General features: G+C 39.4%; 5 protein-coding genes across 12 annotated transcripts; 2 read left to right on the top strand and 3 right to left on the bottom strand.

Annotated features, from left to right (window-relative positions):
* The first annotated feature begins 8391 nt into the window (after positions 1-8391).
* Positions 8392-21604, top strand: AGR2 (anterior gradient 2, protein disulphide isomerase family member). Of its 3 annotated transcripts, none has more exons than XM_006057033.4 (8): positions 8392-8452; positions 11364-11509; positions 11770-11833; positions 11952-12004; positions 13270-13343; positions 15982-16045; positions 19025-19108; positions 21304-21604. In XM_006057033.4, exons 2-8 carry the CDS (start codon positions 11371-11373, stop codon positions 21351-21353), a joined length of 528 nt encoding a protein of 175 aa, XP_006057095.1. In that variant the 5' UTR covers positions 8392-8452; positions 11364-11370; the 3' UTR covers positions 21354-21604. The 3 variants fall into 3 exon arrangements, with proteins under 3 accessions (XP_006057095.1, XP_006057094.1, XP_006057096.1); XM_006057032.4 differs by having other exon boundaries at positions 8393-8470; XM_006057034.4 differs by lacking the exon at positions 8392-8452 and adding an exon at positions 8543-8681.
* Positions 21605-29033: 7429 nt separating this feature from the next.
* Positions 29034-115626, bottom strand: TSPAN13 (tetraspanin 13). 2 transcript variants are annotated; one of them, XM_044946507.2, is made up of 7 exons: positions 115404-115626; positions 40704-40871; positions 39796-39797; positions 39651-39731; positions 38751-38864; positions 37069-37182; positions 29034-30084 (listed from the first exon to the last, which is right to left on the bottom strand). In XM_044946507.2, exons 2-7 carry the CDS (start codon positions 40837-40839, stop codon positions 30010-30012), a joined length of 522 nt encoding a protein of 173 aa, XP_044802442.1. In that variant the 5' UTR covers positions 40840-40871; positions 115404-115626; the 3' UTR covers positions 29034-30009. The 2 variants fall into 2 exon arrangements, with proteins under 2 accessions (XP_044802442.1, XP_006057097.1); XM_006057035.4 differs by lacking the exons at positions 39796-39797; positions 115404-115626 and adding an exon at positions 67039-67301.
* A 2425-nt stretch (positions 115627-118051) lies between these two features.
* BZW2 (basic leucine zipper and W2 domains 2) lies at positions 118052-180022 on the bottom strand. Of its 3 annotated transcripts, none has more exons than XM_006057037.4 (12): positions 179865-180022; positions 162865-162929; positions 152363-152539; positions 146005-146108; positions 144730-144795; positions 141038-141173; positions 137364-137473; positions 132604-132774; positions 130451-130597; positions 128867-129005; positions 119283-119405; positions 118052-118517 (listed from the first exon to the last, which is right to left on the bottom strand). In XM_006057037.4, the coding sequence occupies exons 2-12, from the start codon at positions 162920-162922 to the stop codon at positions 118489-118491; spliced, it is 1260 nt and encodes a 419-aa protein (XP_006057099.1). In that variant the 5' UTR covers positions 162923-162929; positions 179865-180022; the 3' UTR covers positions 118052-118488. The 3 variants fall into 3 exon arrangements, with proteins under 3 accessions (XP_006057099.1, XP_006057098.1, XP_044802441.1); XM_006057036.4 differs by having other exon boundaries at positions 179849-179980; XM_044946506.2 differs by lacking the exon at positions 179865-180022 and adding an exon at positions 163492-163513.
* Positions 180023-180339: 317 nt separating this feature from the next.
* On the top strand, positions 180340-219424 carry ANKMY2 (ankyrin repeat and MYND domain containing 2). 2 transcript variants are annotated; one of them, XM_006057039.4, is made up of 10 exons: positions 180340-180642; positions 189158-189222; positions 194974-195112; positions 197971-198069; positions 204208-204368; positions 209257-209471; positions 210351-210486; positions 214628-214756; positions 216691-216820; positions 218220-219424. In XM_006057039.4, the coding sequence occupies exons 1-10, from the start codon at positions 180576-180578 to the stop codon at positions 218405-218407; spliced, it is 1329 nt and encodes a 442-aa protein (XP_006057101.1). In that variant the 5' UTR covers positions 180340-180575; the 3' UTR covers positions 218408-219424. The 2 variants fall into 2 exon arrangements, with proteins under 2 accessions (XP_006057101.1, XP_025146717.1); XM_025290932.3 differs by lacking the exon at positions 180340-180642 and adding an exon at positions 180856-180989.
* Positions 219425-226198: 6774 nt separating this feature from the next.
* On the bottom strand, positions 226199-288032 carry LRRC72 (leucine rich repeat containing 72). Of its 2 annotated transcripts, XM_006057038.3 has the most exons (9): positions 287564-288032; positions 281298-281371; positions 267193-267262; positions 246728-246809; positions 245898-246008; positions 235765-235854; positions 234359-234511; positions 227392-227419; positions 226199-226536 (listed from the first exon to the last, which is right to left on the bottom strand). In XM_006057038.3, the coding sequence occupies exons 1-9, from the start codon at positions 287654-287656 to the stop codon at positions 226371-226373; spliced, it is 867 nt and encodes a 288-aa protein (XP_006057100.2). In that variant the 5' UTR covers positions 287657-288032; the 3' UTR covers positions 226199-226370. The 2 variants fall into 2 exon arrangements, with proteins under 2 accessions (XP_006057100.2, XP_025146722.2); XM_025290937.2 differs by lacking the exon at positions 234359-234511 and having other exon boundaries at positions 287564-288029.
* Between the last annotated feature and the right edge of the window lie 326 nt (positions 288033-288358).

Raw genomic sequence — 288358 nt, 5'->3', positions numbered from 1 at the left:
GAGTGAATGATTTTAGAAATTTTAAATACTTTCACAGTTTTATTTTCTCTCCCCATCTTCAAGAATTCATTAATCTAAGTGTTCTAAAGGAATCCGAGCTATAAATGATACATATTTTGGACATGTCACATAAAACTTGTTTGAAAGCACTGTGAGGAAATGAAGATTTTCATTTAAGACCATTATAAAATGAGCCTGAGTAGGGCAGCTAGTGAGGTGAATCAGATGAGACTAATCTTTAAATTAAAATAAAATGTCCACGTACATATTAAAAAAAAAATCCTATTCCTATTTTCATGCTTAAAAAACAAAAATCATCCTGGTACTAATTCTAATTCACAAAGTGACCTGAATGATTCCATATGGAAATCTCTTCATAGAATATCTGCATTTTGTGCCCTGGATACATTCAAATATCCCTCAAACCACCTGGATAGCCTCAGGAAATTTACCAAATTCACCAACTGCTTTAACATTTATAGTAATCTATAGGTAGAATTTCTTGTGTTGGGAGACTTTTATTTAGCAATGCAATATGAAATAGAAAAAATATAAAACTGGTTTAACTGTAATTCAGATACACTTCTAAAATTACATCTTAAATCTCACTGAATTGGAACATTTTTCCACATCATGCAGAGTCTAAAAGCCTATAAGTAATGAGCAAATATGATCTTTTCCTATAAGCATGGATTAGACAAAAGTGTGATATGGTGAACACAGCCACAGCTTAGTACTGAAATGATGACGAGGCCTTACAGAAATCAGGAAGAAAGTGAATGTGACAAGTTTCCTTTCTGTTTGCTTTCAGGGCTGACCTATTGCTCCGGACTAGGAGAATAATTATTACAGAATGAGTCACATAGAAAACACAGGCAAACAGAAGAACACTGAGAATGTAAGTACGTGTTATTCTTTCATTGGTACCTAACTTTAAGGCAAAGACATAAAAATTGTATAGTAAAAACTGTCCCCAAAAGATCAATTCCTGAATGTGACTGTATTTCCTTAAATAACAATCACAGAAGCTTTTGGAAAGCCCCGAAATCATTCAAACCCTGATTTTTTAAAGCAATTATTCCATTATATGGAAAAACCATATAATGGAATTAATTGGTATAAAACATATACACAAGCAGACTCAAAGTAAATTTGGAATCATACAAAGATTATTTTCATCTTCCAAGAAACACACTCAATTATATGCACAAAAAACTGAGGTCTTAGGAAGTTACTTAGTAGTATTTATCAAATGCAAAAAGCATAAGCAAAACAACACTTTTTTGGAGCTCAATTGCTAAATAATAAAGTATGTATTATACTGTGGATACAAAATATTAAAATGTATACTTTTTTCTTATTAAAGAAAACAAACTTTGTAGTGTTATGTTATGTAACAGAACAGTATATTGTGCATTATATTTACCAAGATGATATTAATATGTATTTGTCATTTCCACATTATTTTGGTATTCACTTACCACTGTCCTTCACAAAACAACAGCCACTTCAGTATATAGATGGCTGGATAATAAGACAGAAAACCTAGTCATGACCACAAGACAATCCTTTCCTACCCTTACATTGGGTAGGAAAATAATGATTGTAATAGTGCTTAAAGAAGTAAAGGTTTTCCCAAGTGGCTCAATGGTAAAGAATTTGCCTACCAATGCAGGAGATGAAAGAGACAGAGGTTTGGTTCCTGGGTCAGGAAGATCCCCTGGAGAAGGAAATGGCAACCCACTCCAGTATTCTTGCCTAGAAAATTCCATGGACAGAGGAGCCTAGCAGACTGCAGTCCACGGGGTCACAAAGAATTGGATGTGGCTGAGTGACTGAGCACACACACATACATACAAAGAAGTAAAGCTGAAAGAATTACTAGAAGAAATTTATAGAACTTAAGTCAAAGTAAAGCTTCCTCAGAAGGTAGAATTAAGCTTTTTCTTTTTAAGTCACTGGCATCCTTAAGGACAGACACGCTTTTGAAAGCATCTCTGCTTGTTCAAGGCTCCACCCCAAGGAGTGTATTTGTCATGTAACAATATTGACTCTAGGTCAGACATCAACCGCTAAGGACACGTCTCCTTAATGCACATGAAACCCTTCTTTCGTATATAGCCAAAGTAGTTGCCAGATCCAAACATATTTGTTTAAATGACCCCTGCTTCCCACCTTCCAAATTCATTAGCACCAAATCACTTTCATGGCAAGTTCTAAGGATTCATGAGATTATTCCCTTCAGACTCCAAAGAATGATGTCCATGTTCCCTTTAAAAATACCCATCTTCTTTCTGGGTTTCCTGGGTGGCTCAGTGCTAAAGAATCTGCCTACCAATGGAGGAAACATGGGTTTGATCCCTGGTCTGGGAAGATCTCACACGCCACGGAGCAACCAAGTCTGCACACCACAACTACTGAGCCTGTGCTCTCCAGCCTGTGTTCCGCAGCAACGGAAGCCACCGCAGGAGAGAGAGTAGCCCCCACTCTGTGCAACGAGAGAAAAGCCCACATGGCAACGAAAACCCAGCGCACTCAATAAACAAGCAAAACTTTTTTTTTTAAAAAATACCCATCTTCTAAAAGATAGAGTTCATGGGGAAATAATTTATCTACTTTGGATGTTCATATATTATAAATTACTTTTCGTATAATTCTTATGTTCTTTATCCTCATTTTCATACCCAAATTCTCTTTTTTTAACCCCCCCTCTCTAGGCTTGCATGATCTTAATTCCCCTACTGAGGATTAAACCTGGGTCCCGGCAGTGAAAGCACCAAATCCCACCACTGGACTACCAGGGAATCCCCATCAATTACTTTTTATTCCTCCTTCCCTCTAAGCTCCACTTCCACTAAGATCTAAAAGGATTTCTGACTGTGGGCCTTTATTCAGGAACAACAAAAGACTTGAATGACTGTGAGACTAGGATTCTTTCCAACTTAGGCCACGGTATAATATTTCTGATAGGAAGAAATACAAGGTGGTGCTATAAAACAAGGGCAGAGAGCTAAATGCTAAATTCTAAAGCTGTGGGTCCTTGAAATGGCTACACTTAAAAGCTTGAACATTCGAGCAATATTGTTTTTAACCTTAGTCTATGGGTCCCACAAAGGGGTCCTCTGATTAAGTTCAGTATATAAATGAGACCTCTGTTAGTCACTCAGTCATGTCCAAACTCTTTGAGATCCCATGGACTGTGAACTGCCAAGCTTCTCTGTCCATGTGATTCTCCAAGCAAGAATACTGAGTGGGTTGTCATTCCCTTCTCCAACAGATCTTCCTAACCCAGGTATCTTGCATTGCAAGCAGATTCTTTACTATCTGAGCCACGTAAAATTATATGTGTATAAGCAATTATTTTCCTACAGAGAACATTGGTAGAGTTCATCATCTAGGCTATGTAATTTATTGCCCAAATCACCAGACTTCTTAAAGTAAAGGGGGATGTTCTCAGTTAATATGCTCAACAACAGGCTTAACCTGAGAATTTTCTGGGCAAACTGAGAATATAGTCACTTTACTCATGACCCAAGAAAGTAATACATAGCTGCTTAACATAAACAAAAGATAATTTGGCTTGTCATTACTTCCACCCAAGTGCCATTCATGAATTTTGATTGAAGGCAATTGATTTTTATACAATCAAGTGTATTCTACAAGTGTCTTGGCTACATGTCAGAGAGCTCTAGAAACCATTCAGCTGCTTCTCTTCTCCGGTTCTAAGCCCTACCAACCTGCATTTGATGCTGGTTGTTATTTTGTGCTCTGCAGTTACTACTAACCCTGGATTCAGGAAATGGTGCGGTCCTGGAAATGTACGACTTCATACAAAGAGATTCTTTCTTGTGCTTTAAAAGCACTTCTTTTCCTCATCCTCCTAAATGGATAAAAATTACCAAGGTTTGGTAATGAGTCTTCCTCTCTACACTTTCCCTTGAGATACATCTAATTGTATCTAAAACATCAAATATATCAATGATTGGGTCACAGTCTTTGATCCATATCAGAGTCCCTAATTCTAGACTCAGGAAATAGGTCCAACCTAGAGGTAAATCTGCTTCCTCTTCACTAGTCCCTAGAAGGAATAGAAAAAAAGTTTCTATTGATGAAGTAAAGGATGAAGTAATTCAAATCTATAACTGATGAAGTAACTCAAATCTGTAGTATTAAGACTTCCAGGTGAAGCTGAAGAATAAGTTTTAAAAATATTGGAAAAACCTTTATGTGTTTGTTAGTGAAGTGCTTGTATGATATAACAGAAACCTCTTTTAGAGAAGCTGAATATTGGTCTGTGACTATAATTAAGAATGTGACTAGAATTAGGATTTTTAATTTAGAATTATAATGTATTTGGCTGTGAGAAATATTTGTAAGATTAATATAACCTGAATTGCTAATCAGTAACTTTAATTGGTAATATTTACAAGAATTGCTAAAGTGCTTAGAAAAGTTTGGGTATTTATGTTGGCAAATGTACCCTGTTGAACATTTTAAATGTTTAAAAGAATTAGATATACAAGTATTAACTCTGGCCTGGAAAATCCCATGGGCAGAGGAGCCTGGTGGGCTGCAGTCCATGGGGTCGCTAAGAGTCAGACACAACTGAGAGACTTCACTTTCACTTTTCACTTTCATGCATTGGAGAAGGAAATGGCAACCCACTCCAGTATTCTTGCCTAGAGAATCCCAGGGATGGGGAGCCTGGTGGGCTGCGGTCTATGGGGTCGCACAGAGTCGGACACGACTGAAGCAACTTAGCAGCAGTAGCAGCAGCAGCAGTATTAAATTTGTAAATGTAGGTTAAAAGAAGAATTTCATTAAAGAAATTTGTAAAAGGGGCTATTTCATACATCAAATTTAGCCTATTGAAATGTAATCTGTCTGATTTAGGTCAGTTTAATTTGATGATACTTATTTTACTTAAACAGCAAGAAACAAGTTCTAGGACTTCCCTGATGGTGCAGTAGATAAGAATCGGCCTGCCAATGCAGGGGACACAGGTTCTATCCCTCGTCCCAGACACTTTCACGTGCCACATGCACAACTCAGCCTGTTCACCACAACTACTGAGCCTGTGCTCTAGAGCCCAGAAGCTGCAACCACTGAGCCCGCGAGAGCACCCCAGAGCCTGTGCTCTACAAGAGAAGCCGTGGCAATGAGAAGCCCACACACTGCAACAAAATAACCCCTCCTCACAGCAACTAGAGAAAGCCCACTCAGAGCAACAAAGACCCAGAGCAGCCTGCTGCTGCTGCTGCTGCTAAGTCGCTTTAGTCACGTCCGACTCTGTGTGACCCCATAGATGGCAGCCCACCAGGCTCCCCCGTCCCTGGGATTCTTCAGGCAAGAACACTGGAGTGGGTTGCCATTTCCTTCTCCAATGCATGAAAGTGAAAAGTGAAAGTGAAGTCGCTCAGTCTGTCCACTCTTAGCGACCCCATGGACTGCAGCCCACCAGGCTCCTCTGCCCATGGGATTTTCCAGGCAAGAGTACTGGAGTGGGTTGCCATTGCCTAAGCAAATAAAATTCTTTTAAAAAAGAAACCAGTTCTAGATATCTGATTACAGCATTATGCTTATAGTTTAAAATATCGTCTTGTACACTTCGTTGATTAAGAGGATAGCTATATTTCATGTGATTTTTTTTCTTACTATAATAAAAAAGAAATTAAAATAGATTTTGAATTTTATGCCAAACTTCTCTGTGCTCGGTCGCTTCAGTCGTGTTCGACTCTTTGTAACCCCATGGACTATATAGCCTGCCAGGTTCCTCTGGCAGGAAACTTCCTGATTCTTGCCTGAATCAGGCAAGAATACTGGAGTGGGCCACCATTTCCTTCTCCAGCCAAACTTCTCTATTCAAAACCAAATTATTTTTGTATACTTTATACAAATAAACAAAATTTGTATATTTTTAAACAAACTTTTAGATCTAGGAAGAACTAGGTGTTTACATTTTACTTTTAATACAGTATCAGTTAAACCCCAAGAAATGGGAAACAATTGTATTTGTACACAAAAGCCCCCATTCAGCTAAGTGACTTTCATAGAGAAGCAAGTTCTGTATCATCGATAGTATATTCCAGTGCTTACTATGTGCTATGGACCATTCTAAATATTTTTTCTCAATTATTTTATATAACATTCCACAGATCCTATCAAGTGAGTCTTACTGTTTCCACTTCACAAGGAAGACGGCTCAAGTACAGAGAGGTTAGGTAATTTGCAGGAGTTAGAAGTGCATGTAGTAGTCATCACACTAAATTTGAACTCAAACCAAGGGTCAATCTACAAAATGCCCCCTTCTCCATCGCAGGACACTTCCTCTTGAGGATGAAGTCTAAACTCCTTAAAACGGTATTCAAGGTCCCGGATAAATCAAATAGCCCCCAAACAACTTTTCAAACCTATTGTTTATGAGTTGCCCAGATGTATCTGACTCTAGCCAGGGGTGGTTCCACTAAATATCCAACAAACATATTTTGGAAATTCTTTATCATTGTCTCCATCTGGAAACCTTGCTGTCTAGCATCAACCTGAGCATTTTCATGACTAGCAATCTCTATTTCCTCTGAAAAATAATAACAGCTGATACCTATACCACTTGTTGTTCAGTCGCTCACTCGTGTTGGACTCTTTGTGACCCCATGGACTGCAGCATGCTAGGCTTCCCTGTCTTTCACCATCTCCTGGAATTGCTCAAACTCATGTCCATTGAGTCACTGATGCCATCCAATCATCTCATCCTCTGTCACCCCCTACTCCTCTTGCCCTCAATCTTTCTCAGCATCAGGGTCTTCTACCCATCCATTATGGCATGTTCTTCTCATGCAGATGATTAATTTTTAGTGTGGGTTAATCTTAACTCTTCAATCAGATCATTAATAACCTTACAGCAGAGGTAATGTATTCAATGTCTTTGTTTTCCCATGGTATGGCTTACCATCCTGAATTGCAAATGTCCATGGATGTGTCTGTCTACCTCCATAACTGACCATGTCTGAAACCTATCTTTAATGTCAGGCATAGTGTTTGCTACATAATCAGGCTCAATGAATAGTTGGTGAAGTGGGTGCTCAAGTGTGTCCAACTCTTTGCAACCCCATAGACTGCAGACTGCCAGGCTCCTCTTCCATGGGATTTTTCAGGCAAGAATACTAGAGTGGGTTGCCATTTCCTCCTCCAGGGGATCTTCCTGACCCAGGGATTGAACCCGTGTCTCCTGTGTCTCCTGCATTGACAGGCAGATTCTCTTTCACTGAGCCACCTGGGAAGCCCATATAAAAGTTTTACTGGTTTTCAAAGTTGAGTTCAAATCATTATTTTTATTCAAATTCCTAAAGAAATTATTTCTGTGAATTAATTTCAAATGAAAACTCACCATTTTTGAAATCACTTCCTATTTTGCCCATAGAAACTCAGGCTTTATCAAAAAATTAACCTACTTGAAAATATTTTGAAATAGTATGATCTCAACTCATTTCAAATTTTATTTTTATAGGGCTTGCATCTCATTAGCTAATTTTCTGTTGTTAAAGATTTTTCTGTTCTGAACTTTTAAGGATTACACATAGTTTTCACAGGATTAAATTTTTTTTTACAGAAAACCCAAGTCCAGTCTTAAAATGTTGAGTGAATTATTGCATAAATTTAAATGAGAAAGTAATTGCACATCTTAGTTTATAGGTCTGAAAAATGATGGAAATAGCTTCCTGCTTTGCCTAGCAGTAAAGTTTGCCATTGAATGAGAGAATATCTGCGAAATACCTTTGAATTCTTTGGAGGGGAGTTCCTGCAAGATGATTAATAAAAACTCAGTGTTAGGATATCTTTTTTTCAATAACTTCCTTAGTTTTAATATATTATAGGAATTCTTGGTTTGGATTACTTTCATACCTACAGTGAATACACATTTTGTTTGCCAAGAAAAGGAAGTACATTGTGTGAAATCATTTATATCATAATGGAGGACAGCACCTTATATGAGTGTAGGGGTTAGAACTGTGAATCATCTCTTGTGTGTTTCTAACTAAATAGAGGCAATCTGCCCGAGAGAGAGAAAAAAAAAAAATTCTACAAACCACAAATTCCATCCAATCACATAAAGACAAATCAGCCTTCAGGCAAATCAAATGTCTTCATTTAAACCATACCTGGATTTGGCACTCTGCCCACCTTTCTCAAATCTCTTAACAATATGCTTTCACAAAGAGTTAAAGGCATGCATACTGAAAGGTACTCCCTCTGCAACATTATTTTAAAAAATAGGGAACTCTTTAGCCCCGGGAAGACCTGGGGAAAGAAAAGTTCATTTCAGAGTCTGCACCGTGTGAATACAGGATTAGTGGGTGGGATTGAGGTGTGCTCAGGTGCATAAATAGAGGCGTGGGCTGAGCCAGCATACTAGGAAGCTTGGACTGCATTGAGGCCGCCTGGCTCACACAGACAGGTGGGTGGGGAGATCCAGGTAAGGCTCCTGACAGCATTGTTAGACGGGCACCTGTTAGAATGAGCTTTGGCCTCTGGTTACCATGTAAAGGTGTAGGCAATCCACAGGCAGAGGAGTGCGGGGCAGTTCCGGGAACAGCAAAATGGGATTTGGAGAGGGAATTGATGGAATTTCCACCAGAGGCTTCCTGGAACCTCTCTGTGAAGCGATGTTCCTGAGCTGATTCAAGGTAATGCTTTCTCCCCCAGAAAACGAGAGGCTTAAGAGTGAGCCAACTCCTGGAGTTTTCAAGCCTGACACACAGCCCAGGGTCTCCTGTCTTGGTTACTGAGCCCTGATCACCATCTAATGCTTGTTTCTTTCTTACTGGCAAAGCAAAGACCCACAGGACTGTGCAACGTCAGCTCAGATTGGCTGCTGGGGATTACAGATCAGAATATTATTGCAAATCAGGAAATAGCTTTCCTTCTGTGTCTGATATAAAGATATCCTTATTGCTTATTCAGTCTTTAAATTCATAAGACAGAATGTAAAAGGAGAGATCTGGTTACTTTCCTTATGAACAAGGACACTGAAACCTCCTGCAAGGCATTCATTGATGAAGAAGAGATATAATGACCAGTGAAAAGTGCTCGTTTCATAGTGTGTGTGTCTCCAAATTATCAGTGTCCTCCATGGTTAGCTTTCTGTTTTGAGGTGGTTTATATATGCAATATGCAGATTACAGTCAATTCAGGACTAAAAATTGATGTGTTGAAAACAGTACAGTGAATCTCAGAAAATCCTGTTTGTACAGCAGGAGTTATATTCGGCTCCCTTGAGTCACCCTGCCATAAAACATGTATAAGGTATCAATAGTTCCAATCTGAAAGCTTCAAAGCTATAACAGGAGGTCCTAATGGCTACTTGCGCAACAAGAATTGTCAGTGGATTACATAAATACTTACCACCTGTTTACTACTATTTTTGCTAATATACATTTGTTGCCATACGTAAAATATAAAGTCAAACGTTTGTCAATAAATTTCAAGTCATTACTTGCATGATATTTTCTGAATCAACCATAATCCTGAATAGTGTAATTATTCTCACATAAGGGTTCTTGGTTTTTAGTGTTGTTCACATGAAAAAGAAGTCTTTGTAACAAAAAGGCTAGAAGAATTGTAGCACAGTTGGGGTGCTTGTGCAAAATACTGGATACAAAAATTGTTACTGGCATTTCTGTATCTTTATGAATATAGAAAATGAAGACAGTATATCCCTGCTTTTTGCTTATGTCTTTTTTTGTGAGACATTGCCTGGCTACTACATACTATGACATAGACAATAATTGGTCAGATTAATACAAGGCATCATCTGGATTTGGTAACTTAGCAATGCCTTTTTTTTTTTTTTAACTTGGCTAATGCTTCACAAGGGCTTCCCCAGGTGGCTCAATGATAAAGAATCCACCTGTCAATGCAGGAGATGTGGGTTCAATCCCTGGGTTGGGAAGATCCCCTGGAGAAGGAAATGGCAACTCACTCCAGTATTCTTGCCTGGGAAATTCCATGGTCAGAGGAGCCTAGCAGGCTACAGTCCAAGGGGTCTCAAAAGAGTGGGACATGACATCACGACTAAACTACAATGCTTAACACAGGTTTTCCCTCAAGCTATCAGAATATGAGAAAATTTACCCTTTAAAAACACTGAACATTGATGGTCCATCCGGTTTCTTTTGCAGAGTTCATTTAATTTGGAACACACCAATATTAGAGTTAGGTGTCTCTTTTTAATCAATTTCAGTCTTTGGCTTTACTAGCATCCCAAGTCTCCAGCTTTGCATGTCATGGTCCCTGGATAGCCCTAGTGATTCTCTAGTGCAATTCACTTTGCTAACTCGCTTACTTCCTCACTCACTCATGGACCTTACCTTGCTATTTCTCTTTCCCATTCAAAAGCATCTGCTTTGAAATAGTACATTTCCTGATATTTAAATTTGGAATACTGGAAAGAAAAAAAAATGAACAGAGACATTCACAAGGTTGGTCTCTCTGCGTGATGAGTCCCATAGAATATTTTATGGGATAAAACAGAAATATTTTGTGCACAACCACCTACCTATACAGGCCCACACTAAGGGTCAAACAATTAATTCACTGGAAGAAAGTTCCACTGATATATTTTAACCAGTTCAGAACCAATATATCTAGAGTTTGAGCAAATGTTACACTTAGGGAGAGAGCTGTGTGTGTGCGCAAGCCTTTAGTTAAAAGATAAAGTTGGCAGTTTCTAAATGAAATAAATCATTTCACTCGGATCTTATTTTTCAATGGCAGTGTCCCCATTTTAACAAAATGTTAAAGAAATATGTATGTTTAGGGCAACTTTTTCCAAATGGGAAAATGGGAGCCAGCACTGCAAAATGGCAAGATCCAACAGCCTTGGTTCTATGCCCATCTCATTGGTCTTCATTTCTCTGAATTTCAGATTCTTCATCTACAAAATGAGACACTGGGGAGGTGGGGAAAGAGGATATAACCCCTAAGGTGTCTTCTACTATGAAGTTTTTTAGAAAAATATAAAATTTAAAAGCAAATTCCCTTATCTATAAGAATATATACATCTATCTCCTTATTTTCTTAAAATATATCTGTATCTATTTCTACATTGTATATTTCTATGGAGATCTTCATCAGTATAATTTTTTTATATACAGATCTTATATAGAGGTGGATAGATAGAAATTTATACTATGCATTCTTAGGAAAGTTCTGTGGAAGGTATTTTTCACTCCAATTGCATGTGTTCAATCCCATCTAAGCCTCAATTCTTGTTGTGTTCCACAGTTGTGTTGCAATCTAAAGATTTTGAAAAACTGCTAATTTCTTTTTGTTTTACTGGCTTCTTGCTAATTTGTTTTCCATATCAGATTTGCCATGGAGAAGATTCCAGTGTCAGCATTCCTGCTGCTGGTGGCCCTCTCCTACACTCTGGCCAAAGACACCACAGTCAAACCAGGAGCTAAGAAGGACACGAAGGACTCTCAACTCAAACTGCCCCAGACCCTCTCCAGAGGTAGGAGTCACATTCTCTTTGGTCTCCTATTATACTTAATTGGGAAGGATTTAACTCTCAGAGCTGAGATCTGTGTGAACATATTTTTGTACGTGTTCATTCTACATTTATCAAAGTTTACCATTATTTCTGTTTTCTCTGGAGGTTTTTGCTCTTCTTTAGTATCAAGTATATAATGATCCCCGTTTTATAACTGTTTTTCAACAGCTCTGGGTCTGAAAACATAACAATTTTAGATACACTGGGTTTTTTTGTTCTAGGTTGGGGGGACCAACTCATCTGGACCCAGACATATGAAGAAGCTTTATACAAATCCAAGACAAGGTAAAGACAAGCTTTAGGGAACTCTCTCAAAGCTCTCAAGAGAGCCATCTAGCGATCTTTAGTGACCCACAAAATCCTACTCATTAAACATGATCCTATATCTCTTTGTCTCTTGAAGCAATAAACCCTTGATGATTATTCACCACTTGGATGAATGTCCACACAGTCAAGGTAATTTATACTTCTAAATATAATTTCCTTTATAGGTTTATAGCTTTAGGGGGAGGGTCCAGATCTCTCATCTTTATACCCTTAGCACCCAGCACAGTTGAATTAAAAAGAATATTTTATGTAGTACACACATATTTTGAAGTAACTTCAAATATTTCCACATTTTGTGATAACCATTGGCTCACAGTTTGAAAACACCAGCTCTAGAATTCATCCCTGACGTCTTGCTTTGTCTTTTATCCCACATTCAATACATCAACAAATACCACAGCTTTACCTTCACAGTATGTCCAAAGGCCAGCACAAGCCTCCTGCACACACCACCTGCGCAGTGACACAGGACACAGTGCTTCGAAGGCTCCTGTGCTTGTTGTAAAGATCAGCTGTTGCCATCTTAAAAGTCATAGTAATTTTTGAACAAAGGGCTCCATATTTTCATTTGGCACTGATGATGGTGATTTAGTTGCTGTCTGACTCTTGTGACCCCATGGACTGTAGCCTGCCAGGCTCCTTTGTCCGTGGGATTTCCCAGGCAAGAATACTGGAGTAGGTTACCATTTCCTTCTTCAGGGGGATCTTTCCAACCCAGGGATCAAACCCAAGTCTCCTGCATTGCAGGTGGATTCTTTACCTCTGAGACAGGCACTGGGCCCCATATATTACATAGCTGCTTCCCAAATGCAGCCACTTCCTACTACCTTACTGCTACTGCCCTGGTCTAAACCTAGATGAGATCTTGCCTAGATCTGTGACAGGCACCTACCTGGCTACCCTAGGATGCATCCCTAATATCTTTGAATGCATCAGCCTCTCACTTCAATATCATTTCCTCAAAGAAGTCTACTCTGAACACTCTATAGCTTTTAAACCTCTTGCTTTGCTTTATTTTTCTTCAAAGTGCTTATCTCCACCTAAAACTACCTGCTTGTTTATGATCTGTCTCCTACACAAGCATTTCAGTCCTATGAAGAAAGCACATTTTATTTTCTTCCCACTGCTCTATTCCCAGTACATGAAACAGTCTTGCCACATAGTAACCACTCAGTAAACACGGGTTAAAAAAAAAAAAAATTAAGAGATGAATGATTGACTGAGCAGTAGAAACAAAGCTGGTCAATAGTCTAGATATTTCTTTGTTAATCATTTGCAGAAAGGGTGGGGTTCGATACTGTATTAAAAATACAGTTCAGTTTAAAATCTAACAGAGAACAATGGTTTTACCTGGTGATGAGATGAATGCTTAACTATTTTTCTTTGCATTATAGCTTTAAAGAAGGCATTTGCTGAAAATAAAGAAATCCAGAGATTGGCAGAGCAGTTTGTCCTCCTCAATCTAGTTGTAAGTTAGCTCTTCATCCTCCCTACCATTTCTCTCAGTATTTGAAATGGATGGTTCCTTTTTCCTATGTCTTAATCATACTACTTTAACAGGGATCTGTTCCGAATACCACATCTCATAGACTACAGAGAGAAGAGATTTTCCTTTGCATCTATCTTTCATGTCTACATTTTTGTTTATATATGTGCACATATATGTGGTCACATCCGTGCCCAGTTGCTCAGTCGTGTCCGACTCTGCCACCCCATGGACTGTAGCCTGCTAGGCTCCTCTGTCCATGGAATTTCCCAGACAAGAATACTGGAGTAGTTGCCATTTCTTTCTCCAGGTAATCTTCCAACTCAGGGATTTTGTTTAGTGACTAATAATTTTAAACTGTCTGAATAACACTCTCCTGTGGTCCGGGATTTCTTTGTTGCTGTAATAAGTGGGAAGTTTTTGTCATTTACCAATTCCTTGCTGTGCCCCTTTCCCCTGCAGTCCTGGCTGCTCTCCACCCATTCTTACTCCCTGTGCCCTCTCTCTCTCTGGAAGAGACAGCTTTCTGGGTGGCCAAATCTAATCACTTCATGAATGCTGTGGGCCAATGCTTCCCTATCCTAATTGGCCATCACCACCTCTCTTCATGGTAAAGCTTTCTGTTTTTATAAGTTCTATTCGGTGTAGAAACAGGATCCACTTCTGTTTCAAAGGCAAGCGATCAGTAAACAACTCAGAAAACTCTTTCGTAACCCTGTGTCCCCGGGGCTTCTCTCTCTCTCTCCTCTTTCTGGGTTGACAGGTGGGCTTCTTCAAGGAGCATCCACACCAGCCGTTCTTCTTCACCTCCTTCCACAGGCTCCTGTTTCTCCATTTACCCCTTAATATAAGTGACTTCCTGATCTCTATTCAACCTACTTCTCTTTTCATATTTTATATTCTCTATGGACAATTTCATCCAGACCTGCTCACTGGTAATTCCGTCTTCCTCGAATACACAACAGCTTCCAATCTGTGTCCACAACCAAATTTCAGAAATCTTGCAATCAGCTTTAACTTGATATGTTCAACACTGAATTTATCAACATAACAGGTTTTCAAAAAGCTCTTTTTTCTCCATTCCCTACTCCGTTAGAGTGCTATTCTAGACTTGACTCTCTGGCAGTCATGAAGGCCTATGGTTCTGACTTGGAAATAGTCTTACTATTGGTCACTTCCCTGTAAATCCAGGACCGCTGTTTTAAGAGTGTAAGAGTTTTTCACTTTACTAGCTTACAGTAAGTGGCTCTCTGACTGCAAACTAAATCCTGTCTGATTCCACACTATTGTCAGGGTAATTACTCTAAAAACCAAAACAGGATCACGGTTCTTCTACCATCCCTCCAGTGGTTCTCTATTTACGGGCAAATCCAAACACTGTGGTGAGAAGTGCAAGGCCACTCGCGAGCCGCCCCTGAAGGAGCTTTCTAGCATCATCTCTCACTACAGCCTCAGCATCCCTACCCTTTGCATGTGTGCTCAGTCACTCAGCCCAACTTTTTTTGACCCCATGGACTGTACACCAAGCTCCTCTGTCCATGGAATTCTCCAGGCAAGAATACTGGAGTGGGTAGCCATTCCCTTCTCCAGGAGATCTTCCCAACCCAGGGATCGAACCTGCGTCTCCTGCATTGCAGGTGGATTCTTTATCACTGAGCCATCCAAAAGCCATCCCTACCCTTTAGTCTCATCCAAATACTTGATTATAGAAACTGCTAGGTCTTTCACCTGCCTTTCTGTCATCATCCCCGCTCCTCTGCCCAGAATGACCTCCTCTTCTATGTAACTGGCTCCTATTCATTTTCTAAGGATTTCTCTTCACCCACTTCAGAAAGTTCTATGGAACCTGCAGACAGGGTTAAATGTCCTACTCTGGGCACTCGATGTGCCTGCATATCCTTCATCATAATATTTCACCCACTGGATCCCCAATATTCCTTCTCCTTCTCTGTCTCCCAATGTGTGCTAAGTCACTTCAGTCGTGTCTGACTCTTTGCAACTCCATGGGCTGTAGCCCACCAGGCTCCTCTGTCCACGGAATTCTCCAGGCAAGAATACTGGAGTGGGTTGCCATTTCCTACTCCAGTGATCTTCCCGACCCAGGGATTGAACCTGTGCCTCCTGCATTGGCAGACGGGCACCACTAGTGCCACCTGAGAAGCCCCTGTCTCCCAACAGACATGCATTTATTCAAGAGAAGTGCAGAATACTGCTCAATAAAGTTCTGAATTAAAAAATGATAGATGAATCCTCAAGACAATCCTGTTTTTTAGTTTCTCCAAAAATGACTTCCATTTTTTTTTTCATTGATCTATTTCCTCCTACCTCATCCAAGATGCCTTCCCTGAACACCATATGCCTCCCAAATTCTCCCTTATTGAATTCTGGGGCTCCTTATCCATCAGCTCTTTACCTCCTGTTCTGCATCACATTCTCCTCTAGCTTCTTTATTATTTCATGCATGTAACTAGCTTCTACATCTGTATCATAAACTCTCTGTGTTAGAGATGTGCCTTATAGTGTTTTAAAGTCCTTAGTCCAGGAATGGACATGTTTTTATAACAAGTTTGAAAATAACTGAAGGATAAACAAACTGAAAGTTGCTTTTTTTCATCCTTAGTATGAAACAACTGACAAACACCTCTCTCCTGATGGCCAATACGTGCCCAGGATTTTGTTTGTTGGTAAGTAAAAGTGACAATGCGATAAAGCACACTCTGAACCCTACACAAACACTGCCACACCTTTTCCTCTGTCCTGCACACCCTCACCTGTTGTTTCGCCACAGCCAAGGAAATGACAAAGCTGGGGTGGCGGGCGGTGGAGGGTGGTGGGCCAGCTGTTAACTTTCAGTTTCACAAACTATTTTCATTAGAAAATGCAAGCTTCTACCTATTTTCATACATGACATTTTTTTCATCTGCTAATTTGAACTTCTCATTTTCTGCCATAAGAACACCTGAGATGGAAGTACCCTATTCATTGTTTAAATGTATTTCCCCGAATTATATCATGCCTGTAAATATTTAATCAGGCTTCCTTCTGTTTTGTGTGCTGGATTTTTCTTTCTGATGCTTTTGATCATTATTTTTAGGTGTGTTATGAATAGGAGCTGAAAGAAAAAAAAAAAATCAAAGGAGCCATGTTCCTTCCTGCCACTGGTACTTTACCTGTGCCGTTTCCTGCCCGCCCCCACCCTGACTCAGTATCCCCAGGCCACCTGGCTAACCACTGTCATTCACAGACCTGCTCAAAGCCCATGATGTGTTCTTGTTAGCACCATGTTCCTCTCAATGGTCACTCTTTCCTCAGTTATACTTTTGCATTTACTGGGTGATTGTTGAATAATTATTGACCCCCAAGTGGCAAAGACTAGATCTTTTTCTGCTCATCATCATATTTTCAGAATGACCCTGTGGTAGGCTTACAGTAAATATTTGTTAAATGACTGAACAAATGAATTGAGTTGAGCTTTGATCAAAGTGGCTCATATGATAAAGAATCTGCCTGCAACGTGGGAGACCTGGGTTTGATCCCTGGGTCAGAAAGATCCGCTGGAGAAGCAAATGGCCACCCACTCCAGTATTCTTGACTGGAGAATCTCATGGACAGAGGAGCCTGGCAGGCTGCAGTCCATGGGATTGCCAAGAGTCAGACACAACTAAGCAACTAACACTTTCACTTTGATCAAGGCGATACTGAAAAAAAAATGGAAAAAAAAATCCGTAATTAAATTCATCATATAGCACACCTCACTCTAAGTGAGTAAGTAAGTGAGGTCGCTCAGTCGTGTCTGACTCTTTACGACCCCATGGACTGTAGCCCACCAGGCTTCTCTGTCCACGGGATTCTCCAGGCAAGAATCCTGGAATGGGTTGCCATTTCCTTCTCCAGGGGATCTTCCTGACCCAGGGATCGAACCCGGTTCTCCCGTATAGCAGACAGACACTTTAACCTCTGAGCCACCAGGGAAGCTGACCAAGTGTAATTCATCCATGTTCACACTAACCTACAAAATAGAGAGAAAAAGTGAAGGGAGGAAAGGAGCAAGGTTGACCCAGGGCTAATCTTACAGATTTGGTCTTGTTAGGATTTAGAAGATTTAGAATCCTTACACTGAAAGGGCCTTTAGAGGTTATCAAGCCACAGCCTGTGCAGAAATGCTCTTCAGTGCGCCTCTTAAGGGCAGTTTGCTGTGCTGTGCTTAGTCGTTCAGTCGTGTCCAACTCTTTGTGACCCCATGGGCTATAGCCCACCAGGCTCCTCTGTCCATGGGATTCTCCAGGCAAGAATACTGGAGTGGGTTGCCATGCCCTTCTGCAGGGGATCTTCCCAACCCAGGGCCGGAACCCAAGTCTCCCAAATTGCAGGTGGATTCTTTACTGTCTGAGCCACCAGGGAAGCCCAAGGGCATTTTAAGCCCTGTCTAATTCCTCTGGTCATAAGAACCAGGTCCCAGGCAGCTTGCTCTTCCAGCTCAGTAATTCTCCATGAGGCCTGTGTATTAGAATTGCCTGGAAGTTCTGAAAAATCAAGTTGCCCAGGCTACATCTCAAACCAGTTAAATTAGAATCTCACAGGGTTGGACGCAGGTGGCAGTCTTTGAACGCTTTGCAGGTGACTTCCCTGGGCAGCCAGGGATTGTGAGCCAATGGTTGGGAGACTTAAAAGCTTTTCTTACGTTAATAGATTATGAAGGTGAGACCCTGTGTGTACACCAGGCAGAAGTAAGAGTAGATCTTAAGTATTTCTTGAACAAACACATGTCAGTTTCCTGTAATTTATGTCTGCTGGTCCCAGTCCAACATTCTGAAATGACAGGGATTGTCCATCGCGTACCAGTGACAGACTTGGCATGCATGAGGCTGGGTTTCATGTGTCCTCTTCATCTAATTCTCAGGTAATGGACCACAGGCTCCTTTAACCACTCTCTTAAGGAAAGGCTGTGGCCTCTGTATATCTTAATACCTCCCTTTTGGATGTATCTTGTTTATACCTTTTTTTCCTCATTAATTGATAACTTCAAGTTGAATGTCAAACATGAAAAATAAAAAGACTTAAACCTAAAGGAATATATACATAAGGGACTCTCAAATCTCTATTTTTAACATGCAGCTTGTTAACAATAAAACAAAAAAAAAATCATAGAGGACAATACACAATTATTTTACCTTGGCTGCTTTTAAGAGCTTGCATTCTTCTATTCATTAAACAAACAAAAAAAACAACAACAACTTTGGTTTGGAAAACTATCATTTGATGTGTGTTTCTAATTATCTAGGCTGCTCTTGGTAATATATTTCAATTATAACCTAATCATTTCAAAAGTTTAAAATAATTCTTTAGTAGAGAATGCCATTGCTTTCACCAAAAACAAAACACCACTTCAACAATGTATATTACCCTGCTTTCAGGCTGCTATAGATAGAACAACAGAGTTTGTAACCTTTTCCACAAATACCACTGCCAGGCTACTGAATGCTCCCAGTTTGGCTCTGGGTGCCAGCTGTGGCGGCTGAGTTGCAGACTGGATGGAGGAGAATCCCATCCAGCAGGGCATGTCGTGTTCCTTTCATGGGATGCAAATAAACACTTAGGCATCCTCTGCAAAAGAGGTTCCTTTGAAACAAAATACTTCACTCCTTTTGGCTTTTTCTTTGTAGACCCATCCCTGACCGTTAGAGCTGACATCACTGGAAGATACTCAAACCGTCTCTATGCTTATGAACCTTCAGACACAGCTCTATGTAAGTGTTACCTCCTTGGAATATCCATAGAATTGCTGTTGTGATGGGTAGAGAGTCTACATTGGGAGGGGAAAAAAGCCATGCTCAGAGACTCCAGAGAAACAGTCTGACCATGTCCAGTCTTGTGTTCTCCATCAAATCACATTCATTTTGATCTCATTTTTTAAAACCTCAAAGAAGAATTATTTACATTAGGTGTCTTTCCCTCCAAGAGGATCCTAGGACCATATTACCTGCTTTTCACATTTCTCTTCAGCACAAATAACTCCTTCTACCACAAAACTGAGTACAATAGTAAGAGTACCAGAGTAATAGTAATAATCTGCATGCTTTGTTAATTTTTTTTCCCAAACAACAAAAGTAAAATCATTTAGTCCAGCTTATTAAAGCTGAATTTGAGTTCAGTTTTAAAGATCAGTAGGAAAGATGGTTCCAAATAGTTGCCAAGATACTGAATTCCCCTGGGGTTGCCATAAAATGGAAAAAAAAAAAAAATTTGAGACTCAAGCAGAAGAACCTCAATGGGAGACTGTACCTAGCTGTGACATGTAATTAGTACTTCTGGGAAGAAAACTGGGCTTGTCCTAAGGATCAGTTTGCTCAATGACTAATGACTGTATAGACTGGCATTGTCCAATTTGTCAGCCATTAGCCACATGGAGCTGTTTAATAGTAACTTTAATGAAAATTAAACAAAATTCACCAAGAGAAAACTGTATTTCAAAAAGACACATGTACCACAATGTTCATCGTAGTACTATTTACAATAGCTAGGACCTGGATGCAACCTAGATGCCCATCAACAGATGAATGGATAAAGAAGTTGTGGTACAAATATATGATGGTATATTACTCAGCCATAAAAAGGAATGAATTTGAGTCAGTTCTAGTGAGCTGGATGAACATATACCCTGTTACACACAGTGAAGTAAGTCAGAAAGAGAAAAACAAATATGGCATATTAACACAAATATATGGAATCTAGAAAAATGGTACTGATGAACCTATTTGCAGGGCAGGAATAGAGGACTCAGTCACAGAGAACAGACTTGTGGACACAGTGGTGAAGGAGAGGGTGGGATGAATGGAGAGAGCAGCCTGGAAACATAAACATTCCCATGCGTAAAACAGATAGCTATTGGGAAGTTGCTGCATAACACAGGGAGCTCAACTCAGTGTTCTGTGACAACCGAGAGGGGTGGGCTGGGGTGTGGGGTGAAAGGAAGGCTCAAGAGGGAGGGGACACATGTATACTTATGGCTGATTCACCCTGTTGTATGGCAGAAACCAACACAACATTATAAAGCAATTATTCCACAGTTAAAAATGAAAATTAAAAAAAATTTCAATCTACAGACACAGTGACCACATTTCAAGTACTTAATGAACAAGCACTGAATATTTTCCATCATCACAGAACTTTCTATTGGGTGGCGTCGACCTAGAACGGTATTTTGGGAAGGATTGTGAGGTTGTGTCCAGCAGCAGGAAAGACGTCCCAGTCCATTAGCAATGCCTCCAATGGGTGCTGAGAGAACCAGGGGATGCACATCCCAAGTGTATTGAACATTCTTGAGATAATAGTATAAAGCTTAACCTGCTAAGTCACTTCAGTCATGTCCGACCCTGTGCGACCCCATAGGCGGCAGCCCACTAGGCTCCTCTGTCCCTGGGATTCTCCAGGCAAGAACACTGGAGTGGGTTGCCATTTCCTTCTCCAATGCATGAAAGTGAAAAGTGGAAGTAAAGTCGCTCAGTCATGCCTGACTCTTAGCGACTCCATGGACTGCAGCCCACCAGGCTCCTCTGTCCATGGGATTTTCCAGGCAAGAGTACTGGAGTGGGTTGCCATCGCTTTCTCCAAAGCTTAAAACCTATTAAGTCTTAACTTTGGGCTCCTTAAAGGCAGGTATTCTGCACAGGTAATATCACCATGCCTTGTAGAAAAGGAATTTAATAAACATTGGAAGAGATCTGGATTATAATGAAAGCCATTTCACGTACTTTTAGAAAAAATTTACAAGATTACCAACTATTCATCCTATGATAAAACAGCACCTATTATAAATTAATTAATTAATTAAAAAAACAGCATCTATTAAACAAGAAATAGAATACTAGAGTTTGGGGATAAACTATAACTATTAATATAATTCTGATGATGTGTTGCCTCCTGTAACTTTTTCCTCTATTAGTGCTTGACAACATGAAGAAAGCTCTCAAGTTGCTGAAGACTGAACTGTAGAGAAAATACAAAATCTGCAAGATCCTCCCTTTGTGTTAGGCCTAGAGACTGGGAACCAGAGGAGGTTTTGAAAAACCATGGAGAAGGCTGAAGCACTGATGAACCTACTGATTAGATGATGGTTTCATGTTACAACAGCTTTTTTTTTTAATTGGTTTTACATATACATGTATGAAAATAATATCATATGCTTCCATAGTGAGCCGTGATTTTTAAAAAAATAAATCCTTTTAGGGGGTGTTCAAACTGTTCATTTTTTTCCCAACCTGGTCTTTCACGAAAAGCTATTTGGTTTACTCACCAAATAGGATTTTTAAACACAAAATGTTCCAAAAGGGGACAAGACAAACCCAGTTCAAGCAACAAAGCCCAAAGACAAAATTATCATCTCATCTCACTATAGTTTCTCACTGGGTGACTAAAAGTAGACGTGAGCTTGAACAACAGAAGTATCGAACAATATGCTCTAGGGTGACAGAGTATCTAGAAAGGCATCCCGAGCAAATCAGTATCTAACTGAAAATGTTCTCTGGTGGCTCAGTGGTAGAGAGCCTGCCTGCAATGCAGGAGACACAAGAGATGTGAGTTCGATCCCTGGGGCTGAAAGATCCCCTGGAGAAGAAAATGGCAACCCACGCCAGTATTCTTCCCTGGAGAATCCCATGGACAGAGGAGCCTGGTGGGCTACCGTCAATGGGTCGTAAAGACTTGGACATGAGTTAGCAACTGAGCATTACACTAATTGAAGACCATCTTGCCTCACTCTGGCCAGAAACTCCTATGGACACACTGGAATTTAGCAATTCATTTTTAGTTAGACTTTGCTCTCAGAGAAAGCCTCTGACAGGTAGCTTTCTCCTTCAGAAGGCTAATTTTGTGAAAAGGTCATTCAGAGAACATCTGTATCCTTGAACACACTCCAACCACATCCTGAGAATTCAGCCTCATACTATATTTGGTTTCTTAAGATTTTAGAGTACTGGTCTGAAATAAATTCAGTAAGAGCAAAGGGCAGTGACATCACCTCTACGGGGTAAAGATCAGAGGTCACTCTCTCTCTTTGGATGGTTAAAGGGGAAGGTGGCATCAGAAATAGGAGAGCAGCTTTACCTATTTTTAACTCTGTATTCTGCCTGACAAAAACTGTTGTGTTGTTCAGTCGCTCAGTGGTGTCCAACTCTTTGCAACCCCATGGACTGTAGCATGCCAGGCTTCCCTGTACTTCACCATCTCCCAGAGTTTGCTCAAACTTCACGTCCATTGAGTCAGATATGCCATCCAACCATCTCATCCTGTCGCCCTCTTCTCCTTTTGCCCTCAATCTTTCCCAGCATTAGGGCCTTTTCCAATGAACACAATGAAAAGACAAAAATTAGCAATGTGTATTCCTATGTACTTACTAATTAATACTAAGTATCACTAATGTACTTAGTATATGTGTGCTCAGTTATATGCAACTCTTTGCAACCCCATGGACTGCAGCCTGCCAGGCTCCTCTGTCCATGGGATTCCCAGGCAAGAACACTGGAGTCGGTTGCCATTTCCTTCTCCCGGGAATCTTCCTGACCCAGGGATCCAGGGATCGAACCCACATGCCTTGCATTGGCAGGCATAATCTTTACCACTGAGCCATCTGGAAAGCCCATTAATGACTTCAATACATATTTAATCTCACATTCATTATTATACAAAATTCCTTTATCATCCAACCTCCACTGCCTTTCTTAGCCCCCAAATGGTTGTGGCGGTCTGTGCCATGCTTTGTATATTGGTTATCTATTGCTTGTCTTAATTAACTTTTTGTTTGGATAGAGCCCTTCTGAGTAAGTAGGTCCTTTGGCATTTGTAACTTTCCCAGTTAATACTTTCTAAAATACTTTCTCTCACACAGTACTGTCAAACTGCTACTGCTAAGTCACTTCAGTCGTGTCCAACTCTGTGTGACTCCATAGACGGCAGCCCACCAGGCTCCCCCATCCCTGGGATTCTCCAGGCAAGAACACTGGAGTGGGTTGCCATTTCCTTCTCCAATGCATGAAAGTGAAAAGTGAAGTGAAGTCGCTCAGTTGTGTCCGACTGTTAGCGACCCCATGGACTGCAGCCCACCAGGCTCGTCCGTCCATGGGATTTTCCAGGCAAGAGTGCTGGAGTGGGGTGCCATTGCCTTCTCCAAGTACTGTCAAAGAGCTCTGCACTAATCTGTTCTAAGCCTATGCTGATGATTTAAATCCTTAACAAAACTGTCATCAGAGGGACTGGGTGCCCTTCTTGTAAGTAGGTAACCTACTGTGCTTAAAAAGGTAAAATGTTCCATTTAGAAATGTCTCTGAAGGTTAGCTGGAGGAAAAAAAAGAATTTCTACTTGAATAAACAAACATTTTGAATAACAACTTCTAAGCTATTCAGGTTTCCCTTATTGTACAATAAAAGTGGTTGTTTTTTCTTTTTCAGTTGGGCTGATATGAAATATGATTAAGGCCTTAAAATTTATTGAATGTTATTTCAGCAACCCATATAATTTACAAAATATAAATACATCTCTAAGAAGCCTAATGTTAAGGTTGTAAGGAAAATAAGTCTCCCATAGAAAAGCGACAGAGCAATAGTCATTTTTAAAAAAACTGATCAACTTTGACCCAGTTTCCTCTACTTCCAAGAATTTGTCCCAATGAAATCATTCAAGAGAAATTGTTCTGTGAAGATGCCTATGGCAATATTATTTAAATACCACCTCCAAATCTATGATTACTTAGTTCACTAATACAAAATGCACTATATGTCATCAATAAGTTATAAACATCATACAGAGAAGCAAAAAAGACAAGTGAAAAAGAATTTTTAAGAGTTTCTATGCTATAACTGCAAGTACAGGAAATGTGTCTGTACACAGGTTAGAAAGAGAAGTTGCAAACATAAAAACCGTTGTTTTAGCTCATGGAAATGTTAAGAGTGCCTGCTCTTTCTACCAAGTCCTTTACTGTCATCTCACAATCTTTCCTTTGTGTTTAAATAAACTTACGTGAACATACCTTGAGAGAGAAACGGAAGACTGCTTTAAGACTAGAGTCTTATTTCAAACAGCTGAATAAAACTGTTGGTAACCTAGACGGGATATAAAATGGTCCAGCTACTACAGAAAAACATATGACCATTCCTCAAACAATACAGAATTATCATACATCTGGTAAGTCCACTTCTGAGTAGGTACCCCAAAGATATCTATACACTCACATTCATAGCACCACTATTCACAACACCTTGGAGGTGGAAGCAAACCAAATATCCATCGATGAATAAACGGGTAAACAAAATGTGCAATATACATATAGAATGGAGTATTATGTAGCCTTTAAAGGAAGGAAATTCTGACATAGGCTATAACATAGATGAATATGGAGGACATTATGCTAAGTGAAATAAACCAGCCACAAATTCTGCCCCATTTCAATATGAGGCATGTGTATTAGTTAAATCCCTAGAGTTAAAGTAGAATGGTGGTTGCCAGCTGCTGAAGGCAGGGAGGAACGAGGGGTTATTATTTAACACAGTTGCAGTTTGGGAAGATGAAAAAAATTCTAGAAATGAGTGGTAGTGATGGTTGTACAATGTGAATGTACTTAGTAACACCTAACTACATACCTGAGGGTTAAAATCATAGATTTTATGCTATGTATATTTTACCACCTTCAATTTTTTTAATCGGTTTTATCTGAGGCCCCACAGCATGCAGGGGAGGGGGCAGGGACAAATTCTGGAAAAAAATTAGTAACAAAAAGCATCTGTAAAAGTCATTTATGTAGACGATCAACATACCTGACTACACCTGTTTTAGAACTGTGGTCTTCAAAGGACCATCTAGGACCAGCTAACTCTGCTCTGGTTTTCTGCTTGTCTTATGCCTTCAGTAATCCTAGGTAGCTACTGAGGTCCCATATTTAGATAGAAGCTGAGGGGGAGAAGAAAGAGAGCTAAAGGCAAGAACGGAACTTTCCAGGGCCCCACCAACGAGCAGACTTCAAAGGCCAGATGAATTCAGCCGACTGACCAAAAGGCCGCTTGTCAAGCTGTGACCTCACCGACCTGTCAAAAGCAAGACCCCCAAGGTAAGCAGAGTGGTTTCACCCTCCAGGTGGTGGCAAAGTCCATTCTTCGACATATATTTTAACTCACAGGCAACTCCCTGAAGCCCTTCTCTGCAAAAGGACTCCAAAAGCTGAGTTTCCTGAGGGGAGGGGAGAGAGAAGAGAGAGGAGGGGAGGAGAGGGGAGTAGGGAGGAGAGGCAAGGGCAGGGGAGAAGCAGCCTGGCACTTGGAGCGGGAAGGGGGGTCTGCTTTTCCCCTTTCCCACTGTCTCAAGAGTCATTTCAAAGACTACAACTGTCATTGACTACAATCGTGATAGTGACATTCCAGAAACACTTCAACACGAAAAGCTCTGCCTGCTCTCTTTTTTTTCTTTCTCCCTCTCCCTCTGGGGTCAGGTGGAAGTGTGGGGCGAAGGGTGCTGCCCCTTTAAAATTATCTAGAAAACATTCTCTGAAAATTAATTGCACCTGGCATAGAGAGCCTGGTGTAAAAATCAACTGCTAGCCTCAAACATACTGAGGGCACAACAGCTTTAGACAAACCCCTTTTCTGATCCAGACACCTGGACAACTTGGTCTTTCACCTTATTGTCATCTCCAATAAAACAACTGACATGTGAATGCCCCTATTTGCATAACCATGACGTCTGAAAGTGTTTTTCCCCTAGAAAATACTATGTAGAAACATGATTCTAACTTTCTCAGTACCAGGTAAATGGTGAAACAGTTTCATGTATTCACACAGTGCATTTTCAGAAGGATGAATAAACTTAAACAGGGCTAAACAAATATTTAGAAAAACAGCATGAGGTTGTCTCTCGCTGAAGGAAATGAAGAATTAAAAGCCTGCTCTTCTGGTTTCTTTTTCCTCTGAAAGGTTGCATTCAGCAACATATTCCTGAGGTTGAAAATGTATAACTGGTTTTCACACCAAAATCGCGGTGGCTCAGACACAGGAGCTGAGAGGAATTTAAGCTATATGAGCTGCGATTTCTAGAATGTATAGCCTAAGTTGCTTCAGTCATGTCCGACTCTGTGCGACCCCATAGACGGCAGCCCACCAGGCCCCGCCGTCCCTGGGATTCTCCATTACATTTTTCTAAAACATTTCTCTACGTGAAATACATATACAGAGAACGAGAGAATTTTTTAAAGCTGAGTTTTTGTTTGTCTTTTTTAATAAGTGCTAGGTTTTTGAAGAAAGAAGCTCTAGAGTCTTTAGTCTTCAGTCTGTTGTCGGTCAAGACAGACCCTGATTTGACACGCACCTTCCTCTGAATTCACAAAATGTTTTTGTGGCAAAATTTCTCTGCACACAGGCAGCGGCCCTCCTGTCATCCTAGGATCAGCCAGACCTCAGCAGGTTCAGCAACAGCCATCTGGGACTCAGAGGTTAGTGGCCCTAAAGAGTCATGCTTCTCAGGTAACTGAGTAGACCTAAATAATGCTGTTGCAATTAGAGCACAAACCAAAGCTATGGGTTGCTTTTCTCTGGAACAGTCCCTTTCCACAAAGAATCATTTGTACCAAGAAAAAGTATTCTATTAGGAGATTCCAGAACCTCATGGAAACTTCAAGATGCAACAAAGCAAATGGGGAAAATACAAAATGCTCTAAAGGAAGACAGCATCCAAAAAATCTCACTTCCTTCATGTGTCACAATATCATGGTACAAGTGGGAACATTTTTAGGGTTGCCCTGAGCCCTATATGACATTGAGGGAGAACAGAACAGGTCACCCCAGAAAGTGCCTCTTTGGCATAAAGATCATTGTGCGCTGATTATGTGAGGGGAATCACCAACTGAAACTGCCCACCCTGCTCAGGCAATCACAGAAACCATCTGCATGAGTTATTTTATAGCAGGAGATCCTGGTAAGGAACACGGAACTAACAGGTCACCACCAACCAGAAGAATTCGGGTCGAAAGGTTGGAAGGTGACAGGAGATGTGAGTCCATATGTCATCCCAGAATCCTCCTCGCTGGAATCCATCTTGACTGAGCGACATGTGAGCCTCTGGGAAGGACCCTGAGTCAGAAAGATCGGCCAGAGACAGCCCGGAAACTAATCGCATCACCACAAAACCCAAGACAGTGAGCCGCGTGGCCAAAGAGTCCTCTTGGGCTCCCTTACACTGCTGCTCTCCACCCAGGTGGCCCTTCTCAACAAAGTCTCTTGTTTTGTCAGCGTGTGTCTTTGGACAATTCACTTCTGAGTGTTAGACAACCGTCCAACTCTCGGGACCTGGAAGGGGGTCCCCTTTCTTGCAACAATTATTTTGGAGAAACAACAGACAGGAGAAGCTCTGAAAAAAAGAGTAGAAACTTACTCTTCTGTAAGATAAACTTACATTTAAATCTCCATCTATAAATACATCTCCTTCTCTGCACCAGGAAGAGAAGCATGATTCCAAACCACCAAAACTCATATCAATGGCGCTGGCTTAAAACTGCTGTCAAACCTCATCCTTGTCTACTGTGCCTTTCCTGGTAACTTCCCATAACTGGCTTCCTGACCAACACACACACACACACACACACACACACACACACACACACACACACCTGGTAACTTCCCATAACTGGCTTCCTGACCAAAACAAACACACACACACACACACACCTGGTAACTTCCCATAACTGGCTTCCTGACCAAAACACACACACACACACACACACACACACACACACACCTGGTAACTTCCCATAACTGGCTTCCTGACCAACACACACACACACACACACACACCTGGTAACTTCCCATAACTGGCTTCCTGACCAATACACACACACACACACACCTGGTAACTTCCCATAACTGGCTTCCTGACCAATACACACACACACACACACACACACACACACACTTCCTGACCACCACCACCCCCTCTCACGCACACACACACCTTTCTTTTGCCCTTAGCTAAAGATGGTATTAAGACAATGTCTGGAGCCATCTCAAAGAGTTAATCGTTTTTCTGGGTATTTCCTATATGTACATGAGGTATACATGTTAATAAACGTCTGTTGTTTCTCTTGTTCTCTGTCATTTGTTAAGTGGGGTCTCAGTTGAGAACTCAGGAGAATAGAGGGAAAATGGTTTTTCTTCATCTACAATAGCATGGGAATTGCACCAAGAGAATTTAGCTTTCTTAAAAGATGAGCCAGTCTGTCAGAGGCATGAAAGTACCCACCAACAAAATGCTTTAAAATTCTATATATAGGTCAGCCATTTCTCCTCTTTCTTGGTCTAAAAGCATCAAAACAATTACTAATGAAATATCATATACTACATAAAATATGACAGGAAATTAGTAATTTTTAGTGACAGGAAAGAACTTCTATATTTCCCCAGATAAGCAATTTCTCTTTTAAAAAACAATTTTCACGTGGAGAAAATATTAGACACTGAAACATTTCAAGAAAAGATTCTGGCATGACTACTGGTGCGGGAAGTTAATTCCATGGTTGGATTACAGACTGAAATAGCGACTCAGTTCTATGAACCCAAAGCAAAAAAGAGAATTCCACTTCACTTAATTCATTTATCAACCCTTCCATTACTTTCTTTTAATTCAAACATCCAAAGACGAAGAAAGGTTTCCATACTTTAATTTTTTAACGTAATATACAGAACCACAATACTATTTAAATTTCAAATTATAGGAGATCACATTCAAAGATGCTTGGATTTGACAAGCTGCCGTGACAATACTGAGAAATTTCATAAGAAGGGTTTTAGAATTTGTAAGATAATCAAATATCGTTTTACTACATGGGCCAATGCATTAATAGTAACTTCTTTAAAAAGGCAATCTTTGGGACTTCAAACTATTATAAAACAATACCAAGATTATATATAGATATGCTTTCTGAATTTCTCAAACTCATTTCATTTCGAAGGCTGAAGGTAAATGTTACTCATGAGGACATTCAGGAAATCATTTCTCCTTTGCACTTACCTGTAAAAATCAAAACCTAAACCATACTTTCCTAAAGACACGACTATTTCTAGACTACATTAGTGTGATCAGAAAGACTACTAGAACTAACTTATCACTTTTATATTAACAATATTCACCACATCACTTCTTTCCTAAAAGGACAAAAACTGGGGAGTTTAGATTTCCCTTGTTGAACTTATAATAATCTCATACTTTCTGGCTTTAATAAACTTCAACTCTTTTTTTCCAGTGAGAACTAGCTATACAGCACAGTGCCACATAACAATTATTCCAGTGAGATGTACATTAAGAGTCACAATATGATCAACACAACAGTGCCTTACAAAGTTTTTCTGCAGGTAAAAATGCTAAGAAAGGCCACAGTAGACAGTGCCAGACACTGTGAAAAACAGTAGATTACAGCTACCACTGAGGTTCAGAGGAGACCACAAGTTTCAGATTTGTTTCAGCAATGGAAAAAGAAAAACGTTTAGAGAAACATAAAAATATATAATTCCACTGTCAATAATGTAATTTTTCAGGTACTGTTTCCTTAAACAGGCAAATTAGCTTAACTTAGAGGAAATGTACAAGATCAGCATAGGAAAGATGTTCCTTGTTTTCTCATCAAAGGAATGCGCTGGGATTAGCACGAGGGTCTTTCTGGTTCCTGTATCTGTAGGTCAGCCAAACACCCAGGATCTGGAACGGGAAGGAAGAAAGAAGAAAGAGAAAGTAACAGTTGTGCGTGTTTACTCAGTTGATCCATAAAATAATCTGAACTCTCTGAAGCACTTTGTATTGTGTGTTCAAAGAGGAAGAGATTTCTTTTTAAAATGTAGTAAGTAACCCAAATTAGATGCCCTAAGAAAAACCGAACATTAGGGCAGGCCTGCTAATGACGCTCGTCCACACCATAATCCTCAGAACCTGTGAACATGTTCTCTTACACAGTAATAGGGACACTGCAGACAGGACTGCGTTAAAGCTTGTGAGATAAAGAGATCACAAGAGTGAACTCTGTGATGTAATCACAAGGGCCCTTGAAAGAGGGAAGCAGGAAGGACAAAAACCAGAGATAGAGCTCAAAGGCAATGTGACAACAGAGGCATTAGCAAGGAGAGTCAGAAGACGCCATGCTGCTAGCTTTGAAGATGGAAAAATGTCAAGTTGGAATCGAGCCAAGGAGCGCAGGCAGCCTCTAGAAGGCAGAAAAGGCAAGGAAACGTCTCTCCTAGCGCTTCCAGAAACAGTCTCCACTTTAAGCTCCTGACCTCCAGAAGTTTAAGACAGTAAATCTGTGTCACTTTAAGCTACTACAAGTGTGATTACTTATTAGAGTGCAAAAGGAAACAAATACAAACACTAACTTGTCTTAACAGCTAAAATATCGTATGTTTTGCTAATTCAAACAGAGTTCAGTAAAAATTAAGCAATAACAAAAACCCTGCAATAAATACATTTTCCAATACAGATCATAAAAAATGTAATTCCTACCTCTCCAAAGGTGGAGGGATGTATACTTTCAGAAAAGTAATTAAATAGTGATTGTCACATTTCCCACACTATGTTCACTAATGAGATAACCAATAGAACCTATTATTTTTTAAATTAAGAAATGTGTTCATTCTGGTGGTCCTGCTACCTCAAAGCTGATTTATTTAAAATACTCAAAAATTCTTAGACAAAATTAATGGGACAAAATGAAATTCAAATTATATTTCCATATTTCAGACCTAGGCCAACTTTTAATCTAAATTTTGTTCGTTCAACTTCATAACTACTCATTAGCTGTTGAAACTCAGAGAAGGCAATGGCACCCCACTCCAGTACTCTTGGCTGGAAAAGTCCCATGGACAGAGGAGCCTGGTGGGCTGCAGTCCATGGGGTCGCAAAGAGTTGGACACGACTGAGCGACTTCACTTTCACTTTTCACTTTCATGCATTGGAGAAGGAAATGGCAACCCACTCCAGTGTTCTTGCCTGGAGAATCCCAGGGACGGCGGAGCCTGGTGGGCTGCCGTCTATGGGGTCGCACAGAGTCAGGCACGACTGAAGCGACTTAGCAGCAGCAGCAGCAGCAGTTGAAACTACCTCTAGACAACAGTGGTTAATCCAAAATTTTCTCCATTTACCACAGTAATAATTCCCAAGTTACTGTAAAACTCTTGACTGGCGGAGGAGTTCCGTGGTGGCCTAGTGGTGAGGATTCTGGGCTTTCACTGTCACAGCCTGGGTTCAATACTTGGTCAGAGAACTGAGATCCCACAAGCTGTAAGCATGGCCGAGAACAAAAAGGAAATTCATGACTGGCAACGTTTATATAGTTGTTACAACATCTAAGGATGTAGGGGCTGCTGGTTTGTGAGTTGAATCAAGGAAAGATAAGTCTAATTTAAGGAAGTGGAAAGTCTGGTTTGCAGTCTGTATGACGAGGCTGGGATGGGGGGAATTTACTTAAACATACAAAGAGTACTTTGCGTCTAGCTCTGTTCTTCACACTTCACAAATTCATACCATTTGATCAAAAACTCTATATGATAGAAATTGCCATTATCCTCATTTTACCAATGAGGGAACTGAGGCATGGAGAGGTTAAATAACTGGATAACAGTCACCCAGGTCATGAGCGCTAGACCCAGGGTTCAAATCTGGGGTCCATGCGTCTAATTCTTTTGTTGCTTGAGAGAAGAATCTGATGTGCCATTCTCAGGCTAACAACATTCCATCTGCCATTTCAGCCGCATTCATATTACAGGACTGAAATCCTTTCACATGGAGTTAACTTCTCTACCATCCTTCAACCTGCCTGACCATCATTTCCCTGCCCGTGCCTCAGAAACACGGGCACACAGGGAACTTCTGGTTAGAAGTTTTGAGATTGTTAAATACTTTTATTATCAACCCAGGATACAAGCTGATAGTGCAAGTTACAGTCCTTAGGGGAAACAGGGCCATCGAGTTAATTAAATACTTGTAACCTGGAGCCATATTCTATCAAAGTTTAATTCCTCCAATTCAACTGTGACAAAACAAGACCTCTGTGTCCCACTGCCAAACCACCATCTCCTTGCAACCAGGGAGGACGTGACAGGGAGGTCATGTCCAAAATACAGAAAGATCCAAGTTGGATAATTATGTATACTGGATTTTTAGACTACAAAGGTGCTCATGATTTAAAGATTTTTAATGGCAACTTTGACTAGACCTGATCATGAACTCTGCTGATTCTAGAACCTATACCCAGGACATGGTAGGTCATCAAAGTACAGTTTTATAAAATGTCTATGTAGACTGTGCAACAAGTGTGTCCTTTGCTATTTATTTTTATATATATTAAATGTAGAAAGATGTAACATAATATGCCAAATTATTAATGTTGATGATTTGAGTAGGTAACTTCAGTTAGTAGATCCAGTCTTTCAGCTTCACAATTTTCTGTATTTTCCAAAAGTTTCTAAAAGGATATGCACTAACTTTTAAAACTTTTTTTTTTATTTTAAATCAATGTTTCTTTGATGGCTTAAATTTATTTTCATGTGTTACAAATAGTTCAAATGAATCCTATTTCTTCTATGACAAGAAATCATCAGCTAGTTAGACTCATCCCTTCAAGTTCTGAGAATTGCTGATTCTGTGAAATACTGAATAAAAATTTAAAACGTGAGACAGTGGATACATCCAAAAAATATCAGATTGGATAAAATGTTATTAAACTCTCTAGTTAGGTTTCAAAAGGAATTGGTGTATAAAATATAAAGAAGGATTCCATGAAAGAACACTTGAGAAATCTAAGACCCATGAGTTTATACTGTTAAATAATTAGTATTTTAAAAAACAGTGGGGGCTGGGAGGAATGAACAGAGCACAGAGGACTTTTAGGGCAGTGAACATACTCTGCATAATACCACAATGACGGATATATTTGTCTGAACTCATAGATTGTACAACGCCAAAAGTGAACCCTAACGGAGGTTATGGACTTTGTGTGCCTATGGTGTGCCAGTGTGGGTTAAGTGTGACAAATGCGCCATCTGGTGAGAAGTCGTGATGGTGGGGGAGGCTGTGCATGGGCGGGAGGGGCAGGGGGATCCTGGAAATCTTTGTTCCGTCCTCTCAGCATCATTGTGAACTTAAAACTGCTCTAAAAATACAATCCTCTTTAAAAAAATATGCATAGCTGAAGGCAGTGTGATCTGATGAGAAGAAAATGGAGCTGCTAAAAAGGACTAAATTCTCAAAATATATCCCAGATATAAAAAAGAAACCATGTGGCAATATTCTGATAATCGTTGACTCTGGCTAATGAAGCATATTCAGATTGGTCATTTTGATTTTTTTTCCCATCTATATTTTCAAGTTTTTATGACAAAAATCCAATTTTCTTTTAAAGGAAAGAGGAAACAGAATTGTTTTCAAGTAGCATATGAATTTTCTTGGATCAATGCCATGACCGACCCAGAAGTAAGATGGCTCTTTCCTCAGAAAAAGTAAAATGAAAAAGTGCTTAGATTAGAAAGGATGTCAGGGGAAACTTCCTTAAAAAAGTGAATACTCAGCTTGGTCTTTATCTCCACTTTGATCATTATAGCTAAGAGTGGATTTTTCATTCTTGAAGGGAAACAAAAATTGAATTGGAATAAAATATGTAAAATACACACACACATACATGTATATAATGTGCTATCTATATTAATTATACATTTTATACATATGTATGTATACATCATATACATAAATGCAATACATGTCACACACAATTAAAATGAAATCTAATATGTAACATGGCTACTGTAGTTGAAAGCACCATATTGTACAATTGAAATTTGCTGATACAGTAGAATTTAAATGTTCTCACCAAAAAAAATAGGTAAATATGGAAGGTAATGGGTGTGTTAATTAAATTGATGGGGGAATCTTTTCACATGTATAGTGTAGCGTAGCAACATTAAGTCGCTCAGTTGTGTCCGACTCTGCGATTCCACGGATTGTAGCCCACCAGGTTCCTCTGTCCCAGGGATCAAACTCGGGTCTCCTGCATTGCAGGCAGATTCTTTTACCATCTGAGCTACAAGGAAGACCTTCCACATGTACACATACGTCAAATCATCGTGATGTACACTTTAAATACCTTACAGTTTTGTCAATTATACCTCAATAAAACTGAGATATATGTATGTATTTTTATATTTAGTTGTACAGAGAGAAATAAACTTCTAGGCCCAAGATGAAGCTGCTATAACATCCAGGGCGCCACATCAGCGAGTAAAAATACTTGGGTAACTTCTGCGTCCCTGTAACTGCTCCGCTTCACCAGAAGGGCAGTGTATTCGGCCAGCCAATCCCCAAAGGCCAAGTGAACTCTAGACCTTCTCCTCCCAAACAAGACTGACTCTGTGACCCCAGCTAACCAGATATTTTTTTATTAATCTCTTCCTTATTCTTTATCCTATAAAAGCTCCTTGCCTTCTGCCTTATTCTGCAGTTCTCCAAAAGACTTTCCACGAAGTGTTAAAGTTTGTTCATATCACCTATAGTATCTACTTTAATCATTTTTAACATATATAATCAAAATGAGAAAGGCCTTTCTAAACATACAAGTCGACTGGGTAAACCATATAGGTAAAAGCAATAAACCTAACTACATAAAAGTAACATCTATAAATTTTTTTTAAAAGTCATAAAAAAGTGAAGTCAATGCCCAAGAAATTGCAAGCAGAACAAGAAGCCAAGCAGAGTGACAGACAAGAGGAAGAGGGGATGGGAGGGAAGGGAGGAAAGAAAAGCAGAACCACCACCTTCTGTGTGGCTGCTGAGCCCCTAGCCCTGGGCCCTCCTTTCTAGACACTTTCTTGGCCCTGTGGCCCGCTCTCCTCATCTTTTAAAAAAATTTCCCCTTTTTGGCATAGACTGGGTCACAGGGGATCCAAAGGGCCTTGACCAAGACAGACTTTAGGCAGGCAACTGACAAAAGAAGAAATGCCAGTGGTCCAAAAACACATGAACTTATTTTCAAATTCACTAGTCACATTTCCAAAAGAGCAAACAGAACTGTAATACTATTTATACCTATTAAACTGGCAAGCATCTTTTAAGATAAAAATATCAAGAATTAGTGCTTGAATCAAAAGTTGGTAGAATCTCCCCCAAATGGCCATTTGGCAATATTTATCAAACTCTTTTAAAATGCCCACATACTGAATGTGTCATAGTTTACTTTTGGAGGTGTACTCAAAAAAGCTAGAGAATATAGATAAAAAATTACATACAAGGAAGTTAACCATGGAATTACTTATTATAGGGACATACTGAAGGGGAAATTGAATATCCAAGAAATTAAATGACAGAGTGAACTTCAAATATACAAAACATTTAATATTTTTCTGATTTTCTTTTAAAGATAAATGCTTATTCTTAAAATAGCCTACCATATATTTCTATAGTTACGTGCACAATCTCACCTAATAGCATTACTCTATACATGCTACTCTATTATATGTCTAAAATACGGGAGTAACATGAGCAATTAACACAACAATCATAGGGGTCCCAGCATCTTTTTTTAAGTGGGCATAACATGTACAATTTACTCATGTCTACAAACCAGTAGCTAAACACACAGCACCTGCCATATATCAGGCATTATTCTAAATATTGCAAGCTTTATTAATATATATACTAGCTCCTTTAAGTATCACAACAACTCTATGAAATAGGGGCTTTCCGTTATTATGCCTGTTTGTAAAGATGAAGAAACAGAAGCACAGTAAGAGAAAGTAACTTGCCCAAGGTCAAATAGTTAGTAAGCAGGGTAAGTAGGTTTCTAACCACACAGCACATTTTTTAACTATTGGCTCTTGTCTAGTAAACTCAAATTTAACCAGCTCCTTATTGGAAAACACAAGCTGGCCCAAAGGTCCACTGTTACAAACAATAAACATTCTTGTGTATCCATTTTACAGAGTTATATTAACATCTCCATGAAATAAAGCACTGCAGGAAGAATTTATGAATTAAAGAAAAAATTTAATTTTACTACGTATTGACAATTCAGATGCATCAAAAATGTCCACAGTTATCAAGCATTCAACAAAGATAATGAGGAATTCTGCATTCTTCAAAGATTACCAAAATAATATGTATGTGGTTTTGCTTAGACGTATGTCAATAAAATAATATGCTAACATAATATAAATATTATATACATAAGAAATTAATAACAGTGGTTACCTACAGATTTTAGAAGGCTAGGAACAAAGGGGAGTGAGGGATGGAGTTGGAAGGTAATTTTCCAAAGTAAACTTTTATGTAAACGTATGTGTATATACTACACATTAACAGATATATTAAACAATGTGAAGGTGCTGCCTATGCCAAAATTATATTTAAAATTATAATTTATCATACAACTCTAGAAATAGAAGAGACCCTAGAGCTGACTCAGTCTAGCCTCTTCATTTCATCTGTTTATTTTATTTTACATAATTTAATGATCAAGCATTTCCTTACAAAGGAAGCTCTAAATTCTGATTTCAAGCCAGGGGTCCTCCTATTGCATTAGTTCTAGTGAAAACATCCATCAATACGTTCCAAAAGTTCAATGCCATGCCCTCGTGCCCTAGAAAACAGAAATCCCTGTTTGTCCCTGTGACAAAGGTGTGAAGATACTGAGTTATGTGCACATACCTCTGTAAAACTGAAGAAGAGGCCAATGCCACCGACAAATCTCAAAACCTCTCCCGCGTATCTTCCTATTATCGGAGCACAGGGTGAGCACGGGTGGCTGCTTTTCACACAGCTCTGTATCAATTAAAAAAAAAAAAAAAAAAGAACTTGTATTGAAAAGTACATTTATAATGAGCAAGTTTAAAAAAAAAAAAAACACCCACATAAAAATTAGTGTCTGGAATATCATATCCAATTGGGGACCACTCTTCTTTAGCAGTGTCCAAAATCCTAAGCTGGCTCCCAAGATCCCCATCCCTGAATAATCACCCCTGGAGACTGGATAGAATTTGTGAATATGATGGGTCCTCTCTCCCACGTTTATGTGGCATTACATAAGTTACTGTCTTCATAAAACGAAGCTGTGTTGTGAGATGGCTGTATAGTTAAGACCTGACTGCAGCTTCCAGGAGCTGGGAGACACCAGCAAGAAAACGGAACTTCAGTCCTACAACCGCTAGAAGCTGAATTTGACCCACGATAGCTTAGTAGGAGACCCCAAACCTCAGATGAGACTGCAGCCCTGGCTGACACGTCATTCCGGTGAGATCCTGAGCACAGGACCCAGTCAAGCCAAGCCCAGACTCCTGACTTAGGAAAAGTAAGGTAATAAATGGATGTTGTTTTAACCACTAAAATTGTGATAATGTAATACACAGCAGTAGAAAACTAAGAATCCCACAAAGGAGGCCTCAATGAGGGGATATCCAGCTCAGGGCTCAGCAAGGGGGTAACAGAAGTTTCCCCAAAACATAAACACATCTGAACTACCAGGACAGCCAAGCTCCAAGTCTATCCCCATAAAGGACTGGGTTGGACCTGCAAGGTCAGGAGTAAGGCATGATCAACAGGATGGCTCTAATTGGTCCATTGCTAGCTTAGCTTTAGACAGAAAGGGCATGAAGTTGTGATGGGGAGGAAGGGAGAGAGGAAAGAGGATGGTTACAGGTGTCCTCCACCCTGGGGATGTATAGCTGGTTGACAAGCCCAATTTAATACAGACCACTCTCTTCTTCCCACCCCGATAGGCTTCCAAACGAAGATATTTACTCGCTAACCTACTATTACTTCCCTTTCACAGCTTGTTCTGGGAGGAGCTGAATGGGAAGGAATTAGAGGCAAAGAACCCAAATCATTCAGGACCCTCAGGAATGGATACTTGAGAACAGACAATCGATACAATAGTGTACATAGAATGGAACACTGGTATATAAAAAAGTTTTTTTAAGTACAATTCAGCATCAGAAGTCCATGTCTTCCACATTAACCATTATTTATCTGTATGTGCTAGTGTGAAAGTCGCTCAGTCATGTCCGACTCTTTGAGACCCCATGGATTGTCTATGGAATTCTCCAGGCCAGAATATTGGAGTGGGTAGCAGTTCCCTTCTCCAGGGGATCCTCCCAACCCAGGGATCGAACCCAGGTCTCCCACATTGCAGGCAGATTCTTCACCAGCTGAGCCATCAGGGAAGCCCAAGAATATTGGAGTGGGTAGTCTATCCCTTCTCCAGGGGATCTTCCTGACCTAGGAATCGAACCAGGGTCTCCTGCACTGCAGACAGATTCTTTACCAGGTGAGCTACCAGGGAAGCCCATCTGTATGCAATATGTTTCCAAAAATACTTTATACTTTGTACTTACTGCCAGACAGGTGTCATTTGGGTTAAAACTTCGGAACCCACAGCAGTTTAAATTTCTCTGGATGTCATCCCGAGCACTTGCTGTATTGTTCCAACCAACTTCCAGGAGCTGAGCCTAGAAAAACGCATTTAACATATACATTAAAATATGGGACTTCCCTGGCGGACCAGTGGTTAAGACTCTGTGCTTCCAATGCAAGGGGTTCATGTTTAATCCCTGGTTGGGGAAGATCCCACATGCCACACAGTGTGGCCATCAATAAATAAATAAAATGTGTTACCCCTGCATAAAGTGTATAAAGCTGGGGCCTGCAACTCTTAATACTGTGTGTACCTAAAACAAATACTCTTTATAAGACCAAAACTTTTCAAAGGGTTATACCTCAATCTGCAACAAAAAGAAGGCACCATTTCTATCTCAAGAATAAAAATTCATGTTCACATGCAGTTTCAAAGAAGCACTTGGTTCAAAGGCTTAGTTCCCAGAATGTAGCAAGACAAAGTTTCCATTGCCCCAAAACTGAGACCCATATTCTTCAAACAAATTAAAGCTTAAAAAGAATAATTGCCAGAATGAAACTGCAAACATTCTGAAGCCCATGTTTCATTGCATATTGGCAGGGAAAGACTGGGTGAACACCCATTAGCAAGAGCACTTTTCGACCCTGTGAGGGCAAAATTCTACTCCAAAGATGCAAAAAATAGCAACATCTGATGTTGTAGGGCTCAAATCAGCCCCATGAAAGCAATCAGGCACAAGAGACTTCGGCTATATAGAGGGAAATGGCATTCTGAACAAGAAGAAATTACTTTATATTCCAATCATTCTTCCCGCCTCCCTCTTTCCCCCATACTATGTGGTATAATAAAGCAGAAAGTAAAAAAAAAAGCCTTGGCTTACCTGTTGCTCCTGGTTCAGGGCTAAACAAGCACATGATACTGAAAACTGGACAATAAATACAAGCAAGAGAATAATCATGTACTGAGAATCAAAGTTAAGTATATTTCTGGAAATATTTAGAATAACATAAAACAGAGGTACTGACAACTTCACAATGCACTAAAAGGAAGCCACCTAGAAAACAGAACAAGGGCACTTAGAGAAACTTCAAAAAGAATACATGCAATTTTTCTTTTGATAAAACACTGTAGGTATAATTACATAAAAAAATACTAACTACAATAATTATTTAAATGCTTTCTGTCATAGAGAACAGACTTGTGCTGCCAAGGGGAAGGGGAGTACAAAGGGATGGCTTTGGAGTTTGGGATTAGCAGATGCAAGCTGTTACATATATAAGAATGAATAAACAACAAGGTCCTATTGTATAGTACAGGGAATTATATTCGATATCCTGTGATAAGCCATAATGGAAAAGAATGTGAAAAAAAAATACGTATGATATGTGTATAACTGAGTCACTTTGCTGTACAGCAGAAATTAAACACAACATTTAAATCAACTATACTTCAATAACATTAAAAATAAATAAAAGCTGATCCACTGTAATTTCATTTAGATTAAAATAAAAATTGTTACATAGAAAAAGCAGGAAGTAAGTATAGATAAATGTATGCAAGCTTTCTGAATATCAAGTCTTAAAAAAATCACTGAGAAATTCTCAACCTAATATTAAAGACTTGGAAAGGACCTAGAGGCCACTGAATCAGTTAAATGTACTGCTGAATTTGCAACATACACGTAGGACGATACTGAACTTGCAGGATACATTCTTCACGATGTGAAAAGAAGAGAGCGTATGTAAACATACAGTAACTTAACTAAGAAACGTTCCTAATATTGGTTGAGCAAATACACATAATGCTTGCCAGGAGCTGCTGTCTGACAATTCATCTCCTGATGGTAATTTTAAGTTAGGGTTACAAAAAGAGTAATCGACAAGGTAAGAACAAACCCAGTGGGGGTAAAACTCCCAGTTGTAAAAAAGGATACAAAAAAAAGCAACACCTGATGGTGTTTCACAGCTCCAATCAGCCCCACCAACGCGATCAGGAACAAGAAGATGCCAACGGCGATGACCACGCCAACCACACGGAGACTGGAAATCAACCCGAAGCCGATGCCCCATGCAGCAATTCCAATCAGAAGCAGGCTAACCAACTGCAAAAATCACCACAAAGGGTAGTGAGGGGGGAGGGGAAGGGGCAGGAAAAAGAAAGAGGAAAAGTGCCAACTTATATATTAATATAAAGACATCCTTCAGGCACCTGCTTAGTATCTTACGAATGATTGCTAACACTCAATACTGGAATACACATGTGATCTCATTATAGTGTTGTTTTAACAAGTATTAATCCTCAGACATGCTTTTTTTTTTTTTTTTATTTTAAACTTTACATAATTGTATTAGTTTTGCCAAATATCAAAATGAATCTGCCACAGACATGCTTTTAAAAAACAATCATCTATATAGTGTGGAGCCTCAGAGGCCATCTGGTTTACTAAACCTAAATGATTTCTACTTAAGCTTTTGAACTAATAGCATATTTAAAACTGCTAGACACCAATATATCTCAGTCTGACACACTTGTTTCCTCATGTGGAAATCACATATCTTTCCTTCAAAGCCCAGAACAAGTGAACTTCTCTGGGGTGTCTTCCTAAGTCCCCAACAAACCAAATTCTTTTCTCAATTCTCTGAGCAATCTCTGTTCTTCCAATGTGGTTCTACTCTCTTTATCACATTAACACTCTGCTTCCAAGCTTGTCTCTCACAGCAGTCTGTGAACAACTTAGAGACCCCATCTTTTCACCTCTCTGTATTGCCCACACCTATCACAGAACTTGACCCTTGGAACAGTCAAAAATATCTTGCAGAACTGTCGCTGAAATGAACTGCTTTAGATATCATTAGCATTCAAATATAGAGAGAAACTTTTAGGACGAAAAGAGTGTTAAGAGATTTTAGCTACATTACTTAAACATGGCATTCTGAGTAAGAAGAAATTATTTTACATCCCAACCGCTTAATTTGTATTATAAAACAAAGTCAAGTGTAAGAGGTAAACACATGCCTCAGTTGGTCATTACCATTCAAAGTTACAGCTACTTTTTTAAAATAACACTTAAATAACATGTCATATTAAGATTATAATCAATTGATAGAAGACACAGCTTCAGTAGGTATGTGGGAAGGGTGGGGATGGGGGTGGAACAGGAAAGAGACAGGATCTTCAAGTCACTCAAGTGCTAACCATTTCCTGGAGCAACTTGACAGTTTTTAATACCTTGCTGGGAGAAACAGAAGTATGTAAAATAAACTTTCTAGCACCACTTTGAGCCTAATAAACTTTGTCTTGAAATACAAAATAAGTCAATACTCATTCAAATGATTCTTTACTGAAACGTATAATTATTTATACATGTAGTCGTTTATCAGACACACATTTTAAATGTCTTGGTACATAAAAATTCTTAACATATGTAGACATATGAGTAAAATGGCTAAATAACAGCAGCTGCTTGTATTTTTATCCACTTATGATAAAGCAGCAAAACTTGGGAACAAAAGCAACCATCTGTAGTATGACAGGACCGAGTTACGGAGTTACATGGACCTGGTGGTCTCCATTGTGTACACACAGGAAGCTTTTTTCAGAGGGAGAAAAAGAGGAAAAACTTCTCACAAACACTCATTTTCTCAACTGCTGCTTCTCAGCAGATCCATCTGCGTCTGACTCTCTTATCACCTCATTCGCAGCCTTCTCAAACTTCAGACTCTCTCGGATGGACAAAAAGTCCTCAGCCCCATCACAAGTGAGCTTATTTCTGACTTTGTTGTATCCAAATATAACACATTTCCTTTCACGAGGTGTGAAAGGCAGAAGCCTGGAGGAGGTGTCAAGGAAGGAGAGGGCGATGCTGCTGGAGGGGCCTCGCCTCCATGAGGGGAGAGGGTGATGCTTAGCATCCACATTGCATGGTGGGAAGAAACACTGAAGATGGTCCACATGCTCAACACATCAGACTGACCTGCTGCATTGGTCAGGGTTCTCCAGAGAAACAGAACCAAGAAGATACATATTGAGAGAGAGACAGAGGAGATTTATTACAAGGAAAGGGCTTATGTAACTGTGGGGGCTAGAAAGTCCACAATGTGCAGGGCAGGATGACAGGTTGGAAATTCTGGCAGGATTTCTATGATGCCATTTTGAGACAAAAATCCCTTCTCCTTTAGGAAACCCAGTTCTTGTTCTTAATGCTTTCATATTTCATATCGTACATGAGGCCCACAATTACTGAAAGTCAACTGAGTGTAAACGTTAATCACCTCTAAAAAATACCTTCAGAGCAACATTTAGACGGATGTCTGAAAAAAACACCTTGCAATCACAGCACAGCCAAGTTTTCTGTAAAATTAACCAGCACTCTCCAGCTTCAAGTCCTGGGTGTGATGCCTGTTTATTCAATTACATTCAGGAGCAGGACATTTACTCTGTATTTCTTTGAGTTTTAGGGCCAAAAAGATCGGAATCATGAATAATATGATACATAAAATTCTTCTAATCCATAATTTTGAAGAATCCTTTTGGGAATCATCCCAAATCCTTAATGATATTAATGAAATTCTTGCCACAAGTTAAATATTCATCAACAAATGCTTGGTGCCCACTCTATACCAGAAGCCAGAGACAAGATGCCCCTACAAAAACAAAGGTTGGCAAGCTTACTCTGTAAAGATCCAGAGAGTTGCCATCTGGCTTTGTGGAACACACGGGCTCTGCCATAATTATTCAATCATAACACAAAAGCAGCAACTGATAATACATAAATGAAAGAGCAGGGTTGTGTTCCAATGACACTTCATTTACAGATACTGAGACTTAAATTCATATCATTTTCATGTGGAACAAAATATTCTTCTCTTGATTTTTTTTCAACCATTTAAAAATGTAAAAACAACTTTTTGGGTGCTTTCAAGGGCTAAGTCAAAGATCTCTCTTGGTAAATGTCACATAGCACTTGAAAATATGTGGGTTATTTTCAAACATCTTTTGATATTGATTTCTAACATAATTACACAGTCATAAGAGAATAGACTCTGTATGAGTTCAAAACCTTTAGGCCATGAAGTCTTTGCACCTTGTTTTATGGCCCTGGATATGTTCCAGTGTCTCCTGGCTTATAGTCTATGCAAACTTAAAATAGAATCTGTACCCTGCTGTTGTGTGAAAAATCTTAATTATATTGAATTGGGTCATAGAGCTTTTCAAGTTACTATATCCTTCTATGTTTCTGTCTATTCACTCTATTAGTTTTTGAGAGTTTGATATTGAAACTCCAACTAAAACAATCTTAATTTATCTACTTAAACTGTAATATATAATTGAACTATATGTAACATTGTTCCGTATTTTCCAAGTCTCCTGTAAATGTGTTATCATACTTTCATAATAATTTAAAAAATAGAAAGAAATAAGAAAAAAAATTTTTAATAAAATAAAAATGTACAATCATTCTCATTTGGCAGGTTGCACAATAACAAGCACTGGAATGGATGTGACTCACGGGCTTCAGCTTGCTGATTTTCATTCTAGAATTCAACATAGGAGAGAATGAAAAAAATCACAGTGGTACAGACCATTGCTATGTCAGAGATATTTTACAAGGTGGGCCAGAGTATAGAATAATCAACAAACAACAAAAAAAATCCAGATAGATAGAATAAGCCAAAGATTGCAAAGAAAGAGTAAGGCAGCAGATAGTAGGCCAAAAAAACTGACCCCAACTGAATACTACCATATGAAGCAAAAGAATGAATATTATATCATATGGCAAAAGATGTCACTAAGTTAAGGGTCTAAAAAGGAGAACCTTATCTTGGATTATCAGGTAGTGTCTAAACATCATAACAAGCGTCTTTGTAAGAGAGAGACATATATGTATAATTATGGCTGATTCACACTGTTGTATGGCAGAAACCAGCACAGCGCTGCAAAGCAATATTCCTCCAATTAAAAAATAATACCCCCCCACCACCAAAAAAATAAGAGAGTTGCAGAGGGAGATTAGAGAGACACAGAAAGGAGATAGCAATACAAAGAGGCAAAGGGTGATGAGCCCACAAGCCAAGGAATGCTGGCCTCCACCAGAAAACAGAAGAGGCAAGAAGGCAAGTAACAGATTCTCCCCTGGGGCTTCAGAGGGGGTGCAATCCTACTGACTTTAAATATCTGGCCTCTCGAACTGTTAGAATAAATCTTTTGTTTTTAAGCCACCATGTTTGTGGTCGTTTGTCACAGCAAACCCACACAGCACACACAAAACAATTCACACATTTGGAAACAAGCAAGTCAGGAACACCTGTTAAAGAAATCTGCCTGATATTTTATCACTAACATGATCCCCACCATAGAGCTGGAGTGAAGTATTTAGCTATTCCTGTCAGGACCCTCCCAACAAACCAAATCCTTTATTTAAAACAGCAGCATCTTAGCAATAGGAGAAAACTATTCTCGGCTCTCTCAGCTATCCAACTTACAAGCTCATTAACAATGAGAATCTTTTGCCCTTTGGAAAATAAAATCTATAACTAAAAGAGGCTGGGGGTGGGGTGGGTAGAGCACTTTATCACTTCCATAAGAAGTTCTAACTCCCAGACTAGGCATTATGTGGTTACTGAATATATTATCTAGAACATTCACAAGCATCTCTGCTCTGGTTTTTTTCCTCTAGATGTGTGCTCAGTCATGTCTGACTCTTTGCAACCCTATGGACAGTAGCCCGTCAAGCTCCTCTGTCTATGGCATTCTCCAGGCAAGAATACTGGAGTGGGTAACCATTCCCTTCTCCAGGGTATCTTTCCAACCCAGGGGTCGAACCTGTGTCGCCTACGTCTCCTGCATTGGCAGGTGGATTCTTTACCACTGCACCACCTCAGAAGCCTTCTAGGGACCTCTCTGTCAAGAATATTCCTCACCAAGCTCGCTCTGCTGTATCTTTAATATAGTTTTAGTCTATCTTCATCACTGACACTAGGCACCTCTCCTTCAAAAACATTTGAGAAGGTGTATCAGTTTCCTATTATTGCTTTAACAAATTAGCACAAGCTTAGTGGCTTAAAGCACCACAAAAGCACACTCTTATAATTCTAGAGGTCAGAAGTCCAACATGGGTCTTACTAAGCTAAAATACTGGTGTCAGTAACACTTCATGCCTTCTGGAATCTCTAGGGAAGAATCCGTTTCTTTGCCTTTTTCAGATTTTTTTTTCAGTGACAACTTTTATTTCACTGTTGCTTCAAAATTGTCTTTAAAACTAAGCACACAGAGAAACAAAGCCTAGAAATGAACGGGCTGTGTGTTCACAAAAATAAACACACCACATGGTATGTGCTAGTAGGTTTGCTCAGAAGACAAAGAGTGGAAGTCACAAGATCAAGTAGCTATCTTACGGAGTTCTAAGAAAAAAAGATTATTCTATATTCAAATGCAAGTTTAAATATTTCCTCTTCAGCTGGCGTTCTAGCAAAACCAATGTGGCAGCACAAAAGAAGAAAAAGAGAGAAAAAAAAAAAACAAAGAAAGAAACAAAACAGAAAAACACACGTTAGCATCAAAGGTCAACACAAGGTCAAAGGTGAGAGTTCAAGCATCAGAGAAGCTGAAGAGACAGGGATTCAAGAAGCCACCTGAACTCCCTGGCCTATATATTCTCTTCCTCCATCTTCAAAGCCAGCTGTGCTGTACCTTCAAAATTCTCAGACTGCAACTTGCTTCTCTAAGTATATCACATTCTTTGAGTATAAGCCACCTACATCCCTCTTATACAGACCTTTGTGATTACATAGGGCTCCCCCAGGTAATCTAGAATAATCACTCCATCTCAATATGCTTAATTTAATCACATCTTCAAAGCCTCTTTTGTTACATAAGGTCACATAGTCACAGCTTCTAAGGATGAGGATGTGTACCTTGAGGGGAGAGGAGTATCAGCCTTGCACAGAGGGTTCTGGGAACACGGGCAACTGAGTCACCCACATAACTGAATCCTTCCTGCTACACATAATTTAAAATATCAAAAAGAGACTTCACATTTTATTTAAATATATAGCTGACTGCTGAGAAACTATGGGAAATTCCCACAGGCCAGAAAGGAAAGGAGAACTGAAAAGCAGAATAGCAAGCATACAGCTGGCACCATGGGGCCATGAGAAAGTGGAAAGGAATTCCCAGATCAGAACATCACTAAAGGGGAAGGACCTGGGTTTTAAACCAGGCAGACATGAGAAGTGGAACTAAGACCCAGGTTTGTCTAGACCTCCAGAGCGCTGTATTTTCAGTATAAAAGGTCACAGAAAAATTACACCACCACCCTCAGAAAGACAGTAAAAATTTTTGAACCTCTTCAAAATCTGCAAGAAAGAGAAACTCCAAGGCTAAATGTACATTCTCTAGGAATGCAGGAATCCTCAAGCCCAGCCATTCACATGAAAGCAGATCACAGGCAGTGATGGCATTTAGAGGAGGAAAGTCAAGAAAGCAAATTCAAAATGGCTCAGGAGGGACACTTTTGAATCTCAGCCCTCACACCATTCCCCAAAAAATAAATAAATGAAAACTTTGTTGTCAATCTAAAACTCACAAAACATGTAAGAAAAAAAAATCTATCACGAGAGATGCAACAAACACAGCAAAAGGCAAAGAATTAGAGCTCCAAAGAACTTGGGGTAATAGGACCAACTGAATGAGATTAAAATTCATATGTTTAAACTACATAAATAAATAAAAGAAGGAATAAAAACAATATGGGAAAAGCAAAGCTCTATTTAAAAATGCAGACTTAAAAAAGAACCAGACAGAGCCAATCTAAAGAAAGCAGAAAGAAGTGAAACATACCATACAAAGGATAAGTAAAACTTCATTTGTTGACATGCCTTCAACAAATTGTTTTTTAAGAAAAAGAACAAGAGTAAGTTCCTCCAAATTTCCTTAACTGAAAAGAACAGCTATCAAGAAACCAAAGTAAAAATCATACTCAATGGAAAAACCTGAGAAATATTTCTTTCAAAATTCAGGAGACAAGGGTGCCAGCCATCGCCGCTTCTATTAAGCACTGGGGTAGAGGTCTTAGATAACTATGTTTAAGAGTGAAAATGGCACAAAGATGAAGGATAAACACAGCTGTGGTTATTAAAATTAATGAGAATATCTATACAGGAAATCGAAAAGACTGTAAATACTATTAAAATTAGTAAGAACCAGAAAAGCTGCTAGAACTAGGATCACCATCACAAAAATCAACAGCATGCTGATGCACCTCCAAATCTTTTAATGTATTTCTTTAAATGCAATTTCTAATAGGTTCCCAAAATATAAGGTGCATACAAACAAACAGGGAAACCTAGGGTGTTGCAATTCATGGGGTCACATAGTCAGATATGATTTGGTGACTAAACAACAACAACAACAACATAAACAAATCTAACAGAAGTATTAAAAGATGTCCATGGAGAAAACTGTGAAATGAATTGAAGAACATGAAAAAGACCTAAATTAAATGAAGAGATGTATGTTCACGGTTGGGGACACTCATTATAATAAAGCATCAATTCACCTCCTATTTAGCCTACAAATTTCATGTATTTCTAGTCAAAGTCTCACTAGGTTTTAGATCATTTATACCATGATTCATCAAGTTTCATGGAAGAATAAATGTCATCAAAGAGCTAGGAACATTTTTAAGATTAAGGACCAAGCCTGTGGCTGCTGCATTTTTTCTCAGCCCAGCTACAGTATCACTAGCACAGTGCATAAGAAATGCTTCTAGTGGCAAACCAACCTTTGTCAATGGTTACATTTAAGTGTCCCAAATTTTACCTTTGTTATTGCTTTTACCATGCTCTGCAAAACCTGAGCCTGACTCTACAGTTTTTGGATCTATTTTAATTAGTAAATTTAAATATATAAACAAAACTAAAAGGACTAAAGAAGTTAAAAATAATCCAAACAAATATCAGAATTTATTATGGCAGTTTGGTAATCAAAATCAAGTAACTAAACAAACAACAATGCAGACTTGAAGAGATATGGAATTCTAAATTAATATGGAAATAGTAGTAGTTAATTAACAGCTTTTTCACAATTACTTTCCCATTTTGAAAAATAATAGTAGGAATCCCTACCTCACACCCTTTGAAATCCCTACCTCACACCATAGCTTTAAAGCCTAAATCTAAAAAGCAAAACTTAAACTTTGTGGGGGAAAGTACAGAATAATGTTTTGCCTTTGTGGCTAAAGACAATTCTTAAACAAGACTGCCCAAAAGCACATATAATACAAATATGGCATTTACTATATACAAGAAGTATTCAAAATGTTTTACATTTACTAACTAATGGGCTTCCCTGGTGGCTCAGATGGTAAAGAATCTGCCTGGAATGCAGGAGACCTGAATTCAATCCCTGGGTTGGGAAGATCTCCTGGAGAAGGGAATGGCAACCCATTCCAGTATTCTTGCCTGGAGAATCCCATGGACAGAGGAGCCTGATGGGCCATAGTCCATGGCGTTGCCAAGAGTCAGATATGAGTGAGTGACTAACACACACACACACAATCTTCACAACAACACCAAGAGGTATGCAGTACTACTGCCTCCCTTTTCCAAGTGGGGCAAGTTGTGCACAGAGATGTTAAGACAGTAGCCCAAGGTTACACAGCAAGGAAGACACAGAACTGGGATATGAATCCTTGTTCTTACCTACCAAACTAGAAATCACATTAAAATTGTAAATTCTATATAATAAAAAAACACCAGACAAATGTAGGATATGCCTAGGACTAGAGGATATTTCCAGCACACACATATATATTAAAGAACACCTACAAATCAATTAAAAAAAAACAACAATAAAGACATTGAAAAGTGGTCAAAGATAATAAGAGGCAGTTCACTGTAGAAGAATCCAAAAGGCCAATCAACAAATGAAAGATGTTAAATCTCATTATATATCAGGAAAACAAAAATTAGAACAATGAGGTACTCACTAGTGAACTTCATAGCAGATCTCACATTCACTAGGTTGGTAAAAATTAAGCCTGATGACACCACAATGCAGAGACCCTAGAACTTACATTCAAGTAGAAGTGTAAAAAAAAAAAAGAAGTGTAAATTATTGTAGTCACTTTACAGAACTTTGTGGTACCTAAAAATGTTACACAGCCTTGACGTACTCCTTTTCCTATTTGGAACCAGTCTGTTGTTCCATGTCCAGTTCTAACTGTTGCTTCCTGACCTGCATACAGATTTCTCAAGAGGCAGGTCAGGCGGTCTGGTATTCCCATCTCTTTCAGAATTTTCCACACTTTATTGTGATCCACACAGTCAAAGGCTTTGGCATAGTCAGTAAAGCAGAAATAGATGTTTTTCTGGAACTCTCTTGCTTTTTCCATGATCCAGCGGATGTTGGCAATTCGATCTCTGGTTCCTCTGCCTTTTCTAAAACCAGCTTGAACATCAGGAAGTTCACAGTTCATGTATTGCTGAAGGCTGGCTTGGAGAATTTTGAGCATTACTTTACTAGCATGTGAGATGAGTGCAATTGTGTGGTAGTTTGAGCATTCTTTGGCATTGCCTTTCTTTGGGATTGGAATGAAAACTGACCTTTTCCAGTCCTGTGGCACGGAACAACAGACTGGTTCCAAATAGGAAAAGGAGTACGTCAAGGCTGTATATTGTCACCCTGCTTATTTAACTTATATGCAGAGTACATCATGAGAAAGAAACGCTGGACTGGAAGAAACACAAGCTGGAATCAATATTGCCGAGAGAAATATCAATAACCTCAGATATGCAGATGATACCACCCTTATTGCAGAAAGTGAAGAGGAACTCAAAAGCGTCTTGATGAAAGTGAAAGTGGAGAGTGAAAAAGTTGGCTTAAAGCTCAACATTCAGAAAACGAAGATCATGGCATCTGGTTCCATCACTTCATGGCAAATAGATGGGGAAACAGTGGAAACAGTGTCAGACTTCATTTTTGGGGGCTCCAAAATCACTGCAGATGGTGACCGCAGCCATGAAATTCAAAGACACTTACTCCTTGGAAGGAAAGTTATGACCAACCTAGATAGCATGTTCAAAAGCAGAGACATTACTTTGCCAACAAAGGTCCGTCTAGTCAAGGCTATGGTTTTTCCTGTGGTCATGTATGGATGTGAGAGTTGGACTGTGAAGAAGGCTGAGGGCTGAAGAATTGATGCTTTTGAACTGTGGTGTTGGAGAAGACGCTTGAGAGTCCCTTGGACTGCAAGGAGATCCAACCAGTCCATTCTAAAGGAGATCAGTCCTGGGTGTTCTCTGGAAGGACTGATGCTAAAGCTGAAACTCCAGTACTTTGGCCACCTCATGTGAAGAGTTGACTCACTGGAAAAGACTCTGATACTGGGAAGGATTGGGAGCAGGAGGAGAAGGGGACGACAGAGGTTGAGATGGCTGGATGGCATCACTGACTCGATGGACGTGAGTCTCAGTGAACTCCGGGAGTTGGTGATGGACAGGGAGGCATGGCGTGCTGCGATTCATGGGGTCAGAAAGAGCTGGACACGACTGAGCGTGTCCATAAACTGAACTGATGTGTCTCTTACTAAACTAGCAATTCTGCTTTTAGGCTAATATCCAAGAAAAATGCCCCTGTCCCCAGCCATACATATATGTATCAGGATTTTGCTGCAGCCTTGTTTGAAATAGTAAAAAAAATTTTAAAAATCTCAAACACCATAACTAAGGAATTCACAAACTCTGGTGTGATCACACAGTAGAATACAAGTGTTAATCTATTTCTAGTAAATCTAGAAATTCCAAACATAAAAATGGAACAAATTGAATATAGATAAAACAGACCATTTACAAAAATTTTCAAACACAGAAACAACACTATATAGTCTTTGTGGTTGATTAACAGATCAAATAGTCATATAGTTATATAAACGTGCATAGAAATGACATATGTAGATTTTAGGGTAGTAAGTACTTTTGGTGAGGGCTGGGAAAGGGAATGGACAATGGGCCTTTAACTGTACTATAGCTTTTAGCCTTTTAAAAAGAGAGAGGGAATTCCTTGGTGGTCCAGTGGTTAAGACTTCATTTTCCAATGCAGCGAGTACAGGTTTGATCTTGGTGGTCAGGGAGCTCAGCTCACACATGCCTCATGGCCAAAAACCCAAAACATAAAGTGGAAGCAATATTGCAACAAATTCAAAGAAGACTTTAAAAAGGAGAGAGAGAGAGAGAGCAAAATACTAAGTTTGTAAAATCAGTCTGTTGGGCTCAGGAGAGTATACCATATTATTTTCTGTGCATATGAAACATTTCCTAATTAAAAGTAGCTTGAAGATGTAACAGCCCCCTTCTTGCTGCTGCTACTGCTGCTAAGTTGCTTCAGTCGTGTCCGACTCTGTGTGATCCCAGAGATGGCAGCCCACCAGGCTCCTCTGTCCCCGAGATTCTCCAGGCAAGAATACTGGAGTGGGTTGCCATTTCATTCTCCAATGCATGAAAGTGAAAAGTGAAAGTGAAGTTGCTCAGTCGTGCCTGACTCTTAGCGACCCCATGGACTGCAGCCCACCAGGCTCCTCCATCCATGGGATTTTCCAGGCAAGAGTACTGGAGTGGGGTGCCATTGCCTTCTCCAGCCCCCTTCTTACTGGAACACTAAAACTAAATTCTTCTGCTTTGCTTTCTTCTGTCAATTGGTCCAACTTGCCTCATCCAGCCTTCATTCACACTATTCCCCAAACACAGCTACTTATATCAAGATAGTCTCATTTGTCTCAAATATTTCACATCAGTTCCCATCTGCGCATCTCCAGGTACTGTCCACATCCTCCCCTACAAAGTGCTGCCATTTAGGAAAATGGAAGCCTTGCAAGTGAAGGTAGTACAGAAGTCAAGGCAGCAGGCAGCCCCTTGTTGAATCTTTACTTGTCTATCACACTTTGGTAGACGCACATGTGAAACTTGATACCACCTATCATTTCCCTTAGGTACCCACATCCTAAATGCACACGCATGCACACACACACACACACAAATATACACTCTCATTTGTAACATGGAAGAGCACTTAGATTTAACCATCCAACCTAAAACATGTCTAGGATTTATTACTACAAAGGTAAAACTGTCCAAACATAAACTTATTTAAGTGACTCGATTTTCTGATAAATCCCCAAAGTATGTGTTTTTTTAATTAAAAAATTGAGAACAACATAAATGTTTTCTTGTGTGTGTGACTGCAGTTTCCAATACATTATAGCAAAAATCCCTCAAGTCCTCATAATTAACTGTTTAAATTAGAAATAACATCTAAAAGTTATGATATGCTTCTAATTAGATTTGTTTACCAGTGTGTCTTTAACTTTCACTAAGAAGGAGCCTTTTAAAGATAATAAGCAATTTATTTCTGAGTAGTAGTAATTGCATGTTATGGTTGGTTTGTAATTTTGAAGAGAATGGGATTATGTAAAAGTCTACCAAATGAGTGATATAAAAATTATTGATTCCCATAAAACTACTTCTAAGTGTATAATTAAAAAGCCTATTTGTCATTAGAACCTGGTAAACAAAGGAACTGCAAGAATTTTTTGTTTAACAACAACAACAGTTTCCTTATGAGATCAATTGTAATAGAAAGTAAATTTAGACCTATGACAAATAGTTTCCTTCCTTTGGGAGACAGAAGGCTGATAAAAACAAATTACGGATCTGTTAACTTGTTGATAGTGATTTTTTTTATGAGCAGGAAGCGCCAACCTTTCCTGTTTTCTCTTTAAAACAAAGAAAAGTGAATACACAAGAAAAGCTTTTAAGAGAGTGCAAAGGCTAAAATGAAAGGCCATACCAAGGCAAGATTATAAAAATGTCTACAACTGGCATTGCTTTCTGAAGCAAATGCTTAAAAGAGGAGGTCGTGGCAAAACTTCTAGCGCACACATGGACAGATTTTGATGAAGGAGCGTGTCAGTGGCACAAAGTTATCCGGCCAGTGACCTTAACCAAGTCTGTTCATTTTACAGCTGAATCATCCGAGTAGCAAAATGACAGGCTCGGGGACAGAGGCAGAACTGGGGCACACTTCTGTTTGGTGCATTTTTTTATCCCGGTAAGACTGTATCATAGTGCCTACCGGACATAGTAGGCATTATGATATAGTGCCTATATCATAGGTCATCATAGCAACACAGGTCATTTTTAACTCGGAGATATAACGGCAAAGACAATATTATAATGCATAAGAAACTGTAGGTCTTGCTTCACAGCCAGATCGATATGGGTTTGATTAGCATGTCCTTAACTTACTCCCTAGCAGACCTGGTTGCACAGTTATAAACCAATAGTAAGGTCCTCACTCATACAGTTTTGCGATTAGTTAACTACCAAATCCCGGCTTACTAATTTTGTGATTATTTTTCTTTTACCCAACCTGGAGAATTTGTCACATATGCTGACATTCATATACAAGTTCACAGCGCATTGCCTGGAGTAGGGGAGCAAAAAATCCTACCCAGGATAAAGAGTTCTTATCGCTGAGATCATTCTAGCAAATAAAATTGCTTAAAACTAATAAACATGCATTTATGCACTTTTTTGGATCGATAACATACAATGCCACTCCAGTAGAAATGTCATGCATAATGTTCTTTATAATCTAGTTTAAGTAGGTGTTGAGGCATTAAACCACTGAAACTGAAACTGTTAGTCGCTCAGCCGCGTCCGACTCCTTGCAAAACTATGGACCGTGGCCCACTAGGCTCCTCTGTCCATGGGATTCTCCAGGCAAGAACACTGCAGTGGGTTAGCATTTCCTTCTAGAGTAAGCTTTTCAAATGATGAAGAAGTTGCTAGAACATTCTAGAATTAAGAAGATTCAGGCAAATTTCTGCTCAGAGGACAAAGGATCTCGGTAGGGGACATATGGGGTTTTTACAACCAGCACATGTATTTCTTATGAAACTCTTAATCCTGGCGTCTCACTGGCCCTCTCCAGCCAATGCTAGTAGCAGTCATGGTTACTCAGCCTCCTGCTCACAGTAGTTGGTCCATGGATTGGGCCCATAAACCCACATGCTTAACTAGTATGTCCCATATGATGATACAGGGATATTGAAAGAGCAAAATAAGGACAATTAAAATTGATTCTGCCAATGGCTTGTCTTATACATGGAAACTTCCAGCCTCAAAAAGAACCTATGCAGAGGCAAGCTGGGCTGAGAAGTGGACAGAAGGAGCAAGAGTTCTGACCTTTTTTGAGCCCCTTGATCCAGCCATACTTGAAGATATAATCACTGAATCTCCCAATTATATCCTTTAGGAGTTTGTGCTATCTTCAGTTCAGTTCAGTTCAGTTCAGTTGCTCAGTCATGTCCGACTCTTTCTGACCCCATGAATCGCAGCATGCCAGGCCTCCCTGTCCATCACCAACTCCCGGAGTTCACTGAGACTCACGTCCATCGAGTCAGTGATGCCATCCAGCCATCTCATCCTCTGTCGTCCCCTTCTCCTCCTGCTCCCAATCCTTCCCAGTATCAGAGTCTTTTCCAATGAGTCAACTCTTCGCATGAGGTGGCCAAAGTACTGGAGTTTCAGCTTTAGCATCATTCCTTCCAAAGAACACCCAGGGCTGATCTCCTTTAGAATGGACTGGTTGGATCTCCTTGCAGTCCAAGGGACTCTCAAGAGTCGGAAACACATTAAGTTCATTTATAACTTATAGAGAATTCAGCCTAATACAAGCTTCATCTTGCAAGTGTTTATCATAACTTTTTAACACTTGCAAACTTGCAGTGACTGTCTACCTTCCCTACTATGACCACCTTCCCCACCTAAACTAACTCTAAATCCTTCACTTTGTCAATAGGCTTTAAAAAAAAAAAAAAAAAAATGAGTACTCCCTTTAAGCCTAAAAGACCTCTCTGAAACTGGTTCCTCTTGGGACCAAACAAGAAGGGAATCAGTGAGCCAGAGAAATGTCCTAGGCCATCATCCTCCTGCTCACACCCTCCCCAGGCCTGAACTCCAGCCTCAACTTAACTGCCGAGCAGGTCAATGGTTGCCTATAAACTGGGACCAAAGGTTATGTGACAGAAAAGAGGGATCACAAAGGAGGATAAGGAAATCTGGGGGGCTATGTGCAAAGTTTTGAATATGATGAAGGGTTGACAGGTCACGTGTGTGTCACAACTTTATCTCATTTGTACTTTAAATACATGCAGCTTATTGTATTCCATTAATACCTCAATAGAACTGTTCTCTCTCTCACACACACAGCTTTATAAGGAAAAGCATTTTACAGCATTATCCTTTTTCCAGCATGGAACAAAACCTTATACCGAAAGTTGCAAATGTAATTGGGTGACAAGGAAGAAAGCCACACACCAAGGACGGTAGAGCAGGATGACAGAGGAAGACTGGGACGTTGAGAACATGCTCACACTGTACATGGCCTCCAGACTACCTCCTTCTAGAGATCTTGCTACATGAAGACAATAAAGCTTAATTATTATATGAAGCAGAGCAGCTGGGTTTCTGTTAGCTGCCTCTGGACTCTACTCCTAATATGGTGATCTTTAAAGCCAATAAGACCAGGTCATTCCCATGCTAACTACTTTTTGTTTCTAATCTCAAAATAAAGTCCAAATCCCAGGCTACCTAGGGGCTTCCTCAAGGGCTCAGAGATAGAGAATCTGCTTGCAATGCAGGAGACACAGGAGACGGGGGTTCAATTCCTGGGTTGAGAAGAACCCCTGGAGTCAGACATGGCAACCCACTCCAGTATTCTTGCCTGGAGAATCCCATGGACAAAGAAGCCTGGCAGGCTACAGTCCATGGGGTCACAAAGAGTCAGACACGACTGAAGCAACTGAGCACACACACCCAGACTGACAAATACAAGGGTGTGAAGGGTCTGGATGTCTAGAGGTAATTCATTAGCCACCACTCCCCACCTCCAGCCATACTTTGCATTCTTCTAATGAGTCCTCTCCACTTTGAGTGCCACACAGGCATAGCACATGGTGCCCTGATACTCCTAGCACCTGGCTAAGCACCTGGTACAGAAGAGGTACTCAAAAGATCCTGCTGTCCTAAAGAGCTCATGATCTCGCTTATTATGCATTAAAGATGCTTATTGCCAAATCTAATCAACAGTTGGGAGGAAGAAATCCAGCTTAGTGATCTTCCAGATTATTCTATCTCTATACAATCTATAAAAGAGTTTCATTCTTTCATCAAATATCCACCACATTGTAGAAACAAGATGCAAAGAGAGACCTGAATCATTTCTAGAGCCCCTACATTTTTTTGAGCTTCCAAATTCTATCAGGGTAAGTGAACGGCTCTGAGGATGAAAGAGGAATGTAGGACCTTTGAAAAAAGGTAACTCTGTAGTTAAATTATTCAAAAATGTTCTGTCAGCACTAGAGCAAGAGAGAGGTTGTGATGATAGTGGAGGGTAAGAAACTTAAAGTGCTAATAAGATTTAAAGGGACTATACCACCAAAATGTAACGTGGCATCCACAGATACATGGAAACTAAGGCCCCAGAACCCTCCCTCTCCATGCTCCAACAGTCAGAATGAAGAATTACACCTGACACTGAGCTCTCCCTCTGAACTTCTGCCTAACGTGGACAATTAAAGAACAATTTTGTGATGACTGAGCATGTATTTCTCTGATGCCAAACATCTGGACACAGATTTGAAAATTCTATAAAAAGTCTGCATATTGCAAAATGCTTAACTAAATGTTAAGTATTTTGCAATATCCAGACACTTAGTGCTGAAGCCAAGACCTCAATTCTTTGTTTCATTTTCATTACTCAAATGACACAACGAAGGCTGACGTGCTTTTTGTAACGTTTTTCTTCTCTATGTTCTCCTTGGTGCCGAGCACACTGCTTTATACTTAAAGGGCACAAAACGGATAGCATATATGTTATCTGCTGGGGAGAAATTACATAAAGAGTTCTAAAGTACAGGATCCTGACTTGCCATCTTCCAAGGATAACTAGTTTAAAGTAGCTCTCACAGCCACCAACAAAATTTCCACCACAATTTACATCCTCCTTCTTCAGAATGGTTCTGGGAGACAAGAAGCAGAGTTTTGGGTGAAACAGCCCTGTACTGACTCCTCCATTCAATATACTAGATACCAACCATATGCCAAGGTGGTGCTGTGCATTCAGGAAGGCAGAAGTGATTGGGACATGGTCCTTATTGTTGAGGGGCATACAGTCTAACAAGACAAAATAAAAGGGCAATTGCTTTTTTCAATGACTTCTTCATTGATCAACTTAAGAATCATGTCTGAGCAGCATCTGACACAGATGCTCAACTCTGCCTCTTTAAAACAGCATGCACTTGGCTTCTAAGACACCTGCCTCAACAAGGTTTTCCTCCTACCTGACCAACCATTCCTTCTTAGGCTCCTTTGCTGGCTGCTCATCTCCCAAAACTCTTACCATAACAGAGTCCTTGGTTCAATTCATGAATCACTACCCTTCTCTACCTCTCCTCCCTAACTGGTTGATTTCATCCAGAAGCAATGCTAAATACTACTCTCTACAATGACGACTTGCTGAATATAAACCTCCAGCTATTTCTCTCCCCTGAACTCCATCATTATTAGTCTACCTGCTATCTGATATCTCTACCTGGGTATCTAATTGGCATCACATCCAATACTGAACCCCTTACTTGCCTTCCAAAGCCCATCCAACCGCAGTCTCCCCATTCCTGTTAATAGCAGATTCAGCCAGCCAGTTGCTTGACTGGCCTCTCTCTCACCTCAAGCTCATCCATCAGGAAATTATATTGGCACCACCTTCAAAATCTGACTCTCTCTCTTACTTCCATTGCTATCTTATTGGTCCAAACCTCCGTCATCTTTGCTTAAATTACTGCAATAGCCTCACATGTGGTCTCACGGCTTCCACATTTATCATCTATAATCTGTTCTCGATTCAGGAGCCAGACAAACTTTTAAATGAAAACCAGGCCTGAAGCCACCAATGGCTCCCCATTTCCCTTGGTGTAAAAGCTCAAATCCTTCAAACTCTCTGACTCAACTTTAACCACTCTACCCACCCCTTGCTCACTCTGTCCCAGCCCTAGTAGACTCTTCTCTGTCCCTTGCATACATGAGAAATATTCCTTCAGGATCTTTTCAAAGTCATTCCTTCAACCAGCTTTTTCCAGATGTCTGTTCATCTCCTTCAAGTTTCTGTTCCACTGGTGTCTTCCAGAGAAGGTGAATTCTGACCACCATATATAAAAATATGCCTTCATCCTCCCCTACCCACCACACTCCCCTCCAATCCGTGCTTCATCCTTCTTACTCTATTTCTCTATTTTTCTCCATAGCACTTGATTTTTTTTATTTTTTTTTTTTTACCTTCTTTTCCCAGGTGGCATTAATAGTAAAGAACCCACTGCCAATACAGGATACATAAGACATGAGGGTTTGATCCCTGGGTTGGGAAGATCCCTTGGAGGAGGGCATGGCAAGCCACTCCATTGCCTGGAGAATCCCATGGACAGAGGAGCCTAGTGAGCTACAGTCCATGGGTTTGCAAAGAGTCAGACATGACTGAACAACTAACACTTTGACTTTGATGATGTATAACATTTACTTCTTTGCTTATCATCTATCTTCCCCTTCAAATGTAAGATCCATGAAGGTAGGACATTTTGGTTTGTTTTGCTCACTGTTGCCAATGCTCAATTAATATTATTGGAATAAATAAAAGAAAAATTAGTTGGGTTTATCTAATAACACATTTATACTGCTGCTGCTGCTGCTAAGTCGCTTCAGTCGTGTCCGACTCTGTGCAACGCCATAGACGGAAGCACACCAGGCTTCCCCGTCCCACATTTATGCTAGATTAATAATAAACTGTATTAGACTAATAATGAGCCCTAGACAACTATGACTATAACATAATTTTACAGGAAGTTTATTTGTTCAGGGGAAATGCGACAGGAAAAACCTCAGACATATAGATTTTGACCAACAATGGGAGAAGAAGAAAATAGTATTTCAAGAAGCAGATTCTATAGTAGACTGATAAAAGCAATTCATATTTATTATTTTTAACTATATTTTAATGCTAATTTTCATGTCTTAAAATATTTGCTTGTCTTCTAGATTTGATTTTGATCAAATTGCCATGTTTATGCAAGTTTTCATTAGGTATGTTTTACCTCTGGTGAATAGGGAGCAGCCAGTTCTGCAAATTCAATTCAAGAAGTTATTTAGAGTATAAGCTCTCTGTTAAAAGAAAACAATGTCAGGAACTGCAGGATGCAATATAGAGAACGCTATGATCTCCGCCAACTACAGGTGGGAAAAAAACAAACACAAATTATCTACAATATGGAGCATTAGTATGGTTCAACAGAAAGGACAAAGTAAAATAAAACCTTACAACACTAACTCTCAGCCCTCACTGCAATTTAGAATTAGCTAGAAAGCTTTAAAACAGGGTTTTCTAACCAAAAAAAATGACATGCCTCCTCCCTCGCTCTGAATCCTGATTGAATCAGTCTGGGGTAGCACTCAAGTGTTACAACTCCCAAGTGAAAATTTAAGGAAACAGTTCCTTCAGACTAAAGAAACAGGAGGCTTTGGGGAACTTTACAAAGACAGAGCAAGGTATGCTAGGCCAAGAGCAGAGGATCAGCTATGACAGGCAACAAAGCACGAAATGTCTGGGAAAACCTCTGTGGCTGAAATACATGAAGAGACGCACATGGTGAAAGATGCTGAACAACATGCTAAGGAATATGGGTTTATTCTGTAAGAGTTTTCATCCATTATTACAAGTAGGTTTGGATTATTCACTGTTCAGTGACAAGAGAATATGGAGGATCAATTCAGATGAAATGGGATATGAAGGAAGGTGAACTAGCCTGTCTTCACCAGTAATTCAAATGTGTATGAGGTGTTGATGGCCCACTTTTAAACTACCTAAAACTGTACGAAAATTAAACCACTGAGATGTTCAAAACTCACTTTTCAAAAGTAGGCTGAAATACAACTATTCCCTAAATAAATTTTCTTTCTTTGTAAAAGCCTCTTAATTACCTTGTTAAACTTGGTGAAAGAAAATAACCTCATTTCAAGTGAGAAAGGACATACATGGCACCTTTTGGTCACTCTATTTTAAAATCAAAAGTTGGGAAATTTCACAGACATATTTGGCACAAAGGCCAATTATAAATGCCAGCTCAACAGCATCATGTGAAAATTCCAGGTTCTGTAAACAGTGAATCATTTTAAATTCAAAATCCAAGTAAATATTCAGCAACCACTTACATATTTTAAATTCACTCAGTAGTTTGAACAAGTGCCGAGAAATAACATAAATAGCATAAATCTAACATGTTAAAATATTAAATAAGAATAATTTGAAAAATAATGAGAATTTTGAAAAATAGCAAATACAGTAATTTGAAGGCAATTACAGTAAGTAGATTTTTTTTTCTTTGGATGAAGTACTAGTGTGTTTCCATTTATTTTAGAGCACAGACTGAAAAAAATTATACTTTTCCAGCCCTTCATTGACCAGAATAGGACTCAAAATAATGTCCAGGTAAGTCATTCCATGTTTATACTCACCATACCTCAGCCATTTTTTTTCTTACAACTGAAGGATTAGTATTACTATTTTGAGGGTAGGAACTCTTGTCTCTGTAGGCCTGCCTGAGTTAATATCAGCCTGTAAGTGTTAGAAACCCCAAAAGCTTGAAAACCTTTTCATTATAACATATAGATTTGTAATTCTGAAATTTAAAATAATTCAACTTTTTACATGAAGCTGTAACAACTTTTTTTTTTTTTTCCTATAGTGCATCCAAAGCATTTATCCACATCCTCTCCTTTTATCCTAAAAACTCCTTGAAGGAAAAATGAAAAATATCATCCACCAGTCTATAAATGAAAAACTCATGCAGACATTTGCCTGAAGTTAAATTCCAAGCAAGGTGTAACGGTGAAATTCAAACTTAGGTTTTCTTCCTGAATCTAGTTCTTCTCTCCATAGACTGTCCAAATATATGCATTTTATCTGCTATGTTTTATCTGTTTTAAGACAATTTCAATTTCAGAGACACTTAAAATTCAAATAAACATATATCTTAGGATGGATGTAAACAGGTATAATTTTTGACTGCACAGAGGTTTTTTTCCCCAAAGCAACCCAAGGTATTAGGGGAAAAAAAAATACTGCAAAAACTATCAGTAGAAACAAACTTAGAGAGACTTTAGGAGAACAAATTTAGAATAAGAAACAAAACTGAAACTTCTGAAATGACCCTTCTGGTTTAAAGACTACAAGTTATTTTCTGATTTTACATTCTTAATTAAAACTATTCACACAAACATACACACATTATAACCAGCAGTCCAATTCCTAGAAGTTTTTTCTTCTCTGCTTAAGAAGTAGGAGATAGAAATCTTCAAAATGTTACATATTTTAAGATAACGCTTACCTCATACTTCCTAAAATTCCCCATCAAAAAACTAGGAATAATTTTTAAAAGCTATTTTTCACTTTTTTATCAAAATATTTTCAATCAAAATTATTTTAAAATAAACTATTAAAAATAAAATAGACCATTTTCCTGAAGCAGTTTTCACTTTATCTATATCCTGAACAGTATTAAAAAGACCTGAGTTATCTCCACACTTCCCAAATTCATCATACTTTCTCTACCCAACAAGGATCTCCCTTAGTCCTAAATTTTATGGCTCCTAAAGTCAGCCCTTCCTTTACATAGCATTCATTTTCCCACCTCATAAATCCTAACTAGATCTTGTCTTCACTGAGTAGGTATTTGCCTTTGTGTGTGTTTATTATTTCCTACAGTTCTCAGCAGAATACACACAATGGGAAAACGTTTACTGACTGAAGAAAACTCTTGAGATCATACATAGAGAAGATAGTGAATGAAAAAGAGGCTTTATAAGGCATGCTTATTTCAAAGCCATTCAGCTCACTGCTGTATTCCCAGACTTAAAACAATGCCCTGCACACAGTAGAGACTCAGTAAGTATCTGGTGAGTGAAGAAACATTGCTTCTTCAAAATGGAGAAAGTTCTAGAGCAAGTCACTCATATGACATCATGAAGGTACATGAAGAAACCATAGCTTCTGCCTTTCCTCCTGTATCTATAAACTTGATATTCACTCAGTTCAGTTCAGTTCAGCTGCTCAGTCGTGTCCAACTCTTTGAGACCCCATGAACTGCAGCACACCAGGCCTCCCTGTCCATCACCAACTCCCAGAGTTCACTCAAACTCACATCCATCGAATCAGTGATGCCATCCAGCCATCTCATCCTCTGTCGTCCCCATCTCCTCCTGCCCCCAATCCCTTCCAGTATCAGGGTCTTTTCCAATGAGTCAACTCTTTGCATGAGGTGGCCAAAATATTGGAGTTTCAGCTTCAGCATCAGTCCTTCCAATGAACACCCAGGACTGATCTGCTTTAGGATGGACTGGTTGGATCTCCTTGCAGTCCAAGGGACTCTCAAGAGTCTTCTCCAACACCACAGTTCAAAAGCATCAATTCTTCTGCGCTCAGCTTTCTTCACAGTCCAACTCTCACATCCATACATGACCACTGGAAAACCATAGCCTTGACTAGACGGACCTTTGTTGGCACAGTAATGTCTCTGCTTTTGAATATGCTGTCTAGGTTGGTCATAACTTTCCTTCCAAGGAGTAAGCATCTTTTAATTTCATGGCTGCAATCACCATCTGCAGTGATTCTGGAGCCCAAAAAAATAGTCTGACACTTTATTAGTATTCACTGTACTAATGTAAAATTGTTCAGTACAAGCATGTGTGTAGACGCACTTAGTCGTTAAGTAGTAGTCGTAACTTTTGCCACCGCATGGACTGTAGCCAGCCAGGCTCCTCTGTCCAAGGGATTTCCCAGGCAAGAATACTGGAGTGGGTTGCCATTCCCTTCTCCAGGGGATCTTCCTGACCCAGGGATCAATCCTGAGTCTCTTGTGTATCCTGCGTTGGCAGGCAGATTCTTTACCACTGGAGCCACCTGGGAAGTGCAGTACAAGGGATTCTATTAATTGAAACAACCAAACCATAAACAACAACAAAAATCAACCACACCTTTGGCTAGTGATCAAAAGTCCATGACAAGTTAGAAGGATGTTCCATCCAACCAGTTTAATGACAGGCTTTTCAGACTGATCACCAATTCTGCTCTAGTCTCAAAGCCATTAGCAGGCCACCTGCACATGTGAACTGCACTGGGCAAGTAAACAGGCTGCTGCTGCTAAGTCGCTTCAGTCGTGTCCAACTCTGTGCGATCCCATAGATGGCAGCCCACCAGGCTCCCCTGTCCCTGGGATTCTCCAGGTGAGAACAATGGAGTGGGCTGCCATTTCCTTCTCCAATGCATGAAAGTGAAAAGTGAAAGTGAGGTTGCTCAGTCGTGCCCGACTCTTAGCGACTCCATGGACTGCAGCCTACCAGGCTCCTCCATCCACGGGATTTTCCAGGCAAGAGTACTGGAGTGGGTCGCCATTGCCTTCTCCGTAAATAGGCTGATTGAGTCCTAAGTTCCTGAAGAAAATACTTTAAGAAACAGAGTGATAACTCTCAAAGCAGGCTGTGGCCTTTACACTTGCCACTTCCATATTCAATGTAGGCTTTAACAACACTTTTAGAAATGATCTCAGATCTAATCCCACAACTTTCAGTTTATTCCAGAAGCAGAAGTCCAGGTGAAACTGAAACCTATAAAGGGTCCTCCTCTTTATGTCTTAAAAAGAAATGTCTCCCAAGTCTTCAGCCTTTACCCTGTCCCCAACCACTTCACATGCCCCATCTTAAAATAATGAGGAGAGACCAGGAAAGACACAGAATCTAAACAATAGCAGTGGTACATTTTCAGCATCTATTTAAGACTTGGTTCAAGGTTAACCTTTCATTTGTTTCCAATTTAAATTGCCGAACTCATCTAAACTTGTTCACAGTTTATAAGCAGTAGACATTAATTCAAGAAATATCCTTTCTCTAAAAAGCCTTGGATTTAAAAAGCTAACCATTTGTACAGTCCTGTGAATTCCCAATTAATTATGTTTTACCATATAGCTATTAAAAAACAGTAGAATGCCCTTTGAAGGTCAATCCACTTTGAAGGTTGGACAGATAACAAAGGTCTTATGGCTTCCCTCGTGGCTCAGTCGGTGAAGAATCCACCTGCAATGTGGGAGACCTGGGTTCGATCCCTGGGTTGGGAAGATCCCCTGGAGGAGGGCATGGAAACCCACTCCAGTATTCTTGCCTAGAGAGTCCCCACGGAGACTGGCAGGCTGCGGTCCATGGAGTCGCAAAGAGTCAGACGTGACTGAGAGACTAAGCACACACACACATAAAAGTCTTAGTATGTTCCTTCAGAATCACCTTTCTCCTTGCTCTCCTGATACCACAGTAGATACAGCTAGAAATGACGTATCTGGAAAGCAAGAGAACTAGATTTAATAATAATTTGCCTTTGGAGAAGCATATATATATGGCACATTAATCTATATAGACCCCTCAATCAATTAAGTATGTAGATATTCTACTGTAAGTAAGTAGATACTATAAGGTTAAATATCTGGTAAACAGGTGACTAAATCATGAGGGGGAGGGGTAGAAGTCAGAGCATAAAGTGGGGAATATGAAGTTCTAAGCAGGCCATTCAGACTAATTAAAGAAAATACCTGGAGAACTGGTCAGAATTTATTTACTTAATAAACAATCAAAGTGATAGGCATGCTTCAGGGAACACAAAGGTGAATTCTGATCTGAAATTTGACATGGATCTCCAATTAAAGGAGCTGAATCGCCAGGTGTTCAGAATTTTTCCCAAGTGTATCATTAGTGACATGTTGATTAAATTCCTACTAAGACACAAACAAACTAGCCGGAAAAACATACTTTACACCATTTATGTTTCTTTAACATATGCTTCTTTATGTCTTGTTTTCAAAGCTTTGCAATTACATTCACATACACAGGAACAGTAATAGTCAAATGACCCAGCTCACTCTCCTGTTGGTGACCACAAGGCAGTCTCCCCACTCTGAAGATGTAACCTAAGCTTACACAGATGGCCTAGCTCTCAACTAATGAAGAGGAGCCGGGTTTGTTTTCAGGGAGGGTGCTGCAAAAAACGCCAGGTGTATTTATAGAAAGGAGCAAGACTATGATAGAGGCATGACGACAGAAGTCTAAGTTTCTCTCACCTAGTAAAGAAGGCTGCAGAAAGATCTGGATCCCATAGCCCAGTTTCCACTCCTGACTCTCCAACTACCGTCTCTGTAAACTTATTAAAGCCCTTTCTGGTCTATCACCTTATGTACAAAATTTACACAAGGCCCCTTGCCTCGGATGATTGTCAGAAAAAGGAACGAAATCGGGTATGTAACATCTGGGACGTGGGAGTCACTCGATAAATGGCAACCTCTTCTCCCATCCTCCTGTTCACCCAGAACAGCCCCTCAAAAATTACAAAGATACGGATGGCAGGGTTAAAACTAAAAAGCTGGTTGGCAGGAAAGAACACTTCGGGTGGAGGCTCGCTTATTTACCGGAGGCTTTCGTTTAAAATGGAGTTAGGATATTGGTAACAGGGGGACACATGGAAAAAGCATCAGGTATAAGCAGAACTACCCCCTCCCGCCCCCCACACCTCCCCCAAAGACATTCCTTTAAGTAAGCACGAAACAAACTTCGGAAGCTGCGGATATCCTGTGAACCTACTCGGTGGCCTCAGTGAAAATCACAGGCACACGTAGAGCTGAACACGACGTACACCATCCATAAGCCGCCTTGTCAGTTTCTGATCACGCTATTTTTGCAAAACTGTCCTCAAATCCGAGGCTGCTCTCTCGCCTCCAAATTCGCCCCAGAGGCGGCTGGGAGCCAAGAGCGAGTGGCGGAACGGATAATGAGGATGGCAAAGTGGAGATGTCTGGTCAAATGACTGAAAAACAGGGCGGTGGATGAGGGGGCGGGGTAGAGCAGTGGGGCAGGGACGCGCGGCCACCGAGCCAGAAAGACGGCGGCTTCACAATGAAAGGAAGAGACTGCGACAGTCGCCGGCTCCTGGTCCCCGGCGGATACCGATGGCGAGGCCGGGGGCGCACAGCAGAGCGTGGGAAGACGGGAAGAGGGGGCTGGAGGAAGTGGCTACGGAGCACCCGAGCAGGTGCAAAGCCCCCAGGCGAAGAGAAACGGGCTCGGGATACTCACTGTGTAGAGTAGGTTGAGCGCGCACAGGCAGTTCTTGGAACACGCGAAGCCCCCGCAAACCATCGTGAAGCCTGTGGTTCCAACTGCAGGTAAAATCTGGCTCCGGCGGAGCCTCCAGACAGCCTCTTTGTCCTTCCCTCAGGGCCTAGCCAAGGCGAGGCCGCAGCCGGGCTGCGAGTGTGGAGCCCAAGGCTTGGGCTGGGGCTGCAGTGCGCGGCGCGCCCGCGGCGGCTCCAACCCGCTCTGGAACCTGCGGCCGCAGCATTGGGAGCCTGAGCCCGAGCCCCGCCCAGCACCCCCCTCCACCGCCTCGCCCTACGCCCTGATTGGCCGCCGGCGGAGAACAAAGGTAGAAATATGCAAATAAATGCGCTCAGCTAGCTGGGATCCAGGAGGGGAGGGGCGAGGCGGCCCCTGGGAGGGTTGGGCAAGGGGCGGAGGCCGTGGGGGAGGGTGCCGGAGGCCAGAGTGTGACAACGACCTCGCCTCGGTTCCTGGGGAGCAGGTGAGGAGGAGAGGGCGGGGCTCCGCGGCGATCCACGCTGGCAGGGAGGAAGATGACAGCATCTCCCGGTTCTTGGCCCCAGCGGGTGACGTGGCACCATTTTAAATGAGATTTTAAAATTAAGCACCTGGCCTTATTTGAATGAAGGAAGGAAGGAATGAAGCAATAAATGAATAAATGTAAACGACCTAAACGAGAAAAATGAAGTGGGGAAAATGAAAGGAAGGAAATAAAAGAATAAAAGGAAGAATGAAATATCTGCTTTTCTTAGAAAATAGGTTAGATATATGACCCATAATTGTGACTCTTGTCAGGTTAGATGTATACTACAGGGGTTTGCAGAAATGCTAATGAACTTTATGAATACATGTATAAAAAACAGAAAATCAAGAGGTGGGTTGTTTTTTTTGGTTTGTTTGTTTGTTTTTGTCTTCCAATCCTGCCTTTCAATAAGCTGGGGTGTGGGGGAGGCAGGGTTTCCTCCACAAATAATTGAAAAAATTTAAATGACAGTCTCCACTTCTGTCAATTCATTATCACTTTGATCTTCTGCTATAGAAATGCATAATGGATCTTCAAATGCCTCGCATGTAAATTGGGATATTAACAGTATGTCAAACACTTTTTGCACAGTTTCTGGCACTGTAAGTAAGGACTCAATAAGTGCCAGCTAGTATTAGTATATCTAACAGTTTTTGAATACCTACTGCATTTCAGGCACTAAGGTAAGCAAATAAAGGTTTGGTTATTTCATGGTGAAGTAAAGTAAAGTTGGTCGGTCGTGTCTGACTCTTTGCGACCCCATGGACTGTAGCCCACCAGGCTTCTTGGTCCATGGGATTTTCCAAGCATGAATACTGGAGCGGGTTGCCATTTCCTTCTCCAGAGAATCTTCCTGACCCAGGGATTGAACCCAGGTCTCCCGCATTGTAGGCAGCCGTCTTTACCGTCTGAGCTACCAGGGAAGCCCATATTTCATGGCGCGTTCTACCAAAAAATGATCTTACAGAGAAATAATCAGATATTTATAAAATATATAAACCTAAGAGTTGATGCTGAGTAAATGATGTGATAGCAAATAATACTGTTTATATCAGAGAAGGCGATGGCACCCCACTCCAGTACTCTTGCCTGGAAAATCCCGTGGAAGGAGGAGCCTGGTAGACTGAAGTCCATGGGGTCCCGAAGAGTCGGACACGACTGAGCGACTTCACTTTCACTTTTCACTTTCATGCATTGGAGAAGGAAATGGCAACCCACTCCAGTGTTCTTGCCTGGAGAATCCCAGGGACGGGGGAGCCTGGTGGGCTGCCGTCTCTGGGGTCGCACAGAGTCCGACACGACTGAAGCGAACTAACAGCAGCAGCAGCAACAGCAACCTCCCCAGACCTCACTTCACCAAGAAAGCCACATTAATTCTTTAGCCCTGGTATTATTCCATATTAACCTTTTGTATATGCCCCAAAAGAGTTCCAGCTTTTTAAAAATTTTAATCTGGAAAATGACCCTCAAACCCAAGTAAAACTTGGTAGCTCAACTTTCCATTTTAGACGCTTATTTAAGAAAAAGAATTAGTGGGGATATCTATTCTTCCTCTTCTCATTAGTGACAAGATTGCTACCATTTGAACATCACTCAACCAACTTTGACAACTCTATGCTTTCTTCTTATGTGAACGTGAACGTGAAGTTGCTCAGTCGTGTCCGACTCTTTGGACCCCATGGACTGTAGCCTACCAGGCTCCTCTGTCCATGGGATTTTCCAGGCAATAGTACTGGAGCGGATTGCCATTTCCTTCTCCATATTACTCTTTATTGTCTCTCTGTGGCTTCAATCCTTTTTTTTTTTTTTTTTTTTTTTTTGTAGGAATGTCCCCTTTCAATCAGGAGTCCAATAGGAAGGAGATGGCTCATTTCAATGACTGAGAAGAGTTTAATAAAGAGACTGTTTTGAAAAATATGGACAAGGTTAAAGGAAGCCAAAACAGGATGGTGAAACAGCTCAGAGCTAGAAAGAGCAAGCAGTCATAATTCCCCTTAAGTCTGAGGGGCAATCTAAGGGAGCAGTTACAGAAACCAGGGAGGAGCTGCAAGTGTAGGAGGGCTGTTAGAGCCGTGGCCTTTAGGAGAGAAAATAAAGAAAATACTGCAAATTGGAAAAGAAAACAAGTGAATGTGGTGGGATTTCTTAGAATTTGGGTGTAGAAATTTCAGATGATCCCACCCTAACAAGAATGAGCTAGAAAAGCTACAAAATAGTTTTTTTAAAAAAGAAAAAAACCTACCAGGAAACAAAGCAAATGAATAGACAACAACAACAAAAACTCACAGAGGACAATTGGTGATTACCAGAGAGGAACGGAGTGGGAAGGTGGGCAAAGAGGGTGACCAGTATTAATTGTATGATGATGGATGGTAATTAGAATTTCAGTGATGATCACTTTGTAGTGTATATGGTTGTAGAATTATAATGCTATACACCAGAAACATACATAAAGTTATATACCAATTTTACCTCCATTAAAAAAAAAATTCTCATAGAACTGAAGAAACAAAGACATCTAAAGGGAACTAAACCCAAGAAGTAATGATATTCTTAGGAAGGAAAAATCCCACAGTGCTTTCACTCTTGAGTGTAAAGGCACTCAGTCATGTCCGACTCTTTGTGACCCATGGACTATATAGCCCACCAGGCTCCTCTGTCCATGGAATTTTTCAGGCAAGAGTACTGGAGTGGGTTGCCATTTCCTTCTCCAGGGGACCTTCCCAACCCAGGGATCGAACCTGGGTCTCCCGCATTGCAGGCAGACGCTTTACCATCTGAGCCACCATGGAAGCCCAAGCTTTCACTCTTAGGGATTAGCTATTAGGGGCTTCCCTGGTGGCTCAGTCAGTAAAGAATCTCCGTGCAATCAGGAGACTGCCTGCAATGCAGCCAACACGGGTTCCATCCCTGCATCAGGAAGATCCCCTGGAGAAGGAAGTGGCAACCAACTCCAGTATTCTTGCCTGGAGAATCCCATGGACAGAGGAGCCTGGCAGGCTACAGTCCATGGGATTCCAAGAGTTGGACACAACTTAGCTACTAAACCACCATGGAAAGAAGACTGCCACACAGCCTGGATGGGAAGAAAATTTGAAGGAGAATGGATTCATGTACATGTGTGGCTGAATCCCTTCTCTGTTCGTAGTCTGTTGTCAGACAAAAGCGCTCCCTCCGCAATACCTCGAGGACGCACAAACATCCTCGAGTGTAACAGTGGCTAAAAGCTGAGAATAGGACAGGAAAGACAGAGCAATCTGGGTCTTTACCCAATCCAAAGCAGTGGCTGCCAAAGTCTAAGGAATTAGCTGAAGAGGAAAATCTCTTTCCCGTGGGCTGCAAGAGCCCTCCGGGACTCGGATAGAACAGCAAGAAAGGGAAACAACTCACAAGGACGTGAGTGAAATCCAAGGACATGACTGAAGAATGAAGAATGCTCCACGGCAAAAAAAATAAATAAATAACAGCCAGGTTGTAAGCATGTCTCCTGAGGCTTAGAGTGCTGGTCGCTGGGCTGTAAAGTACAAAGGGATCTGTATGAGGGCTCCTTCGTATAGAAGGAAAACCTTGATTGTAACCTCAAAAATAATTGAAGCCAGTGCTGAAGAATCCAACTAAGCCTGTAACAAGTCCTGACCCAGCTCAATGACAGTGCACACTACTTAGGTATCCATAGTACTACCCTGGCAGAATAAAGGATGTACTGTTTTCTGTTGGGAAATACTACTTGCTTCACTCTCAGTGTTCTTTTATATACACTACCTGACACAAAATCAAAATTATGAAAGATTGGATAATAAAAAAAAATTGACTATGGTCAAAAGAAGAAATGGAGGCAAAACCAAAGAAGATCCAGATGTTACAGTTATCAGACAGGTCCTCAAAACTCAACCAGGACTCGATTAGATGTGCAAAAGGTTTATTGGGAGAAACATCTGTGAGGGTAAATGGGGACATAACTATAGGAGGCTAGGAGAGTTAAGAGACATCGCTTTGCTGACAGATGACCATATAGTCAAAGCTATGGTTTTTCCTGTAGTCATGTACAGATGTGAGAGTTAGACCATAAAGAAGGCTTAGCGCTGAAGAATTGATGCTTTCGAACTGTGGTGCTGGAGAAGACTCCTGAGAGCCCCTTGGACAGCAAGGAAATCAAACCAGTCAATCCTAAAGAAAATCAACCCTGAATATTCATTGGAAGGAGTGTTGCTGAGGCTGAAGCTCCAATACTTTGGCCACCTGATGCAAAGAGGCAACTTTCTGGAAAAAGACCTTGATCCTGGGAAAGATTGAGAGCAAGAGGAGAAGCGGGCAACAGAGAACGAGATGGTTGGATGGCATCACTGACTCAGTGGACATGAGTTTGAGCAAACTTGGTGAGATAGTGAGAGGCAGGGAAGCCTGGCATGCTGCAGTCCATGGGGTCGCAAAGACTCAGACATGACTGAGCAGCTGAAGAACAACAACAAAGGATAGTTAAGGGAATGCAATATAGGTCTCACCTCTATGGAGGAGAGAGGGAAGGAAGGATAAAGGAGAGGGAGGAAGGAAGAGGGAAGAAGGATGGATGAAAGGAAGGGAGGAGGGAAGAAGAAAGGAAGAAAGGAAAGAAGGAAGGTCTTGGACTCCAGTGCAGTTTTTAAAAGCTTTGGCCAGGCCAGCAAGGAGTCTTCAAGCCAAAGCCAAACGTCAGAGACATCCAGCACACCCTCCAGCAATGAGCCTGCCTTAAGTACTGCCAGTCACTGGCTGGAGACATCAGCACAAAGGCTCTGATGGATTTCAGAGGATAGCCTGGGGGCTGGCTCAACTATGCTGCCCACAAGAGGAAGGGTGTTTTCTTGTAATAATTCTGACTATATTTCCCCCTTCTGTCTTAAAAATATTTTTCTGGTCACATATTGCAATTTTTCAGTCTTCATCATTTTACCATGAAGGAATTCTCTAACTTCATCTGAGTAATCCTTTTTAGGTTTTAACAATCCATATTTTAAAATTCTTTCTTTGAGGCTTAGGTTTTTTTTGTTGTTGTTCGGTTGTTAAGTCCTGTCTGACTCTTTGCAATCCCATGGACTGTAGCATGATTTCTGAGGCAAGAATACTGGAGTGGGTTGCCATTTCCTCCTCCAGGGGATCTTCCCAATCTAGGGATCGAACGCGTGCCTCCTGTGTCACCTGCATTACAGGCAGATAGATTCTTTACTCCGATGAGCCACTGGGACTTGGGTTTAGCTTGACACCACCTTTATTTTTTAAATTTTCGATTTTTTTTCCTATCAGTTCAGTCAACATTTCTTCTTTTAATAATTCAACACCAAGACTTGATTTTGTTCAACAAATCCTAAGCAAAATTATGTATAAGCTGTTGCACAGAATTTTTAACTCTCTTACCAAAAGTCTTCCTAAACTTCTCAGAAATATGAACATAAAATTGCTCATGCACAATTTATAGTCACGTAAAACATCAGTAATACAGCAAGTTTTAAACTGCTTTAACTGCAGTGAAAGTGAAAATCATTCAGTTGTGTCTGACTCTTTGTGACCCCATGGACTATACAGTCCATAGAATTCTCCAGGCCAGAATACCAGAGTGGGTAGCCTATCCCTTCCCCAGGGGATCTTCCCAAGCCAAGAATCGAACTGAGGTCTTCCGCATTGCAGGCGGATTTTTTACCAGCTGAGCTGTCAGGGAAGCCCTAAACTACAGTACACTTTGCTACACTATATCTCAACCCCAGGTTATTTTCCTTAGTCAATAAAATATTATTATATAAATTAAGTGCCAATTTTTAAAATATCTGTCAGTGATTTTACTAGAATTGATCTAGTTAAATTATTTACAATGACAGCTTTATTACAAAATTTTTTGTTCACTCTTTCTTTGACATTCTTGTATCTCCAGGGGAAATAAAGGAAAGAACTGTAGAAACTTTCTTCTGGAATGATTTGCAGCTTTTTGGATTGAATGAAGCTCAAGATGGGAGTTTCTTGGCCAAGAATGAGACAAAGGAGCTGATCAATAGCTGCCTGTCTCCTTCCAAGTCTATCTCTTGCTCTGTTTTCTCTATTATCCTTTTTGATGTTTTGCCAAAATTTAGCAATTAAATGCAACACATTCATCCTGCCTACAATAATATTCAGACTCCCTTCTGCTTCGCAGAATGTTTCACAATTCATGCTAAAGGACCTTAAATCATAATTCATTTTCAGAAAATGTTTTTCTTCTAACTACAAATTAAATTTGAAGTTCTTTTTTTTTCTTGCTTTTACTTGTTTCATTTTCCTGTCCATGTGATGCCAAGAGGATGAAAACATTTGGCTATATATGATTATCTTGTCATATATAGCACCCCAAAATCTCAATTCTAAATTTCTGGGATTATTTTGGGTGGCATATTCAGCCATTAATGGGCAAATCCAGCTTAATGGTCAGACAAATCCAGCTTGACTTCCGATCAGCTGACTTAAAAGAGGCGGGACAATCGGCTTCAGGGATGGGGTAATCCGCTTAACCTTTGCCTCTTTTGTCTCCACATCCTCCCTTCCAATTTTTCTTTATTCACTATGCTAAGAATGTGCCAGGAAGATAACAATTTAGAAGGAATTGATGACATTTACAATGTTCCATCACATCTAAGACAAAACTTTCTGGAAATCTACCCTATTTCAATTCTGAGGCCTGAACATGTTTCATTTTGAGTAGTATAGATCATTATGTGTTCCATTAATATTTATTTAGTTCAATGGCTAAGTAAATGTATTATTTTTCATTTGAAAGATAATAATACTGCCTTAATTACTACAAATACATCAGAATGAATAGGAAAAGGTGAAATTAAAGTGGTCAACCATTTTATAGCTTATTTAAATAAGCTATCATTGTCTTTGAGAAAAACAGAAGGAAACCCAGCATTTATAAGAGTAACTATTTTCGACTTGTAAAAAAATATATCTTTCTGACTTCTAAACGTGAGATCAATACAGTTTAATGCAGCTTCTGGTACACTGGAAATCATTCAAGCTGGAAATATCTCAGGCATCCATCCATACTAGAAATGGGTGACTAAGTCATGGTATGCCCATTAGTGGAACCCAATCCCAAACCAGAAATGAAAAATATCCAGCTACCTCGACCATATGGATGTGTCCTACCCAACATGGACTTGAGTAAGAGAAATCCAAATGCAAGAAGGCAGATTTTATCATTTCATTTATATAAAATCCAAAAACATAAATTCAATGACAGTATTTAGAGATGATTGCATTTAGAGATGACTGATAAAAATTATAAATAAAATTGAGGGATTGATGACCATAAAGATCAGGTAGTCACGCATTTGGAAGGGTGTGTGTGGAAATAGCGGAGAAGGCAATGGCACCCCACTCCAGTACTCTTGCCTGGTGGGCTGCAGTCCATGGGGTCGCTGAGGGTCGGACACGACTGAGCGACTTCACTTTCACTTTTCACTTTCATGCATTGGAGAAGGAAGGAAATGGCAACCCACTCCAGTGTTCTTGCCTGGAGAATCCAAGGGACGGGGGAGCCTGGTGGGCTGCCGTCTATGGGGTCACACAGAGTTGGACCGACTGACGTGACTTAGCAGCAGCAGCAGCAGTGTGGAAACAGTGATTGCAAAAAGGTGACAGGGAACTCCTGAGATGCTGACAGTGTTCCTGAATGATCACTTCGTAATTAACTATGAGAGTTGAGAGAGAGGAGAGAAATATTAATAACCTAAAGTAGCAGTAATCTCATATTTTATATTATGTAAACAATGTTATTCTGGGAAAAAATACACATCCTCCCAAATGCGTGACTACCTGATCTGTGTATTTTTCAAACTTATTTCCTTGCACAAATTTTTCTTTAAAACAGTAACTGTATATTAGAGAGTGTAGCTCATAAGGTAACTTCCATCATTTCAATTCAGGGGGTTTTGTATATTAGCTGTTGGTATCTTCATAATATATATATTTTTTCTTTCTTTTTCTTCATGATATTTTGGGCAATCCACCAGGTACAATTTAGGGCAAAGAGACAATTTTTAGAAATAAAAGCATGTCTCAGTTAAGTCATATCCTGTTTATAAGTTCGAGTACACTGGAACACATTGTTAAGCACTTTACTAAAATAAAGGAACATGGTAAATTTTTTGAGACTTTAAACATCATTCATAAAAAAGTGTTTCTACTTTTTGGGCCATGCATCTTGCAGGGATCTTAGTTCCTTGACTAGGGATCGAACCTGGGCCACAGCACTAAAATCTCTGAGTCCTAACCACTAGACTGCCAGGGAATTCCTCAGAAAATATTTCTATTCTTCTCTCTCATTCTATTGAAATTGCCCAGTGTGTTGAATTCTAGTTTGGATATTATTTCTTCTTAGAAGTTTGAAGTTTTTTCTTATTAAATTATTATTATAAGATTTTATCTTGCAGTGCTGTTAAAAAGTCCAAAGCCCTTCTGATTCCTGATACTTCATTTATGACCCTTTGCATTTTTTTGTTCCTCTCTTTGAAAGCTTGTAGATCTTCTCTTTGACCTCAGTGTTCTGAAATTGGAGGAACACTTTGAGAAAAAGATTATCAAAGTACAAAAAAAAAAAATTGGTACAAAATTAAATTGTCTAAAATGGATAAAGAAAACACAATAAATTATACATTTTAAAAAATAAATGATCAGTTCTAAAACCTCACAAAATCCTTTAAAAAAATTGAGCTTTTATTAATCTACTGTCTTACATAACTATATATTTTCTATGTTTTGGCTATTTTTTTAATTTATTTTTAATTGGTAGATGATTACTTTCCAATATTGTGTTGGTTTCTGCCATATATAAGCATGAATCAACCATAGGTATACGTATGTCCCCTCCCTCTTGAACCGCCTCCCATTGGCTGCTCACTTTTGATCTCTTTTTTAAATGGTAAATGTTTTGTAATATATTCCACAGAGAAAAGAGAAAAGTTACTCAGTCTTTCTCTAACACAGTTAACTGAAATTTTAATTTTTATTATCAGTAATTTAGATTAACTTTTTTCTACTCTACAATTTATAGTCACAATTCATTAGTGATAATACTATTTAAATTTGAAGCATGTCTGATACGCATTATCTATTTCTGCATAACACATTACATTACCCCCTACATTTAGTAGCTTAAAAAAATAATCAGTTTAGTATACCTCATAATTTCCTAGATCAAGAAGTTGAGCAGGACTTGGTTGGCTAATTCTTCTGCTCCACGTAATGTTGACAGGGTTATTTGGTGACAGCAGGCTAGTCTGGACAGTCTATTTTCACATGCTGGACTTCAGGTGAGATGCTCTCTCCCCATGTAGTCTGAGGGGCTATTCATGTAGGCTCTGTGTGCATTTACTACATGACCACTTTGTGCTCTAAGAGATGAAGTGGAAGCTTACGATCCTCTTAAAGATAGGCCTCAGAGCTGGCACAGTAACATTTCTTATACACTGGGCAGAGCAGTAACTTGCCAGGCCAGATTCAAGGGGAGAGGAAACAGACCCAATCTCTTGATATGAGTCTAGAAAAGATTTTGTGGGGTGGTCTTTATTATACCACAGTGGTTCTATTTCAGTTGCCTCTTGCTGTCTAACAAGCTGCCTCCCCCAAAATAGAGACTTAAAACAGTAACTTAATGTTATCTCTCATGGTTTTCTGAACTCAGTTTGGCCTTTCTCACTTGAGGTTTCTCATTCTGTTGCAATCAGATGGAGGCTCAAATTGACAGGATATAAAACATGATATAAAACATGCTGCTACTGCTGCTAAGTCACTTCAGTTGTGTCCGACTCTGTGCGATCCTATAGATGGCAGCCCACCAGACTCCGCCGTCCCTGGGATTCTCCAGGCAAGAACACTGGAGTGGGTTGCCATTTCCTTCTCCAATGCATGAAAGTGAAAAATGAAAGTGAAGTCGCTCAGTCGTGTCCGACTCTTCGAGACCCCATGGACTGCAGCCTACCAGGCTCCTCCATCCATGGGATTTTCCAGGCAAGAGTACTGGAGTGGGTTGCCATGGATATAAAACATGGGGCCTCACCAAATGCCTGGGGCCTCAGGTGGCATGGCTGAAATCTGTGGGGGATCCAGGCCTCTCACATGACTAGCCTGAGCTTCCTCACAGCATGGCAATCTTGTGGTAATTGGACTTTTTATGCAATGTATTGTATTCCTAGAGTAAGTTTCAAGAGATCCAGGCAGAAGCTGCAAGATTTCTTAGGACTTATCCTCAGAACTCACCTACATCACTTTTACCACGTTGGTCAAAACCAAGCAATACAGCCAACCCAGACTTAAGGGAGGAGACTATAAAGGCCATGAATACCAGCAGGCATTGAGGGTAGCTTTGACATTAGCAGCCACACCCTAACAAATTTCTTACATATATATGCTCTTCATTTCAAGGCATTTCATAACCTTAAATGCTCTTGAATTGACAACTCAAAAAAATTTGCATTGATAGCCATATATAGTGAAATATTTTACAAGTTTTATGCAATTCTATTGATAAGAGAAAACTTCCATTTTGATGAGATATGGTTGAGACAGAATCTTCCATTTACAATTTTACATATCCAATGCTTAAAAGAATTTTTCACAGACTTCCTTCTGTCTCTGTAAATCACAACATTTCTCCCCAACATTCCTCTTGCAGTGGGTTCCACAGGATAAATTCATAACCCTTTTCACTTCTGCCACTGCATCTCTCTGTTTCATGGGGTAGATTAGCACAGTGGCAATGAGTTTTCCTGGAAGTCATTCCTAGTCCCATGACTAGCTAAACCATATATGTAATACATACGAAATAGCTATATAGGGAAGTGACTGCAGGGTACATAACTGTATCACACTAAACCCAAACTAAATATGTCCCTAACTGAATTCAGTTATGTGGATGGCCTCCACAAAGCCACCTGACATGAGGGAGAATATGACAGAGGAAAAGTTAGAATAGAGAGTCAGCTGATCAGGGTTAAAACATCTTACGTTTACGTATTTTACAGAAACATTGGACTACTTGAGTACATTGCTAGAACCCCTCCACAAAGCCTTTGAAAGGCTTCCTGATAACCTTACTTTGCCCTCCTGCCCTTTACCTCCAGCCTCCTCATCACCTGAGGGCCACCTTCCTCGGATCTGCTGTTACAGCATCTGTTACATGCCGCCTTTGCTCAGATTTTGGCCTGCTTCAATCTACTGCCTATGCGGCAACAAGAATCATCACTCGGAAACATAAATTTGACCTGCTTGTAATTCTAGCTTAAAATCCTCAGTGACTCTTTGGTGGTGGTGGTGGTTTAGTGGACACTTATTCATGTCCAACTCATTTGCAATGCCCTGGACTGTAGCCCACCAGGTTCCTCTGTCCATGGGATTTCCAAGTTGCCATTTCCTTCTCCAGGGGATCTTCCCGACTCAGGGATCGAACCTGCTATCTCCTGCATTGTAGGCCGATTCTTTACCACTGAGCCACCAGGGAAGCCTGATTCACTGGCTCTTACCATGTTTCAGATTCCTTAATAAGGTTTACAAGGCTTTTCAAAGACTGGACTATACCTCTACCTTTCATCCTAATTCTTCTCATTGGCCTTTCCAAAATTCTTTAATCCAATCACGCTGAACTATTTTTATTTCCTGGTATTCTTTTCACTCTGGGCCTTCCTAATTCCTAGGGTTAGGTACTGTATTAGATACGGTAGATGAAAATTTGACCCTGAAATTTCATAATTCTAACAAAAGTGTATGCCTCATATATGCAAAATTGGAAGTCAAAACAGCTCTCTTTCATGCGGTGACCCAGTAACACAAGCAGCTTCTATCAAATCACCTCAGGGTGACCACCTGCAGGGTACAGTTCAGTTCAGTTCAGTCTCTCAGTCGTTTCTGACTCTGCGACCCCATGAATCGCAGCACACCAGGCCTCCCTGTCCATCACCAACTCCCAGAGTCTACCCAAACCCATGCCCATCGAGTTGGTGATGCCATCCAGCCATCTCATCCTCTGTTGTCTCCTTTTCCTCCTGCCCCTAGTCCTTCCCAGCATTAGGGTCTTTTCCAATGAGTCAACTCTTCGCATGAAGTGGCCAAAGTATTGGAATTTCAGCTTCAACATCAGTCCTTCCAATGAACACCCAGGACTGATCTCCTTTAGGATGGACTGGTTGGATCTTATGGCAGTCCAAGGGACTCTCAAGAGTCTTCTCCAACACCACAGTTCAAAAGCATCAATTCTTCGGCGTTCAGCCTTCTTCACAGTCCAACTCTCACATCCATACATGACCACTGGAAAAACCATAGCCTTGAGTTGGCAAAGTAATGTCTCTGCTCTTTAATATGCTATCTAGGTTGGTCATAACTTTCCTTCCAAGGAGTAAGTGTCTTTTAATTTCATGGCTGCAATCACCATCTGCAGTGATTTTGGAGCCCAAAAAAATAAAGTCTGACACTGTTTCCACTGATTCCCCATCTATTTCCCATGAAGTGATGGGACCAGATGCCATGACCTTCATTTTCTGAATGTTGAGCTTTAAGCCAACTTTTTCACTCTCCTCCTTCACTTTCATTAAGAGGCTTTTTAGTTCCTCTTCACTTTCTGCCATAAGGGTGGTGTCATCTGCATATCTGAGGTTATTGATATCTCTCCAGGCATTCTTGATTCCAGCTTGTGCTTCTTCCAGCCCAGTGTTTCTCATGATGTACTCTGCATATAAGTTAAATAAGCAGGGTGACAATATACACCCTTGACATACTCCTTTTCCTCTTTGGAACCAGTCTGTTGTTCCATGTGCAGTTCTAACTGTTGCTTCCTGACCTGCATATAGCTTTCTCAAGAGGCAGGTCAGGTAGTCTGGTATTCCCATCTCTTTCAGAATTTTCCACAGTTTATTGTGATCCACACAGTCAAAGGCTTTGGCATAGTCAATAAAGCAGAAATAGATGTTTTTCTGGAACTCTCTTGCTTTTTCCATGATCCAGCAGATGTTGGCAATTTGACCTCTGGTTCCTCTGCCTTTTCTAAAACCAGCTTGAACATCTGGAAGTTCACGGTTCACATATTGCTGAAGCCTGGCTTGGAGAATTTTGAGCATGACTTTACTAGCGTGTGAGATGAGTGCAATTATGCAGTAGTTGGAGCATTCTTTGGCATTGCCTTTCTTTGCAATTGGAATGAAAACTGACCTTTTCCAGTCCTGTGGCCACTGCTGAGTTTTCCAAATTTGCTGGCCTGTTGAGTGCAGCACTTTCACAGCATCATCTTTCAGGATTTGAAAGAGCTCAACTGGAATTCCATCACCTCCACTAGCTTTGTTCACAGTGATCATTTCTAAGGCCCACTTGACTTCACACTCCAGGATGTCTGGCTCTAGGTGAGTGATCACACCATCGTGATTATCTGGGTCGTGAAGATCTTTTTTTGTACAGTTCTTCTGTGTATTCTTGCCACCTCTTCTTAATATCTTCTGCTCTGCTAGGTCCATACCATTTCTATCCTTTATTGAGCCCATCTTTGCATGAAATGTTCCCTTGGTATCTCTAATTTTCTTGAAGAGATCTCTAGTTTTTCCCATTCTGTTATTTTCCTCTATTTCTTTGCATTGATCGCTGAGGAAGGCTGTTTTTATCTCTCCTTGCTATTCTTTGGAACTCTGCATTCAGATGGGAATATCTTTCCTTTTCCCCTTTGCTTTTCGCTTCTCTTCTTTTTACAGCTATTTGTGCTATTTAAAAGCAGGGTAAACAGCTGCTTTTAAAACATCATAAGGGGTCCAGACACCTTCTGCTCATAGTTCCTGGGCCAGAATAAATCAAACTGCTTGAATAACTGCTGAGAACCTCTAACCGGGTAACATTACCCATAAGCTACTCTCATCACATCTTCTCTTTACCAATCCCATCATCATTTTTATCACTCCTTTTGCCCAAGTCTTTTTACTTATCTCTCTACGCATTCTTAATACACTAATAACCTCCGTGAGGACTGCTCTGGTAGCTCAGGTGGTAATAAATCTGCCTGCAATGCAGGAGACCCAGGTTTGCTCCCTGGATTGGAAAGATCCCCTGAGAAGGGAATGGCTACCCACTCCAGTAGTCTTGCCTAGAGAATTCCATGGACAGAGGAGCCTTGTGGGCTACAGTCCATGGGGTTGCAAAAAGTTGGACAGGACTGAGCAACTGACACATACAAAACTTTTGTGAGAGCAAGAAGCATGTTAGTATGGTCTTTTCAAATGACTCAGTTCTTTGCATTAGGTGGCCAAAGTATTGGACCACTACCTGACTCACCCCAATAAAAACCAAAGTAAGCTTCCATGGTCTGAAACATTTTTCATGTGTCAACATTTTGTTCTCTCCTAGCACCTAGAAAATTCTAGGCATTCAATGACTGTTTATAGAATGACAAAGAAATACACTGACACTATCGAATGTTGACTACAAGACTCCTAGCCCCAACTTTCCATGATCCCCTGAAAAAATTATAAACTATAAGACTTCTTCACTTTTTTTTTTTTGATACTCCACTTAAATCATTATGGTTTCCTATGTTATTCACCCCATTTTAAAGATCACAGAGTTGGGGCTTAGATATCACAAGGGATTCAAAAACATTCCCTTTTTAGAGCAGTCCTGAGTTACTTAAACCTTGCACATTGTAAAGAAAAGCCAGTCTTCACGACTACCCTTAACCAGTTCCCAGGAGATGAGCTAAGCCATGGAATATTCGACCTGATAAGTGCTTTGCATGCCTGAGGCCTTAGGCCGTGCTGCTTTTGTGGTGAATGCCTGTTCTGCTCTGGCAGGGGCGGGGCGGACTGGAGTTGTGGTCCATCACACAGGGTTAGAGCCCTGCCTGCATGCATGTGTGCGTGCATGCTTGCTCAGTCATGTCCGTTGTGTTTGACTCTTTGCGACCCCATAGACTGTAGCCCACCAAGCTCCTCTGTCCATGGGATTTCCCAGGCAAGAATACTGGAGTGGGTTGTTATGCCCTCCTCCAGGAGACCTTCCCGACCCAGGGATCAAACCTGCATCTCGTGCATCTCCTGCATTGACAGACAGATTCATTACTGCTGAGCCACCAGGGAAGCCAATGTCTACCTGACTCAGTTCAGTTCAGTTCAGTCTCTCAGTCATGTCTGACTCTTTGCAACCCCATGCACTGCAGCACACCAGGCCTCCCTGTCCATCACCAACTCCCGGAGCTTACTCAAACTTATGTCCATCGAGTTGGTGATGCCATCTAATCATCTCACCCTCTGTCGTCCCCTTCTCCTCCCACCTTCAATCTTTCCCAGCATCAGGGTCTTTTCAAATGAATCAGTTCTTTGCATCAGGTGGCCAAAGTATTGGACCACTACCTGACTCACCCCAATAAAAACGAAAGTAAGCTTCCATGGTCTGAAACATTTTTCATGTGTCATTACATAGCACTGCTGGGAGAATTAAAGTGTCCCTTTGTGAGGGACAGGGAGGGAACTGTCCACTGGGAGGGAACCCAAAACTTGTACCTGATTGTTCCTGGACCTCTCCCCATGCATCTTTTCCCCTTCGCCAATTTTAATCTGTGACCTTTCACTGTAATAACCTGTAACCACACATTTAACAGCTTTTCATAGTACTGACAGTGACTGAGTGAGACAGGGTGGACTTGGGGGCGCCGGCACAATATCTAACACACCGTGCTCCCTGCCCTGCCAGATTCTAACCTGTATTCATTGTAAACTTAGATTTTCAGTTAGAAAATAAATGTTTTGTATAATTAACTTCTTTATAATAAAATATGTCCATGCTATTTTCCTTCTCCTAGTTGGAGATGACTCTTGAGAGTCCCTCGGACTACAAGGAGATCCAACCAGTCCATCCTAAAGGAAATCAGTCCTGAATATTTATTGGAAGGACTGATGCTGAAGCTGAAACTCTGAAACTCCAATACTTTGGCCACCTGATGCGAAGAACTGACTCACTGTAAAAGACCCTGATGCTGGGAAAGATTGAAGGCAAGAGGAGAAGGGGACGACAGAGGATGAGATGATTAGATGCCATCACCGACTCAATGGACATGAGTTTGAGCAAGCTCCAGGAGTTGGTGATGGACAGGGAAGCCTGGCATGCTGGTCCATGGGGTGGCAAAGATTCAGACATGACTAAGTGATTGAACTAACTGATTGATGCTATTTTACAGAGATACATAGTTTGAGATGAGAAATTTGTTAGAAGAACTCACCAAATAGCACACAAGAAAGTTTTAAATCATTTCTGTGTTTCTTGGCAAGCATCAAGTAAATGTCCAGTTTTAACCAATTATCTTGAGGCAATATGCAATAAATTAGTTTATGCTATGAAAACACACAGTCTTACAAAAGTAAGACTGATTATTGCCTCATCTATTTTAGAAAATCATAGGAAATATGACTATTATATTTATTCAGAGAAGTGGTTTTGACACATGGCATGATATAAACACCACTTACTTGGCAGTCTATAAATCTTGTTTAGCCATGGATTAGGCCTTGCATAAGTCTGATCCTGGAGTTTACTCATCTACAACCTGCAATGATACCAATTTTCCAATACCCCATTTAATCAGAGTGAGGAGGAAAAGAGATAAAACATATGAAAAAAATCTGGAAACATTAAACGGTACGTGAATGTAATACATTATTGTTGTTATTGTTCAGTCACTAAGTCCTGTCTGACTCTCTTGCGACCTCATTGACTGGAGCCCACCAGGCTCCTCTGTCCATGGGATTTTCCAGGCAAGAATACTGGAGTGGGTTGCCATTTCATTCTCCAGGAGATCTTCCTGAGCCAGGGATCAAACCAGTGTCTCCTGGATTGGCAGGTGTATTCTTTACCACTGAGCCACCAAGGAAGCCCAAAACATTATTATATGTTCTCAAATTAGTGGCAACAAGGAAGTGTTTTCAATGTAACTTGTTTGTGCTCTCTTAGGAAACTGCTTTTAAGAGGACTTTCATAGGAGTTACTTGAATTCTTGACCATAAGACTCATACTTAAAAGCTTAACACTTTTATGCATAAAGTAATGTGCACTTATATTGTTAACCTCTAGGTCAAGTGGCAGAGTTGGGTAAGGAAAGGGATGTTTTATATATTAATTTATAGCTCTAAAAGAGAATAAGATTGGACCATAAAAAAAGATGTTTCAGTAAGCCAGGAGCCAACCCTCATCAATATAAATACTACTTTATAAATATGAATTAAAAGCACTTAAAATTGTTTTTGTTCAGTTGCTCAGTTGTGTTGGACTCTTTATGACCCCATGGACTGCAGTATGCCAGGCTTCCCTGTCCTTCACCATCTCCTAGAGCTTGCTCAACTTATGTCCATTAAGTTGGTGATACCATCCAACCATCTCATCCTCTGTCATCCCCTTCTCCTCCTGCCTTCAATCTTTCCAGTATCAGGGTCTTTTCTAGTGAATTGACTCTTCATATCAGGTGGCCAAACTATTGGAACTTCAGTTTCAACATCAGTCCTTCCAATGAATATTCAGGATTGATTTCCTTTAGGATTGACTGGCTTGATCTCCTTAAAGTCCAAGAGACTTTCAAGAGTCTTCTCCAACACCACAGCTCAAGAGCATCAATTCTTTGGCATTCAGCTTTCTTTATGGTCCAACTGTCACGTCCACACATGACTACTGGAAAAACCAGAGCTTTCACTAGATGTATCTTTAATAGTGCTCAAATAACACCAGATATGATCCAATAATGTGACATAATAATTCGGTCAGGATAAGCTAGGTTATGATGTGGTCATGTTAATCCTGAAATCTCATGGATGAACACGACTGAAGTTTATTCCTTGTTTTTGTTGTTTTATCAGAGATGGCAGAGCCTTCTGCTCTCATTGCCACCGGATTTGGGATGATGGAAGCTCAGGAAATCAACTCAGAATATTCATTGGAAGGACTGATGCTGAAGTTGAAGCTCCAACACTTTGACCCCTAATTCAAAGAGCCTATTCATTGGAAAAGACCCTGATACTGGGAAAGATTGAAGGCAGGAGGAGAAGGAAACGACAGTGGATTGAGATGGTTGGATGGCTTCACCAATTCAATGGACATGAGTCTGAGGAAGCTCTGGGAGATGGTGAAGGACAGGGAAGCCTGGCAGTCCATGGGGTTGCAAAGAGTCCAGTACGACTGGGCAACTGAACTGAAAATTGTATGTAACAGACATGACTTGGTCTATTCTATACATTGTGGGTTGATTCCTAGCCAGTATCCATTTACTCCAGTTACCGTCTTCCTTGCTTAACGTATACACTCAATTTCCCAATAAACATACAATGCAGAGGAACAGATTCCTGGATTGCAGATTCTCATTCTATCTGCAAGCCTGGTTCTTAGATGGCTTGCTGGCTTTCCTTGACCACAGGCTTTGCTTCAGGTGTAGACATATGAACTAAGGGGTTTACTAACGAGAATCTCAGGAGTCTTGCCTGAAATATTGGGACAAAAGTAGCATTTCAGAGTAGGCAGTTGTAAAGCATGGCACATGCGTGATAAGGGAACCAGTTTGAGAATGATGATAACACAGAGAAGGCACAGCCAGTAGAATAAAAGAGAAATGAAACAAGAGTCACTGACTGGGCTTAGCCAATCACGAAGCCTCATCCTTCCTCTAAACTTGCAGAGGGGCCAACGTGTGTCTTCATAAGGCCATTGAGTCAGATATTTTCTTATGTGCAGCCAAAGATATTTTAACAGATTAAATATCTAAATTCCAAAAACATCTGCACATCTATTCTGTTAACAGTAATTTCAATTATATTCAGTGCAGTGACCAATGAAACTTTGTTCAACAGTCTAGATAAAACCAACTTCACATGAGATCACATGAGTCTGTGATCCTAAATGAGTTAAAACTGATGGCTCGGCAGGAACACAGAAATGAGTCCCATTGTGTTGGTCAGGGTTCTCCGGAGAAACAGAACCAGTAGGACAAAGAGTGAGAGAGGCACGGGGAATTTATTTATAGGAACCGACTGAACACATTTATGGAGGTGAGAAGTCCCACAGTTTGCTGCCTAAAAGCAGGAGAATCAAGAAAATAATTCCAGCCTGACAGCCTGAGAATCAGGGGAACCAATGATGTAAGTCTGGTCCAAAGGCCCAAAAATCAGAGGGGGGACCAGTGGTGTTAAGTCCAAGTCTGAATCTGAAGGGTAGAGAGCCAGAAACAATGTTGTCTAAGGGCAGGAGAAGGATGTCTGAGTTTAAGCAGAGAGAGCAAACTCAGCTTTCCTCTGCCTTTTTGCTTTCCACAGGCCCTCAAGCGATTGGGTGACATCTACCCATAGTGGTCAGAAAACGGAGTTTTACCAGCTCTCTGGGCATCTCAGCCTAGACAAGTTGACACATTAAATTAGCCATCACAGCCACTGAATAATCTCGCAAACTTGATCTGCTCAGACACCCTTTTCTCTTTTCAGGTTTTGCCACTGCCTTCAGAATATTTCCTTCTTAGCTTTTCTTTTTCAAATTCCTCAAGTATCATCACCCCATCTCCACCCTAGCAGTCTCTGTCTTATGCAGCAATATTTAAGAAATCCACATATTGCTTTTACAAATGACATCTACCAACTGCCCATGTTTGGCACAAAAGGTTAACTGAACATTAAGTGAAATTATTCACTAGCAAACAAAAGTTTCAGGAAGAAGGAGCTGAAATGAGCTGAACATGATCTTTGAAAATATGACTACTACGTCATGGTACAAATTGCTGGGGAAACAGAATTAAAAATAAAATCTTCTCCCAATCCAAAAATCTCTCCAGAAAGACAGTAGAAAAAGAAACACTTTTTAAATTATTATTATTCCATAAGCATTAAATCGCTCTAAGAGGCTACAAGAACAGAGAGGCATCTTAACTTTTTACATAGCCTAGCAGATGTAAGTCATCCTTTACATGTTCAAAAAAACTAGTAACTAGTCCTCAAGTAAGAGGACTTGCCAGCACCGTTTGTCACATGTAGTTCATTCTAATTTTACCTGGTAATTATGTGGGCAGCTACATAACAACATACATACATACATACATAGCATTGGCTTGTTGGCTTTACCAAGAAGAAAAGCTAAATTCTCATTTTTTTATGATAGGAGGTAGTTTTGCAACTCAGAACCAAGCACCCACCTAAATAAGTCTACCACTGTCCCCCAGAAACTGGGAGAGAGGGGTGCTACCTTCCTCTATGTTCATATTCAAAGAGGCCGCTCCCAGTCTCTTGAGAGAAACATTCTTGGGTTACAAAGCTGACCGAATGCCAACCCAGTCCTCAAAAGAATTCAAAGCACTTCCAATTATAGCTTTTCTAGAGTAAATGTCAAAGAAAAAAAGAGAAGGAAATCTCTCATTTTCTACAGGGAGAATCAAGCCTCTCATTTCTCACTTTCACTTGTCCTTACATGACGCACATGTTTTGATTTTATTCTAGGTGTTCAAGACAATAAAATAAGTGAAAGTTCATTCAGCAAATATATCTAAGAGTGCCTACTATGTGCCAGGCACGTGCTAGGTAGGTCCAAAACCCTTTGTCTTTATTCTAAAATAAAGAAGCTCTGTGCTCAACATCACTATTTATTAGGGAAATGCAAATCAAAACTACAATAACATAGAGGTAGGTGTGTGGGGGGAGGCTCAAGAGGGAAGGGATGTGTATATCGTTATGACTGATTTGTGTTGTTGTATGGCAGAAGCCAGCACAACATTGTAAAGTAATTATCTTCCAATTAAAAATAAATTAAAAAAAGAAAAAGAAAACTACAATGAGGTATCGTCTCAAATCAGTCAGAATGGCCATCATCAAAAAATAAATGGTGGAGAAGGTGTAGAAAAAAGGGAACCCTCCAACAATGTTGGAAGGAATGTAAAGTGGTACAGCCACTGTGGAGAATGGTATGCAGTTTCCTTAAAAAACTAAAAATAGAGTAATCATATGACCCAGCAATCCCACTCCTATTCAAATATCTGGAGAAGAGCATAATTCAAAACGATGCACACAGCACTCCCTGGTGGCTTAGTGATATAGAATCTGCCTGCCAGTGTAGGAGACACAGGTTCAATCCCTGATCTGGGAAGACCTTGCATGTCGCAGAGCAATTAAGTCCATGAGCCGCAACTATTGAGCCTGCGCTCTAGAGCCTGAGAGCTACAACTCTGAGCCCCGGTGCTGCAACTACTGAAGCCCAAGCACCCTAGACCCTGCGCTCCTCAATGACAAACCTGCACGCTGCCACTGGAGAAAAGCCCATGCAGCAATGGAGACCCAACACAATCAGAAATAAAAATTAAAAAAACAAAAAACGGATGCATGCACCCTGATGTTCATTGCAGCACCATCTACAATAGCCAGAACATGAAAGCAACCTAAATGTCCATTGACAGAGGAATGGATGAAAAAGTTGTGGTACATATGTACAACGGAATATTAGTCAGCCGCAAAAAGGAACGAGTAGTGCCATTTGCAGAGACATGGATGGACCTAGAGTCTGTCAAACAGAGTGAAGTCAGAAAAAGAAAACCAAATATTGTGTAATATCATTTATATACAGAATCTAGGAAAATGGTAGAGATGAACTTATTTTTAAAGCAGAAATAGTTACAGATATAGAGAACAAACATGGTTACCAAGTTGGAAAGAAGAAGGTGGGATGAATTGGGATATTGAGACTGATACACACACACTACTATGTATAAAATAAATAACTAATGAGGACCTTCTATATACCATAGGGAACTCTACTCAGCACTCTGTGGTGACCTAAATGGGAAGGAAATCTAAAAAGAAGAGTGGATATACGCATTGTTTGTTCATGCAAGTGCTTAGTCGTGTCCAGCTCTTTTCTACCCATTGGACTGGAGCCTGCCAGGTTCCTTTGTCTATGGAATTTCCCAGGCAGAAGTACTGGAGTGGACTGCCATTTCCTTCTGTAGGGGATCTTCCCAACCCAGGTATCAAACCTGAGTCTCCTGTGTCTCCTGCATTGCAGGCAGATTCTGAACCCACTGAGGCATTGGGGAAGCCCCAGATATATGTATAGGTATAACTGTTTCACTTTGTTGTATAGCAAGGAACTAATATAATATTGGAAAGCAACTATACTCCAATAAAAATTAATTTAAAAAAAGTTCTGAAAATAAAACTTGTTGTTGTTGTTTTTAGTTTTAATCAGTCTGGGGCTGAGATTCTTTTAGTAGCAAAATTTGAGCTAAAATGCCATGAGACTCTGTATAAACTTCATTTACTCCACTTGCTGTAAATAAATTTTAAGACATTTTACTGAAAATTATTAATGTGTTTCAATAATGGATAATATTCCAGCCCTGCTTAATTAGCTTCAGTTATTGTTTTACCTTGATTTTTGAAGTAGGAAAAAACATCAAAATGTAAGGCCATGGGAAGAGAGAGATTAGCTATATATGTATGTGTGTATATATAAGTTGCAATTAATTTTTTTCTTTGATTCTACATTATAGCCAATTAATGGAGGTCAGAGGTCAAAGAAGTAGAAAGAGAAAATAGACAAACTGAAGGAAAGGGAAAATGCAAGCGTCATAAATACACATGAGGGGAAGGATCATGTTTGTTTTATTTTTCTGTTAAATATCCAGAATTTAGCACAGCGCCTAATACAAAGTGTAAGCTCAAAATTATTTGCTTCACAAGAGGTACAAGAGAAAGGACAGCTGGAGGAGCACAGACAAGAGAGAAAAACAGACAATTATATAATAAGCACCAAGGGAAAGGAAACAAACAGCATACTCCTAAAAAGCGGGGGTGGGGGACAGAGAAAGAGAGGACTGAGAGAGGGGAGAGAGACAGGAAGGAAAGAGAGAGAGGGGGAAGAGAGAGAGAGAAAAGAGAGGACTGGGAGACAGGAAGGAAAGACAGAGTAGGAGCTCTGAACTCTTAGCCTGGTGACAGCCAGCTCTTTGGTGCAGGGACTTTAGAGTTCTATTATCTTTGATCTTTGAAATGCTAACTCACAGATTAAAGACTTTCCAGCACTTGCTATTTAGACTAACTTCTAGAGGAAGCCTCTGAAAGGCCAGGCCCCAGCAACTCCCCAGGTGGGAAATGATGCTTTTGGTTGCCGTGGCAGTGACTAAATCACCAGGGTGATGAGGGGAAGCCCTGCTAGGGTCTGAGGCCATCCATCTTTTCCTTAGAATGAGTAAAGGATACTCTGGCATTGGATATGTTTGCATTTGGAAGGAGATGTTACACAGTATTGCAATAGCATTCTTCTTTGCCACAGGACCCCTTTAGTTTGGTAATATCATCCAGGGTCATTCATTCGGTAATGGTTAGGAACCTGACTATTACTCAGAAGATCCCTAATCTTTCAAGTTGTTTTTTGATGGTGTCTTCCTGTTTTGATTTTTTTTTTCATTGTAAAATTCTATTGTTCTTGTTGGAACCCAGGAGATTTCATCTAGGCAGTAAGGAAGAGTGAGATAGGAGTACAGGGCCATAGAGACAAAGGAAGGGTCTGTGAGGAAGGGAAGCCCATTATCAGCTAAGCGATATTGGAATGCATTCTCCCTGAAACCGAGTCCCCCTGAAACCAAGTTCCTCTGCCAGGTGTATGATGAACCTGTCTATCTAAAACTTTATTCCCTTTCTGGTCCCACCCTTGTTCCCTTCAGGATTGAGGAGTAACAAAGAAAAAGGGGGGTTGAAACCAAGCAGGGGCCCATGTGGGTACAAAAAGTCTCTCCATGTCCCCCATTTCTTGTTTTCAGAAAAAGGCTTTAGTTTCCTAAGCCTTCCCTGAGTTCCAAAGAGCAAATTCAAGCAGTTACCAATCAGGGAAGTGAGGGAAGGCAGAAACAAAGGAAAAGCAGATAAACAAGAAAAATAATGATAATAATTTAGCTATAGACATCCTGAGTTCCTCCTCAAAGGACACGCATGACAACCTGATACACATCTTTGAGCTCTGCAAGAACTAAGATGCCCCCACCCCCAACCCAGTCCAAGTGAAGAATGGTGAGTAAGTGTTGAGCAGAAGTTTGTAGACCTTGGACTGGTTGGGACCAGAAGGCTGCTTAAGATTCTTGAAACATCACCCCGTTACCCCACCACCAACCAATCAGAAGAAAGTCACACATCCTCACGCTTGGAGTCCTCACTCCAAACACTGCCATCAAAATCCTTCCTTAGGGACTTCCTGTGTGGTTCAGTGGTTATGACTTCGCTTTCCAATGTGGGAATGCAGGGTCCATCCCTGGTTGGGGAACTAAGATCCCACATGCCTCAGAGCCAAAAAACGGAAACATAAAATGGAGCAATGCTGTCACAAAGTCCCCAAAATAGTCCACATCAGAAAGTCTTATAAATAAAATAAAATCCTTCCCTGAAAGTCATCAGGAAGGTCAGATCTTTGGAAGATGAGCTGCCCATACTTCTTGGCATATTACAGATAAATCCTGAACTTTCTTCGGACCAGTAAGCAGGCTTTGCGGCACAGAGGGCAAGTGGACCCACGTTTGGTTCAGTAGCAATGTCAGCATGAAGATTCACAAGAACAAGTGAATATTTGGACATAGGGCAAAAAGCAACAATTTAATTCTAGCTGTTTCCTCCTCATAGCCAGGAATTCATAGTCTTAGTTGCTCCTTGAAATCATCTGAAGAAGTTTTAAAAAATATGGATTTCTTGACCTCACATAGTTTGATGCAATGGCTTCAGAATGTGTCCTAAACATCTCATAGTAAACACACATACACACACACCCTTCCAGGTGGTTTTAATAAAAATCCACCATTGAGCACCTCTGCCCTAGGGCAGCAGTCCCCAACCTTTTTGACACCAGGGACCAGTTTCATGAAAGACAATTTTTCCATGGACTGGACAGGGGGGATGGTTTCAGGATGATTCCAGCACATAACATTTATTGAGCACTTTATATCTAGCATTACTACATTAGCTCCGCCTCAGATCATCAGGCATTAGACCCCAGAGGTTGGGGATCCCTGCACCAGGGGACCTGTTAATCTCCTGTTGTACTGAATACTATTAGTATCCACACAACCACTGTTCTCATCTAACTTGTGCACTTGAAACACTTCAGGTGTTGTTTTACTTCAAATAACTCCTGATTTTTACCCAAACCCAAATCCATTCTTCTTCCATATTCACCCTTTCCTCGCAAGTTCCTTCTATCACCACTAACTCATGTGAAAAGCTTCTTGACACCTTCAGATACCTCATAGTATTCTCACATTCAGTCACCAAGTTCTGCTGACTTCACTTTTAGGAAGTCTGTCCACCTGTCTATACCTCCACTAGGCAGTGCCCCAACCTCTGCCCTCCACCAATACACACACACACACACTCACACATTCATTTTGCACTTGAATTACTAGGATGGTCTCGGAATCAGCTTTCCCCTCCCACTCTTGTTCTCATAGAATTCATGCTCCACAGAAATTTGTTTATGACACACTCTTGCTGAATGCTTTCAAGATCTTAGAATGGTGGTTACCAGAGTCTGTGTGGGGAAAATGGAGAGATATTAACTAACGGGTACAAACGTCATTAAGCTTAGCAAGTTCTGGGCATCAATATACAGTGTGGTGATTATAGCTAATAATACTGTATTGTATACACGAAAGTTGCTATGAGAGTAGACCTTAAATGTTGTCACCACCAAAAAAGGGCAATCATGTGACAGGAAAAGGGCAAATAGATGGGGAAACAAGGGAAAAAGTGACTGACTTTATTTTCTTGGGCTCCAAAATCACTGCAGATGGTGACTGCAGCCATGACATTAAAAGACACTTGCTCTTTGGAAGAAATGTTATGACCAACCTAGACAGCATATTAAAAAGCAGAGACATCACTTTGCTGACAAAGGTCTGTCTAGTCAAAGCTATGGTTTTTTCCATAGTAATGTATGGATATAAAAGTTGGACCATAAAGAAAGCTGAGCAGTGAATAATTGATGCTTTTGAACTGTGGTGTTGAAGAAGACGCTTAAGAGTCCCTTGGACAGTAAAGAGATCAAACCAGTCAATTCTAAAGGAAATCACCCCTGAATATTCATTAGAAAGACCCCACTCCAGTACTCTTGCCTCAAAAATCTCATGGATGGAGGAGCCTGGTGGGCTGCAGTCCGTGGGGTCGCTAAGAGTCGGGCACGACTGAGCGACTTCACTTTCACTTTTCACTTTCATGCATTGAAGAAGGAAATGGCAACCCACTCCAGTGTTCTTGCCTGGAGAATCCCAGGGACGGGGGAGCCTGGTGGGCTGCCGTCTATGGGGTCGCACAGAGTCAGACACGACTGAAGCGACTTAGCAGCAGCAGCAGCAGCATGCTGAAGCTGAAACTCCAGTACTTTGGCCACCTGATGCGAAGAACTGACTCCTTGGAAAAGACCTTGATGTTGGGAAAGATTGAAGGCAGGAGGAGAAGGGGATGACAGAGGATGAGATGGTTGGATGGCATCATCGACTCGATGGACATGAGTTTGAGCAAGTTCTGGGAGTTGTTGATGGACAGGGAAGCCTGCTGTGCTGCAGACCATGGGGTCACAAAGAGTAGGACACGCCTGAGCAACTGAACTGAACTGACTGATGTGACAAGATGGAGTTATTAGCTAAGGAGGTAATTGTAATCATTTTGCCATATATAAATGTATCAAATTAAGACTTTGTAAACCTTAAGTTTACACAGTGTTATATCTCAATTACATCTCAATAAAACAGCTTGAAGGAGGAGGATCTTTCTTTTGCTCTAAGGATAAAGTCCCATTTGTTTAATTTGACCCACTGGGTCCAGACTACTTCTAAAGTTCATTTCCCACTCCCCTGCCCCACTAACCCTACTTCCATGTCTTCACTGATTTTTCTTCTTCATTTTTAGGCCACATCGAATCTCTGGTCTTCTGAAAGGCCTTCATGCAAGATCACTGTTCATCCTGCCTAAACCGCCCATTCTCACGTTCTTCCTCCCCTACCCCTCCCCACCTCAGATCTTTATACCACTTCCGTGGCATTTTCAGCCTACATTTTATGTCTTTTAGTTCTCAAGCTAAACGTTATCTCATTCTAAATTTATCTCATTCTAAATTAGGCTCCTTTCTTAAATGCTCTAACATCCTATCTTGTTCCCTCAAAGCATTTCCAATCATTGCAATTAGATATTTGTGTATTTATGAATTTTTTCCCCCAGTAGAATGTGAGTTTTACGAAGTCGTGGATCAGATCTGTCTTGTCAATGTTAAATGCCCACCATGTATCACAGTGTAGATCTCATAGATCTCAAACACTAAATATTTGTCGAACACATGATTAAAATAGGAGCTTCCTCTTCCCATGTTATCAATATCCACGGGATTCTCTTAACTCTGGACGACTGGTGAGCACCCGTGATTCCCAGCTTGGCTCTCACAGCAAGAAGGTGAGGATAAGGAAATCAAGGTAAGAAGAAAGTATAGATAGAATCTTAACTGGACAGACTCAACTCTGAAGTTTTCTAGTAATCTGTGCCTTTTTGCTCAGTCTCTGTTTGATAGATTGTCTTCCTTGATGAAAGCACACACTTGCTTGCCCAGTGGGTCCTGTTGGATTGCTGTCCTGCTGCTATTCTAAAGCAGAGGTCTGGCATGCAGGATATGATGTAGATCGTGGGACATGAGCAGAGAGGGACACACGACAACTTAGAATGACACCTGGGTCAGCACTGACATCAGCTGAACTGGAGATCTCCAGTCACCGATACACCTCTGTGATTCCAGAGCCTGTTCAGCATTTTTAATAAATCTCTCTTCTGGAGGAGCTCTGCAGTCCAGAACTGTCTTTACCTTCCACTACATGGACGTTTCTAAAGTTACTACACTATTTAAAATTTCTATCTAATTCATATGGTTGACTTTTTCTGTTTCAGAGGCTACTCACAGAAATATAAAATGCTTCTGCTAGTCTTGTTTTGGCCCCAAAATATATGTTGTCGTTGTTCAGTTGTTAACTCATGTCTGATCTTTTGTGACCCCATGGACTGCAGCACACCAGGCCTCCCTGTCCCTCACCATCTCCTGGAGTTTGCCCAGGTTCATGTCCATTGAATTGGAGATGCCATCCAACCATCTCATTCTCTGTTGTCCTCTTCTGCTTTCAATCCACTCTTTGATTGGCAGTTTATCCAATTATCCAATTACCAGTCAAAAAGCCATCTACTTTTTTTAATAGTAATCAGTCAAAAAATATAGAGTGAGGTCATAGTAGCTAGAACTGTGAAGACAGCACAGTCATAATTTCCTCCAGCTACTCAGCACTGATACAGTTAACAGGGCTCTAGGTCTGACCAAGGAAATTTCTGGGGACTTCCAAAGGGATTACCCAGCAGAGGTATCTATAACCCTCATCCTTTCAGGCATCTGATACCACGAGCTCATTTAACTACATGAGGAGCTGTACTTTTCAAGTTATTCAGCACCTCCACTCAGCAAATACTGCACAGGAAGCAATCTTAGGACAGTCAACCAATAGAGTCATCCACAGTTTGGAAACCATTTTCTGGTGTCAGGGGATCCTGGAGAATGAGACTCAGGTCCTAAAGCACTGATAGGCACCCTGTGCAACACCATGCAGGCACCACTGTTCCTCCAGTGTCCCCAGTAGCATGCAGGGTCTCTTGTCTCAACCTCCTGGGGGTGTCTCTACTGATCGATGGGTAAAAGTATAAAGAAAAAGAAGTTATTTATTGTTCTGCTTTTTAATTCATTGAGCATAAGCAAAAGATTTATTACCATTCTTTTATCATTTTATGAACTATCAGTATATACATGATCATGGCTCATTACAACATAAATCTCTATATTCATTATTAAAAGAGTCTCCTCTTTAACATTATTATTAACAACTAATACGTAGTGAGGGCTCACTAAGGGTTGACAATGTGTTTAGGCATGTTATTTATTGATTATCTCATCTAATTGTGGCTAAAATTTTGGGAGACACTAGGTAATTTGCATATGAGAGGACCTGTATTACAAAATAAATTTTATCTCATTCAACTGTGACAGCAACCCCATGAAACGTTAATAAACTCCTGTAATAGGGATGATAGTAATATTAATAAAGGAGGTTAGGAAACATTTGTGGAAAAGTAATGGGTAAAATTGTTGATAAGTAAAAACAGAGAAGTTTGTTTTAAAGCATTTGGTAAGGAAAGACAACAGATCTTAAGCAGGACATAAGATTAGAGACCTCTATATTAAGATGGCACAAATATTCTACTGTATCAGTCATAATAAATAAGAACTTAAACTTGCAGAACACATTTTATTCCATTCTATATAATTCTCAAAATAAGAGATGGAAAAGGATGAGATCCTAAGTAAGAGCCTGTTTAAGAATCCAAAAGAAATAAGCGTCCCACCAATGAGTTAGAAATTTTTTTTTAGTTGTCTACTTAAAAAAAAAACTCACTGAGAAAATATATTTAAATATAGAGTTCATTTTTGAACAATGCAGGGGTTACAGGCGCCAACTCTCTGTGAAGTCAAAACTCCAAGTGTTATCTTTGTCTTCAAAACAAAGAAATTGATGAATGATTCACCCAAGGACAGGAAGCTAAAACAGTCTAAATAAAATCAGAACTCAAATTCTAGTCTTTTTGATCCCACATATTGTGATCTCTAATCCAACACAAGTTTTTTCCCCACATTCAGCTGTAAAATGAAAACACGAGTGAGTACTGACTGTATTTATTGAAAAGAATCAAGATGTAAATGGGTCAATGCAGTTTAAATCAGTGTTGTTTAAGAGTCAGTTTAATGCAATCACATAAAGAGCCAGCCTTTCAGATATAGAAATTCTAAGAGTAATTTCCATTTTTAAGTTTTTTATAAAAATGACAGACTTGTAAAATAAATTTATTACAGTTTGTATTTTGAAATTTATGCATTTTCTTTAAGGGTGGTATAGCATTTAAATACCCACACCCAGAAGTCACACATGACTTGTTATCTGTAAAAATCTGGATGAGTAACAGCTTTGCTGATCTGGCTCATCAGCTGTCTAGTCAGATTAACAATTGCTTTACCCCACAGGGTTGTTTTGAAGATAAAAAGAAAATTGATTATTTGGCTTTCAGGAATTAAGTATAATGACTGAAATGATAATTATATTCACCTATATTCTATTAGTCACATAGAAGAAGTGGCAAGAATACACAGAAGAACTGTACAAAAAAGATCTTCATGACCCAGATAACTATGATGGTGTGATCACTCACCTAGAGCCAGACATCCTGGAGTGTGAAGTCAAGTGGGCCTTAGGAAGCATCATTATAAACAAAGCTAGTGGAGGTGATGGAATTCCAGCTGAGCTATTTCAAATCCTAAAAGATGATGCTGTGAAAGAGCTGCACTTAACATGCCAGCAAATTTGGACAACTCAGCAGTGGACACAGGACTGGAAAAAGTCAGTTTTCATTCCAATCCCAAAGAAAGGCAATGTTAAAAAATGTTCAGACTACTGCACAATTGCACTCATCTCACACGCTAGCAAAGTAATGCTCAAAATTCTCCAAGCGAGGCTTCAATAGAACATGAACCGAGTACTTCCAGATGTTCAAGCTGAATTTAGAAAAGGCAGAGGAACCAAAGATCAAATTTCCAACATCTGCTGGATCATCGAAAAAGCAAGAGAGTTCCAGAAAAACATCTACTTCTGCCCTATTGACTATGCCAAAGCCTTTGACTATGTGGATCACAACAAACTGTGGAAAATTCTTTAAGAGATGGGAATGCCAGATCACCTTACCTACCTCTTGAGAAATCTGTATGCGGGTCAAGAAGCAACAGTTAGAACTGGACATGGAGCAATGGATTGGTTCCAAATTGGGAAAGGAGTACATCAAGGCTGTATATTGTCACTCTGTTTATTTAACTTATATGCATAGTACATCATGCAAAATGTCAGGCTGGATAAAGCACAAACTGGAATCAAGATTTCTGGGAGAAATATCAACAATCTCAGATACACAGATGATCGCACCCTTATGGCAGAAAATGAAGAGGAACTAAAGAGCCTCTTGATGAAAGTGAAAGAGGAGAGTGAAAAAGCTGACTTAAAACTCAACATTCAAAAATCTAAGATCATGGCATCCAGTCCCATCATTTCATGGCAAATAAATGGGGAAATAATGGAAACAGTGACAGACTTTATTTTGGGGGGCTCCAAAATCACTGCAGATGGTGACTGCAGCCATGAAATTAAAAGATGCCTTCTCCCTGGAAGAAAAGCTATGACCAACCTAGACAGAACATTAAAAAGCAGAGACATTACTTTGCTGACACAGGTCCGTCTAGTCAAAGCTATGGTCTTTCTGGTAGTCATGTATGGATATGAGAGTTGGACCATCAAGAAAGCTGAGCACTGAAGAATTGATGCTTTTGAACTGTGGTGTTGGAGAAGACTCTTGAGAGTCCCTTGGACTGCAAGGAGATCCAACCAGTCCATCCTAAAGGAAATCAGTCCTGAATATCCGTTGGAAGGACTGATGCTAAAGCTGAAGGTCCAATACTTTGGCCACCTTATACGAAGAACTGACTCACTGGAAAAGACACTGATGCTGGGCAAGATTTAAGGCAGTAGGAGAAAGGGATGATAGAGGTTGGATGGTATCACCAACTTGATGGACCTGAGTTTGAGCAAACTCCAGGAGTTGGTGATGGACAGGGAAGCCTGGGGTTGCAAAGAGTCAGACATGACTCAATGACTGAACTGAACTGATGTACTTATTTGATTATTATGTGTTTTAATTTGGCAAATATCTGAATTAGCTCTGACTGGCAAGATTCACAATACTGAAGCACATTAGAACACAGTTTACACTCATTTAAATGTACTTGTTTTATTCATCTATTTTTAAATTAATATCTGATCAATTTTAGGATGCTCAGAAATTTGACATTTATAATTATCTTCAATCTTTTAGAAGAAATTTTTATGTCACCTTGATTTCAGATACTCAAATGGGCTATCTGTACTTCATATTCAACTTGGAGTTCCATGTGGGTTAGCCGGTATGTGAATCAGTGTCTTGGTCAGCTCAGGCTACTATAACAAAATGCAGTAGGCTGGGTGGCTTAAACATAGGACACTTCTTCACAGATCTGAGCTTGGGAATCCAAGATCAGGGAGCCAGCATCCTGGGTTCTGGTAAAGGAATTTCTTCCCACTTTGTTGATGGCTACCTTCTTGCTGTGTTCTCCTAGAGCAGAGAAATAGAACGAGAGAGTGCAAGCTCGCTGATGCCTCTTTCATAAGGATGATCATTCCATCTCGGGGCCCCATCTTCAAGATTTTATGTAAACCTAATCACCTCCCAAAGGCCCTACTTCCAAACACCCTCACAATGGGCAAGAGGACTTCATCACATGAATTTTGAGGGATGCGAGAGCTCAGTCCGTAACATTTGGCTAGGGTTGCCATGACAAGATACTACAAGCAGGGTTGCTTAAACAATCGAAATATGTTGTCTCACAGTTATGGAGGCTGGAAGTCAGAAATAAACATGTTGATAGAGTGGTTTTGCTGAGAGTTGTGCAGGGGAATCTGTTCCGTGCCACTCTCTCAGCCTTTAGTGGTTTGCTGGTAACCTTTGGCATTTCTTGACGTCTCTGTGTGTGTGTCTCTGTGTGCCATAATAGGGACACTGGTCATATTGGATTAGGAATCCATCCTACTCCAAAATGACCTCATCCTAACTAATTACATCTGCAATGATCCTATTTTCAGATAAGGTCACATTCTAAGGTACTGGGGCTTAGAACATCAACATATGAATGGAGAGGGGCACGATTCAGTACGTAATGCTTAGTTACCCTTACTATCTATAAAGCACAAAGATATGAAGCATATTACTGAGCTCCTTAGTAGTCCTAGGATATATTGTTTTTTCACATTAATATAAAATATTTCAAACACTACCTGGTCAATGTTTGACGTATTGGCCATACTGAAATAAAATTCTGAGCTTTGTGAATTAAAAAGGAACATTCATTTACAGAAGGAAAGTGAATCCTATGTTTCATCTGAGAACACTTTACCAAATCAAATTTAGCAATTTGTTGAGTTTCCTGGCATGGTACTTTGAGTGTTTAAAAGTGTTTTCTCAATTAGCTATTAAAAAGCATTTAATTTTACATAAAGCAGCTTTTTCTTTATAGCCTTAATTAAAAGTCAGTATTCAATTATTTTTGTACCACTCAGGGTATCAAATGATTTACAAGGAATAGCAAGTAACATTCCACAGATTTGGGCTCATTTAAAATATGATTGAAATAGCATATATATGATAACATTTAAAATATGATTATGACCTTCTTTATTTGGCTTTGTTATCTGTTGGCCTTTCTAGAAAGCTGCCGGCCATCGTGGTCTCTGATGAGATCAAAAGCCTAGAAGATGCTGGAAATATTTTGAATACTCAAAAGTCCAGAGAAATTTGAAGCTCAGCTTCAAGTTGTACCAGCTTGCAGGAGGACAATTAGATTAAGACATCACTTTAAGAGCCGAGTAATAATCATGCTGAAAGAAAGAAGACTTGGTTACCTCATGCAAAAGGACGCCTGCACCTCCTTGGTGACCAAGCAGGATCTGGGTGCATTACACTCCCCAGTCTGGGGACCTCCAGCCCTAACCAGCTGCCTTAGACACTTCTGAAACAAGAGGAGTTTAAGGGCATTTCCATGGTCCCCCAAACAATGAGTGATGAAAGTACTCATTAGTCCACTCTGAGACCTCAATATCTACTGCAGTAAACAGCTACCAAGGGTGACACCGCCCAGCACAGACAAGCTGCCCAGGGAGGAACTGCAAGAGTTGTATCCCAGATGGAAGCAAGTCAAGTAATTTCAAGTGATGCCCAGAGGCATAGTGAGACTCTAACCAGGTATAGCTAAACAGCAAAACCTTCTCTGTTTTAACATACGCAGGATCCCAAAAGTCTCAGTTCAGTTTTAAGTTTTAATATCTTCACTAGTATGGGCTTCCCTGGTGGCTCAGATGGTACAGTGTCTGCCTGCAATGCGGGAGACCCGGGTTCGATTCCTGGGTTGGGAAGATCCCCTGGAGAAGGATCCACTGGCAATCCACTCCAGCACTCTTGGCTGGAAAATCCCATGGACAGAGGAGCCTGATAGGCTACAGTCCATGGGATCGCAAAGAGTCGGACACGACTGAGCAACTTCACTTTCACTTTCATTAATATAGATGTCACACACTTATAAAATCAGCATGATCTGGAAGACTATCTGTACTTATTTAGTTTTAAAATATGTGAAAAATTAATTTTGTTGGTTCTGTTTTAGTCCATCTGGAAGATGGCAGACACTAAAACAAAAAATTAAATTAAAAATGTATCCTTTGGTCAATAAGCATATGAAAAGATGCTCAATGTCACTAATTATTAGAAAGATGCAAAATCAAAACCACAATATTATATCACCTCATACACATTAGGATGGCTACTACAAGTAAACCAAAAATTAGCAAGTGTTGGAAAGGATGTGGAGAAATTAAAGCCCTTGGGCCCTGTTGGTGGGAATGCAAAATGGTGCAGCTACTATAGACAACAGTATGGCAGTTTCTCAAAAGATTAAAAATAGAATGACTATATGATCCGGCAATTTCGATTCTGGATATATATCTAAAGAATCGAAAGCAGGGTTTTGAAAAGATATTGATACATTCATGTTCACAGCATTATTGACAAAGCCAAGAGGAGGAAGCAACTCAAATGTGCATCAATGGATAAACCAGTAAACAAAACATGATATATACATATAATAGAACATTATTCAGCCTTAAGAAGGAAAGAAATTCTGACACATGCCACAGAATGGATGAACCTCGAGTACATTATGCTAAGTAAAACAAACCAGTCACAAAAAGACATATACTGAATTATTTCATTAACGTGAGTTATCTAGAGTAGTCAAATTCATCAAAATAGAAAATGGGAGGGTGGTTGCCAGGGGCTGTAGGAAAGAGAAAATGGGTACTTGTTTAATGGGCATAGAGTTTCAGTGTCCGAAGATGAAAAAGTTCTGGCAACTGGCTGCACAACTACGAATACACTTAATACTACTTAACTGTACATGAAGAAATGGGTAAAGTGGTAAATTTATGTTATGGGCTTTTTATCACAATAAAAATTTATTATTCAAAGTTTCTCAAAACTGTATGACGTGATAAATATAAATAATTTACATTTTCAATGTTTTTTCTTTTGAAGCATTTATACTTCTGAGATTATCAAAACTTAAGAACATCTAACACCTTTGAGGTACCCTAGATTTGGGGTCTTCCTTCCATTTATGGCTGATGGTGCATACTATTTGGTTTAGCCAAAGTGTGATATTACTATACTACATGTTGTAAATAAAAACTTTAATACTATTTTGAAAAGCCTGATATTTCAAAAGTTTGTATGGATTTGAAATCCATTTGCATTATCAGAGAACTTTCAACATTACCAACATTTCTTTGGTAAAGAAAGAAATGAAGTGCCATCAGATCTTAAAATATAATTTCAAATATATATTTTAGAATTGTTGTAAGAACAATTCAAATTGTTCTACTTTTAATTAAGAAAAATTGCAAATGTATTAAATAAAAAAAAGGACAGAGATGCTGGGAAAACTGGAGGCCTACATTTAAGATTCAACTGCACACTATTTAAAGTTACTAGAAGAATCAGAAGACTCATAAAACTACTATGTTATGAGGAATAAAGAATGTTAAGTTATTAAAAAATACCTTAGTTTTAAGTGAAAATGAACTGTTTTTAAAATAAAAAAAGTGTTTACTTGCAAAATTAAATTTCACAAATGAGACCATAAGATACTCTTAATTTAAATGATCAAATTTTTCTTTATCTTTCTTTTCTTTTTTTTTTAATTGGCTGAGTTGCTTCCAGCAGATCAGTGAAGTCATATTGGTTATCAGGAGCCTGGTGAATAAATTCAACCTCCTGAAACAAACACTGTTCACAACTTTAAGTGAACATTGTTCTCCAAAACAAATATTTTTAGAAACACTGTTTTCCACAAACAAAACAGTTCTAAGGTCAACAATAGAAGGGGATGTCTAATAAAACAAAATAAAATATAAATATAAAAACAAGGTAGAAAATGGAAATACTTGGGGAACATTTCCTTCCCATTTAGTAAACAGATGAAGATATTCACTTTTGGATGATAAGGAGCAGACTAAATGTAGATTTAACTTACTTTTTAATGGTTGATAAAGGGTAAATATTGTCCTCTCTCTTTCTTTCTCTCTCAATATATGACAATGACTAACCTAGTGATGTAAATTCATGCATCAGTTGTTTCAGCACCTTTCTATTTTTCCATCTGTTTCACTGAAGCATTTTTTAAGAGAAGTGAAGTAAAGGTCACTCAGTTGTGTTGAATAGGGACTTTTCCCTTTGACTTAATCAAGGCTGAATTAAAGTATCCAGGGCTAATAATTTTTTTCTCTTAGTTCATTGTGAATGAGCATTGTAAGCAAACGCTCTGAAATTTTGATTGACATTTTGACAATTGTCGTAGATTGAATGATTATCCCACACACCCCAGCAAGATATCCACAACCTCATCTCAAGAACTTCTGAATATGTTACTTTCATGGCAAAAGAGCTCTGCAGATGTAACTGAATTAAGGTTTTTGATATGGAGAGATGAACCTCGATTATCTGGATGTAATGCAACCACAAGGGTCCTATAGGAGGGAGACTAGACATGCATAGCCCAGAGAATATGCCACTGCTTCTGAAGGTGGAGGAAGGAACCATAAGCCAAGGTATGCAGGCATGTCTAGAAACTGGAAAAAAGATTCCTCCCTAAAGCCTACACAAGAATACATCTCTGCTGATGCATTCTAGACTTCTGACCACCAGACAGTAAGATAATAGATTTGTGTGGTTTTAAGCTAGTACATGTGTGGTGATTTGTTGGCCAATAGGAAATTAATCCAACAATGGTCTGTGAACAGCTTTCACTCGTCTCTTTTGTGGCATCTACACCTGTTACCACTGGTGTTGCTTTTGAAGGTGTGGTTTTGAAGCCAGTACCTCTGGTTGCTGCCCTAAAGGTGATTGAAACCCTGGGTGAATGGTGTTGCCTTAGCTGCCTTATAAAATAGAACTCGGTTTCTCTTGTGTGTGGCTACTAAGGTGTAGATTAGAAGGCCATTCACCATAACAGAAACACTACCCCTCTCCAGTACTCTTGCCTGGAAAATCCCATGGACAGAGGAGCCTGGTAGGCTGCAGTCCATGAGGTCACTAAGAGTTGGACACGACTGAGCGACTTTACTTTCACTTTTCACTTTCATGCATTGGAGAAGGAAATGGCAACCCACTCCAGTGTTCTTGCCTGGAGAATCCCAGGGACGGTGGAGCCTGGTAGGAGGCCTTCTATGGGGTCACACAGAGTCGGACACGACTGAAGTGACCTAGCAGCAGCAGTGACTCTAATTAGTAAGTGTTAGCTCGCCTTCATCACGGCTTAAGCCAATTTGCATTTCTATAAATTTGAGTAGAATAAACTCATCTTGAACCTATTCTGTTCTGAGGTAAGGCTGGAACTATCAGACCAAATTGATATGAAAAGTGTTTCCTAACTGCAAGACCCTTATGCTCTTTAATTAAATATTGATCTGTAAGGCTTTCTCTGATTATCACCTCTCCTATTCGGTTCAGAGCCCAGACTACCTGTGGTGTGCTCTGCTTCCATGTAGAATTAAGAATATCATTCTGTCTCCTTTCATTCTCCTGGGCTGGGTTCTGTGTTTGCTTTTCATCTACTCCCTCATTTACCTTCCAAGATAATAACTTCAGAGCTGCTCTATATGTGTGTGTGTGTCCGTCCATGTCTTCTAGCATTTTCTGCTAAAATCCTGCTGAAAGACAGCCTGTAAGGGGTGATCAACTTTTTAGAAAAGGCGGGTATGAAGCCACATTAAGGTCACTCTGAATTCTGCATTTCTGAAGGCCAGCACCACTTCTAAACAATTCCAATCCAGTTTCAAAAATTGAATCTTTAGTGCTATATGTTTTACTTTGTAAGTTCTTTTTCAGTGTTTATAAAGTGAAGAAAAGAAAACCCAATTTACCCCAAACAGACACTCATATGTGCAGCCTCTATGGATAGCAGAGAGAATAACTGTCTCCCTAAACAGACACTAAGAGGCCGTATTCTGTAGTTGGCTATTGTGTTGGACAAATCAAGTTTATAAGCTGAGTTTTTAAAAGCTGAAAGGTACAGTGAGTTATTTAAACTACTCCATATTTCTTAGAAAATAGTCGATTGCTCTTTCTGAAATGGTACCCTGTTCTAGGGCCAATCCCTACCTGAGAAGGACAAATAGTAAATGGGTCACTGAAACAAGCACTTCGTTAAATTAGCCTCAGTTCTTCCTTTTAATTCCTCGGCTCTCTATATCCCGAGTTCCCTTTACTCTTCATTTTTCCATTGTGAAAATACGAAAATATGTCCAAAGGAAGGAAGAATGGCCCCCAGGATGAAAATCAGATGCTAACAGGGGACTCTGGTGTTCACAATGGCACATCCACTCCACACGAGAGTGGGCTGTCTGGCTATAATCATCTGCCTGAGCTACCTTGATACCACTCTTTGGCAAGCTCTTGCCAGCTGCCTGCTATTTTTTTTCCCAGAAGCAGCACATTCTTTTGTGAGTTCTATGTACTTTCCCTGAATGCACACATTTCTAACATATTTTGCGGTTCAATCTTTAGCAGTATCTATTTTATTCATTTAGTTCCTAGCAAATCTTTCATTATTAGAATCATTCTTTATTTTCAGCATGATTTTAAACAACAAGAATGTTTTCCCTGTATTTAAAATAATACACAAAAATGGACCTCCAGGGAGTTTATTTACTTGCTTGAAACTTTGTTAGTCATTGTACTAGAAAAACAACATTTTTTTAATATACAAGCAGAAAAAATAAGCCTTTGGACTTCATCTAACTAAAACAACTTTAGGAATTAATATTTGACTTATATGATTATTTTAATCCACAGGGTGGCAGAGGAAGGTATCAGTGGCTTTTATGAATTTGATTGAGCATGTAAAAAATTGTGATCTGTGGCTTTAACAAGTATTACATTTTTCTATGATGATCATTCTTTTAGGGTGTCCTAAGAGCTTATTGATAAGGTTTGAAGAGGTCAGAAGGCAATTCTGAAGCATTTCCAAGAATTAGGGAGTCATAGACACCAACCAAGAGAAAATAAGAATGAAAACAAAGAGACTGTGGTCTCTCTCTCTTTTTTTTAAACTAAAAAATAAATTGAGACCATGGTCTTTGAATCCCAATCTGATGCACTGCTTCCCAAAACTACGCTACTGTAGACTTCAAATGTGAACATTGTCCCCCAAAACTATTCTAAGAATAGTTTGGAGATTTTCCTTGACAGTTTGGGCATTTTAACCTCAAGACCAACTGAATTCATACTATTTTCAGCACTTTAAAATGGGATTAAATAATACAATTTTATTATTCCGTGTAGCTTTCATGCACAATAGTGTATCCATCCCCATGTATATATATATGTGTGTTTTTGTCTATATTTATTGATATATCTCTATCTATCTGTCTGTCTATATATAAATAGCCTACTGGTTCTATTTCCCTGGTAGAACCCTGATCAGTGCAAGATACGGTGTCCTTATATCTTGATATACTTCAACAGAAAACACTGAGTCATGGAAGAAGTTCTGGTATATAATGAAACCCACAGCCTATTTCTAAAGTGGTCTATCATCATTACCTTTAAGTGTTTTGAACAAACTCCCAGTAGAGGTGATATTAAAACTAACAGGAAATGTGTCAATATTCATAATTTTGCTTTTCTCTATGAGCTAGAACATAAGTTAGAATAGGTTTAAAGGTGCCTATAATGATATGAAACTATTGGAGACCTGGTAACCAAACCCCCCATCCCGGGTGTGACATTGATGCTCATTCACTGTGATATTACTTTTATGATATAAATTATGACCTAAAAGCATTCTCTCTTCCTGTGGCAGAAATTTCCAGTCCCTGATTATTATTATTATTATTATTATTTGTTCTGCTTCTGGTAGTGGCCGATTAATTTCGACAAGAGTATAGCTGCTTTCTTGATTAAGTTTTAATACAGGTTTGTTTCCTGAGGAAACTACACTGATTTTTACAAAACATTAGACTTCTCTTACTTCTGCCAAAGTAACTAGTACCTGACAGAGCTGGTAATCTAGGGTGAAGGAGGATTTCTGGAACCAGAGTCTTCTCTCTGGAGCTGTGAGCAGTCAAGTTAACCATGGGTTAACTGGCTTTCATACATCTCTGATTAGCATTTGGCTTGGAGTAGAATGTGAATTAGTGTTTGAGTGTGGTAGAGTCAAATGCCAAGTTCATAGCAGGCACGCACCCTCCTTTGTTACCTCCTAGATCTCTCGACTTTTGGGGCCTAACTGAACAAAAACAGGTTGGGTACTGTGTGACTAGGCCCTTCTCAGGTGGCTCCTACTGAAGAATCTGCCTGCAACGCAGGAGATGCAGGCAGATGCGGGTTTGATTCCTGGGTTGGGAAGATCCCCTGGAGGAGGGCACGGCAACCCACTCCAGCATTCTTGTCTGGAGAATTCCAAGGACAGAGGAGCCTGGTGGGCCACAGTCCATGGGTCTCAAAGAGTTGGACACGACTGAAGCAACTGAACACACACACACGCACTGTGTGACTATAGCTGCCAGCTGATCAGTAAGATTCCTAAGAGAATTCACTGTTCAAGATTCTGCTTCTGGTAGTGGCTGATTGATTTCTACAAGACCAAGCTCCCCATGGATAACAAATATAAAGGCTAAACAAAATATGAAAAACAATTACTTGGAGGCATTGGAAAGTAACCAAAAAAAAAAAAAAAAAATCAGGGAGATAAAGGTACAGGCACAAAAAATGGGACAATTGGCACTTGGAGGAAGAGAAGAACACCTGGTGAGTGTATCCCACTCCTCTTTATTCAAAAGAATAATATATATACATATATCCCATCACTTCATGGCAAATAGATGGGGAAACAGTGGGAACAATGGCTGACTTTATTTTTTCTGGGCTCTAAAATCACTGCAGATGGTGACTGTAGCCATGAAATTAAGAGACGCTTACTCCTTGGAAGGAAAGTTATGACTGACCTAGATAGCATATTCAAAAGCAGAGACATTACTTTGCCAACGAAGGTCCATCTAGTCAAGGCTATGGTTTTTCCAGTGGTCATGTATGGATGCGAGAGTTGGACTATGAAGAAAGCTGAGCATCGAAGAATTGATGCTTTTGAACTGTGGTGTTGGAGAAGACTCTTGAGAGTCCCTAGGAGGTCCAACCAGTCCATCCTAAAGGAGATCAGTCTGAGTGTTCATTGGAGGGCCTGATGTTGAGGTTGAAACTCCAATACTTTGGCCACCTCAGGCGAAGAGCTGACTCATTTGAAAAGACCTTGACACTGGGAAAGATTGAGGGCAGAAGGAGAACAGGACGGCAGAGGATGAGATAGTTGGATGGCATCACTGACTCGATGGACATGGGTTTGGGTGGACTCCGGGAGTTGGTGATGGACAGGGAGGCCTGGTGTGCTGTGGTTCATGGGGTCACAAAGAACCGGACACAACTGAGCGAATGAACTGAAGATAATTTGTAAGTAGGCCTACACCTCTAAAAATTATAAAAATTAGGGCTTTGGTTTTTGGTTTATAATGAAGAGAAATGGTACCAGATGAAAACTCAGCTATTCAGGAAAGAAGAAGGGCACCAGAAATTGCAAAATAGAGAGGTATAACACATGTTTTTCTTTAATTAAAAAAAAATGCTTATAACTATTTAAAATAAAAAGTGCTAATATTATATTCTATAGGTATAATGTCATTGATGGAATATATATGACAACAATTACACAAAGGATGGAGAAGAGTGTAGATAGGTCTATACAGTTATGAGGTATTTATATTTTATGCAAAATAAAACAATATTACCTCTAAGTAAACTGAAAACTTAAGATTGTCCATTTTGATCCCTAGAGCTGTCACTAAAATATAAAGAGGTACAGCTAGAAAGGAATAGATAAATTAAAGTAGAATTCTAAAAATTACTCAATTAATTCTAAAAGTAGGCAGGAAAATGTAGAAAGAGGACTAAAGACAGAGGGGACAAATAGGAATAAATTCTAAAATCGTAGACTTAAATTCAACTATATCAACAATGAACCAAGCACTCCATTTAAAGGGCAGATTATCAAGATGGATTTTTCAAAAAGCAAGACTCGCTTATGTTGTGAACAAGAGTCATATTTTAAATATAAATGTACAGATTGAGAGGACATGAATGAAAAAAGATATGCCATACAAATATTAATAGTATTCCTTAAGAGGGTGGAGTGGCTGTACCATCAGATAAAGCAGATTTCAAGACAAAGATTATTACTAGAGGTAAAGAGGGACATTTCATAATGAAAAATAGGCCATTTCATCAGAAAGACACATTAATCATAAATGTATATACAACAGATAACAGAGCTTCCAGATATATGAAGCAAAGTAGGTCAAATTAAAGAGAGAAAGGGACAGTTTATAACCAGAGTTGATCTTAATACCCCTTTCTCAGAAATCGATGCAGCCACTGGGCAAAGAAATCATTAAAGAACATAACCTCTGAACACCATCAACCATCATGTTCTCACGGATATTTACAGAAAATTCCTGTAGATCAGACCTGCAGATCACACACTATTGTCAAGAATACATGGCACTTTCATGAAGACAGACCAAACACTGGACTCTAAAACAAGTTTCAATCAACTTAAAGCTGTGAAATCATAGTGTACGAGTTCTCTGATCACAGTGACATTAAACTAGAAAGTAGCAAACAATATTAGAAAAACTCAAATATCTGGAAAATTTTAAATGCATTTGTAAATAGTTCACAGGCCATTGCTGCAGTTCATAATATTTCAGAAGTCATTTAGTAATCACTATGATGTGAAACATGCTTTGACGTGAACAGAAGACTAGAGCCTGTACTGGGAAAAGTAAACACCTTTTCTAAAATCCATGGAAAAGCTTTAAGATTTGGTGAAAAAAAGATAAATGATCAGATATTTCATTTGCTATTTTATCCCCAGCATTAATGACATTAGAATTTTAAAATCTTTGTTTACAAGCCAGTTAGCCTAAATGTAATCCTATCTAGACTCCTATATGAATGTACATATAACATTCATCTTTCCCTCTTCTGTTGCCCCTATATTCCTATTATCAGAAGATTATTTCAAGAATACTCATCTTCCAGTTCTATTGTATTTAGAAGAGCTGCTGCTCTTTACTACTAAACCTATTTCTATGCTTATTGATGGTAAGCTACGATAAAGAAGAAAAAAAAATCTGAAAATACATTTTCATTTCATTGCTCAATAAGAACATAAGAAATTGAGGGAAAACTAGTTTCTAGAAGAACTATAACTTTTCAGAAGGTGTTTGTTCTCATGCACCTGGGAAATGAGTTCATACGGGATAGCAGCCACTTCCATAGCTTGGTCTGAGTTATGTAGTTACAGGGCATTGACATCCTCTATTCTCTTATATCAGGAAAGAAGAAAAAAACAAAAACCAAAAACAAAACCCACTTACCCGAAGCATAATGGGTCATCCTGCCCCCAAAGATCTTTTCCAGTCTCTGATCCAGCCTTCAAAAATAGTGACCTCTATTGTCTCACTAACCCCTTACCTGTGCCAAAACCTGAAATTCTAATTGTCCTGCTACCTTCATGTCTTTTATGGATGTGTTTCAAGATAATCTGGTACCCAATTTTAAGTTAGGCCAGTGGTTTTTTAAACCTAACGGTGGATCAGAGTCACCAAAAGGGCTGGTTAAAATAGATCGCTGGGTTGACCTCTCGAGTTTCTGGAGTGGATCCTGAAATTTTCCATTTCTGCCTCCCTCCCAGGTGATACTGCTGCTGCTGGTCTGAAGTCTACACTCAGAAAACCACTGGGCTTTCCTATTCAAGAGGAAAGAGAATGCTAAGAAAGGTTCCAGCATTTCCTCAAAGGCGTTTTTGTATTGCAAGAAGTCAAGACTGTCTGAATTTAGATTTTTCAAACTTTCTCATTCTTCTTAAGAATACTTAAGGATTCAGGGAAGACAGGAGCTTGAGAGAGCTAGGGAAGAAATGATACAAATTCAGTAGCTTTTGAGTTAGTCTAAATTAAAGTCCCATTCTGTGAGGTTGGATTGCTTCAACATGCCTATTCCTAAGGGTTTACAGATTAGCTAGCCCAGTGGTTCTCAACATGTGGTCATGGGTTCAGCAGGAACAGCATGACCTGGGAACTTGTTAGAAAATGCAAATCCTCAGGTCTTACCCCAGGTGTACTGCGTCAGAGACTCCGGAGCTGTTGTTTACAACCCATAATTAACAAGCCCTCCATGAGATTTTGAGCGACTAACACTCACTCTACCATGTGATCCAGATGGTTTTCAGATAAAGTTTGAAAACCAGTAATCAAGTCCAGTTAGAGCTTCCCTCTCTTAGACCCATTCTAGGTCAGAGAGGGCAGGCTGAGGGGTTCACAGTTGGTCAATATCCACAGTGTACTGGTGCAGATAGAGCCTGGTTAGACAATCCTCATGAGAAAGTATTTTTGCTACTTTTGGAAAAAAAAAAAAAAAATAAAGGACAGGGTCAGATCATTTTGTAAATTATGGCCCCACATTTTACTGGCTCTGCTTCAATAGTTTTACTGGCTTTGCTTCAATAGAATGCCGCAATCAATAGTCGTGGATTTCTGTCTAGCTTATTAATTCAAATTCTTACTAAGTAGCAGTCAGACTATGGTCCCAAAGCTGAACTTTTCAAAGAAGATATAGGAACACGTTAGGATGAATTTATGATCAACCCTTTAAAAAGGAATTCTTAATGCACATTTGTTCATTTGTTCATTCAAACATTTTTCGAACACCAACATCCTGCCAAGCTATGCTGAATGGCAATACAGAGGTAAGCAAAGTACAATCCACCTCCTTTATTGAAGATCTAGCGGACTGCAGATGGCTGCACAGGAGTGGACTTTGGTAACCATCTGGCTCTGTGGCTGTCAGTGTGGTCCTGACTGGTGTCAGGTGTTTCAAGCATCACTGAGAAGTTGTCCTCAGACCTTGCGCCACACCTACTGAGTCAGAAACTCAGTGGAGCAGGGAGGTGAGATCAGCAATCAATTTTCAGTCATTTGGGTGCCCCTGATGCACGCTGAGATTTAAGAACCCACAATCTAGCCTAATTATATTTACCTTTCTCAGGTCACAGACCTAAGAATATGAGCATCTGATGAAAACAGTCTTACTTTTCACTTTGGATGTTGTGAACTGTGAGGGCCCAGTTTAAGGACTGATCTCGTACAAGCCTTTATTTTACAATTAAGCAAAGTAAATACCAAGAGTTGAGCAAACTCAGGGAGATAGTGAAGGACAGGGAAGCCTGGCATGTTGCAGTTCATGGGGTCACAAAGAGTTGGACATGACTTAGCAACGGAACAAGTGACTTACTATTAATCAACTAATTAATGACAGAATGGTCCTCTAAGCTCAAACCAACCAATTCCAAATTCATTTCTCTATTCCTCCATTTACACAGAAGGAAAAGCCAAAATATGGGTACAAGGACACCCAATTCCTGGTCACAGGAATCTATGATGTCATTAAAACATCTATCCTGCCCATATAAAATGCAACTAGTCCTTCAGAGAAGGCAGGTGTAGTTTTTTTTTTTTTTTGGTAATGACTACTCTAAGGAAATACATGCGATTTCCAAAACGATCTCTGACAAGCAGAAATGCGCCTAGGAATTCTTTTCTGTGCTAAAAGAAAACAGGGCAACATTTTGGCTCAGTAAAAAAGTGTCCTCATGTTTCCTATGTTTTTGCTGAAAGAGCTGGGTATTACTGTCTGTAGATTGACAGGGTCCACTTAATCACATACCAGAAAAGAACTCAACATAGAAACTGACAACGAAACTAGGTAAAGTTGAACAAAGGAAGGCCTAAGTGAACTGATCCTATATGCAGTCACTTCAAACAGGGGAAATGAACCTACACTGTCAGAACTCAGGATGACGATCTACCTACAGGAGGGAGCGGTGGAGGCTGGGAGGGCGCGTCCTCTAGGACTGTGCTCACGTGCATGGTCTTCACTGGAGCCCTGCTCACACGGGTGTGCTTAGCTTCTATTCAGTCCACAGACTGCATTTTCCTTTCTTATATGTAAATATACAGTTGAAACACACACACAAAACAAGGTGTTTTAAGGATGCAAAAGATCAGCTCTAAAAAGTTGTTTTTCCTGGAAGAAATATTTTAATCCCATGGAGGTGTCAAGACATCTATCACGAGGAACCTTAAGTTAGTAATTTTTCAGAAGAAGTTAGTGTAAAGAAATAATTGCCTGTGGCCATGTTGGACCTGATATATTTCCAGACAGCTGCTTTTCTTGGCTTAATAAGATATTCTCCATACTGCCAATGCAGGGGCCCAGGTTCAACCCCTGGTGACAGAACTAGATCCCACGAGCTGCGAATAAAGATTCTGTGTGCTACAGTAAGACCTGGTGCAAGCAAATAAAGATTTTTTAGAAATGCAAATTCAAAAATAAGACTCCCTTGTGTTAAAATTATTCAAATCCCTTGACCCAAATTCCATTTCTATTTTTTTCTGAATAACCACAGATGAACAAAACCTTGTCAGAATATTTTAAATGGTTATTTTTAAAAGCAAAACATTTAAAGACACTTTGAACATAAAGAGTAGTAATTGAACTTACATTGAACATAAAGAGTATTATATTATGCTCCATCCATACCAAGGATAATTATATATATTTTAAAATCATGTACTTGAAGGATAGTTACTGACGTGGCAAAATGGTATCAAACACTACTTAATAAAGAGCAGGATAAAAATGGTACATAATAGACTTAACTTTTTAAAGAATTAAGCAAAGCCATATTTGTAAAATATATAAAAAAATTTTAAAAATATAAAAACTAAGTTCCCAACAAGCCATGGGGCAACTTGCCCTCCACTGCACTGCAATTACTGAGCCTGTGCTCTGGAACCTGCTCGCCACAAGGAAAGATCTCACAGGTCCCAGTGAAGACCCAATGCAGCCAAATAAAAAAAATATTAAAAAAAAAGGTATTTCCTACATTGTCTTTTAGTGCTTTCATTAACATTAGTTTTAATCTATTCAGATTACAAACTCTTTAACATACAGTTTTCATCTAACAAGAAACTATTTTAGTATATATTAAGAGACTACTAATAGACTAATTAATAGAGATTGATACTACTGTGGTCACCAGCCTCCAAGAGAGCCCTCGTGTGTCCCCACTGTCTGGAAGTCACACCTCATGTAGTCCCCTTCTGCATTGTACCCAAGTTGGTCCATGCCACCAGTAGAACCTGACAGTATGGTAGGTCACGTCAAATACTTAGTTATCAAAGATAGCGCTTCCAGGGCTGCCTTTCTCACACCACTCATTCTGGGGAAAGCCAGGGGTTCTGCCATGAAGACTCTCAGGCAACCTAAGTAGAGGAGCTGTGGTAAGGGACATGAGTCTATAGCCAAACGTCACAAAGGAACTGAGGTCCACCAATCCTTGCTTTGGGGCCGCACCCCATAGGCCCCATACTCACCCAGCCTCAAGACTGAAGAAAGAGCTCCAAGGCAGCAACAGGGACATTAATGTTTTAATGGATGGGGGAGCTTATTTGTCTGAAGCAGGATCCTGGAGCAACACCCCACCATGTCGGTAGACAGCAGCAAAGACACCAGGGCAAGACGTAGCAGTCTTTGGTACCAGGGGCAAAGGGAGTTACCAGTTACAAGGGAATTGACATCAGGTGTGTTCATCAGTTACCAGGAAAACCAGCAGAAAGGCTGCTCCTTTTAAACTGTCCGAGTAGAGTGGTCTGATCTAACGATTAGAACAATCAGCACCTGGGGCCTGGAGCAAGGAGGCATTTACAAATTAGACTCTATGACTAAGACAGAAGGTCAGTCATGTGATGAGGGCGTAGGGGAGGCTGGGACTTATTGAGCAGGGGTTCCCTGGTGGTGGCTCAGACGTAAAGAATCTGGGACCCAGGTTCGATCCCTGGGTTGGGAAGATCTCCGGAGGAGGGCATGGCAACCCACTCCAGTATTCTTGCCTGGAGAATCCCATGCACAGAGGAGCCTGGCGGGCTACAGTCCATGGGGTTGCCAAGAGTGGGACATGACTGCGCCACTAATACTTTCACTTTCTTTTCCCAAACCTGGACCTGGCCACACAGTAGGAGGTGAGAGGCCAGCAAGCAAGAGACGCTTCCTCTTTACAGCCACTTGCTATTGCTCATGTCACTGCCTGAGCTCTGCTTCCTGCTCAATGAGCTCAAGAAATGTAACGCACGTGAATCATTCCGAAGCCCTGCCCCTGCCCCCCTTTCCGTGGAAAAATTGTCTTCCAGGAAACTGGTCTCTGGTTCCAAAGTGGCTGGGGACTGCTGATGTAGACAGAGCAAGAGAGCAGCGATCTTGAGTGGCCTGATCTTAAAACCACCGTCAGCTTGGAAGCAATGCTGCCTCAGAGGACTGCACGCCCCACCAACAGCTTGACTGCAACCTCAGGAGAGGCCAAGCTGGAGGCTACCCTGCTAAGCTGCTCATGGATCCAAATCACAGAAACTGATAGGATAAATATCTGTTGTTTACAGTTGCTAAATGTGGGGATAATCTGCTGTGTAGCAATAGATAACTAATGTAATTAGTTTTATAATTGGGACAAGTTTTATTTTTAAAAAGTAAAAGAGACACTTGTCTTTCAGAGAAAGAAAGGGCTTTGGTTTGAGGCTTCCATAAGTTTTTGCTGATAGGTATCCTTCTTCTCCCCCATGACTGTGCATGCCTGCTGAGTCACCTCAGTCATGTCCGACTCTTTTCGAACTCATGGACTGTAGCCCATCATGTTCCTGTCCACTGGATTTTCCAGGCAAGAATACTGGAGTGGGTTGCCATTTTTCTTCTCCAGGGGATCTTCCTGACCCAGGGATCGAACCATCTCTGGCGTCGCCAGCATGCAGTCAGCTTCTTTACTGCTGAGCCACCCAGGGAGCCCCTCACCCATGATTACTTACCTGAAAATCACTATCTTAAGCTCTGTTTGGAAAAAATATTATGTGTTAGAAAACATTAAGTAGTTTATATGGTAGAAAACTGACTTCCCAGATGTTTGCTCAGTAGAAGTGTTACTGAACCTTCTTGAAAAACCTTCTGATTGAACTGTAGAAACATACATTTCATTATAATTTGACAGCAGAAGATAGGGGCAAAAGGGCACAGGTGTGGAACTCAGTAGCGGGACTTTTAGTTCCATCTTGGTCCCTAACTTGGTCACTAAGACCTAGGACAGTAGGTCTCAGTGTGGATTCTTTGGAAATAGTGGAGCAAAGTCAAATATCTTCTTCACACATCTTACTCAAGATCCATAAAATGACAGGGAACATGCTGATGTAAACTTAAATCTAAAATACATAAAAGTTGACATATGAAATTGTTATTACAAATTGAATGTAATTTTCAATATTTTAATCTTTAACTGTATCTGTCAAAACATCAGAGATGAAGATTTAACTTGCAGAGTGTGCCTGCCATGTATACTAATTGGCAATCAGGACTTGTCAAATTAGTTTGCCAAGTTTGCTTTCAATAAAAATTATTCATTTTTTTCATTTCAAATAAACACATTGAATATGCACTCTATGATGTGAATACCATTTAACTTCATAATTCTTATTTTTAGATAGGTAGAAGGAGGGCAGATGGAGGCTTGCCATGAACTAATGGACTGGAAGAAATAAGATGCAGACTGAAAGGAAAAGCCAGATGAAAGAGGAGCATTTTCCAGAACAATCTTAGGAAAGAATATATAAGCGCCCCCTGGGGTACGCTAGTCACTTCAAGGGGCTGTAAAGCTCTTTATCCTATGACTTCTAATCATTCTTGGGTATAGTTATTCTTGTCCTTTTTATTTCCTGCATAATGAAAATGACATCCTCACACACAGATAATATTATTATTATCAATTCATGGTATTGGTGCTAGTGTGCCTATACTTTTGGGTGGATTTCTATTACACTACAAAGATAACCGAAATATATTCGCCAATGATACAAGGAGTAGAAGTGCTTTGATCGACAAGAACCATTCAGCATTTTGGATGGGAAAGAAAGCCTGACACTGAAATGTCATCTGTACAGAAGTCAGGACAGTAAAGAAATAAAAGCGTTGAAAATATAAGCCCAGATTTTTAAAAAGCCATTTATTTTAAAAAACTGGTTTGTCAAATCACATACACGAGCAGATACACAACTACCAAAGTGGCCCTGTAACAGACACCAGTGGGGCGTTCACCACACAGTACCTGAAAAATACAGCTAAAAAAAGGGGAGTCTGTGGAGTATTTCGCCTCAGATACCTACTGGACTCCCTGTTGAATGGCTTTAAGTTAGCAAATAGTGAGTGAGAGGTAGAGTCCCAAGTATAATCGCTGATGCCTCAGGGCTCCATTTAAAAACAAAACAAAACAAAAAACCATTTCCCCCTTGGCAAAAGGGAAGCCTATCCTATTTTTTTTTTTTTTTTTCCTTTGTGAAAACGGAAGCCAAATTTCTCTTCTCAAATGGCTCAGCATTCCCATAGAAGTCTTGTGTGGTGACCTGGGTATTGTGCTTCTGGAGCCACCTAATTCTCTTCACCTTCAGATTCAGATTCTAGGAGAGAAAAGAGAGACAAGTCAGGTCGTTTTCTTCTGAGACTGTTAAACAAGATCAGGAAATAGTTTCTACTCTTATCTCCCTGTCCTCTATAAAAAGACATTTTTGCCTGGGTGTCCATTGACTAAGAGAGTCATAGACGGGGCAGACAGCAAACTTTTCGATTTTTAAATGAAATTGACTTTCTAAAAAGGCAACATACTCAGAAATATTACTGGTGACTATAACTACTTGTATGTTTCTGGATCATCAGCTTCTCATGCCTAGTTGGATTAAGTCTCATCATTATTGCTCTTCCAACTTGTATTCCCACTTTAAGCACGTAAACCAGTAAAGGCACTATAAAAAATTGATATAATCCCATAAATGTAGTTATTTTTTTCCTTTCACATCTGATTATTTCTTCCTCTTTGTCCTCCACTAGGGATAATTTCATGCATTGGAGAAGAAAATGGCAACCCACTCCAGTGTTCTTGCCTGGAGAATTCCAGGGATGGGGGAGCCTGGTGGGCTGCCATCTCTGGGGTCACAGAGTCGGACACGACTGACGCGACTTAGCAGCAGCAGCAGGGATAATTTAAGAGATTTTGTTTTGTTTATCATGCAGATATGTTCATTGCGTTGATTCAGAAATGAAGGCTCAGAACTTCAGTTTTACAAAGCCAAAAATAAAAAAAGAATCTGTGGAGGGAGGGGCTATTTTGAATTACAGTGAGAAAGGATCTGCTAAATGGCCACCAGGGCTGTTAAATACAATCATACCTTCTTCTGCGTTTTGTAACCACTCCACAAATTTCTTCATCTGGTCAAGGAAAACACTTTTGCCTTTGGCAACATGTGCTTCTTTGTACCACTTCAATATCGCTTCTTCACTCAGCACATCAGCTGCAATTTCAAATCAAACATTTCAAAGTTATTACATACATATCATGTTTGTAAAGCAAGTTCATGTGTTACAGTTTAATAGAAAGCAATCACTTCAAATATTAAAATTCTGTTATACAAGAAACGCATATTGAAACTTATCAGAAGACAAGAACCAAGCTTGTTTCCACATAGCACAGTGCCCTGTGTATGTTGGCAGTTCGGGTGGTGATGTTTAGTTGCTCAGTGGTGTCAAACTCTTTTGTGACCCCACAGACTGTAGGCTTTTCTGTTCTTGGGATTTCCCAGGCAAGAATTCTGTAGCGGGTTGCCATTCCCTTCTCCAGGGGACCTTCCTGACCCAAGGATGGAAGCCTTGTCTCCTGCCTTGGCAGGTGGGATCTTTACTTCTGAGCCATTGGGGAAGCCCAGTAGATAGGACCGTCAGTACTTTAGTGATGATGGTGAGGCTGGGACTTGGAAATCTTAGAGTGTTAATTTGCTGGGAGGAAACTGGGTTATTTTGCCAATGAATCAGCAATTCTAGCATTTCAGAATACCCTTTGTCCTGCCAGTTTCAAACACATCTTGATTAAGCAGCGACCTCAAATGACTGGTCTTTTAAGGGGATTTACTTTAGGAGAAAAAAAGGGCAAACGAAAAAAAATATATTGTAGATAGAATGCAATAATGATAATATTAATGATTAAATATAAAGATGAGCTTCCTGGGTATACCATGGGACCAATATACACAGAATCCAAAGTTCTACATCATTCTATCGCTGTCCTAAATTTATTTTCCCACAATATCTAAATCACATGAGTTTCCTTAAACACTATTCAGAGAGAAAGACGTGTTAGACAGACTTCCTACAGGCTTTTAAGAGAAAGTATTATCTATTAAATGCTGCTGCTGCTAAGTCGCGTCAGTCGTGTCCGACTCTGTGCGACCCCATAGACGGCAGCCCACCAGGCTACCCCATCCTGGGATTCTCTAGGCAAGAACACTGGAGTGGCTTGCCATTTCCTTCTCCAATGCAGGAAAGTGAAAAGTGAAAGTGAAGTCGCTCAGTTGTGTCTGACTCTTTGCGACCCCATGGACTGCAGCCCACCAGGCTCCTCCGTCCATGGGATTTTCCAGGCAAGAGTACTGGAGTGGGGTGCCATTGCCTTCTCCGTATCTATTAAATATCTACTACCTAAAACTCTAAATTCCACAAATATACCTTGATACCCTCAAGTTATCATTAATTCAGAATAGTTAATGTTAAGAATAGAAAGGGGAATGTGGAAACAATAGCCTACATACTTTGCCAATGTTGTAATGGGTTGTCTTTTGGGGTTTTGGAGTGTGAAATGAAATAGAAAGCATATACGTAAGCCATTGCAAATGCTGATAAATCATTCTAACGATGTTTTTGTAGTTAAAATATACCTTTAACTTACAAAAACAAGAGAAATGATTTGATATTGTTTTCATTCATAATATCACTGATCTTTTCATAACAAAAGTCTTGTTTTTTAAAATTAATAACTGGCTCTCAGATTCAATTGAAGAGATTAAATTGACTAAAAATGCACATGATTGGTTTTAGAAAATATAAAAGTGTGTTTTATTTTTTATTTTGATTATTAAATATACTACGTTTTGCAAAGGAAGATAGAAATCTGGGTTTATTCATTTATAAGGACTAGACTTAGAAATTATAATTAAGAGTCCTAAGGAATAAGCTTCTAGTCTTTGAATTTCTCATGTTTCCAGCTCTGCACTCTCCACTCACAATGATGAAAGAACTTTCCTAGCTCTGGCCATCAAAGCACAGTTTTCATAGCCATAGGAAGAAGATGGTTCACAGCTCGAGGAAGTGATTTATTACTGGGTAAGAACGCTTTGCAGAAAATTTCCAGGAACACTAATTATCTCAAACATGCATTTTAAAAGTCCTTTTTATAGAATTTGTTTTTATGACATCTTTAACATGCCTGTGATTTATACTAGTAACTTCCAAACTGTTTTCATCATGTTCTCCTATCAGCAAGACAATTTTGAGCACATACACTCCCAACATATGTATATTTTTTGGTTTACAAACTATATGCATGTACTAACAACTACTGTTTATGGGGTTCTCAAGGCAAGAATACTGAAGTGGCTTGCCATTCCCTTCTCCAGTGGACCACATTCTGTCAGACTTCTCCACCATGATCCTCCTGTCTTGGGTGGCCCCATACGGCATGGTTTAGTTTCATTGAGTTAGACCTAACAGAAGCAGAAGATATTAAGAACAGTGGCACGAATACACAGAAGAACTGTACAAAAAAGATCTTCACGACCCAGATAATCACGAGGGTGTGATCACTCACCTAGAGCCAGACATCCTGGAATGTGAAGCCAAGTGAGCCTTAGAAAACATCACTATGAACAAAGCTAGTGGAGGTGATGGAATTCCAGTTGAGCTCTTTCAAATCCTGAAAGATGATGCTGTGAAAGTGCTGCACTCAATATGTCAGCAAATTTGGACAACTCAGCAGTGGCCACAGGACTGGAAAAGGTCAGTTTTCATTCCAATCCCAAAGAAAGGCAATGCCAAAGAATGCTCAAACTACCGCACAATTGCATTCATCTCACACACTAGTAAAGTCACGCTCAAAATTCTCCAAGCCAGGCTTCAGCAATATGTGAACCATAAACTTCCAGATGTTCAAGCTGGTTTTAGAAAAGGCAGAGGAACCAGAGATCAAATTGCCAACATCCGCTGGATCATGGAAAAAGCAAGAGAGTTCCAGAAAAACATCTATTTCTGCTTTATTGACTGTGCCAAAGCCTTTGACTGTGTGGATCACAATAAACTGTGGAAAATTCTGAAAGAGATAGGAATACCAGACCACCTGACCTGCCTCTTGAGAAACCTATATGCAGGTCAGGAAGCAACAGTTAGAACTGGACATGGAACAACAGACTGGTTCCAAATAGGAAAAGGAGTACGTCAAGGGCTGTATATTGTCACCCTGCTTATTTAACTTATATGCAGAGTACATCATGAGAAACGCTGGGCTGGAAGAAGCACAAGCTGGAATCAAGATTACCGGGAGAAATATCAAATAACCTCAGAATTGCAGATAACACCACCCTTATGGCAGAAAGTGAAGAGGAACTAAAAAGCCTCTTGATGAAAGTGAAAGAGGAGAGTGAAAAAGTTGGCTTAAAGCTCAACATTCAGAAAACGAAGATCATGGCATCTAGTCCCATCACGTCATGGGAAATAGATGGGGAAACAGTGGAAACAGTGTCAGACTTTATTTTTCTGGGCTCCAAAATCACTGCAGATGGTGACTGCAGCCATGAAATTAAAAGACGCTTAGTCCTTGGAAGGAAAGTTATGACCAACCTAGATAGCATATTTAAAAGCAGAGATATTACTTTGCCAACAAAGGTTTGTTTAGTCAAGGCTGTGGTTTTTCCTGTGGTCATGTATGGATGTGAGAGTTGGACTGTGAAGAAAGCTGAGCGCTGAAGAATTGATGCTTTTGAACTGTGGTGTTGGAGAACCTCTTGAGAGTCCCTTGGACTGCAAGGAGATCTAACCAGTCCATCCTAAAGGAGACCAGTCCTGGGTGTTCATTGGAAAAGATCCTGAGGCTGGGAGGGATTGGGGGCAGAGGAGAAGGGGATGACAGAGGATGAGATGGCTGGATGGCATCACCGACTCGATGGACATGAGTTTGAGTGAACTCCATGAGTTGGTGATGGACAGGGAGGCCTGGTGTGCTGCAGTCCATGGGGTTGCCAAGAGTCAGACACGACTGAGCGACTGAACTGAACTGAAAAACTACTACTGTTAATGTTATAAAATAAAATATAGAATTAAAGGGAAATTCTATTTTTTCTTCTCACATAATGAATCGTGTTATGATACAATGTACAGGTTGCAAAGGCGACAGAGTGTAGCTTAGTGACACTGTCTCGTGTCTTCCTTATGAAGGGTGAGAGCTCACTCCTGCGTTTGATTGCCCCACAGAGGCCAAAAGAGACCGTGCAAGTACTAGAATCCTTGTTGGTGACTGTGCTCGTGAAAAGGACTGTACATGACAGGTAAAACTTACCAGATATATCATCTACTGAAAAAGCAGACCAACTTTGTGCAGAGCTGAGCTCGTGGAAGAATTTAATATTTAACACCTGCTGCAAGACCAAATTTCTAGGGAAATAAATGATAAAGAAGGGACAGAAGCAATGACACAGGGCAACTTTGAGGCCAAGTGTGAATATCAAAAAGAAAGTTAACTTTTGTGTAGGAAAAAATCTAATCACAAATGGAAGGAGCTCCTTGACAAATGTAGGAGAGAGAGAACTTGTGTTTTCCGCTAAGGAAAAGTAGGGAGAAGAGTTCATTATAACCGGGAGATGGAGATGACAAAGTGTTGGGATCTCCCCCAGCTACCTACTAGGAATACAGACGATCAGTAAAAGTACAGTAAGAAAGGAGACTTTCCACAGTTGCACTAAGGCCCCTCATATTACAGTGCGTTTCTCTCCCTTCTATGTGGCCAACTTCTTCATCACCTCTGGGAAAATACTCTGGTCCCTTGAGAGCCTTCCGTTTTCCTTCACCAAGTTAGCTTCAGTTCTGAGTTAGGGGCCCCTCCACTGTTATCCTTCCACTTCTCATCATCATTTATTGGTACCAGCCTTATTTTAGCCACTGATATGGTGATTATAGGAGAGGGAAATGGCAGCCCACTGCAGTATTCTTGCCTAGAAAATACCGCAGGCAGTGGAGCCTGCCAGGCTACAGCCCATGGCGTCGCAAAGAATCACACATGACCGAGTGAATGAATACACACACACATTGTGATTATAATTTTGGATTTTTTCTATACTCTGAAATCCGGGCAGTCAGGGACTATTTTGTTCATCTCATTTCCAGCATTTAACATAAGACTTGGCAGCTAGTTTGCACTCAGTACATGTATAATAAATAACCTGATGAGAAAAACTAAATATGTCTCAATGTGTAGAATTTTAGTTCAAAACTTGGGTTTTCATGAGGATCAAAGAGACAATATCCTAAGAGTGTTATGACAACTGCAAACTGTTAAGTGATGTCAGTTATTTCAATAGTTAAGTTGAAAACGATGTCACTTGAAACATAAAATTCAGTACTTTTTATGAGCAGTGTCGTATAGGAACGTGAGTCAAACATAATTTACCCTAAGAAAGCTGGGACTATATGTGAGGAGGTCAAAAATCTTTTAGAATAAGAAGCTTCTTTTAGAAAAATGTGTGTGAGGAACAGAATTTAACCTAAGATATATCCACAAACAATAAAACCCATAATAGAGATACTAATAGTACTTGAGGCGGTAGTTTTATATTTTTCCAAACCTACATGCTGAGAATACAGTACCTAGCTTTCGGAAGAAAGAAATTTATTTTAGAAAGTGAATAATGCAATATTAGAAAAGTAGTGACGGACTTACTATTTTCCTTACTGCCTTAGAAATGTAAAAATCTAGATTCTAGTACAAAATGTAAGTCTTCAGTAAGTGACCAATCACCACTTTCTCCTTTCATTGCTGCAAAGCATTACTCAAAGTTTATTCACTTTCATTCCACTATTTTTTTCAATAAAATATATAAAAATAAAAATTTTAATAATGGCATTCTTTTAAGCAATTAGGTTTTCAGAGGGGACATAGGGAGTCATATCCCACAGTTTCTGTTATCCTCAAGTTCTAGCAATACAGGAAGATGAGTGTATGTAATAGAGATACTCAGAGAAGGCAATGGCAACCCACTCCAGTACTCTTGCCTGGAAAATCCCATGGGCGGAGGAGCCTGGTAGGCTGCAGTCCATGGGGTCATGAAGAGTCGGACACTTACTGAGCGACTTCTAAAATGGGAAAGGAGAAATGATTTCCATTACATTTTTGAAAACTGGCTTTAAAGCAAAATGTAAAGGGCTTCCCATCACTAGATAAAAGAAGCAGACAAAACACTATTTGATATTTGTAAAATGTATATGTGTATATGGAATGAATGGTTAAGCATAATCTTAACCATGTTACTATAGTTCATGGGATTTGTCACTTCTGGCATTCAATAAACATCCTTTAGATCAATCAGTGATCTGAGACCAACAGTCACAGCATCACCTGGAAATTTGTTAAAAGGGAAATCTGAGGGCCCAAGGCTGGACCCACTGAATCAGAATCCTTGGGGAATCTGTTTTAACAAGCTCCCCAGGTGATTCACACGCACATAGGCACTGGAAAAGGAGTGTTTTAACAAACACAGTCCTCAAGTCTTCCTAGGCATATGAAACACAGGACAAGAACATCCAAATCCATAGAAAGACAGAGGAAGTATTTGTCTACTGGTGCACAAGTGTTTGCTGAATGAAATAAGGCAAAGGTAAAAACTACTATAAAAAGGAAGGTAAACACAGTAACTCTCTTAACAGTCATAAAGAACAACCATTCCTCAGGGATTCCATGTTCTCAAGAGAAAGAAATGCAATTATTTTATTCAGAAAAACAGCCCATATGTATAATTTTGTGGAAAATTGTGAAGTTACTTAGAAAATGATATTCAGTTTTAACTTCTCAGTAAAATATAGTTTAGGTTTCTATTTGCAAGTTTCCTGACTTCATTTCCAAAAACAGCTAGGCCAGAGTACGACTGATGCTGACACTTACCTTTGAATGTTCCCTTGGGCCTGCTCATACTCACCACGGACTGCACTAACGGAAACAATCTATTTAAAAGCTGACCACCTAGTTAATCTACGGCCTGCTGCTGCTGCTGCTGCTAAGTCGCTTCAGTCGTGTCCTGACTCTGTGCGACCCCATAGACGGCAGTCCACCAGGCTCCCCCGTGCCTGGGATTCTCCAGGCAAGAACACTGGAGTGGGTTGGCATTTCCTTCTCCAATGCATGAAAGTGGAAAGTGAAAGTGAAGTCGCTCAGTCATGTCCGACTCCTAGCGACCGCATGGACTGCAGCCCACCAGGCCCCTCTGTCCATGGGATTTTCCAGGCAAGAGTACTGGAGTGGGTTGCCATTGCCTTCTCTGAATCTACGGCCTAAGGAACAGCTAATGCCTCTTCTTTGTACTTCTTGGATATAATTCCAGGCCACTGTTCCTTAGCGTTTGGGGCTGAAGAATAGGAAATAACTCAAGCCGCCAGTTTTGCTAGCTGTTAGTGGTTGTTATAAAAAGTGTAATGCGGAAGGATGCTGATATTCATTAACAGTTAAAAAGAGAAATCTGAAGAATAGGACGTTAATAGTTAATATGCCACCTAAAAGCCTGTACTGATTAATAAGTAGTTTGTCTTGGGCACTGGGCACCACAGGTATGTTGCCATGGGACCTGCAGGTCTGGTTCTGATGGGTTGCCTAGCATTAAGACATGGCTATCTCATGACCTGGGGTATCATGTAAGCCCTAGTTTTAGGACATTGTTATCTCACAACCATATCCAAGCGAGTCTAAGACAGACCTGGCCCCCACCCCCCACCAAAAACCAAAAACACCTTTTACTGAACTTCGAATGGGACTCTGCAGTCATCACAGTCTCCCACTGACACAAAAAATTGTGCCGAATGCCTTAGTGCTGAGAAAGCAAAAATATCACCCACACACTTGTGGGCAAGACGAATGCATCTGAAGAATCGGGAGAGCCAATTAAAACTCTGTGCAATGCGATCATGCGTTTTTTCCCAAATAGCTAGCAACCGGTGATGTAAAATTTTTACATTCCAAACTGTCATTCAAAACAGACAAATCTAAGAACGCATCAAAAAGAAAAGAAACATGTGACTGGTATTCATTTATGTGTTTGTTGTGTGCGTGTCTGTCAGTCGCTTGGTTGTGTCTGATTCTTTGTGATGCCATGGACTGTAGCCTGCCAGGCTCCTCTATCCCTGGAATTTTCCAGGCAAGAAAACTGGAGTGGGTTGCCATTCCCTTCTCCATGGGATCTACCGGACCCAGGGATTGAACTTGGGTTTCCTGCACTGCAGGCGGATTCTTTACCGTCTGAGCCACCTGGGAAGTCCATTAGTTTATACTTTAGTTTTCTTCTGTGTTATGCCATTTAAGATAGCAGTAATTTCTAATAAACATTTCATCATGTTCAAAATGTATCATTGTTTAAATGCTCCCTCCCCTCCCTCCTCATAAAACTACACAAAGCTATACCAAAGAATAGTCTAGGATCATTTTTTAAAATATACTATAGGTATAGACATTGAGATCAGTTAAAACCCTAGAGCATTCATTTTTTAATAAACTGGCAGTACCAGTTGTCATGGCAACCTAATCCTTATAAACACAATGAACAGACAGTAAATGTGAAAATCTAAAAATAGTCATTTCCTGGGCAAACAGGAGACTGGTTGAGCCAAATCACTAAAACACAAAGTTTAAAGCTAATTTAGAGCCAGCTTGATGGTATCTGAAAGGTTTGAACATGCTTCTGGTGATCACTGTTGTTAGAACTAATCCTTACAATTCGAACACAGACCTTCTTTTTAGTAATTACAGTCTTTTTCACCATCCTCCCTCCCCACCTCCCAAAATTATAAGTTCATCACCAGTCTTCTAGCCATTTCCATCAATGAGAAGTGCACAGAGGCCTAATCAGACTGGGACCTGGGGCCACAGGCATCTATGGGGTTCGTATTAATACCTTCTCTCTCTACATAATGTGGCTGCCTCACTAAAATTCAGAGATGAGCAGAAACCCATGTCCCCCTCTGCATCCCTTCAGATCAGATCAGATCAGTCACTCAGTCGTGTCCGACTCTTTGCGACCCCGTGAATCAGCAGCACGCCAGGCCTCCCTGTCTATCACCAACTCCCGGAGTTCACCCAGACTCACGTCCATCGAGTAAGTGATGCCATCCAGCCATCTCATCCTCTGTCGTCCCCTCTCCTCCTGCCCCCAATCCCTCCCAGCATCAGAGTCTTTTCCAATGAGTCAACTCTTCGCATGAGGTGGCCAAAGTACTGGAGTTTCAGCTTTAGCATCATTCCTTCCAAAGAAATCCCAGGGCTGATCTCCTTAGAATGGACTGGTTGGATCTCTTTGCAGTCCAAGGGACTCTCAAGAGTCTTCTCCAACCCCACAGTTCAAAAGCATCAATTCTTCAGCGTTCAGCCTTCTTCACAGTCCAACTCTCACATCCATACATGACCACAAGAAAAACCATAGCTTTGACTAGATGGACCTTTGTTGGCAAAGTAATGTCTCTGCTTTTGAATATGCTATCTAGGTTGGTCATAACTTTCCTTCCAAGGAGTAAGCGTCTTTTAATTTCATGGCTGCAGTCACCATCTGCAGTGATTTTGGAGCCCAAAAAATAAAGTCTGACACTGTTTCCACTGTTTCCCCATCTATTTCCCCTTGCTGTGGCCCAAAATGAGCTTCAACAAAACACGGAAACATAGAGGCAGAACAACACAGATACATACCTTTGTAAAAGAGAACCACAATCTTCTGAAAGGCTTTCATGAAATGGATGTTGTCATAGCAGTATTCCTGAACCTTCTGCAGAAGGATCAGCTCTGACTGGCCTTGGGAGCTGAACACAGCCAGGAGTGGAGCGTATTGCTGGAAGAGGAGTGGGGAGGAAGACCATTCACTTTTGTTGGGAGGTATAGGGCTGATGCCACTTGAACCACAGTGGTCACCTGGAGATTTGCTTAGAAAACTTCCACTTTGAGGATTATCTTATATAATATTGTGTCCAACCAGAATGAATTTTTCATCCCTGCACCATATCAGATTTCTCTCTTTGTACCCGCCTGGAGATTTGCTTAGAAAACTTCCACTTTGAGGATTATTTTATTATAATTTTGTGTCCAACCAAAATGAATTTTTTATCCCTGCATCATATCAGATTTCTCTCATTGTACCTGCTAAAAGAGACCAAATAGGAACTCCTGACTCTGTCAGAGACAATTGCTATGCTACTGTGTTCGTCTAATGGATATTGTGAAAATGAGACAGAGATCCTAAGTTCTGAAGGTTCCCAGGCCTGCTGTGATTCCTCCACTCCTGGACTATGGCTCTGCCACCGGAAGAGTAGAGGTCTCTTCCCAGATGCCCTCACAAAACATCTTTATGGTTTTGTTCATATTGCTCTTCTGTCTTAAACGACCTTGGCTTCTCGTTCTTGATGTGTGTGTGTGTGTGTCTTTCGGTCCTGTCTGACTCTTTGTGACCCCACTGATTGTAGCCTGCCAGGCTCCTCTGTCCACAGAATTCTCCAGGCAAGAATACTGAAGTGGGTTGCCATTCTCTTCTCCAGAGGATATTCCCAAACCAGGGATCAAATCCAGGTCTCCCGCATTGCAGGCAGATTCTCTACCATCTGAGCCATCAGGGAAGCCCCTAGATGTTGATGTTTGGCTATTATTTTCTCCAAGAGTTACTGAGCTCAACACAAACTCCTCCTTTGATCCTTCCCTGCATAGGATACTCACTGCTCTGTTCTCCTAAATATTGAAGAGTTATCTGATTTACATCCTACCGAGTTTATACTATGTAGGTGCTCGCTTCCCAATTCAAGTGTAAACTCTGAAGGCAGGTTCTAAGTTTTCTACGTTTCTTAGTAGTTTTACAGGGAGAGGATGATAAAAGCAAACACATATGTATCCCCATACAAAAATATACAATTTATACAATCAGTTGATTTCTTCCACCACTCACTTTTCAAATTCAAACGTCAACTTGTAGCTTACTTAAAAAAAATATTCCTTAAGAATTTTTGTCAGGTAGAAGGAAAACTAACAGACTATATTCCTCTTTAACTAATACTGAATATATGACTATTCTGTGGATTTTCTGATGTTGTTTTTAATAAGAACTTACCCTCAGGTACTTCACAAGCTCTTACATCTCAAACATTGTAGGTGGTGGCATATTTGAAAGGAAAACCATTAGGAAATATACGTTTGGACTGAACCTGCGAGCACTATGATTAGAATCCGTCTGTCCCACTGTTGGAGCTGCAGCTGGCCTGCAGCCCAGACAGCCTTGCTGGGACCCTGTACCTTCAGGTGTTTGAGGGCCTGCTCCGCCACGAGTTCCTCCTTCTTGTTCCACTCCACAGCGTTCATTATACAGGTCCACAGAAGTCCAATGACTGCTGTTTCTGGAAGATCGTTCCTTTTCATTTCTTCTTTAACATAGAGAACCACCTACATTTCACGAAGAGAGGAGTCAAAAGAGGAACAGGCAGGTGGGGAGATCCCCCTCTCTCTGTGCTTAGTCAGTAAAAGGTAATTTGGGGCAGACAGATACGCTGCTCAGTCCCTCCCTTCCTGGCATATGCTCTCAAGTTCCAAGGCAGAGGAGAACACAATGATTTGTTCTCAGAGCGGATTTATTTTTAGTCCCCAAATTAATAGGCTTAGCTCTGGCCAGGAGCTGCTGGGTAATAGAAAATAACAGCGAATCTTGGTTTCTCAGGGTTAGTCTTTTACAGGCAGGACCCCTGTTGAGTCCAGCAGGGCAAGGATTATTTAAGCCAGTCTGACTTTCTGGGGTTTGAAGAAAGCAACAGAGCTGTGAATGTCTACTTCCAATCCTCAACTTAAAACCTCTTGATGAAAAATATCTTGGGTTGGTATGAGGCACTCACTACAATTTATTCTTTAATTATCACTTTTGAATATCTTCATGCCTCATGTAAATAAACTGTAAGGTACAAAGACTTCTTTTAGATGGTATATATCAATGTTGCAACACTCAGCAGGCTATTTTCCCTTCAGAATTACTTTTAAATGTGCTAATGTATCCTAAAAACCTGATCATGCGGAATAAATTCTGCCTAACAGTGTATTTTATATTAAACTTGTTTGAAAAAAAAATCTTTCTCCTTTTGAAATAAAATCCCAAATAGAGCTGAGGACTTCAGTGCATGCATGTACGCTATGGACTGTAGCCCACCAGGCTTCTCTGTCCATGGGGATTCTACAGGCAAGAATACTGCAGTGAGTTGCCATTTCCTTCTCCACGGGATCTTCCCGGCCCAGGGATTGAACTTGTATCTCTTAAGTCTCCTGCCTTGGCAGATGGATTATTTACTACTACCGCCACCTGGAGGGCTTAAGAAGTAATTAAAAACCATAACGCATTTTAATGTACCACTTTGTGAACAGTACAACTACTTTTCTCCCTTCCTTTTTAAAATGAAAGTATACTGTTTCTTTCCTGACAGCCTGGATTGCAGCGGGTAAAGCAGCTTTCGAGAAAAGAAGGAACGGAGGAGTCCCAGTACTCCAGCTGACAGGGAAAAGCTGCAAAGAAATGTGACATCTCTATCCCTGAAAGTATCACAGTGTTCATTATAGTTTGCTTTTTTTCACCATGGAAAATCACATTCAAGATTTTTGCTTGGATAAAGGTTACTGAATATATTGCTGGCCTTAATGCTATGAAACTTAGGACTAACACCTCCACCTGCTGGCCAGAAACCATCTTGAAATCTCAAATTTTAAACCATACACAGTACCTTGCAAGGCTCTAAGCAAGCAGGGTAGTGAGGGTTTGGGACCTGAGAGTAAGTGGCAAAAGGAAAGGACTCTTAATGCAACTTTTGAATTATTACATAAAAGTTTTTTTAAAGTTCAAATGGGAAGTTTTCTTCAGGTATGACTTAAAAAAAAAAAAAAAAGATACAGTCATAGCCACAAGAACTATAGCTATACAAAAATATAGTATTTACATTATGCAGATACCCAGTTATTGCGAGTGGAAGCCAGCAAGTCACTGGCCCAACTGGTCTTTATCTATGACGTGAATGCAAAACCACCCCTTTTGTGTCTTAAAATCGAAATCTACATACATTAAGCTAATACTTTACCATATTATATAATCTGCAATAAAATGGGAAAAATCACCTTAAACTGAGGTATAATGCTAGTGGATAGCAGCGGACAGTGAATCTATTAGGCAGATGAAATATTTTGACAACCATAGTGACCTGGTAAATAAGTCATTTGTATGGAAATAATCATTATTTTCTGGACATCCTGGAGGATGTTTTTGATATTGAGCCCATTTATATGGTATGAAAAGGACCTCAAGTTCATAGCAATGAACGAAGGGCAGTCTCCTTTAAGGGCGGTAAAGTTTGTACTGCACAGTCTAGGATATGCCCCTTGCCTGTGGTTTTGTAGTGAAGTGAGCCCATGGTCCTCACCTCTTTGATCGGGCATTCCTGAGAAAGACGCTCCTGGAGTTCCTTCTGCAGCTCCTTCCTGGTGCCCAGGGACTGCTGGACTCGGAGGAAGTCGGAAAGCTCCTTCAGACCCGCGTCAGTGAAATATTTAGCGAAATGATCCACACTCTGTCTGTTAACTGGGAAGAGTTCCTGAGAGAGAAAAGATGAGAGACTGTCATACAATAAGCCATTCACATTCTGAAAGCATAAAGAACATTTTCATATTAAAGTAGCACTTAGACTATCTCATGAAGAAAAGAATAAGGATTGATTTTTCAAAAGAATACATCTCAAGGTATATTTCTTAAGCACTTGCTAAGACACCTTTCAAAATTAGGCAATTTGACAAAGAATAAAAAATGTTAATCAACTTACATAAACTAGTTTCAGTCATTTGGAACCACTATTTACTTTTTCTTTTACTTTAATTGAAGTGTAGCATATGCAAAAACAGAGCCAAGTTTGCTAAACTAAGTACAAATAAGGTGATAACTGAGTAAGGCTGGGATCATTTTAAACCAATAAGAAAAATGGAAATTATTAATCATACTGTTTACTTAACTATGAGTTAATAGACAAAAACCAGTTTTAGTAATGCTGAAATGATTTGAGATATTATTTAAAAAAAACCCAATATTGACTATTATCATCTCATAGACCTCGATTCACATTCTGAGAAAATGCTGCTATTAGTCTAAAATAGCTCCGAGAAGGCAATGGCACCCCACTCCAGTACTCTTGCCTGGAAAATCCCATGGGTGGAGGAGCCTAGTAGGCTGCAGTCCATGGGGTCACTAAGAGTCAGACACGACTGAGAGACTTCACTACAGGGAATTTTTGCTGTATCTCTTAATAATGGTGGCTCTAAATTAAGTTCATGGTGAGATCTAATCTAGACCTGCCCTACCAGCTCTTTAATTCATTACATAATTCTTTTGGAAATTTTTAAAAAGCGCAGTACACCATGGCTGCTCTTACATTTTTACCTCATTTCCATTTCACCTTATACAGCTTGGCAGGGGCTTAGGAACACTTAGTCATGTTCTAATCCTGTGTGACTCCCAGCACTCAACTAAGAAAGCAAGGCGGTTTTCAAAGCTCTCACATTTTTCAGACTGTTGAAGAGTCTACAAAATAGATCCAGACTTTTATGATGGCTAGATTTGCATATATATATTGGCCAATGGCTGTATGGGCTTCAGTAAAAATCTCTGAAGAAAGATCTGTAATGAGTTTGCCACCAAGTATAGGGACATAGCCAGATGGCTTCTGTCATGATTCAAATTTCAATATTCTGTGTACCATCATCCCATAACCTGCCTTGAGCTGAGTCATGAGTTTCAAAATGTCAGAACAGAGTTGGTGGGAGCAGCATTAAAACATACATCCATGTTAAGCAAACATTTCAAAACTGACTGAAGTTCTGTCATTGATATTTGTCAAGAGGTCTTCTGAATTTGCTGGGGGCAGGGGACTAATTTAATTTTTACTTTCTTCTATGAATCCAGATATGAGGTATTATGCTAATAATTGTACACAATAGAAGTTCTACAGAAAAATAAACTGAACCTCAACAAGGTTAAACAACTAATTAGGCTGCATGACTCCAAAGTCAGTAACTATTTGTGCCAGCATTCTGTATTCAATTTAGGAAGAATGTGACTGCAAAGTCTGATCGAAAGTTATGTTCAGAGTAATACATCATCAAAAGTGATTTTTTACTTTTATGAACTATAACCATAATCCTTATGAATGACACGTAATATACTAAATTCTCTTTTGCTGTTCCCAACATGCCATGCCTCAAAGACTTTGCCTGAAATACTCGTCCTGAATATATCTAGATAGTTAGCTTCCTCATGCACGTCACCTTATGACAGGCCTTCCCACACCACAGACACACCTCACTGTTTCACTACTTGGTTTTCCTCTCAGAGCACTTTTCACTTTTTATTATACTACACATTTAAATTAATTATTCAGCTTATTGCCTGTTCCCCTGCAATAAACTATAAGCCCCAGAAAGACAAAGGTTGCTTGTTTGACTTTATTCAATAGCTTCAGCTCAATATCTTGATCACTGTTCCCTTTTCCACTGATGGGAGAATGATGTCTCCCATCTCCTCTCTTCTGGGAGTTGCTATATATTTTTCTTGCTTCTGTATTACAGAAGTAGGTAATTGCTAAACTTTGAGAATATGCTATTTTTCCCCCAAATGCGCTAATGCAGAGGGGATTTTGTTAAACAGCTTAGTGAAACAAAAATTTCCTCCTAGATGGTGGAACTGACACTCTAGTTCCTCATTCATTTGTAAGTCAGCAAACAGCATGTAGGCATGGTCTAAGACATAGCCACCCTGTCCTCACAGAGTTTCTGGTAGAAACTGCTACCTAAGCTTTTCATGCTCAAAATACATTAAACAAAGAAACCTAGTAAGAACACTTAAATGATATGTGTTTTTCAAAAAGGAAATACATTTAACACTTTTTAAATGAAGTAACCTAATCAAGTTAACCAAGCTGCGATTACTGGTGTCTTTGCTGCTGCTGCTAAGTCGCTTCAGTCCTGCCCGATTCTGTGCGACCCCACTGACGGCAGCCCACCAGGCTCCCCCGTCCCTGGGATTCTCCAGGCAAGAACACTGGAGTGGGTTCCCATTTCCTTCTCCAATGCATGAAAGTGAAAAGTTAAAGTGAAGTTGCTCAGTCGTGTCCGACTCTTCACGACCACATGGACTGCAGCCTACCAGGCTCCTCCATCCATGCGATTTTCCAGGCAAGAGTACTGGAGTGGGGTGCCATCGCCTTCTCTGTCTTTAAGGAACCATACTTTAAGTTAGAAGAGCATAGCTTTTTCAAAAGTTTAATATAGGAAAGAAAGGTTCACTTTTACCTCCTAACCCACACTCACATACAGTGCCTTGTAAAACACCTGATAATAAGCATAAAATTGTAAGGATGAATGAATAAAAAATAAATTGGTATTAAAAAAAATAAAATGGATAACCAACAAGGACCTCTTTGTATCGCACACAGAACTCTGCTTAGTGTTATGTGGCAGCTTGAATGGGAGGGAAGTTTGGGGGAGAATGGATACATGTATATGTATGGCTGAATTCCTTTGCTTTTCACCCTAAACTATCACAACACTGTTAATTAGCTATATCTCAATACAAAATAAAAGTTTAAAAAAGAGAAATAACTGAGTCTTCTATGTTAAGTAGTAATTGACTATATCTTTTTTCCTAATAATTCACCCAGCTCTCCTTTAAACAAGTGTTCAGTGAAGTCCCTCCTTGTTGTACCTGTCTTCACAGGTGGAGAAGTAGCCCATGAGTGGATTAAATCTTCCTACCCCACTGACAGACTTCTCACTGACTTCTTCTGGCCAAAGAAGGCGAGCTTCTATAACACCAGAAGGGCTCACTTTGGTGTCCTGTATTCCTGTCCTCTGACATGAGGACAGAAGGGCTCTGGTCGGAGCTGTTCCTTCACCATGGGTCCCAGAAAGAAAGGGCATGTAGATCTCAGTGGCCTTGCTGAGCTAAGATACAGCTACTCCACAGGCTCAGGGACGAGAACACACTCTTGCATATGAACGTCCACTGACATCAACAACCTATTCACTTGTCTTTAGTGACTTCCAGACACCCTACATTGCTATGAGTGGGTTCCACAAAGGCAGGAAACTTTTCTATCCTGTCTCTACTGACTCTACAACTTCTAGGCTGGAGCCTGGCACAAAGCAGACACTTAATAAATACACACTAAAATGAAAAGTATTGTCAGTGGTAAAAATCAACAAGAATCTAGAGTTAAATTTTTCTTCTTTATAAAATTCTAAAGACTTCCAAGAGAGCTATTTTAAGGTAAATTGCAAAAGATAAAGGAATTTCAAGTCCTTGAAAATACAAGAGTTTACAATGAGCCAGATTTAGACTTATCCCATGGATCAATACCCTTGCACAGTAGGACACGCTGGAAGAGAAAACAGATAAGAAACTAGGTGAAGAGAACATGGCAAGCATGTCTTTCAACTTTAGACTTTGTCCTAAAATTGTAAAGGCAATTTCACTTGGAGCAATCTCTGTCACAGCTGTGGCTTCTAGCAGAAAGAAATTATAGGGGGCAGATAGAAATTATGAGAGCAAATATTTTTCTTGATTTTCTTTGAAAAATACAAAGATACAGAAGTAAAAATATAATCAAGCAATCACAATAATGGAAGTTTCAAATTAACTACAATTAACTTGTTCACTTTCATAGGTATCTAAGCCTTTCTAAGGAATCTTGGTATAAACAAGAAATCTTGCTTAAACTTTTATTTTGTTAAGAAACTAACCTGTATTTGAGATCAGTGTTAGTCAACTATGACTCAAGATACCCATAAATGTCTAATTAGGTGAGATCAATGTGACCTCAAATTTCATACTAAAACTTTAAATTTCTACAGTTATTAGCTGCATCAGAGGTAATTCTGATAAATTTTTTCACTATGTCAACAAACTTCCAAATTTGAAAGTCTCCATATTCCCTGTGACTCTTTAATTTTATCATTCCATTTATTTATGCAACAAAGATTAAACTGGAATTAGTTTCTATCCTACAATAATACAGAAATAAAAGGAACCATGTTCCAATTCGACATAGACTCGGGCATTTGTGCATTACCTTGCACACACTGACAGAGCCACGGCAGAAGCATGAAACATATGACCCTTTGCCCAAACAACACTTACAAGCAGCCTTTTGTCTAAGTTGGCTTTTCTCAAAGAGGAGGTAACAGAGTTGGCATCTTTTTCTGCCATCCATGCTTTAAAAAGTTTGACAGCAAATGAGGCTGCAATGCCTGTTAAAAACAAGAGAGAGAGTAAACCTTTTATAAGAAAAACTGCTTGTGATAATGCATAAGGCAACATTTCCCATTAGGTGCCCTGAAAATGACTAAATAACTTAGAGGCTTGATTTGGTACAAAGGAAAAATGGAAAGCTCTCTAGGCTATTCATTACTCAAAAGAGAATATTTTCATGAGAAGGAAAAAAAGAAGTTACAGTACTTTTCTAACTTGGACTCCTGAATTCCAACCTGTTTTAACTGTAAGTTTATTTTTACCGTGGCCAAAACCATATTCAAAGCCAAGGATGTTTTAGTGTTTTGCCCCTATTTCACTCTGTGGTTCACCAATATTCCATGTTTGTAACAGTTATCCTGAGGTACAACAAATAAATCATGAGCCGTACGACTGAAATGTCAACATGTCAACTAATCTACTGATAAATGATGCCAGCGAAAGAACATCAATAGTGACAGGTATAAATAAATAAAGTTACAGATGAACATGCATCATTTACTTTACAGTTTTACTTTTTGTAAAAAGCATTTTAAAATATTCATGAGTTAAGCTATAAAAATGTCAGTTCTGTTTTCAGCTGAAATCTTTTCTGGATGTTTTTAAAGAGATTTTAAAAATTGCTATGTTAATCAGGAATCTACTCAATTACATACTCATTTATAACAGGATTTATTTCTAAATATAAGTAATCAGATAACTAATAGACAGCTTTTCTGTGAACACTCTAAATGTCTAAATTAATGTTGCATTTATTTAATGAAAATTTAAGGAGTAGTTGATACATTAAACTGATTTTTCTGAACTGAAGACTTCACTATTGTTGGTGGTCTAAAAGCAGTCTCTAGTCCCCTTTCCTAAGAGAATTCCCATCTTACTGAGGCCAGGTGACTTCTAATTAGTCTAAGTCCTGGCACCACCCTCCTTCTGCAATGATTAATAGTGAGGGAAAAATTTGAGTCCTGAATGATATTGCTGTTCACTCTGAAGTCTGTTCAACTTTTACATATATTGTTACATAAGAAATAAATGCCCTTAAATGGGGGAGGGAATAAATTAGGAATTATGGGATTAACACATGCTGCTGCTGCTGCTGCTGCTAAGTCGCTTCAGTCGTGTCTGACTCTGTGTGACCCCACGGATGGCAGCCCACCAGGCTCCCCCGTCCCTGGGATTCTCCAGGCAAGAATACTGGAGTGGGTTGCCATTTCCTCCTCCAAAGCATGAAAGTGAAAAGTGAAAGTGAAGTTGCTCAGTCGTGTCCGACTCTTAGCGACCCCATGGACTGCAGCCTTCCAGGCTCCTCCGTCCATGGGATTTTACAAGCAAGAGTACTGGAGTGGGGTGCCATTGCCTTCTCCAGGGATTAACACATACCTACTACTATATATATAAAATAGATAACCAACAAGGACCTACTGTATAGCACAGGGAACTATACTCAATATTTTGTAGTAACCTATAAGGGAAAAGAATCTGAAAAAGAATATATATCTGAATCACTTTGCTATACACCTGAAACTAACACAACATTGTAAATCAAATTTGCTTCAATTAAAAAAATGTAAAAAATAAAATTTAAGAAAAAAAGAAGAAATGCCCTGACACAGACATTTATGTCCTGTCTTCCAGTTCCTTATAGGTAAACAAGTCCAACTAATACAGACACCAGCTTTACCCAATGTTTTTCTTTTGAATAGCAGAGAAACTAAGCCCCTCCAGCCTCAAACTAAGACAATAAACATGAGCTAGAGAATTTTATGTTGTCAACTTGTTGACCTGGATTTTTAATATTATCATTACTTCATAGTCAATATAAAATTTAATATAAACTTATGTAGTTAAAATTTTTAAAAAGGATCTTGTAATCCTCATCGTAAGTAAGAGAAATAAAGTATGCCTGAAACTAGGAGTCTAAAAAAAAAAAATCAGGCTCAAACCTATCACTGTGCATTAAACGTGGCTCCTGGTGGAAGGATTGGAGAAACTTTGTACTTGAGATTCTGCTGAATGGATGATTCCCCTTGGCCATTTGTTGGGTGGGAAGTTGGGGAAAAGGTATAATTTCATAACCCTTTCCTATTTGGGAAGAAAAAGTTTAAGACTTCAGTTTCTAAAGATGGTGGAATATAAGGAAGAACCATATGACAGAGGCACTATATCACTTCTATCGCAAAAGTATACTTTCCTACCCCTCCTAACATTTTACCATAAAAAATTTCAAAAAGGACTTCTTACAGAAGAACTGAACAAACTGAAAAGTAAACACTCATGTACTCACCATCTTGATTCTGCAGCAGTTAATGTTTTGCTGTATTTGCTCTATCACATTTGTCCATTTATTTTTCTAATAATTTAATTTTAATACATTTCAAAAGAAATTACATACATCATTTAAGTTTTTAATACAACCAGAAAGAATTATTTTCTGTTATAAATGCTAGGGATAAGTCTAATGTTAATTAACATTTACTGTTTACATTTTATCTTTTTCTCCTAGTATAAAATGGCTAGTACCATAAATAAAACATGAAGGATCACGAATTCTCTTCAGGAAAACATTCTAAAGTGCTATAATATTTTAACAATATATTAATAACAATTAGAGAGTCTAAAACTATAGAGAATCTCTAAATAATATGATTTGGCTCTTGATTTACTATTCTTTTCTCAGTTATAAGAAAATTATAACTCATTTCACTGCAGGCATGAATGAGGCTGGGACTTCACATCTGTAGGAGTAAAACCGAATTCTAAGAAGAAACAGATGTTTTCACAAAAGCTCTTTTAATTTGTCTTTAAGAAAAAAAATAACTCTTTTGTTTAACTGCAGCTAAAACTTGAATATCATTATCCTCCTACAAGAAAAAAAAAAGCCCACTTCTGTATTATTCTATAACCATGTAATTGTATGTATGCCCATCAAACTCTTAAATGCCTTAAAATTAAAGCAAAACTCTTAGGCAGCCGTCTGGACTTCTAAAACAGACATAATGAATACTTTAAAAATGTGATCAGAACGAACATCTGGGCACAAGACCTTGAAGGGGAACAGTTCAGAAGAATGGCCCAAACCAGTGAAGTAAGAGTTTGGGGGGCATTTAGGAATGTGAAGGCCCATTTTTGGCTGTTCTACTAAATGGAGGCAAGTGTTTTAGGCCGGCATTCTGTTTCTGAGGGCAAAAAAGGCTAAATGTCCCACAAAGCATAAAGAGTCCTGCACAATGAATCACTGTCCCAGCAAAATATGTCAGTAAGCGTCTATGTTGAAAGAAACAGTTTAGAACTGATCAATTTCAGGGTCTTTGACTGCGACTTATGCCAAAAATTCTAGTTTATTATTCTTCTTCGATTGTCTTTGTATAGGTGTGCATATTTTTCTCCTAAATTCCTACAAGAAACACATACAATCCTTTTATTGTTTGAACACACACACACACACACACACACACAGTCTGTTACATGGAGCACGGATGGATAGCAGAGAACGCCAAGAAAAGGTACTGGTATTTCTCTTTGGCTTTCTTTTCCCAGCTGACTGGTAAGAAAATGAACATGCGTACCTTCTTTGACTAAGCTGTCAGTAAAGAGACTGGTGAGGATGGTGGCAGGCAGGGTGCCGCTGCCCAGCAGGATCCCCGATAGCATCGCCAACTTTGTCTGCTCTGTTTCGGAAAAGGCTTTAAGGAAGAGGAGAAGCTGCGGGTCAAACAAAAGAAACCATGTCTATAAAGCAAAGGACTAAAGTAGGAAAATAGCAAACAATGCACATCCAGGGCTAGGTGGCTCACAACTGACGGCTCACGGCTTGCACACTTACTCACTGGGGACACACGCGTATGTCCCATTATAAACTAGGTGCTATAGAAAGGGACTTTATCAGGCCTTCATGGGAAGGAAAAGAGGCCTTTGGAGAACAGTGTAAACAGGTCACATAAATAACTTAAATTTGACTGTATACGACAAAGGGTAAACATTACCAAGTGTCTTCTGAATACACTGTTGCCTTTCATTTCTTTGTATGCACCCTTAGTGCTGCGCCCCCCACTACACCCCCACCCCATCATATATCTACCCATTTTCTTTGCATTATAACAAAACAGAAGTCCATAAGCTTTGACATCTAGCATATACTTTTTTGAGCCCACAGCATACTTTTTCAAAACAAGACTGGGTAAAAAAGGGTTTTCAAGGTTCTTGATGCCTCTTTTTAAAATGGTGAGCTTCAAACTAGGTATTTCTTAGATCATAGAGTTTTACCACCAACCCCGGTGATGAGGTAATGGAGGGTATAAGATAAAGAAAAGTTACGAGTGGAGAAAAGGCCACTGCTGTGGGTTGGAAAGAACAATTGTAATGAGAAGGTGATAATGCTGTCTGGGTCTTTCTGGGTCGCAGTGCTGCCAACATCATATCCCAGCAGTAGAGGAAGTGACAAAGCAGCAGCCCCAGAAAACTTGGAAGGGGACGCAAAGCAAAGGGCCTAAACCCCACCTGCCATTGTGAGTTCTAAGAGTATCCATGCCCTCCTTTTTCCTAACTCTCCTAGCCACCTAGTGTTTTGACCGTACTATATTTGTATTTCATGGCTACTTTTCTCTGTTTCAACAGACTTTAGGCATGTTACTGAGATTCCCCAGGGCCGAAAATCACGACTGGGGCTCTCCAGACTTATTCATTACCCTGTACCGATGAAAAAAAAAATCAGTGGCATAAATACAGACTTATTAAGTGCTTTATGGCCAATGAAATTCTGTTAGCTCTGTGCAGTGAATAGGGCTATATTAATGTACCATCCCCAACAGTTACAGAATTATTATATTACAGAGAGGTTATGTGACTCTCCAAATATTTATATGATGAGTAAGTGGCAGAACTGGATAACTAGCCCATTTCACTCCCCATTTATGCCTTTTAAAGTCTCAATGATTTAAAAAGACTTTCTAAGCTCACAAGAAAAGAGGGAGTGAAAAAAATCGCTATCAATGGTTAAAGCTCCAGGGTGCGGCAGGAATGAGGTAAGAAAAAAACTGAAAAAAAAAACTAGATACTTTACATCAATCTGGCTTTTTCCACATTGTCAAAATAAGAAAGATACAAGTAAATAATGAAAAACAGCCAAGATAAAAATATCAACACTATTTAAGAACATTAATATAGTCATATTCATCAAAAACTCAATTATATTAGCAAAATGATGCAAAAGTTAGCTTTTCTTAAAATTAATATCCATATTGTTCAACTATACAAATAAGTATTAAAATCAGACACTACATGTAAAAAATGGATACTCTGAAAAACAAATAATTCTTGAAAGTATATTCATCAAATGAATCAAGTAGAAAGTTTTCAAGGTTCAAATGAACTAGGAGAAGAAAACCATGAGTGATATTATTGGGCAAAGTGGTAAGATGTTTATTTGAATGCTTTAATATCATTTTTTGGTCCTATCTATCCCTCTATTTTAATGACACACTTCTTATTTTCTAAGCATCTAGCCAAATAATGGACCACTTTAATCCATTCAAATGTTTTTCCATGGTAAAAAAAATGTAATACATGCTAGTTGAATAAATCTAACATAGAATAATATAAAAATGTGAATAATCTCTTTAATCCTATTTCCTTAGAATAAACATTATTAACAGTTTGAGATGTGTCCTTTCAGATTCTTAAATGTACTTCTATATGCCTACATTTTATAAATAACTACATGTATACACATGTTTTTACTGACCTATACATTGATAACAGCTCAAACTCACTAAGTGGAGCAGAAAGTTTTCTGAACACTTTATGTGTATATGAGGAGAAGGCAATGGCACCCCACTCCAGTACTCTTGCCTGGAAAATCCCATGGATGGAGGAGCCTGGTAGGCTGCAGTCCATGGGGTCGCTAAGACTCGGACACGACTGAGCGACTTCACTTTCACTTTTCACTTTCATGCATTGGAGAAGGAAATGGGAACCCATTTCAGTGTTCTTGCCTGGAGAATCCCAGGGACGGGGGAGCCTGGTGGGCTGCCGTCTATGTGGTCACACAGAGTCGGACACGACTGAAGTGACTTAGCAGTAGCAGTAGCAATATGTATATATGACTATTTACGAAAGTCTTGATCCTCGCTTTCAACAAAGAAATCTGAGGCACAAAGAAATGAAGTAACTTGCTAAGGTTAAACTTCTGCCAAATGGTTGCTCTTTTACTTAACAATTTATCATAGACATTTCCTGTCATCAATTCATGTGGTTATGCCTCATTCTTTAACTGACTACATAGTATCCCACTGTAGAGAGAGACCACGATTTAATGAACCTGTCTCCCACCATGAAAATTTATGTTATGTCTCAATACTGTGATGAACATCTGTATGCATATATAGTTGTATGTTTTCATGCTGAAGGATTTTTTTGTACGAAAGTAGAGCCATGCAGAATACAGATTTAAAAAAATGATTTTGCTGCTTAAATGTTTGCTATATATGGAACCATTTTGAACAAAGGGAAGCAAGAGTGGGTAAGCAACAAAGTAGATGTTGCAAAGTAACAAAGTTGATGGTTTCTTTATGCCCTTGGTTTATAATTTAGGCAGATATCTAAAATCAGAAATGATGGCAAAGCAGCATACAAATCTGTAACTGCCATATATAAATAAAGAGGAGCTACAAACTAGAAAGGAACATACTGCAATTTCTGAAAAGAGGGCTTCTTTAATAAGGTGCTATTGCTTATTTGGCTATTTATTAGAGGTCAATTACTGTGCTAAGTACCTTACAGCTCATAGAAATTATCCCTACAACAACCATACATATTTTTATTGCAGTCCATATTTTTATTGCAGCTATTTTATAGATGAGAAAAACCAATGAGATTTACACCCAGATACTAATTCCAAAGGCATGCTTCTATCTCCTTTGCTAAATAGCATCTTCTAAAATTAAAGAATTTTAGTGATTAATAGCTGCTGTGCTATGCTCTTTCATAAGCTTTAACTAATTATATATTCTATAAAAATATTCCTTTGAACAAAGCATGCTGGCTTACATTAAACATGAAGGAAAAGTTCTAGGCTAATCGTGTATTTCTTTCTACAGCTATTAGCTAATGATCTGTCATACTCATTTCTTCACTCAACAAGCATTTATTAAAAGCTTAAAGAGGTCTGTGGTTCTCTGGACTACCACTATAAAAGCAAAATTTTCGTCCCTCTTCCTGTCATCATTTTAGCAAGCAGAGTATATTACATCTGAATTCTTACCTTTTTCATTTCATCCTCAAACGCTTTTTCCAAATATTTATATCTCCTGATAAGTTTGTTGAAGACCTAAGCATAACAGAAACCAGTCAATATTATGTAAACAATTTTAAAAGGCAAACTCACCTCAACTACATGGGTCTACACTAATAAAAACATGTAGTTAAACATTCTCCTACTGTGATATGAGAACCACAAACATTTCAAAAGAGTTATTATGACCTGCGGGATAAAACAGCATCAAAATGCACGTAGAAAAAAAAAAACAAATCCACTTGAGAATATAATAGGTGAGAAAACAAAATGACTTTGATGAAAATAAAATGAATATAATTTTAAAACTGTGTGACACAGAGATGGAAAATATTAATAACTGAAACAAAGGGGATTACAGATACAATCACTGAGATACATGATGGGAGGAGATCAGAGTTTAGGGGAGATTATACTCCAGGTGAATAAAAACATGATTTCAGCAGATGAGCAATAAAGACTACTGGCCCCCACAATCCCGTTAGAATTCTCAAGCAGGATTTCCAAGTGTGTCAGTGGAATCCTGGACTGATTTTTTTAAAGAAGAATGATGCTTGTTATGGAGGAGGAACATCTGTGTTCCTCCGAAATTCATACATTGAGGCCCTACCCCCAAAGTAACTCTAACCTCTGGGCTCTAATGCCTGATGATGTGAGGTAGAGCTAATGTAACAGTAATAGAAATAAAGTGCACAATAAATGTGATGCACTTGAATCATCTCCTTTCCTAATAGGCTGCTTGTCCTTTTTTTCTTGACTTACAGTTCTTTATTTAATCTGTATATAAATCCTTTATAGGCTTTATGTATTACAAGTATCTCCTTGCCTCTTTCTTTTGAACAGCTACCTGACAGTTTATTAATATGAATTACCAAGCTCTACTTAATCAGTAGCCTGTGGATTGACTTATGGATTTTCAGACCTATGAATTTTCATCCTTTGATGTTTTAGCATTGAAGGATAGTGCTAAACTACTCTCCCTAAAGCTGGGACCAACTTATATTCCAACAGAAATTATGATTCCTCATGTCTCTTATGGATGAAAGGTAAAAACGCCCTATCTTCCTGAAGTTTAATGATCACTGTCTTATTACGAGTGCAGTTAAGTATCTCTCCATATGTTTAAAAGCTACTGAACATTTCTATTAAAAAAGTGACCTGAAGAATTTCTGAATCTTAACTTTTCTTAAATCTTACTTTAAGGTTTCCCTTTCAGCACAACAATCTCTCAGGGGCAGACCCTACCTGAGCATAGCTTCGGATGGTTTCATGATCTTCATTTGCTGAAAACACACAGTGGTTGGTCATCTTGGTCTTATCACCATCATCTATGCGTGTTCCTCCAGGGGCTAGTAAGAGAACGGTTAATGACCATTAGGACAGCACTGAAATCAGAAGAGCATGTGTACAAGAGATCAATTCTTGCACATCTAGGAAAACAGTAAAAGTAGGTGTCACATAAACTTTCATAGAATGATGTACATGTGTGGATACAGAGTTTTTTAGAAGATTATCACCTTAATAAAATTGTGTTCAAGTGGTTATGTTTATTACAAAGGGCTAATTAAATCTTAGGAATAAATTAATTGCATCAAAATAGACTCTTGAAGGAGTTGACTTTTCCAAAAACTAATTTACTTGATAATGCAAAATGGCTATTCAAATGTGTATTCCTACCATAGGGTATGGGACTGTTGATCTACATACTTGACTTCACTGGACCCTATAAGTCTGGTTCTTGCCAAAGTATATCCTTAACCACGATAGCTAAACAAATAACATTTACTCAGTGAATTTAATTCGATTATTCTCAATGTAGTTCCTGATGTTTCTCGCATCAGAACATGGTTCACTTTCCAGGTTTGTTACTAATATTTTGCTGGACTCCAGTTCACCAACACTAGTACTATCCAGACCTGGATTTTATAGTAGATCTTGATGGTTTCCACTTCAGTAGGTATCAAGAATGTTTCCTCCTCACTAACCCAGTTATCCACACAGTGTTGATCAGTATACACTCTGACCCCTTATCATTTATATTTGATCACCCAGCAGTTGCATTGGCTAGGAAAGAGTGTATTTTATTGTTGCTCATCTTTGCCCCCATACCCTATATAGTATCATGGAAGAAACGGACAAATAAATGGATTAGAACAAAAGAACGCCTTTTTTCTACCACTCAACTTTCCTCATTCAAAGGGCTTCCCAGGTGGCACAATGGTAAAGAACCCACCTGCCAATGCAGGAGATGCAAGTTCAATCCCTGGGTTGAGAAGATCCCCTGGAGAAGGAAATTGCAACCCACTCCAGTATTCCTGCTTGGGAACTCCCATGGACAGACAGAGGAGCCTGGCAAGCTACAGTCCATGAGGCTGCAAAAAGTCAGACACTCATACACACATGCTCAAAGGCTCCTCCTATAAGTTTCAATGGTGGCCATTACAAACACTGGTTGATTAGAAGACCAGAGTCAGAACACTAGGTAGTTTTGTTTTCTGATTTTACTTCATCAGAATTAGGGTGGAAATTTGAGCAAGTCAAATTAGGTTAATAACTACTACACACTCAAATATTTGTTGAGTAGATATTTGTACAGGCCATATTTTAGTGTTTTGATTTGAGTCATATTTCATACCTTTGGATGAGATGAGCCACAAATAGCCAATTGTTTCTTACAGTTTTATAAGTAAATTCGTTGTTAGAAAAGTCAGCTCCTTCAGGAGTCTGTTCTCATGCAATTAATTTATGCACAATTCAATTAGCCCTTTATAATGAATACAACCACCTGGAACAAATTTGTTTTGGGGGGAGGAGAACAAAATTTTATTAAGAGGATAATCTTCTAAAACCTCTGGACTAATGATTCCTATCTGATAGAGGTTATATAACTGAAAAGTCTGATTTGGAAACTACAGTCTTTAAAGAGGTAAAAATTAAAACCTGCATTCTCTTACAAAACAAAATATTTGTTACACATTAATAATATGTGTACATAATAATAATAACACACCTCGCTTTTTTTCCCCCAATAGTGGGACCAAGTATTAATTGCCATTTCTAAAAATTTTGTGAAATTTTCTGTTTTTCTCGAAATAGAAGAAAAGGGAGGTGTTTCTTGTATCTCCTCTTCAAAGTATACAATTGAAAAGCCAAGATAACTATTGTCTCAAGAATAGCAGTGGAAGCTAAATATTTTTGTGAATGTGAAGAAAACTCTTACATACTAAATTAGCAAACAAAATGTTTATATAAAAATAATGTGGCTAACATTTTTCATTACATCATAGGTCTGGCCTCGGTAGATATCTGGGGTTATACTAACTGTGTTCATACACTGTACCAAACGTTTTGTCCTATGCTCTCTTGGATATATGAATGTGGCGTGAAAACATGAATTCTTTTTTTCAAACATATGTGGTTTATTAGGAAAAAAGCCTAACAGTGGAAAGACTGACAAAGAGTGCTCAATGTGTGTGTCTGTAAAATGAAGGTGGTGGTGAAGGAATCTCCCCTTGAGCTCTAAGTTCTATGAGTAAGAGAGAGGCAAGATGCTGCAGACATTGTGATCCTGGTATGGGCTGCAGGTATAAATTTGCTGATCATCATTATGGAGACGGTAAATGAAGTCTTGAGACAATCAATGCAAAGCATATAACTTTGAACATATGTGAGGTGGCAAATATGGAAACCTTGAGCCATATGAGAAGTGGCACTAAGAGAGGGAGTAGGGAGTCTAAATGGTCTATGAAAGGAAAGAAAGGGAAACACTTCAAGGGTGATCAAAGGGTCAACAGTGCTGCCAGGAAGGTACTAAGAGCTGAAAAGCGTGCCCCAGATTGACGGGTGAAGTTATTTGTGACTTTGGCAAGAACCAAAGCTGACCGAAGATTTTCCCTGCACACAATTTACCAGTGTATCAGTAAAAGTCTATAATAGGTAAGGAAATTGAAAAAGGCCAATAATCACAACAGGAAAGGTTCAATCTCACTCTTAATATGGTTTTCATTCTTTTCAGAATCGTTTGAGGTAACACTTATTATAGTAAGAAAGACAATAACATGCTGCAGAGTAAATACAAAACAGCAGAGAAAGTTATTGTGTTTGTATAATATCATCCCATCCTCAAAAGTTTATGCACTTAGGTAAAGAAGATTTGTAGAAAAGAATTAACCAAATATTAACCATAGTTATCTCTGGGTATTGGCATTTGAGCACACTTCAGCTCAGTTCAGTTGCTTAGTTGTGTCCAACTCTTCGTGACCCCATGAACCACAGCTTGCCAGGCCTCCCTGTCCATTGCCTACTCTCGGAGTTTACCCAAACTCATGTCCATTGAGTTGGTGATGCCATCCAACCATCTCATCCTCTATTGTCCCCTTCTCCTCCTGCTCTCAATCTTTCCCAGCATCAGGGTCTTTTCAAAGGAGTCAATTCTTCGCATCAGGTGGCCAAAGTACTGGAGTTTCAGCTTCAACATCAGTCCTTCCAATGAACACCCTGGACTGATCTCCTTTAGGATGGACTGGTTGGATCTCCTTGCAGTCCAAGGGACTCTCAAGAGTCTTCTCCAACACCACAGTTCAAAAGCATCAATTCTTCTGTGCTCAGCTTTCTTTAGAGTCTAACTCTCATATCCATACATGACTACTGGAAAAACCATAGCCTTGACTAGATGGACCTTTGTTGACAAAGTAATGTCTCTGCTTTTTAATATACTATCTAGGTTGGTCATAACTTTCCTCCCAAGGAGTAAGCGTCTTTTAATTTCATGGCTAAAATCACCATCTGCAGTGATTATACTTGTTATAAAACATCTACTTTCTGCTTCATTGACTACACTAAAACCTTTGATAGTGTAGATCACAAAAAACTGTGGAAAATTCTTAGAAAGAGATGGGAATATCAGACCACCTTACCTGTCTCCTGAGAAACCTGTATATAGTCCAAGAAGCAACAATTAGAACTGGACATGGAACTGCAGACTATTTCCAAATTGGGAAAGGACTACATCAAGGCTGTTCATTGTCACCCTGCTTATTTAACTTACATACAGAGTACATCATGCAAAATGCTGGACTGGATGAAGCATAAGCTGGTATCAAGATTACTGGGAAAAATATGAACAACCTCAGATATACACATGATACCACTCTAATGGCAGAAAGTGAAGAGGAACTAAAGAGTGTCTTGATGAGAGTGAAAGAGGAAAGTGAAAAAGCTGGCTTGAAACTCAACATTCAAAAAACTAAGACCATGACATCAGGTCCCATCACTTCATCATTTCATGGTAAACAGATGGGGAAAAACGAGCAGATTTTATTTTCTTGGGCTCCAAAATTATTGCTAACGGTGACTGTAGCCATGAAATGAAAAGACACTTGCTCCTTGGAAGGAAAGCTATGACAAACCTTTGTTGGCAAAGTGATGCCTCTGCTTTTTAATGACAAACCTAGACAGTGTATTAAGAAGCAGAGGTGTCACTTTGCCGACAAAGGTCCATCTAGTCAAAGCCATGGTTTTTCCACTAGTCATGTATGGATGTGAGAACTGGAACACAAAGGAGGCTGAGCGCTGAAGAACTGATGCTTTCGAACTGTGGGGCTAGAGCAGGCTCTTGAGAATCCCTTGGACTCCAAGGAGATCAAACCAGTCAATCCTAAAGGAAATTAATCCTGAATATTCACTGGAAGGACTGATTCTGAAGCTGAAGCTTCAAAACTTTGGCCACCTGATGCGAAGAACTGACTCATTTGAAAAGACCCTGATGTTGGCAAAGATTGAAGGCAGAAGGAGAAGGATACAACAGAGGATAAGATGGTTGGATGGCATCACCAAATCAATGGACATGAGTTTCAGCAAACTCTGGGAGATAATAAAGGACAGGAAGCCTGGTGTAGTATAGTCCATGGGGTCACAAAAAGTAGGATATGACTTAGTGACTGAACAACAACAGCAATTTCTGAGTATTGGGATTTGAGCACACTACAAAGTGCTTTTATACATGGACTTGAATTACCTATAACGATAATGAGATTTTCATAAACAGTAGCAATAAAAATAAACTTGGCACATAGTGAAAGCCAGCAGCTCAAATCAAAAGGGAGTCTGGAAGTGAATGGGGCCATGGACCAGCACAGATAGATATAAGAGCTCAGAGTGAAGAATTAAAGGGTAGCTCTACCTAGATAGGCTTCCCTGGTGGGTCAGATGGTAAAGAATTCACCTGCAAGGCAGAAGACCTGGGTTCAGTCCCTGGGTGGGAAGATCCCCTGAAGGAGGGCATGGTAACCTACTCCAGGATTCTCGCCTGGAGAATCCCCATGGACAGAGGAGGCTGGCAGGCTACAGCCCATGGGGTCGCAAAGAGTCGCACACAACTGAGTGACTAAGCACAGCACAGCACTATCTAGAAAGGTTGTATATACCCTGTCTTAAAGTAGGTTGGCCTAAGCAACATTTCTCAGTGAAAGGCACTTACACCATGCTGTGCAGGGCAATTTTTGATTGTACAGAATGTTCCTTGCACAGCAGAGTAGGTGGCATACCCGGCCTCCACTCCCATGTCTTTGTGACAACCAAAACACTTGCATATGTTTGCATTTGTCCTTCAGGTGGTTGAAAACCACTGACCTGGGGATCTGACCACTTGCAGTGATTTACGATTACCATAGGAAGTAGTTACCAAAACCAAGCTCTAAGAACAACTATGAGAGGAAAAATGAGTGGTCGTGATACCTAATAAACATTTAGATGAACACACCAGGACACTTAAATAGTATTCTGAAACCTTTTCCCCTGATGCCCCTGCTCTGTAAGACACAGATTTTATTTTGCTTTTTACCTATTTTTAATAATTTCCAAACTTCTATCTTTAATCCTTTTAGTTACACACTCACAATTGCGAGGATTTTTTAAAAACTAAATACAAACTATATTTCTTAGGCATTTTATTATTGATTGATGAAATGATATTTAATGAAACACTGGAACTTCTTTTTAAACTTGTTGACAAAGTTAAATCTCACTGCTCATTGTACCAAAAAAAAGGGTAGATGGGACTAAAAAGAAAGGTGCTATGGCAATTGGGATTTAACTTGCAGGCAGATTCTTTATTGTCTGAGCCACTAGATAAGCCCCTTAAATATACTGGAATGATCTAGATAAGTGGTCTCCAACCTCTCTGACACCAGGAACTGGGTTCATGAAAGACAACTTTCCCACGGACTAGGGGTTGAGGACCCCTGATCTAGACGATCCCTGAAATATAATGCAGAAATTGCCCCTCCTAAATCCACTCCAGAAACATTCAAAGATTAGGGACACATAGAAAAGTTGGCTTTTAGCTACAGCCAAGTGGCCAACCGTGTTGTCTGTCAACAAAAGTTCTCAGTGCTATGCCTCTCTTAACCAACAAACATTTCACAGCCACATCAACACCATTCCAAATCATAATCTAGGTAAAAGTTTTACAGACTCCCATTTGTATTTTTTTTTAAATCAACTATCATGCATGTAAAGCTTATAAAGATTCTGTCTCATAAGAAAATATTTCAATAGAATTGAAAGTACATAATACTATAAGATGCTCTAGTATATGGCTTACCAAGCATACTGCCAGCCACCAGGATATCGAAGAGTGTGTCTGCATAGCGACGATAATCTAATCTTGAGCCTGTAGAGTCCAGAAACTTGGCTACAGCTTCAAGGTCATCACCAGCTTCATTAAGCCCCTGGACAAGTGTATCCCTGAAGACTGTGGGTTCGAATTTCTCTTTTTCATCTAAAATAATAGATAATACAATGGTTCTTTTACTTATACATCATATTGCCAAATGCAACCATACATTTCCTTTGCTCACTGGTTTTTATTTGATAGCATGATTATTTAAAAGTTGAAAGACAATTAAGATTTTGCACTAATTTTTCATGTTAAAGCCCTTGTTTAAATATTCATTTAAGCAACTGATTTCCGCTAAATGGGGCCACACTTTAACACATTAAAAAGCTTTTGATCAATCATTTGTATCACTCATAGGGTAGGCCAATGTAACTATTAACTCTAACTCTCTAATAAAAAATAAAGTATAACAATCAAAAGTTGTTTTTTTTAAAATTTTTTTTTTTTTTAAACAATCAAAAGTTTAAAAAATTTGTTCTATCCAGGATAGAAAAAGAAAATGACTCTGGGAGAATCACCTAAGAATAAGGGAGAATATAAAAACAAACAAAATAAAGACTGGGAGAGAGGAAATAAAGAGGGGTACCTCTTTAAAATTTTTTTTAATTGAGATACAATTGATATATGATATTAGTTTAATGATTTGGTATCTGTACATATTGCAAAATGATCACCATTAAGTCTAGTTAACATTCATCACCATATATAGTCATATATTCTGTCTTATAATGAGAACTTTCAAGATCTTATTTCAAGTATGCAATACAGTATTATTAACTGTAGTTAACCAGGCTGTACATTACATTCTCATTACTTACTCTACAGTTGGAAGCTTGTTCTTTCTGAATACTACCTTCACCCATTGGCCCGCCTCTTCATACCCTCTCCTGCAACCATCAATCTGTTATCTATGAGCTTTTTTGTTGTTTTTATTGTTAAGATTTCACATATAGAGATCATATAGAATTTGTCTTTCTTATTTCACTTAACATAATTCCTCCTAGATCCATCCATGTTGTCACAAACAACAGGGTTTCTTTCTCTTTAATGCTGAGTAGTGAAAACTTAGGTTGTCTCTATATCTTAGCTATTATAAATAATGCTTCAGTGAACACTGGGGTGAATGTATCTTTTTGAGTTAGTGTTTTCATTTTCTTTAGATAAATACCCAGAAGTGTAGTTGCTGGGTCATATGTAGTTCTATTTTTAATTTTTTAAAGGAACCTCCATACTGTTTTTTAGAGTGGCTGCACAAATTTACACCAAGGGTGTTCAAAGGTTCTCCTTTAACCACATTCTCACCAACACCTGTTACTTCCTGGAAGGATATATATATTTTTAACAAGATAAGTTATTCCAGAATATTTAAATATTTAATAAATATCTGAGCTATATGTTTATAAATCCAGCTTCAGAAAATAAGTTGTCAACCTTCCTGGTTGCATGACCCCTTGACAACCTTCAAAAGTACTAAAGATTCCAAAGAACTCTTGTGTTTATGGATTATTACATCCATGGAAACTTATTTTATAGAAATAAAATTAAAAATATTTATAACATGAAAGATATTAGTGAGAAGAGAGGCACTGTTTTACACTTTTCTTTAAAAGTCTGGAGTAAAGGCAGATAGACAAATTCTCAAATGTACTGCGTGCAATTTGTTGCAATATCACACATCCTGAAACCACTGTTAAAACTCCTGAGAGAACGTGTGAAAGGGGAAAATATTATCTTGGTATTTTATTATGAAAATAGTTTCAATTTTGTAGATGCCCTGAAGTATTTCAAAGGATTTAAGGATACAAATACTATGTAACTTTCTCTCCTCAGCACACTCTAGAGAGACTTCTTTGTGGAAGGTCACTTTGGAGCAAAATCTTGAACAAAGTAAGGATCACTTGAAAAAAAGTGAAGGTAACAAACTAGATGTCAGATGAGGAGTTAAAAAAATGACTAGATAAGACAAAGGACCTAACATTCAATTCATAGAATTTCACCTTTTCCCCCTTACAAAGATTGAGTCGGCATATGGGGAAAAGGGGCAAAGGATGACATCCTCCCAAAATATTCTGTCGTAAATGTCTTTAGAGAAGTAGATATTGCAACTGTTTTGGTTTTTTTTTTTTTAAAGGAAGAAAGAGGAGGAGAAGAGAATGCTATGGAAAAAAGATACATTTCATGAATAAAAAATAGTTCGTGGAAATGAAAAATAGGATAGAAAAACTTAAGAACTCAATTGAGTTAAAAGAGAAAGCTGAGAGTATCTCTTAGAAACTGACAGAAAAGTCAAAGACCTACATAATAGAAGCATAAAGATAAGAAAAAGAGCAGACTAGTCAAATGTCCAAACAAGTGAATAAAAAGATAATTTTCTTAAAAAGGGAAGGATTTAAAACTTTCAAGAAATTTCAGTTTTAAAGGAGATGTGAGTTTCCCAATGAAAGACTACCTGTGGACACAGCACAAGGACTGAAAGTGGATCCACAAGGAGCATTGGTTACTGTGAAACTTCAGAATAAAGCAACTCTGAAGTTTTAAGGGCAAAAAACCAAATCACATACAAGGTATCAAGAAACAGAACAACCTTGAACTGCCCAACAGAAATACCAGAAGCCAGAAGATATTCCTTCAAAATTCCAGGGAAAAACAATTTTCAACCCAGAATTCCAGTGTTTGGTCACACTATTAATTAAACATAGTTCAGTGGAGTTCAGTTGCTTAGGCAAGTCTGACTCTTTGCGACCCCAGGGACTGCAGCATGCCAGGCTTCCCTATCCATCACCAACTCCTGGAGCTTGCTCAAACTCATGCCCATAGAGTTGGTGATGCCATCCAACTATCTCATCCTCTGTCGTCCCCTTCTCTTCCTGCCTTCAGTCTTTCCCAGCATCAGGGTCTTTTCCAATGAGTCAGTTCTTCGCATCAGGTGGCCAAAGTACTGGAGCTTCAGCTTCAGCATCAGTCCTTCCAATGAATATTCAGGACTGATTTCATTTAGGATTGACTACTTTGATCTCCTTGCAGTTCAAGGGACTCTCAAGACTCTTCTTCAACACCACAGTTCAAAAGCATCCATTCTTTGGTGCTCAGCTTTCTTTATAGTCCAACTCTCACATCCATACATGAACTACTGAAAAAACCATAGCTTTGACTAGACGGACCTTTGTTGGAAAGTAATGTCTCTGCTTTTTAATATGCTGTCTAGGTTGGTCATAACTTTTCTTCCAAGAAGCAAGGGTCTTTTAATTTCATGGCTGTAGTCACCATCTGCAATGATTTTGGAGCCCAAGAAAATAAGGTCTGTCACAGTTTCCATTGTTTTTCCATCTATTGGCCATGAAGTGATGGGAACAGATGCCATGATCTTCGCTTTTTGAACGTTGACTTTAAGCTAGATTTTTCACTTTCTTCTTTCACTTTCATCAAAAGGCTCTTTTAGCTCCTCTTGCTTTCTGCCATTAGAGTGGTGTCATCTGCATATCTGAGGTTATTGTTATTTCTCCCACCAATTTTGATCCCAGCTTGTGCTTCATCCAGGCTGGCATTTTGCATGATGCACTCTGCATATAAGTTAAATAAGCAGGGTGACAATATACAGCCTTGACGTACTCCTTTCCCAATTTGGAACCAGTCTGTTGTTCCCTGTTGCTTTCTGACCTGCATACAGATTTCTTAGGAGGCAGGTCAGGTGGTCTGGTATTCCCATCTTTTGAAGAATTTTCCACAGTTTGTTGTGATCTACACAGTCAAAGGCTTTGGCATAGTCAATTAAGCAGAAATAGATGTTTTTCTGGAATTCTCTTGCTTTTTCTATGATCCAGCAGATACTGGCCATTTGATTTCTGGTTTCTCTGCCTTTTCTAAATCCAGTTGAACATGTGGAAGTTCTCAGTTCATGTACTGTTGAAGCCTCACATGGAGAATTTTGAGTATTCCTTTGATAGTGTGTGAGATGAGTGCAATTGTGTGGTAGTTTGAACATTCTCTGGCATTGTCTTTCTTTGGGATTGGAATGAAAACTGACCTTTTCCAGTCCTGTGGCCACTGCTGAGTTTTCCAAATTTGCTGGCATATTGAGGGCAGTATGTTAACAGCATCATCTTCTAGGATTTGAAATAGCTCAGCTGAAATTCCATCATCTCCACTAGCTTTGTTCCTAGTGTTGCTTCCTAAGGCCCATTTGACTTCATACTCCAGGATGTCTGGCTCTAGGTGAGAAATCACACCATTGTGGTTATCTGGATCATTAAAATCTTTTTTGTATAGTTCTTCTGTGTATTCTTGTCACCTTTTCTTGATATTTGCTGCTTCTTTTAGGTCCATACCATTTCTGTCCTTTATTGTCCCCATTGCTACATAAGAGCAGATTAAACATATATTAAAACATTCAAGGCCTCAAAAATTATGTTTCTCATTCACTCTTTTTAAAAAGCAATTGAAACAGACACTCCACCAAAATAGGAGAGTAACTCATGATTTCACGATCTTATTAAGTTATGAGATCCCAGGAAAAAGAGAAAAAAAATCTAAGAGACAGACAACAGTACCTTTCAGGATAGTAGGAAAAGGGACATTTCAAGCTGTACTGTTAACAGCTGGACAACTGGCCTAAAGAACAAACTAAATGGAAGAGTGTTTTCCAATACAAGCATACAGTATGAAGTGATACATAGTTAGAATTCCTTCAATAAAATGTCATTGTTAGAATTCCAAAAGTGCTTATATGAAGAGATTTACATAACAAAGGAGAGTGTGGTGCTGCCTAGTTTTAAGGTACAGAAAACTAAAATCATTGACTATAAACTCATTTAATCCAAAGTGAAAATGGTGTTCAGAAACATAAATAATAGTTTAGCTCTGAAGACCATGTACTAGGTCACAATGATATAACCCCTAATTAGGAGTCTAGCTAAAACTGATAAAATGAAAGAACACAGACCAAGAAGAGGATTTTGCAGGTGGGTGGGGGGCATGAAAGAGAGGAATCCTCATCTCCCACAGCAGGAAGTGCATCCATAATATACCTCTCCAACAGAAACATCAAGAAACAGCCAAGTAGAAGTGTTATGTGGTCATAGGAATGCGAATGCGAAAAGAAGCAGTTAAAGGTTAGAAAGAATACTGCTGGAAAACAGACTTGCTGCTGTTGCAACATGTTTTGCAGAATGGTTTGACTATTTAAGCCATGTATGTGTGGACTATTCAAACCATGTACGTGCATGACTTAGATACAATTAAAAACTACATTTTAAACCAGACAGCAGCTATCTGGTTTGTACAGACTGCCTACCTATGGTGTAACAGAAAGGATGTGTTGTAAGAGGTTAATACCACAACCTCAGAAGTAGAGAAGAATGGCATTCCCAGTACCAGTCACAGTCACGCAGCGTAAGATTCCATGAAGACAGAAGTAAATTAACTTGAACACTATTTGTCATGAACAAGAGATAAAAGTCCCTTTGATTCCATAAGCAAAACATTATGCAGGCAAGAACATGCAAATGTTGACTGCGGGGGAAAACATAATTAGGGTCTTGTTGTGAAGTGGGGGAGGGAGAGAATGGGCACCCTACAAGAACAGATCATGGGTGTGGGAGGGGCAGGCAACTGTGACCAGAAGGATGAACTCACTGGCAAGTATCATCCCCCTGCTGGGCGCCCAGCTAAAGGGTAATTCCTCCCACCTTGGGAAAAAGTTCTGTTTCCTTTAAGGCAAAAAAACGAGAAGTAAAAAAGGACCACAGGTTGCTTACTAAGTATTAGTCACTCAGTTGTGTCCAGTTCTTTGTGACCCCATGGACTGTAGCCAGCCGGGCTCTTCTGTCCATGGAGTTTTCCAGGCAAGAATACTGGAGTGGGTTGCCATTTCCTTCTTGGGTCTCCTGCATTACAGGCTGATACTTCACCATCTGAGCCAATAGGGAAGCCTATTAAGCTTATTGAAACTTGTGAACAGCTCCCAAAATCAACTGAGGACACCCACATAATGGCACCCCATTACTAGGATGTTGACTCAGGTGGCAGCACAGACTTTTTTGATGGTTTGAAATTATAAATTTGAAGCCTTGGAAAATATAAGTTGGTCAAGAAGGTACAATCCAGACCAAGCTACAAATACAGACAGCTTTGTTTTGAATCTAACAGACAACTTAAAAACTTTTGCTTGTGAAAAGGCCTTCACCCTCCAGTTATACTTTTTCAAAAGACTTGCTGAGGGAGAGAAACGCAGTATATTACAGCCAGAGATATTTCAACAGTGAGTAATAATGCAGTAGGTCAAAATGCTCATGTATAGCTTGGGAATCTTAAAAAGTCATGACGGCCTGGGAGGATTAATAATTCTCTTGCAGGATGAAGAGCAGAACTCCTACGTGCTAAGTGTTCATCTGCAGGAATTTAAAATTCTTGTACAGGAAAGTGGCAAGAACGTTAATGGAAGTTTGGGGAAACAAGACAATACTTTTACCCAAAGGTTCTTTTTCACCTTAAACAACCAACAGTAAATATGATATGTATTTCATTTGAGGACAGTGGAGCAGAAATATCAACAAAATTCTAACAAAATTATGACATTGCTCCCTTGAGTTTCCATTTGGCAGGTCAAAGCTCCCCTGAGGTGGGAACGTTTAGGGTCTGATGTTCATACTGTTTTGGTGAATTACAAGTGTGACACTGAGGAGTTAGTCATAATCACCCTTCTATGGCACAGAGAGAAGCAGGTCTTTTTCTGACGTGTCTATAAGTTATCTAAATACTATTGCTTTCTCAAAGAACTACCGTAACTGGGAAGATATCCCAACATAGTGACAAAAATAACATAAGCTACATCTTTTTCTGCAGGTCACTGAGGTAGAGTAAAAGAATGCGAAGTATCATGGATTTTCTAACCATACACACAGATTGACTTCCAATATATATTACCTTAAATGATTCACTTCATTAGTTCCTAACACCATTTATTACAAATCTTAAGAGTTATTTAAAACCGCCAACTCAGATCTAAAGCCTCAGAGAGAAACCTGAGTACGTGGTCATTCTGGATGCCTGATGTTTGGTCATTTTTTCTTGCTCCTATTTTCACTAATTTTAATTGTATTTTTCTACAAAATTTAGAGGGGGACCACTTGAATTATTAAACATTTCATCTCACTCATTTCATCTAAGCATAACAATGGCTCAGGCGAGAAGTGTTCATCCTTCTCGGATTCCCAAAAGTCACAGTAGAAAACATAATTTCTTTGGAGAAAATTTTATAAGTAAGATGTGCATATTTCATAAAGGATAAGTTCTATATGATGTGCCCTATTATAATGTTTGGGCTTCCCAGGTCATGCTAATGTTAAAGAACCCATTTGCCTATGCAGGAGACATAAGACATGGGTTTGATTCCTGGGTTTGGGAAGATCCCCTGGAGGAGGGCATGGCAACCCACTCCAATATTCTCGCCTAGAGAACCCCCAAGGACAGAGGAGCCTGGCGGGCTACAGACCATGGAGTCACAAAGAGTCAGACACGACTGAAGCAACTTAGCATGCACACACCATAATATTTCATTTTGATGTTAAGAAGAAGAAGAAAAAAGAACAAAACATTTTTAGACTAACTTGGCAGGGAAGAGCATTAGCTGTGCTAGGGAATAGTTACAAACTGAAGACAGAGCTTCAGAAGACAGCCTATTAAAATGACCTTGAAATATCCTCTGCAGATTTATTTTCTCAGCTCTATGAAATTGCCAACCATTTATCTGAAGTCAGCCCCATCATAATAGCAAAAGAAAAGCCAAAGCACGATGAATTGTCAGGAGGCAGTTCACTGTTATGAAAAGCAGAAAATGAGGCTGACTCCATTTTTTACCCCAGTCAGCAGTTTGCACAAAATGGCTCAAATGGAGCTTTAAATCCCCAACAGACCTGAGTTATATAAATCTAGATCAACTGGCAAATTATAGATAACATATTTCTGGGTGGCTCTGTGTGCATACTCCTGAAGCAATGAGACGCAGGCACAATCTTGCCCATCAGATGAATCAGAGGCAAACCAGTTCAGTTTAGAGGCAACCTTTCCGTTTCAGAACTGACCGACTGTAAGGGCCAGTTTACTCGTTGACTCATGTCTGCTCTTGTGCAATCCATCCTGAGGCCCTCTCCTGGCGTCGGAGCTCAGCTACCGTGGATCAGCGTCACGTTAAGAAAGCTGCCTGAGCTGAAGATCCAGGTCTAGATTAACACGTTCCCTCAGCGGGCAGGTGGTGGCAAACCTTTCTTCACCTCACAGTGGGGCATACGTTAAATATTATCACATTACCAGGAGCAAGAATACCTTAACTGTGACTAGATTTCTGATTAAGTCCTTTGGAAATCAACGACGTCATTTATTTATTTATTTTTTCCCCAAGACCGCTTTACACAATGAGACAAAGAATGCATGCTGGTTTCGGCACCTTGGATGGCTATCTGCTTCCAGATTTCAATCCTTATTGTGTAAGTGGGGACACAGCTTCTAAAAGGACTAAACACAGGTGGTGGTTCAGGCTATACTTGTACTTCGTTTACGGGGATGAGTCAAGGATGCAAAAAATAAAAACATAAAAGCATATAAGACAGAAATACTGTACAAAATAACTACCTTTTTGATTTTTAAAACTTTTTTTTCATTTTTTAGAGGGAATGTGAAGTTTTTTGGCAGGCAGCATTTATAGTTAAATTTAGCCTTACTGCTACTGAGTGATTCTTATAAATCTCTTCTTATTCAATTGACCCATTGTATTGAGAAATCTTTTCTTTCTACATGACCACACTTGGCTGCTTCTTAGACAGACAGCACTACAAGAGACCCTCAGCTACAGACACTGGTGGGGAATGCCAAAGGCATCTGACACAGGTTAACAATTCAATAATTTAGTGCTAAACGACCATTACATAGCTTCTGTTTCATAATCAGCAATGAGGCCTTCACAAAGATACTCAATCATCCTTTATCTTTACACATGATACTTCCTTAAATATTTTTCAGTCACTCTCCTCAGTGTTAGTCATGCCATATTTCATACTTTAAAAAGTTTTCCAATCAAGTTTTAGCTCAACTATTCTTAAATCCAAGAGGATTTCTGTATAATTATGCAAAACTGGTTAAATATTTAGAATACTTAAAAATTCTTTATACAGAGAAATAAATGGTAAGATGAACATGAAAGGAGTCACTCACACACAGATGTTTTAACAGCCATCATCAAACTGGCTTTATCACTACTTTTCCCACAATAAAAGACACTTGAAAATATCATGAATTTTAAAGTTTTAAAGATATTTAGGTAAATTTCATTCGACTTTCTAAAATTCTGAAATGGTTACAGCTCTTTTATATCTCTTTCCTTTTATATCTCTTAGCTTTACTATCTTTGCATATGAACATTTTCTTAAAAACATAAAGAAAGCAAAAACCAAGTGCAAATGCAAATGTCAAAAATAGTAAAGTTTATCAATTGCCTTCATAGCCTCACATGAGACTAAGGCAACCTGAACAGACATAATTACCCTCATTTTGTAGCTAAAGACACAAAGCTCAGACAAGTTAAATGCCTTGTTCAAAAATCAAACACCTAAATAACTGGCAGTTCTGAAGCTGCAATGCAGAACTTTAGATTTTACAGTCGGAGCTCAAAAGACAGGAATTAGTGAGGTTAGGTGGAAACAAAGATAATACTAATTCTTCTTTGTGGAATTAAGAAACCTCACATAGAAGTGGGCTTCACTGGTAGCTCAGCTGGTAGAGATCCCCTTGGAGAAGGGAACGGCTAGCTACTCCAGTATTCTGGCCTAGAGAATTCCATGGACTGTATAATCCATGGGGTTGCAAGGAGTCAGACATGACAGAGTGACTTGCACTTCACTTCACTTCAGCTACAACTGGAGTCCAGACATGCCTGTAGGGGGAGCTCTTACACCCTCTCATGCACCATCAATTATTCCAAACAGGCAGAGACTTAATGCCCTCATCTCTAGTCTCCAACAAAAAGCTCTTGCCTACTTTACTATCCAGAAGGAAGAAGAAAACTTTTCTCCACCTAACCACAGCCCAGCCAATCAGAGAGTGTACCAGTGCAACCTATGAGAAGCCTCCATACTTTGGACTTCCAGCTTCCTAATGTGACTCTTGGGTTATTACAGCCCGTCTCAGCTTCCCTCTTTTCTCTGCTAGAACAAGTTTCTCATTCTTGTTCTGATTTGCCCCATAGTTCAAATATCCAGAATTGCAATTTCTTTGAGCTATTCCTGAAGAAACTGGCTTTTCTTAGTAAAATAATTGGTTTTATATTGTTAAATTTGACATTCGCTAAACTTATATATTGATTAGAACTTTAAACAACATTCCCCACCTCCCTGCCCTCCTCACCCCCACCATACACACACAAACACAACACAACTTACCCCTTTTCCGAGTTTTGAACCGCTGGCCTGTTAGCACTGGCTTCTGATGCTTATTCATAAAATTTCTGAAAACAAAAAAATAAAGATTATGTGCTTCAAATAAACAGTCCATATAATACATTTCCAGTAAGTATGTTTGACTTTAGTCATCTAAATATACTTTTCAAAATGAGATAACTGTAACTACTGAACTAGCAAAACTTTTAAAGTTTAATAATATCTAGTGTTGACAAAAGACACAAGGATAATATCCATAGACATAAACTTTGGCATAAGGGATAAACTCCATGCAATACTTTTGGAAAGCATTTGGTGAATATAAATATTTACATATACAAAACCTATGGTCCAGGAATTCCTTTACAAGGAATTTATTCTAGTTATACCCACATAAGTATGTAAATATACGCATGTGTATATAAAAGGATTTAGTTGTAACATTGTTGGATGCGTAAATAAATGAAAAAGTCAAATACCCATAAACCTGTATCTGGTTCCATAAGTTATAATAAGCCATTGAATGGAACTATGAAGCGTTACAAAATAAATTAGATGCAAATGTACTACATATGGCCCTGGCTACCTCTCTGATTAAGCTTCCTACACCTATCTTTTCCCATCACTTACCCCTCTAGTCACCCTGCCCTCTGCTTTTCCCACTGGGCCAAGGAAGGTCATTTTTCTTCTGGGAAGGTTCTTTCCCAAGGCATTCATGTGGCTTTACTCTCCGCACACAAACACATCCTTTTCAGAGAAATTCCCAGGCCATCCTGACTAACAAGGCTCCGTGTCTTTCTCTAGCTTTATTTCTCTTCATTGCTTGTAGCAGCCCCTGGCATTTTTTAGTATTTGTTTGCCATGGTCTATTCCCCTGATGACAGCGTAACCTCCCTATGGGCAGGGACCTCACAGGTTTTACTCAAAATTGTATCTTTAGCATCTAAAACAACACTGAGAGCAACTATTGAATAAATAACTGTCAATAAGCTGTCATACTGAGAAAGATGTTCAAGGGAAATTGTGAAGGGAAAAAAGCAAATTGAATAAAAGAGTGCAAAGCATAATTTTTTGGTTAAAAGGGGGTACATGTAATATTTGCCTTTTCTAGGCAAGGAACATTTAAGAACGAGACAAGAAACAGTTTTTCATTGTTTGTTTACTTCAGAGGATGCATATTTGAGCTTTTTAATTCTTCTACTGGAGTTAATAATTTAAAATATCATAAATTATCTTTTTAAAAAGTAAAAAACCTGCTCTAAAAAGAGCTTTTACAAACTGAGAATAACCTTGCTGACATAAATATTACAATCTAAAAATGTATCTAGATTGCCTAAGTTATGAAGACCAAACAATTCAAGATAATGTCAAGCAAATTATTTCTCTTTCAAAGTTTTTAAAAATTGTAATTAAAAAACATTCTCAAGAATGTGGAAAAATTATTATTCAATTTATGTCCCAAAACTTTCTTCCCACCCATCCCGTGAAAGAGAAACACCTATTTTCACATAGAAAGCAATCTATTTATCATGGAAAAACTTGAATCGCCATTTCACAAGTGAAATTCATTAAAAATAAAGTAACAAAGCCCCAAAGTAATTTCTTTCATGGTTAAAGAGAGAGAATTTTTATCAGTCTTATAAAGTGAACTTACTACATTCTGCTTTTAGATATAAAGGTGACTAAGCTGGATTCCAAGCCCTCAAAGAGCACAGAGTCCAGCAGAGATAAAATACAAACATTTACAGAACAATGAGGCAGGTGAAACAACAGTGGGGCTCCCCTAGGTCAAGAGTAGAGAAGGGATTGACAGGTGTACGCGTATGGGCAGCAGCTGCACAGTGAAATAGTTACAAATGCAATAACCTTAATCAGTGAAATCTTATTTCACTTGAGAGGCACTGGAAATAGAGTTTTTAATGCATTATGTATATTTACAGAAAAATTCTCTCATTCAGGATTTTCCCTGCTGGCATTTTCAACAGATTCACTCTAGATCAGCAAACGTTTCCACTGGGGCACAAGTAATGAATATACCTAAGTGTGCATGTGGTTTCCTTAATGTTTCCATACCTCCCCAAACACAACAAATGCCATACAAAATATTTTCTTGTGTTAGCAAAGAAAAAAATACCTGTTAAAGGGTTTGGGTCTTGTACTGAGATACAAAACCAAAAATAGAGCCTGAAACTTCTCCAGTAGCTGAACATGTAAGGAAGGCATTACCCTTTGCCAAAGATGTTTTTCTTTCAGAATTTAAAAATATTTTTAAAGTGTGTGCCCCTTCTATTAGAGTCTACAGTATAAATACATAGGATTCTCTAATTACCTTAATATCTTATTTCTATTTTCCTGCTAATGGAGAATTACCACCAAACACAACCTACCTAGGAGTGAATTACTCTATTTTAAAAATTCTTTAGCTCTGTTTATAATACCTTCTTTAGCTTTAAACAGGAAAGTCTGTATCTTCAAAGTTCAGTTATGTGGGCTTGTTTTATACAACCTGAACATATTCTATGTGGAAAATAAGGTAAGAACACATAAATGTTTAAAAAAAGTATGCAAAGATTTTTGACATACACAACATCAAAAATTAAAATAAACAAACACACACAAATAGAGATTCACCTAGTGGTACTGAAAGACTAAGAGAAGATATTCTGTTCACCAAAAGTCTCTATCACTTAGCTGTTACTATTTGGAGCAGAGGCTTGGCTTTTCTCTAAATTTAGCTCCGGTGCTACATGATAATCTGCTCCAGAGAGGGTCAGCCTTTATAAGGCATTCACTGACTCCTGGCCGAAGAAGAGCAAGGACACAAAAACTAAGAAACTCCACCAGCCTGAACCTGGGCAAGTCACAGCAGAAGAGCAGCAACGGCAGTTCTCTCAGGCCAACCCAAAAGGCTCACAGTTATAAGACTGTATTACAATTTATAACTTGATATCCACTAACAGCATGATAATTTGGCTTCCATTCAGAACACTGTAACTCAAACATTCACAGAGAAAAATAAGCTCATGTCCCACCAAAATGGAAATACTCCATGGTTTAAAACAGTACATATTTTTAAAAAATTGTATGTAAAATTGGAAATGCTAGAAGATGAGGTCATAAAAATACTAAAATGATCCACTTAATCAAACATTAGAGACCAGGTCCTCTATTAATGAAATAACAATTTTAAACCAATTTCTATTTGAGCCTAAATGGCTAACTGATCTCACGCCCTTTTCACATTCCATCTCTCACTTCCAACCAGACTCTGGGCCGCAGTGTGACGAGGGGCCAGCAGCACTGAGGGGCTCATGGCTGCTGTAGACTAATCCTGCCACTTGCCCTGCCCACCTTGAGTGGACTGACACCTAGTGTTTGCCTTCCCTTATACTCTTCTTTAATTCTCTCCATTTTGGAAAGTGTCTGATCAATCAGAGACAGACATGTCTTCCAGTTGTCCCTCCTAGGGGAAGCCTGTTCTCAACTAGTAATTAAAGAGATCTTGCCTGTCCTGGTCTGGCTCATCTCTGAAGTGTGATAACCTACTTTATGTAAGGCATTTAATACCGCTAATATATTCTACACATAGAATAACTGCTATTCAAACAACCTCGACATTATGAATATGGATACTGTAAAGTGGGGTCACAATCTTTTTCCATAAGGGGACAGAAAGGAAGTATTTTAGGCTCTGCGAGCTTCCAGGTCTCTATTCTAACTATTCAGTTTCGCTGTTACAGCCTGAAAGTAGCCACAGGCAAAATGCAAAGAGGTGGTCCTGGTTGCATTCCAGTAAAACTTCATTTACAAAATAAATAGAGGCTCAAAATGGGCCTCCAGGCTGTAGTCTGCCCACACCCATCCTGGAAAGGTGTACCTAACACTGCTGTCTGTGGCAGTGAAAATGTTCTGTATCTGCACTGTCTCATATGGTAGCCACTAGACACCTGTAGCATCCTTGAAGTGTGGCTAGTGTGAATGAGGAAGAAAATGCTTAGTTTTATTTAATTTTTATTAATTAAAACTGAAACAGCCAACATGCCTAGTGGCTATCATGATGGGAAATCCAGTTCCAAAGCATTCCCCATGGCTCAATACACAAACTTGATAAGAAGATGAAAATATACTCAAAGAAAGGCAATTTTTTACTTAGCATTTTTCAAATAAAGTAACTGCAGAGCATTTTGCCCAAATTTCAAAACTACATTTCTACAGCAGGAAAGAAAAGAAAAAATACCAAACTCCAAAGTGAAACTCTCTGTGTATAATCACTATTACTTAAGACAATGGAAACAAAAAGACTTCTGATTGATTCTGATACTAAAAATTATTTTTGCTGTTGTTTAGTTGCTAAGTTGTGTCTGACTCTTTGTGACCCCATGGACTGCAGCCCACCAGGCTCGTCTGTCTATGGGATTTCCCAGGCACACTTTATCCTTTGGGTATAATACTGTTGCCCTACGAAATTATACCCAAAGAATAAAGTGTGCTGTAAAGATGCAATAACACCAGCACACAAAACTCAAAATATTACTGAGCCACTTCACTGCAATATTCTAGGGAAATACTCTGTGTTTAGATGCAAGTTTCAAGAATTACCTTTTATTCTATATTCCAAATAGGTAAAATAATTTCCATAAAAAGAACTAAAAATATGTCCATAATTATAAACTATTCTCCCTTCCATTAAAGCTAAAACTGCAAGAACAAACATCATAAAATCCTGTATAAAACATTGTCTTGGGATCATTTGGGTTGGTAATATTGCAGCATCATTCTCTCAAAAGAAAATAAATTAAATTGCTCTGTGAAACCTTAAATTATGAACATTCTAAAGCAATAAACTAAATATATACCTATAATAATAATACACAATTTTGTTGCCCAGCATAACATTAGTTTGGTCAATATCTTTATCATGATTCCTCTCTGGAATCAAAATCACCCAGCCTCTACAACAAGCTTCATTCTATCTCCCAGCAAATTCTACATAACTTTCAGTATTTATAATAATTGAAATAACATTAAAATTTAAACTAAGTAGCCTATCTATAAAAGAAGAATGTTTTTAAATACAGTCAAATATTCTTTAATATAAATATTATTGTTATATTCATATCATATCCTCTTCACTTTTATAATCAATGATATCAAAGAACAAAAATATTTATCTTAAAAAGTACAAAACAATAAACTATAGTTGTCTTCTCAAAATTTTACAACAATAGTTTCCAGCGAGGAACATTAATGGTTGGAACTTAAATTGTGCTAAGCAATGACTTCATAAGAAAGAGGGATCAAAAGCCTAAGGAATTGTGCTGTGAAAAAAAATATACCTAGAGTTAATTATGTTCATCTAAATCTTCCCTAAGAAGACATAAAAGCATCATGATTAAATTTTCATTATAACATTTCCAAATCTATTTCATGTCTTAAACTTTATCTTGTTTTTGAATACTGGATTTTTGCTTCCCTTTTAATTAAAAGATTTCAGAAATTACATTTTAAGTATCACTGTACAACCTCTTCATTGAAATAAGATGATTACATAATGTCCTTTATTTCATCTCAATGAAGTTATTTTCAAAAACTCCCAAGAAGTATAAATAACTCCTAAATAGTTTCACTCTGCTTATCCATTCATGCTATCTATTTAATGAACTCTATACAAAGTCCCTGGGGCAAGCACACCTCCTTCTCTGGGAGCTTCCACTTTCCCCAGATGCAATCTCTCCTGGGCCCTTCCCTTCCCCCAGCAACTGACCACCCCTCTCAGCTTCCCAGATGGCCTAATCTTGCTGATGTCATTCTTATATCTCAACACTCTGAAAAACACAAACACACCTTCAACTACACACCCTGTATATACTTCAGCTTTTAGAAAAGCCATCTCTCAAACATAACATCTCAGGGTGTTTTAATAACAAAATGTCCTAAAACCTTTGTGCTAGATGAGACCCTTAGAATTTTTATCTCCAAGAGGATGGTGAAAAGAGCTGCATACCTACTACGAAACTTCAAGCTGTAAATTCGGAGAATTTAGAGGAAATGGTAGCATGAAACAGAGAAATACCCAATGATTAAATGTCTAGCTGTGGTTTAAACATATTTATTAATTTATCAAGCATTTGAGGGGAGCTTACTCTGTGTCAAGCACTGCACCACAGCAGTGGCCTCACTCCAGGGTTCATTTTCTTCCCCAAGGGACATTTGGCAGTGTCTGCAGACAATTTTGTTTGTCATGCTGGGAGGATTGGGGTGCTACTGGAATCTAGTAGGTTGAGGCCAGGGATGCTGTTGAACCATCTATAATGTTGTAGGAGAGCCCCCTACAGCCAAAGGTTATCCGGTCCAAAATTTCCAGTGTCAAGGTTGGAAGACCCCACACTAGAGAGGAAAAAAGGCAAGCAAAGCCAAAGATCTGCCTTGCTCTCAAGAACTGAAAATTGTACACACAGGTCTACACATATCAGAGCAGCAATCAGGCAGATATTTCCTTGAGTGATGTATTTTTGTTTGCCAAACAATAATGTCAGTTTTAGACAAAACAAATGTATCACTGATTAGCTCTGGTGCGGAGTGATAATGAGGAGGCTATGTATGTGGGCAGAGGGTATATACGAAATCTCTGTACCCTTAACTTTGATGTGAACCGAAAAAAATTAAGTTTAAAAAATTAGCAGGGAGTGGTGTCAAATGCCAGGGCGCAGTTGATTTAGGCTAATTTTGTATCAAACACAAAAGTGATGGGAATGTTTATGACTATCAGTACAAACAGAAGATTAGATGGTAAGTTATTATGGCAAGGGGGATTGAAATCTGTTCCTCTCTTAGCATGTTAATCAAGGAGAAGAAAACAGAATTTTCTGAAAAACAAAACAAAAAGACTGGTAGCTAGTGGAAGAATATTGCTTTGGAGCAGTGGCTTAAAAAACATGGGAATGGACCTTCAGGAAGTTCAAACTTGGTGGTGGGCAGAAATCCAAATGTCTTCTCACTTGTGAGTTCTCCCAGGCCACTCCTGCCCCCATTCTCCCAGGAGGGAACCTGCCCAAGCCTGTCTAGCAGATGAAGCTTTATTTGAAGAGTTGCACACACACACAAAGTTACACATGCCTATTTCACAATGAGGAGAGCATACACTGGATATAAGTATCCAGTCTTAGCCCTGGACTTATGGGACACAGCACACTTATATGAGACTGCATTCCCAGGTACGATTTTAAAGGAGTGAATTATACAAACTCACGGAGAAGGCGATGGCACCCCACTCCAGTACTCTTGCCTGGAAAATCCCATGGACAGAGGAGCCTGGTGGGCTGCAGTCCATGGGGTCGCAAACAGTTAGACATGACTGAGCGACTTCCCTTTCACTTTTCACTTTCATGCATTGGAGAAGGAAATGGCAACCCACTCCAGTGTTCTTGCCTGGAGAATCCCAGGGACGGCGGAGCCTGGTGGGTTGCCATCTATGGGGTCGCACAGAGTCAGGCACGACTGAAGTGACCTAGCAGCAGCATACAAACTCAAATTAAAAGGGGGAAAGAAGACTAGAGCACAATTACAAACTCTCATGTATACTTTCTAAAAAAGCCTAAATATATAGAGAATAACTCCTTTGCATTCACTTATTAAACATACACTGTGCTGTGCTAAGTCACTTCAGTCTTGTCTGACTCTTTGCAACCCTGTAGACTGGGGCTTGCTAGGCTCCCCTGTCCATGGGATTCTCCAGGCAAAAATACTGGAGTGGGTTGCCATGCCCTCCTCCAGAGGATCTTCCAGATCCAGGAGTCAAACCCAAGTCTCTAACGTCTCCTGCACTGGCAGACGGATTCTTAACCACTAGCGGCACCCGGGAAGCCCTATCTGGTTCTGGGCAATAGGGATGCAGTGGGGACCAGACAAGATGCATAGATAAGAGGCCTGGTGCTCACTTTCTAGCAGGTGGACTTCTGAGCCAAGCACTGCACACAATTACCTGGCAGTGTGAGTTAAGAAGGAATGGTCTCCAGTATGTTAAGTCTATCACATGATGAATTTGAGTTTCAAATTGTGTTTAGTAATGCTTTAACAATTCGATGTATGTTGTTGTTGTTTTTTACTTTTTAACTTATAATGGCTATCCATGAAGCTTGGAACACTTTGAAACCCAAAGAACTAAACCTAGACCCACTCTGATAAGCTTAAGACTCTGACAGACTCTGATAAGACTCTGAGATGTCATGCCACTTGTCTGAGGCCATGCATTCCATTCTAACCTTGGTGGTAACAGCAGAGATCAAAGAGGAAAAATCAAACACAGAACAGCCAGGGCCAGAACCCATCAACTGTCTCCTCAGAGTGCACTTCCTCCAAAGAACCAACCAAAATTGTCGGGTAACAATTTACACGATCCTTGACGGCAGCTTTTTCATTATTTGTCTTATGGATTTTATGGGTTTAGAGTTGAGAGAGTGAAGCATAAATATTAATTTTAATGTCTAGTTCAGCACTTGGATAAACTAAATTAGCATATGTTACCTCCAAAACGCCAAATAGTTCTCTGTGGAGTTCTAGTAAGGACAAACACATTCATCTTTAGCAACAGGATTTAACAGAAATCCTGACTCTTATGGACATGTAAATAGTAGGAAATTTATGGCTCCCTGGTTTCTGGTACTATGGGAGCCAGTGCTCAACTTGCTTCCTGCAGAGGCTCGACCCTAATGTAAACACCCTCTTCACACTCCTCCACGCGGAGAAGTGGCATCCTTTCCTCTAGCCAGCAGCTTCCTCTGTACCAGAAACACGGGCTTCTCCTTCCTGTTTACAATAACCCCTTTCTATTACCTTGTATACTGAGAAGAACGTATGTTCTGTTCTTTTTTTTTTTCTTAGAAATGGTCACAAATCCAGGAAGCCATAGAGGCTGGTTTGAAAACCATTCACGTCTTTTGTGTGAATATGCGAAAAAGGACGACAGTAGAATATTATAAAATTGCACACCTCGCAGTAGCTTATGATAAAGTCTCCACAGTGCGAAGAGTTAATATTCATTACTGTTACCCTTCTCTGCCCAGTGGTTGTCTTCAGATTTACTTAGTACTCCTCAAAATAACAGTGCATTTAACAATTATTTTCTGTAAGTCCTCATCTAACGCAAAAATAAGTTGGATTATGAGAAGAGGAAACATAATTCTACATCTCTCACAAATTTGTTATTATTGTTTTCCTATTAATATATCATTTCTGTAATTAAGATAATTAAAGATAACAAAACAAAAAATACCAAAGGCTACACCTCCAGTTAAAAAATCAGGCAAGAACAATGAAAGCACTCTCTTTGGTGTTTGTCAAAAGAATGGGTTATTCAGTGAGTTATCTAAACCTTTTACTTTCAAAATAGTTTACAAATATGACTATCAGAACATTTTTTGGCACTCTTCACTCATCACATGCCAAATTTAGAACAGGTCAGTTTATTCTAGTTGGCATTTAACTGCCCAAAAGATACTTGTTGAAGAGACCCATGGCCCCAGCACAGAAATCAGAGTGAGCTAAGAATGAAAAATATTCTTGTATACACTGCTGATAGTGGTAGATTTTATATTTTAAAAAATTTAGAAATTATTTTAAATTATCACAAATTTTTTTCCCCAGTAGATATAAAGGAAAAAATGTTGTGGAAACTCCTAACCACAATAACAATCCCGCATTAAAATGATTCACATTAATCTGATTACTAAATCCCTGAGTTGCATCTCTCAGGTTTAACTGTTTCAGTCTTTATTCCATTTGTCAATAAAAGTAGAAAAAAAATCAGAACAATCCAACTGGAAAAAAAATCAGAGAGTAAAATTCTTTAAAGGCACTGTATAGATAAAAACAGGTTCCATGGATTATATTTCATTTGCAAAATAAATTTCATAAACAATTTCCTACTCATTTGATTGTCTAGCTGTTTTGACTATTGATATTTTAACTATTTTGGATAATTTTGAATCAGTTTGTTTTCAAGGACACAATGTTCTAATAAGTATATGATTTTTTCTTCCATTGCTTCTTTTCATGTCCATTATTAACTTTTCTGCTACCAACAATTCTAAAGATACTGCTTTATAATTTTCAGTTTAGTCGAAAACATGTGATGTCATAAACTACTTGAGAACAAGAACAAACCTAGTGTGCTTTAAAATATAATCTACCACTTCTATGACTTAAAAATTTCTAGTTCTAAGATGGTCTGCCAGAAAATTATAGGCAATATTTATTTTATAGTATATTATGGAGTTGTTTTCTTAGGGGTTGTTCTCCCTGGAATGTTTTCCATTTTCTGGCTCACCTGCTCAAATTCACCAATCCTTCCAGACTCTGTTCAGAATCTCATTTTCTCTGACCCTCCCACTGAGCGCCACCCATTCGGGAACCTACACATGTGGACTGTGTTGCTCAGATTAGGCATTGGAGAAGGCTGTTTGAAGGAGGAGCTGAGAAAGATTTGAGTAAAATGTGATGCAGAAATGGGTGGAGGAGGGCACTCTAGGAGCAGGAAACCTGTGGGTGGATAGGGGAATAACCACATTGTTCAAATTAAAGTTGAAAGACTGGAAGGAGCCAGACAGCCACTTGAACAGGCAAAGGACTCTAGTCCTTATTGTGTCAGACTGGCAGGTCTCCTAGAGGACACTGGAAGCCTCTTGAGGACAAAGATCACATATATCATTTGGGATTTGCTGAAAACAACAGATACGCACCAAGATCTTTCTTATCAATATATATATATATACATGCACATATATATATATATAATGTTAATCCTGAGATAGTTATTAGAATTATATCTTTTATGAAAGTCTCTCTTGAAAAATGAATCTCTTCCAAAATGTAGGAAGAAGGGCTTATATGAATACTAATTTCTATACAATTTTACTTTAAAATGACTTCTTACCTAGGCCTACAACTATGTTATTCATCTACTTCTCAACTGTAAAAACAGGGAGAATTGGCCCTAAAAATATCAATTAGTTTTTATATAACACTTTATAGTTCACAGGGCATCCTCAAGAATCCTCAAAGTCACCATGTAAGTTTGGTTACCATCCCTGTTTTATATATGAAGAAAGTGAAAGCAAGAGAGATTGCCTTGGAAAAGCCACCTCATCACAGAGCCTTGGCTTTGCCACTCTAATTCTCAGGGCTATGGGGCTGTGCTTGGCTGTCTCCCAGGTCTCATCCATAATCATTTCCCACCAGGTCAGAAGAGGCTACTTAATGGGACTGCTGTACTCCACAATCAACAGACCAGGAAGAGATTTTACTCAGAGGCTGATGAATGTAGTTTTAAGGGCTGCTTTGTCTGCTGGGTTGTTCTAAAAACCCAGCAAAAGACAATCAGATAACAAGACATAAAAACACTGATTTTCTACCTTAAATGTATTTATTGGGAAGGCGAACACTACCTTTCCCTTCTGATGCAGAAATAGCTTTCTATTTTTAATTATTGCAATTGCTTTACTATACTCAGAGATAAAGAGGCAGCAGCCTAGAGTTTTAAATTCCACAGTGACCTAGCTAATATAAATACATATGAGTTGAAGTTGGAAGCACCCGAGTGTGTACTTCAACATGACCTGGCAATGAGACTGGATTGGCTGCATTGCCTTAGATATTGTGAAGGCTTGGCTTTAAAGCTTAATTAAATATGCTTTAAAAACCCTTCCAAAAAAAAAAAAAAATCTGGAAGATTATAAATGATACCAAAATATTTCATGTTGGCCTCTGGAAATATTAACATTTCATAAGTCCAAAACATCATACAAGAAATGTAAACATCAGGACACACAAGTTATAAAGTTTTAAGAATTCAGAAAGCAGGTGTCAAAATGAGCATTTAGTTAAGAAAACCCTGAGGGAGGGTGTGTCAGGCACACCTGAGTGGGGTCCTCATTCTCCTATACTGAGTTATTTGTTCTAACTACACTGATGCTGCGCACAACATTACCAAAGTACTCCTTCTTTGGAAACGTCTTCTGACGTGGTCTATGAGACAGAGAAGAAAATCGGTCTCTCTACTTCATTCATCTCTTGATTTTCTCAGTTAAACGAAATACATTTGCACCCCTTGTTCAGACTTGTCTGCAAATTACTCTGTCAGAGTTCAAAAAGGATGAAGATGAACTGACATCAGGATATTCATAAGCCCGTGACACAGCGCTGAGGTATGCCACCTGCCCCTCTTCATTCGGGGGAGAAGTTAAAGTGCGACATGAACAGTTTATGCAAATGCATTGTTCACAAGACAATCTTTTGCAGATTTAGGTGTAACTGTTTTAACATTAAATGGATAACTGCATAAGCTAAACTCCAAGAACAGAGAAAGAACATTTGTATCCATATTGCTTTCTTTTTTTAAAAAAACTGAAACAACAATTTCTTAAGAGGCTGTAATACTTCCAAACCTTCCTTTTTATTTCTTTATTTTTTAAAATTTATTTGGCTGCACAGGATTTTACTTGCTACACGGAGGATGCCTTAATTATGGCATGTGGGCTGTAGTTCCCTGACCAGGCATTAAACCTGGGTCCCCAGCATCGGGAGCACAGAGTCTTAACCACTGGACCACCAGGGAAGTCTCAAACCTTCCTTTGCAAAACTTCATTATGGAAAAATCTCAAACATATCAAAAGCAGAGAGAATAAGTCTAACGAAGTCTATGTACTCACTGCCCAGTTTAAACTGTTAACAGCATGGTGAGTTTTGTCTCATTAATATTCTTACTCAGTCCCTGCCCCTCACTGTCACAAAATTAGATTAAAGCCAGTGTTAGATATCCTATCATTCCCGCCTTAAATAATTCAGTACCCATGTCTAAAAGATAAGGGATATTTTAAAATATAACCATAATATTAGTTTCAGACCTAAAGGAAAATGAAATTCCTTAATATCATCAAATATCCAACTCAGTCAAGAAGTGTACCGAAGACAAGAGAGTCAAATGTCAAGGAAAACATTACCTCCAAAGTTACAACACTCGAAAATGAGCTATTCCCCTGCAATAAAAAACAAACAGCATTCTCTTAAAGCACAGAGTTGGAAGTCAAGAGTTTCAAAGAGAATCCAGGAATGGTTTGCAAAATTTGTAACACATACATATGAACAATTTTTTTTTTCTTGGTTGATAGCCTTCATCAGAATGTCAAGCAGCTTGAGACTGAAAGCATTTAAAGACCTTCCGCCCTTGGTTACGACTGTGTGTGCTTAGTGCCACATCATCTCACATTGCCAGGAAGGATTAGGCAAGTAGGGAAATAAATCTACCTAAAATAACTTAGAGATCAAGCTGAATTCAACTCAGTATGCACTGAGCACACACCAAGCGCAAGACACTGGGTCACGGTCTTGAGAAGCAAAAGTAAACTAATACGAGTTAATTTACAGTATAGAAGGAGAATGGATCAAATAGATTAACAAACACTGAACTAGAAAGCCGTGAAAAAGGTGCTGGCTTTAGGTTATTTTCATGGAGCTCCAGATGAAGCAGCAAATATGTTAATTTAGGGGTGCGGGGAGGGATCGGGGCTAATAAGGAGATTGGAGAACGTTAGAGGATGTCAGCAATTGTACCAGCAACTCATGAGGAAAGACTGTCCTTATCGCCCTTGTTGATGGACAGGAATACACATGTTTACTGGGGCCTGTATTCCCCTCCTGGATAGGGTAGAAGAAAGTTTCTTGAAAGTTGACACTTGATTAGATCTGGGAAGGAGAGAAACACTCAGTAAAGAGGAAAGGGAGGTCATTCCAAGAAGAGAGAAAAGCAGGAACAGAGGGGTAGAAGTTACTGGCATGTTAGGGAATCAGCAGTGAGGTGACCTTAGAGCAGAGTATGTGGGAAGGGCTGGCTGACTGGAAATGCTGGCTGGGACCAGAAGTCAGAGCCTCCCAGACCAGACTTGGGCCTCTATTCTGCGGCTCATGGGGAGGAACTGGAAGTAGACCTCCAGCCCAGACCAGAGCCTCTACTCTGCGGCCAGTGGAGAGCCACCAACAGGTTTTTAAGTGAATCAGTTCTGTCTTTACAAAGTGTGTCTCATCCTTCAGTAGATGATGAGTGCTCACTGTTTATTGGCGGTGGTGCCTTGAATGAGCCAGACGGGAAGCAAGCTACTTAGGAATCCATTGCAATCGGCTGAGAGGTCCAGGGTATTAGGAGTAGGCAAAGGGCTGACAGGGACACATATGAGAATTTCAGACATTTCAGAAATCATTTTTTTTTTTTTCCACAGAAGAGGAAAGAAACCAAAGCATCATATAAATTCCATTACACAGCATGCAAGTGTGTTAGCACACTTTTCATTTGTTTAAAAAAAAGTGGAAATACACCTGCAAGTTATAAACACATACAATTTCTCAGTAAAGGTATGAGAAAAATAGACACTGTGGGTTGTAGGACATGGAGAAAAACTGGGAAGAGGTTGGAGAGTTTTTTCTATCTTTGTCACACTGAACCACATGCACATGTTACCTATTAGCTAAAGAATATATACTTTCCCCCTTACTTCCAGCCACGTAGAGAATAACGCAAAGAGAAAAGGTTTTGGAGACAGATAGAGGTTCCAGTTTGGGCTGTGATACTTCCTAACTGTAGGGTTGTGGGCAAATTAACTTCTTTTTGTTTCTGTCTTCTTATTTTCAGAAACAGGGGTAATATTGGCTAATTTCTGGGTCATTACAACAACGATTAAACTAATCCTATACAAAGCTTCTGGTGGACTATCTGGTGCTGACTAAATACCCAGTAAGCAGTAGCTGTTTTATTACCAACAAAACTTCTTTGATGTGAACACATTCTTCATACAAAAAAAGTTCCTTGAACAAGTCTAAGGTATGCTCATTAGCCAGTCCTATTCCTACATTCAATATTAACACTGTACAAAACAATGAATGTAACCCACATGATAAACACTACCCATTACATTATCTAGAAATTTAGAATTAACATGTTATTTACATGCATTTCAAGGCAGATGTTAGCTGCTTTATTTCTAGCTGCCTAGATTTACTGAATGAATGTAGTCACAGAGGACTAAATATCAACAAGGCACCAGGAAAACAAGTAATAAGTTGCTATCCTTCAGAAACTGACAACTTCAGTGAGACAAACAGGTGTGACCTTCAAGTAACCATGGCCCCAATTTGGCAGAAGAGATGGAAATTCTGGCAATGGAACACCCAATTCTGTAATATCCCTTCAGTTTAGTTCAGTCGCTCAGTCGTGTCCGACTCTTTGTGACCCCGTGAATTGCAGCACGCCAGGCCTCCCTGTCCATCACCAACTCCGGAGTTTACCCAAACTCATGTCCATTGAGTCAGTGATGTCATCCAGCCATCTCATCCTCTGTTGTCCCCTTCTCCTCCTGCCCCCAATCCCTCCCAGCATCAGAGTCTTTTCTAATGAGTCAACTCTTCGCATGAGGTGGCCAAAGTATTGGAGTTTCAGATTTATAGAATGTTAAATTACCTGGTTAGGGAAGGTTACTCTGTAAGCATTTTATTAGGTTTGTGGGTTGCTCCTTCATGAGACTGTGTTTTCAATCAGCTGTAACTGTGGCAATAGCAGCATTCTAAGTGTTACAAAAGATGGGTCACTCAAAAGCCTTACTACTTGTTTGAACAGTCACATCATTATTAGAGCATCCCTGAACAAAAGTTTCTTTGTTATACATTGAGTTGAATAATTTCAGACCATTTTCATGTGAGATGTTCTGGCTCAGATTTGTCCCAGCCTGCAGAGATGAAGCCTTAGACAAGAAAACATCTGGGATTCAAGGGGGGGAATTTTTTGTTGTTGTTGTTAAAGGCAGGAAATAAGGGTGAACATCTTCCAGGATTTCAGACGTGTTAGTGAATGCTTCCAAGAAATGAAGGTGTAAGGCCAGAAGAAAATACATTTCACTTCATATATGGCACAAGACGGGAGAAAGAGTGGTGGGGAGGGATACTTAACAAAAAAAAAATCTACGTAATCATTCAAATAATTTTCTTGGAAGCAGAAGGGTCTTGGGAGAAACACTAATACTAGACTGTAGAGAAACAGTAAACACTAATTTCTAAACAAGCTTTCACCAATGCTGTAAATATATTATGGATAAGCACCCGGGAGGAATGACTGACTTCATATTAGCAAGCAAGTCTTGTGGCTGAGCCACAGGAGGGTGCACACTTGTATTTATCCCCTAGCTTCCCATAGTGAAAGCTTGAGGTTACATATTACAGTTGAATGAAGGTTGGATTAAGAGGCTAATCTAATGCTATATATAGACAGCAACACCAATTTAATCTCCGCCCCTTCCCCCTCCCCTCCCTATTTCCATAAATCTCAAGATCTGAGTTACAAAGAGACTGGGAACTCGAGCAGAGTGAAGAGGCCCTTCCTCCCCCCTCCCTCCTTGACTGTCTCTCCTAAATCAAGTATTAGTGCACGTGTAAATTGCTTCCAAACACCCTTTACAGGCACACAGGGCGATCAGATCCCGTTTTCTTCTACAGATTCCACAGAAGCCGGAGGAGATGACAAGTGGGGGCGAGGGGTAGGTTGCCAGAAGAGACTTATTCTCACATGCTTTCACCTCGCTTGTAATGGGGAGCTCTCCTTTCCTCCCCACCCGTAGTTCAGAGCCTCAACCTTGGCTTCCTCCGGAGTTGCATCTGGAGGTGCCACGCACGAGACGCGGTGCACCCGCCACTTTCCACCGCGTGGCCAGCCCCTGCCCGCTCTTGGTCTCTCGGGGCGGCCAAACGTGGCGAGTGGTGGGTCTTTACTCTAGGGCACCGATACGCTGTATAAGCGATGGTAATGGGGTGGAGGGGAGGCTTCCCCACCGAGAGGCAGGAAGCCGCCCGAGCAGGCACATGCTTCCTCCCGGGCAGCTTCGGCCGGAGGGGAAGCTCCCAGTCGGGCTTTGGCTCCGGTGGTCTAAGGCTTCCCGGCTCTCCCCTGCCCTACCTGGTTTGCTTCTCACCTGTCCGAGGAGGTAGCGGCGACGCGCGAGGCTGGGGGCTGCGGCGATCCCGGCAGCGGCGGTGGCAGAAGCGGCAGCGGTGGTGGCAGACAATGGAGGAGTGAAGGACAGACACATTGACATCCACACGGAGCTCGGCGCAGCCCCGCCTCCCACGCCGCCCCGCCTCCCAGCCCGCCCCCGGCCCGGGCCGCTCCACTTCCAGGGAAATAAACGGGGGGGGGTGTATAGCGAGAACCAGGGAGATGCAGGCCCAAGAAGAAATTTTCGAACATAGAAGGTCCAGATAGAGAATTTAATTATTGTGTGTCCTTAAATATCTGAACCGGAAAGAGTGGCTTGTGGGAAACGTGCAAGAAGCTTTTAATTACCCCCCAGTGTTTTTCTCCATTTGGTTTTTCCTCCCCAGGCTCTTCCAATGGGACAGCCTCGCTGCTGCCTCCTGCGGCTCCTCCTCCTTGCCGGTCCAACGAGGCGCGGGGGGCGGGAACTACCGCTGGGCCTACGGAGACCGCCCGCCCGGCTCGCCCGAGCTCGCCCGCTGCTCGCCAGCGCCTGGAAGGAGGAGAGAATTCGAATGCTTCCGCGGTTGGCTACTTAGTGTCCTAGTCGCAAATTGCCTAACATTGCGGCTGGCTTTCCTAATACAGACACGTCGTTTCTTTTTAGTACTCCCGAAGACACAGAATAGCCGTCAAGCTGGCGGAAGCAATGGTTCACATAAAGAAAGGCGAGCTGACCCAGGAGGAAAAGGAGCTGCTGGAAGTCATCGGAAAAGGTGTGGGTGCTGGGCTGCGACGGGGGCTCTGCCTGCCTGGCCGGGGAAGGGAGGGAGGGGCGTGGCCGAGCCCTTGCCGCGCCCCAGGCCCGGCTGACCCCAGGTTGTGGTTTTCCGAGGTTGACACCCTACCACCGGGAAACAGCGCTCCTCCCTTTGGTCTGGGACGAGTTGCGGGGGCGGAGAGGTGGGGAGGGAGAAGCGCAGCTGGGACGAGAGCGGAGGTTGCAGACATTCGTCCTCTGAATCAGCTTTTAGAAGGTGGCACCTTTCCGGGCTCCACATCGGATGATAAAGAACCACCCGGGGGTGGGGCCTCAGAATGTGCATTCTTCAAAACTCCTCAGGTGAATTGACCACAGTCCGCCTGGGCGATAGTGGCCGGAAAGTTTCAGGCTCATAAACGGGTGTCTACAGGGCCATTTCGACTTCCGGGGGCCGAATAATCTGGATCCCTTGGCTGTCTCCGCCCCCTTTTGGGGGATGGAGAGAGCTCCTAAGGAGCAGGGTTCTTTATAAGGGCACAAAACGACATCTGTAACTTGCCTCATTGAGTCTTCTGCCTGCAAGGCCTCCCTGGCATCCTTCCAGAAGCCCCGACCGCCGCAGAAACTCGCGCGAAAGCGAAGGGGTTGAGGAGGCGTCCACACCGCTTGGCGCTCTGGGCAGGGCTGCGATCTTGCAATCGCACTCTGCGCGCATTCTCTTCCGTTCTCCCAACGCGAGTCCTAATTCCACCGCTCATGGTACTAGGGAGGGAGACGCAGGCCCCTGGGACGAGCCAGAAGCCACGTGTCCCCTCAGTCCCCCAGCGGATATCCCAGAAGAGTTTACTGCTAAGTCCCGTTACCTGGCAGGTGACAACAGCATGAATACGTTGCTTCGGTACTGTCACCACGCGGGGATGGGGATGCGTGGGAACTGCGGGCGTTGTTCACGTGGCTGTTTTAAGCTCAAGAATGAGCTTGCCCTCGATCGGGATCGGCAGAGAGGCTGGTCATAATAACATAAAAAGCTTCCCAATTTCCAGTCTTTCTAAGTAACATGGCTCAGATCTGGACCTACCGAGAGAGAGAGAGAGAGAGAGAGGAAGGCAAACTTGATACTGACAAGGAAAGTCCACTCGAAAAAGAGATAAAAATCGGATTGGAACTCAACAGGTGCTGATGACCTGAGCCCACCCGATGTGACCTCAAGAATTTTAAGTCAGTCACAGCTGTGTGTTTGTCATGATAAGTGTTCTTTGCCCAGAATTTGTGGGCGTTGGAGTTAGTGCAATGTGTTTGTTCAGCGTGGTTCTCGCTGACCTATTTGGCATGCAGTCTTTCTGTTCTGCCTATCTCTGGTTAATTTTTCCGTGCTTTTGGTGGCTCTGGGATTCGGCTCCCCAACCATGTGAGTCTCAGCTCTGTGCCAGGTACAGTACAGTGCTGGGCAAAAAAGGAGACAAAGGATCAACTTACAATCCACCAGGGATGCAAATGCTGTTTTTAAGCAGTCCAGGGCTATCACCTTCTCTCAAAAGTGTAAACAAGAGAGCAGTTTTGTAAAGTGGGTCTCTGAAAGGTGTAGATGGTATGTGTGTGTGTGTGTGTGTGTGTGTGTGTTGGAGGAGGGAGGGCAGGGAAGGGGAAAGCTTGGATAAATTACTGAGTGTTCACTAGTTTTTATTTGTAAAGATTAAATGAAACAATTGATGTGAATTTAGCCTGGTTAACCCTGTGACTTTTTTTTCTACTGGGCTGACATTGTTCAACAAATTACATGGACCCTCTTTCAGCTATTTATTGGGTGCAAGCTGATGAGAAAAGAAGTGAGATGGACTTAGTATGTGATACATTCTTGTCAAGTGAAGGTCGGTGGGACATCACCGTACTCTTCAAAAAGTAATGAGAAAACTGTAGCCGACCTTTACCGACTATTATCATGGGTCTGGCATAATTCTTAGCACTTTAGATGTATCCGTGCATTTAATCTTCATAAGCTAGGAATACAGACTTCTCTGTAGCTCAAAAGGTAAAGAATCTACCTGCAATGCAGGAGACCAGGGTTCGATCCCTGGGTTGGGAAGTTCCTTTGGAGAAGGGGATGGCAATCTACCCCAGTATTCTTGCCTGGAAAATTCCATGGACAGAGAAGCCTGGTAGGCTACAGTCTGGGGGGTCGCAAAGAGTTGGACACGACTGAGCAACTAAGACACACATAACACTTTACAACATTTTAAATGAGTTAGTATATATAAAGTATTTAAGATATTGTGTTGGCTATGATTATGGTAAATATGGCAGTCTCTATTTGATAGATAATAAACCAAGGAATTGAAAAGTTAAATAGCTTGCCCAATGTAACACAGGTAATAAGTGGCAGAGCAGAGATATCATCCGGCCCACAGTTGTAGAAACATGCTGGACTTGAAAACAAACTAAACAAAAAAATGAAAAAATGAAATCAACACCATAGCAGTCCATACCATATCTTACTCACTCTGTAAGGTAATTGCATTAACATATTATCATCTGTCAAGTTAAATTAATTTTAATTGTAAGTGATTTTGTAGTTTTGTGTGCAAGTGGCTCAGGGGTGAAGAATCTGCCTGCCAAGCAGAAGACAGTGGGTTTAATACCTGGGTTGGGAAGATCCCCTGGAGAAGAAAGAAGCAACCCACTCCAGTATTCTTGCCTGGGAAATCCCATGGACTGAGGAGCCTGGTGGGCTACAATCCATGGGGTCCCAAATAGTTGGACATGACTTAGCAACTAAACAACAATTTGTAAAAAAAATTGTTGGCTTATAGCCGAACAAAGGTCATAAACAGAGCTTTTATTTGTACTCATAAGAAGCATTTTTTTTTTAAAGAAGTGAGTACAGTTCTGATATTTTTCCTCCTTTTGGTACATTTCTCAACTTTGAGAAGCACTGGATTAGTCAGTACTAGTCTGTGAAATTAACAATAAATTTCTAGCCAAGTGTGACCTGTCACCTTGGCCAGTCTGAAATAAGCTCAGCAAAGTTTTGAATGTCTCCATCCTGCTAATCACTGCCCTCCAAAAGTTAAGCAGATTGTAAGGGGGTCTTATAGCCCAGAGAATACCACATATGGCACTGGACACTTTAAGAACAATTTCTTCTTTTGAGTGAATTCATATGCTAGCTACTCTACAGGTTATTTATTTGTTGGAATGCCAAGAAGAAGTTCCAGATGAAACTGAGAAGCTGTTTCTCACATATCCATTTAAATTATAGTCACTGACAGCATCCATTTCACAGCATTTCAGAAGAGAAATGAAATCACTGAAGCACAGTTTAGTGGCTTATATTACTTGTAGATTGAGCCATTCTTCCAAGTTCTGATATCTTTTTCACTAAACACTGAGGAAGCACTGTTTCAAAATAAATGAAACCTCCTTTAAGAATATAAACTAGAAGGTCTTTCATTACTTATCTTGTTTAGTCCTTGAAATCCCTGGAGTCAGTGTTGCTGATTTCACAAGAAAGTAACGTACTTTCTTTTCTTTTTCTCCTTTTCCATTATTTGTGTTAAAGGAGCTATGAAACAGGCTTGAACAATAAGGTTTATTCTACCAGTCTTACTGGAGTATAATTTAAGTATTATAAACGATGCATATTTAAAATGCACATTTTTTAAAAGAGAGTTTTGACATAAGTATACATCCATGAAACCTTCACTGCAATCCACACAATGACCAGTTGCGTTACCTCAAAAGATTCTACATACCTTTTGTAATCTGCCACTCCCTCCAACCCTGTCTCTAGGCAACCACTGATAGGTTTCTGTCACTGTTGGTTAAATTTATTTATTCTAGAATTTTATAAAAGTGGAATTATAAAATAAGTACAGTAAATAATCCCCCCCCCATTTTTTTTGCATGACTTTTTTCACTCAGCATCATGATTTTGAGGTTCATCTGTATGGTACCAACAGTTTGTTTTTTATTTTCTTCTTTTATTCCCCGTGTATAGATGTATCATTATGTGCTTATCTGGTCACACTTAGGGACATTTCAGTTGTTTCCAATTTGGGACTGTTAAAAAGATCCTGCTCTAAGGTCCTGTGGAGTTAATATGGTTATTTCTAGTGCTTCTGATATATAGAAAGATTCAGTTCAGTTCAATTGCTCAGTTGGGTCTGACTCTTTGTGACCCCGTAGACTGCAGCATGCCAGGCTTCCCTGTCCATTACCAACTCCCAGTGCTTGCTCAAATTCATGTCCATTGCGTCGGTGATGCCATCCAACCGTCTCATTCTCTGTCGTCCCCTTCTCCTTCCTCCTTCAATCTTTCCCAGCATCAGGGTCCTTTCCAGTGAGTCTGTTCTTTGCATCAGGTGGCCAAAGTATTGGAGTTTCAGCCTCAGCATCAGTCCTTCCAATGAACATCCAGGACTGATCTCCTTTAGGATGGACTGGTTTGATCTCCTTGCAGTCCAAGGGACTCTCAAGAGTTCTCCAACACCACAGTTCAAAAGCATCAATTCTTCTGCGCTCAGCTTTCTTTATAGTCCAACTCTCACATCCATACATGACCACTGGAAAAACCATAGCCTTGACTAGACGGACCTTTGTTGACAAAGTAATGTCTCTGCTTTTTAGTATGGCGTCTAGGTTGGTCATAGCTTTTCTTTTAAGGAGCAAGCATTTTTTAATTTCATGGCTGCAGTTATCATCTGCAGTGATTTTGGAGCCCCCCAAAATAAAGTCTTTCATCATTTCCATTGTTTCCCCATCTATTTGCCATGAAGTGATGGGACTGGATGCCACAATCTTCGTTTTCTGAATGTTGAGTTTTAAGTCAACTTTTTCACTCTCCTCTTTCACTTTCATCAAGAGGCTCTTTAGTTCTTCACTTTCTGCCATAAGGGTGATGTCATCTGCGTACCTGAGGTTATTGATATTTCTCCTGGCAATCTTGATTTCAGTTTGTGCTTCATCCAGCCCAGCATTTCACATGATGTACTCTGCATATAAGTTAAATAAGCAGGTGACAATCAATATTCAGCCTTGACGTACTCCTTTCCCAATTTGGAACCAATCTGTTCTATGTCCAGTTCTAGGTGTTGCCTTTTGACCTGTATACAGATTTCTCGGGAGGCAGGTGAGGTAGTCTGGTATTCACTGCTCTTTAAGAATTTTCCATGGTTTGTTGTGATTTATACAGTCAAAGGCTTTGGCGTAATCAATAAAGCAGAAGTAGATGTTTTTCTGGCACTCTCTTGCTTTTTCAATGATCCAACGGATGTTGGCAATTTGATCAAGATTCAGGTCTCCTAATAATCAATTATAGCATAGAGTTCAAAAACAAATTTAAATTCAAATACATAGAAACTGTTAACTATATGACTGGGCAGGTTTTACAACCTCTATGGGCTTCCTTGTGTTCATTTACAAAACAGCTCTTTTAGATTCTATTTTTTATTATGCAGTGATTCATAATCCTAACTTAAGGACATTTGGTTACAAAGTCTAAAAATAGATACAAGTAGGAGAATTTAGAAACTTTACACTTAAACAGAGCCAGTATTTCAAAATGCATGTTGTAATTAAAAGTCTATTTAAAAATACATTTATAACTATGTATTTATGACTAAATCTGTATCCACATATTATTTTAAAACCCAGACACTTTATTTTATACATGATTTTACCTACACATAAATGTTATAGCAACTAACAAGTCAAATAGTTTTTTTAAATACTTAACTTTGATATAGCTTCCTCACAAAAAGACATTCTTTTTGGGAAGTGGAGTGAAAGTCGTTCAGTCATGTCTGTCTCTTCCAGGCCAGAATACTGGAGTGGGTAGCTTTTCTCTTCTCCAGGGGATCTTCCCAACCCAGGGATCTAACCCAGGTCTCCCACATTGCAGGTGGATTCTTTACCAACTGAGCCACCAGGGAAGCCTAAAACTCACACATATCCAGATCTCATGACCATCTGATGGGTTGCTGGGAACAGAGATGTCATGTTTGTTTCTCCCTTTTTGTTTGTTTTGGCTACTTCTTGTGCTCAGTGAGACCAGTAGTCCCAAACTAGAAATTAGGAGTGTCACAATAAATTTTATTATGCTGCTCTAAATACAAATAACAGGAGCATCTAGTGTGCACAGAAGTTGTACTCTCTACCCTACACCAAGACAAGCCCTTAGTCTTAAGAGCTGTATGGGATGGATGTTATTATTTCTGCTTCATCGATGGGAACACTGAGGGTTTTATAGGACTTGTTCATTTTTAGAGTGATGCTAAAAGGTCTGTGGTGTGGTATAAGAGAGGGCAGTAACAGTGAGACTATCACACTTACCATGATCTCTTTTCTGCTAAAATGCTGGTTCATCCAGATAAGTTATCAGTCCCACCCTAATGGAGCAGGTTAGGTTGTGTTTTCTTCTCTGGAGTAATTTGGAGAAGGTCTCACAAGGGAACCAAATCATTAAATATTACTTTTCATCATTATAGGTCTGTTCATTTTTGTCTCCAGTGAAATGTCTCATTTCCTATCCCTCTTTTAGTACCACCTTTCTTCATCTTAAGAGTTTGTTAACTGAGATTTAACACATTTCTTTCTCGAGGAAAGCACTTGATCTTTTAAACTTAATTGCAAAATATTGTTTGAGAGTCTCCTATATGCACAGTGAGGAATGGCCAAAAAAAAAAAAAAAAAAAATCCTTCTGCATTAACCATGGGTTTCCCATTTCCATGCTTTGTAGACTTGTACAGTTTCCCACTAATGTCATTAAATTAGGAACACCAAATTAGAAATCATTGGAAGTTTCTCTTCTTGGAGGTATTGTGCTCATGTGTTTTCCAAAATCTGTTTTCATTCTTTGGATTCCCAAACCATTTGAGAAAAATTTTCTAACCATGGTCCCTGCATTTCAAAAGACTAACTGGTATTCCATGGCATGTGAGTGAATGCCTCATCTTTTTTTTTTTAATTGCCCTGTGACTGGACAGATCCAACATGTATTGTTAGCCCTTGGGCTCAACTTTTATAGGATTATCGGCCTGTTCCCTAACATGAGCCAAGTGTTTATGATTGTAATTCCCATCTTCCCCCTAACATATAGCAGGCTTTGGCATGATCACAGTCCCTATAGTATTCTCCCTTTATTGCATAAACATCTCTTGGTTGGATGAAAAGTAACTTCAGTTATTCCTCAGTGGATAATGAGGTTCAACTGAAGCATCTTCCTCAAGTGAAATTGGGATGCTGGAGTTTGTTCTAATTCCTTTCCAAAGATGTTTGAGTCTCTGGTGAGAAACCATGGGTATGGATAAGGTTCTGTACAGAACCTGGTTGCATGATTGAAGGCTTCTCTGTCTGTAGCCGTAGCCATTCAACCAGTGATACCAACTGGCCCTCAGATGGACCGCAGGATCAGACAAACGAACTGTTGAGAGAATAGCTGTCATAGTCCAGGGCCGTGCAGATCACTCACTCGACATTTCCCCAGCCGAGCTGTTGCAGCATCAGTCTAGGAGACGTTTCTGTGTCTCCCCTCTGTTGGTGAGGGGCACTCAGATTATGTGCCTAAGAAGCAGATCAGGTAGAAAGAAGCAGGCTAAACTTGATTCTGCTTTCCACCTTTAACTCTGGAAGAAGTTAAGCAGAGTTTAGCATATTCTTGAACTATAATTCTAAATTTAAAAAGAAGAAATAATTCCTCATTGAGAATGCTTCAGTTCTTCCATGTCCTTTCAGAGGAGAGGCTTAGCTCATCCTTTCTCCCTGAGAACGTGCAATTTCATTATCCTGTTCCCCTTCACACTAGAATTTTTTTGGCAGAACATGTGGTTGGCTTCTACTAATGACGATAATAGCAACATTTTCTCCTGAGACTGCTTGCTTCTGTCAGTATGTCTTATAGACGGCTGGAAAACCTGACAGTTGTGGCCCAATTACAGCGTATTTACAAATTTGCAGAAACTGACCTTTAGTTTTATATCAGATGACTTTCAGTATGAGAGTCTGAATCCTGGCCGTAATGGCACTTTTATATAGTACCAGGCTTTAAAGATAACGTTTACCTCAGCATTTCCAAACCAAGAATTGTATTACAAGAATGCCATCAATTCACAGGGCCTAGTGGTGACAAGGTATATAAATACTGACTGTATTTTGAACCCCAGTTATTACAGTGACTGCAGGTTAAGCTTTAGAAGGCGGGTTGGATTAGATGCCCTGTAAGATTTGTTTCAGTGTTACAAGTCTTAGGCCTTGTGGTTTTTGTATTACTGCCAAAAGGCAAATGTGGCCAATTTAATATACTCTGAGGCCAGTGGAAGTAAAAGCAAGATGGAGCTATTTTAGTCTCTATGAATCTGTTCTTGGGAATAATTACTTTGTGGAAGAACTACTATGTGATTGATGTTTTATTTCTTAATAACCTAACCTGACTCATCTTAGTTTCACAGATAATCCTTTAAAGTTTGTTTCCTTGGCATTAGATTCTTTTCTAAAGATAAATAAACTTTGCATTTTCTTTCTTTCTTTTTTTAAGGTACTGTCCAAGAAGCTGGAACATTGTTAGGCAGCAAGAATGTTCGTGTCAACTGCTTGGATGAGGTAAAATTTAAAATGTTTAATAAGATGTTTTACTTCCTATGAGAGTAGATAATGTATAAAATCTAATAATAAGAGTTGTTTTCTAGCATTTGTCCTCAAGTTATATTAAGCTCTAAAGCAAATATCAGCAAGACAGGTTGCAAAAGACAAATAGCATGTAAAAAATGTTTAATTTTACTGGTAATCAAATAAGTGACAATTAAACCAATACTATATCATTTCTTATGAAGTATGGGAAACACTGGACTTATATATGCTAATGGATTAGGTATAAATTGACATCACATTCTGGAAAAAATTTTTAGAATATTTCTCGTTTTTAAACATGCATACCTTTGATCCAGCAATTCTCCTAGGGAAGGTTAACTGAACCTAAACTCTACATTATAGAACAGCTGCTATCCAAAATAACTTTCTGAGATGATGGTAATTTCTCCTCCAACCTGTCCAGAATGGCAGCCATTAGCCATGTGTGGCTAGTAGCTACACAGTTATGCAGGGCAGTTCTAGCACTACAGACAGTTAACTGAATTTCTGTTTCTCATGCAGAAAAGGAAGTGTTTTGTTAACCCTTTACCCACACATGGATAGCAAAATTAATATCAGACAAAATAAAGCTAAAGCAAAAAACAAAAAAGATGAAGACTCTTTGCTATAGATCATTAATAATCCTCCAAGAACATGACAGCCTTAAGCCTTCACTAATAAGCCTATAAGCTTTGAGGTTCATAATGAAGAAGATGGAAATGAAAGGAGAAATTTGTAAGACCATAAAAGCATCTTCTGGTTAAGTAGAAGTATTCAAGGGTTGGAAAATTGGATAACCTGTCTGCACTGTGTATAAGACAGAAATAGTACATCTCCATTTTACATGGAACACTGATAAAAATTTGCCTGTGAATGATACTAATTTGTACAGGAAAATTGTAGCTCATTTTGAACAAGGTCACCAAATGTAATATAACACTGAAAATAAAAATTTGATCCAAATAATAAAACATAAAACCTGAATGCGTGTTAAAATTCTGAATAATTCTTGGCTAAAGGAAGAAATAGAAGTACAATTTACCTACTATTTACAGCTGAAAGCACAATATTTATCAAAAGCTACTGTTGATCAAAAACTGGTGTCATGTGGCCAAAATCATATTCAGAGGAAATTTCATAGCATTTATTATTGTACTTTAAATCTTTGTGGTGGTCTGTGCTTTCAGCTCATGAAATTAGATGAAAAATAATATTCTCAGAAAATACAGGAAATGAATTAAGAAAAATAAAATAGAAATAAAAAATGTAAAAAGTCATTAAACATAAGCAACAAAAGAAAAAACAAAAATGAAAATCTTTGTACTTCAAACCATACCATCCAAAAAAGTAAAAAGAAAACCCACAGAATGAATGGTTTTACAGATCCTATCTGGTAAGGGATTTGTAACCGAAATGTGTTAAGAACCCCTACAACTCAATAATAAAAATCACAAATCACCCTATTTAAAAATGGGCAAAGGATCTGAATAGACATTCCAAAGAAAACATACAAATGGCCAATATGCACATGAAAAAAGGCTCAAAATTAGCTGCCAGGGGAGTGCAAATCAAAACCACAGTGAGAGGCTACTTTATACCCACTGCTACTGCTGCTGCTGCTAAGTCACTTCAGTCGTGTCCGACTCTGTGTGACCCCATAGATGGCAGCCCACCAGGCTTCCCTGGCCCTGGGATTCTCCAGGCAAGAACACTGGAGTGGGTTGCCATTTCCTCCTCCAATGCATGGAATACCCACTAGGATGGTGAAAATAAAAGAGATGATAACAAGTATTGGTGAGGATGTGGAGAAACTGGAACCCTCATGCTTTACTGGTGGGAATGTAAAATGGTGCAGCTGCTCTTTAAAATGGGTTGACAGCTCCTCAAATGGTTAAACATAAGAGTTACCGTATCACACAGCAATCCTAGGTATATAACTAAGAAAAATAAAACATATGGCAATACAAAAGTTTTGAACTTGAATGTTTATAGCAGCATTATTTGTAATAACCAAAGTGCCAAAGGTGGAAACAGTTCAAAACATTGATCAACTGATAAGTGGATGAACACAGTTTGGTATATCTATGCAATGGAGTATTACTCAGTTATAAAAAGGAAAGACATCCTGGTGCATGCTACAACATGGTGAATGTCGGGTAAAATTCTGCCAAGTAAAAGAACCCAATCAAACAAGACTGTGAATATTATGATTCCATTTATAGGAGAATTCAGAAATGAGCAAGTCCAGGATACAGAAAGCAGATTCGTGGTTGACTAGGGCTGGGTGATGGGATTGGGTGGGGGCCAATGGGAATGACTGTCAGTGGGCATGGTGTTTCTTTTGGGTATGACAAAAGTGTTCTAAAATTGATTGTGGTGCTGGTTGTTCCACTCTGAAAATACTAAAAATTATTTAACTGTAATGTTAAATGGGTAAATCATATCACAATGAAACTGTTTACAAAGAAAAGATAAAACAAAGTTATCAATTTAAGATCCCCTGCCCCCCAAAACATAGACAGTTAGGAAAGTAGAAGCAAGAAAATCATATGTATAAACACCAAGGAAGTAAGTGAGAGCATAACTGCAGTGAGAAAAAAAAAATTGTCATAACTTTTATATTTAAGCTAATTCATTTGAAAACCTATATGAAAGTAGTGATTTTTATAGAAACATTAAAATGAACATATTCATCTCATATAGAAGTATAAAAATGGAAAATAAAAGATTTGTGTAAATGTATCTAACTGCCAACTACCTTTTAAAGCTATAGACCTGAGTAAGTTTTACAAAATGTTCAAGGACCATTTAATTCTCATTTTACACAGATTGTACCATTAATTCATAAAAATACGGGCAGATGCCCAACTCATTTTGATAAAATAATCTTAATGCTGATGCCAAAATAGGAAGAAGCCCAAGCAAACTGTGGGCTCAATGCACTTTGTAAATAAGGATTCAGAAATGCTATATAACATACTAGCAACTTTATCCAGCGGTGTATCAAAAGAATAATAAGACTTAACAAAGTAAGGTTTCTCCAAGATGACGGGATGATTGAAATTAGAAAATCTTATGTAAATCACTATTTTGCAAAGTAAAAGAGAAATATATAGATCATCTCAATAGATATTATAATGTATTTGATAAAATTTAGCTACTGAGGGTAAACACTCTTTAACAGATTAAGGTAGAATGGCTCTTCTGTAGCTTAATAAAAGAATAAGTTTCTGGAAACCCTCCACAAGCACTGGCATCCTATTTAATGTTTAAAACATTAGACACACTCCTATCCTATCCTATCCTATATATGTTTAAACCTGGAGAAGGAAATGGCAACCCACTCCAGTCTTCTTGTCTGGAGCATTCCATGGACAGAAGAGCCTGGTGGGCTACCGTCCATGGGGGTCACAAAGAGTCGGACATGACTGAGTGACTAACACACACTAGGAGCACTAGGATCGAGACAGAGAGGTCCTGGACATTCTGTGAGTGAGCTGCACACAGATCTGGCCTCCTAGGTATTCCTTGAACACAGAACACCAAAGAGTTTTACTCTTGCAGTCTCTCTACTGGAGCATTCTTCTCTGTTTAGTTGCTGAGTTGTGTCCAGCTCTTTGCAACCCCATGGACTGTAGTGCACCAGGCTCCTCTATCCATGGGATTTCCAAGCAAGAATACTGGAGTGTGTTGCCATTTCCTTCTCCAGGGGCTCTTCCTGACCCAGGGATAAAACCTGCATCTCCTGCTTTGGTAGGAGCCCATTCTTCTAGTTATTCAATATTTACATCCTTCCTCCAGGACTTTGTTCAAAATGCCACCTTGTCAGAGGCATATTCTTTGACTGTACTTTTAAAAATAATAACCTCCTCTAACCTAGTGGCATTCCCTCTCCTGCTTATGCAATGTTGTCTCCCTATAGCGCTTATTATCACCATCTGACTTGTCACCCCTACTAAAATCTAAGTGCCCAGGACTTCGACTTCAGGGGCTTGGGCTTTGTTCATTGCTACGCACAGTGCATAGGTTTGTCTGACATAGCTTAGGCACTCGGTAAGTATTTGCTGAATGAATGCTTTTTTTAATGATAATAGGATTATAACTTAGTAGACTAATATTGATGAATTCTTTAAGAGTTACGAGAGAGAAACTTTAATTATTTTTAATGTCATCATATCTAAAGTTTTTAAAACTACTCCCTTATCATTTTCCCATTACTACTGCCAAGAAACTTTTGACTACTCCTACTAATTTGCCTCTTGTACAACCTCCCAATAATTCTCATGTCAACATAACCTCTGATAATATTGAGGATTATGTTCATAAGAATAGTCTAGAATCACTAAAAACAATTCAAATTATGTTAGTATTCTAAAATTTTCCAAAAATGAGATTATATATTTTAGAGAGGTTTTTACCCAAAACAACTGAAATTCCAGCACTCAGAGAGTCTCTCCTGGGTTCTGAGAAAATTTGCCTATAGGAAACAGCTCATTTATTTATCCACCAAGTGGTTTTAGATAATTAACATATAAGGTTGGATGTTCATTAGATATGGACAAAACATGTGGAGACTAAACAATGTGGCCTGGTGTAAATACTACTGACCATTTCTCCATATTCATATAATCACATAGACGACCAAATTATATTTAGGACTGAAATATAAATGTGATTTTGAGGATCATTGTTTTAAAATTGAGGGTACTTTAATATGCATTTCCTGCATCTTGTTGTTCTCATTGGCAGTAGTAATTCATGAAACTCTTCAATTCAGTAGATACAGATGAATTCAATCAATACATAATAATATTCCATGCTATGGATATACCGTATTCAACTTTCCTCTTGATATGTATGCTATTTATCTTAAGGTTTTTCCTTACTTTTTTCTTTCTTTTGTAGTGCATTTGTATCTCTTTGTTCCATTTGTTTCTTCAAGAGCTATGTGTAGGCGAGATGAGAGCTCTGATAAATTTAGTTTCAGTCTTGCCCTGGCCATTTTATTAGTTAAGTGAGGTTGAGCAATTCTTCTCTGAATCTGTTTGCTAATCTGTTGAAAAGCTGAAGTAATGAAACTATCTTTTTTCTTTAAAATTTTTAATATAAATGTATTTATTTTAATTGAAGTCTAATTACTTTACAATATTGTATTGGTTTTGCCATACATCAACATGAACCCGCCACAGGTGTACACATGTTCCCAATCCTGAACCCCCCTCCCCCCCCCCCCCCCCCCCCCCCATACCATCCCTCTGGGTCATCCCAGTGCACCAGCCCCAAGCATCCTGTATCCTGCATCAAACCTGGACTGGCGATTCGTTTCACATATGATAATATACATGTTTCAATGCCATTCTTCCAAATCATCCCACCCTTTCCCTCTCCCAGAGTCCAAAAGACTGTTCTATACATCTTTGTCTCTTTTGCTGTCTCACATACAGGGTTATCATTACAATCTTTCTAAATTCCATATATATGTGTTAGTATTGGTGTTTTTCTTTCTGGCTTACTTCACTCTGTATAATAGGCTCCAGTGAAACTATCTTTTTTCCTCAGCAGTTTATAGAATATCCAAGTAGGAAGTGAGTATAAGAATGTAGATTATAAAGATGGTTTTATTAATTCATTTTATTTTGTGTTCTAACTTAATTGCATAAATTGTTCATAGGCGGGGGAAAGGTAAATAAGTAAAATTAATATTTTTTTCCCTTTCTGTTAAAGAATGGAATGACTCCTCTAATGCATGCTGCATATAAAGGAAAACTTGATATGTGCAAATTACTTTTACGACATGGAGCTGATGTAAATTGTCATCAACATGAACATGGATACACAGCCCTCATGTTTGCTGCACTTTCTGGTGAAGTTTTCGCGTTTATTCTAATACAGTAATAATAGTCACCTATACAAATTTGTTATAAGTTTATGTATATTTTTTCATTAAGTGTGTTTTTGTTGTAGTAATTTTAAGATCATGTCTTATGGAAAGACATGATGGGAATTGGTTTTGAAAAGGTACAATGTATGAAATATGTTATAGTTAATTTGGTGATGTTTCTTTAGTTATTTAAATCAACTGATTCTGTTGATGGTATGCTTTGTTTAGAGCCATGAAGCTTGATCTTTTATTCTTACAAGTCCCTTTGATGTTCTATAGTTTTATATTTTGAAGTAATACTGAAGCTTCTTTGTTGTTCTCTTGACAAAATAGCTGCTACGATAGAGCAGTTTGCTTCACTGACATTTCTGTATGAAATAGGGTGATCTGTTTAGAAACTTACTCTGATTCATGTTTCTTATAGTTTGTAGAATGAAGACAATTTGGGAAGTATCTAAAATTAAGTGGAATTATCTGTACTTGTTACAGTTTTTAAGAAATATGTAATATAATATTATCATGCTTTGAAAGCAGTAATCTGTAGTTTTTTTAATCCTGGAACTGGAAGGCATTTCTAAGCATAACATAAAATATATGCTTCAAAAAGGGCAACAGTGCCTAATTTGATTACATAAAATCTTAATATTTCCATATGTAGAAAATACTCTACATAGAATTAAAATATAAATTAAACAATATGGAAAATAGTTATTACATGTCTTAAAGGGTGTTCAGTTCAGTTCAGTGACTCAGTCGTGTCTGACTCTTTGTGACCCCATGGACTGCAGCATGCCAGGCTTCCCTGTCCATCACCAACTCCTGGAGCTTACTCAAATTCATGTCCATAGAGTCGGTGATGCCATCTAACTATCTTATCCTCTGTCATCCCCTTCTCCTCCTGCCTTCAATCTTTCCCAGCATCAGGGTCTTTTCCAGTGAGTCAGTTCTTTGCATCAGGTGGCCAAAATATTGCAGTTTCAGCCTCAACATCAGTCCTTCCAATGAATATTCAGGACTGATTTCCTTTAGGATTGACTGGTTGGAGAGTCCCTTCTCCAACACCACAGTTCAAAAGCATCAATTCTTCGGTGCTCAGCTTTCTTTATGGTTCTACTCTCACATCCATACGTGACTTCTGAAAAAGCCACAGCTCTGACTAGATTGACCTTTGTTGGCAAAGTAATGTCTCTGCTTTTTAATATGCTGTCTAGGTTGGTTATAGCTTTTCTTCTGAAGAGCAAGCATCTTTTAATTTCATGGCTGCCGTTACCATCTGCAGTGATTTTGGAGCCCCAAAAATAAAGTCTGTCACTGTTTCTATTGTTTCCCCATCTATTTGCCATGAACTGAGGACCAGATACCATGATCTTAGTTTTCTGAATGTTGAGTTTTAAGCCAGCTTTTTCATTCTCCTCTTTCACTTTCATCAAGGGTTCTTTAGTTCTTCTTCACTTTCTGCCATAAGGGTGGTATCATGTGCATATCTGAGGTTATTGATATTTCTCCCGTCAATCTTGATTCCAGCTTGTGCTTCCTCCAGCCCAGCGTTTCTCATGATGTACTCTGCATATAAGTTAAATAAGTAGGTTGACAATATTCAGTCTTGACGTACTCCTTTCCCAATTTGGAACCATCTGTAGTTCCATGTCCACTTCTAACTGTTGCCTCTTGACCTACATACAGATTTAACAGGAGGCAGATCAGGTGGTCTGGTGTTTCTGTCTCTTTAAGAATTTTCCACAGTTTGTTGTGATCCACACAGTCAAAGGCTTTGGCATAGTGAATAAAGCAGAAGTAGATGTTTTTCTGGTATTCTCTTGCTTTTTCAATGATCCAGTGGATGTTGACAATTTGATCTCTGGTTCCTCTGCCTTTTCTAAATCCAGCTTGAACATCTTAATGGGTGATATCATTATATATGTAGGGTTCTTATAAATCAAATGGAAAACAACAAATATTACAGTAGACAATTAGAAAATTGAACAGGAACAAAAGAAATACAACTGACTTAAAAACTCAAAACCACTCTCACGAACAGAGAACATCAGATTAGGACAACAAATGATAGTTTTTCACTTACAGTATTGGCAGAGGTTAAGGAGGAGTGATAAAGCCCAGCATTGGCGTGGGAACTTTTTGTGCACTGTTTTGGGAAGTGCACATAAGCCTAACCTTGTTGGGAGGCTGCCTGGTAAAATGCATTTAAAATATACATAACCTTTGATCCTACAATGTTTTCCAGGAACTGTTCCTAAGGAAATCATAATTCAAACTTGCAAAAAGTAACAGAAAATGCTATTCACTGAGTATAGTTTATAATAGCAAATGATCTATAATGATTCCTATAGTCAAAGAATGCAAATAAAATAACCGTGAATGTTTAAACAGGACAGAGCGTAGAAAGATAGGTCTTCAACCGTCAGCAGTTATCTCAGGGCCTCTAGGAGTAAGGGAGGGGATGAGTTAGTAGGCATTAGTGAGGACTTTGATTCATTTTCTTTTTTCTGTCTTTGTTTTTGTTGTTATTTTGTTTTGACTTTATACTAAGCAAGGAAAAACATACTTTGTCTTGTTTTTTAAAAAAGTGATATTCAATTCTGTGCCATTTTTGTACTACTTCATGTTTTCTATTCTTTTCTAGAAAATAAGGTTGATTTCTCTGTGGGTTCTGTCGCATTTTACTTTTTACTGTAGTTATGATAAATATTTTGGGAAAAATGAAAATATCCACCAGATAGAAACCTGAAACTAATTGGGGAAAAAAAAGTGTGGATTATTTAAAAGGCAGTATTTGAATTGGGCATTCCTTATTTTTAACAAATGTTTCTTTTTAACTCTAGGTAATAAAGACATCACGTGGGTAATGCTAGAAGCTGGTGCCGAAACAGATGTTGTCAACTCTGTAGGAAGAACAGCAGCTCAGATGGCGGCCTTTGTGGGTGAGTTTTTAGGACAGTTTTACATTAGGTTATACCCCAAATTTCCCCCATGGAAAAAAAATGCCACTTTGCTTCTCAGAGTGTAAATACTGTCATGTGTCCTTTTTAAAAAGCAAACGTTTACGGTTTTGTCTAACTTAATGAAACACCTAATGACATTTTGGAGAACATGAACAAACTGTTCAAATTTCCACTCTGAGATAGAGAGTGTGGTGAGGCCTTTCTGTTGCAGTCAAATGCTTGAATGAGAATAGTTTACTCCTCTAAGGAAGTAGTTAAACCTAGTATTTAAGAATAAGAACTGTGGAGTCAACTATCTGGGTTGAAATTCTGTTTGTACCACCTAATAGGAAGTTACTTAATGATTTTGATCTTCAATATAATGGTTACATGATCATTAAAATAGGAAATGGCAACCCACTCCAGTGTTCTTGCCTGGAGAATCCCAGGGACGGGGGAGCCTGGTGGGCTGCCGTCTATGGGGTCGCACAGAGTCGGACACAACTGAAGCGACTTAGCAGCAGGAGATCATTAAAAGGATTAAATGAAATGATAGACCTAAAGAGCTTTAACTGTAGCTCTCAATAAAGGCCATCAGTTATTCCTATTTACAATAATTATAACAATGATTAGGAATGAGTATTAATGATAATACAACATACAGCTGTTTCAGTATCATCCTCAGCAACCATCAACATTTATTGTGTGTGCCCAGTATTTCTTGGTATGTTAATCCTGTTACTTGATAGAGAGGGTTTAGAAGAGAGTGGGAATGAATATTTGATGTTTGGTATTTTGGCCCCACTGAGTTGGCAGTTAGCAGAGTCCACTGATAGAAAAGCAAAATCAGAAACATCTGATTTATTGGGAATACAGTAAATAGCTTTGTGAGACCAAATGATTCATGAAACAGATACTTAACATTCACAACCTATAGATCAAGCATCACTCTAGGTGCTTTGGTGAATAAAACAGGATATTTGTGTATTTATGGCACTTAAGTGGCTAATAGGAATGACTGCGAAAATATACTCTGGTGGATGACTTAAGGGTTCCATAGAAATACATCAAAGGGAGGGATCTTCTCTCCCATTCCAAGGGAATGTCAAGAGAGAAATTACTTTTAAGCTGAGATATAGGGGGAATTTGGAGAAGGCAATGGCACCCCACTCCAGTACTCTTGCCTGGAAAATCCCATGGACGGAGGAGCCTGGTAGGCTGCAGTCCATGGGGTCGCTAGGAGTCGGACAGAACTGAGCGACTTCACTTTCACTTTTCACTTTCATGCATTGGAGAAGGAAATGGCAACCCACTCCAGTGTTCTTGCCTGGAGAATCCCAGGGATGGGGGAGCCTGCTGCGCTGCTGTCTCTGGGGTTGCACAGAGTTGGACACAACTGAAGCGACTTAGCAGCAGCAGCAGCATAGGGGGAATTAATCAGATATGGGGGACAGTTAACTGTATATGGTATTAAAATTTATTATTGTGTTACTTAAAGCTACTCATAGTAGGTACAGTTGACTAAGTCAGACAGTCACAGAGTCACTTTTTTTCACAGCTCTATGAAAACAAATATTCTTGTTTTATTTTAACTCAGTTTCAGGAAGATTTGAGAAAGGTATGACCTTGCTGAGCAAATTGCAGAGAAATATTTGTCTCATAGTTAAGGGCTCCCTGGTTGCCACCACCTCACCTCTCAGCTAATTTTAAGGGTGTCAGTGTAGTAAGAAAAGAACATTAAACTAGGAATCGTGAGACTCATATTTTAGTTCATGTCTGCTCCTAATTATTTCCAAGATCATAGGCAAATCCCTTCACTGCCATATCTTCAGTTTTCTGATATGTACAGTGACGCCAGGGAATTAAATGATCTGAAATTCTGTTTAACTCTGCAAGTTTTCATTATGTCCACGATGTAATGAAATAGAGCTCAGATAGAGGTTAAGTGTCTTTCCCCAGACCACAGGGCTGAAAGTAGTGGAGGAGTTTGTGTTTCAACCATTAATAAAATAGTTTTCTTTTTCTCCTTTTTTTTTCTTTTAATACTACCATGTTAATAAAAATCTAAGGTACAAATGTCTTCATTTCCATCCTAGAGTGAGGGTAATGTTTTCATTCCATTTTAATCTATTTAGACTAATTTCATAGAAAATTGCATTGCACCCTTTCAAGTTGACATTATATTTTCCTTATAGTTAGTCTTATTAAAAACTCATTCTCCCACTTTTATTTCCCTCAATCAGGTCGATACATATACATTTGTATTCATATGTGCAAGATTTTTTAATCTTTTAAAAATATGATCATAGAAATATATTCTTCCAGCTTTCTTCTTGCCAGTATACCATGGAAGTCCCTTAGGTGATGGTTTGTGTGTTTTCTTGTATTTCCTTAATGTGATTGGCCTATCCTTGTTAGAGTACATTTCCTTTCTGTTTTTATTAACTTAAAAATCAAGAATGCTTTTCTGTTCTACTAGTACGTACTCTGCTATTCACAATGCTCCCAGTTAAACCTGTATTTCTTAGTTATTATCTAGAAATGAACAAAACTATAGCTGGTGCCCCACCCTTAAGATATTATATTTGCCCATTTAGCAACCCCAACAAGAGGAAATCATTAAAACTCAGTTTATTTCTCCACATTCCCTGTGTTTGTCAGGCATCCGGACTTTCCTTTCCTCCTCCACCACTACCACGAGGTGTGGCCTTGGCTGAGACAGTCTAGAATTTTTAGTACCAATGTATCATTAGAATGTCATCCACGGTGTGTTCTTTCTCCTTTAGCAGTCCCCGCCATCTACAGTGTAATTTCTCTTGTCATGCTGTCTCCACCCATTGGGATTGACTGTCTCTGCTACCAAGGGCTGTTGTTCTTTCTCCACACTATCTTTTCTCCTTGCTCCATCTTGATCATTGTTCTCATTTAGCGTTTGATTATAGGACCTTCTCAGATTGCACATGATTTGAAACCCATCATAACCAAAGCTATCTTTTTCTCTGAAATGCAAGTTCTATCTTGGCTTGTTCCATGATTCTTGTATCACTGCTCTGCTCTCTTATATGTAGACATGACTCCACAGTTTTCTAAATCCTGGTTTTGCAAGTGCGAATGTGATTTGTCTTTGTCAGCTTTTCGTTTCTTATGCTAGAAGTGTGTTTCAATTTCAGTTTATCCTTGAAAGTAAAAAATTGTACTGGATGTGTCTGATTGTATTTATGTTCTCATAAATCCTGCCTAGGACTGACTCAGTGAGCCCATTTAGTCTAGAAGACTCAAGTCCAGTGGCAGTAATGATGGAACACAAAGTGGTCCCCACCCAGCTCCCGCTCCCAGCATTTATTTTCTGTATTAATAGTACTGTTTTATTTGCGTGTATTCCAAATTCATAAATTAAAAACTAATAAAGCTAAATATTTAATAATTTCAGTTATAAAAAATTAAATATACATTAAGAACTTATAAAGATAAACTTTAAATATATATGTATATCACTCTGCTGCTGCTGCTAAGTCGCTTCAGTCGTGTCCGACTCTGTGCGACCCCATAGATGGCAGTCCATCAGGCTCCCCAGTCCCTGGGATTCTCCAGGCAAGAACACTGGAGTGGGTTGCCATTTCCTTCTCCAATGCATGAAAGTGAAAAGTGAAAGTGAAATCGCTCAGTCGTGTCTGACTCTTCGCGACCCCATGGACTGCAGCCTACCAGGCTCCTCCTCCCATGGGATTTTCAGGCACGAGTACTGGAGTGGGGTGCCATTGCCTTCTCCTGTATATCACGCTAACAGAAATTATTGATGGATTATTTAAAATATCAGAATAACCTAAGCAATATCTAAAATGAGAAAGATAAATCTTGAAAAAAAACAACATGTTTTTTTCCTTCTCACAAAGGTGTAATTTTAAGAAACGCGTAGTCCTGTGATAGTGTCATTGTTATATAGCCATTATTTTTATGCACAGATATTTCCAACTGCTAACAGGGCTTTTTCTGAGTATCCTCATTAGGGGACTGATGAGAGGATGTAAGTTACAAGCTAAGTCTATGTTTTTCTCTCTCTCTGATTCTTTTAACTTCAGATTTTCCTAGGTCTCTTTATATGTTGAGAAGCTTTTTTAGAGTATCTTTTTTTTTTTTAAACAGGAACATCTATCTTTTTATTGAAGCTGGATGTGTTTTAGAGCTTCCCTGGTGTTTTAAAAAAGCAGTGCAGTTTGTCTTCATCTGTAGTTGCTTCATGCACAGCTGTGAATTCCTGCACTCTGTTATCTGTGCCATGTTTTCATGCTGCTTGCAATATACTTGCTTGATGGTCATTTTCCTCCCTTCTTGAAAATTATGTAGGTAGAAATGATCTTTCCAAACAGAACACTTTATATTTTTTAGTATTTCTTGTTACTGTTTGACTTCTCAAGATACATATAATGGAGATTTCTGGTTTTAAAAAAAGAAAAAGAAAGTGATGTCTCAGTACTTACAAATAGCATCAAACACCAAAAATGATACGTCATCACTACTAAAATTTGCTTTCAAATCATGACTGTGTTGTTTTTATCATTTGTTTAATTATTAGTTGTCCATCCATTTCTTTTCTTTTCTTTTTTTCCCTCGGATATGTTTTTTTCAGCTCTCTCATCTTTCCCATAGTGATTTCTATATCCTAATTTTTAATCTATTTTGAGATATTTTATCTACTTCATCTTCTGCATTACTATTTTAGTTCTCCATTGTAACCAGGATTACCCTTCTCAGTTTGTCTATTAACTTTTAAAAATGGAATCTCTCTGTGGTCCATGAGAGTCTCTTTACATACAGTAATTGATCTGCTTAAGTATTCTTTGAGGGTTTTCTTTATGGTTTGGTTGTGGAGTGGTTGTAGTAGATGTTATAGTACACGTTCCACGGAAGAGGCCCTCTGTTGGAGACATTGCGTAGTCTTTCGAGATTGGATCCACTTGGGTCTGCATCTCCTAGGCAGTCAGGTAAAGCTGACAGGGTCATGGGCCATGAAGGGCTGTGCCATCTCTCTATACCTCTGGGCCCAGGGTCAACAAACCAGGAAATATTTCAGCCTCCGCTGAGACACAACTCTTGGGTTATCCTCAAACTCTTGGGCAAGCTGAGAACTTGACCAGCCTCAAAGATCCACCTGGACCACAGTGCAGTCCCCCTGCAAGTCACCTGTTGTCAGCAGGATTGAGCAGATGCTCCCTGGACCATACACAAGTGGGCAGGGGCCACACGGGCCACCCAGAGCAGACCCCTCTCCCGGAGCCCTGGCATCTGGGTCTGCTCCGCAGGACTCTTTCAGCCCTCATCAGGCAGAAAGGAGAAAGAAGTCTGTCTTGCAGAGATTCCTGGAAAAGCCTGCAATTGCAGATGGGCCCTGCTTGTCCAGAGGGGCCACTTCCTTGCTCCAGAGAAGTAGTGGAGAGTGAGCCAGCGGGGAGGAAGCAGCAGGGACGTGCAGTCAGCCGCCAGCTTCTCCAGGGAAGGTTCTGCTTTCCTAGAACAGTTTTTACCTCTGGGGATTGGCTTCCAGAAGTGGCACAGGGATCTATGAGGAGCTACGGTGTGGATTCCAAGCCTGTGGATTCCAAGCTTATGGAAGCAAAACCTTTTTCTCTATTTCATTTCACAAAAAGGCCAAGCTTTTCTCAAATCCAAGGGGAGGAGAGATTAGCTTAACAAAATGGGTAGTAATTATAATGACAATAAGAAACTTAATACAGAATAAATTTAAATTTTGTGTAAAGAAAGCCAGATGTGATTAGGGAAGAACAAACATCATTTGTATAGGAGTGGAAGAAGAAACATTTAAATTATGCACAACTTTTATTAAATATTTAGGGCCAGTTTTAAGTAGAACACTGCTTTTTTATTATTGTTGTTATCGGCATAATCTTCTTATGTATTGTAGATTTTGTGTCTTTAAAAGGGGATTATTTCTTGACTTCGAATAGCATGCTTATAGATGTTTCCTAAAATATTTTACCTCTCCCCTTCCTCCTCTACTCTCCTAAAAGTTAAGGACGTTGATGCATGTTGACTTGAGAAAACAGAACAACATAATGAAAAAATGGAAAATGTCTTATTTTGAATGATAAAACAATACATTTCCTATTTTCCTATTAAAAGGTCAACATGATTGTGTGACTATAATCAACAATTTCTTTCCTCGAGAGAAACTGGATTATTACACTAAGCCCCAGGGACTGGATAAAGAACCGAAACTGCCCCCAAAGTTGGCAGGCCCACTGCACAAAATTATCACTACAACAAATCTTCATCCTGTCAAGGTACTGTAGTTTATAGTATTTGCTTTCTATTTAAATTGTGTGTGTGTGTGTGTGCATGGGTGCGTGCTTAGTTGTGTCTGACTCTGTGTGTGTGCGCGCACACGCACGTGCTTAGATGTGTCTGACTCTTTGCAACCCCATGGACTGCAGCCCACCAAGCTCCTCTGTCCATTGGAACTTTCCAGGCAAGAATACTGGAGTGGGTTGCCATTTCCTTCTCCAGGGGATCTTCCCAACCCGGGGATGGAACCCCAGTCTCCGGCGTTACAGTCAAATCCTTTACCATCTGAGCCACCAGGGAAGCCCATTTATATATTGCTTTAGAATTTAAACTGCTCTTAGTATATGAGTCCTAATTGTCTTGGGTTGCTTTTTGTTGATGTAAAACTTGTGATAGGCTCTCCTGTTCAGCTGATACAGTGAAGTAGTGCTCTTGTTTGAAACCTACAAGAGAGTGAGGGACACAGACCAGAGCAAGAGGAAGAGTAAGGCAGAGAGGTGGGTTCAGCCAAAACCTAGCTTCCACTTCGTCTCACAGTGAGCTCTGTTTATTAGTGGCTCCAGAGAGGCAAGGAAACCAGGGTTTCCTGTATCAGTATGTCATGGTTGAAGTCTGTCCCCGGGGGAAAGGACAGCCGCCCAGCTGGTGCCAAGTGAGGTGGTTCTCTCTGGATGAAGGGAGTTCTCCGAGGAAGGAGGCAGCTCTGAGCCATTTCAGCCAAAAGTCCCAGTTGCAGGAACCTGGTATATGGGCCTGGTAATGAGGATCTGGGTGAGGGACCAACAACATCCAGTACAATAATTATCCTTCCAGGCAGTGTTTGGAAGTATAATCATGAATACATTTCTTTCCTGCAAGTAGGTATCTGATGCATTTAAGTAGTACAGTTCTTCCAGTAAATAGTCAAATCACACAGATTTTCATACTTTGTAAACCAACTCAGAAGTTCGCATAGCATACCTGGGAAACTTCAAGGGTTATCCTGAACTATTCCCACTGCTATTTTCTTCATACTTTATATATGACCTTTTTGCTTATAAAATGATTATGTTTTGAAAAATTAATCCAAATGAATATAATTTTTTCCATGAGTCACCTCAGGAAACAGCGCTGACCTTTTTCAGACTCCAGTGTCTGCCGTATGCCTTCATTCATAATGTATAGATTTGATAGTAACTCAGAGCTATTGGGGGTTTCTTTGGTTTGTTTTTTAATATTTATGTATTTATTTGACTGTGTTGGGTCTTAGTTGCGGCATGTGGGATCTAGTTCCCTGACTAGGGATTGAACCCGAGTCCCCTGTGTTGGAAGTGCCGTCTTAGCCACTGGACCACCAGGGAAGTCCTGAGAACTCTTTGTTGAGCAAGATTTATGTTGGGTCAAAACCTGAAGCTTCGCCTTAGTACAAGGTGTTATTATAATGTACTGAAATGGATTTCCTTAGTCTGTTACAAAAGAAAAATCTGGAATATACTGATCGTCATTAGAGTAAGTGGACAGCTCTCATGAAGTAACTCTTTTGAAGACTAACACACACTTAAAGATATAAGTTATAAATTATATGTAATATTATTACTTTATTGCTGCATCCCTTGGCTTATGGTCTTTTGAAGCTTGAGGAACACACACATAAAAAAATACCTTTCATGTGGCCTTTCCCCCAAGTTATTAATAATGTTCTGGACCATCAAGAGAGATGACAAAGTAGCAGATCCTCTCCCACACAACAGACAAGTGCAGTCTATTCTGTTTTTATTTTTCAAAACTCAGATGTTTTACTCGACATTTTGGAAGGACCACTAGATGCAACACTTGTGATCCTCGCTGGGCAAAAAAGAAATTCTGCCGTGGAGCAGGGGTTTGTGCTGCTCTCAATGTAGAGCATTTCTCAATGTAGAGAATGTGTGTGGTTTTAAAAGGCCTGCATCACTCCCCCTCCAGTCCGAGCATGACTCGGGTCCCCAGCATCTGGGATCTAATGCTTGGTAATCTGAGGTAGAGCTGATGTAATAATAATGGAAATAAAGTGCACAGTAAAGGTAACGCACTTGAATCATCCTGAAACTATCTCCTCCCCAACCCCCTTCTCCCCTGTGGAAAAATTGTCTTGCACAGAACCAGTCCCTGGTGCCAAAAAAGGTTGGGGACCACCGCATTACAGGATATCTTGGGTTTGATTGATTTAAAGATGTTTTCTGTATGTTTCTGATTCACTGTGTCTTATGTCTGTTTCCACCCTTTGAGATGACAGTAATTTCAGTTACTGTGACATTTGGGTCTGTAGAGTAATTTTTGATGTTTACACAGAACCTAGTCTCTCAGGGTTAAATATCCCAAGAATTATTATATCTGCAGTTATCTTTAAAGGCACATATTTTGCGTAAGTTAGATTAAGGGTATATTTATACAGACAAATTGTAAACTAAAATAGCCTACATTTTATTTTTTAGAGCACTTGGTTTTATGAGAGACTACTCTATGATTATAGTACCTTCTTTCAGACCAGACCTCGCCTTTTGTAGATATAGTCTATTTGCTTGAAAACCTTTCTTTATCCACACTTTAGTTAAAAGCTGCCCAGTTGCTTTGGTTATGGGCCATTTTCACTGCTTTACCCCTTTTCAAGCTGGCATGGGTCTTCAGAGGGCACATTATAAAAAAGTAACGAATAGCCACCAGTCAAATCAAAGACCTTTAAAAATAAGCTCAGTACAGCACTTGATCCAACAGGGCACCTTTTGCCACAGTGTACCTAACACAGATACATTTGTGAGGAGGTTAAGTGGCTGCTATAGCAATAAGGATGTTTGTTTTCAACAGGGACTTAGGGAATTGTGCTGATGGCCAGGATATAGACATTTATAAAGGAGAAAAACAGAGGCAAAAGGAAGAATGACAATAGAGTTTAGCAGGGTCCGTAAGCGATCAGAAGATAGATGTGTGCAAGTGATCCCGTTTTTTGATTTATTAACATGATTTTTAAGCCCAGAATTTATTTATTCATCCTCTGTAATTACTAATGTTTCCCTTTATAATGCTTCAGAGACTAAAGGAAGGAAATTAATTCAAGTATGCTTTCTTTTGTGTGCAGCTATGATAAATGCTTCCATGAGCTCATTGTTGAGCTGTGGATATGTAGCATTTTTCATTGTGTTTGGGCTTCCCTGGTGGCTCAGATGGTAAAGAATATGCTGGGTTCAATCCCTGGGTCCAAGAAATCCTCTGGAGAAGGGAATCGCAACCCACTGCAGTATTTTTGCCTGGAGAATTCCATGGACAGAGGAGCCTGGCAGGCTACAGTCCATGGGGTTTACTGATATATATTATAAAGCAAATAAAGTCTAATGTCTTAAACAAAAAAAATCATTAATCTGGGTTCTATTTGGGGTTTTTTTTTTTTTTTAAAGAATTCTCACATGCAAGTTTAGATCCTCTGCTTTGATTCATAATGTATACAAAATATTGGGCCAAGGGCATCATGTGATGGCAGTTGGTAGGAGAAATATAAATAATTAATGATTCTTTTCTTCTCTGCCACAAGTTAACTTTTGAATTATATAATGGTAGGGGAAGTTGCCAGCAAATTTATCAATAAGGATTCTGATTATACTTATTTCATGAAGTCTAGTTTGTTATTGAGTGCTATATTTGAAGTAAAATACTGGGCTGTGTATCAGTAGGGTCAGAAATAAGTAAAAGTCTTATTTTAATTTAACGAGAACATTTAGTTTATGTTAAATTTCCACATAGGAGCCTTGGGCATGGGTTTTCCTTAAGTTAACAATTACCTTGCTCCTTGTCTAAAGACAAGGATCTGATTCATGAAATCTGCCGTCTGTTGCTTCCTAACGTTTCGGTTACCTGGGATCACAATTTACTGTGACACGTAGGTTAACAAATACTGAATGACTTTCTGCTCTGAGAATACAGTTGTGCCTCTGTTTCCCACATGTTTACATTACTGTTATGTCATACGGATTTTTACAGGTGTCCTTATGCAATCAATAAAGAATTTGGGCTTAATCTGTACGTATTTGGGAAGTGTAGGACTCATAATGCATCATATTGGATAACTCTCTAATTATCCCCTTTTTAAAGCTATTTTTGCTTTCCTCTTTCATCTATTCATATTAATGATTAGAAATATATTAGGAAAATTTCCACAGAGAAATGTAGTTAGTAAGCAATACACCTTTTATTTTTAGACTTCCGCCTGTAAAAACCTCATTTCCTTATAATTAACAAGAATGAATGAGAATTGTGGTTTTCCTAGCCATGAAATTCTAACACTCAGTAATGTTAGCAAAAAGCAGTGATTGCTGTGTGATTTGTTTCTGTATATAAAGGGTATGCAAATATGCCATGCTTATCTTTAGTAAGAGAGCTTCCCTAGTTCGGGCGATAAAGAATCTGCGTGCAATATGGGAGATCCAGGTTCAGTCCCTTGGTCAGGAAGATTCCCTGGAGAAGGGAATGGCTACCCACTCTAGTACTTGCCTGGAGAATCCCATGGGCAGAGGAGCCTAATGGGCTACAGTTCATGGGGTTGCAAAGAGTCGGACACAACTGAGTGACTGACACTTTTATCTTGAGTAAAAGTGCTTTTAACATATATAGAAACCATGATTCCAAGTGGCCAGGTAATACTTAGTTTAACTGGATGACAAATCACACAATAACTTTGATATACAGAGTTCGAGAGAGTTCATGATGTCCTTCTGTTATTAGTTTTACAACTTGATCAGTGGCAATTTGCATTCTGATTTGAATTAACATAGTAAATATGTGACCATGAGAAAGACTTTATTTGGTAATCAAAACTGACGGCCTAAATTGAGCTGGAAAAATCTCTCATGGAATTTCTAAGCTCACTGGGGTTTCTTCTAGATTGTGATGCTTATAAATGAGAATCCTCTGCTGGCAGAAGAAGCAGCTCTGAATAAATGCTACAAGGTGATGGATTTGATTTGTGAGAAATGTATGAAGCAAAGAGACATGAATGAAGTACTGGCTATGAAAATGCACTACATCAGCTGTATCTTTCAGAAATGTATTAACTTCTTAAAAGACAGAGAAAATAAATTGGACACTCTGATCAAAAGGTACAGTTTTTACCATATCATGTATAAAATACACTCAAATGGATAATGTCTTATTATATGAAATCTCATTATGGCTTTAAAAATTAAACACTTTAGCAGCAGCTGTTATTGTTGAGATCACATTTAATCTGCCAGAAACCAGGGTCCCTATTAAAACTAGATTGACTATTCCATTCTGTACTATTTACAACATTTTTGCCGTCCTAAATTATGGGTTGAGAAATCTGAAGTTTGGAGAGGTTAAAAAGCATTTGTAAAATCATACAGCTAGAAGGTAGCCCAAGTCCAGGGTCAGATTCTCATGATTTTACTAAGAAAAGAGAACTAAGTCAGAAGGGTGTGACTTAATCAGCGTTTACATTCTTTGTTCAAATAACTGCCATGGTAATAAGTAACTAGCTAATCTGATAAACGTCTAGTATGTTTTACGTCAGGGGTCACCTTTTAAAATACATCCCTGGGCTCCTAAACCTGATAAGACCTGGCCTAATGGGCAGGGGGAATAGCAATTTGAATTGAATCAATCCTCATGATGTGACTACACAGTGAAAATCTTAAGCAGCAAAGAAAAGTGAAAGTGTTGGTCACTCAGTCATGTCTGACTCTCTGCAACCCCATGGACTGTAGCCCGCCAGGCTCCTCTGTCCATGGAATTCTCCAGACAAGAATACTGGAGTAGGTTGCCATGCTGTCCTCCAGAGGATCTTCCCAACCCAGGGATCAAACCCCGGTCTCCAGTACTGCAGGCAGATTTGTTACCCTTTGAGCTACCAGGGAGGCCCATGGAGTAAGGAAGGAACTACTCAAAGTTCATGTGTTCAGCTGGGAGGAAATGCTTGGTAATTCAATTCCAGTTACTCTTTTAAAACTATCTTTCAGCTTGTTAAAAGGCCGAGCTTCTGATGGCTTTCCAGTATATCAAGAAAAGATCATTCGAGAAAGTATCAGAAAATTTCCTTATTGTGAAGCTACTCTCTTGCAGCAGCTGGTGCGAAGCATTGCTCCTGTCGAAATCGTAAGGCTCTTCCTACCTAGGTTAACTCCGGCAGTAAGACCTAATTACCATATTTTATACAATTAGAGGCATGTTCTCCTTAGCATTATTTAGTTACCTAATAAAGGCATAATTGTCTTAAGGAAAATTTCAGAAACAAACATGGAGATAAATTTGCCTGCTAACACTGTTTCTGTTTCTGTGTTTTCCCTCTGTCCTCTTCTTTCATTTATATAGTTCATGGTTTAATACACAGTATTTCCTTAGATCAGAATATAGATCTTATAGTTACAGTGAATACTTACATTTTTAATGATGCGGTGAAACCTCAATGGGAGGATCACATCCAGTACGTAATACAGACCCACGTTTGTTTTCATAAGTAGCTTGTGAAAAACCAGCATAAAATCCCGTACTAGATGGAAGTAGGAATTGAATGTCTACCTTGATGGTTTCCTGTCTGGAGGATGTGAGAGGATGAGTTATAGGAAGGCTCATTGTGTATCCTGCTAAACAGTCTTAAAGTATGTCCTGCTTCTTAGATCCTCCCTTAATGCCTCTGATTTTATAAATTTTCCACACATTAAAAAAAAGTCTATTTATACTTAACAGTTATGGGAAGTAAATTTGAACTCTATTATCTGTTCTTTACTTACTTTCGTCATGTGTTTATTTAAGAGGTATTAAAGACACTCCCTGCCTTCCCTGTTTTGGATAGTTTTCAGATGACCTTATCTATACCAGTTACGCTTTTATACATTTCAATGAAATCCCTTACCAGCCTTTGTGTACTAGGCAAGAAACTGATCTTGACACTGTTACCATCCATGCCTTCCTCCCTCCCTCTGGCAGTGTCGGTTCTTCTCTGCCTTCTCTAGGCTGTTGTATCATTCTCAGCCTGAAAAATCAGGACTAAAAATGAGTTCCAGATGCTCCTTTTATGTATTAAGATGTCATCCAGTCAGAACCATTAAAGAAGAAAGGCCTAAGCAGAAAAGATGATTTCATGAAGTTCATGCATTGATTCTGAGAGTTCGCCATGATTTCACATAGAGATTCTTTCTGCTTGCTCTTTAATACGCTTGGCTATTTGGTGTTTAAGTTTTTGGAAGTTTAAAGTTAGCATATTATGAGGGTAGCTTATCAATTATGAATGTGTTTTGGCTGTGCATATCATACTCCAGCCAACTATGAATTAAATAGATCAGAGCTTACTTAATCCACATATTAAATATGTGCCCAGGGGTAGGCAGACCCAGTCTGGTACAGTGAACTAGGAACCCAAATCCTTTCCCATTTTCCCACCCAGTATTCTTTAGCCATATGGATTATCATGCACATGCTAATAACCTCACAGTTGCAAGGCATCTAATGCTCTTCCTCCAAACTCATATTCCTGACCCAGGCAGGCAACAAAATAAAATTGGTCTAGAGCTGGAAAGCATAAGCTTATCAGAGAAGCAATTAACAGTGGCTGCTGAGTGATATCCAGCACTAATAAGTGTAGTTGACATTGTACCTTTAAGGGAGAAAACAGAAAAACTAAAAATAGCAGGTCGGAGTACTTTTTAAAAAGTCAAAGCAGGTCAGTGTAGGACTCAACAATCCATCTTAGCCCTATATCATAGAACAGTGTAGTTAGTATGGTGTTTGACTGATGTTTATCCTAGTGATCTGAGTCATCAGTAATCAAGATAATATTTGTTTAAGACATTTTAGAAACATTTCTCTCTTTAAAAACTTCTGCTGTCTTGAAGACTTGATCTGCAGTGCTTGTGGTTGTGCGTGTCCCAGATAGCCACTGCTGACTGCTTGACAGATTCCAGTATTCTGCACGTTCAGAAGCCTCTGAAGCAGTATTAACCTTGTCCCTTGACATGGTAGTTCTCACGGCCGGCTGCCATGAAGATCACCTGTGGTATTTCCTGACCGTGTTAGCGCCTGAGCCCAAACCTCTGCCTGTCGTGGAACTCTGGCTTCTGCCTGTCACCGAGTTCAGCAGGAAGCATGAGGCATAGCTCTATTTAAGAAATGCTGCTCAAGCATTGTAACATGAGACTGTTAAAGATATTTTGCTTTATCATTTGAAGGTGTATATTTTAACTTCTGGAAGGCTAGCTAAGGTCTCTGATTTTATAGGATACATATTTAACAAAGTAGATGACAAGGTTTTCTATAGTAAGAAAGAATTCTTATCACTCAACTGTGACAAGAAAGATTTCACATGGTTACTCTGCTGTACCATCAATTTTTTTTTCTGAGGCAATAGTTCACATTAATAGCCATACTTCTAGCAAAAAATATTTTAGTTTTACTTCTGATATATTTGTGAGAATATCATTGTTTTGTGACTCCTCCAAAAGTCCCATCTTGGGGAAGATTTTGAACATGTCTCAGTCATGATTTTTTTTTTCCCCCTCAATTTTTATTTATTTATTTTTAATTTTTGGCTGCACTGGGTTTTTGTTGCTGCAAGGGCTTCTCTGTAGTTGCAGGAATTTTCAACAAGCTCTGATGCACACCCTCTTTTCAGCACAACTGCCATAGACATTCATTCTGTGCAGATATTCTGCAGATAATGGAGGCTACTCTAGTTTCAGCGCACGGGCTTCTCATCGTGGTGTCTTCTCTTGTCGTGGAACACAGGCTGTAGGGTGTGCGGGGTTCAGTAGTTGCGGTGCATGTGGGCCCTGGGCTCTAGAGCACAGGCTCATTATTTGTGGTGCACGGGCTTGGTTGCTCCGAGGCATCTGGGATCTTCCCAGCCCGGGGATTGAACCCATGTCTCCTGCATTGGCAGGCAGATTTCTGTACTACTGGACCACCAGGGAAGCCCTGTCTCAGTCATGTTTATGAAAAGAATATTTGAACATGTAATTGTAAAAACATTTAGGTACCAGTAATTCTCAAACTTTTCGTATGTTTCAGAATCACTTGTAATAATGCAGGTACAGGGACCACATCCTTAGAGACTCTAATTTAGAAAGTATAGATAGATCTGAATTTTGAACAAACTATCTGATACACTATCATTTCAGCACAACTGCCATAGCCATTCATTCCTGATGAAATTATTAACTTGTAACTAGTATCTGAGGTTTTATTTTAGCTCTTTTTCCTCACTGTTATATTATCTTCATTCCAAAAGAGAATTCTTAACTCTTGAACTAAAAAGAAACTTCGTAATTATTTGTTTTCAGGAGGAGTAAAGTGGTTTTGAAATGAGTCCTGTGTAAAACAGTGTTCTAAGGTGGTTATTTGTTATATATAACTGGTAAAATAAATACTCTTAGAAAGGAAAAGTAAATAAAAATATAAATTATGAACATTTCTACATTTTTAGTTAAGAATAAAGAAGCAAATTTGAAAAACTCAGAAACAAGAACTGTTGTGAATAGGTATGATAGCGCCATACCCTGTAATTGCTCTAAGTAGATCTTAATAGTATTATCCCAGGCAGATAAATATTTAAATAGGTCTTAATAGCATTACCCCAGGCAGATAAATATTTGCCCTTATAATTTCCTCTGTTAAGAAATTTCATAAATCCACTTTAGCAAGCCACTCTGATTTTCAGTAACTGTATAATTTTCATATTTTTGGTTTTTCTTAATAACCTAATGCAACCACACGTATAGCTCTTTAATCTTAAGAGTTTGGAGCATTTCAGTGATAAAGGTGATAATTTTTATCTATTAGAATTGTGGATCTACATCAAGTAAATAGTTTTAAATAGACAAGTTCTTTAAAACACTTAAGTTGCATTAAACTTTTAAGAATTATGATAAACATTTGTGATGTATCCTATAAATTGTCCCTCAGAATATGTATTATATATTGTCTTAATTCTCAGAAGGAAATTCCACTCTGAGTTCACTGTCCTATATCTGAAATCGTTGTATGCTTACTGAATAATCCCAGTTGAAAAATACATTTATTCTAGAATAGAGCCAAATTTTTTCTTTCTCAACATCTGGATCCACGACTTACCTGCCATGTACTTGGTGCAGAAAAAGGTGTCCTCAGAAAGGTGTATGTGTCATAAAGTCTGTGCAGGTTGTCTCTCTCCTTAATGATTTTGTCTCTTTTTCTCGAAGTGCCTTCTCTGTAGTCTGTCCATGGTGATTTCAGAGTTTTTTTTTCCTCTTCTTACTTCCTCTAGGGTTCTGATCCCACTGCATTCTCTGTGCTTACCCAAGCCATCACTGGTCAGGTGGGTTTTGTGGATGTTGAATTTTGTACTACCTGTGGAGAAAAAGGAGCAAGTAAAAGATGTTCAGTGTGCAAAATGGTAAGAATGAAGTTAAGTTCATTGACATCTGGTTTAGATTTCATGGAAGTTGGTAACTGAGTTTTAATATTCTATAAATGTAATGGCATTGTTTTCTAATAAATTCTAATATATTAGATATGAAGTATTGAATCTAATATTTTAAAATAATTTTGAAAAAGAGCTATAGGATACATGTAGTTCTATTCCCTCTTCTGTCCAGCTCACATGTTGCCCAGCTTCTATGCTGACCACACCCAAAAAAGAGAGTATGAATGAATGAATTGTTATGAGAAAACAAGAGAAAACTTATTCACAGGGGACTGAGACTGGTGCATATATGAGAACCTACAACAATTCATAAATATGCAGTCTTAAATCTTCCAATGTTGACTCAACTACTCTCTCTTCATCAGCTCTTCCTTGTAAAGCTCTCACTCCCTTCTCACTGTCACCAATCTTTAAGCTTTCTGTACCGCTACCAAGTTCTGCCAGAATTATCTTTATAAAGAACATATCTGAATGGATTCTTCTCACATACAGATACTACCCACATGCATGCATCTGTACATTCACTTTACCCTATAGATCATGTTAATTTCCTGTTGTTTTTAAGGCTGAAATTCTTCAGCATATTCTTCTGTAACCCGTCATGTTCTGCTAGAAACTTCTTTTCCAGTTTCATTACCTTTAGTTACTTACTTCCCTGAGCCTCAGTTTACTTATGTGTGAAATGGGGCTAAAGTTGTGAGAACTAAATGAGACCATCTATAATGATGAAGTATGGCCACATATAAAAATACTCCAAAATTCATTACTTAAAACAAGTCTTTTTTCCCCCTCATGTTTGTGGTTGGCTGGGGCACATCTGTTCCATGTGTTTCTCATCCTTCTTGGACCAGCAGGCCAGGGTGAACATGTCCTCATGGTGATGGTAGAGCTATAAGTAGGCAAGTAGAAACATACAAGGTCTTTTGAGGTCCAGCCTTGAAATTGCCATGCCATCTCATTTCTCTGGCCAAAACAAGTTGCATGATTATATTTAAAGTTAATTCTCCTCCCCTTCAGAGCAAAGAACTTTGAAGTCACATGGGAAAATGTATGGGTGCAGGGAAGAGTGAAGAATTGGGGCCAGTAATATAGTCTGTAATACCTTCTATGTATAACATCCTAGCCCAGTGCTTGGCACATAATTTTACAAAAATCTAAGCTCTATTTACACAAATGTATTGCTGTCCTAAACACAGCATTCACTTTCCTATTCCTGCATTTTTGTACAAGATATTCCATCCACTTGGAATGCTTCTTTCCTGTTTCTCTGTCTACTGACTCCCTCAATTTAGAGTGAGTCATTGCTTCCTCTGTGTTCCCATTGCTGTGACGTCCTGTTCTAGGATATAAATCATGTTGTTAATTATTAGCCTCCATCCGTGCTGCCCCATCCTGCTCTAGCTTCCTCTGGGACAACAATTGTATTTTCTTTGTCCTTGTACCATATCAATTCTGGTACACAGAAGTCTCTTAAATAAATCATATGTTAGAGTCTTTGGTAGACCATGTGTTATATATCCATTGTTGTTAAAAAGTATAAGCTAAAAATTGAAAAGGTAAACAATACACATTCATACATCATGGTTTTAAAATAAAGCACATTGGGAGTTAGTCACTTAGTCATGTCCGATGCTTTGTGAGCCCATGGACTGTAGCCCACCAGGCTCCTCTGTCCATGACATTCTCCAGGCAAAAATACTGGAGTGGGTTGCCATTCTTCTCCATGGGATCTTCTCAACCCAGGGATCAGTCCCAGGTTTCCTACATTCCAGGCAGATTCTTTACCCTCTGAGCCACCAGAGATGCCTAGAAAGTTAATATTTTTACACAGTACTTGATTTAATGTTGTAATTGAAAAATCATGTGACTACACCTCTTGAAAATAAACCTACAATTGCCTTCAGGTAATATATTGTGATCAGACCTGCCAGAAAACACACTGGTTTGCCCATAAGAAAATCTGTAAGAATCTCAAGGACATTTATGAGAAGCAACAGTTGGAGGCTGCCAAGGCAAAGAGTGAAGAGGAGAACAGTAAGTGTATAAAAACCGAGACTGTAATACTTGTCAGTAGGAAGAGGAAGGATCAATTATATTAACATAGGACACACAGGAACTGCGTCTTCTCAGGGAACCAAGGAAGACTGGGGTTAACCAACATCAGGATTACACTTAAATATATCCTTCTTTTGAGTCTCTGGGATAATGTACAGACTATAGTCAGCCTAGATAGCACTAGAAAATGAAAAACATAAAATTCTGAGAAATGGTGTTTATTCCCCTTTCTACTTTGTGATTCATGAGACTACTCTGGAGCCATGTGACTCTTAATGAATAATTTACTTATATTTTGCTCACAAAGGATTTTAAGGTCTTTGAATAAGGAAATAATTAAATTTCCCCTAATGGCTACGTGAAGATTTTAAGATTGGAAGCCTTTAACTTTCTTAATTATGAAACTGCAGGTAAAATTATGGAGTAAATTTATAAATTACAAGTTAACTTGCACAGCTTAACTTTCCACAAGTGTGAGGGCAGTGAGTCCCATATTATTTTTCCTCTCCTTCCCTCATAAAATGTATGACTCATTTTCATCAGAAACAGTGAGTTTGAGCTTGGGCAATGATTCACATATTGGAGAAGAGAAACGCCCACACTCTTACGTCCCACCCCAGAGGATATAGGATATGTATCACACATTCCGGGAAGTGATAGGTTGCCAAAAGGTTACCTGGGTGATTCTGATACTAAGCTGCTCATCTCTATTCCTCAAAGGACCATGTCCCTTTGCCACCTGGTGGAGAAACATATTAATGGAAATAGATGATTTGTACAAGCCTCCATTCATACCAAATAAACTGGTATAAATAGATTATTAATAGAACAGTTAGGCTTTCTGACTGTCTTGCTTTCTTCTGTTTGCTGGACCAAACCTTTATATCCTGTGTGTTGAAAGCAGGGTATAACGGCTGGTCACATACTCAAGAAGCCATATGGGAGGGTTGTCAGTGGATGAGACCTCCTGGTTGTTAGACATCAGTCCATCCCACACACTATTCTACTCCTTTATTCTCCACAAATGTGCGATAGGCTTTATTATCCCCCACTTTATAAGGAGACAGCCTTGGATAGGCATTTACCTAACCAAGCATGTCAAGCTAATTCATGGCAAAGCTGTATTCAAATGTGGATTTTGCTTGTCTGCAATCCTGATTTCAAGGCCTGAGTTCAAATGCCAGTTCTCCTATTTTCACTGGCTGTGCAACTATGAGCAAGTTAACAAACCCCCTCTCTTCTCTGTTTCCCCATTTGTAAAAGAATAATGCTAAAAGAAAACTCCCCCTTGTGGTTGTTATGAGGATTAAATGATTTAATACACCAAAGCACATGGTAAGAGCCAGATGACTTTTTTTTTTCTTCTTCTTTTTATCAGATAGCAAACTTGATGTCAATTCTAATTGTGTTGGTGAAGAGCGGCCGGAGGAGGCTGAAACGAGAATCTGCCAAGAGAATGACAATCCTAAGGATTCTGAGGAAGGCGAGAAAGAATCTCTGCAGAGTGATGCTGGGCTGGAAGGCTTACAGGAGGCTGCCATAGGTCCGCAGGTGTCTGAGGAGTAAGGGCCAGAGCAAGTGTCCGAGCAAGCGCAGACAGTCCTCACCTGGCAGGTAGCTGGGAACTCACATGATTGCATCCTGCTTGGCTCCACACCTGCCTGGCACTGTGGCGGGATTCCACATTTCACAGAATACGTGCTTTCCAACAAGACCCTGTCTACCACGCCCTTCATACCGATTCTGTTCTATAATAGGACAGAGATTCCTGGAGAGAAAAACGTTTCTTCAAAATGCAGGAGAAACATTTCTATTCCCTTTCTGAGGCAGGCTTCCCAGCAGTTGTTCTCAAAGGAAAATAAATTTCCTTTTAAAAAAGAAATACATGTTCTTGGGAACAAAGAGGCAAGCAGAAGAGTTGTAGGAGAGAGGAGACTTTCAGGAAAAGAAAAATTTTATAGCCACAGAGATGGGTAGTTAGAATCATAACTTATATGTAAATAAAATGCTTTATATAAATAGCATTTATGGTAAAGTGCTACTTATTAAGATGCAATGAAATGAAGAAAAGCTACATGTTAAAGGAGCTCTGACATAGTTCAGCTAATTGTACTTTTCTATAGAATTTATCCTGAGCAGACTGAACTTTATGTAGTTCCTGCAGTGACATTTTATCTACAGTATTTGTACCTTCAGAAATGTCAAATCCCCCAGGAGGAACTGAGGTATAGCCACAGTTATCTCAGCATGTGCATTAAAAAAAGATGTTTGATGAAATTGTTGGTTAAACAAAGGCTAAACATACTGTGTCCACAGTTACTATAAAACTGATTTATGTGCCATTTTCCACTTGAAAGGCTGTGACCTTCCTATAAGCTTTTCACGGGGTTCTTCTTGTCCATGAAAGATTTGTCTGATTATATAACTTGTCTGATTTATAACTGTCCTTTATAGGCTGTGCTGGCATCAGTTTTTAGTGTCTGAGTATTTAAATCAAGCTAGAGTGAGATTTGAAGATAGTGCTGTGTTTCAAAGTTCCCTTGTGTTGATTGTAAAATAAATTGTGCCTACTAATAGAGCCAATTTAAATCTTTTTTCATAGTTTATTGCTGTTAGCGGGTGGCAAATGGTAAAGAAATATTAGAGAACTTAAAACATTTTAGGAAACACTGAAGAACACAGTAATAATTATTTTAATATTCACAATTGTAAATCAGTATGACAAGAATTCTCACCTCACTTCACTGATCAGATTCTTCTGCCTTGCTGCTTTTTCTCTTCCTTACACTCAGTTACTTTTCTCCCAGCCCCAACACGCACATCTTCTGTACACCCTGTACGATGCTGCTGTAGGAAGCCTTCTTGTGAGTAAAGCACTGTTTAGGGTTAAGTGGGTAGGAATTCAACAGGCAGATTTTTCCTGCACTTGTGAATCATGACAAGCCCCCCTTCTCTCACTGAAATCCCTCAATCTACACACAATGCTAAAAGTTTTATCTTTTACTAGAAAAATGGTCCTCTTAGGCCTTCCTCTTCCACAAGTAAATTTTTAACCCGAGTTCCCTGATTTTAATTATTTTTTGGGTATGTGGTATCATCATGGTCCCTGTTTTTGGATAGCGTGAAAGGTTATGAAAAAGCCAAAGGGAGTAGGAGAATCGAAATGTGGCAAGATAGAGGTGATTTTCTCTTTATCGAAATGAATGCTAATATGAGTCAGAACTCCAACACAGCTACAGCTGGCACTAATAGTAACTTTCCAGCTGGACAAAGAGGACTTCAGATATAAGCCATGTCAGTATCAAAAGTTCTGTAGATATATTTCAGGGAAGGGTTGGTTAGAAAATGGAATTTAAGAAAAATGAGGTTGGTTCTGATGGTACTCTCTTTGTCATAAATAACCAAAAATAGATGATTCCATTATAGCACCATCAAAACAGGTGGTCATCCAGCTACCCTTTCTTTTTTTTTTTTCACCATATTGAATTATTTTCAATATGCCATCAAGAAACTTTTCTCAAAAACAGGACCTAAAGGATTAGAATAGTCTTACTATTGTAGTGTCTTGTACTTAGAGCTGATATAATAAAATATTAAATTAGCCAATGGGTTATCCAAAACTTGGATTGTGCTGTTTGACCCAGTGGTGGCTTAGTTGCTAAATCGTGTCTGACTCTTGCAACCCAACGGACTGTAGCCCGCCAGGCTTCTCTGTCCTTGGGATTTCCCAGGCAAGAATACTGGAGTGAGTTGCCGTTTCCTTCTCCTAGGGCTCTTTCCAACCCTGGGATCAAACCTGGGTCTCCTGCATTGCAGGCAGATTCTTTACCAACTAGGTAATAATAATAGCTAACACTGAAAGCTACTTGTATCTTGAAGTTATTTTGTTTAATATTCACAACAACCCCATGAATTAGGCTTTATTTTTATCCCCTCACAGCACAGGTAAGTTAAAGTCTAAAAAGGCCCACTCAATCATCCAAAAGTCCAGAGTTGGAACTCAGCAAGGTCTGCAGTTTGACTACAACATTGTACACTCTTAATATGTTAGCATTGCTGTAGTTTCTCTGCAGACATGAGATAATAGTAGAGCTCTGTAGACAAGCCATTATTTTATAGGATGTGGTGGGTAACCCCTCAGCCCTTAAAAAGATGACTGATTTTAGCCATCCATCATGTTTATGAGTTTACTCGAGTTTTAATATTACTGGATATTAAACATAACAGAAATACTTGAAGTAGTTCTGCAGTGTTTTTATCTTCTCAGGACCATCTCCCCTGCTTCTGAAGCAAATCACTTCCCTTCTTGAGTGGGAGATAGATGTCTTCCTAGTCGCCCAGTTTTATAACCATCAGTAGTGACCTGTTTCCTTGGCCACAACGAGGCCCATCAGAGTACCTCTCAGCGATTTTACCTTCCCGAAGCCAAAGAGGGAGGGTTTTTGTTTGTTTCTCCCTTGGGATGATCATAAATTATAAGGATTCAGTTCAGAAGCTGACATGTGGAGGTACCTAGGAGAAAGCAGCCACTGAGTAGATACAGCTAAGAGAGGGAAACAAAGAGGGAAGGGTGTCGAATTCACTGGGCTCTGATATGGTCCACACTGGGTTTGCTTTGTTTGGTTATGTGAGCAGATTTCTCATCTGGCTTTCTATAAATCAAAAGCAAAGAACTATTAAGACCTCCTTGAAAAACTTAATGGGATCAAATTTCAAAAGTTAAATGTATATAAATATAATTAAAAGGAAAATGAAGGCACATGAAAGTTTTGAGATTAGATTCTCTTAGAAAAAGTACAAAGGCAGGTCAGGTTTTGGATCACAGTTACCATTTTGGTTGGAAAAGAAGCTACCACTACAAGGTGTTTTTGCGTCTCCTAATGTTTATTTTGGAAAAGCATATCTGTTTGCAGTTGTATAGAAATTAATAATGTTTATGTAAGCTGTGATAATATTAAAGCATCATTTGCATGGACAAAAAGCAAGATCTTAATTTCGTAAAAACAACTTTCTTCTTCCTGCTAAAAATGATTGAATACTTTAGCAGATAAACAGATTTTCCCTCCAGAAGGTGGCTCTAGCCTAGCTTCTATGTCCTTTAAAGACAAAATTCTAGTTTTATAAATCAATAAAGGTCTCTTTTTGAATGGTGATCTTAATTTGTCTGCGATGAATCAGGTAGCTATGTAATTGATCAGTTCAGGGCAGTGTAGCTAGCAAATTAATACACTTACATAAACCTACCTAATCTCAGGGATGATGCCAAATGACTAATTTTAAATGTGAAAAAATTGTCAGTTCCAAAAGAAACCATGAATGAATTCTTAGCGACTTTGGCATGAAGAAGGCCTTCTTAAATATGACACTAAACTCAGAAGCCACAAGTGAAACTAGTTCAGCTACATTTTTTAAAAAATCTGAACACTTCTGGGAAGATAGTGTATACATACTTTTCCTTATTCCTCCTCCTAAGTAAGACTGAAAACCCTGGACATTACATATAAAACAAACAGAAGAAGGCAGACGGGCTAGGCCTCTCAGGACCAGGCAATGATATTGGTTTTTTGTGTTTTCTTTCTGCCTCATATATCACAGATTTGAGGCAGAAGAAGCCCGTAACATGGAAACAACAATCAGAGGCAAAAATAAGCTCCAACAAACAAATGCCTGCTCTGTGGATTTTGGATTCAAAGCTGAAACACCAAAGCATACCTGAATTTCAAGTCTACCCCAGCCTACCCTACAAATTTTGGACTTGCCAGCCCCGCCTGCACCAATGGCATGAGGCAGTTCCTTAAAATAAATTGCTCTCTGTAAATATGCATGTACCCAGTTGATTCTGTATCTCTGAAGAACCCTAATAGACTGCATGTCCTAGTTTGAGCTACTAAAACAAGTTACCATGGGTTAGGGTGGTTTAAACAGCAAACATTTATTTCTCACAGTTCTGGAGGCTAAAAGTTCAAGATCTGGGTGCCAGCATGGTCAAGTTCTTGGTGAGTGTCTTCTTCCTGGTTTACAGAGGGCCACTGTACTGTGTCCTCACTAGCAGAAAGGGCATGCTAGCTCTCTGGCCTCTTACAAGCTTGCTAATCCTATTATTCATGAGGCTCCACGCTCATGACCTGATTGCCTCCCAAAGGCCTTACCTCCAAGTACCATCACACTGGGAATTAGATTTCAACGTGTTCATTTTGAATGAACACAAACATCAGTCTCTGATGCTAGGTATAGTTCCTAAGGGGCACAACTACTCTCGAACAACACAGGGGTTAGGGGTGCCCACCCTCCCAGAAATCCAAGTATAACTTTCCAGTCTGTCCTCCATATTTGTAGTTTCACATCTGTGAATTCAGCCAACTACACAGCATGTAGTACTGTGCTAGATGCTATTTATTGGAAAAAAATCTGCCCATAAGTGATTCTATGTAGATCAAACCCAAGTTGTTCAAGGGTCAACTGTAATAGATGACATATATTGAGCACTTTGAGAAAGCCACTCTACTTAACATGTTACATACATGATCTAGTATAATCCTTGCAACTCTCTGAAGTAACTTATTATTTTAAAGAATAGGAAATTAAAGCCTCTATAGAAATTAACTTGTCCAAGTAACATAGCTCGTAAGTGGAAGAACTAAACTAGATTGTCCAATTCCAGAGCCCTAGCTTAGAACCACAGCCCTCCACAAATCTGTGTATCAGGGTTTTCTCTTCCCCAGTTAAAACATCAAGTGATGGATCCTGAAATAAATGTGCTTCCTCTCGAACCCACTTCAATGGGTCTTTGTTTTTTGAAGCAAATAACTTAATTAAAGACTTTCTCAATTGTGTATTCCATTTTGGTAGAGTTTTAGATTATTTAGGTAAGGATCATGTATTTTATTTTGTCTTTTTCTCCAAATGGTATTTAATGTAATGTTTTCCTGTCGTGGAACTAATAAGCCTTCATTCCTGAACCAGAAGTACCCAGTATTGAGGAGTGCATTTTGAAACAAATCTTTTTCATATAAATGATATATATTTCCATTAGTTCTCTAAAACGATTAAGTAAAATTTGTTAGCCATATTTTTGCAGTTGGAATAAATTTTTATTCCTTTTTAGCGATTGTGGGATTAAAAATAACTTTTTTTTTTTTTTTTACTATTCTTTTAGTGTTTAACCTGAGTATTGCAATACCCCATCCTCCATTTACTGCAATCTAATTAAAAAGTAATACTGCTTGTGCAATTTATGAGCCATCTTAAATCTGAGTCAAAATACACCATTTCCATCCTGAAATAGATTGTTGCTCTGCCCACCCAACATTATTGGTTGGTGGGTCTCATGGTACTCACTTCATGATGAGTTCAGCTCAGGCTCCCAGTTCTAGAATGAATGCAGTGGCATTCCTCGAACTGATCAGTGACGAGCTCTCTGCTGCTTATGCTGTGACCCTTGAAGACCACACTGTAAGCCCTCTCAGCTTGCCAGAGGCTTTACAAGATACCGTTACTTACAACAAATACTTCTAACATTATGGATTAGGCTGGGTTATTGTGTTACTTGGGGCCTCCCAGGTGATTCAGCGGTAAAGAATCCACCTTGGCAATGCAAGAGACACAGGAGATGCGGTTTCAATCCCTGGGTTGGGAAGATCCCCTGGAGGAGGGCATGGCAACTCACTCCAGTATTCTTGCTTGGAAAATATCTTGGACAGAAGAGCTTGGCAGGCTACAGTCCATAAGGAAAGAGTCGGATATTACTGAGCGATTGAGCACACACACACACACATTGTATTAATTATCTATTACTCTATAGTAAATTATCCCAAAATTTATCAGCTTGGAGCTTCAGTAAGCATTATCTCATGAAGTTCCTGCAGGCCAAAAATAGAAGCAGCTTGATGGTGCAGTTCTGGCTTAGTCCTCAGGAGGGTGTTAGGAAGCTTTCAACCAGAGTTGCAGTCCTCTGAGGCTTAAATTGGATCTGCAAGACCCACTTGCAAGGTGATTAACTGGGTCTGGGGGAAGAATTGTAACTCACATAGTTGTCAGCAGAGGACTTAGTTTCCTTACTTACTTCTGGAAGTAGGTCTCAGTTCTTCACCACGTTGGTCTCTCCAGAGGACTGCGTAAGCGTCATGACAGCTGGCTTCCTGCAGGTTAAGTGAGAAGGAGAGAGGAAGAGAACATTTTGATTGTTCCTATGACGTCATCTTGGAAGCCACATGCCATCATTTTTGCCTTTATATCAGCCACTCATGAAACTCTTTTTCTTTGCCTCAGCTGTAACCTGCCAGCCACCATACCAGACTTTGCAGATTCTAGCTGTGCACAGAATCCTATGTGCCCAGAGGTAAAAGGAGGTCACAGATTCTTGGCGACGGTTCACTACGCCCTCTCGGGTTTTCCTCTCTTGCTTTTGATTTCAGCCCCACTTCTACAGAGTGTCTGTGGTACAGTGTGGTAATATCTAGGCACCATCAGGTAAGGGGACATGTTGCTCTGCTTTTTATAAGCTTTTATCTAGCTCTTGAGCTTAGCTGGAGAAGATCAGCAATATATTTTGAGTTACCTTACACGTCCAGTTTTGCGTCTCAGCACCAGGCAACTGCTGAAAACTTTTCTGTTTTCGCTTCCCTCTTATAGAGCGCTTCTGGGTAGGCCAACCACAGATCATAAGCTCACACCCAGAACTGATAAACTCCTCCAAAGGTGAGAGGGAAAGTCATACCCGTGTCATCATCATACAATAGAATACTATATGTATCAATGAGCACAACAAAGAATTATTGCTACTAAGAACAACATGTGTCCATTTTACAATGTTGAGTAAAAGAAGCCAGAAAAAATAATTCAGCTTCTATGATTCCATTTATATGCCTTTCAAAAACATTAATATATTGTTTAGAAATGATATTAATGTATATTAATATCTAATATATATGTTTAGAAACACAATACATGGTTTAGAAATCAGGATGATGTAGTAACTGGTCATTGGACTGGTAACAGGAATGAGGAGGTTTCTAGAGGACTGGCAATGTTCTATTTCTTGATCTAGGATGATAGTTACATGTACATGTTCATTTTTTTGAAAATTTGTTAAAACAATTTGCATATATTTCTATATCCATGTTTAACTTCAAAAGAAACTGAAGAGAAAATGTAGGAATTATTTTTCCTTGGTGTTTCTGTTTACATCCTAATGTTTCAAATAATGCCACAATACTTTGGCCCCCTCATACGAAGAGTTGACTCATTGGAAAAGACTCTGATGTTGGGAAGGATTGGGGGCAGGAGGAGAAGGGGACGACAGAGGATGAGATGGCTGGATGGCATCACCGACTCAATGGACGTGAGTTTGAGTGAACTCCAGGAGTTGGTGATGGACAGGGAGGCCTGGTGTGCTGTGATTCATGGGGTTGCAAAGAGTCGGACACAACTGAGTGACTGAACTGAACTGAACTGAAATAAAGAATATGCTAATCACAGAAAAGTTTAATATATAACTGAAAACTACTAAGATTTCTAGAAACCCCAGGGGCTATCTCAGTGTGATTGTAAGCATCTGGGCAGGTCCTGTGTCTTTCTCTTCAAGGTATTTTTCCTCTCGTGTTGGCACCGTGTCCCAGTTCAGAGAGGTAATAGCCATTGCCGATCGCTTCATGGACCTTACAAAAACAGCATCCTCTGGGTCATCAAACATAGTTCTGCAAAAATGGCAATTATGTCAGGAAAAAAATCAATTAGACCAAAACACATATTTAATTTAAAGGCATAGTGCCATATTTTTCTGTTATTTGTAGTATAGTACCACTGACAAGTAACTTTAGAGCCCTACTGACAAATGACTTTCAGGACAAGTAACACTGTTTTTATTGTATATTTTAAAAATACAATGGACATATTTGGGATCAGCTATAATAGATGTCAGTATAGATGTGACTATTCTTGCATTCACGTTTAAAGTCAGTGGTTAAATGAAATGATTAAAATATTTATAGCTATGATATGTATTAGTATCTTATATACATTTTATTGAAAAGTTATTATTTCTCTGCATTATGCTACATTTTATAAAAAGTGCTTGGAGATAATATTTTTCAAGACTGAACCAAAGAAAAAATTCCTTAGTGCAAAATGTAAAGAATGATGATTTTAAAAATTTATCAATATTCATAAATTAAGATTTTTTTCAGTTATGAACTATTTCTGTTAAAAATATTATCGTGCTCACTGAACATATTTGGGGAAAAAGTAAAAAAGAAGTAAGGACCTTCATTTTTAATATCAGGTTTAATTTTTTTCCTAACTTCGCCCTCCACCTCACTCCACCTCTTAATTTATTTTAGGTTATAATAATAATATTAAAAACCCTAAATATATCAAATATAAATATATAGCTTGAAATCATTTATCACAGGAAGACAGTGTGATTTTTCCTATCAAAGAGTTAGTCATTTTTTAAGTCATTAAAATTCATTTGGGTAAATAGGAATAATTTAGGAAACCACCACAATTATGAAATAACATGATAATAAAAGTAAAGTTTAAAAATCACTTACTTGTCTACATTATTTGCAAATGCAAAGTCTGAAAAAGAAATTCTAAATTAGTATTTCTCAAATGTTTATTCAGCATTTTAAAACAATGAAATAATGCTATAAAGGAAAAAGTCTAAAGCATATGTTTCTGGGTTTTGAGCAGTCTTTCAGATAAACAGTTCAGTTCATCAAAATTGCCATGATGCCTAACCCAAACTGAAATTTTCTCTCAGGTACAGAACCTTAGGTGTTTCTAATGTCTTGAGGCAAATTCTTTACTACAATACATGCCTCAAAACTGAGAACAAAGTGCTCTATCAATTTGGTTACCAATGGAATCCATGTGGGGATTTTTATAATGAAGATACTGAGTCTCATGTGCAGAAACAGAGCCTTTTTCTTTTTCAGATAGACACATGCATCTGTAAATGGACTAATAGACCAAATGTGGAAAAAATATTTAGGGCAGTTTAAGCCACTTGGATTCTTGGCATTAACTTCAAAGAAACAGAATAAACAAATCCTAGGTCATAAGAATCTACATCTTCCCTAGCTTTGGAGCTCAAAGGCTAGTCCTCAAAGCTTGGATTTCCTATGGTATCTTCTCGAGACTGTCCTTGCTTTGTTTATTCCTCTCCAGAGGCCCAGTGCCAGGCTAGTGATGGAATGTACCAACACCTGTTGGACCAGCAAAGCCCACAGTCTGAGCTCTTGCCAACCCACGGGCAGCAGGGGCACTGCCTTAGCAGAGGGGTTCATGGAATCGTTCCCATTACAAGTGGCTGGTGCAAGTGGCTGGTGCAAGTCTTCCATTTCTTTGCTGATCTCCCCAGACTCTGTCTACATTTTCAATTACAAAAAGCTCACATTTTGCTTATGATGAATATAAATAAGAAAACAGTAAAAAGTGAAATTCCCCTTTGACCTTTCCAGTTCCTCATATCAGTACTATCACTATTAAGTGTTTTGTATGTATGCTTCCAGCCTCCTGTGTGTGTATACATGTGCACTCACATACATATACAAAAAGATTTATTTGCTGACAGAATTCGAATTTTGTCATTACTCTGCATTATATTGGGCTTCCCTGGTGATTCAGTTGGTAAAGAAACTGCCTTCAGTGCAGGAGACCTGGGTTTGATCCCTGGGTTGGGAAGATCCCCTAGAGCAGGGAATGCATTATATTACTCAAAATGCATCTCTCTCTCTCTCTCTTTTTTTTTTTTTTTTGTATTCAAGATTTATCATGGAATGATTCTTTAATCCAATAGTTTGTATTGTAAGGATGTGCCATAAGTTAACTTTCTATGAGTGACCGTTTAGACTTTCTACTGTTTTTCTATTACAAAAAATGTTTCAATTAGCACTTTATACATATATCTGTTTGTGTGTGTGCAGATACTTCTGTAGTAGAGAGATTTCAAATTTAGTTGCTGTGTTGAATAGGTTGCATATTTTGTATGTGCATGGGTACTGTCACATTGCCATATGACCTTGCAAGAAAGTTGAACTAGTTTACACTCCCACCAATTATGTATGAGTTATGCTTTTGTCTCTCCTCCACTTCACCAGCCTTTCCAGTGTTTGCCTAACTGCAGGATGAAAATGGCATCTCATTGCTTTAATTTGCACTTACTTGCTCACTAGTGAGGCTGATTGTTGGATGTCACATTTATTTCCTTCTATAATGTCCACATCTTTTGTCACTAGTTTTCAAATTGATTTATAGGATCCTTTGATACAATGGGCATTAACTTTTGCCTATTGTATATACTGCAAATATTTCTTCCAGTTGTGTTTTTTAATTTTATTCCTGAGATTTGAAGAAATTTCAAGTTGTCCTTGTTCTCAAGCTATTTGGAATACAATTGATTTCTTTCTCAATTTAGGGTGAAGAGTAATAAAATCAAAATGTGGTGTTACAACTGCTCTATAAACATTTTCAAGTATAGTTTATTTCCAGTGAAAGAATATCATCCTCAATGTGCACATCACAGTAAGAACAAATACAGAAACTATAAAACTATAAGGCACAATTTTAAGAGCTTACATAGGGAGTTCTACTAAGTTCATTATAAATGTTTGGTTTGTGGAAAATGGAGATTGAGAGATTAATTAGGGCCATGCTGCCAATTTGGGGGAGGGTTATAGTCAACCTATCTATGAATTAAGAATGTGGATTAAGAAGAAAGATTTCAAATGCAATGAAATACTCTCTCTATCCTTTCTTCCCTAATTTTGTTTTTGGAGATTTGATATGAAAGAAATGTAAAGCTCTAAAGGTAGTAGTCAGTTATCCTCCTCACACTTGGAAAACACTCTATGTATGATAAACAGATGGGGGTGGTCTTATATTGCTAGTTAATAGGTGCATTGGTTGTCTCTAAGAGTGGGGATTTTCTATCCAGAGGTTCCTTTTCTACTACAGCATGGCTTATCCCCCCGCCCCCCCACTAATCCAGTAGCATTTAGTTTGAGTATTAGCTTTTACATGAACTAAAAGAAAAACCAAGTGGCTAACCAATAGAGCAGTCCAACTTACCATGCAGTTGTTATGTGTCAGATCAGGTGTTGCAATGGTTTGTGTAATAAGCATCCTGACAGCCAAAAGAAGATATCACCCGCTTTTTAAAAATCAGGAGGCTGAAGCAACGTCATGTCCAAAACAAAACATGTAATTACTAGCAGAGCTGGTGTTTAGATCCAGGAGAATCTGATCCTAAAACTTGTTTCTTGCCTCTACACTGGTTGTTCTCCTAATGGGAGTATGCATCAGAATCACCTGAAAGGCTTGTTAAAAAATAGCTTCCTGGGCATGTGCATCTGCAGTAAGTTACTAACTGATGCTGCTGCTGATTTGGGGGACTACACTTTGATAATCATTGCTCTACACTACCAGAGAAGGAAATGGCACCCCACTCCAGTACTCTTTCCTGGAGAATCCCATGGGCGGAGGAGCCTGGTAGGCTGCAGTCCATGGGGTCGCGAAGAGTCAGACACGACTGAGCGACTTCACTTTCACTTCTCACTTTCATGCATTGGAGAAGGAAATGGCAACCCACTCCAGCATTCTTGCCTGGAGAATCCCAGGGACGGGGGAGCCTGGCGGGCTGCCATCTATGGGGTTGCACAGAGTCGGACATGACTGAAGCAACTTAGCAGCAGCAGCAGCAGCAGCAGCAGCTCTACACTATAGCCTTCTGCATCCAGAACATGTCCTCCAGGTATTTTTCCTATTCTATGGGATATATAGAGGATTGAGGAATATGTCAAATTATACTCTGTGGAAACAATCATACAAATAGAGGCATTCTATAATGTAACTGGCCTGGTCCCTTCAAAAAGTCATGGGAAAACAATGGAGGCTGTTTTAAATGAAAAGAGACTGAGATAGTTGGATGGCATCACCAACTCAATGGACATGAGTCTGAGCAAACTCCAGAAGAAGTGAAGGACAGGGAACCATGGCATGCTGCAGTCCATGGGGTCGCAAAGAGTTGGATACAACTTATCGCCTAAACAACAATGAAGAACCACAACAACCAAACATAATTGTGAACCCTGACTGGATTCTGGTTTGGAAAAGCAGTTGTAGAAGTCATCTTGGAACAAGTGGGAAATTTGAATATGGATTATATATTAAATATATATATATAATTTCATGCAAATTTTCATGCAAAGATGGGCACAATAAAGGACAGAAGTGGTATGGACCTAACTGAAGCAGAAGATATTAAGAAGAAGGGGCAAGAATACACAGAAGAATACAAGAATACAAAAAAGATCTTCACGACCCAGATAATCACGATGGTTTGATCACTCACCTAGAGCCAGACATCCTGGAATGTGAAGTCAAGTGGGCCTTAGAAAGCATCATTATGAATAAAGCTAGTGGAGGTGATGGAATTCCAGTTGAGCTATTTCAAATCCTGAAAGATGATGCTGTGAAAGTGCTGCACTCAATATGCCAGCAAATTTGGAAAACTCAGCAGTGGCCACAGGACTGGAAAAGGTCAGTTTTCTTTCCAATCCCAAAGAAAGGCAATGCCAAAGAATGCTCAAACTACCGCACAATGGCACTCATCTCACACGCTAGTAAAGTAATGCTCAAAATTCTCCAAGCCAGGCTTCAGCAATATGTGAACCGTGAACTTCCTGATGTTCAAGCTGGTTTTAGAAAAGGCAGAGGAACCAGAGATCAAATTGCCAACATCCGCTGGATCATGGAAAAAGCAAGAGAGTTCCAAAAAAACTTTTTCTGCTTTATTGACTATGCCAAAGCCTTTGACTGTGTGGATCACAATAAACTGGAAAATTCTGGAAGAGATGGGAATACCAGACCACCTGACCTGCCTCTTGAGAAATCTGTATGCAGGTCAGGAAGCAACAGTTAGAACTGGACATGGAACAACAGACTGGTTCCAAATAGGAAAAGGAGTACCTCAAGATTGTATATTGTCACCCTGCTTATTTAACTTATATGCAGAGTACATCATGAGAAATGCTGGACTGGAAGAAACACAAGCTGGAATCAAGATTTCTGGGAGAAATCTCAATAACCTCAGATATGCAGATGACACCACCCTTATGGCAGAAAGTGAAGAGGAACTAAAAAGCCTCTTGACGAAAGTGAAAGTGGAGCGTGAAAAAGTTGGCTTAAAGCTCAACATTCAGAAAATGAAGATCATGGCATCTGGTCCCATCACTTCATGGGAAATAGATGGAGAAACAGTGGAAACAGTGTCAGACTTTATTTTTTTGGGGCTCCAAAATCACTGCAGATGGTGACTGCAGCCATGAAATTAAAAGACACTTACTCCTTGGAGGAAAGTTATGACCAACCTAGATAGCATATTCAAAAGCAGAGACATTACTTTGCCAACAAAGGTCCGTCTAGTCAAGGCTAAGGTTTTTCCTGTGGTCATGTATGGATGTGAGAGTTGGACTGTGAAGAAAGCTGAGCACCAAAGAATTGATGCTTTTGAACTGTGGTGTTGGAGAAGACTCTTGAGAGTCCCTTGGACTGCAAGGAGATCCAACCAGTCCAATCTGAAGGAGATCAGCCCTGGGTGTTCTTTGGAAGGAATGATGCTAAAGCTGAAACTCCAGTACTTTGGCCACCTCATGCAAAGAGTTGACTCATTGGAAAAGACTCTGATGCTGGGAGGGATTGGGGGCAGGAGGAGAAGGGGACGACAGAGGATGAGATGGCTGGATGGCATCACTGACTCGATGGACGTGAGTCTGAGTGAACTCCAGGAGTTGGTGACAGACAGGGAGGCCTGGCGTGCTGCGATTCATGGGGTCCCAAGGAGTCAGACACGACTGAGTGACTAAACTGAACTATATATTAAATAACATATAAGAATTAAATATAAATAAGTTGTTTTTCTTAGGTGTGATTATGGCATTGTGGCTTTATAGAAGAACGTCCTTATTTTTTAAATTTACAGGCCAAATTATTTAGGAAGGTAATTTCATTATGTCTGCTACTGAAGCATTTAAATGGTTCATCAATACTTGATATTTTTGAGTTTACATAAGAAGTAAAGCCTCATAGATGATGGTGAATATGGTAGAATATTAATTGTTGAATATACATGGACATGTATAAGTGTTTAATATTTTTTCAACCGTTTCTGTTGGAAAAACTTCATGATAAAAAACTGACTTTTCATTTTGATTTTGCCTCTTTTTTTTTATCTTGCTCATTCTTGAATAATAATTTAGCTGGTTGCAGAATTCTTGGTTGACTATTTTCCTTAGCATTTTAAAAGTATTAGATCACTGTCTTCTGATTTCCATAATTGCAGTTGAGGAGTGTGCTGTAAATCTATAAATTATTCTTTTGTAGGTAATCTACAATTTTCTCTCTATTTTAACTTCATTTTGCTTTTGGTGTGGATATTTATTGCTGTTTTATGTCTTTTATGTTTTTGAGTTAATTTTGTCTGGTGAATGAATCTAAGGATTTATAACATTTAACAAATTTGGAAAATTGCCAGCAATTACCATTTCAAACATTACCTTCAGCCCAATTTCTCTATTTTTCCCTGTGGGATTACAACATTTATTACTAAATTTATATAGGAAGTAAACATTATTTCCAAATGTCTCCTTATCACCTGCTTCTTTTTCTATGTTGCATTCTGGGTAATTTCTTCAAAACTGTTTTCCAATTTAATATTTTTTCCCTTTGTTTCTAAAGAATCTATTTGGTTATTATTCAAATATATGTTGTCTCATTGGCAAAATGTCATGAGGAAAAGGCTTTTTGTCTTTGCGCCATTTTTCATCTCCCCATGTGATACCTGATGGTACAATAACCACTTGGCAACCATAAAGCACATTAAGAATCACAGAACAAAAGACAGATGTATTCTCAAACACTGAAAACATCATTTAACTTTATACTAACCTTGGACACTGTTTGTTGTGTGAGTAAAGTAAAGCTCTATTTGCTTAAGTCACTGTAGTTGGATTTCTGTTACATACAAGAAAATTAAATTCCAACTAATGAATACATTACTGAAGATATTCAAGTTATACTTACATATGATCACATATGATCACAGTGTATGAGAGTACAACCAAATAACAATGTTTATTTCTGGATGCAGGAATTGCAATGATCTTTATTTATTTTTAATATTTTTCTATATTATCAAAAACTTATAGCCTTAATTCATGAAATTTTCCAGACTCATTGATAATAGTAGCAATTGCAGCTTATTCACTGAGCCCTTTATGCTGTGCTAGATATTGGGGTGTGGACTTCAGTGTGTTATCTCATTGTTATCACATTATCTTATTTAATTTAATATACACAAATGATGATGAAGGTTGCATACTTAATTAGGCTAATAAAATTAGAAAATATTTCAGTACATAAGTGCTTAGCTTACTGTAAATTGAAGTTATTATAATCAAATTAACCAAAAGCTTGTTGAGTTTTAATTTCATTGTTTTTTTTCTTTTTTCAAAATACCTGAAGGTACTCTCTGTGCTGGTTTTTGCTTAAATGGTGATTGAGGATCCCATGAGGCATCTACTTTTCCTCTGAATGCTATTGATTGAACAATATGAGCCTTTTTATGGTTAAAAAGTGTAATCATTGACCTTCTTTCCTTTTCTGTAACTTCTGACAAATGCAAAAAAGCAATGTTATTGCATGGCATTATATGCAGAGTGAGTCAAAAAATAGAATTCCTGTCAAAAATGGATTTGTCCTAACTACGTTGTATGTGAACATCCTGTCATAATCAATTTGTAAAAACTCTACCAAGCTAATTCTTTAACCTTACAAGCTCAATATATGTCCCTCATGTCACAGGGCACAGATCTATCTTATCTCATCCAGACATTCTAGTGCATCACCATGGATGATTGAAATTACAACTGTGCTACATCTCTTCTTTTCCTCAAGGCTATGAGGAAAAAGAAGAATAAACATATGGTTTTAATATATCCTCATTAAGAAGTTACTCAGTTACAAATGATTAAGAATGTTCACATCTGTGGAAAGGTAAGTAGGTAGGTAGGTAAATAGCACTTATGGGTAAAACAGACCTCAAAGAATGTAAAATATAATGCAGTGAGGTTGATTATTTTTTTTGTGGCTTATACAAATCAGACATACTAGTTTGTCTGCAATGTCTAAAAATATATCACAAAGAGGTTATGATTGATTACATGTTTTAGTATATATATATGCATATATACTTGCAGAATTTCAAAGAATATGACTTATTTATTTTTTAATATAAATTTATGTATTTTAATTGGAGGCTAATTACTTTACAATATTGTATTGGTTTTGCCATCCATCAACATGAATCCACCACGGGTGTACACGTGTTCCCCATCCTGAACCCCCCTCCCACCTCCCTCCCCGTACCATCCCTCTGGGTCATCCCAGTGCACCAGCCCTGAGCATCCTGTGTCATGCATCGAACCTGGACTGGCAATTTGTTTCACATATGAATATGACTTTTAGAATTTAAATAGGCTAAGCCTTAAGAGATTTAGTCCAATTGTCTCATTTTTGAAATAAAAAATTAAAAGAGTGCCAGGTGGTCAGTGAATGAGTATTCAATACATAACTGACAAAAAAATAAAAATTTAAAAAAGAATAAGGAAAAACATGTATTATTGACAAAGCTAGAATCAAAAGGAGATCTTTCTCCAGGCTCTGTTAGATGGTCTTTCTTATAAAGTGGTCAACAGACAAGCTCCTAAACTAGAGCAAACTTCATACAGCAAAAATTTCAATAATTGAAAAACTTTCATTTACAAAAACAGTTATTTTCAAAGATCAAAGATCATCAGCATTTTAAACCACTGAGTTATAAGACTGGCTCTCCAATATTTCTCTTCAAGAAGAAATGCTCTTACGATTTCGGTCAAGCAACTCGACTCCTGGAAGGTGGTAGATTATATATAGACGGTACAGGTTATACTGGCATAAAGGATTTTGGTAGAGAGCTGCAAAGAAAGAAGCCAAATTAAGATGTCAGATTTTGAAATCAGTTTCATTTAACACATTATATGAAAAATCGCAAGATTAATATAAAACATAAGTATATGTGAAGCCCTGCTTCACAGACTTTGGTTTCACCAAACACTTATCTATTCATTGCAGGACTTACTTTTTCTATCTGTTAAATTCATTCATTCAACAAATATTTTTGTAATGCTTACTAACTTTTAGGAACTGTGCTAGGTACTGAGGATGTATCTGTGACCCAAATCTGCCACAAATGGGAAATTTTTTAACATGTCCATAAATTAATCAGTAAAGGAAGAACTTAATATCAGCTCTAGAGGGTTCTGAGAAGATTGAAGGCAGGAGGAGAAGGGGACCAGAGAGGATGAGATAGTTGAATGGCATCATTGTCTCAGTGGACGTGAGTTTGAGCAAACGCTGGGAGATGGTGATGGACAGGGAAGCCTGGTGTGCTTCAGTCCATGGTGTTGCAGAGTCGGACATGACTGAGCAACTGAACAGCAATAAAAGAGGGTCCCTGCTGCTGCTCTTTATTAAAGGATTTGCTCATTTGGTTCTCTTCTTCCCCTCTCAAAGATCACATTGGTGTCTGTGAGGAGATGAGCTGAGATATGGTACACCATTTGAATAGAGTTTTCTTTCTTGGCTTCCCACCATTGTGCCTAGTTCGGAATATGTAAAGCCAGTAGCAGCTCAGGTCTCAGCAGGAGCAGAGGTGAACAGATGCTGGTTTTGCACCCTGCATACCTCTGGCCAGGCACGGGGGCTTCGGATTTCCTTGTGTGGAGGTGCTAGGATACGTGAAGAACCATGCTTGCTAATCCAGTTGCTGGAGGTGGGAGGCATGCTAATGCAGAAGAACTCCTGGCATTTCTCTCATGACATCCCTTAGGCATCAGAAGATTGAAAAAATGCATCAACATTTAAAAAATCTTCAACTGGAAGTTGTATTTTATTTTCCAGAGAAAAGGTAGAATATTTTCCCTCTCCTTCTTTAGATAATATTAAGCAGGGTTATTTCAATACAGTCTTTTATAATTTTCACTTGGATATCTTTAGCTATTGGATTCTGCCTACATGGAATTTCTAGAAACTATTTCTGGAAAATATACCTAGTGAGGAGAACCACTAGATGGCAGTAACAGAAAGAGCTCCAGCTATTGTACAAATATCACTCAACAAAAAGAGGCTCATTTAATGTACATTTAGCTGTAGCATTTGACTATTTATAGAATACTAGGTTTGATAAAAGCATGAAAGTATTAAGCACTGGAAACCCAGGAAAAAACTGATTAATATTTATAAAGAAGAGTTTGCAACATAAAGAAGACAGGGGCAGAGGGCATGCTTGAAAAACAAACTGTTTAGATAAAAACTGAAGAAGCTAATTATCTGCATGCTTTTTTCTGCAGGAAATAAAACATTCTGATATTTGTTGTATAAACACTAACTTTTCCGGCTAATAAAATCGTTATATATAGCTATTCCCTGTGGAAAACATGAGCTTTAGAGGGACTTAAAGCAGGCAATGGAAGACACCTGGTGCATAATAAACAAAAGTTATATGAGGAAAGGCATAAAAGAAAATGTAGAGCCAGGGGCAACAAGAAAATTTAAAAAAAAAGGAAATATGTATATATTGGGGGAAACTAGAGGAAAAATAAAATGGATATTTTTCAAGATTTCTTAAGTGACAAAACTGGTTTGAATTTTAATCTTAAAAGACAAGGAATTTAACATAAAATAATTATAAAAATAGGATGGGGAATAGAATGGATGTATATTAAACCAGTAATAAGGACAGATTTAAAAAGATCCACAGCGATCATGCATTGTAGTTTGAGCCAGAAAAAGAAGAAGACGATCACCTTCAAGAATATAAAAGCAAAGCACTGTTGTTTTTAATGAGAGTTTAGGAGGAAAAATTCACACGCACTATTGTGCATAAGGCTGCTCCGTGGTTACTGACTTGGAGAATCACATCCGACACCTCATAACCCTGTCCTCCATTGTAGCAGCTAGGAGCAGAGTCTGCCTTTGCATGTGATGTTAGTGGAAAATGCACAAGCATCTTACAATGACGTTTACTTTGGGGATACCCTTCTTAGTCTGTTTTCCCTCTGAGAACATTACTATTTAATTCCTTCTCTTGGTTTTCTTCCTAGTGCTTGGTTAACTAACTTCTTTATGTATTGTAATACTTCTGGCTTTTGCTAAACAAATCACCAGATTTGGATCTACTATTATTACTTATTAAAAAGGTATCATAATACTAAAAGCTCGTGCTTATTGTGGTTCAACATTCGTCTCATCATAAAATCTAAGTGGTAGCAAGTCAGAAAACTGGTCTATTATTCTCAGTCTGTAAGTTAACTTTAAAAAATAGAATTAAATAATTTTAAATTATTCTGTTTTTATTATTCACTTTTTTTCTTACTCAAATTTTAGAAGGAAGCAATCTTATTTTTAATTCTTTTTTCCCCTCCATACTATCAAGCATTAAATATTTTGGATTTATGAGTTTTGGACTGATGCTACTAAAATTACCATAAATAAAGTTTCTAAGATATGATATCAGTTTCCTGTGTCTGAAAGTTCTGAAAGCCTTCTATGATGTATGGGCACATTCTTTCAGGAACTATGAAGTGAAATTGCTTACACTTTCACTTTCAATAGGTTAATACTATTTAATCCACCTTTCCTTTAGGCTTCTTATAGAGTACACCTTGATGGCGCCAGCACTGTCTTGCTTATCTTAATTTGGGATTCTGAGTGTAAGCAATTTACATCTACCCAATAATATATCAAAATGTTTCTACTACTTTACTGCACAAGCTTGAGCTCCATGAGTCACATGTGTGAAGCTATTTATGGAAACAGAAGAGGAAAAAAAAATTTATCTAAATAATTAGCACCAGTTAATTTTTATTAACTTTTAAAGCAAAATGTAAAATCCCATTTAAATGAACCTGAATGTTTTTAAGATCATCTTTGAAGAAAGCTGATGTAATTAATAATGTGTCAGCATGTTCATTTTAATAGATGAGGAAATGATATAGAGAAAAGCAGTTAAAAGCAGTTCCATCTGTGCCTGTACAGAGAAGCCTGTGGAAGGAAGCTTGCTGCTGCTGCTAAGTCGCTTCAGTCGTGTCAGACTCTGCGCGACCCCATAGATGGCAGCCCACCAGGCTTCCCCATCCCTGGGATTCTCCAGGTAAGAACACTGGAGTGGGTTGCCATTTCCTTCTCCAATGCATGAAAGTGAAAAGTGAAAGTGAAAGTCGCTCAGTCATGTCCAACTCTAGCGATCCCAAGGACTGCAGCCTACCAGGCTCCTCCGTCCATGGGATTTTCCAGGCAAAAGTACTGGAGTGGGTTGCCATTGCCTTCTCCAAGCTTAGCTGTCAACAATCAGACAGAGGTTCTGGCTCAAGGTTATTTACAAGATCAGAATCTCCACTGTTACCATTTCATTTTAACTAAAATTTCTGCGCCACAGCTTGTCCTGAATATGGAAGTGATACCTGATTTTTGAAAGACAAACTTGAACTAAACCAGGGGTTAAGAGAGTGAGGGATGCTGTTTCAGGATAAACAGCAATAAAAGATCCAGCTGGCTTTTTAATAGAGTGGACTGTTCTACTGCATTGTATGGGAGAAGTAGTCCTAACCTCAAGGGGCATTTCGGGGTAAAGAGTCTCAGATAAAGTAACCATTGAGGGACTTCCTTGGTGATCTAATGGTTTGCGATGCAGGGGCCATAGGGTCAATCCTTGGTCATGTTGACTAAAAAGTTGTACAACTTGAGAGTTGCAAATTAAGTTTTATTTGGGGCAAAATGAGGACTGCAGCCCGGGAGGCAGCACCACAGATAGCTCTAAGAGACTGCTCCAAAGAGGAAGTAGGGGAAAGTCAATATAGAGGATTTTAGTGAAGGGGGAGTTCAATACCATTAAGCATTCATTTTACAAAAAGTTTGTTGCTAGGACCTGATGTCACCATGAAGGAATTTAGGGCTTTTCTAGATATGAGGAGATGCAAGGATTGGGATCGTAAAATCTGTTCCTAAAACTTGAAGCACAGAGTGCCTTACTCCACCCTGAACTCTCTCAGGGGCTGTTGAAGGTCAACAGTGCAGGGTTTAGTCTCTGATGGCGATGGCGAATGCCCTTGTTGTTCAGTCGTTGGCAACCATCTTGGCAAGCACCAATTTGTAGTTGACAGTCAGGGAACTAAGATCCCACAAGCCACGGAGCAACTAACTAGAGAGTCTGTGCATCATGAGGAACGATCCCACAAGACACAACGAAGACCCTGTGTGCTACAACTAAGACCTGACTTAGCCAAGTAAATAAATAAAGAGACCACTGAGACCATGATCCCACAATGACCTCCCAGCATCCCTCTTCACTCCCTGACTATTTGCCATCAGCAGTGAACTGCGGCCAACTGGGGAAGGGCAGGACAGGATATGCTTAAGAGCAGAATCTGTAAAAGCTGGAGATCGCACCTTTGAGAAGGGGCATTTCCTGTCTCCAATGGTGAATCCTTAAAGACTGCAAGGAAAGCAAGTCTTAACAATTCTGGAATGTGGGAGTCCAAATATACTTTCTAATAGTGGAGCTTCATGAAACTCAGAGACAATTAGAAATGGGGAGAATAAAGATTTAGAAACAGAATGGGTTCAGCATTTTGTTGCTGTTGGAATGTTTTTTTCCATGTAGGCAAAGAGGCAGGGAGGCTGAAGGTCAGTGAAAGTCTGCAGCCACAAAGCAGATCTTCGACACCAGTACAGATTTAGAAAGAATTTGGAGGAGAGAAGGGAAGAGGAAAATGGAGAAAGAGAGGAAGGGTGTGGAAAGGTAGACTGCCTGGAGAGAAAAGGTGTGTCCCGCCTGACTCAGCCTGCAAGTCAGGAATTCCACTTTCTAGGACCTCACACTCTGCAGCAGTTTTAGGCCTCCCTGAAGCTCCCAGCCATGGGAGCAATCCTGGGCAATCTCTCGGCAGTTCTCTTTATAAAAGTGGAGGGTGCCGTGCTGAAATGGATTAGAGGTTTACCCTCCAGGCTATTTTCTCACCCTCTAAAGAACTGGTAATTGAAGTGGAATAATAACATTTTAGCATGTTATGCAGTTTTACAACTTGAAAAAACAAAATTCTTAACACTTGAAAATACATGGTTTTCTCATTTTAGTTAATGAGCTGAGTCTATTCTGTGATTGCAAATGAGCCTTATAGAAACTTAATTTGGGGACATTACTGCACAAATATAATTCAGTTCAGTTCAGTTCAGTTCAGTCGCTCAGTCGTGTCCGACTCTTTGTGACCCCATGAATCGCAGCACTCCAGGCCTCCCTGTCCATCACCAACTCCCAGAGTTCACTCAAACTCACGTCCATTGAGTCGGTGATGCCATCCAGCCATCTCATCCTCTGTTGTCCCCTTCTCCTCCTGCCCCCAATCCCTCCCAGCATCAGAATCTTTTCCAATGAGTCAACTCTTTGCATGAGGTGGCCAAAGTACTGAAGTTTCAGCTTTAGCATCATTCCTTGTAAAGAAATCCCAGGGCTGATGTCCTTCAGAATGGACTAGTTGGATCTCCTTGCAGTCCATGAGACTCGCAAAAGTCTTCTCCAACACCACAGTTCAAAAACATCAATTCTTCGGCACTCAGCCTTCCTCGCAGTCCAACTCTCACATCCATACATGACCACAGGAAAAACCATAGCCCTGACTAGATGGACCTTTGTTGGCAAAGTAATGTCTCTGCTTTTGAATATGCTATCTAGGTTGGTCATAACTTTTCTTCCAAGGAGTAAGCATCTTTTAATTTCATGGCTGCAGTCACCATCTGCAGTGATTTTGGAGCCCAGAAAAATAAAGTCTGACACTGTTTCCACTGTTTCCCCATCTATTTGCCATGAAGTGATGGGACCAGATGCCGAGTAGCTAGTAAATGCCAACATTTTTTTTTAATATATCTTTAACCAAAATGGGGTAAGGGTTCAAACTGCATATTTGGTACTAAAATTTTTCAGAAAATTTTTTGGGGGGAGCGGCAATTATATACAGCATTTTCTCTATTAAAAAAATCCCTCTAAGATTCTCAGTTATAACAATTTATATAACAAATAACATCACTATGATTTTTAAGTAGAGGTCATTTAAAACATTGTGATAGGCAATGGTATGGACCTTACACTACCAGGCTGAGCTAATAGACTTTCAGAGAGCAGGAAAAGGCACTCCTGCACCCCACCTCAGGGCTGACACTACTCTGTGGCCACACAGAGGCTTCCTATGGGAGGCAGGCACTGAATTGAATTTCAGACTCCATTCACACCCCAGCCCATCCCCTGCCCCCACTAGACACTTCTGTTTAGGGCATAACTTTGTTGACTATGATGGCAACCTTGATTGCTAACCTCCAAATCTTGCCTTGTAAAATAAATTTGCTTAAATTATTGAGCTCTTATATTTGGCAAATTGTCCAGTTAGTTTTGCATTCAGGCGCCTCAGGTCTCCAGGAAATACGTAGGTTGACTGTTAGAAAACTGTAAGCTCCATACAGATCCAGATGGGGTCTTTCTTGTGTACCTTTATGTCCCCATCTAGAAGAGTATCACTCAGTGAATGCATGATAAATATTTATTGAATGAATGAATGATAAACAAAAGAAGCACAGTATGAGTCTAAGTTTTAACATTCCGTAGCAGTCTAGTTAAAGCTCTGAGCCCTGCATTTCTACCATTAAAGAGGGAATAATTCTAATCACATCATGCTAATCACATCATTGGATTGTTATGAAGATTTAAATAAGAATATTATAAGAAAGTATTTTCTAAACATTCAAACATGTTATTATAATGATTATTATTTAAAATGTCAATTTAAAAAATCTCTTTACCAATAAGCAGAATTTCTAGACCATGTGCATCTTAATTCATTATCCAACTTTACACAATCCATAGTAAAATAATATTTTTGTTGTTACATCTGGGGTCAGTCCCTGGTCAGGAAACTGTGAGATCCCACAAGCCACACAGAGCAGCCAAAAAAAAAAAAGAAAAAAAGGAAAAAAACCCCACATATTTTACAGAATTAGTTTAATATTTGAAGCAATCCTGAGAGGTAGCTGTTAGCCCATTTTACAGAAAAGTGAAGGTAAGGTAGAGTAGATCTTGCATAACCAGTCTTTTAATCACAGAAGCACCTGTTCAGCACAGAAGGGCCAGATACAAATATGCACGTCAATCCTGATAAGTCTTTACCAGACCTTATCACATCTCAAAAATGAGCACGGAATTCCCATGAACTTAGGGAAATCTTAATAGTTAGTTTAAGAACCTACCTATAAGCACTTAAATAATTTCTCCTTATAGTAGCTATAACTAATCAACACTGAAAATATTTGAAAACTTTAATAACTGTGTTTTGATCTGATCAAGACCTCCACCAACAACAGCAGTTTACACATATTTAAAACACTGTCTCAGGCAATTCTGAGAAAATAATACAAAATAAACAGGGTGAAAGAAAACATCTATATTTTGACACTATATAAAGAAGTTTCTCTTGATGAAAGTGAAAGAGGAGAGTGGAAAAGTTGGCTTAAAGCTCAAAAAACTAAGATCATGGCATCTGGTCCCATCACTTCATGGGAAATAGATAGGGAAACAGTGGAAACAGTGTCAGACTTTATTTTTTGGGGCTCCAAAATCATGGCAGATGGTGTTTGTAGCCATGAAATTAAAAGACGCTTACTCCTCGGAAGGAAAGTTATGACCAACCTAGATAGCATATTCAAAAGCAGAGACATTATTTTGCCAACAAAGGTCCATCTAGTCAAGGTTATGGTTTTTCCAGTGATCATGTATGGATGTGAGAGTTGGAGTGTGAAGAGAGCTGAGTGCCGAAGAATTGATGCTTTTGAACTGTGGTGTTGGGGAAAACTCTTGAGAGTCTCATGGACTGCAAGGAGATCCAACTAGTCCATTCTAAAGGAGATTAGTCCTGGGTGTTCTTTGGAAGGACTGATGCTAAAGCTGAAACTCCAGTATTTTGGCCACCTTATGCGAAGAGTTGACTCATTGGAAAAGACTCTGATGCTGGGGGGGATTGGGGGCAGGAGGAAAAGGGGATGACAGAGGATGAGATGGCTGGATGGCATCACGGACTTGACGGATGTGAGTCTGAGTGAACTCCAGGAGTTGGTGATGGACAGGGAGGCCTGGAGTGCTGCGATTCATGGGGTCGCAAAGAGTTGGACACAACTGAGCGATTGAACTGAACTGAACTGAAAGAAGTTTCAAACTCTGAAATCTGAAAACCCATTCACTGCTCTGACTCTTTTCCCTTGGTCTACCTAGAAATATTTGTTCTGAATTGCCATAATGTACCAGTTTATTTACTCTTCAACACTATAAGCTTATTGAGAGTAGGAACTGTGTATTATTTATTTTTCCAACCCATCTCACACTTTCTTCAAATACTGAGGCCAGTTCCTGGTTATCTATGAATTAAGTTTGTGGTTTACCCAATGGAAAACTTCCATTAAAATATGCTGTTTTGTGGGGGGTGGGTGGGTGTCAGCTTTATTAATATAATTTCCATATGATAGGCTTCACTAATTTTAAATACACAATTCATAGTTTTTAGTATATTCACAGAATTGTGCAATCATTGTTGTTGTTCAGTCACTCAGTTGTGTTCAACTCTTTGAGACCCCATGGACTGCAGCATGCTAAGCTTCCCTCCCCTTCACTATCTCCCAGAGTTTGCTCAAACGCATGTCCATTGAGTCAATGATGCCATCCAACCAACCAACTCATCCTCTGTTGTCCCCTTCTCCTCCTGCCTTCAATCTTTCCCAGCATCAGGGTCTTGTCCAATGAGTCAGTTCTTCAAATCAGGTGGCCAAAGTATTGGGAGCATCAGCTTCAGCACCAGTCCTACCAATGAATATTCAGGACTGATCTCCTTTAGGATGGACTGGTTTGATCTCCTTGCAGTCCAGGGGACTCTCGAGAGTGCTCTCCAATACTACAATTCAAAAGCATCAATTTTTCGGCACTCAGCTTTCTTTATGGTCCTACTCTCACATCCATACGTGACTACTGAAAAAGCCACAGCTTTGACTAAATTAACCTTTGTTGGCAAAGTAATATTTCTGCTTTTTAATATGCTGTCTAGGTTCGTCATGGCTTTCCTTCCAAAGAACAAACATCTTTTAATTTCATGGCTGCAGTCACCATCTGCAAGGATTTTGGAGCCCAAGAACACAGTCTGTCACTGTTTCCATTGTTTCCCCATCTATCTGCTGTAAAGTGATGGGACTGGATGCCATGATCTTCATTTTTTGAATGTTGAGTTTTAAGCCAACTTTTTCACTCTCCTCATTTCATTTTCATCAAGAGGCTCTTTAGCTCCTCTTCACTTTCTGCCATAAGGGTGGTGTCATCTGGATATTTGAGGTTATTGACATTTCTTCCAGCAATCTTGATTCCAGCTTGTGCTTCATCCAGGCTGGTATTTTGCATGATGTGTAATCATTACCACCTTCAATTTCAGAACATTTTCATCACCCCAAAAAGAAATGCCAGGCTATCACTCCATAGACCTGCATCCCCCAACCCTGGGTTAAACACTAATCTATTTAAAAGCAGTTACCTCTCAGTGTTGCTATCTTGATCAATGTGCCCATTCTGGACATTTATATGAACAAGCGGGATCATATAATAAATGCCAAAACTTTCTTTTGAAGAAAAAACCAAAACCACAGATGTAACATGTAACAGTTTTTTGAGTCACTTTTGTCATTTTCATACTGTATCATTTCACAAAAGTTTTTTCTACCTGTTGTTCTTTTGAAAATATGTTTTTAAAGAGATTAAGATCTAGTCTTGTTTTCAGGAGCATCTAAGTAGTTTTGTTAAACACACTGATTTAATTTAAATTCAAAACATGAAATAGTGTGTTATCACTTTTAAGTTACGGACATATAAAGTGCAGATTAATACTTAGGGTCTTCAGATTTAGCATTCCCTTTAATTCTTTTACTGTTGCATCAAGGTTTATTAACTCATTGTGATGTAGCAGGAGTATATGCAATGAAGGCAAATAGTGCAGGCCTGAAAAAAATAAAATATTTGTGTAAGATTTAAAACATTTTTTTAAATGAAGAAAAATGTTTTGTAGTACACCTCTTTGTATCTCATGATAATAGTATACAAGTACTTTAATACCTGGCTTGTAATTATCAGTTTAGAGATTATTGCAGATACAAAATTAACTCAGAGTGAAACACCGATTTGACTGGGACAAAATATAACCAGTAAAAATATTTAAGATTATTTATGAAGTCATTATTTTTATTAATGCTCCCAAACATTGTTAAAAATTTTGCTTCCGCAATATCTAGTTTGTGTCCAACGATGCGGTAGAATGGCAAAATTTTTATGTTAAAAAAAAAAAGATTCTTTAACATCTTGGATAAGACATATGATAATATTGAGCTAAAACCATAATCAAACAGCACATCTTAAATGAAATATACATAAGAACATTAAAAATTAAGTTTCTATCATATATTTTCAATGAAAATGTTAAAACAGAGTTTTCCACGCCATTAGCAATACCATGCATGTGTATGTGGTAAATCACTTCAGTTATGTCCAACTCTTTGTACTGTAGCTCTTATGGACTACAGTTCACCAGGCTTCTCTGTCCATGCGATTCTACAGGCAACAATATTGGAGTGGGTTGCCATGTCCTCTTCAGCAATACCATAGTTGAAAGTTATTATTTAATTGAAAATCTATTCAATTAAAAGAGAAAATTTAAGACATACCTTCAATATCAAATATTGCATTGTTGTTTAGATATAGTTCTGCCAGACAATAGTTTCTGGTTAGAAATGTTATTCCATGGAGCTGAAAATGAGAGTTAGAGAACAATATACTTTCTACAAAATTGTACATAATTATATGCACATATATAAATTTAGTTAAGAGCTAACATTTTCTGTTTTTATTAATTATCTGCAACTTCTTGCCTGGGCTACTGAATTGCCTTTGAAGGTACATGTGATAAAAAGAGTGTGTGCCCACAGGACTGGAAAAGGTCAGTTTTCATTCCAATCCCAAAGAAAGGCAATGCCAAAGAATGCTCAAACTACCACACAATTGCACTCATCTCACACGCTAGCAAAGTAATGCTCAAAATTCTCCAAGCCAGGCTTCAACAGTACATGAACTGTGAAATTCCAGATGGTCAAGCTGGATTTAGAAAGGGCAGAGGAACCAAAGATCAAATTGCCAACATCTGTTGGATCATCGAAAAAGCAAGAGAGTTCCAGAAAAGCATTTGCTTCTGCTTTATTGACTATGCCAAAGCCTTTGACTGTGTGGATCACAACAAACTGTGGAAAATTCTGAAAGAGATGGGAATACCAGACCACCTGACCTGCCTCCTGAGAAATCTGTATGCACGTCAAGAAGCAACAGTTAGAACTGGACGTGGAACTACAGACTGGTTCCAAATCGGGAAAGGAGTACGTCAAGGCTGTATATTGTCACCCTGCTTATTTAACTTATATGCAGAGTACATCATCAGAAATGCTGGACTGGATGAAGCACCAGCTGGAATCAAGATTGCAAGGAAAAATATCAGTAACCTCAGATATGCAGATGACACCACCCTTATGGCAGAAAGCAAAGAACTAAAGACCCCCTTGATGAAAGTGAAAGAGGAGAATGAAAAGGTTGGCTTAAAACTCAACATTCAGTAAACTAAGATCATGGCATCTGGTCCTCGGTTCATGGCAAATAGATAGGGAAACAATGGAAATAGTGAGAGACTTTATTTTTTTGGCTCCAAAATCACTGCAGAGGATGACTATAGCCATGAAATTAAAAGACACTTGCTCCTTAGAAGAAAAGCTATGACCAACCTAGACAGCATATTAAAAAACAGAGAAGTTACTTGGCCAACAAAGGTCTGTCTAGTCAAAGCTATGGTTTTTCCAGTAGTCATGTATGGATTTGAGAGTTGGACTACAAAGAAAGCTGAGTGCCGAAGAGTTGATGCTTTTGAATTGTGGTGTTGGAGAAGACTCTTGAGAGCCCCTTGGATGGCAAGGAGAGCCAAACAGTCCATCCTAAAGGAAATCAGTCCTGAATATTCATTGGAAGGACTGATGTTGAAGCTGAAACTCCGATACTTTGGCATCTCATAGTAAGAACTGACTTCTTGGAAAAGACCCTGATGCTGGGAAGGATTGAAGGCAGGAGGAGAAGGGGATGACAGAGGATGAGATGGTTGGATGGTATCACTGACATGATGGACATGAGTTTGAGCAAGCTCTAGAAGGTGGTGATGGACAGGGAAGCCTAGTGTGCTGCAGTCCTTGGGGCTGCAAAGATTCAGACACGACTGAGAGACTGAACTGAACTAGCTGACTTAATACAAACTTTTCTTACCACATCTCCTCTAAACTGTGTGGTTTTCAAAGCTTCTGGAATCTGGTCCAGCCCTTTGTTTCGACAACCTTTCCTGTTGTTCTGCTCTGTGTCATAGCACTGGATTTGGCTCCATATATCCACTGATTCACCATCACATATTATTAAGTGGCTATGATGTGCCAAGGGCTCCCTCCTCAGATAATGCTAAGCCATTTCTGCATCTGTGTATGAGTCATGATTTCTCTTTGCCTGAATGGCTTTTCTTCCTGGTACATTTCTGATTATTCTCAAGGATCTGCCCTAGGCTGGCAATGCCTCTCCCACCATCCCTGAGCAGGCTGTCACAACACGTTTCCACTGCTCCAGAGATTCATTGAGACCATTCTTTGATCTCTTTGCATCTCACTGCTGTCTTCTTGCTTTGTTTTGACCCACATTTTGCTTCTCTAAACTTCCACATGCTCCAGGACTTTGAGTCAGATTTCCTGAGAGATGGTTTAATTCAGTAGTTAAATGCTCTACATGCCACCCACCCGCCCTTCCTCTGAGGTATACCTTCCCCCTCTCACCACTATTCCTCCTCCCCCAAGAAGGCCTAATTCTGAATTCTCTTTCTTTAGGCCCCAGTCTATGAGCCATCTCCTCTTCTCGGGCTCTCTGTCCTTCGTGTCAACAGATCTCAGTTGAGCCAAGGACTCTGTAATCTGCATACATTCAGGAGATCAGACCCAGGGCTAACAGCTCAACTGGCCACCATTTCCAAGAAGCAGACAAGATACAGCACAATCCTCTTACTTTACAGCTCATCTTTCTTTAATAAGTCCTTTCCTGATAACTCCAAATCCCATGAACCTTTCTTTTCTTGACCACATCCAACACTTTCTTAGACTTGTGCAATTACTTGATCACTGGTTTTGTGTCTTCCTTAAGGAAAGAAACCATGTTTCTTCAGTCTCTGATCCTTCCCATCTCTCCATTATCCTAACTACATGGTGAAGTGCGATCTTACTTTCAAGATGAGATTAGAAATTTTGTGTGCTATATGAATTGGAAATAGTCAAGAGCACTCTTGATAATTCCTCTAATGAGCCATTACGGTACATAATAGGGGTATTTAACTCTGATCTGAATTCAGAAATGTTTGTTAGTCTGCAAGGAGAATCCCACTACTTTAAAGAAAAATATTGATTTTATAACCCTGATAAAATTTGACAGATTTGAGTTATGAGGATGAGACATGGTAGAGTCACAGGGTGGGGCAGATAAGTTCTAAAAGCAGTGCTTAAGTTAAATGTGAACAATGCTCACTTTACAGCTTAATACAGGATGTAGCAGGGAGAAGAATCTCATGAAACAGTTTTGACCAAGTGCTTACTGGTTTATATATACAGAAATAAGTGCTCATATTGCAAATTAGTTTTATATGTTTATTAAAATCTATCATGGGAAATACTGTCATCAGTTAAATAAAACTGTTTTAACTTTTGATGGATTGATTTAGGTAGACAGATGCCAACTTATCTGACTTAGTGAGGATTTATTAGAAATTTTACTCATGCCCTCTCATAACTCAGAAAAGCTATTTTAGATTTATATTCAAAGTTTGAAAATGGGTTTCCTTAGCAAATTTAATTTTTTCTTATACTTGCAACAGTCCCAAATTATGAATCTATAAAATGCACATGTTCTGCTCAACCTCATTGTCTCCCAGTCGTATCTGTACCTAATTACATCAGCACTTGTGAAGGAGAAACACTAGTAATTTCACTTCAGCTTTTTGAGAGGAGCCAAGTTTGTGCCAAGTAGGAGAGACCATTGACACAGAGAGGGGTGGGTCCCAGTTGCTTCCTATCCCTTCCACTCTTCCTGCTAACCTGACAGCCACTCATTACCTTTTGTCTTTCCCCTCACCAATCCCTAATCTAATGATAGCCACACTTAACATCAGCATGGAAACAGAACACCAGGGCAAATCATGACTTTTTCTTCTCTTTTTTTTCCCCCAGTTGCCTGCCCAACATTGACAGAACATTACTAGTTAGTTGAGGTTTTAATTTCTCTTGCATTATGCATTAACACAAGAATACTAATAAACTCAAACCATTTAATCTTGATTATAGAATAATAATTTTCTCAAGAGCATTAACATCTCTGAATCATGATTATTGGAATTTTAAGATTGCACTACTTGTTGGGATGAAATGATTTGGGGGAAATGGAGTGAAAGGAGATAAAGCCAGATCATGAGGACCTTGGGGAACTATTAAAAGATTTTGTACAGAGAAGTGTTATTTACCAGTTTTATTTTGGAAAGAAAATGGCAGAAAAGAGTACTGTTGAGAAGAGACAGTAATGACAAGAGATTAACAAAAATGGTGTTATGCTAATTCAAAAGAATATATGGATCCCAGAGTACAGTAATGACAGTGGAAGAAGATCAAAGTAGAGGAAATTGAGAGATAGTTCCAAGGTAAAATTCACAGGACCTTATAGACATTGCAATGTACCAAGTTGCTGAAGTTAAGATCCAGGAATGGGAGTTGAAAGACTTGCTGATTATTTTGACACTCAGACCATTGTTAAAGTAAAACATTATTACAATTTTCCACTTAGAAAAATCTACACTACCAATTTTAAGGATTGCCATAAAATTTATATTAGAATGTGACATTTCACAAATTATATCAAAACCTCAGATATGCAGATGATACCACTCTAATGGCAGAAAGTAAAGAGGAACTAAAGAGCCTCTTGATGAGAGTGAAAAAGGGGAGTGAAAAAGCTGGCTTAAAACTCATCATTCAAAAAACTATGATCATAGGATCCAATCCTATCATGGCAAATAAATGGGGAAAAAGTGGAAACAGTGACAGATTTGGGGTTCCAAAATTACCATGGATAGTGACTGCAGCCATGAAATTAAAAGACGCTTGCTCTTTGGAAGAAAAGATATGATAAACCTAGACAGCATATTCAGAAGCAGAGACATCACTTTGCCGACAAAGGTCCACATGGTCATAGTTTTTCCAGTAGTCGTGTACAGATGTGACACGTGGACCTGAAGAAGGCTGAGCACTGGAAAAGACTCCTGAAAGTCTCTTGGACAGCAAGAAGATCCAAGCAGTCAATCCTAAAGGAAATCAGTCCTCAATATTCATTGGTAGGACTGATGCTGAAGCTCCAATACTTTGGCCATCTGATGTGAAGAGCCGGCTCACTGGAAAAGACTCTGATGCTGGGAAAGATTAAGGGCAAGAGGAGAAGGGAGAGACAGAGGCTGAGATGGTTGGATGGCATCACTCATCATGATTAAGTGGACATAAGTTTGACCGAACTCCAGCAGATAGTGAAGGACAGGGAAGCCTGGCATACTGCAGTCCATGGAGTGGCGAAGAGTCAGATGTGACTTATATCTTATCTTAGCTCAGGGTTTAGCATATAGCAAGTGGTCAATAAACAATAGCTGCTATTATTTACTCCCTAACCATTATTACTTTTGATAGAGTGGAGAGCACTTACATTTAAGATAAAAGCTCTTATGGGTCACCACTGATGTACTAGTGGGGAAATTTTTAGGCCAGCATGATTTTAAAATTAAGGAGGCATACTTTTAGGGAAGGACTTCTCAACCTTTAAAACTATTGACATTTGAGGCCAGATAAATCTTTGTTGGGGTTGGTGGAATTGCTCTGTGGATTGTAGTATGGTTGGCAGCATCCCTAACCTCTATCTGCTAGAAGTCAGTAGCATACACACCCCAGTTGTGAAAATAGAAAATGTTTCCAGACATTGCCGCATATTCCCCTTCTATATGTGAGGTGGGAGAGGGGTTGCAAAGTCATTCCTGATTGGGAACTACTGATTTAGACTCAAGGGAAAAGTCATATCTTTTAAACATTTATTATGACCCAGGAACTAAGCCAAATGTTTTCACCAATGTCATCTGACTCTTACAGTAGCCCATGGTATTTGTTTTATTTCCTTTTTTACCTAGGAGGAAACTGAGGCTTAGACAAGTTAAACAGTTTCTCAAGATAACAGAGCAAGGGTTCAAACCCAAGACTGTCTGATTCTCAGACCAAAAGTTGGCATATAGTGCATCATGTGGTTCATTAAATTGGGGGAATTTCTATATAAACCATCCAGAAGACATTCAGTTCAGTTCAGTTCAGTCGCTCAGTCGTGTATACTCTTTGCGACCCCATGAATCACAGCACACCAGGCCTCCCTGTCCATCACCAACTCCCGGAGTTCACTCAGACTCACATCCATTGAGTCGGTGATGCCATCCAGCCATCTCATCCTCTGTCATCCCCTTCTCCCCCTGCCCCCAATCCCTTCCAGCATCAGAGTCTTTTCCAATGAGTCAACTCTTTGCATGAGGTGGCCAAAGTACTGGAGTTTCAGCTTTAGCATCATTCCCTCCAAAGAAATTCCAGGGCTGATCTCCTTCAGAATGGACGGTTGGATCTCCTTGCAGTCCAAGGGACTCTCAAGAGTCTTCTCCAACACCACAGTTCAAAAGCATCAATTTTTTGGCGCTCAGCTTTCTTCACAGTCCAACTCTCACATCCATACATGACCACTGGAAAAACCATAGCCTTGACTAGATGGACCTTTGTTGGCAAAGTAATGTCTCTGCTTTTGAATATGCTATCTAAGTTGGTCATAACTTTCCTTCCAGGAAGTAAACGTCTTTTAAAATCACGGCTGCAGTCACCATCTGCAGATTTTGGAGCCCCCAAAAATAAAGTCTGACACTGTTTCCACTGTTTCCCCATCTATTTCCCATGAAGCAATGGGACAGGATGCCATGATCTTAGTTTTCTGAATGTTGAGCTTTAAGCCAACTTTTTCACTCTCCTCTTTCATTTCATCAAGAGGCTTTTTAGTTCCTCTTCACTTTCTGCCATAAGGGTGTCATCTGCATATCTGAGGTTATTGATATTTCTTCCTTAGCTTGAATATAATTTCAAGTAATGGAAAATATTATTAGTTTGAGTAATGGAAAATATGGAGTAATAAAAAATATTCCACAATTGTTTTTTTCTATTATGTCAGCAATAACCAAAAAACATGTTTAAAATGTACAAAATATCTGGCATCAAATGAGAAAAAAGAGAACTATAATAATCTTGAAATATATACACATATGGCAAAGTACTAATGTTGTCTGAAGATACATATACATGTGATATTTACATAGATATATGGGCTTCCCAGGTGGCACTAATGGTTAAAAAAAAACCTGCCTGCCAACACAGGAGACATAAGAGATGTGGGTTTGATACCTGGGTAGGGAAGATCCCCTGGAGGAGGGTATGGCAACTCACTCCAGTATTCTTGCCTAGAGAATCCCATGAACAAAAGAGCCTGGTGAGCAACAGTCCATGGGGTCGCAAAGAGTCGGACATGACAGAGGCAATTTAGCATGTATGCACAAATAAAATTACCTTATTTAAGCAATAAGACAGACACAGAGAGGTTGAGTAACTTGTTCACAGGGCTACACAGCTAGTATATAGAGGAACTGAAGTTTGGCCCAAACTCCAGAGTCCTTGCTGGGAACCACTGAACTTTATTACCACCCAGGGTAGGAAGCTGAGCTGTGAAGCTCATTCCCAGATGCAGCTTGAGTCACTGGCTTGACTAGTCCCATCCATCTGATCTAATCTTGAATCTCAAGGGATCTGGGTTTCTCTCAAAAATTGCTCCAATCTGGCTGCCACTATCTTAGGCTAACTTTGGGTCCCAGGCACTGTCCTCTCATGTCTCCAACCCTTAGGAAGTTTTTCTCCAGTTTTATCAATGACTTTCCAGCAGAAACTAGACAGATGCATCTGATTGCCAATCAGTCCAAACTAAAAGAACCATGCAACATGGTTGTGAAGCAAAGTAATACGTAAGTAAATGCACTTGGTCTTGGTTTCCTCCACGTTGCTTTTCAGCATTCCTTTTTTCCAGCATCCTCTTACCACTGAACACCCCACTTCAAGCCCTTTCAACATGCTCTAGAGTCCCATTTCTGCAGATTGGTAGAGGTAAACTGCTATATTGTTGATAAGGCTTAAGATAGCCATCCCAAAGGTGTTTCTTTTAAGTTATTTTGTTTACTGTTTTACCCCTTTCTCTTAGAACACTGTCTGCTAGCAGTTGCTGCTGCTCCTGTTAGTCACAAAGTTATGTCCAACTCTTTTGTAACACCATGGACTGTAGTGTGCCAGGCTCCTCTGTCCATGGGATTCTCCAGGCAAGAATACTGGAATGGGTTGCCATTTCCTTCTCCAGGGGATTGTCCTGACCCAGGGATCAAACCCATGTCTCCTGCATTGCAGGTGGATTCTTTACAGTTGAGTCATCAGGGAAGTCCTGCTATTTCTTTTCAATTAGAGGATTGTGATCGATGACTCTCTAATTGCTGACTTTCAGGTCAGTCTGAATAGGTATTGTGCTCTGAGAAGATTTCCGAGTGTCTCTCGAATTATGTTCCATAATAGCTCCCTAGGATACAGCTTGTAAAATCAGTTTTAGAGACTATGTTCACTAAATCTGAATAATGCCATCAATATAAAGAGTGTCTTCAAAAAATGTCTATTGTAAAACAAGATCACAGACTTGGAAGGAAACTTAAGAATTATGCACATGATTGCTGGTGAGGAAAATGACTTCTGGTTAAAAGTTCATATTATAAACACAGATTTAATTTTTTCCAGCCAAATATTTATCTAAAATGACAATAAAATAATTGTTTCAAAAGACGTATATTCATAAAGAGAGGGAGAACAGAAAATTAGACCATAGCAATATGGTTTTGGAAAGCATATAATCTAGGGGTAATAGAATTAATAGAAACAACAAAGTCAAATTCTAAACCAGAAAACAACCTTATATTTATACCATAAAATTCTAAAAAGGCTCAAAGACTGGACGTGAGGATAAAGAGGAGAAGATTAACTGAGCACAGAAATTCTACTCAATAATGTTCCCAGTATAACCACATGGCAACTGGACTTCTCCCCTACCACCTCAAAAGACTAGAGATTCATTCCCTGGATGGAATGAGGGACTCTTTTAAGGGAACTCTTTTAAGACAAGAGTTCCTGGTCAAGTAGCCACTAGACAGATGTAAAGACAGAGGTTCCCACTGAAAACTGAGATTAAGGGAATGTATGTACACTATACGTTGAGGGTTCCCAGCCCTCTTTTCCCAGCTTGGCTCTCAGAATGTGGGCAGCCAGATCTTTATAGTTTAATCCTGCTATATATAAAGATAATATAATAATAACATTTAGAGGGGTATAAGAGCCCTGGGAAATTAAAAACATGAATGTAGTCTAAAATGTAATAAAAGAGTTGGAAGAGAATGTTGAAGAAATTCTCAGAAAGTAGAGCAATCTGACCAAAAAAATAGAAAATGGAGAAAATAAAAGAAAATTAGAGAGCCAGTTCAGTAGTTCAACATTTGTGTAGGAGTTCCAGAAAGAGAATAGTGGACATAAAAAGAAAGAAATCAACAATACACTCCAAGAAAAATTCCCTAAATGGAAAGATATGAGTTTCTTGACTGTAATTTCCCCAAGCTCACCACAATGGTTGAAAACAGACCTGTACCAAAGCACATCACTGTAAAATGTCAGAACACTGTCCTCCAGACAGAACACATGTGCTCACATGTGCACACACACATCATATTCAAGGATCAGAAATCAGAACGAAGAATGGCTTCATACTCCTCAAAAGTTACGCTGAAAAAATACAAAACAGTGGAGTGATGCCTTATCTCTAACTTAGAATTCTACCAACCCAATGAGCCAAAATATCTGTCCAAATATGAACACTGAATATACACAATTGCAGGCATACACAATCTTAAAAAAAAATTACCACATGGAACACTTTCTCACAAAGTCGCTGGAGAATGCAAATCAGAAAAATGTAAGACACACAATACAAGAAACAAGAGTGGGCAAAGGGAGTCCCTGGTATGGCTATGAAGGGTGATTAAAATTGTGCACAGAGAGATACAGGGCATAAGTCCAGAGTGGAGCATGTCAGAAGGCTATGGGCATACTTCAAGAAATAAAAGCTACTGAATGATTCATTGAATAGATTTGGTCAACTGAGAGAGAGTTTGGGTTGAATAAGTAATAGTAACTAACAAAAAGTATATTTGGTTGTTTGGGTTGCATAACAAATATCACAGACTGGGTGTCTTACACAACAGAAATTTATTTCCTCATAGCTCTGGAGGCTAGAAGTCCAAGATCAAGGTGCTGGCAAGACTGGTTACATTTTGAGGCCTCTCTCCTTGACTTGTACATGGCCCCTTCTGATACCTTCACGTGACTTTCTATCTGTATGCACATGTCTATTCTCTCTCTCTTTCTCTCTCTCTCTTTCTCTCCTCCTCCTCGTCTCTTTCTCCCTCTCTCTTCCCCTCTGACCCTCTCCCTCCTCCCTTCCATTTTCACTCTTACTCTTGCTCTCTCTCTCCTCTCCCTCTCTATCCTAATCTCCTCTTCTATGATGACATCAGTCACACTGGATTAGGGCCCACCCTGATGTCCCCATCTTAACTTCATTTCCTCTATATAAAAGCCCTAGTAGCTACCCTAGTCAGAGAAGGCAATGGCAACCCATTCCGGTGTTCTTGCCTGGAAAATCCCATGAACGGAGGAGCCTGGTGGGCTGCAGTCCATGGGGTTGCTAAGAGTCAGACACGACTGAGCCACTTTACTTTCACTTTTCACTTTCATGCATTGGAGGAGGAAATGGCAACCCACTCCAGCGCTCTTGCCTGGAGAATCCCAGGGACGGCAGGGCCTGGTGGGCTGCCGTCTATGGGGTTACACAGAGTCGGACACGACTGAAGCGACTTAGCAGCAGCAGCAGCTTCCCTAGTAGCTCAGTTGGTTAAGAATCTGCCTGCAACGTAGGAGACCCGGGTTCAATCACTGGGTCAAGAAGATCCCTTGGAGAAAGAAATAGCAATCCACTCCAGTACTCTCACCTGGAGAATTCTATGGACAGAGGAGCCTGGAGGGCTACAGTCCATGGGATTGCAGAATCGGACACAACTGTGTGACTTTCACTTTCATAAAGGCCCTATATCCAAATACAGTCCCATTCTGAGACAGTGGGGTCTAAAACTTCAACATATAAATTTTGGGGCAGGGAAACAATTCAACCCAGAACAAAAAACTACTTAACAAATCAAAGGAAAATAAAATCCAGGGAAGTAGAGGAAATCCAATAAAGGGAAAGTAGCTAGAGCTTAACACATGGCTTAGCTCTGAAGAGCATGGGTTGTCATAATAACATACCCAGTGAATATTGATTTAACCAAAATCACAATACTGCCACATCAGGGGAATGGGAAATGGAAAGTATGCCTGTGTATGGAAAGTATGGAAGTGGAGGCAGGAAAGACAAAGCATTAAATCCTCATTTTTGTGGAAACTCAATAGCTATTGTCTAAATGGGAAAAATCAAGTGGCAACAATACCAGAATGTGACTTTGAGATATGCAGCTAAACAACAAAAGATCATTAAAAAACTGAAAGTTGTTGCATCTGGGGGCTAACAAATGAGGGCAGAGTGTGCAGAAATGTTGCTAATGTATAGAATTAGCTAATTCTTTAAATTATTATAGTAGTGATACATATAGCTGTTAAAAACAATTTTTTAAAAAAGAGTAGGTTCTTAATATTCATTCCGTGCTTACTGTATGTGCTTCTTTGTTCAGTACTTCACACATGTCATCAAATTTCTTCATCATGACACCCCTTAGTTATGAAGAATAAACATCCCGTATATTATATAAGGGGGCTTCCTAGGTGGTGCTAGTGATAAAGAACTCGCCTGCCAATGCAGGAGATGTAAGAGATGTGGGTTCAGTCCCTGAGTTGGGAAGATCCCCTGGAGGAGGGCATGGCAACCCACTCCAGTATTCTTGCCTGGAGAATCCCAAGGACCCTAGTAAGCTTACAGTCCGTCGGGTCACAAAGAGATGGAGACGACGGAGCCGACTTAGCATACATGCATATTATGTAAGAGGAATTAGAGCTCTAGACAAATATTTGCTAAATATTATCAGCTTATTAGTAACAGGATTATAACTATACCTGAGCTCCCCGTTCAGTATCCAGAGTTCCAGACTCTGCCAGGAATTATTATGTAACTATTGGTATTATTCTTTGGATTTTCATCTTTCTAAACATTATCTTATTAAATATAAGACAGACGAGTCATTATTTTTTAGCTTCCCGGCACTGAATCATCCTCCCCACAATTCAAGGAATTCTTTATCTAATGAGCTTTGGTAGGTATTAGGACTTACTCCTCATTAGGCAAAATACTCGCTTTTCTAGATTTCCTGGCAGGTAATGTGTGGACACATGACTAGGCTGGATGCAATCCTACATACACATCGACTCTAAACTTTAAATCAGGAACTAGTAATGCAATCCAGAGAAAATCATAATTCCAAAAGTCACATGCACCCCAGTGCTCACCGCAGCACGAATCACAATAGCCAGGACATGGAAGCAACCTAAATATCCATCAGCAGAGGACTGGATAAAGATGTGGTACAGATATACAATGGAATATTACTCAGCCATAAAAAGAAAGAAACAGGGTCATCTGTAGAGATGTGAATGGACCTAGAGACAGAGTAAAGTAAGTCAAAAAGAAGAAAACAAATTTCACCTATTAATGCATATATGTGGAATCTAAAAAAAAATGGTACAGATGATCTTATTTGCAAAGAGAAATTGAGACACAGATGTAGAGGACAAATGTATGGACACCAAACGGGGAGGGGGAAAAAAGGGGGTGGGATGAATTAGGAGATTGGGACTGACATACATACACTGCTATGTATAAAATAGGTAACTAATGAGAACCCACTGTTTAACACAGGGAACTCTACTCAGTGCTCTGTGGTGACCTAAGGAAGGAAATCCAAAAGAGAGGGGAGATATGTATCTGTATAGCTGATTCACTTTGCTGCACAGTAGAAACTAACACAACATTGTAAAGCAATTATACTCCAATAAAAATTAATTTTAAAAAATCAGAAACAAGTAATGCAAAGAGGTAGAGACAGTTTTGTGTTAAATCTGCTGGTGGCAGAGAAGGAGACAGCAACATTCATTCCCCACTGCAGTGGAAATGTGGCAGCAGGAATGGGGACAGGAAAACAGCAGCATGGGTGGGGGCTTCTCTTGCTGATTGGCAAGTCAACAGTGCGTGTGGAAGCCACTTCTGTGATATGGCTGTGGCCGTGGCTTCTTTGATCCTAAGAATTTTCTACACTTGATTCCTAAACTACCTAATATTCACCCAGTATCATTTCAACATATTACTTTCCTGCTTAACTCAGCTAAAGCATGCTTCTGTTAAGTGAACTTCTGTTTACCTTAGCTAGCACCTTTGCAAAGAAAAGTTCAACTTGGCAGACCTAGCTATGATGCTTAAAAAACAAAACAGAAACTGAAAAAACAAAACCTAGAAACTATTTTTGAAGGAACAAAAAAGTATCATATTAAGTAAAATATTGTCGTTACCCTCCCCAAACTTATAATTTATGATCCATTACATGACTTTCATGATTCACTGACAAAATGGAAATATTATATTTATGAGAAAATATTAGAATGTTTATGTACACGTTTTTCCATTCAACAAATACTTGTGGAGCAGCTACTGTGTGCCAGAACTGTAAATTCAGTGGTATAGCTATGAAAAAAACAGACAGAAACCTTGTCTTTTTTTCTAGCAGGGAAAGAGAAAACAAATAATACTTACAGTAAGTAAATTGTGTATTATGGAATCAGTTGATAAATGCTATGGGAAAAAAATTAAGCATGGAGATTGGGGGTGCCAACAGGGAGAAAATGTTATATTTCAAATGGGCTGGTCAGGAAGACGTCACAGAGCAGGTAATAGCTGAACAAATTCTTGATGAGGAAAAGGGAATTGGCCATGAGAATATCTATGCAGGAGCACTTGAAGACTAGCCAGTGTATATAGGTCCAGAGATAATAGGGTACATGGTGCTGTTGGGTCAGTGAAAGAAGAGGTATTGAGGTCAGAGAGGTAAGCTGGCAGCCTACGTGTGCAGAGCCTTTAGGCTACTGAAAGAACTCAGCTGAAAATAATAGGTAACCATTAGAGATTTTGAGTAGAAGAGTAACGTGTTTTGGCTTAGATTTCCACAGATCACTCTGTCTTTGAGGGATTCTCAGTGAGGAGCAATTTCGTACCCCGGAGAGCATTTGACAGTGTCTAGAAACATTTTTAGTTGTTGCTTCTGGGGAGAAATCCTTTAGCAGGGGTGCTGCTAAATATCCCCAAATGCACAATACCACCCCTACAACCAAGAATGATTCAGTTCAGAAGGTCGGTAGTATCAGAGTTGAAAAACTTTGGGGCTTTAAAAGACCCCTACACCAGAGATTAAATGACATGACACAATTCTGAAAAATTCTATAATTATGTGTTATTTAAAGGAGTATATTATTGCATGTTTGATATTATAATTACAATAGCCCTAAATTTACATGAAATTCTTAAGTATTAGTTGGGAACAATTTTAATAATATACACTGAATCATATAGGAGGAAAAAAAAGAAAAATTTCAGTATACTTTTAGGATTTCTAAGTTCATGTATATGGTGTTCCTGTCCAATAAGTGAACATGATGCATTCATTTGGATCAGTTTAAAATGTATACAACACTTGGAAATAAAATCTACACTTTAAAAATATTGAGAAATAACTGTTTTTGTACAATGCAAATAGATCTTCATTCTCATGTTTTTCCCTCTTTATTCCATGTTCTTGACATTTTTATATACATTTTTTCCCCCAAATAGGTTACATTTTTTGGATCATATAAATATTGTTGTTGTTTAGTTGCTAGTGGTGTCTGACTCTTTTGTGATCCCATGGACAATGGTCTGCCAGGCTCCTCTGTCCATGGGATTCTTCAGGCAAGGATACTGGAGTGGGCTGCCATTTCCTTCTCCAGAGGATCTTCCCAGCCTAGGTATGGAACCCATCTTCTGCACTGGCAGGCAGATTCTTTACCACTGACCCACCTGGGAAGCAACTAGATATATAGTGTATATGAATTTCACAACCATGCACTGAAATCTTATTTAGGTTACTTTTTTGAGGAGGTTTTAAATATTTGGTAAAATATTCTTTCAACAAAGTTGACATGAGAGATAATTAATATTACACTGAGATAACAGAAACACCTAAGAGCCCAAATTATAAGGAATGTATGCTAGTTCATTTTATTCATTAATTTCTCATATGCTCTACCACAGGGTTTGTAGTGCTCTAAATAGTTTTTTGGAACAAAGTATGGCATGTATAAATGAATAGATAAATGTATATATACCTAAACCTGATTAAAGGAATCAACTAAACTTTCACGAGGCAAAGCATGTTGTGAAAACTACCTGAAAAAAAAAAAAAACCATTGCTGCTCAAAGAGTTCTTTACAAGTATTTAAAACTGTACGTTACAAATAATTATTTTAATTTTCAAATTGTGACTTGCTAGTTTCGTACATCAATCAGATCAGATCAGATCAGTTGCTCAGTCGTGTCCGACTCTTTGCGACCCCATGAATCGCAGCACGCCAGGCCTCCCTGTCCATCACCAACTCCCAGAGCTCACTCACACTCACATCCATTGAGTCAGTGATGCCATCCAGCCATCTCATCCTCTGTCATCCCCTTCTCCTCTTGCCCCCAATCCCTCCCAGCATCAGAGTCTTCTCCAATGAGTCAACTCTTTGCATGAGGTGGCCAAAGTACTGGAGTTTCTGCTTTAGCTTCATTCCTTCCAAAGAAATTCCAGAGCTGATCTCCTTCAGAATGGACGGTTGGATCTCCTTGCAGTCCAAGGGACTCTCAAGAGTCTTCTCCAACACCACAGTTCAAAAGCATCAATTCTTTGGTGCTCAGCCTTCTTCACAGTCCAACTCTCACATCCATACATGACCACAGGAAAAACCATACCCTTGACTAGACGACCCTTTGTTGGCAAAGTAACGTCTCTGCTTTTGAATATGCTATCTAGGTTGGTCATAACTTTCCTTCCAAGGAGTAAGCGTCTTTTAATTTCATGGCTGCAGTCACCATCTGCAGTGATTTTGGAGCCCAGAAAAATAAAGTCTGACACTGTTTCCACTGTTTCCCCATCTATTTCCCATGAAGTGATGGGACCGTACATCAATATGCCTTCCTAAAATACACACATGTGTGCCCTTTACCAAATTTGCAGTATGTGCTGCCTGTCTGGGAGATAGGGAAAAACAAAGTACCTTTATGGCACAGAAGAATAAGCTCACTCTTTCTTGAAATGATTTTGCTTATATTAGTGTGGAAAATGTTGTTATAAATATTTTTATTACTTTTTAGATGATGAAGTATGACTTTGTCAGAAGATGTATTTTTATTTAAATTTATTTTGTAAGAGTTGTCAACTATTCAGTTTTTGCTACACGGTGGAAACTCAGATTGTATTTTGCATAGTTGCTTGGTGAGGCATTATTTACTTACTGTAATTATATGCTTACTGTAATCTGTGATAAATAGAATATACCCAAGTACTGCTAGATCTTCCAGAAATAGAAAGACACTAGCATTGTGGCACTATTATACACTCATTATTAAACATCTGTTTAAAAAAACTTTGAGGAAATGAGCCAAAACACAAATAGATCAAATGTATACATTTGTAGTATAACATGCAAATCACTTAGATCACTCGTCCGAGCAGACCCAGATTCTTAGGAAAGCTAGAAAAGATGAACTGTGACCTAAAATTCCCTCAGTCAGGCTCACTGGAAGATGAGACAAGAGAGAGTGTTTTGAAGGCTTCAGTTTATAAACACCTAAGAGCAGCTGCCTCTCACTAATTACATCAGTGGAGATGAGAGAAAGATGACTCAGAAAGAGAGTTGCTACAGAACTAGTGAATATCTACACAATACAAGGAGAAAGCAAGCCCTAGAGAGCATAATGAAGGAGGAAGCAGGATAGCGTGAACAAACCTAGGAGAGTTGGGGCATTGCAAATCCTTAGAAACAATTTGTACCTATTTAATTTGTTGGTTCAGGGTCAGACTAGAAGCTCCAGTTTTATCACCCATTGCATAATAATGGGGAGAAGTGTGCACCCTCTGAGCATGTTCGGTTCCAAACACACCAAACCACACTCATTCATTGTCTCCCCAAACCACTGCTTTCTCTCATTCCATTCCAGGTAGTTTGCAACCACAACGCCCTCACCAGGAGTATAGCCATTCCCTAATTCTATCTCTAGGGCAGGTACTGTCCTAGTCATTGTTATAGTCTATCAGTGGCCTAAAACAAGTACAGAATAAACCATATTAGATAGGATGCTTTTGACTATAAGTAATCTCTAAGCGCAACTCAAACTGGCATATAAATTAAAATACTCATTATCTCACATATCTAGGAGTCCAGAAGTTGTAAGAGCCCCAAATCTCAATGATTCTCTGAGCTCTGCTTTTCTCAAAATGTTGGATATATCCACAAGTTGGAAGGATGGTTTCTGGCTTATAAGCCAGGCCAGAAAATGTCCAGAGGAAACAGTGGACCTCTTCCAGTGTGCTTTGAGGAATAAGGAAACCTTTCACAGAAGTCTCCCAGGAGCTACCTCCAATGTCTCTATTGCAACAATTGGATTATGAGCCCATTCATTGACTAGCCACTCACAAGGAGGATGGGGTTATCCTGACTGGTTTAAACAGTTCAGGCTCCACCCTTTGGAAGTGGGAATGGGACCACCTACCTGAGTAACAACAAGTGTGTACTAAAACACAAACTCAGATTCTGCTATCCAGGTAAAGGAAGATAATGGATAATCAATAGACAACCGATAAAATGATCAGTGCATTTGCCTCCACAAAGTTGTTGATTGAATAAATGAATAAACAAAAAAGATGTGTTCATTTTATGCCTTAGTTGTTCCTAAACAGAGGGTAGGAAATAAATCTAAGGACATTTATTTATGTTCTACAATAATGTAAGAACAATGCTGGTCACAGATTCAAACCATTGTTAGCAAAACATTATAATTCTAAATATTTATGTTCATTTGTCACTGTTGATGTTTCTCACCAAGATTCTCCATATCATTTCAATACTGGCATAGTAACTTCCTGATAGTAGTTCACCCAGTGTAACCTAGATTGTAAAGAAAACTAATAATCACATTTTTTCCTTAGGAATTTTGATGAAGTACCATCATAGCTAATATGCCCATTAGAGTTTTAGATGCTGAATAAGACTTCAATTTTTCATGGAGTGTGAATACTCTGACAACTTAGCAACCAGTCAACTATTGATCAACCCCAAAATTCACATTGGCTTATTCACTCATCTCGTGACCACTTAAAATTTATTTTAATATGATATCTTTTCAGGATTATATGGAATTGTTGTTCAGTTGCTAAGTCATGTCTTACTCTTTGTGACCCCATGGACTGTAGCACTCCAGGCTTCCCTGTCCTTCAATATCTCCCAAAGTTTGCTCAAATTCGTGCCCATTGACTTGGTGATGATGCCATCTAACAATCTAAATAAATCTATTTTTAAAGAACAAAGTTAAGTGATGGCTATTTGGGAAAGAATATAGTTTGTTAAACATAAATAACCAAACACTAGAAGAGAATTTAGCCCTTTTGTTGCACCCTTTCTCCACCAATCCCCCTTCAAAACTAAAGTACAATAGTTGACAGTGTGTGCAATCCTTTCCTATGTATATAATGCATCTGTAAGTCAACTGTATGAAAATTCAGTGAGTGCCTGAAGGTGGGATGGTGTCCACTACAAGAAAGCCAAAAAAATTAAAAATCCCTAATCACACCTCTCCCTTTAGACATACTGCCAACATTTGTACATGTTCTTTCCTTCAAAGCTGAACACTGAACACCACAAGGAACACACATGAAAAACAAAGATTAGTCACTTTTGCCATGCTTGATGAGTTCCATCTTTTTCTAATTGGAGGTCACACACTGTGACCCAGGATAATTTTTGGCAGACTGTTTAAAAGAGTTTTGAACTTGTATGCCCTTAAGTAGTTTGTGCACTTTCCATTTCAGTTGTTAGCTGCCTGGGCCTTGAAGGTATTTGTGCTTGTTCTCCTAGAAATTATTTCAAGCTTATGCAACTTATGCTTGCACTTAATACTAGAATAACTTTTTTCCATTTTCCACTTACTTGGTTAAAAAAACAGACAAATTGCAATGTAATATTGAAATACTTTCATAAACATGGCTGCTTAAAGATTCAGTGCTGTGAATCTGGACTATTGCTTGACAAGCAGACCACTACCGAAAACTCAAATTGTTATTTTTTAATCAGCTGGTGTTTGAAAGTTTAAATTTAGAATGCTAAGACCAGATCATCAATTTATAATGAACAAAATACAAGCTGTTGGAAAGTCACACTTCAGAAAGTTGAGAATGACTGACTAGCTAACTATAGTAATTGTTTTGGCTTGAATTTTAGTTCAGTTCCGCTCTTTGACTTGAAGAGAGCTTGGAGCTCCAGTCAGGCCCCACTATGGAGGAAACGGTGGGAAGACTTTGCCAACTAACCCTGGCATCTAAGAGCAGCTTCGGGGGCCACATTCAGTGACCTTGATGAGCATTCCTGGCAGCTGGTGACATGATGGCTTAGTGCCTGGCACTTCCTGAAGAAGCTAGATCAGCTTGGGAGGTAATCAGTCCCTCACATGGCAGGACAATGTGTGTGAGTTCCGGGGAATGCATGCGGGACCTTTGGAGGAATGTTGATCTAGGGCACTTTACAAAGGATCCTGCCCAAGAGGGCAGTTTGCCAAGGCGAGGAGATGCTCAGATGTAAGAATGACTGGGATACAAGGTTAGGGGAGGTCTGGAGTGGCCAGCCAAGAGGAATCAGAGTTGAAGAAACCTAGCAGAGGGGGCTTCTGAATAACCCAATGGGAGAAAAAAATAAACTCTGAACGTTGTTAATACCAGTGGGTGAAAACTGAAAAAGAACTTCGCTTTTCCTTGGCCTTTCCACTGCCTCCACACCTCCACTCCATACTAACTTGTGAAGACTGGGGTAGAGGTGCGAGGCAAGAAAACAACCAACCACATCCCCTTGCTAATGAGGAAGGCAGATGGCCATCCACAGTCAGCCCTAGCTGAATAAGAGAGGAGAGATGGGGGATGTGTCTCATATTCATCTCCACATTCTCATTTCTGAACTGAGCCTAAGACTGTAGCTTAAAACGGACTGAAAGCTCCTGGACTACAAAAGAGAGAGAGGAAAAAAAGTCATGAGACTGCACAAGTTTTCTTCTAGGAAACTGGGAAGCAACAGCTTACATTGAACAATTTTGAAAGAACATGGGAGGAAAAACTAAAGCTCCCATCTGACAACATCTCACAAATTGACCTATTCAATATGCATGTGTGCAAAGTCGCCTCAATTGTTTCTGGCTGTTTGCGACCCTGTGGACTGTAGCCCGCCAGGCTCCTCTGCCCATGAGGATTCTCCAGCCAAGAATACTGGAGTGGTAGCCATGCCCTCCTCCAGAGGATCTTCCCAACCCAGGGATCAAACCCACGTTTCTTAAGTCTTCAGCATTGGCAGGCAGATTCTCTACCACTGGCGCTATACCACTTTGTATATACATATAGTTTCTTACCTATATTAAAATTAGGAGTATAAAATATTAATACTTTTAATGACCAGTTCTATTAAAAACATGAAATTAAGATTGTAGTTTAATCATAGAGCCACATAAAGATCAAATATCACACTACCTTGTTATGATGTAGCCATAAGTATTTTAATTTTTTAAACCTAGAAAGATCAATGACCTCTGCCAGCTCCCTAGAAAGGAAAAGAGAAAGTGAGTATTAGCAACAATTAATTTATTCATGTCTAAAGTTGCTTATATAGTTTGACTTGGGGAGAATAGAAAAGGCCTCTTTCTGTCCTTTCAAAATTATTGGCACATTTATACAGGCTAATTTCCTACATTCCACCTTTAAAACTTCATTCTTGGATTAAGATTTTTGTTAGCCAGTTAAAGTAAATACATTTATCACATTAGTAGAATTTATACCTCATTATGACTGAATTTATTGGGACCTTCATTTTAAAAGACTTCACTGAGGAGAGGCCAGAGGAACAAAAGTAAGGGCAGAAGACACCAAACTTAAGGTCAATGTGGGAAACAGCATCGGCTCCTGCTTCAATGCTGCCTACACGGTCTTCAGTTTGAGGTTGTCCAGATCTTGGCCAAACTGGATTTAAGACATGGAAACTGCAGGACCCGAAGAGGCAGAGAGTGAGTGAAGTGTTTTATTCTCCCATTGTTGATTATCATATGTGTGTGTGCTAAGTCACTTCAGTCATGTCCAACTCTTGTGACCTCATGGACTGTAGCCCACCAGGCTTCTCTGTCCATGGGATTCTTTGCCACTGAGTCACCAGAGAAGTCCATAATTTTTAATATTTTGCCACATTTATGTTCACTCTTATCTGTAGACACAATTTACCTATTTGATAGTTGGTAAGTTTCTTGGTGAATCGTTTGAAAATAAGTTGTAGACATGACTCCAGGGCTCTGATTCATAAATACTTCAGCACACACATCCCTCAAATGACAGTCTCCTGCTTAACCACCATACCAATATCAAACCTAAGAAAATTAAAATTGAATTCAATGATATCATCTAATACACTGCTGTTGCTGCTGCTGCTAAGTCACTTCAGTCGTGTCCAACTCTGTGTGACCCCATAGACTGCAGCCCACCAGGCTCCCCCGTCCCTAGGATTCTCCAGGCAAGAATACTGGAGTGGGTTGCCATTTCCTTCTCCAATGCATGAAAGTGGAAAGTGAAAGTGAAGTTGCTCAGTCGTGTCCGACCCTCAGCGACCCCATGGACTGCAGCCTACCAGGCTCCTCCATCCATGGGATTTTCCAGGCAAGAGTACTGGAGTGGGGTGCCATTGCCTTCTCCGAATACACTGCTGTTCATATTCAAATTGTTCCTGTTGTCCCTACATTTCTTTTACAGATTTTTTGCTTGTCTAAACCCAGAATTGCATCAACATTGATGCACTGGTATAACCCATTTTCAGTTGGTATAACCCATTGTTTGTTGTTTAGTTGCTAAGTTGTGTCTGACTCTTTGTGATCCCATGGACTGCAGCATGCCAGGCTTCCCTGTCCTTCACTATCTCCTAGAGTTTGCTCAGATTCATGGCCATTGAGTTGGTGATGCCATCCAATTATCTCATCGTTTGCCTCCCCCGCTTTTCCTCCTGCCCTCAATCTTTCCCAGCATCAGGGTCTTTTCCAACAAGTCAGCTTTTCCCATCAGGTGACCAAAGTATTGGAGCTTCAGCTTCAGTATCAGTCTTTCCAATGAATATTCAGGGTTGATTTCCTTTAGGACTGACTGGTTTGATTTCCTTCCAATGAATATTCAGGGAAGTCCAAGGGACTCTCATGAGCCTTACAATATGAAGGCATCAATTCTTTGGCATTCAGCCTTCTTTATCATTCAACTCTCACATCCATACATGACTACTAGAAAAACTATAGCTTTCACTATACAGACCTTTTTTGGCTAAGAGATCTCTTGCTTTTTAATATGCTATCTAACTTGGTCATAACTTTTCTTCCATGGAGCAAGCATCTTTTAAGTTCATGGCTACAGTCACCATCTGCAGTGATTTTGGAGCCCAAGAAAATAAAATCTGTCACTTTTTTCACTTTTTCCCCATCTATTTGCCATGAAGTGATGGCACTGGATGTCATGATTTTAGTTTTTTGAATGTTGAGTTTTAAGCCAGATATTTCACTCTCCTCTTTCACCCTCATAAGAGGCTCTTTAGTTCCTCTTCATTTTCTGCCATTAGAGTGGTATCATCTGCATATCTGAAGTTGTTGATATTTCTCCCAGCAATCTTAATTCCAGCCTGTGGTTCATTCAGCACAGCAGTTTGCATGATATACTCTGTATAATCCATTAGTCTTCCTAAATTAAAAATAATCCCCTTCTCTCCTTTATTGCCTTCAAACGCTTCCTTTCTGAAGAGTCCAGGACAGTTGTCTGATAGAATTTCTCACATTCTTGATTGGTCTGATTGCTACCTCATGATTAAATTTAAGGTAGATCATTTTTTAATTACAACAGTGGTAATTACTACACATCAGGAGGCAAAATGATGCCACTTTGTCCCACTCTTTATGAAGGTTGTGTGTGTGTGCTCAGTCACTAAGTCGTGATCAACACTTTGCAACCCCATGGACTGTGGCCTTACAGGCTCCTCTCTCCATGGGAGTCTCCAGGCAAGAATACTGGAGTGGGCTGCCATGCCCACCTCCAAGGGATCTTCCTGACCCAGGGATCTCTTATGTCTCCTGCATTGGCAGGCAGATTCTTTACCACTGAGCCACCTGTTCACCCTGTTGGTGAAGCTAAGTTCAGTGATTTGGCTAAGGCTGTATTTTCCAGTTCTCTTCATTGTGAAAGTATTTACAAATTTTATTATTGAAAAGCAATATCTGGGGCAAAATTCTGAGTGATTTGACACTGGACATACTGCAAAATGATCACCAGATGAAATCCAGTTGCTGAAACCATACAAAGTTAATACAATATTATTAACTGTATTCTCATACATTCCATCCCCAACACTTACTTATTTTACAACTGAAAGTTTGTATCTCTTGATCATGTTCACCTGTTTCATGCCCTACCCCCAAATCCCCCTCCCTTCTGGTAACTGCCAACCTGCAGAGAATAGTTTGGTGGTTCTCAATAACTATTTATTCGATGGCTTTAGCTTTGATTAATAATATTGACCTAAATCAGTACATTTTGGATTATGAAATGATAATGTTTCTAATCCTCTCATTATTTTTACATTTATTAGCTGGTACTTGGTAAAAAAAGATCTGCTTCACACCTTTCTTTCTCTCATTCCTTCTCATCGTCATCCTTCTCAGATTTGAAGAGTTTTTTCTTTATCTTTTATCAATTTAAAAAAAAATTCTCACGTTATCCCAAACAGAAGACTTTTCAAGTAGACCACCTTGTCCTTTTGACAGGTGCCATTAGTCTTCAAGCACTTCCCTGATACAACAAAATATTCTGGGTTCCTTCAAAGCAACTTGTAATATATTTGTATACATAATGCATTCTCCTCTTTCACTGAAGATGTGCAGCTAATTTTGGACACTGACACACTTATTGCACCGGACAACAAGGCTGGTATGTCAGCTCCACATTTTTCCTGTGAAAAATTAAGCAGCCACTACATGGTGGCAGAGAAACTCAAGCCCCATTTAGAGTGTTTCTACAAGGATTCCCAGAAAAGTTATTTTCATATATTAATGCTGTAAAATATCAACTTTGTCACATCACTGTCAAATTAATTTTCTTGCAATAGTTGTACTGACATTCTGCTATAGATGATACAATAAAATGGCTCACTTTTGAGGAGAATTTAGCTTAAGTCAGAACAGTTTATTTTGCATATAAATTTGTCCTAAATTAATAACAGGTTATTACATTTTAGGGTGAGGCTAGTGGAATCCCAGGGACAGGGGAGCCTGATGGGCTGCCGTCTATGGGGTCGCACAGAGTTGGACACGACTGAAGCGACTTAGCAGCAGCAGCAGCAGCAGTGGAAGACAATGATAGAAACTCTACTACTGGAGGCAGTCCTAAGATGGCAGAGGAATAGGACGGGGAGACCACTTTCTCCCCTACAAATTCATCAAAAGAACATTTGAGTGCTGAGAAAATTCCACAAAACAACTTCTGAATGCCGGCAGAGGACATCAGGCACCCAGAACAGCAGCCCATTGTCTTCAAAAGGAGGTAGGAAAAAGTACAAAAGACAAAAAGAAAGACAAAAGAGGTAGGGACAGAGCTCCATCCCGGGAAGGGAGTCTTAAAAAAGAGAGAAGTTTCCAAACACCAGGAAACACTCTCACTGATGAGTCTGTGGTGAGCCTTGGAACCACAGAGGGCAACATAATTGGGAGGAAAAATAAATAAATAATTAAAACCCACAGATTACCTGCCCAACGGTAACTCTCCAGTGGAGAAGCAGTGCAGATGCCTTCATCCGCCACTAGCAAGCTGGGGCTGGGCAGGGAGGTGTGGGCTGCTTTGCTTAGAGTAAGGACAGGGCCTGAATGCCCCAAGGGCAATCTGAGGGAACTAACTTGGGTTAGCAAATCAGACTGTGGGATAGCTACCACGCGAAAAGCCCTAACCTAAGAAGGCAATGGCACCCCCACTCCAGTACTGTTGCCTGGAAAATCCCATGGATGGAGGAGCCTGGTAGGCTGCAGTCCATGGGGTCGCTAAGACTCGGACACGACTGAGCGACTTCACTTTCACTTTTCACTTTCATGCATTGGAGAAGGAAATGGCAACCCACTCCAGTGTTCTTGCCTGGAGAATCCCAGGGATGGGGGAGTCTGGTGGGCTGCCGTCTATGGGGTCACACAGAGTCCGACACGACTGAAGCGACTTAGCAGCAAGACACTGTCAGGCCCACCCACAGAAAAAAGGACTGAGCAGAGCTAGCCAGCTGCAGTCCGGCCCATCCCCCAGCGGAGACAGGCAGGCGAGGGCAGCCAGAGCCAGAAGGGGGCAATCACAGACCCAGAGAGGCATTATCTACCAAACTGTAAGCGGGTTTCGTCGCTAACCAAGACTTCTTGGGATTCTGGACTGTCAACATCCGCCTGAGAAGGTGCGCCGGTTGTACACCCAGAAAACCAATTGGCAGGGATAGGGGAGGCATTAAGTCGCAGCGACCGTGCTCGCCAAACATCTGGTCACCTGAGCTGCTCGGATCTGGGAAGGGCACAAAATGCAGGCCCAACAGAGTCTGCGCCTCTGAGGACTACCCGAGTACCTGAACCTGAGTGGCTTAGATCTGGGAGGTGCATGCATCCCAGGGCCGGCCTTGGAGGGTTCCTGGCAGAGCAACCTAGAGCCTGAACAGTGTGGGCAGGGAGGGCACATGCACCATGAGCGGGGCAGGCCCAGTGTGGCTGAGACACTGTGAGCACACACCAGTGTTATTTGTTTGCAGGGTCCCTCCCTCCCCACAGCTTAACTGAACAAGTGAGCCTAAAAAAGTGTCCACCACCGCCCCCTTGTGTCAGGGCGAAAATTAGACACTGAAGAGACCAGCAAACAGAAGCAGCTAAAACAGAGGGAACCTCCTTGGAAGTGACAGGTGCAACAGATTAAAACCCTGTAGTTAGTACTGACTACATAGGAAGGGGCCTATAGATCTTGAGAAATATAAGCTGGATCAAGGAAATATCCAAAAATGAACTGACTCCACACTGCCCACAACACCACCAGAGAAAGTCCTGGATATATTTTTACTAGCATTCTTTAATAAAAAAAAAAATTTTTTTTTCATTTTAAGTCCTTTATTATGCCCATAATTTTCATTTTTATAACCTACTATTACTTTGCAAAAAAAGAGAGACCCTATTTTTAAAGCAAACTTCATATATGTATATTTTTTATAATTTTTGTGATTTTTTTTTCTTTTTTGTTAATATTGTATTTTTTAAAATCCAGCTTCTACATTAGACTTTTAATCTTTGCTTTTTGGTATTTGTTATTAATTTTGTACCTTTAAGAACCAAATCTTCAGTACCCATTTTTACTGAGAACAAGATTACTGGCTTGACTGCTCTCTCTCCCTTTGGACTCTCCTTTTTCTCCACCAGGTCACCTCTATCTGCTCCCTCCCCCTTCTCTTCTCTACCCAACTCTGTGAATCTCTTTGTGTGTTCTAGACTGTGGAGAACACTTAGGGAACTGATTACTGGCTGGATCTGTCTCTCTCATTTTGATTCCCCCTTTTATCCTCCTGGCCACCTCTGTCTCCTTCCTCCCTCTTCTCTTCTCTATATAACTCTGTGAACATCTCTGAGTGGTCCAAACTGTAGAGCGCACATAAGGAAGTGATTACTGGCTAGCTTGCTCTCTCCTCTTTTGATTCCACCTCATCTCATCCTGGTCACCTCTATCTCCCTCCTCCCTCTTCTCTTCTCCATGTAGCTCTGTGAACCTCTCTGGGTGTCCCTCACTGTGGAGAAACTTTTCATCTTTAACCTAGAGGTTTTATCAATGGTGCTGTATAGATGGAGAAGCCTTGAGGCTACTGTAAAAATAAGACTGAAAACCAGAAGCAGGAGGCTTAAGTCCAAATCCTGAGAACACCAGAGAACTCCTGACTCCAGGGAACATTAATCGACAGGAGCTCATCAAACACCTCCATACCTACACTGAAACCAAGCACCCCCAAGGGCCAAAAAGTTCCAGAGCAAGACATACCATGCAAATTCTCCAGCAACACAGGAACACAGCCCTGAGCTTCAATATACAGGCTGCCCAAAGTCACTCCAAACCCAATGACATCTCATAACTCATTACTGGACACTTCATTGCACTCCAGAGAGAAGAAATCCACCTCCACCCACCAGAACACTGACATAAGCTTCCCTAACCAGGAAACCTTGACATGCCACCCATATAACCCCACCCACAGCAAGGAAACTCCACAATAAAGAGAACTCCACAAACTGCCAGAATACAGAAAGGCCACCCCAAACACAGAAATATAAACAAGATGAAGAGACAGAGGAATACCCAGCAGGTAAAGGAACAGGATAAATGCCCACCAAACCAAACAAAAGAGGAAGAGATAGGGAATCTACCTGATAAAGAATTCAGAATAATGATAGTGAAAATGATCCAAAATCTTGAAATCAAAATGGAATCACAGATAAATAACCTGGAGACAAGGATTGAGAAGATGCAAGAAAGGTTTAACAAGGACCTAGAAGAAATAAAAAAGAGTCAATATATAATGAATAATGCAATAATTAAGATCAAAAACACTCTGGAGGGAACAAATAGTAGAATAACAGAGGCGGAAGATAGGATTAGTGAGGTAGAAGATAGAATGGTAGAAATAAATGAATCAGAGAGGAAAAAAGAAAAACAAATAAAAAGAAATGAGGACAATCTCAGAGACCTCTGGGACAATGTTAAACACCCCAACATTCGAATCATAGGAGTCCCAGAAGAAGAAGACAAAAAGAAAGACCATGAGAAAATACTTGAGGATACAATAGTTGAAAACTTCCCTAAAATGGGGAAGGAAATAATCACCCAAGTCCAAGAAACCCAGAGAATCCCAAATAAGATAAACCCAAGGCGAAACACCACAAGGCACATATTAATCAAATTAACAAAGATCAAACACAAAGAACAAAGATAAAAAACAGCAAGGGAAAAACAACAAATAACACACAAGGGGATTCCCATAAGGATAACAGCTGATCTTTCAATAGAAACTCTTCAGGCCAGGAGGGAATGGCAGGACATACTTAAAGTGATGAAAGAAAATAACCTACAGCCCAGATTACTTACCCAGCAAGGATCTCATTCAAATATGAAGGAGAAATCAAAAGTTTTATAGACAAGCAAAAGCTGAGAGAATTCAGCACCACCAAACCAGCTCTCCAACAAATGCTAAAGGATCTTCTCTAGACAGGAAACACAAAAAGGGTGTATAAACTCTAACCCAAAACAATAAAGAAAATGGCAACGGGATCATACTTATCAATAATTACCTTAAACATAAATGGGTTGAATGCCCCAACCAAAAGACTGGCTAAATGGATACAAAAATAAGACCCCTATATATGTTGTCTACAAGAGACCCACCTCAAAACAAGGGACACATACAGACTGAAAGTGAATGGCTGGGAAAAGATATTTGATGCAAATAGAGACCAAAAGAAAGCAGGAGTAGCAATACTCATATCAGATAAAAAAGACTTTAAACCAAAGGCTGTGAAAAGAGACAAAGAAGGACACTACATAATGATCAAAGGATCAATCCAAGAAGAAGACATAACAATTATAAATATTATGCACCCAACATAGGAGCACTGCAATATGTAAGATGAATGCTAACAAGTATGAAAGGGGAAATTAACAATAACACAATAATAGTGGGAGACTTTAATGCCCCACCCACACCTATGGATAGATCAACTAAACAGAAAATTGACAAGGAAACACAAACTTTAAATGATACAATAGACCAGTTAGACCTAATTGATATCTATAGGACATTTCACCCCCAAACAATGAATTTCACCTTTTTCTCAAGCACACATGGAACCCTCTCCAGGATAGATCACATTCTGGGCCATAAATCTAGCCTTGGCAAATTCAAAAAACTTGAAATCATCCCAAGCATCTTTTCTGACCATAATGCAGTAAGATTAGATCTCAATTACAGGAGAAAAGCTATTAAAAATTCCAACATATGGAGGCTGAACAACACGCTGCTGAATAACCAACAAATCACAGAAGAAATCAAAAGAGAAATCAAAATATGCATAGAAATGAATGAAAATGAAAACACAACAACCCAAAACCTGTGGGACACTGTAAAATCAGTGCTAAGGGGAAGGTTCATAGCAATACAGGTATACCTCAAGAAACAAGAAAAAAGTCAAATAACCTAACTCTACACCTAAAGCAACTAGAAAAGGAAGGAATGAAGAATCCCAGGGTTAGTAGAAGGAAAGAAATCTTAAAAATTAGAGCAGAAATAAATGCAAAAGAAACAAAAGAGACTATAGCAAAAATTAACAAAGCCAAAAGCTCGTTCTTTGACAAGATAAATGAAATTGACAAACCGTTAGCCAGACTCATCAAGAAACAAAGGGAGAAAAATCAAATAAATAAAATTAGAAATGAAAATGGAGAGATCACAACAGACAACACAGAAATACAAAGGCTAATAAGAGACTACTATCAGCAATAATAGGCCAATAAAATGGACAACTTGGAAGAAATGGACAAATTCTTAGAAGAGTACAACTTTCCAAAACTGAACCAAACCAGGAAGAAATAGAAAATTTTAACAGACCCATCACAAGCATGGAAATTAAAACTGTAATCAGAACTCTTCCAGCAAACAAAAGCCCAGGTCCAGATGGCTTCACAGCTGAATTCTACCAAAAATTTAGAGAAGAGCTAACACCTATCCTACTCAAACTCTTCCAGAAAATTGCAGAGGAAGGTAAACTTCCAAACTCATTCTATGAGGCCACCATCACCCTAATACCAAAACCTGACAAAGATGCCACAAAAAAAGAAAACTACAGGCCAATATCACTGATGAACATAGATGCAAAAATCCTTAACACAATTCTAGCAATCAGAATCCAACAACACATTAAAAAGATCATACATCATGACCAAGTGGGCTTTATCCCAGGGATGCAAGGATTCTTCAATATCCACAAATCAATCAATGTAATACACCACATTAACGAATTGAAAAATAAAAGCCATATGATTATCTCAATAGATGCAGAGAAAGCCTTTGACAAAATTCAACATCCATTTATAATAAAAACTCTCAAGAAGGCAGGCGTAGAAGGAACATATGGCTGGATGGCATCACTGACTCATTGGACGTGAGTCTGAGTGAACTCCGGGAGTTGGTGATGGACAGGGAGGCCTGGTGTGCTGCGATTCATGGGGTTGCAAAGAGTCGGACATGACTGAGCGACTGATCTGATCTGATATATGACAAACCCACAGCAAACATTATCCTCAATGGTCAAAAATTGAAAGCATTTCCCCTAAAGTCAGGAACAAGACAAGGGTGCCCACTCTCACCACTACTATTCAACAGAGTTTTGGAAGTTTTGGCCACAGCAATCAGAGCAGAAAAAGAAATAAAAGGAATCTAAATTGGAAAAGAAGAAGTAAAACTCTCACTGTGTGCAGATGACATGATCCTCTACATAGAAAACCCTAAAGACTCCACCAGAAAATCACTAGAGCTAATCAATGAATATAATAAAGTTGCAGGATATAAAATCAACACACAGAAATCCCTTGCATTCCTATATGCTAATAATGAGAAAGTAGAGAAATTAAGGAAACAATTCCATTCACCATTGCAATGAAAAAAATAAAACACTTAGGAATATATCTACCTAAAGAAACAAAAGACCTATATAGAAAACTATAAAACACTGGTGAAAGAAATCCAAGAGGACACTAATAGATGAAGAAATATACCATGTTCATGGATCAGAAGAATCAATATAGTGAAAATGAGTATACTACCCAAAGCAATCTATAGATTCAATGCAATCCCTATCAAGCTACCAACGGTATTTTTCACAGAGCTAGAACAAATAATTTCACAATTTGTATGGAAATACAAAAAGCCTCGAATAGCCAAAAGAAATCTTGAGAAAGAAGAATGGAACTGGAGGAATCAATCTGCCTGACTTCAGGCTCTACTACAAAGCCACAGTCATCAAGACAGTATGGTACTGGCACAAAGACAGAAATAAAGATCAATGGAACAAAATAGAAAGTCCAGAGATAAATCCACACACCTATGGACACCTTATCTTTGACAAAGGAGGCAAGAATATACAATGGATAAAAGTGGTGCTGGGAAAACTGGTCAACCACTTTTAAAAGAATGAAACTAGAACACTTTTTAACACCATACACAAAAATAAACTCAAAATGGATTAAAGATCTAAACATAAGACTAGAAACTATAAAACTCCTAAAGGAGAACATAGGCAAAACACTCTCCAACATAAATCACAGCAGGATCCTCTATGACCCACCTCCCAGAATATTGGAAATAAAAGCAAAAATAAACAAATGGGACCTAATTAAAATTAAAAGCTTCTGTACAACAAAGGAAACTACAAGCAAGGTGAAAAGACAGCCTTCAGAATGGGAGAAAATAATAGCAGATAAAGCAACTGACAAAGAATTAATCTCAAAAATATACAAGCAACTCCTGCAGCTCAATTCCAGAAAAATAAACGACCCAATCAAAAAATGGGCCAAAGACCTAAACAGACATTTCTCCAAAGAAGACATACAGATGGCTAACAAACACATGAAAAGATGCTCAACATCACTCATTATCAGAGAAATGCAAATCAAAACCACAATGAGATACCATTTCACACCAGTCAGAATGGCTGCTATCCAAAAGTCTACAAGCAATAAATGCTGGAGAGGGTGTGGAGAAATGGGAACCCTCTTACACTGTTTGTGGAAATGCAAACTAGTACAGCCATTAGGGAGAACAGTGTGGAGATTCCTTTAAAAACTGGAAATAGAACTACCATATGACCCAGCAATCCCACTGCTGGGCATACACACTGAGGAAACCAGAATTGAAAGAGACATGTGTAGCCCAATGTTCATCGCAGCACTGTTTATAATAGCCAGGACATGGAAGCAACCTAGATCTCCATCAGCAGATGAATGGATAAGAAAGCTGTGGTACATATACACAGTGGAGTATTCAGTTCAGTTCAGTTCAGTTCAGTTGCTCAGTCGTGTCCGACTCTTTGCGACCCCCATGAATCGCGGCAACTCAGCCATTAAAAAGAACAGATTTGAATCAGTTCTAATGAGGTGGATGAAACTGGAGCCTATTATACAGAGTGAAGTAAGTCAGAAAGAAAAATACCAATACAGTATACTAACGCATATATATGGAATTTAGAAAGATGGTAACAATAACCCTGTAAGTGAGACAGCAAAAGAGATACAGATGTATAGAACAGTCTTTTGGACTCTGTGGGAGAGGGCGAGGGTGGGATGATTTGGGAGAATGGCATTGAAACACGTATAATATCATATGTGAAACGAGTCACCAGTCCAGGTTCAATGCATGATACAGGATGCTCAGGGCTGGTGCACTGGGATGACCCAGAGGGATGGTATGGGGAGGGAGATGTGAGGGGGGTTCAGAATGGGGAACACATGTACACCTGTGGTGGATGCATGTTGATGTATGGCAAAACCAATACAATATTTTAAAGTAAAAACAATAAAAAAAAAAAGAAAGAAATTCGACTACTAATGATGACAATGACTCATGCTGACAATGATACATTAACTCTGTTGTTACAGTATATGTTCTCCATGATTTCTCAAGGAAACATTGATATGATCCTTTCCATTTTCCAAGGGCAACAAAGACTTAGGCAAATAACCTAATTTACCCAGTTTATTGGCATCTGGACTGTGAAACATTTTTTGTACCTAGATGTATTAAATGATAACTTAGTATTCTGAGGATATAAAATGTATTATCCTTGAATTGAGAAGACCACTAATTATCCACTGTCAGAAAATCAATATTTCCTTTTTGCTACTGTTTTAAAGCTTTTCTTATTGTTATCTACTTATCCTAATGATCAATAGTGTACAGTTGTTAAAATCATGAAAGGCTTACAGATGCAATCTTTTGAAGACAAAAAAATATTTATTGTTATTGTAAAACGAACTGGTCTATGCTGCTAAGTCAGTTCAGTCATGTCCGACTCTGTGCGATCCCATAGATGGCAGCCCACCAGGCTCCCCCGTCCCTGGGATTCTCCAGGCAAGAACACTGGAGTGGGTTGCCATTTCCTTCTCCAATGCAGGAAAGTGAAAAGTGAAAGTGAAGTCGCTCAGTCGTGTCCGACTCTTAGCGACCCCATGGACTACAGCCTACCAGGCTCCTCCACCCATGGGATTTTCCAGGCAAGAGTACTGGAGTGGGGTGCCATTGCCTTCTCCGAACTGGTCTATAGAGAGGATCAAAGTATGACCTTAAGTTTGTCAGAATTGCCTATCATACTTGCTCCATTCTAAAAAGTTTATTTTTTAAAATCTTAACTTTATTAGCTATTTATTCTCTTACCACCAAGAAATTCAGGGTCATTACAAAGATGACTATTATTCATGGCACTAATGAACTGAAACATATTAATATTTATCAAAAGAAATATGTTTATTAATAAAGGATTTCCTCAAATCACCAGAGAACAAGTGATTAACTTCATTGATAAAGTAGGACGTTTTCTTTAAAAAGTAGCTAAGTTCTGAATATTAAGTACAAGTAGAAATATGATAAGCCTCTTTTCTACATAGGCATCACTGGTGCACTAGTAAAGCCTGTGCTGTCAGCATCCAACTGAACACATGCTCTGTCTTCCACCTGGGCTCTACCTCAGCCACTGTGACTTGCTCTGAAGAAGAAGTCGGGAGCCGCGTTAGGCATTACTGACAGACTCACTTTGCCGCCTGCCACGTTGAGAAGTTGGAGTGGAATGAAAGGAAATTGTAAAATAAGGCAGAAGTTTTCCTACTTACCAGTAAAGTTAGTATGAAGGTTATTGGGTAGTGGTTATAGTAAAATAGGGACTATTATTTTAGTATAGTGCTATAATAAGTCATTATCCTTTAATCACAGTAGTAATATTAACTGCACTAATGCTCATTGTTTACTGTGTACCAGACCCTTCCCTACTCTCAACTAACTCACTTAATCTTCACAATGACCCTGTGAAACAGGTAGTACTGTTATATGTAGGCAATAGGTTTGCCAGATAAAATACAGGATCCACAGTTACATGTGCATTTCAGAGAAACAACAAATGTCCCAATGTGATGTGGGGCATATTTATGCTAAAAAACTTATATTCATTTGTTTCTCTGAAATGCACATGTAACTGGTATTCTACATTTATATTGGCTAAACTGACAGCCCTAATAGGTTTATGACATGCCCAGGATCATCCAGTTGGAAGAGACAGAACTGGGATTCAAACTCAGCCTGACTCCATAATCTTTGTTTTTATTCATTTCAGGATCCTGCCTCTCCAATAGACTGTGAATGCCAAAAAGCATGGGCTCCTTGCCAGTCCACACAAGGGGAAAACAAGGGAAGAGAACATTTGAATCTATAAAACATAACATGATGCCCTTCTCTTTCTTACATAAAGTACACTTACTTTTGAGAAAGAAACAGCTCAAAGACATCAGCATCCCTCTTGTGGCCACATATCTTTAGCTGCTCTTCAATTGCCTGATAACATATAATTAATCTGTCAAGCCACATTCCACTGAGCAAAAATACTGAGACATTTGCAGTCAATAACAATAATGTCTACAAAAAGATCAAAAGAAAGGTGAATATGGAGGCAACTACTCTAAACTGACAAATTCCAACACTACAATTCAACATTACTTAATCATTTTTGTGGTTGAATTTCATTATCCTTAATCCTGGGCACAGATGTGTAAATAAATTTAATCAAGAGAAAAAAAATGTGCATGTGTGCTTATATACCAAAAACAAGCTTTTTATTCTCCATGAGGAAGAGTAATTTGGTCTTTAAATATCTGTAAATATTGCTTTAAGCATGAAGGACTGATATTTGGTAGATTTTCCATTTTTACAGAAGACAGTGTCAAGGTTGGAGATGGAGGGAGAAGAGTATAATGCACCCTATAAGTTCTCAATAAATGTCAGACAAATGAATGAATGAGTGTATGAATGTTATTTTTTTTCCTTTGCAAAGAAATAGTGTCTTCATGTTTTGAGAATTACTAATATACTTGGACCATGGGAATTTTTGGTGGAGAAGAAGCAATTTTTATTCCCATAGGTTTTTTGTTTGAAAATACATATCCAACAACAGCTATTTCACTGCTTTGCTTTTTCTTCTTAAGGTCCTTTACTAAATTACAAAATAACATTTATAGGCCATGTAGCCTAAGATGATATGGAAAAATTAAAGACCGTCTATAATTTGTCAATGAAGGAGTAAAGCTAACAAGACACAGCAGAAGTGGAAAGTATAATCATTGCACTTCTGGAATCTGACATACACTGTAATTATCAGGGTCAAAGCAATCACCAAATTTCAGAAATTTCAACCTGAATTTGTTGTGGGTGGTGAGGTTATACTGTCAGTAAGTGATTTACGGATTTTTGACATTGGTTTTGTTACCTAGTAGAGGACATGAAAAAGTTAGATTTAATGGGATGAACAAGTATCTAGAGGTGAGGAAGACAGATATCCCAGGGATGGAGAACAGCTGCTAATTTATACCCCAAACTTTCTTTGTGACCCTGTTACACAAGTTGGATCTTGGGGCTTGGAGAATTTATTGGTTCAGGTGTAGGCCTTTCCATTAGGGTATTTTGTGACCATGATAAATGAGCTGAATTTGGAGTTTAGAAAAACCCATTAGACATCCACATCTGGGTATTTTAATTTAAACATCAAAACCATCAGCTTGTACTATACACAGTCAATCTCAGTTTTGCCAAAGTGTTTTGAATGTTAAGGCTTAGTCAAAGTATAATTAAAATTTTGCAGCTCCCTTTTAAAATTGCAAGCTGGCTTCTAACTTAATCCCACAGTTTCACATCTAACACTCAGAAATACATCAGTACATACACACACAAGCAAAATGTGAATATCATTGCTCATCTCATACATACATTGTCTGTAGTTGTGAAATATGCCCAATTAATTGGAATAGGGGTTATAGTAAGATGCAACTTCACAGTAGGACATATGCAATAGCTTAAAAACAAAGAGAGATGGATATCTAGACCTAAAAAATATATCCAAAATATATTTTTAAGTAAAAATGCCATTGGCAGTATAATATTTATATATGTAACAATATTTTTGTTACTAACGACATTTATATGCACACAAAATGCACACACTCCAAACCATTAACAAGTTATTACTTGAGATTATAAGGGACTGTCACTTTTTAGGAAATTCATTTTTCAATAGTGTTTGAATATTTTATGATATTAACTTAGTAATCAGAAATTAATATACATTCCGAACATTTTGCCCATGGAATGAATATTTCAAGACTTAAATTTTGAAAATAAAAAGATGAGAAGGGAAATTTAAGCTCACAATATGTAAACCACTGATGTAATTAATTATTCATTTACACAGCTCTTTATCATGGCATACTTCCTTCCAAGCAAAACTTGCATATGAATGTGGTAACAAGAAAGTGTCAAAATGCCAAAGAACTCGAAAATGCGCCAAGAAGTTTCAAGTTTCAGTGAATCTGTGGTGGAACAGTTCCAGTTCCCAATCAACAAACAACTTCACTAGCAGCATATTCCTTTCATCTAAAGAGACACAAGAATTCTTTCCCTGAACTGCTTTTTTTTTTTTTAATTGTGGTAATATATAATGTCGAATTTACTATTTTAACTGTACATTTTTGTGGTATTAAGTGCATTCACATTGCTGTGCAGCCATCACCACCATTCATTTTCAGAAGTTTTTCATCTATCTCAAATGAACTTCTATACCCACTATGCACTACCTCTTCATTTCTTTCCCTCTCTCCCCTGTTCCTGACACTCACCCTTCTACTTTCAGTCTCCATAAATTTGACTACTCTAAGTACCTTATATAAACGGAAGCATGAAGCATTTGTCTTTTTGTGACTGGCTTATTTTGATTAGCATAATGTCTTCAAGAATCATCTAGTTGTAGTGTGTCAAAATTTCCTTCCTTTTAAGGCTGAATAATATTCCATTGTATGTGCATACCACATTTGGTTTTTCCATTTAGCTATCAGTGGACACTTGGGTTGCTTCTACTTTTTGGCTGTTGCGAATAATGGTTCTACGAATATGAGTGTACAAATATCTGAAACCCTGTTTACACTTCATTTGAGTATATATTAATACTCAGAAGTGGAATTGCTGGATAACATGATAATTGTATGTTTAAACTTTTGGAGGAATTGCCATACTATTTTTTACAATAGCTGCACACAACAGCATACTTTTACATGAACATTTCTACCAAAGTTTGTCCAAACAGATCATTCAGCTATTTATTGAACCACAAACTACTGTGGTTCAGGATGTGACTAGTTTAGTCTATGGCTAGCTAGTAAATGTAGCAATGAATCAGGTAAGATGTCTATTCCCTATAAGTAAACTTTGAATAAGAGAAGGAAGGATACACAATGTTGCAAAAGAAGGTTGCAAATGTTAAGCACTATGAGAAAAGAAAAATACCACTCTAGTGAATTCAGAGGAATAAGAAAGTACTGTCAACCTTGGGAACTTTGAGATGATTTTAGGGCAAGACTGACAGTTGGACTCAGTCTGAACGATGAGGACAATTTAGACAAAGATTTTGATGGATGAGTGTTTTAGTCACAGGGAAGTAAGTACCCAAAGGAGGAAAAGCAGGGGAAGAATGTACAAGGCATTAGGGCTGTACATTCTTTGGCTGCAGGAAAAAGGAATACAGCAAGCAACTGTGAGGGATCCATTTTAAAAGGTGAATTGGGGTCATATACTTGTGCTCACTTTGAAATTTAGGCTCAGAAGTATGTACCTACTGCTTAAAGAAAACTTTAATGGGTCAAGAACTCTAACTTAAAATCACATATTTTATGTAATATAAAATTAAATTTAATTTTGTATATATATAGATTAAATATATATACAATAAATATATATATATATACTAACAGCATGGTGAAATCAGTGTAAGGAAGTCCAATAAAGTTCTGATTTTTCACATGACAACTATATCAATGCTTTTAAGTAATATCCAATATCAAGTTATTTTAAAATCATTTTTCCTCCTTCTCTTTTGGTTCCCTTGCTTTGTTGGGCTGTAAAAGAATGGACTTAATAACAACTGGGTAATTCATCAATGGACTCAACTCTGGGAAGTTTGCAGAGAAGTATTATAGGATTTTTAAACAGGAGAAAAGATGTGACAAAGTATACCATATCTCATGGCTTAGGGTGCAGATTGAACTGCAGACAGGAAGCAAGTTTGCCTCTGGAAAATCAAGTCAAGATCTGATAAGCCTGCCCCAGGGACAGAAGCAAGTGAGAATGAGCAGTGAACAGGTATGACATGTGAGATACAGAGAGAATTGATGAGAACTGGCAAGTAACTGGAGGCAGAGAATAAGGGCAAGGGAAGCCACTGGTGATGATAATGATGTGATGACATGATGATGAGAAAGATGACTGGGAGGGAAGATGCATGCAGTTGAGAAAGGGTGAAACTGAGGCACTGGTGAAAGAGGTCAAGGCGACCACCAGAAAGTTGCAAGTGGGAGAGCGAATCTCACCAGAGTGTCAGGATAGGTATGTCCAGCCTGGTCGTCAGCCAGCACAGAGGAGAGAGTGGGACCCAGAGAGTGTCTACATTTGGAAGGAGGAGGAGAGAGCCAAGCTGCATAAGAAGATACACGTGGGATTGTTATAAAGTTATGAAGAGAAGCAAAAAGACAATGGGAGCAGGGAGGGTGGGTTTCAAGAAGGTAGAATTTGAATCTGCAATATTGTGTAGCATGGTAGAGAATATCACACAGAAAAGGTATTCAATTTGCAGAGTAATTTCAGGAATCTGAAAAGGGGGAAATGTTAGCTTTCAAATTAGCTAACTGATGAAACAGGAAAATAAAAACAACCCAACACAAAACTTAGATGTAGATCGTTTTAGCATAGAGAAGAAAAAAGCAGCTACTTCCACTGCAGATACCTTGGGATCTAGATAGAATAACATGTTTGAAAATTGTGGGACTACTACATCCTAGAAGAATGAAGACTTTATTAAGGTCTATAGAAGAAAATATCCTCACTTTGATGATTTATCTACTATAATGATACATTCATATACATTCATGCAACACACATGCACCACGAGTTAGTTAGGATTTAGTGTGAAGTTTCCAATTAATTATAGAACGTTCAGCCTTGATTAATTATCATAGCTCCAAGCCTTTCTAGACAAGTGTGAGAACTCGAGAACACTTTGTTAGGTCCTAAATGGCACAACACAATTGTGACTTTTTTCATTTCCCACTCAAGGATTCTTTTAGTCATTATCTAAACTGTCCTCAGGAGAAGGCGATGGCACCCCACTCTAGTACTCTTGCCTGGAAAATCCCATACATGGAGGAGCCTGGTGGGCTGCAGTCCATGAGGTCGCTACCAGTCGGACATGACTGAGCGACTTCACTTTCACTCTTCACTTTCATGCATTGGAGAAGGAAATGGCAACCCACTCCAGTGTTCTTGCCTGGAGAATCCCAGGAACGGGGGAGCCTGGTGGGCTGCCGTCTATGGGGTCGCACAGAGTCAGACACGACTGAAGTGACTTAGCAGCAGCAGCAGCAAACTTGTCCTCAACTCCCTCAAACAACTTTTCCTCCCAGTGTGTCAATCTGCACTTTAGGGAAACAACATTTCAGGGCTCTACATGTATATATATCTGTTGGAGGGTCAAGATTTCAAATTTATGGTCTTAATCTCTGTGTGCCAGCGGGCATGCTCAGTTGCTTCAGTCGTGTCTGACTCTTCCTTCATTCTATAGACTGTAGCCCACCAGGCTCCTTTGTCCATGGGATTCTCTAGGCAACAATACTGGAGTGGGTTGCCATTCCCTTCTCCAGGGGATCTTCCTGACTCAGGAATCAAACCGTGTCTCTTACCTCTCCTGCATTGGCAGGAGGGTTCTTTACCACTAGCGCCACCTGGGAAGTCCTGTTAGTCTCTATGCTGCTGCTGCTGCTGCTGCTGCTAAGTCGCTTCAGTCGTGTCCGACTCTGTGCGACCCCATAGACGGCAGCCCACCAGGCTCCCCGTCCCTGGGATTCTCCAGGCAAGAACACTGGAGTGGGTTGCCATTTCCTTCTCCAATGCAGGAAAGTGAAAAGTGAAAATGAAGACGCTCAGTTTTGTCCGACTCTTCGCGACCCCATGGACTGCAGCCCACCAGGCTCCTTCATCCATGGGATTTTCCAACAGTACTGGAGTAGGGTGTCATTGCCTTCTCCGGTTAGTCTCTATAAACTGCCATAATTATATATGCTGCTGCTGCTACTGCTGCTAAGTCGCTTCAGTCGTGTCCGACTCTGTGCAACCCCATAGACGGCAGCCCACCAGGCTCCCCGTCCCTGGGATTCTCCAGGCAAGAACACTGGAGTGGGTTGCCATTTCCTTCTCCAATTATATATGCAGGAGATATTAAATGGGAAAGGGTCAGAGTAAATTAGTGTGGATCGGGGCAGTCCCCAAACCCCATTCCGGAGATTACAGGCTTCTTAGCCTCAGTGGAAGGTTTGCCTGGGGACCTTGATTGCGTTATCCCTTCGCCCCGGACCCCGGGGTGGCCTGTAGCGGACTGGAGCATCTGTCAGGATCCCCCGAAACGCTCCGTGGTCTGGGGAAGAGGGAGATGCTTACAGTACGGCTGATTTCCAGGGCAGCTTCTGCGGCCCTCACTGGGATTGCTGGGGGTCGGCAGGCACGTGGCAGATGACTGGGGTCCCTGGCCATCAGGACACCCAGGCATTCAGCAGCACCTGTGATCGACCCAGCCTGGCCTGCGGCTGACTGTTCTGGCGGTTACCAAGAGTTACCACCACCTTGTGGACTAAAAGCCAATCCGAAGTAGGGAAGATGTGAAGCCAAATTCGGACTTCTGTGACGTTTGCGCTTGTGGCCGTGCAACAGCCACTGCGTCGTACCTCAGGTCTCTAGGGTTTCTCCTGCGCGGGGTGCTGCATACCGCGGATGAAGGAGGGATCGCGATCGGGTCGAGACCAGAGACCACGAGTGTATCAGAGGGCCCCACTGAAGTCACCCAGTAATAATAACTCTATTGAGATCTGAATATTAGAAAATTTAGGTTTATGAAAAGTAGATGTGTGTGGAAACCACCAGCCACCTGTGGAGGGTAGGAGTGAAGCGGTGCCTGGTGGAGTCCTCCTGGGGCTTAACGCAAAAGGAGGGGGAAAAAATCAATACTAGTGAGACTGGCTTATTTTAAAATTTGACATTTTTGTTTATCATGTATGTTTTGCATTAATTTTTATTTTCTGAAAAGAAATATTGCATTAGGATTTATTTTGTTAAGCTGAGCTACTATTTGGCCAGTCTCATCCAATCTTGAAGACTTGATGATTTTATTTATATGAATTTGGTTCTCCTCTAGCTTGGAAAACTTTGGAGGCTGGAGGGTTGTTTTTTTTTTTTTTT

This window comes from Bubalus bubalis, chromosome 8, assembly GCF_019923935.1.
Source record: "Bubalus bubalis isolate 160015118507 breed Murrah chromosome 8, NDDB_SH_1, whole genome shotgun sequence".
In the NCBI taxonomy this organism is placed as follows: Eukaryota; Metazoa; Chordata; class Mammalia; order Artiodactyla; family Bovidae; genus Bubalus; species Bubalus bubalis.
Note: the sequence above shows the minus strand (reverse complement) of the source record. Positions and strands in the feature narration are given on the sequence as shown.

Bases quoted from the DNA above. Each gene is read 5' to 3' on its own strand.
- AGR2 (XM_006057033.4), top strand. From the start codon at position 11,371: ATGGAGAAGATTCCAGTGTCAGCATTCCTGCTGCTGGTGGCCCTCTCC. The intron at 13,344-15,981 runs GTAAGTTAGCTC...TTTCATCCTTAG, and splicing joins TTGTCCTCCTCAATCTAGTT to TATGAAACAACTGACAAACA. The intron at 16,046-19,024 runs GTAAGTAAAAGT...TTTTCTTTGTAG, and splicing joins GCCCAGGATTTTGTTTGTTG to ACCCATCCCTGACCGTTAGA.
- TSPAN13 (XM_006057035.4), bottom strand. From the start codon at position 67,101: ATGGTTTGCGGGGGCTTCGCGTGTTCCAAGAACTGCCTGTGCGCGCTC. The intron at 38,865-39,650 runs GTAAGCCAAGGC...GCGTTTTTCTAG, and splicing joins CCCTGAACCAGGAGCAACAG to GCTCAGCTCCTGGAAGTTGG. The intron at 30,085-37,068 runs GTATGTGCACAT...TTCCCGTTCCAG, and splicing joins TCTTCTTCAGTTTTACAGAG to ATCCTGGGTGTTTGGCTGAC.
- BZW2 (XM_006057037.4), bottom strand. From the start codon at position 162,922: ATGAATAAGCATCAGAAGCCAGTGCTAACAGGCCAGCGGTTCAAAACT. The intron at 144,796-146,004 runs GTAGGGTCTGCC...TGTTATGCTTAG, and splicing joins CCATCCGAAGCTATGCTCAG to GTCTTCAACAAACTTATCAG. The intron at 119,406-128,866 runs GTATGTATCTGT...TTGAAATTGCAG, and splicing joins TGTGGTTCTCTTTTACAAAG to CTGATGTGCTGAGTGAAGAA.
- ANKMY2 (XM_006057039.4), top strand. From the start codon at position 180,576: ATGGTTCACATAAAGAAAGGCGAGCTGACCCAGGAGGAAAAGGAGCTG. The intron at 210,487-214,627 runs GTAAGGCTCTTC...TACTTCCTCTAG, and splicing joins GCATTGCTCCTGTCGAAATC to GGTTCTGATCCCACTGCATT. The intron at 214,757-216,690 runs GTAAGAATGAAG...AATTGCCTTCAG, and splicing joins GATGTTCAGTGTGCAAAATG to GTAATATATTGTGATCAGAC.
- LRRC72 (XM_006057038.3), bottom strand. From the start codon at position 287,656: ATGGCCAGGGACCCCAGTCATCTGCCACGTGCCTGCCGACCCCCAGCA. The intron at 246,810-267,192 runs GTAGTGTGATAT...TCTCATTTTCAG, and splicing joins TATGGCTACATCATAACAAG to CTCCATGGAATAACATTTCT. The intron at 246,009-246,727 runs GTATGTCTTAAA...TATTTTTTTCAG, and splicing joins TGCAATATTTGATATTGAAG to GCCTGCACTATTTGCCTTCA.